The sequence below is a fragment of the Mytilus trossulus genome, chromosome 12 (assembly GCF_036588685.1).
Source record: "Mytilus trossulus isolate FHL-02 chromosome 12, PNRI_Mtr1.1.1.hap1, whole genome shotgun sequence".
Taxonomy (NCBI): Eukaryota; Metazoa; Mollusca; class Bivalvia; order Mytilida; family Mytilidae; genus Mytilus; species Mytilus trossulus.
The window spans coordinates 14002161-14262480 of record NC_086384.1 but is presented as its reverse complement, the minus strand read 5'-3'; the positions used below and the strand labels follow the sequence as shown (position 1 = coordinate 14262480).

General features: G+C 32.4%; 5 protein-coding genes and 3 long non-coding RNA genes across 36 annotated transcripts; 4 read left to right on the top strand and 4 right to left on the bottom strand.

Moving 5' to 3' along the window:
• The first annotated feature begins 38355 nt into the window (after nucleotides 1–38355).
• Nucleotides 38356–70494, top strand: LOC134693886 (exocyst complex component 8-like). 2 transcript variants are annotated; one of them, XM_063554832.1, is made up of 16 exons: nucleotides 38356–38460; nucleotides 48711–48860; nucleotides 49869–49964; nucleotides 50609–50706; nucleotides 51440–51582; nucleotides 52271–52424; nucleotides 53170–53293; nucleotides 56404–56550; nucleotides 57759–57810; nucleotides 58655–58799; nucleotides 59513–59693; nucleotides 60170–60303; nucleotides 61086–61205; nucleotides 61842–61944; nucleotides 63156–63346; nucleotides 68061–70494. In XM_063554832.1, the coding sequence occupies exons 1-16, from the start codon at nucleotides 38394–38396 to the stop codon at nucleotides 68220–68222; spliced, it is 2067 nt and encodes a 688-aa protein (XP_063410902.1). In that variant the 5' UTR covers nucleotides 38356–38393; the 3' UTR covers nucleotides 68223–70494. The 2 variants fall into 2 exon arrangements, with proteins under 2 accessions (XP_063410902.1, XP_063410901.1); XM_063554831.1 differs by having other exon boundaries at nucleotides 61842–61992.
• Nucleotides 70495–74193: 3699 nt separating this feature from the next.
• LOC134692818 (DNA fragmentation factor subunit alpha-like) lies at nucleotides 74194–81109 on the bottom strand. The gene is made up of 5 exons (XM_063553397.1): nucleotides 81009–81109; nucleotides 78326–78427; nucleotides 77613–77771; nucleotides 76544–76677; nucleotides 74194–75157 (listed from the first exon to the last, which is right to left on the bottom strand). Exons 2-5 carry the CDS (start codon nucleotides 78417–78419, stop codon nucleotides 74942–74944), a joined length of 603 nt encoding a protein of 200 aa, XP_063409467.1. The 5' UTR covers nucleotides 78420–78427; nucleotides 81009–81109; the 3' UTR covers nucleotides 74194–74941.
• Nucleotides 81110–89664: 8555 nt separating this feature from the next.
• LOC134692233 (uncharacterized) lies at nucleotides 89665–126223 on the bottom strand. Its single transcript, XM_063552684.1, has 4 exons — nucleotides 126069–126223; nucleotides 109143–110146; nucleotides 108523–108730; nucleotides 89665–95936 (listed from the first exon to the last, which is right to left on the bottom strand). Exons 2-4 carry the CDS (start codon nucleotides 110130–110132, stop codon nucleotides 89665–89667), a joined length of 7470 nt encoding a protein of 2489 aa, XP_063408754.1. The 5' UTR covers nucleotides 110133–110146; nucleotides 126069–126223.
• Nucleotides 126224–130825: 4602 nt separating this feature from the next.
• LOC134693168 (uncharacterized) lies at nucleotides 130826–143362 on the top strand. Of its 3 annotated transcripts, none has more exons than XR_010102349.1 (5): nucleotides 130826–130880; nucleotides 135591–135650; nucleotides 136251–136405; nucleotides 138745–138820; nucleotides 142701–143362. It is a non-coding gene; the product is annotated as an uncharacterized LOC134693168 (long non-coding RNA). The 3 variants fall into 3 exon arrangements; XR_010102351.1 differs by lacking the exon at nucleotides 142701–143362 and adding an exon at nucleotides 141998–142580; XR_010102350.1 differs by having other exon boundaries at nucleotides 130832–130997.
• A 7988-nt stretch (nucleotides 143363–151350) lies between these two features.
• On the bottom strand, nucleotides 151351–167591 carry LOC134692130 (uncharacterized). 9 transcript variants are annotated; one of them, XR_010102229.1, is made up of 9 exons: nucleotides 167151–167169; nucleotides 162671–162768; nucleotides 159754–159948; nucleotides 158490–158564; nucleotides 156947–157037; nucleotides 156470–156504; nucleotides 155519–155608; nucleotides 153638–153755; nucleotides 151352–152452 (listed from the first exon to the last, which is right to left on the bottom strand). It is a non-coding gene; the product is annotated as an uncharacterized LOC134692130 (long non-coding RNA). The 9 variants fall into 9 exon arrangements; XR_010102232.1 differs by lacking the exon at nucleotides 167151–167169 and adding an exon at nucleotides 167094–167134; XR_010102231.1 differs by having other exon boundaries at nucleotides 151353–152452; nucleotides 155536–155608.
• Nucleotides 167592–179841: 12250 nt separating this feature from the next.
• LOC134691997 (protein DDI1 homolog 2-like) lies at nucleotides 179842–204878 on the bottom strand. Of its 13 annotated transcripts, none has more exons than XM_063552333.1 (9): nucleotides 204565–204878; nucleotides 204103–204291; nucleotides 202032–202158; nucleotides 197731–197858; nucleotides 196875–197003; nucleotides 185578–185681; nucleotides 183624–183810; nucleotides 182932–182958; nucleotides 179842–180083 (listed from the first exon to the last, which is right to left on the bottom strand). In XM_063552333.1, exons 1-8 carry the CDS (start codon nucleotides 204824–204826, stop codon nucleotides 182939–182941), a joined length of 1146 nt encoding a protein of 381 aa, XP_063408403.1. In that variant the 5' UTR covers nucleotides 204827–204878; the 3' UTR covers nucleotides 179842–180083; nucleotides 182932–182938. The 13 variants fall into 13 exon arrangements, with proteins under 13 accessions (XP_063408403.1, XP_063408394.1, XP_063408392.1 ...); XM_063552324.1 differs by lacking the exon at nucleotides 182932–182958 and adding an exon at nucleotides 196431–196469 and having other exon boundaries at nucleotides 196914–197003; XM_063552322.1 differs by lacking the exon at nucleotides 182932–182958 and adding an exon at nucleotides 194877–194915 and having other exon boundaries at nucleotides 196914–197003.
• Nucleotides 204879–212370: 7492 nt separating this feature from the next.
• On the top strand, nucleotides 212371–215021 carry LOC134693248 (uncharacterized). The gene is made up of 3 exons (XR_010102375.1): nucleotides 212371–212561; nucleotides 213966–214042; nucleotides 214780–215021. It is a non-coding gene; the product is annotated as an uncharacterized LOC134693248 (long non-coding RNA).
• A 1943-nt stretch (nucleotides 215022–216964) lies between these two features.
• On the top strand, nucleotides 216965–241138 carry LOC134692701 (MATH and LRR domain-containing protein PFE0570w-like). 6 transcript variants are annotated; one of them, XM_063553186.1, is made up of 15 exons: nucleotides 216965–217071; nucleotides 220201–220398; nucleotides 226743–226826; nucleotides 228514–228604; nucleotides 229701–229856; nucleotides 230178–230327; nucleotides 231045–231126; nucleotides 232349–232393; nucleotides 232820–232917; nucleotides 233604–233676; nucleotides 234731–234813; nucleotides 235360–235911; nucleotides 236427–236456; nucleotides 237947–238021; nucleotides 238994–241138. In XM_063553186.1, exons 3-15 carry the CDS (start codon nucleotides 226788–226790, stop codon nucleotides 239164–239166), a joined length of 1647 nt encoding a protein of 548 aa, XP_063409256.1. In that variant the 5' UTR covers nucleotides 216965–217071; nucleotides 220201–220398; nucleotides 226743–226787; the 3' UTR covers nucleotides 239167–241138. The 6 variants fall into 6 exon arrangements, with proteins under 6 accessions (XP_063409256.1, XP_063409251.1, XP_063409255.1 ...); XM_063553181.1 differs by having other exon boundaries at nucleotides 235360–235935; XM_063553185.1 differs by lacking the exon at nucleotides 216965–217071 and adding an exon at nucleotides 217098–217122 and having other exon boundaries at nucleotides 235360–235935.
• Nucleotides 241139–260320: the final 19182 nt, after the last annotated feature.

The following is a 260320-nucleotide window of genomic DNA, read 5'->3' as shown; positions in this document are numbered from 1 at the left end:
TTCAAGTTGATTGGACTTCAGCTTCATCAAAAACTACCTTGACCAAAAACTTTAACCTGAAACTTCACACTTTCATTTTCTATGTTCAGTGGACCGTGAAATTGGGGTCAAAAGTTTAATTTGGCTGTAAAATTAGAAAGATCATATCATAAGGAACATGTGTACTAAGTTTCAAGTTGATTGGACTTCAGCTTCATCAAAAACTACCTTGACCAAAAACTTTAACCTGAAGTGGGACAGACGGACGAACGAACGGACGGACAGACAGACGAACAGACGCACAGACCAGAAAACATAATGCCCCTCTACTATCGTAGGTGGGGCATAATAAAATATACAGTTTTTATGTTTTACCAAATAATTACATTAAATAGAAATAACTGATTCAATCCCAAATTTCCTTTTGTGGTCATAAACCTTGTCTTTAAATTTCCTTATAATAAAGTTACTGTCGGGAAATCAAACGTCTTCTGACAACGCATAGGACAAAGGTATACCAATATACAACTGCAAAAATTTTTGCGGTCGTATAAAAATGGTTTAATTTTTTTAAATGAACCTATGTAAAAGTAATTCTAAAAAGGAGTAGGTTCAGTAAGACCCTAATTTGGCCCCAAAATATAGCAGTTTTGCAAAATTGTGAAAATTTTATCTTTTAGATATTTATTGGAAAGTAGAATGTTTCTGCTACACAAATATGGGCCGTTTTTGACAATACAATGCACATATACCAGATACTAACCTCATTTTTAAAGGAATGCTAAATTACTGAAATCTTCACAATTTTAGCATTTTAGTTAAATTTCAGACAGGTTCGGTCTTAAATGAAAGTGGCCGCATTCATGTTCATTCATAATATTAAAATGTAAGTTGCATTTGATAATAATACATAACATATCGTCGCTGGGCTTCTAAAATGTTGTAAATTACAATTTTTTCAAGAAAAAAATATCTCACAAACATGCAGGCTTTGAAAATTTTGACAAAATGCATGCTTCCAAAATGTTGTATGTGAACTTGATTTTTTTTGTAAATAGCAGTGCAATAAAAACTTTGAGATTTCTGGATTATCCCAGAAATAAAGAAATTTGCAATTATGTTATTCCCAAAGCCATAATACAACGATTTTTAAGTTTTCATAAAAGGTTTTGGAAGCAAACTTTACAAACAACTGACATTGGCAATTTTGAAATATGTCTTATTTCAAACGTTTTGGTTGGTCTAACTGTATGCTATTTTGTTATACCAAAGATTTCCTCCCACCTGGACCATTTTGGCAGCCCAGCGACGATATATAAAGGTTGATAATGAACACAGATGCGGCCACTTTCATTTTTGAAAAAAAAACATCTGAAAAGTGACGTTTTTTGGCACATTTGATAGATTTTTCATATTTTAGCTTGAATCTGAGGGTTTTTAATTACTTGATCAGTTAAAATCTGTCACATAAATTAACTGAATCAATTGAAATAGACACTCAAGTATTTAAAAAGTGTCAAAAATTTTTCGTTAGATGAACTTGAAATTTGAAGCCAAAATTGGCCCTTACCAGACTCCTTTGTTCTTCATTTTGAGATCTTTACTAATGGATGTGTATATAGTTTCATTGGTGGGTTTAAAGATGTCACAAAAACACTGTTTGACTAATGGGAGGTTAATTGTTGCAATATTTTTATTTTTTTTTATTTACTAAATATAATATTGAATGATTTTGTATACCAATGTATATACTAAAATTTGTGTATGGTGCAATTTTCTTATTTTAATTTCTTCGTCTACAGTTCAAGGGACAGATTCCCGAGGGGTGGTCCATGTGGATTGTACGCAAAAGGAATTTTGAGATTATCATGCAATATGCTATATGGACAAAAGAGTTTTCTATCCCCATATCCCCATATCCCCATATCTTAACATGAACTTGATGCAAGATTATATCAATCACTGAAGATATGGGTATAACCTCAATGGTTGATATCTTTGACGGAAGTACATGTGATACATCCTCATTCTTTCAATATACAAGTGGTTGGTTAAAGGGCTATATTTGGTCATGCAATACATATTGACTGTTTGGGTTGATGAGGTCCTTGATATGTTCCCCCCTCTCCAACCCATTAGTACCAACATTTCGATAGGTCTTCCTATTTAGATTTTGATATTGGTATTACATGTATGCAGTTTGGGTTGATGAGCAAGAGACAACATTTAATAAAAACACAAGAGTTACATGTGATCAAATGTTGACTGAACACACTATATTTTAACAGTAGGACTGTTAGTTACCTATTCAATTTGAGATATCGCTACGTCCCAGAAAGAGTTGACAAGGTAATATTATTTAAATTTTGTTGCACCCAGTGTTGACTCTCTGCAAATAATTAATGACACCTAATTATCCCCTCTTTGTTAATCATTAAATGTGTTTTTACGGTTCCCAAATACTGTTGTTTGAGTAACATTTTTTCCATAGACTAGTAATTACTTGATAATATTATCACCAGTTTACATAATAAGTCCATATAGTCAATGAGCTATCACTTATGGTATGATATTCTTGGGACTATTATCTAGTCCTAGGTAATAATGTTGATCATAAGGCCAAATAAAAATATATGTGTGGATCCAGTAACCCTACCATCCCTACTTTTTCGGCTTAAAAATAGCCTACCCTAAAGATTTTATTGTCATTTTTCATTAAGCACTGTTCAAGTCAGAATGTTGTTTCCATAGACTCAATGTAAAAAAAAACATAAAATAAAAAAAAATCCCTACCTACCTACCCTAACTTTTTTTCAGATGTAACTGGAACCACACATACTTTTTTATTTGGCCTAAGACAAAAATACACAATACATAAATAGTATAATTTTGTGTTTCTATTTTGTAAATGTTTTACAGATCGATTACTCCAGTATCCCTCGGTAAATCTAACGAGTAATAGATCAGTAATTCTTCACTGAGTTGACATCCTTACTTAATATAGTTGACCTACTGCTTATAGATTCTATGAAACAGACTTAACCAAGAAACTAAACATTGACCATTGAACCCTGAAAATAATGCCAGGCAGACATGTACAGCTTATAATTCTTCCATGCAACTAATATAGTTGACCTATTGCTTATAAAGTTTAAGAAAAACAGACCAAAACACAAAAACTTAACACTGAGCAATGAATCGTGAAAATGAGGCCAAGGTCAAATTAAACATGCGAGACAGACATGCCCATCTTAAAATATTTCCATACACCAAATATAGTTGACCTATTGCATATAGTGTCATGAAAAACAAGAGGCTGTCACAAAGACAGCAAACCGGATTTATTAACATTTATTTGTGTCCTGGCAATATCACAAGAACCATTACTGATGAATGGTGAAAGTGAAAATCGTCAATATCAAATTTAACCTCCATTTTGTCAGCAGTATCAACATATTAAAATTTGAAAAGCTTAGATTGAATGGTTCATGAGTAAATGTAACAACGTGAATGGAAACGCCATTTTTCAATCTTTCAAGAACCATAACTCCTGAACGGTCAAAATTGTCATTATTGAACTTGACCCCCACTTTGTCATCAGTAACAACACATTGAAATTTGTGAAGCTTTGGAAGAACAGTTCATGCGTAAATGCACGGACACGACTGGAAACTCCATTTTTCAATCTTTCAAGAACGATAAATCCTGAACGGTAAAAGTCAAAATCACCATTATTTAACTTGACCTTCATTTAGTTGTCAGTAACAACATATTAAAATTTAAAAAGCTTTGGTTGAACGGTTCATGAGTTAATGCATGGACAACATTTGATTGACGCCCGCCCGCCCCACCGCACGCCGTACATCCCCAAATCAATAACCAACATTTTTGTCACAAAAATCCGGTCAATAAAAATAAAAAATCTCAAAAACTTAACATTGAACTCTAAACCATGAAAATGAGGTCAAGGTCAGATGACACCTGCCAGCTAGACATGTACACCTTACAATCATTCCATACATCAAATATACTAGACCTATTGCTTATAGTATCTGAGGTATGGTCTGGACAACCAAAACTTAACCTTGTTCACTGATCCATGAAATGAGGTTAAGGTCAAGTGAAAACTGTCTGACGGGCATGAGGGCCTTGCAAGGTACGCATATATACCAAATATAGTTATCCTATAACTCATAATAAGAGAGAAATTAACATTACAAATTTGTTTTCAAGTAGTCACTGAACCATGAAAATGAGGTCAAGGACAATGGACATGTGACAGCCAGAAACTTTGTAACATAAGGCATCTATATACAAAGTATGAAGCATCCAGGTCTCCAAACTATTAAAATATTAAGCTTTAAAGTAGGTAACTAGCGCCGCCACCACCAGATCACTATTCCTATGTTGAGTTAAGTCGCAGGCTCTACAAAAATAAGATTACAATATTGTTGATTATAAATTATAATGCTTCATTTTTTATCTCCTGAGTAATTATTTTGTAAACAACTCAGAGCTATATCCGGTGAGCTCTTGTGCATTGCATTGTGCATAGTAGTTAACATTTTGGTTTCTGAAACATATAAATATTATCTTGTACATGTCTTCGGTTCTCTCCTCTAGAGTGTTATATGTCCAAAACTTAACATGAACTGGATGCAAGATTATATCAATCACTGAGGATAAGGATATATCTAGGTCACTGAGCGAATAAACTATTATACACTAGTTCCATGATTTAGTTTATCTACACTTGAACTGAAGCTTAAAGAATATAGCATGTATCATTAAATTCAAAAACCTACCATCTGCAGTATTGACACTGGGAACAAATTTGGTCACAAGCTGTTCATTGATATTAGTTCCTGGCTCAATATGAACAACTTGGAGACAGACACTACCAAGCTTAGATAAAAATCTACTTTCTAAAATACAGCCTAAATCTTTTAGGGATTCTGAAAATTAAAAAGAAATAATGTTATATATTTTCATTAAACTATATTAAAATAAGAAGATGTGGAATAATTGTTGAAACTGTAGGCACTGTATCACAGTTGCTCATCTTTGAAAAAATACCTAGATTACTCTATCATAACACAATGTACCTAACATCTATATATTTGAGAAGTGTCACCCTGTCACCTACTTCCCTATTCCATGAATCTCGATTATCTACCCACTGAAATTTGTTTTGCCATAAATCTGCATTTATTTTTTTACAATGATGTATAACAAACCTATGTGTTTAATTTATAACAGGCCTTCTAAGTTGTTAACAGTTATTATTTTGTCTTCTCACATCCAAATGGAAATCATGTTAAATAAGGTTAAAATCCTAATAAATAGTATAGGATACCCTAATAATGATAGGTTAAATTTGGCCAAATAGTTAAATAAAAAGTTTTAAAAAAAATACCAAAAAATTGCAAAAATTGCTTTAAAGGACAATAACTCCAATAAGCAATGATAAGATGTCAATTGAAGATTTCGGTAAGGTTGACTTATTTGTTGATCTTTCTTTCACTGATATTTTTGCTATTCAAAGAATATCTCAATCTATAATGATATATATGTAGGCCTGAAATCTATGGTAGATAAAATCAAAATCTATGGCAGATTCTTAATTTATGGCAAACGTACAAACTTCAAACAAATCAAATCAATCTTTAAATTGTATCACAATTTAATAACGCCATATTGCGTCATTGTCAAAGCCGCTAACAATGGCAGAATTGAACACCATGTATAGATAATTTTTTTTGATATGCAGAATGTAAATAGAAAACAGATATGTTAACAAGGGTCTCACAGATTTTAACAAACAAATACACAGGGAAACACTTTCCGCTTTAACAAATTATATATAAGATGTGGCATTTTATACAGAGGAGGGACAATATGTGCTGTTATGTCCATTTTCCTTGATGAAGAAAGGCATCCCTGTTTTTCATAGTGGACAATTTAGGAAAGGAGTTATAGTAAATAATTAAAAGTCTACAGCTAGCAAAGTATATATAGAGGTGAAATTACAGGATACCTGACTTTGACTGAAATCGTCATCAGTTTAAAAAGATTAACTGCACTCAAAAAGATATTATGTGAAAAGTCAAAGTGTTATCATTTATTATTTTCTTTTATTAAAAGTGCTTTCTTGCTTGTCAATTTTTATTAGTTAATTTAATAGATGAATTAAACAGGTACCATGCACAGATTAGGAAATGTTTTTTTCCAAGGGCACTTCATGTTAATCCTGAAGTCTGTATTATAGTATAATTTACTTGTACAATTAGAAAATTTCATGGTTGCCATCATGATTTGGTTAACCATTATGGAATGTTTATAAACATGTTCCCTTTGTTTTACATGTCCACATGTTTTAGAATTTTAAGTCATTAATTGTATATGTACTGCCTTGTTCTCCATTTCCAAGAAATCTGCCATAGATTTGGAAACAACAAGAACCTCCTTAGATTAGGAAATAACAATACTGGCCATAGATTAGGATTCTAAAAAATCTACCAGATTTGGGATGACATGACGTCATAATTGCCATAGATTTGGAACCCACCATAGATATGAGTCCTACATATATTCAAGATAACAAAAATTGAAAAAGAATGCTGTCATGAAAGTCTCCAAAAAACAAAAACTGATTGAATACCCCTCCATTCTTCAAAATTTATTTCACCCAGTGCCTGTGTTAGGCTGGAAATGCCTTTAAATATTTTTTTGTGGAACACTCTTCTGCTGAAAGAGATGATATAATAATGGTTTACTGTATAATTCGTACAATGGAAAATATCAAGCATAAATTATAAGCCCCCCTCCTAAAAAATCAAGGCATCCCATTGTAGTCTTACAGTCATTTTACTGTACTGATTTCTATAGCAAACAACTATTTTCTATTTTTAGCCATGGTTGGACATACTGATTGGATGGCAGGCCTAGTGTTATTGAATACATAATTGACAATGAGAGTGGGTTGAAAACAAAACTTTATGACACAAGAGATGATTTCAGCTTCCAAATTGTGAACTTTCCATTTCTAAGTAGTAACATTCCAGCAGCTCCTGCATATGGAGTATATATCTCCCAATTGATATATTCCTGTGCTTGTATTTCCAATCATGATTTCCTTGATAGAGATTCACTAGGATGCTATTAAACTAAAAGTTCCAAATGGTGAAGTTGAAATCATCCCTTCGTAAATTTAACAGATGCCATCCCGAATTGGTTGACCGTTATGGAATAACCCTTTCATCAATGATATCGAATGCGAATATGTTCCTTACAACGTAACTACAATCCCCGTCCCTTTTCATGAATGTAACATACCGAATTTGACTATTTACCAAGTTTGTAAAAATATGAATAACATATCAGGATCTGCACACCTTCTGGAGCACCTGAGATCACCCCAAGTTTTTGTTTGGGTTCGTGTTGCTTATAGCGTTTAGTTTTCTATTTTAAGTTATGTGTACTGTTGTTTGTCTGTTTGTCTTTTTTATATTTGGCCATGGCATTTTCAGTTTGTTTTCGATCTATGAGTTTGACTGTCCCTCTGATATCTTTTACCCCTCTTTTTCAATCAGGATACCCTACTGAAAAGTATGGCTAAGTCTAATTTTATTTGGCTGGCAGTGGATTAAGTGGAGAAGATTTTTGTTTTAGTGAATTGTATTTACCTCTTTCTATTTATTATTTTTAATGCCACATTATGTGAGCAAACATAAAGGAATTAACTAAATAAGGATCTGGTAAAAAAATAAATAAAAAAAATACCTGATTTCTGTTTATATCCACTCTTCCATTCCTTATGAACTCTCTCGAAAACCTTTAAAATATCAATTTTTATTACTTGCATGGTTTCTTAAACTATATCAAAATCTCTTTTACGATTAACAAGAGTGAAAAAATACTGGTATATATAAAGCAGATGGAGTTTTTGTCTATGGAATGTTTGTGAAGAGTACAAGTCTATTTAGCAGGTTTTATCTTACCTCGACTTCATTTTATTGATTTATTGGTCAAAGTTTTTATTAATGATTTTGTAAGTTTATTACATTCTAAATGTCCATGCAATAGGTCAAATATATTTGGTGTATGGAATCATTGTAAGGTGTATCTTAATGTCTATCTGGTCAGTTTCTTCTCACCATGACATCATGGGTATTGGTCAATGATAAAAAAAAAATTAGAACATGGGGGAATTAAATAAACAACCAAATATTCCAAATAAATAAATAAAAGTTATGTTAAAACGCTTTTACCTGTATGCAATATCAAATACAACTAGATTTGCCATTGCAAGCAATAGCTGATTTCACCCTTCCCCCATTGCCTCTACTTAAATTTTCAGAATATTTTAAGTATTTTTGTTTGTACAATTTTGCTATTTTCAACCAGTTTGGAAATTCCAATGTCAAAAGTCTCATTGTAAGCTTCCCAAATATTGTATTTATGAAAGTTTCATTTAGATTCAAGCATTTTGATATTTTAGGATATTTTTGCTGTTTCCATGATAAAGGTAGCCATTTTATAGGATGATGATCAATTAGCTAAATGACACATCTACATACAGTTATCAGTTCTTTGAAGTTTATTTAGTTTTCAGCATTTTGAAAATTTTTGACATTTTTGCTGTTTCCAAAAGTGGTAAACATGGTAAAATTATATCAGTCTATTTGTGCAAATTTTTAGATTGATATATATATATATATATATAAATAATATGACTTCCTACCTCAACTGATGTTGGATCATCAGGATACACAACAATGTACATATTTTGTACTGAGGTTCCAAGATTTTGCCTTCCAAAGTCTTCAGCAACTTGAAACATAGTTTCAGCAACAGCATAATGTGGATATTCTAATTTACCAGTTCCTAAAGCTGGAAAGGCAATGCTTTTGAAGTTTTTATAATCTGCTACCTTTAGGCACTGCCACACAAACAGCTTTAAAATCTGAAAAAAAAATCATAATGCCATCTATCAGCAGTAGTCATACTTATATAAGTCATGCATATAATCACTTTCAGAAAGTGAAGTTTGTAAGATTTCAATTTCTATTTGAAGATTTGACCTATGATTCATGTTTTATTTATTCTTTCCCAAAAATATTCTTATAAATTATTTTTAAACAAATTTAGTTTTTTTCAAAAAATAATATTTATCCAATTCTTGAACCAATGCATGTTTATACTATAAACTTAAATAGTCTTTTGTGTACAATTTCATCTTTTTGTACACATCCATATAGTGCAATTGTCAAAAAAGAATTTCTCTCGGTCTGAAAGCTATGATTTTAAAATATGGCTCAGCTGTTACTAATCGCTGTGTTTTGAAGCCGTACTAATCTACAAGTAAACCTTCAAGTAAACAATCAACAAAGAAGCATGGATATTGAGCATGTGTATAACATGTACAATAAGATAAAAGTTTATTTCAATGACAGATCCATGTGTATTGCGATCTCCAGATTTTTATGAGAAAGGGCATGCTGAGTTTACTGCATATAGAAAACATATCAGCAAAATTGTTTACTGGAAGCAAACAATAATGAAATAAATTTCTTCTAAATTTGGACACATTAAAGAATTTTCTTGAGAAAAAAGTAAACGAAAATAAGTTTTATAATAAAAACTAGTCATTTAGTTATAAAAACATATGCATCATTTTTTTTAATTTGAAGTTTCATATATATGTTCTTAAGTTTTGGTAGGATATAACATGCATGTATATACATTTTTTTCTGGTTTGCTTACATTCGACAGATTTCACCAGTTAACTTTATCTAAAGAACTATAAACAAAGAACTAATCTACTTTGCACAGATGTTAAGTAAATGCACAAGGCTTTCAAATATTGTACTCTGAAAGCTTGAAGATAACAGATAAACATGATAAATGAGACTTTATTTAATTGTCTTTGAAATTTTAGATTTATATAAAGTAGAGATAACTTTTAATGGTAGACAATCAAAATAGAATGAAAAAAAATTGCTTAGCCAATAGCAGCTGGATATGATCGCAGAGGTCCAACTCTGAACTGTTGGGGCAAAAATAGACACAATATTCACACTTCATACAGGTTTGAATTTGGATTTGAATTAGATGTTTGACACATGATAGGTTAACACGTTTCTGACACAGAATAACTGTAGTCAAAGAACTAAAAATTGGTTATATGATTTGAATTTATACCATTTTTTTTTTGTTGCTTTTGTGCAATACACTATGCTGTTGCATATTGACTACAACCCCAAAACAAAAATTTTTATCCCCCCTTTTCTTTGGCAAACAAAAAATCAACAGTAACTTCTTAAAGTTAATTGACAGCTTATCACCAAGAAAATACAATATTTCTTTCTACATAGTTTTAAAGCAGTGTAAAGGAGGTAATCCAACACATTGTGTTTGGATTACTTTTGGATTACCTCCCTTACACTGCTTTAAAATTGTCTTAATTGTTCATTAACAAAGAAACCCTTGTTCGACCCTTTTTTGGCCCTAATTCCTAAACAGTTTGAGCCATAACCTATAGATAACTCAAAAAAGAATGATCATAAAAATATGGTAAAAGACTCCAATGACCCTAAAACCTTATGGAAATGTCTTCACAGTCTGAACCCAAAAGTTAAAAATAAATCATATGAGTTAGCCACAGAAGATAACAATACAACTAAAAGTAAAAAATGTACAGCTGATACTTTTAATAACTTTTTCACTTTCTGTACTGAAAAACTATACCACTTGTGAATATGAATGAGCTATTTAATGAATTAGCAAAACTTGATATAAATAAAGCATCTGGTATGAATAATATTGGGCCAAAAATCCTAAGATTAAGTGCCCCTTTTATTGCATCACCAGTCTCACATATATATTTAACAGAATGATAGATACTGGTATATATCCTTCATTACTGAAGAATGCTAAGGTAACACCAGTTTTCAAGGATGGTTACAAGCTTTTAGCAACAAATTACAGACCTATATTATCTGTTCTTCCAACTTTATCAAAATTAATAGAAAGTAAAATTGAGAATGGAAATGGGGAATGTATCAAAGAGACAATGTTCAACCTGACCATAGAAAAAACAACAGCAGAAGGTCACCAATAGGTCTTCTATGTAACAAGAAATTCCCGCACCCGGGGGCATCCTTCAGCTAGACCCTAAATAAATATATACTAGTTCAGTGATAATGAAGACATGTTTCTAATAAAATGTACAAATATTTATCTAAACTTAAACTTTTACACCCTACACAATCTGGTTTCAGGCCGTAGCATTCTTGTCAAACTGCACTTATCAATATCATTGACAAATGGTTGCAAGAAAAGAATGATGGTAATTTAAATCTAGCAATTTTATTAGATTTTAAAAAAGCTTTTGATTTGGTAGATCATGATATTCTTTGTTTAAAGCTTGAAATTTATGGATTTAGTGAGGCTATGTACTGTTAGTTTTTTCAAGTCATACCTCAATAACAGAAACAGCAGGTAAACATTTGTAATGTTTATTCTGAACAACAACATGTAAAATTTTTGGTGTCCCCCAAGGTTCTATACTTGGTCCGCTATTGTTTGTACTATTTATAAACGACCTTCCCTTATGCATTGAAAATTGTGAAACAGACCTATATGCTGATGACACCACTCTTCATAAATCTGGGAAAAACATAGAAAACATACTTGATGATGTTCAAGAAGATTTATACAGGGTTGAAGAGTGGTGTAAAATGAACATGTTCATTAATGCAAATAAAACAAAATGTTTGGTTACTGGAACAAAACAGAAACTATCAATTCAGACTTATCAACCAAACTTGATAATAAATTCAAAAGTATTACAACATTCTTCATGTGAAAAATTATTAATTGTTAAAATTGACAACACACTTAACTGGAAAAATCAAATTGACCAAGTTTGTGCTAATATATCATCAAGAATATACCTTCTTTCTAAAATAAAGAAATTTTTAGATATAAATGCAAGGAAAACATATTACAAAGGGTATATTCTTCCCTTTAATTGACTACTGCTGTATTATTTGAGGTGAATGTAAAAATGAAGGGAAACAAGAATTTTAAAACTCAAAAAAGGGCAGCAAGATTAATTCTAGATGCAGATCCTTTATCCCCCTCAGCCCCCTTATTTAAAAAACTTGGGTGGATGACAGTTGACAAAAGAATAAAATACCAAAAATATTTACTTCTATATAAAAGTATGCGTATGGAAGCACCAATGTACCTAGTTTAAACTGAAATCAGATAATAATCCTAACTCCTTAAGAGGTGTCACTCAAGGTAATCTGATAGTTCCTAAGCCAAAAGCTGAACTATTTAAGAAATCCTTTGCTTATTCTAGATCAGTATTATGGAATGGACTACCACACAAAATGTGTAAAGCTCAAAACACTTTTACTTTTAAGCAAAGTATCAAGAAGTACCTAACATAATCCTGATAAGAAATGTTTGCTACAATGTATTTGTATATTTTTTATTTTCATTTGATTTTTTGACTACATGTATACATCTTAAACAGCATTATATCTTATGTTAATAACAATACATTGAACTACATGACTGTAAATAAACTATGTGTAATTATCTGTTTTGATTGTATAGTAATCTGTATGCAAGGGCCTCAGGGAAGATTAGTTTATTGTAACTTACTGAGTTTACTCTCTTTAAATAAAGAATTTATTATTATTATTATTATTATAACTCCTTCAAAGCCAATCCTAACCATCCCTTTGAGGTATTGAAAATAGGGTATATTTTAGAGTGATCCATACACTTAAACACAATTTATTGTCTGGAAACTAGAAAAATGCCCTTTTGGGCTTCTTTTTGGCCCATAACTCATAAACTGTTAGAGCCATAACCCCCAAAATCAATCCCAACTTCCCTTTAGTGGTTATAAAAAAATTTAGATTTCCATTAATCAATACTTAAGTTTTTATCCTAAAACCATCTGTCTTTGGACAATGCTGACGATGACAGAGAAACCCACATGATACCAATATAAAACAAAAAAAATAATGTTTGCAGTTGTATATAAATCACCATTCAAGGGCAACTGAAAATCAAGGCCATTTAATAAATGTTCAGGTCTTGTCTTTCTCCTTATTTTGATGCTTTAATTTTCCTGATCCACTATGGTTTTGGTAAAAAAATAAAGAAGAAAAAAAATGTGAAGGGTTCCGCACAGCCAAGTAAGTGACTGTCCTACTCTTGCTGTTAGTTGCAGTTTTAAGAAAAAATAAGAAAAAAATCAATAAACAATGTCTTCTAGATTACATCTTTGACTGTTAGAAGTTTTTATCCAAGTTTGGTAAAAATCCAGGATGGTATTATGAATCTATTGATAAATCTTTAAATAACTTTAACTGCAGATTGTATGTAATGTTGAAAAACTAAGTCCATTTATAATCAATACACAAAAAACAGGAAATAAGTTTTAACATATTTTTTTTCTAGATACTATACTAGCTTTTGATCATAAACAAGCTTCTGTCCAAGTTTGGTACAAATCCAGGATAGGTAAAGAAAGTTATTAACATTTTTAAAACTTTAACCACAATATGAATATTTGTGGAAGCCACTGCTATAAAAAATAAAGTTCAATAACTTCCCAATGGCATATAAGAAATTTATTAAAAACCAAAGGGAGGTTACAAAGTTTAAAGAAAACTGCTCATGGCACTTCAGAGATACTATAGTAACATAAAATTTCAAACAAAAATGTCAGGAAAACTGCTCAAAGCATTTTTGAGTGAACTGTTCAAAAACAGGAAAATCACCTCTTTTTTAAGGACATTTTTGTAGCAATTCAAAATATCACTTCACCTCTTGCATAGTAATGACTATAATATACCTATACAAAACTGATAGGCTGATTTTGTCACATCAACTTTAAAGTGGACCTAAAGTCTTATAGGAGTGTAAGTATATTTTATTTTATCACCTTGCACTTTCACAACTAGACTGAACATTTTGTTCAAATTTCTGACCAGTTGGACAATTTGGTTTTATAAAACAAATTGCAATTTGATCAAATTTTTGAATGAGTTGCAATAGTCGGATAGCAACACTAACAGTCAAGTCAATGTAAAATTTTTAATTAAAACTCATTTTGTTTGCAGAGGTGTGTTCACAACTAAAACACCTTAATATTTATAAATCTGCTGGTTTAGATGGAATTGGACCCAAATTTTAAAGCTAAGTGCATCATTCTGTTTGGGTTTTTTTAAGTTGTTTGTGACTAAAGGTCAATCATCAGGATATGAATGAAATAAGCATAGAATATTTTAACAAGTATTTAGGTATCTGAACTAGATAGACAAAATCCATGTGATTAATAAGAAGCATATCTGGAAAATTTATGACAGTGGCTTCAAAGGTAGTCACAAAGGGAAATTAATGATAGCCTACTAAATAAACAATTTCCATATCTTTTCTACAGTGCTCCATGGGTCATCAATTAAGTGTTAAAAATTCTTGTAGCTCATGCTGTCTCTAGCCAATATAATACTTTCATGGTCCAAGTGAATAAAGTCCACTGCAGAGAACAATAGCTTTGGATTTATACTTTGAAGGGACAATACAACTGTCACAAGTTAAAATCGACAGGGAAACTGCAAATGATTCTGTGAAAATGTTTTATTTCTTTCGCTATAATAATACCTTTAAAGAAAAGTTAGCCCTTGGCATCCATCCTGGAAGCACACCATGGCAAATATTTTTACAAGTTGTTAAACTTCCAGAGGTTGTCACTATAACTTGCCCAACACTAATTCCTTGTGGATAGCTTTTTTTACATTCATTTTGAATAGTTTGTCCTGCTTTTCTTAATATTGACTTTGATACATATCCCTGTGTAAGATCCAAACGTTTTCCAACTGTATTTACCAGAAGGTCAACCTGAAAATATGGTAAACAATTTTAAGAAAATCATACTTTAACTTCATTATATCATTCCTCCTTTTTCTGTTTTGTTTAATACTAAAGGGACAATTCTCAAAAGTCTTGGTAATGAATTATAAAGAAATTCAATTTGTCTGAAAACACATCAAATTAACAACCACTGCACGTATGTCTTGGATTTACTTTTAATGGTATGGTATGGTTCCTAATGTATTATATTAATTAAGATTTAAGATTCAATGTAATTTACAGTTGTTAACTTTTAAATTTGACATTTTCGAACAATTTCAAATACACTCTCACCATTCCATGACTTTTTACATTTCATAATCAAAAAGTTGTATAGACCTCAGGAACCTTAAGCTGTTTCATTCTTTGGTCTTTGATGAATTATTTGTCTCATGAGCAATCATTCAACATCTCTTTAATATATATCTTAATATCAAATCTATATTACCTGCTGGTCAACAAGGACACCTGGAACAACGGAAACAGAAACTGCTGAGCTTATACCTGAAAAAGAACAAGAACTTGAGTCCAAAGATAATAGGATACCTGCCCCTAAAACTATCATATTTCCATGTTCTGGTTTAACTGTAAAATCTTGGTCAAAACCTTAATTAGGAGTATATTTTTTTTTACTGCTATTGACTTGAGGTGTGGCTAAGACTCCCCCTATAGCAGCTTATTCAAAACCAACACAATATTGCATTTTGTTTTATCTTAATAAACTGTTCAGAAAATTTAATGAACAGAAATCAAGTCATGTCATCAAAGTCATGAAAGTGCAAGATGTAAAAATGAAACAAACTTGCAATAAGACTTTTTTATACCATTTCATTGCTATTATAAAATTGTTATTGTTATTTAAAAATTGTCTATACATATTGTTATTGTAAACATGGTAAATAGTAATTAAAAACATGAGAGGTATGATTCTTTTAAAAGGCTCTCATAACAACATGAGCAATACAAAAACAGAGTACATGTACCAACATTGTCCAATGTCCCCTGTATATACAGAAAAGTGAACATATTATTATTAAAAATTTTGCTCTAGATTACTGTCCCTGTATAATAATTTTCTATGATAGTTTAACAAAGCTATTTATTACTGAAAAACAAATACCTCGGAAGAAATCTGAAGTTAACTGTTAAAAAAAGTAAGTCCTTTTTATACATGTTATAAGAAAATACAAAAAAAAAGCAAATAAATAGTTTTAAAATTTTGCCCTTAAAAATAATGTATTTTGGTCATGAAGAAGCAATCTGTCCCAATTTCAAAAAATTCTATGAATGTTTGACAAAAGTTACTGATGTTGCCATTCCCGAAATAAATTTTCATGCTCAACAAAAAGTTATAGTCACAGGGCTTTTATTCACCAAACAGTGTCTACAGATTGTGCAAAATTGTCTGATTTCGTATAGATTATGAACATGATGGAGCAAAAACCCAATTTTGTGTAAAAAAAAAAAAAGAAGAAGAAATTTTTACAATTGTCACAAATTTTAAAGTCATAATAAACCTCAAATTAAAAAAAATAATGCAAATGTTTTTTATAACTCAATGGATAATTTTTATTATAAAACTTATGTACATATACTTTTTTCTGAAGAAAATTCTTTAATTTAATTATTCATATTTAGAAGAAGTTTACTTTATTTTAATTGCTTCCTTCCCTCAACATATTTTCCGTATGCAAAGTGACCTCAGTGCGACCCATCTTGTAAAAATCCGGTGATTGCAATAGGCATGGATGTCCTTAAAATAAACTATTATCTGAATTTACATGTTAAACACGTGCTCAATTTCCATGCTTTTTTCTAATTTGTTGACGATTGTTAACAAACAGGTGACAATCGTTAAACTTTGGCTTCAAAACACGAACTTTAATTACCTGCCATAATTTACACGAAAAAAATGATAAATTTGTGCACAGAAGACTAAGTTTATGATGTTTGCATGCATTAGTTCAAGAATTGGAAGAACATTATTTTTCACCGATCACTCGTTTCTTATGACTTTAAGATTAAATATGAGAAGATAGCTCTTCAATATGCTTTTACAAAATAAAAATAAAAATTGCAGAAATCCTTTTCTCCCTACAAAATAGAAAAGGTAAATTCATAACACCTTCCATTATAAAAGTTACTGCAGTGCCCATATTTGCCAGAGACACAATTTCGCTGTTTTAAGATTTTGATGTGTAGAAACTTTAAAGGATGGCTGAAATGAAGATTATATGCCGGATAATTATATTTTTATAACAAATATGATCATTTTTCAAACTAAGACAAAATTTTGGCACTAACCACAAATAACCAAAAAAACAGACATCTATTTTCCCCCAATTTCCTGAACAAATAACATGATTTGAAAGAAGTATTTCTTAGCAATTCTTTTACTTGATTGCCCTAAGTTTCAGTTCTTTTCATCTTTGAAATGTCTGCTATTCATCTATAATGAAATTGATTTGATAAATATTGTTTAAAGCTGCAGTCATTTGGTTTTAAATAGATGTGTAAAAACGGCGAATATGTGTTCCCCTTTGACAATGTTTGACAAAACACCAAGAAATTTCAAATAGCCTTTAATTTATTTATAATCTAACTTTTCAGATGATTTTAAAAAAAAAACACTTTCAAGCTAAGAATATTTTGCTTTTGATGTTAGCATCATATAGAAATATCAGTATACTTCAAAAACATAAAGACCTGAACATAAACTGCAGAAAACATGGAAATTATGGCAAAAATGAGAACCCCACTCTATCTGAATTATATCTCCTTACATTAGGTATACAGCTAACAACATATGTAACTCTCTTAAAATAAAACTTTGTGCAGATGATTGTTGTTTGATGTGTTTTGACTTTTGATTTTGCCTTTTGATTTTGGATTTTCCTTTTTGAATTTTCCTCAGAGTTCAGTATTTTTGTGTTTTTATTTATTATTTTTTTAACAGGTTTCAAGATGTAGACTGTTTTCTGCTATATTATAATTCAAGAAGGAGGAAGACATTCAAGCTACTTTGACTGTTACATTAAACACTGAACAAACAGAAATAGCTGACAAAATACCTTCACCTATGTCAGTTTTTGAAACAACCGAGTGTGACACAACCAGATGTCCACTGTAAATGATACATGAATCTTAAAAATATCTGTATATTTACCTTCTGTCACTTCTCTATTTATGTTTGAACTGACATTGAAAATACGCCAGTCATGATTTACATAATTTGGATGAAAACTGGTGACTGCTGCAGAACAACAGAGATCTAAAATGCATGGATCCAACACACAGAGGTAAATTTCATTCACAGAGGTTTTGTTTGTAATGGCAGATTTCACACTTGTGTATATTGCCTGAGCTTGAGCCTCTACTGGCTGGTCTTCAAATATCTGTATGGGTATAGCAATTCTCTGCAACCCTGAACTGGAGCATTTTTCTAAAATTTTTGTAATAGCAGATTTGATGGACTGAAATGGATCCTGCTTTGCATCTGACTCAGAAAAAACACATAAGGCTACAGTATGTGTCATGTAGGTAGGGTTGGCATCCACAAAAAGCATAAAACCAATACCAAATTTCTTCTTCATGGAGTGACAATAGCTATGAGCTGCTTTCATTAAATCTTCATCATCTGAAAAAAATGTAGTGATTTCAAAGTTAAAGTTTAAGAAATGCATGTGAAACTAAAGAAAAACTAAATAAGAAGGTTTTCACAAAAGAAAAAGAAATATTTTTTTTTTATATATATAGTGTTTAGTTATTCAGGCCTTGTGACAATTGCAGACCAGTTATTACCATGATTATGCAAACCATTTAAAATTGGTTTGTTCAAATTATAAAAACAGGCTTTATTCTGAAAATACATTTACATTTAACCAGATCTATAGAGCTGTTGACCCTATACTTCATTCTACATTCTTTAAAGTAGCATCAATTAGTTAGATCTAAGAATCTGCAGATTGGAGCTCAGAATCACCTCAGCTGATTTTATTTGCATGAATTAGATGTATATATGTCATTTGCATGGTCTCTTGTGGAGAGTTGTCTCATTGGCAATCATACCACATCTTCTTTTTTATATAAGTTTATATTATGCTTAGTTGCTCAGCATGCATTTGTTGCTGTTTAGAAGTGTTGATGGTGAAATGACTTAAGCCCTTGTACATGAATTAAGACTTTTTTTGTAAATGACTAAAGACTTTTTGTGCATAAATTAGGTCGTTAGTTTTCCTGTTTGAATTATTTTAAATTTGTTATTTCAAACCATTTATAGCTTACTATCTATTATGGGCTTTGCTCATTGTTGAAGGCCGTACAGTGACCTATAGTTGTTAATTTCTGTGTCTTTTAGTCTCTTGTGGAGAGTGGCTCATTGGCAATCATACCACATCTTCTTTTATATATAAGAATCACAGAGTAGTTTTCTGTTAGATGTTTTATGTAAAAGTCTCTTCAGGTAAGATAATTTATCTATAACACTAAGGACCCCCTAGGATTTCAGGCTGCATTGCTTTGAAGTCAGCAGTAATCCTAATATATATTCCTTGATTGGTAAGTAAAAATATATATGATGTAAAAATAAGAATATAATTTGTTTTCAAGTTCTAGTTTTAAGAATTATTTCGACTCACTAAGTCAAGGCTCCCACCTCCTCCCCAGTTACAAATAATTTTGGTATAATGGAATACTTGTTCCCCAACTTAGGCATTTGGTAAGTAATCAAAAATGTTTTGCTAGATTTACATCAATCTTAATGTAAAATGAAAAAAATAGTTTAACATGGTTAACAAACAATATATATGTACCTTTTAACACATCATCCATGCCTCCAATTGAAAATAAACAATCATTTGTTGGACAGACTATAACATCCACCTCCATGTCTGTAGTTCTTGCACAGACAATTTCTACAAGCACATTCTTATCCTTTTCAACATAACAACTAGCTGCTGTTGCTTGTCTACCAGCTATTTCCATATTGCAATTGTTCTCCTTTGCAATAGTGTTGTCCTCATTGGTTCTTATAAAGTAATCAGCATCATTCCCTTCTAGGAGAACACAACTGATATTAACCAAACTGAACTCTTTAGCTAACTCTTCTGATATTTGTATGTTTGACTCCTTAGTTCCGGTGATGACAATAGTAGACTGGTCTGGCCTATGTTGGATACTTCTGACTGGAACTTTATATTTGTCTGCAATTCGTTGGAACACAGGAGTTAAAAATTCGACCTTTTCCTTTCTAACATGAAGAGTTGTCTCATAATTTTGCTCCCTTTCCTCAACAGCCTCAATGATTTGAACAACTTTTTGGCAAAGCTCATCATAAACATCATCTGTGGATAAGATCTCCAGTGAGTCAGCTCCATTTTCATTTCCTCCTACCATAGCTTTTCCTTGAAAATCTTTCTCAACTAGACTAAGCTTCTCTTGCAGTGTTTTGGTTATCCCTACAGAATAGCATCCCTTTTTTATAGTTGCTTTTATAGTTTTATATGCCTTACTTACACTCTTGTCATCAATACCAATAACTTGTATCTTGTACGAACTAACATCAGAGGTGGTGGTTATAAAAACAAAAAGTCCCTTTTCCCTTAAAATATCACTGAGATACAGCTGAACTTCTTTTCTATTAAAAAAGGAGTGATAATCCTCACTAATACCTTCAGTTTTTTTAATTTGTAAGTCTACTAAAAGCCTTTTTGCTTTTTTGACTGATTCATTCACATCAGCTTCAATTCCCTCAATATACAAAATTGTTTTGTTTTCGTTGCTTCGTATTTCTGCTCCAGGAATTTGTCCAACCATTGCACTAACATGCTTTTTCCATTGAACATTTGTATTAAGCAAATACTCAACTGAGTCTGGAATTTCTATTGTTTGCTTTATTAAAGGAGGAGGATTGTATTTGTATACTGAAACTTGTTGAACTGATTGTGATGGCAGCTGTAATTCTGATTTTGCCATGCTAACAGCCAGCTCATGTAACTCTTTAGTTACATCTTTGGTTCCAAATAGGACAAGATTTTCCTTTTCTTCTTGCTCTAACAATTTTTTATTTTTGTGATTAGACACAATTTCTTCCCACTTGTTGCAACTTAAGACTAAACTGTCAAGGGGTTTGTCAAGTGAATATTCTATTTTTGAAAAGTTATTTCTAATGCATTGCAATGCATCATCAGCTTTGGGTTTGGACATGGCAAAAGACATAACTGTATCTAAGCTGGCATCTACTTCATAGCAGCTGTTAAGTTGTTGTTCATGAAAAACATCATAGATGTATGCTTTTGTTTCAGGTTTTTGTAATAACTCTATGTAACATTTTGGAAATTTCTCTTCTGAAAACTGTATATTTCTTTCACATTTGCCATATTCTATAATACAATTTTCTACTCCAATTTCCTCACCTTTAAATAAAAGACCATCATGTTGTAACTCAATTTCAACTGAGGGATAGAGTGTCTGCAAAACTGTCATAATGTTAAGCTGACAAACGCATTCAGGAGTGCAATGACCGAATTGTAGTTTGGTTTGCAGATACTTTTGTGACTGTGAACCCAAAATTTGTTTCACCTCTCTGTATATGTTATCAACTTCTGGTCTGAAGCCAACAACAATAAGTTTATCTTGTTCTGTGTACACATCAACTCTTTTTTTATCAATTTTAGGCAGAACATTAGAACAAATTAATGGCATAAAGTCATCCCCTTGAATGACAATGTCAAATGCAAGCAGTTGCTTGGTAATAACTTGCAAATTTTCCAATGCACATTTAGTCACAACTCCAATATCATTTGCATTGCTCAACTCTAATACAAGTTCTAAATTGCCTGTTGATGTCATTACTTTAACACCTGTCCCAAAAATTTTCCTAAATTGGGCTTTAATTCTATTTTTTTCTAGTATTAAAAATTGTAATACTGATTTGTCAAACTGTGGAAGATTAGGTGTTGATGTCTGAGACCCTTCAGGAGTTTGCAAAAATATATTAAATGCAACAACATTCCATAGAGGCTCAGGTTGCTGAGTTGGCTTTTTTCCTGCAAAAAAAACAATATTGTTATATAAATATATAAGTTATGATTTTTGTAATTAATTATGTCTGTATTGAATTTATCTATTTCTTTGATAAAACATTCCATACCTGTCAACCTCTGTAAATAAAAATGCAGATCACCTACATGGATGAAATTTTTTTTTGGAGTATGACGATAAAATGTACACTTTCCTTTAAACAATAAGAACATCGAATAATTTTGATGAATCACGTTAATTTTTCTCTCCAAAAATGACGGTAACGATAATTATTTGAGACCTCTGACGATTCACAATAAGGATATTTTGACGAATCACGGTAAAATTTTAACCAATTTGATGCTCACCGTAGCCGAAAATGACTTTGGATATTTTAAATTTGTGTTTCAAATAAGAAAATGTCAAAAGATTGGTGGTGTTAAAAACAAAACAGAAAAAAAATATTTTTGTTACTAACAATCAAGTTGAAATAACATATATGTAATGCATATAAATCTGTTTTCTATGAAACCAGCTTGGCTGTCATAGAAAGATGTTTCCCAAAAGTAATCTTCCATTTACTTTCACCCAAAAAAATAATGATATTCACAACTAAATAAGAACTATGAAACTTCATTGGTGTCCTCTATATAAACATATCCTTTTGGTTGTTTTGAGTTGCCAACTGGTTTCCAAGGAGAATTTTGTAAGGGTTTATTAATTTTTTATATACTCAACAAAGTGTGAAAACAAGTTTCATGAGAATTGCTGCAAGCCTTTTTGAGTTATTGTCCAAAAAACTGAAAAATCCCCCCTTTCAACATGTTCAAATGAATAAAACCCAATAACTCTGATTAAAATTCTAAAATTCTAAAATTTTTAAAATTCTAAAGGGAGCTGACATCAATAGATATAAACAATTCACCAAAGTTTTATGAGAACTTACTAGAAAACCTCCCTTTATTTATGAATAAAACCCTGTAACTCAGAAACATAGAATCTAAAATCTATCAGAATTGAAAGGGAGCTCATGTGAGAAGATATAAACAATTCACCAAAATCAAGCCAACAACCGGTTGTCCGATTTATCTGAAAATTGATAAAGAATATAACCCCATGTCAGATTTGCTCTAAATGCTTTGGTTTCAAAGTTATAAGCCAAAATATTAATGGCGGCCATATTGGTTGGTTGCCTTGGTCACTGGACACATTTTTTAAACTAGATACCCCAATGATGATTGTGATCAAGTTAGGTTAAATTTGGCCCATGCAGTAGTTTCAGAGGAGAAGATTTTTGTAAAAGTTAACTACAACGGACAAAGAACGCCAAGTAATGAGAAAATCTCAAATGGCCCTGTGGGCCAGGTGAGCTATAAATGACATTTGCTTTACTGGAAGTATCTCCCATTTTAAGTCAAAAGTTTAAAGAAACCATTAGTATGATTCCGAAACCTCTGATTGGATGCCTTTAGTAACTTTGTGTTTACCAAATAAGCTAATCTTACCAGTTATTTAGAAATGTAATGTGGAAAGACCTTCAGTAAAATATTCCGTAAACATTTGGTTTATAATCATACTATGACGGTATGTTTTCTTTGACTTTGACAAAGAAAGCTTACATTTCAAACAAGAATGTGTTCACAGAACACGGATGCCCCACTCGCACTATAATTTTTTATGTTAAGTGAAGCATGAAAGTAAGGTAAAATCTAATTAGGCATTTAATTTTAGAAAGATCATACCATAACCCCATGTGTAACAAGTTTCAAGTTGATTGGACTTCAACTTCATCAAAAACTACCTTGACCAAAAACTTTAACCTAATTAAATCTTTAACCTGAAACTTTAACCTGAAACTTTTACCTGAAACTTGCACTATCATTTTCTATGTTCAGTGGACTGTGTGATTTTGAAGTAAAAAATCTAATTTGGCATTAAAATTAGAAAGATCATATCATACGGAACATGAGTACTAAGTTTGAAGTTTATTGATCTTGAATTTCAAAATCTACCTTGACCAAAAACTTTAACCTGAAACGGGAAGAACGAATGGACGGACGAATGGACAAACAGACGAACAAACAGACGGATGAATGGACGGACAGACGAAAGGACAAACAAACGTATGGACAAACAGACCCACAGACCAGAAAACATTATGCTCCTCTACTATCCTAGGTGGGGTATAAAAGTATTTATAGATTGCTATTTTAAAGAAATTGATTCCTTTTAGAAAAATTGTAAATTTAGATATTTTTTTCCAGAATTCTAGAATGTGTTTCAATGAGACACCCCCATTTTTCTCTCTGGATTATCTCTCTTGGAATAATCCACAACTATGTTTGATAATTAAGTTACTATAAAGCTTCAACACATGATTATTCAATAAATCTTCTTGATTCAAAATATTTAGCTTTCTTAATTTATCATGTTTATATTAGTTTCAGGGTGCATGACTTAATCATTATTATATATATATCAAAGAAACATGCCTCACATGGATCATTACAGCATCTCTTAAAGAAAGGCATAGCAACTAGATCAAGCATTTCCCTCATTGTTAAAGCACAAAAAAAAATGATCCTTGGCAATTGAATTTGTTGAGATTTTATTACCTTCACTTCCTTTGCTGAGACCTTGGGGTGTAGTATCTTGGTCTCCTTTTCCAGCTGCTGCATTGATAATGGTATTTGAATTTTCTGCTAAATGAATAAGAAACATGTCAATAATCTATATCACAGTAAATAAGCATGAGAAGTGGGTTGGATGTATCTTACAACAACATGAACAAGGTTACCTTGCACATGTTTAGATTCAGCATATCAATTAAAGAACCCCAAGAATTCAATTTTTCTTGAAATCAAACAAATTTCAATTTTGGACCCCAATTTGGACCAACTTGATAACTTGGCCCATAATCAAAAATCTAAGTACCTTTTTAGATTCAGCATATCAAAGAACCCCATATATAAGTTGCAAAACTTGTTTCTCAATCCACTATATTAAAACAAATATGTTTAAACTAAAGAACCTCAAGAATTCATTTTTTGTTAAAATAAAACTAAGTTTAATTTCGGACCCTTTGGACCTTAATGTAGACCAATTTGAAAACAGGACCAAATACTATATAATATAAGAATCTGAATACACGGTTAGATTTGTCAAACAAAGTTTAATTTTGAACCCTTTTGGACCCTAATACTTTGGGACCAAAACTCCCAAAATCAATCCAGTAAACCTTCCTTTTGTGGTCATTAACCTTGTTAAAATTTCATAGATTTCTATTAACTTATACTAAAGTTATTGTGAAAAAACCAAGAAAAATGTTTATTTTGGACCTGTTTTTGGCCCCTAATTCCTAAACTGTTGGAACTAAAACTCCCAAAAACAATCTCAACATCCCTTTTGTGGTCATCAACCTTACGTGCAAATTTCATAGATTTCTGTTTACCATGTTTACATGTACTAAAGTTATTGTGGGAAAACCAAGAAAAATGCTTATTTGGGCCCTTTTTGGCCCCTAATTCTTAAACTGTTGGGACCATAACACCCAAAATCAATCCCAACCTTCCTTTAATGGTCATAAACCTTGTGTTTAAATTTCATAGATTTCTATTTAAACTTTTACTAAAGTTAGAGTGTGAAAACCAAGTGACTTCAGACAACAACAAAGACGAAGATGCCAACGTGATACCAATAATAATGACCAAAAAAAAATCAATTTTTGTGGTCGCATAAAAAAATCTGGCATCAGATTTGCTCTAAATGCTTTGGTTTCAGATATATAAGCCAAAATCTACATTTGACCCTTTGTTCTATTTTTAGCCATGGCTGCCATCTTGGTTGGTTTACAGGCCAGGTCACCGGACACATTTTTTTAACTAAACACACCAATGATGATTGTGGCCAAGTTTGGTTAAATTTGGACCAGTTGTTTCAGACATGTCAAAGGAGAAGATTTTTGTAAAAGTTAACGACAATGCAAAGTGAAAAGAAAAGCTCCCTTGAGCTAAAAAGCTTTACTACAACTATCACATAAACTTAACATGATCCAAAAAAAATAGGTCATGGTCATATAAACCAAACAAAAAATACATGAACACCTTACAATCATTCAATACACTAAATAAAGTTGACCTATTGCTAACAGTTTCTAAGACTAAACCAAGATAACTAAACATAATGACCAATGAACCATGAATATTAGGTCAAGGTCAAATGAACCATGCCAGGCAGACATATACAGCTTACAATCCTTCTATACAACAAATATTACTGACCTAAAGGGAGGTTATCTTAAAAGATATGGCCCGAGACCACAATTAATTCCTCTAGTATCATTTCTTTATAACATTGTGTCACATTAAAAAAAAATTGCCTATTGTTTTTGTCTAATTTTTTGTGTGTGTAATGTACAGTACAAGTCCAAAAATATATGCAATTTTCAGACAAATTGCACCTTTACATCATACAAATTTGGCCAATACACATCCATACCCCTATAGGCAAGTCTAGAGATGTTCCGAAACATGTAAATATAACCTTTTTGCACCTGGCCTAATCACTCTTTCCTTATTACAATCAGTTAAAATAAAACATCCAAAAGTTTATTTCAGCTCTCTTCTTTCATTTCCACCCCAGAAAAGCTAAGAAATGAATGAGAAAGGGAAAGAAAAAAAATAAAGAAAAAATACACTATAATTAAGGGGAACTATATTCGTGAACAACGAAAAGCGGGGTCATTAATTCTGGTCTTGGGCCATATAAATCAGTCATCAAAGATCAATGAAAACTACTCTACGCACTTTAAGGATATTGTCAAAAGCTTGAAAATCACCCCTTTTTTATCATTAAAATCTCATAACTCAGAAACATTAAATCTTTAATTTAAAATAAACAAAAGGGAGCTTACAAGAATAGATGTATATAGACAATTTTACCAAATTTCCATAAAAAATGGTGAAAGCATTTTTGAGTTATTGTCAAAAAACAGGAAAATCCCACTTTTTGTAATGAATAAAACCCAATAAATCAAAAATGTTATAAATACTCTAAAATTTATAAAATCAAAAGGGAGCTCATGACCATAAAATTAAACAGTTCACCATGCAAAGTTTCTAGCAAGTTGGTGAAATTATTATTGAGTTATTGTCTGAAAACTGGAAAAAATACCCCTTTTTAATTAATAAAACTCCAAAACTTGGAAACGGTAATTCGAAATAATTTTATTAAAAACAAAAGGGAGCTTACATAAATAGATATATACTAACAATTAACCCAAGTTTAATGCTTATTCAAGTGGTTTTGAGATAATGTCCTACATGTTGACAACAGACAAGACAGATGGACAGACGGATGGACGGACAGATGAACAGTAGGATGGACAGACTGTCAAGGATATACCATAATACTTCCTGTAAACAGGCGTATAAAATCAGGGCCTGAAATCCTAAATATAAATACAAGTGTACATGTATATACATGATGTATAACAAAACACTAGTAACATAAATATACCTGTGGATGGTGCAACCCATCTTGCCTCATCATCACTATCTTTATCCTCATCAGTTTTGGGACTTTCAATGTTATTATCAAAAGCCTGAACAGGCCCTTCCCCAAAATGTGATCTCCTTATATTTTTATCATCCTGAACATTTTTTTCAGAATCATGATCTCTAATTTCTTCTTGGTTTATGTTGATTCTATTTTGTTTGTTAGAAGCTGTATCCTCTCTACTATTTTGTCTTGAAGCTTGACCTGATCTTGGATTTCCCCTTTTGTCTTGTCCAGATGATGCCTGTAATTCCTGAGATGAAGATTCAACATCTATCTTAGAATTCTGACAGCTAGGACCTTTGCTTTGGTTACTATTTTGTTGTGGAACACTGAATGATTCTCTCTTCTGACTTGAAGCCTGTGTATTATCATTTTGTGAATTCTGACGACTTGGTGTTTTTGCCTGACCATGCTTTGAACTAGCTTGAGCAGATGTTTGGTTTGTATCACTTGCTTTATGTTCAGATTTTGTATGAATCCCTGCTAGCTCAGACTGGTCATTGCTATTATATTTTCCACTCATTTCATAATCTTCAATCACCTAACAACATATCATATTATACCTAACTGTATACCCCTTGAGGTATCATACCAATCTGCAAAAGAAATCAGTCGAGTTGGAGCCAACCTATATGACAAAAGAACCACACATTAAGCCACACCATTTGAAATTAGTTTGTTCAATTAGATGATCAGAATGATCAGCATTATTGATTAATATTTGCTTTACATGAAAGGAATCATTTGTATTCTACTTTGTTCTTAAACAAAAGAAGACTAGAACATTTTACATTCAAACTGTTAAACTTACAGCCAAAACTTTTTTCTTTTACCTTTGTTATATATTCTATTTGGCAGCAAGATTGTTTGATCAAAGTGATGGTTTAGATGTTGTAATTGTTTTACAGTTCACAGCTGTATACTACTGTTGACTTTATTTATTCATCCCTTATTTTACTGATTTTGTATTTACATTGTGTCATAGATCAAATTTATTCATTCAGTGTATGTTCACCTATGTTTATATGTCTTTTAATTGAGATAAGCCTTTTCAATTGTTTTTTTATAGTGTGTCTTTCAATGCTGTGATGTAACACTATTATTTCCGGTAAGGGTGAAGGTTGGTATCTATTAAAATGTTTAAACCCGCTGCACTTGTTTGCATCTGTCTTAAGTCAGGAACCTGGTGTTCAGTAGTTGTTGTTTGGTTATGTGGTTGATAAGTGTTTCTTGTTTCTCATTTTGTATATATATACTGTGAAAGTACTTTTATTCATGGGGTACCAATTTTTCATGGTTTTCGTGGATTACTTTATCAAAGAATTTAAGTGTCCAATGAAATAAAAAAAACATTGTCCAAATCAACACATGGACAGATCCTCATAGGTAGGTTTTACTACTGATATGATCTAGAGAATATATTGAATAACGTCAAATCTGAGAATACTTTGATAGCCAAATAGCAGTCACAGAACATGCAGGATTATACTCATTTTATCTTTAACATGTTTAATAACATAAACTGTACAACTTTTGATCTTTTAATTCTCTTAAAAAATATTTTGGTCGATGAAGATGCTAGAATAATAAAGTGTTCATTTTATATCCTCATTGTTCTCGTACACATATGTGAAATAATAATACTGGGCTTGATTTTGATCAGAATTATTTGACAATTCAAGATACATTTATAGTATTTGTTTATGTTACTGTTTTCTTTAGGTGACATGTTTATGGACTAATTAATACATTTGATGGTGTTTATAATCTGTTTCAGAAATAATTCATGGAAGCTATAGATTATTGGAAATTTACACATGGCCTGGGCCGTGATATTCGAATTTCATCCTGAGCGTTAGCAATTTCCTCAATCCAGACTGTTTGTAACCTTCATTTCTAAAGGCTTTAATTAATTTTTAAATATTTTTTTTAGAGAACTAAAATCCACCAACATGTTAATATTGCTCAAACAACGAAAATTGATACCCACGAATTAAAGTACTTTCACAGTAGATTAGACCGTTGGTGTTCCAGTTTGAATGGTTTCAAACTAGTCATTTTTGGGGTCCTTTATAGCTTATTGTTCTGTCTGTTAGTGAGTGTGCAAGGTTTACGCTGGCAGCCGCAATTTGCAAAAAAATAATAATTGTGGCGATTAAAATTCGTCATTGGCGAAAGAATTTGGCGAAAAAATATATATAAAGATTTATTTTCAGCCATCTTGTTTATTTACTTTTTCGGGTTTCTCTGACTTTACCGATCAGACAATACTCGGAATTCACCTTGAACTCGTTGGCCTACTTCGATTTGTCCAACTTGGGCTAGGAGAGTCTATCGAGTTTACTCAACTGACATCAGAACCCCCCGAGTTTGACCTTTTGAACCTACCCGAGTTAACTCGACATCAACCCTGGGTCGGGGCAGGTTTAGTCGAGTTTCAAGATGGCGTCAAGTAGTTGCAACAAATAAAAGTGATACAAATAAACTGGTATTTGACAAAATACAGCCGAAGAAAAAAGCTGACAAGGGGAATTTATTGTTGCCTGTATTTCGGAATCAGCCAATATTGTTCATGTGTAGATTTGGTCCTCAAATCTCTTCAACTTCATACTTTATTTGACCTTTTATAAAAATTTGATTCGAGCGTCACTGATTAGTATTTTGTAGACGAAACGCTTGTCTGGCGTAAATATTAAATTTTATTCCTGGTATCTATGATGAGTTTATTATCAGCTGTCAGTGGTGGTTAGAAATAAAATACAAATTAATTGTTTTCCTTTGAACGATTTTTTTTTAACTCACAAACTATTTCAAAAGCAAACAAGATCAGAACTTTTCTTTGTGAAACACTGTGTAATATTTTTTTATTTCACTCAGCAAAAAACAAAATTTTCACCTCCATTATAATAGACAACTCCATGGAAGAGTTTTTACTTCGATTCGGAACGGTTGCGCACATGCGCATTAGCACTGACCTTTCAACTAGAGTTAACCCGAGTTGGACGAATCGAAGTAGGCCGTTAAAATTTTGACAGAAAATTAATAATCAGCTGATTACATTTATAGCTATCGACATCAAAGAACTAATTAATAAAGGTGTTGATTGTCATGATTGTATGATATGACAAAATGATATGGTTAAATGGCTTCTGTCACATGTCTCAAAAGGGATTTATTAACCACTTTGCGACGCTTGTGTCAGAAGCAAAATCTTAACGCTTCCTCTCTTTCCACAAAAGAAAACTGTTGTTATGACAAAAAATATTCAAAAGCAAGAAAGGTCTCTGATTTAAAACTTTATCATTTAACTTTTGTCAGTTTATTGTCTTAATTTTGTATGCCATAACCATTAAATGTAAATGTGTTTGTGCGAATGAAATATTGTCTATTGTCTATTTAACTTTCATATAGATCATTGATTTGAGTTGGTACTATTAAGTCATTTCAGTGACACATGTGTTTTAAGCATATAGTTTTACTTATTTACGATGGTCTAGACAAGAAAACTGTCCTTTAATATGAAATCTATTCAAAAGGTTGGAATGAGAAAAACCCTTCAATGTAATGACTAAACCTTGCACAAGGGATCAATTTCAATTTGTTTTGTTATAAGAACCACTTCTTATATAGGTTTGGGGGGGGGGGCTGGAAAAAAAATTAAAATTAAAATAGAATATTTAAAATTTGTGTTACTTGGCGAAAAAAATAATAAAGTGGCAAACAGTATATTGTTTAGGCGAAAGAGGTGGCGAAAAAAATACTTGACTCAGGGGAAACCCTGTCTGTGTGAGCCAATTCTCTGTGTTGAAGACTGTACTTTGACCTATAATGTTTTTTCTTTTACAAATTGTGACTTGAATGGAGAGTTGTCTCATTGGCACTCATACCACATCTTCTTATATCCATGACCTAGTGGGTGCCCTCATAATTTTTGACAAACTGATAAATTAAGACATCTCCATACAAAATATCAATGATCTATCACGAGCAGTTCCTTACTTACTCCAGTAGAAAACTTAACATTCATCATCATGGCGGAAACTAGTCATGAAAATATCATGTTCATAAATTCAGATAAGACGAAATGTATGGTTATAGGTACAAGACAAAAGCAGAACCAGTTCTAACTATTGATAATAATATTCTTCACAAATCATCAATTGAAAAATTTTTAGGTGTTAGAATTGACTCTAATCTGTCCTGGACAGGCCATATTAATTACTTATTTTCATCAATTTCATCTAGACTTTTTTTACTCTCTAAAATCAAGAAATTTCTAAATATTGATCTAAGAAAATTATTTCATAATGTTTATATTCTCCCACTGATAGATTTTTGTTGTATTATTTGGACTGGTTGTGCTAAGTCAGAATAATAAAATTGCAGAAAAGGGCTGCAAGAATTATTTTAGATGCTTATCTACTTTCATCATCAGCTCCACTGTTTAAACAGCTTGGATGGGGAACAGAAACTCATACCACAAATCAGTTTTGATGCAGAAATGCCTTAAAAATGAAGCCCCTGTATATTTCACTGAAAAATTTAAAGAAATGCCAGAAATAAACCAATGTTATTTGAGAAATGCCTCTTACAAAAATTTACAAGTTCCAAAAGCCAAAACGGAGCTTTATAAGAAATCTTTTATATATTCAGGAACTATTTCATGGAATAATTTACCAATATCCCTGAAAAATCAACATCAAGTACAAGCTCATTCAAAAAAGATTTAAAAAATTACTGGTTGGAACATTAACATGATTAAGAAGCTGTGTGTTTTTTATATGCATAATAATTTTCACACACTTACTCAAACTTGTTATTGTTGATGTTATTACTATATATATATGTCATATATATATGAATTTGTAATTTTTACCTGTTTTGAAAATTGTATACTTTTTTATTTCATTATTAATGTATGTGTGTCTGTTTGATATTTTGTAATTGTTTGTTATATTTCATTGCATTTTATCAGGGCCTCAAGGAAGATTAGCTTTATAGCTAACTGTGTAACCCTCTTTAAATAAAGAATTATTATTATATTATTATTATTATTGTATATTATACATCTGATAGTTCAAAATGGAAAGTTGTAAGTTATCGGCCGTGTACACTGATCAATACCTACAGAAGTGAAACGATGCATGAACTTGCAAGCCCAATAAGAAATTGCTTGAATACCTGGATGTGTCACCTCACACCCCTCACCTTTGGAAGTAATACCTTTAGCCTTGCTGGTGATCAGATTAGGGAAGATCAGAATTTATTTGAAAAAAGTTTATATGAACAAATTAGATTTTCGAAAAGAATTTTTACGGAACACTTATTTATGATTTTAACTTTGACTTTTTACCAAATTCCAATATTAACAGTTTAAAAAACAACAGACCATGGTAATTTAAAAAAATAAGAATATTTTCCGTATCAAGTTAGTTAGTCAGATAAAACAACAGTACAACTGAAAAGATATTGACACGCAATAACGACTACATTGGCTACTGTAGTTTTGTTCCTTTGTGGTTTATAGACATATCGTTGTTATTAATCGGGAAAGAAGACAAAACGGCCGAACACAGAAAATTGATACTCTAAATTTAAAATCGATGGTGATTGCTTATGTAGCAGAATAAAACTTTAATAGCTATGAATTTGAGCATTTTTATACAGAATGAGCATAATATTAATATTTTTTTTTTTTGCGAAGTTTCCCTTTAAATCTGATAGACTAAATCAAAATCTGAATTCATCCTTTCAAATTTAGGATATAAAGGAATAGGTCTTTTGAGTCATTGTTCAAAGATAAGAAGATATTTGAAGGGGGGAAAGGGGGTCTTCAGTTTGTATATTTTATTTTTTAATGCCATTTTTCTATTATTTGTCAATTTTTAAATATTTACAAGAATCATACAAATAAAAGAAATCAAGGCTTATAAGCTCATCATTAGTACTTTACCAAAAGAAAAAAAGAAGATAATATGAGACTATTTTAGAATCTGGGTCCGTTCGCGCCCACTCACGTTCGCACCCACTCATGTTCGCCCCCTTTCACTTTCGCACCCCACATGTTCGCACCCAAAGTCAGTTCTCACCCTACATGTTCTCGCCCAATTTTAATTGTTTTTGTGTTATTTTAATAACTTTGTAATCAAGGTTTGGCAAGTAGTATTCTTAAAAGTATAATTGATTTCATTGTCCCAAAATAAAACGAGACAGCATTTTTTATGTGTTGAATAAATCTTTATCATGTTTTTGAGAGTGAATTGTTAAAAAAAATATTATTCCTTTCTAATTAAAATGGGAATCTGTCAACGTTTGATTTTGTGCTGAATAACACTATATCATATTTTGTTTAGTGTATATTGCCTATAACTTTGTTTCATTGGCTTGTTTCAAAATGAAGTGAGAATCTGACTACGGTTTTTTTTGTGGGTTGAATAAATTTTATCACGTTTTGGTTTATAAAATAGTGTATTGCTATATTTTATTATTTCATTGTTTCAGATCAATGGGACCAAGCTGTTAAAATAATAGGGCTCTTCACGGTTTGTTCGGCCATATTGGATAGGGGGCAAAAATACAGGAAAACATCATAGAAACAGAGCAGTTGCTTGGAAACACACATATGATTTCCCATACATTCATACTATTTCCACCTCTTTCGAAAAAATCTGCCCCCTATCCAACATGGCCGAACTAACTGTGAAGAGCCCTATTATCTTTTGTGTTTTGTATTTAAAATATTCAAACTTTTACTCATACCAAGCTATAAATACATTCAATATTTACATCAAAGCAATTAAAAACAACAATCATGATTTTCCAATTATTCAACTGGAATTTGAAATAAAATTGGGCGCGAACGTGTAGAGTGCGAACGGACCAGTGTTTTCCATTCGGCATTTAAGCCAGGTGTGCCGACCACCTTATTTTCAAAGCCAACCACCTTTCCATTTTATGAGGTGGTCGGATTTTTTTTTTCAAATTCCGGAATACTTATCGCGCCTCGCAGTTTGTTTTCAGTGACAAAAATGGCGGATCGTCTAATTTCAATGTTTTCTTTAATCAATCGGGGGAATGGAAAGGCAGATGACGATGGTGATAAGAAAAATTATCAGCCATATAAGTCAACTAAAACGGATAGTTGAATTGAAATTGTTGAAATTGAAAAAAGTATCAAAACAACAGAAAAGGCACACAGGCGATCGCGAAGATAACAAGTTGGGAACAATCCAAAATGAGAGATATCCCTTAAATAAGGGATGTCCATCAAGCAAGGGGTCATATTACCGTTGAAGAAAAAAAAAAGAAAAATTTTGATTTATTAGCTTAAAAGGGGGAAATCGTTTTATTTGGTACAACTTTTTTAAAAGATTGCCATAATGATAAAAACTAAAAAAGATTGTTTCTCTATAAATGTACCCTACATAAAAGGGATAGTCATTACATGGAGAGGTTATCCCTCATCTGCTTCTCTTTAAATGTATCCCTCATAAAAGGGATAGTCATTACATTAAACGATTACCCCTCATTTGAGGGGTGGTGATAAATATGAACAGGACTTTAAATGGATAATCGGTCACAGAAGGATATTACTGTTCTCTGTGCCAAAAATACAGCACTAAAGCGAGGAACAGGACAGAAACTTGGTTCGATAGGCCATGCATTAGCAGACTTCGTAGGAGGAGGAAGTCCTACAAAAGCCATTGTGATCTGCTATCCGAGATGCACAAAACTAATTTGTCAAATCATTTAATGAAAGGCAAGCAGTGAAAGCAGAAGAATGGTTCATTTCCATTAAATGTGAATACAATACTTATCCTTCTATTTGTGACCCCAACCCACAGTAAAACTGAAAATAATAAACCCGGTTGAAAATGTTTAAAAAAATCACCCGGTTGCAAGTGTTTTTTTTCTAAACACCAACCTTACCTTAGTGAAAAAAGGAGAACACTACGGACCTCGGGTGCGAACGTGCGAGGTGCGAACGTGTAGGGTGCGAAAGTATATTTGGCGCGAACGGACCTGATACCACTAGTATTTTAAGACTAAAAAACAGTGCTCACAGAAACACAGCCAAAATTATAACCCTTAAAAATCTGATCTGTGAAAGTTGGCAAGTCTGATGCATTTGAATGGGGAAAATTAAAGTATAAAAAAAATAGCCTTGCCAGCATCATAATTATTTGGACTAGAAAAATGCAAAAATGGCTGAACCGTATCTGGTTTTAAAAGCAAAAAAAAAAGTTAAGCTGAACTTAAGCAAGCATTCAAAAAAAATAAAGAACCTGTAACTGTGATCGCTACATTGAATACCATTTGTTTCAATGTACTGATCGAACTGTCTGACATTTCCAAGAAAATGTATAATTTGGGGGAAATCTACGAAACGAAAGTGAAAGTTGAAAAATCTGAATTACATTTTTCTTGACGAAATTACGGGCATCAAAATATCAAAAGCATTACTAAATAATACTTTGCATGCACGTGTTTATATTGGGTAACGCTGACATGTATGTGATATTTCTTACTTGCGGCCTTTTTTCTCTCTCGACTGTCGCAACTTGCCAATATTATAAAACCGAAAGTACGAAAGGATTTAGCCAATTAGATTTTTTTTGACAAAAAATAGTGTCCAATCAGAAAGTTCTTCACATACTGTGGAATGATATCGGGAGGGTCGCACTAATTAAGGACAAGAAGGGACAACAAGCGAAAAGAAGCGACACGAAGAATAATTTAGCGACAAGAAAAACTTATAAAATAATTGTTTGATACTAGACTTATAACTGATTCCAAATAAATATATTATTATATAAAAACAGAGACATATAATACATGTATTATATGTCTCTGATAAAAAGATGCATTGACATCAATTTTTTTTATACATATACGGCAGTAATAAAGTGATTTTCTTTTTTTATTTCTTATACTGATAGATCGATGAAGAAATTAAGCATTAGTAAAGAAGAAAGGAATTGCCTGGTTTTTATTAAATATAAAGAATATTTTTAAGATAATGTATTCACTGTTTTAAGTAAAGTCGTTGTATGAAAAAGTAAAATCACCAACACACCAAACTACGAATAATTGAAGGAAGATAACCGTACCATGTAAGTCCAAGGATGGTAAAACACTAGCCTCAAAAAGTCAAAAAACTGAACACTTTATAGAAACATTGAATGCTGAACACCAGGCAGATGTTCCAGTTATAGAACAGTTTAGAATGGAACTAGACATCGATATTGGGGAAGTATCAAGGGATGAGATCAGGAAGGCAATACTTAGACTCAAGTACGGGAAGTCACCTGGCTTAGATGCAATAACAGCTGAAATGCTTAAAGAAGACATAGAAACAAGTACAACCATGTTTCATGAACTGTTTAAACATATCTGGAGGCATGACACTATTCCAAATGATTGGGCAAAGGGTCTTTTAATCAAACTACTCAAGAAAGGAGACCAAAGTGACTGCAACAACTGGCGTGGTATAACTTTGCTGTCAGTACCAAGCAAGATACTACTGAGAGTACTTTTAAACAGAATAGATGATGCTATAGATGAAATTCTGAGGAAAGATCAGGCAGGGTTTAGATCAGGAAGAGGATGTATCGACCATATATTTACAATCAGAAATATAATAGAGCAAAGTATAGAGTGGCAAAACAAACTAGTCCTATGAAATTTCATTGACTTTCGTAGAGCCTTTGACAGTATTAACAGAAGTTGCTTATGGGCCATCCTTAGAGCATATGGTGTACCTTTTAAAATAATCACCTTAATACAAGTTTTCTACAACAACTATGAATGCTGTGTATTACATAACGGTCAACAGTCAGAATGGTTCCAAGTAACATCTGGAGTACGACAAGGGTGTGTAATTTCTCCTATCTTATTCATTACTGCAATAGATTGGTGTATGAGAACAACATTAAGTAATGAAATCACAGGCATCAGATGGACCATGAATTCTTTTTCTTGAGGATTTAGATTTTGCTGATGATATCTGTCTACTTTCCAGCAACAGAAACAACCGCAGAACAAAACCACCAGACTGAATGAAACAGCACAAAGTATAGGACTGACTGTAAATGAGAAGAAGACCAAGCTCATCAACACCAGCAGTAACACAATACAACCAGTGTACTTGGAAAATAACATCATATAAGAGTTTGAGGACTTTACATATCTTGGAAGCATGCTAAGTAACACCAATGGAACAGCAAAAGATATAAGAGCTAGAATAAGCAAAGCCAGATATGCATTCTGCCAACTACAGCCCATATGGAAGAGAATGTCAATCAGTCTGAAAACAAAGCTCAGAATATACACCAGCAATGTGAAGTCAGTCCTTGAAGTCGCTCGGACACACACTCCATAATCTAGTATATTATAAGAACATAAACATGAAGCACGGTGAGGCACTCTAAAGCCTCCACACGGCACTAAAGACAAACTCTGTAAAAAAATAAAATTGAGAATGGAAATGGGGAATGTGTCAAAGAGACAACAACCCGACCAAATAAAAAAACATCAACAGAAGGTCACCAACAGGTCTTCAATGTAGCGAGAAATTCCCAAGGATTGTATAGTAAGATTTACTATACAATTTCTTGAATGAATCGGGATTATATCACTATACGAGGTTCATTCAAATAATTGTAGCAATAAGTTATTCGTCACTTCAAACATGTGTGATGCTTAATACTAATATATTGACTTTTTCTATAAATTTAAATTTATTAATAGAATATTAAATTTCTTGTCGCTAAATTTGTTTTCTTGTGGCTAAATAGTGCTCTTGTCGCTTCTTGTCGCTTAAATTCTTCTTGTTTCTAATTAGTTAGACCGTAAGGGGAAGCTATTCGTGTTGACTGTTGTTGAAAATTGCAAATATGGAAGGTCGAGTGGAACATGGACTGGCAAGAGTATTATCAAAACAGGATTTTGATCCAGATCATTGTATGTTAATTCAGTTGATGTCTGTGAGGGTCTAAATTTCCAAACAATGCAGTACAAATTATTGTTTTCATATCAAATTTATGAGGGTGTGTAGACATCCTCTTATGCTCACAGGTAGTCCAAATAATAATGACGTCTGGCAAGGCTATTTTAATTTTTTTCTGGGACGCCTGCCTACAACGTAGGAAGGCGTCCCAGAAAAATAATAAAATAGCCTTGCCAGACGTCATAATTATTTGGACTAGCTCGCAGGTACTTGTGGAGAATTATAGTTATCCCATACCATTGTAAACTCGTACCACTTTACAAAAACTCGTACCAATGCAAACTCGTACCACTGCTAACTCAAACCAACTTATTTAAATGCATTTAAATGGTGTTTAATGATGTATGCAATTTACTTTCACTCAATACCTCTCAAGTCTGTAAAATGTATATAATTTAAAAGTACAATGACCATTTTGCAGCTAATGTTCCCTGTCTATACACCTAATCGCTATTTATTCCATTCCGGATAAGTTCTTAAATTATACAACTTTTTCATCCAGTCGATGATATCTGGGACCCTGTTTAAACAATTCACCGTGCATGATACTTTTTAATGAGACCTGTTTAAACTACCGTAAATACTTCAAACAAAATATTTTTTTAATTCAATTTTAATTTTGAAAAAAGTGGATCATACTTTATCAAAGTTTCTTGATGATCACTTTCTAAAGTTTTTCCTCCCTCAGCTCACTGCTGATGACCTCCATTTTAGGCCCGAGTGACCTAAACAGGAAGTTGTATAAATGACTGTTTTTCCAGGAATGGACTAAATAGCAATAAGGTGTATATCCGTACTTTAACCTATAATGGTTTAATTTTTAAATTGTTATTTGGATGGAGAGTTGTCTCATTGGCACTCACACCACATCTTCCTATATCTATTGGTTAAAAAATACCATGGCAGATTTGCTTTGTTGTCTCCTTTGACTTTTTTAAACTTTTACCGATTATTATTGAATTTAATTTTTAGCAGTTAATCAAAATGATTTCCAAAATGAAATTCTTACTTTTTATAAATAACAAGTTACAATGAAATGTAACCGTTTCCTGTTCCCGAATTTTTCCGCCAAAAAGCACATGGCTTTCAACAATTGTAAACATAGCATTCAATTTCATTTTGTGATCATGGATTACAGCATTAATTACTTTAATTTGGATAATTTGGATATAGATATTCAACTTAAGGTACAGTTAAAGTAATGTTTTTTTCTTTCTTCTGGATTATAACTACTTTGAAAGATCAGCTTAAAAAATAAAGCTTTTTAGAAAAACATTTGTATTTTTGTCTATAAAATCCAGTATAAAATTCAAGTAATTCAACATTAATTTTAAATTGTTTTCACTGGGAATGTATGTCGAAGTTACTGACAAACAGCATTTAAGATTTTTGCCAGTCGACTGATATGTATAAAGTAAGTAAGTAAGTTAGTAAGTAAAATATTTATTATAGTGACATGTGTAAATATGTACAGATTATAAATATACAATATATGATAAATATCAATACACCCGGCCCAATGGACCTATAAGTCACCTCAAATGAAATTAAGTAATTTTAAAACAATATATCACGTTCTTCAAAATAACAAATTATTCATGAAATTATCTTTTTGTTGACGAAAGTTAACCTTCAATTAATTTTAAAATAAAAATATATAAATATTAAGCTACAGTTGTATATAGAGAGCAAACAGCATTTGAGATTTTTGCCAGTCGACTGATATCCTCTCTCTCTATCATGTCTATACATATCAGTCAACTGGCAAAAATCGACATACATGTATATTCCCAGTGAAAACAATTTAAATAAACGTTTAATAAAAAATAAATCAAAATTAAACTACATGGGGGGTCATTCTGGATATTCCCACTCAGGGGCATCCAAAGGGTATCCTGTCCACAAGTACCTGTGCTTATGCTGAGGGTGGTAAAGGGTTATTTTCGTGCAACGTTTTTGGCCTTTCTATTTCACGTGTTTTCGTGTTTTGACGTTTTATTTCTCGTTTTCTCGTGTTTGGTTCGACGTGCGTGCTTTGTGTTTCCCCTGATTTATTTTCCGTGTTTCGTGTCGGTAGTCTTATTTTCTCGTGCATGCTTTCCCCGCATTTCATTAAATAGTAAACCTGGTCAAATTCAAAGTCAGTCCCAAGATTGTTTGAATTATGTGTTCCCAGGATGTAAATCGATAGAATGACTACACATAAAGTGTTCACAGGGTCGTCATGGCCATTAATAATGACTGCCTATCTCCAAGTACAACAGAGTAATATTTTCAAGTACTTTTGACCTTATATTTGCAATTTTATTTCTCGTGCTTCGTTTTTCCCGATTTTTATTTTCTGTGCTACGTTTTTCATGTTTTTAATTCACGTGTTTCTGTGTTGGGGACCCCCCTTTACCCCCCTCTATGCTCTATCCTCAAATTAGCTGTGGAACCGTAGCTCTTAGGGGGGTCTCATTGGGGGGATCCAATCCCAGATCCCACTTGTCAAATTCCTGTATCCCGCTTACGTAAGCAATTCTCATTTTTTTGGTCATTTCCCAGGTCCCGCAAGACCTCATTTCCCATTTTCATGACACAATAATTTGACTTTCACGCTTACGAAAAATCAGCAACCCTGCGTCACGCTTAGACCCCAATGAGACCCACCTTAGGTCCTTATGTTATTTAAGATGGTCCACAAATAGTAAAAAAATAACATAATGACAGACCTAAGAGCTACGTTTCCGCTGCTACCCTCAAATCATCTTGAGGCCTGTCGTCAGTCTGGATGATTTAAACAAAAATAAGGAGATTTTGCAGTATTGCCCATAAGTCATGTAAGTGTTCCTCTTTATCTTACCTATACCTTATCACAAACAAACAAAGTAAACTGTGTCCCTGTGCTTGTTGTATATGGGCAGGAATTCGCTAATGCTCCTTTAGTGTGACATTGTAAGAAAAAAATAAAAATCATTATAAGCTTCTAAATTTTTTACAAATTATTGCTACAAATGGTGTCCTTCTATTTGTAACCAAAAAAATCATTTTTAAACTTGCGTCAGTTTGGAACCAAAGCAAATAATGAATTTAGAGCATGTAACATGGACACTTTTTCCAAATTGAGATTAATGATTCCTTAACTTATTCAACATTCAATATCATATATATTGATCACAAAACATTGTCTATCTTCAAAACTCTAAAATGTATATTTTCATTTCTTTCAGAAATTTTGTGAAAACAAGTTTCTTCTACTTTTCTGTCAATGTTACATGCAATGTTTAAGAGAAAAAATACAGTAAGAATCATTTTCTTTCTGAACATGTAAAGGCTCTTTTTCATTGTGTTACCCTCACATTAAAAAATTGTATTAATATTTTTGCAATTATCTCATTTCTGTCATAAAATAGTGACTTAAATGTTGCATGTAACATGGACACAAAAAATATGAATAATGAACCATGCCAGAATTGACCTTAAAAGATATAAAAAGCCTCCAAACAACCATCTGAATGTAAATTAAACAATAATACTGCCACATTTCTCATATATGATATTATTTAAATAGTGGTTAATACCAAAACCATTCACCTAAATTTCAGACAGCAGACATATTTTTTTAACTATACCAGAAGTTATGCTTGTTCATGGTGGTACACTATGGAAGGCTAAATTAAAAGATATTCAAATATCAAAATAACCAGAAAAATAAAATTAAGACCAAAGATAGATCAATTGATGAAGGAGTCATCCAAAATTTCCACAACATGAAACATTTTTATATCAATAAGTAAGCAACCGTTTTTTTTATGCACAGGGATGAGATTGATAAGAAGACAACCACACAACCATCAGCATCCACAAGTTTCTCACTCAATAACTAATACTGACAAAGTAAGGGTACAAAATGATTACATGTATCCCTCATTCATGTGACACAGTTACACTTAAAACTAATAGTATGAAAAACCAAGACAAAACATGGACAAATCTTCAAGAGGTTGATACAGCTGCATTTATTGAGAATCTTATTTTCAATCGTTTACATAACTTCTATAAAGAACAATTTGGGTTTCATCTTTGAGGTTGTTGTCTGATAGACATATTACCCCATATCTCGTTTTATTTCTGCTGGTTAATCTTACATTTATGATAACTTTTTAAGGTTTAAACAATAATTTTATTTCAAACATTCAAAACAAGTTTCTTGTTTCTTGTTTTCTGTCTCCAACATCTTCAACTATCTATCTGAAAAAAGAAACAAACAAAACAACAATTAATCTACCCTCAAACAGAACCAAAATCCATGCATAGATTATAAAATTTACAATAATATAGAAACTCTAAAATATCTTGTTTCGATTTTTCAATGCCATTTCATCTTGAAAACTTGTTACCTAAACTACAGGAAGCCACAATTTAAAGGGCCCCATAATGACCAGTGTAAAACAATTCAGAAGAGAAAACCAACACCCACTAGACCATAGTCCTGTTTTCAACTTTATTTGGCCTTCTTTTACTTTTTTGTTTCATTGGCGTCACTGAAGAGTCTTTTGTAAACGAAAAGCGTTTCTGGCCTACAAAATTTCAATTCTGGTATCCATGATGAGTTTATTATTATTATTTTGAAATCAGAAGGAGCCTGAACCTCTTATAATGCAAAAGATATTCTGGAATGTCAATTATTGGCATAACAATTTTAAAAAAAAAGTTACAAATTGAATTCCTCATGATTTCTATAATGAGCATCAGTAAATACACATGATACATGTGTTGACTGGTGATTGAAAAGGGATTAATAAACAAGATTTTGAAATAACTATCTTCTACACTGCTGTAGAATAGTTAAATTGGAGATCACTAGTATGTCTGCATGCACAGTCACCATCATCTGGTTTTCTGACACAGAAAAACACTACTATCTGACTGGCTGAAAGGACCGTCACCACCTGACTCACTTATAGGGACCTTATCAGACTGGCTTACACAGACATCATAATCTGCCAGGCTGATAGGGTTATCACCATCTGACAGGCTGAAAGGGATATCACCATCTGACTGGCTGACAGGGACATCACCATCTGACTGGCTGACAGGGACATCACCATCTGATTGGCTGACAGGAACATCCCCATATGACTGACTGGCAGGAACATCACCAACTGACTGACTAATATGAACATCAGCATCTGCCAGGTTGACTAGGACATCACCATCTGTTGGCTGACAGGGATATTACCCTCTGACTGGCTTACAAGAACATCACAGACTGACTGACTGACAGGAACATCACCAACTAACTGATTGACTGATATGTACATCACCATCTTCCAGGCTGACAGGGACATCACCATCTGTCTGGCTGCCAGGGACATCACCATCTGACTGGTTGTCAGGGACAGTATCTTTTTGCAGCATCTTCCTGAGAGTTTTCTTCATCACATTTATTGCTGATCATCTTTTTCTTTCTTTGGTTTATATTGCCTGTAGATTTTTTTTATTAAAAAAAGCATGTAAATTTTCAAGACCGACACCAATTTTGTTGTCAATGAAGAAAATACACTTCTATAAAGAATATTTATATTTAGAAATAAAGATGAAGTTTGATGGTGGTAAAACAAGTTAAATTATCAATAATCTCTTTATAGAGCAAAGGAGTTAGTAAATGTTATCAGTTCTGTTCATGCGTGTAACATTGACAGAAAGTAAAAGGTTGTATGTCAATGTTACATACATGAAGACCAGAAGATATAAGTGGTGTGCTTAATAGTCAACTTTGGAGAAATAATATAATTGCTGCCCAGTAATATCTAATTAATCATTTAGGTTATAAAATGTTATATAAATGTCTGACTTTAAGGAAGTAATACCTTTGCATGTAACATAAAATAATCTTGACACAAAATATTGTTGTCAATGTTACTAACTAGTGTTAAAAGACAAATTAAACAGGAAAACATGAAAACGCTTTAATTTTGTAAAATAAAAATAAGATAATAGCTCCATATGGCAGTAAGTTTTGTTTACGCATGTAACACTGGCCTGAACATGTAAAAGTCTAAATAATAGACTCTGTCAATGTTACAGACACAATTTCTTAATGAAAAAAAAGTTTAATTTGGGTTTACTTTATACATTATTTTTTAAAATAAGTATCATAATAATAACTTTGAATATTAAAAATTAGATAAACTGTTGATTTTAACACAGTAAAATCTTCTCATGTAACACAAAAAAGACCTGATACAAAAATCGTAGTCCATGTTACTCATAAAGTTATCATAGGAGCATCAAAGAAATTGTGTGATGACAATATTTCAGATGTTAGTCATTTATAAACTCAGATAAACTCATTTTAAAGCTCATAACAGAGGTTTGGAAATCAATGCTTTTAAAACATTATAATTCTGGGTTATGTATGTAACATTGACAGGAACACCAACAAATGATGAGGAAAAATTGCTGGTCAATCAGGAAAAAAATAAACACAAATAATTAAAACTCATTTATTTCTTTAATATCATTTTAATGAAGCAAATTTAAATTTCAACAAGATTTTATTGATTGAATAATTGTATGCACATTTATTAGGTTGTAGCATGTAACCTGGACGCAGAAGATGTGTCAATGTTACATACCTTTAAACAATAAGAATTACAAGTAAATATTGTAAAGTCTAGAAATCAAGAAAGATCAACAACTTCTCTGTTTAGAATTCAGCATAAATTTACATTTGATTTAATATTATGCACTGGCCAATTATGCTTTAAGTGTAATAAAGTAATATTGTTTTTATTCTGGTGTCAATGTTACATTTTATGTTTTCAAATTAAGTGGCCAGTTATCTTTATAATGCTGAGAATGAATACAAGTACTAGTTAATCAAATTGGCAATTAATCTGTGGTATTTCATGTAATAAATTAGATTGATAAGGCAAACCGTACAAAAAAAAGCTTTTGCATGTATCATAGACACCTTTCCTTGGTAAATATTTTCGTGTCAATGTTATGTACAGAAATCTCTCCAGCAATAAAATGGATATCGTAAGGGTCAAACCTGTTTAAATACAAGATAAACTTATATTTTTTGACAAAATTGCAAAGCAAGTCACACATCATTATCAAAGAACCTAATTTACACAGAAAGTGCATGTAACACTTCATTGTGAGGACAAATTAACCTGGTCCCACTCTCTGATCATCTGCTTGATCACTGGTAGATGCCAAGTGTGAAAGATGGCAAAGCCACATTTTAATGTAATTGTCAGTGGGTTGAAATGTGAAAAAAATAATTATGGTAATGCTTACTATAAAAAGTATGCAACTGTTATAAAAAGATGAGTATTATTGGGTAGTATTGACACGAAAATGAAATAAATTTTCTTACCTTCTATATTTTTCAAACTTCAGTTGATTGATAAAAATCATGAAATCCAAATTGTACCCATTGTTGACAGCTTTCAAAATTTGCCATGCTGGACCAAGAACTTGTTTCCAAAGCTAATCAGCTAATGAAAAGGTGCATGTAACATTTGTTGACCCGAAAAGTTACATGCACTTGTCCATTTTCAAACGTATTTTATTTGCAGCAATAATCGGATTCTGTACAAAATGGGGTTTCTAAATGATAGACCGATCATTTTGCAGTTGATTTTCAACTATTATAGTAGAACAATTCTTCAGGCATATTCTAAATATGGCTAGGGGTTTTGCCACTGCAGAAATGTCACACTTTTTGTCTACAGTTTTCAACTGCCAGCACTTAACAAGTGCTGATTTTTTGTTGATTTTTTCAATTGGATCCAATTTTTTTGCATTTGGCAATAAAGACTAACCCACTTTGATATTTAAACAATGTTTATTCTCCAAATTTGCATGATTTCTTTATTTTTTAACTGGATAAACACTATTGACCCTAAAATTTCACTAGCGAATTCCTGCCCATATGCCCTTATGCTTAACAGTTATGTTTTTTTTCTAGTGACAGAGCTATCTATAATCTACTGTTCATTTTTATTATTACATTAATTTACAATCATGGCCAACTGCATGGTATCATTTTTTCTCATGGGCAAAGTGCATACCAAATATTGATTTATCAGCAGTTTAAGCATTTACATATATTATTGCTTTATAAATCAAATGGTCATGGACCTTCAGGCATTTTACCAAAAAATTAGAAAATGCCTGTTTGTCAGATACAGGGCAGACAATTTGGTGTCACAATATCTCAGTAGCACTAGTTCAAATCCCGATGAGGGAAGAACAAATCTGGCGAATTTACAGATCAAACCTTGTGAGGCTGATGTTTAGACGTCGAGTCATATATAAAATAGAAATATATATATATATAGAAATATAAATTTCATATAATTTCATATATTTAGGCGTGGAAAATTTCTGCTACGATTTATTTATATATGTTTTTTTATTTATTTTTTATTTTTTTATATAAAATTGAGAAAGGAAATGGTGAATATGTCTAAGCGACAACCACCCGACCATAGAGCAGATAACAGCTATATATATATAATTATATATAGCAACAATCAATATTCACTCTATTTAGGCTTGGATCAGTTTGTGAAAATATACAGATACAGTTACTGAATTAAAATTATATAAATATGTATGCTTTGTATGAAAATAATGATCTAGTATATATATATAGTATTTCTAGAAAGAATTTTTTTAATGTGATGAAACTGCACATGCTCTGAACATGCTGAAACATAATATGTACAAAAATTACTCACAGTTCATCATGTTCATTGAAACTGCCAAGAAAATTTCTGCTACGATTTATTTATACATGTTTTTAGCTCACCTGGCCTAAAAGGCCATGTGAGCTTTTCTCATCACTTGGCGTCCGTTGTCATCGTCGTCGTCGTCTGTCGTCGTTAACAATTTTTCAAACATCTTCTCCTCTGAAACTACTGAATGGATTTGAATGAAACTTAACATGATTGTTCCTTAGTATATCCTGCACAAAATGTGCGCTTCGATTTTTGATCCGTCAAAAAACATGGCCGCCGTTACTTAAAATAGAACATAGGGGTCAAATGCAGTTTTTGGCTTATATTTCAAAAACGAAAGCATTTAGAGCAAATCTGACATGGTAAAAATGTTCATTAGGTCAAGATCTATCAGTCCTGAAATTTTCAGATGAATCAAACAAACCATTGTTGGGTTGCTGCCACTTAATTGGTAATTTTAAGGAAATTTTGCAGTTTTTGGTCATTATCTTGAATATTATAATAGATAAAGATAAACTGTAAACAGCAAAAAAGATCAGCAAAGTAAGATCTACAAATAAGTTAATATGACCAAAATTGTCAATTGACCCCTTAAGGGGTTATTGTCCTTTAATGACAATTTTTCACAATTTGTTCATCATATTTGCTAACTTTAAAAAATCTTCTCCTCTGAAACTACTGAATGGATTTGGTTAAAACTTAGCATGATTGTTCCTTAGATTATCCTGCACAAAGTGTGTGCTTTGATTTTTGATCCGTCAAAAAACATGGCCGCCGTTACTTAAAATAGAACATAGGGGTCAAATGCAGTTTTTGGCTTATATCTCAAAAACGAAAGCATTAAGAGCAAATCTGACATGGAGTAAAAATGTTCATTAGATTAATATCTATCAGCCCTGAAATTTTCAGATGAATCAAACATCCAATTGTTGGGTTGCTGCCACTTAATTGGTAATTTTAAGGAAATTTTGCAGTTTTTGGTCATTATCTTGAATATTATTATAGATACAGATAAACTGTAAACAGCAAAAATGATCAGCAAAGTAAGATCTACAAATAAGTCAATTTGACCAAAATTGTCAATTGACCTCTTTAGGAGTTATTGCCCTTTAAAGACTTTTTTCACAATTTGTTCATCATGTTGACTTACTTTAAAAAATCTTCTCTTTTGAAACTGCTGTATCAATTTCAGCCAAACTTAGGCTAAATGAGTTTCAGAGTTTCAGAGTATCTAGTATAAATTTTATATTTCATTTCCTTGTATGTCAAGAAACATAGCTCCTATGGCTAAAATAGAACATAGGAGAAAATGATTTTTTTTTGCTTTTGAAGAAAATAGGACGATTCAAAGAACATTTAAATAAATTGAAAAGCCAAAATAATCATTGATGAGAGATTAAATCAAAAAAATTCAGGTGAGCGATTCAGGCTCTTGAGAGCCTCTTGTTTTATTTATTTTTTAGTTGTCAGTAAACAGGCAGAGAATGGAGAAGATCAGTTGTTGGTCATGAAACAGAAGATCCAGATATTATCTGACGAGACAGCCCATGCTCTGAAACATAATGTGTACAAAAATTACTCACAGTTCATAGAAACTGCAAAGGAAATTTCTAGTAAGATTTATTTAACATGTGTAATGCGCTCAAACATAAAGTGCACAAAAATTACTCATAGTTCATAGATACTGTGAATGAAATTTCTAATAAGATTTATTTAATATGCTTAACAAATGCTTAATACTCTCAAACATAAAGTGTACAAAAATTACTCATATTTCATAGAAATTGTGAAGGAAATGTCTAGTAAGATTTATTCAATGCCATGAAATTGCTATTATGCATTTTATTTATTTTTGATGTGCTCTTTATTAAAAACAGATTAAACTGCAAATTTTGAAGCTTTGTAATTTGTTTAAACTTATAATTTTGCTTGATTTGCAGCAGTGTCTACTGTAATTATCTCCACTTGAACCATGTGAACTTAGAATAATTGTAAAAAAAATAACCCTTTTCTCCATATTGACGCCTTTTGATGCCAGTCCCTTTCCTCCATAATGAAGAACTTTGACGCCAGTCCCTTTACTCCATAATGACGACTTTTGACACCAGTCCCTTTCCTTCATAATGACGACTTTTGACAACAGTCCCTTTACTTCATAATGACGACTTTTGATACCTGTGTAGTTCCTCAATTGAAACGTCATGCTTACAAAAAATCTGTATCAGACTTAATAAAATTTGCATCTTATATAAAAAGGATATTCATGAGAATATCTGACTGGAATTTCATAAAAAAATATTTGTTTTCACAATGCATTAATACAATTTTTTTTTATTGAAAAAATCCTATGAAAATCAAGTATGTTAGAAAAAAAACATTGAGAAAAGGGTTAAAAAAAACAGAGGTTCGAATATTCAGGATCAATAATTGTAGTCCTGCAGTGATTCAATGTGAGACCAACAAGAATAAGTGATCCTGGCAGACTAAAAAACCTACATTTTTGTTCTTAATAAGGCTTGGTTTATATTTAGTAAATGTATGTCTAGAAATTAATAATTTTGAAGCCTTATTATACCCACATATACTTATTTCACTTATTTATATTAACATTTTGATGACAGTTTTGGAAGGAGAGATGTACCAACTGAGTCACATTCTGACAGAGGAGAAAAGTTTGATGTCATCCATGATGGAGATGTCACTAGTTAGTGATAAAGGTTGGTTTAGCTTAATACCACATCTTTAACTTGCTTTGCTAACATCTGAACAACAAAACTATGAAATTGAGCTGGGTCAAGAAAATAATATCTAAATATTTTTAAGTCATGAAAATATCAAATTTGAGTTTTAGTTATATAACCTGGATCAGAATTCTTGTGCAATGTTATAAAGAATTGTTTTGAGGATACTCAGCTACAAACTCATAACAGTACTGTCTGTAAACTGCATCTAGGTTAATTTTGATAGCTTACAGTTTGAAATACTAAACAACCAAACAACACAGCTTCTAATAGAACAACTGGTAGATTTAAAAGGGTTTAGATCTTGAATTATAAAAAAAGTAGATTAATACCATAAAATGTTTAAATGTCCTTTGTCAATGGATGTCTTTAGGTACTGTAAATATTAATTATTTTGTCATTTAGAGAAGTCCTTGTTCTCTTTACTGCAAACAATTAACAGACCTCACAATACTATTTATTTTGTTACTAGTAATTGTTTTTAAAAAGAGCTAGTAAATAGTTAAGCCATTTTTTAGACTGATGTTTCTTACAAGGCTTTTGAGACATTCCCTTGCATCATTTGCACTGTTTCATGTAGAAAACTTTGATTTTTTTGTTTTTTGTACTTTATAATATAGCTATTGTTGAGCAGCCCAAAGAACAAAGCCAAGAGAATCCAGAGGAGGATACCAGGAAAAATCTGGCATTTCTGTTGGAAAAAGTTGAAGGCTGTTCTGTAAGTCATTGCTTTCTTTATCATACTTATAGGACACATTTCTATCAAATATAGTTATACCAAGTTAATTTCCACACAATCATAAGACAGGACAAAAAAAATACTGTAAATTCAGAAATTATTGCATGCATTTATTAATGCGATTTTGTCATTTTAGACTTAAATGTAATTTTAATTTTTACAATTTTGAGGAAATCCTGTTAAATTCATATAAAATATTTTAAAATGCGAGTTTAAATTATTGCGTTTACAACGCTGTCACATTTTTTGCAATAATAAAAACCTCGCAATAATTTCTGAAATTACAGTCAGAGAGTACCACTTTATAAAATTATGATAAAAACTAGTACTTGAAAAAAATAATAAAAGGTGTCAACATTCTGTTTTCAGTGAAAGACCTGTTATTGCTATTTAACTAAATTTTCTTTTGATTGTACTGACTGATAATTTTCTTTCTCAGCAGAGTAGAGTGATATGAAAAATTATCACTAGAAACTTAGGGCGCACATGCCATTTTCTATGAAATTAACAACATCATCATAGGTCAAACAGCAATAAACAGATTATAACTGGTGACAGGTCATCTCAGCTTGATTGCTTTTCTCAATTTTTCGTACCAGCTCAAGCAAGAAAATCAGTCTCGTTGAGATATCCAATGATTAGTGTAATTAATAAAATATTTCAGGTAGAGAGTGACAAAATCTTTTTTAAATGATTTATCATTTATTGACAGAGTGTAACAGAAGTTCCAGGACGACATTTGATACACAATGGTGACTTGGCTGAGCTGGATGCTGAATCGTTCACACAGATACAGAAAGTCCATGCCTTCTTGCTAAATGATAGTCTGATGATAGCCACATGGCTTCCTAATAGGTATATATAAAAATAAGAAGATGTGGTATTATTGCCAATGAAACAACTAACCACCATAGACCCATTATATCGACATTAAAGGGCATATATAAATAAAATATGATGTGCGAAAGGCGGTAATAGACCATATTTTCACTTATGAATATTTAAGGAAATGTGGGATAAATGTTATTTAAAAACTTCAACCCAATGAACATAAATCCACCAGTAAAAAGACTACAAAGGAAGACAAATATCTTATATATAAAAAAGAAGATGTGGTATTATTGCCAGTGAGACAACTATCCACAAAAGACCAAAATGACACAAACATTAACAACTATAGGTAACCGTACAGCCTTCAACAATGAGCAAAGCCCATACTGCATAGTCAGCTATAAAAAGCCCTGATAAGACAATGTAAAACAATTCAAACGAGAAAACTTACGGCCTTATTTATGTAAAAAAAAATGAACGAAAAAGTACGGAACAGATATGATTCAATTAAACTGATACCATTAACGTTACATGGAATAGATAATATAAGCTTTATATGTTGGAGACTTTGGTTTGCTAAAAAAGTCAAAGTTTGGGAATATGAGCTTTAATATATGTTGAGGCTATGATTTGCTAGAAAATTTCGATGTCTTTATATTTATAGAAGATGAAAGTTTGTTTGATAGAAATAACAATGACTATTTATTTTCAGGAGAGGTCCAGTTAGATACAGGTTCCAGGGCCTATATGAGTTGGACAGTCTAGCTATAGTTAATGTTAGAGATGCTGGACCTATAAAGAATGCATTTAAGATTTTGATGTTTCCTGATGCTAAGATGTATCAGGCTGATGGAGCTAAAGCAAAGGTTTGTTTAATTAGTAATAATGTAAACATATTTTTTAAAATTAAATTCAGGTTAAGTAATGTACACAAATTGGCATTTACTTTAAAATAATACAAGTGAATAATTATAGGATCCAGAAACAAGCTGTTAGCTTATATTATTCCATTTCTGAATTCAAATAAGAACATTTCATATTGTAATACTCAAGAAGTAGAATGTTATGGAAAATAACAATATTACACTAGTGGGAAAAAAAACAACATATAATCAAGATGTAAACAAAAAATTATACAAATACAATAATGAAGTGTATGTTTCAGAACAAACACAAATATTTGAAATTTAAGTATTACTTGATGAACAAGATGTTTGTAATCATATGACAATTCTTTTGCTACTGAGTATGAATGTTTGAACTGCCAAGAATATTTCAATGTTTAGTTCATAGCTGAAATCCGTTGAACCGTGTGGCAAAATTTTTCCGACAAGAAATGCATGATATTGTTATTATAAAAGTGCTGTTCACACATGATGTGAAATTGGGGGCAGTGCAACAAGTTTTGTGCTGTTGTTTCTATAGCACCACATAAACAAAGTGGTGAGGTCACCATAGAATTTTTCATCAGATCTGATTTTTCACATAGAATGTGCAGAAATGAATTTAAAACTACCTAAATGATTTAATTCACAATAAAGCTCTCAAAGTTTCAAAATATTTAAGAAAAGATACAAATATTCTAAATTCCAAAATATTATTTTGTTGTAGAGGCATTGGTTAGACATACTAGAAGAAACAAAGAAAGCTAAAGCTTCCAGAGACAAGCAAAAGAAAGAGGCAGCTATACTGTTAGCTGAACAACAGGCTCATACTCCCGAGGAGGAGAGAAAATGTAAGGCTATAGTCTATACATGTATACGTATGAAAGACTGTACATATGCTTTCCTCTAAATGTATTTTGGTTTTAATTAACATTAGGTTGCTGTTTCATTGTTTTGACTGTTTATTTATATAAAGAAAACTAAGTGATTTATTGCATTATTCAACGTGTTAAAACAAATACCAAATATTTTGGTTTTTCAGAAACATTTTTTCAACTTATCCATATGAGGGGAGATAACTTTTTTTCTTTTGGTAATAAAAATTATACTGTACTGATTGGGAAATTTAAAATTTTATAGTCCAGTCAAACTAAGTTTGAAACTCAAACAAATTACAACAGAAAATGTTTTAAATCTAGTCTATAGCATTAAGACCCAAATATACTCAGAAAAAAGTCCCATTAAATCTAACTTGAGGAAAACCCAAATATTGCATTTTTATTTTCTTATAGAAATTAACATTGGAAAGGGAGATAAATCTGCAAAAATGAGTCTTTTTTTATGTCAGTGTTTGGTTGATTTTCTTAAAATCATGTAAAATATGATACTTTGATGGAGTTATAAGTTCGTATTCGACTAAATTATATAATCTTCTTTACATGAAATGTAAAAAACCGAAAATGTTATGGGTATTATTATTTTTTTAGGCACATTTTTCATTAAAGAAATTGCAAATTTATGGCTTTGTAACCATTTTGAAAAAATAATTTGAATATATGGTATAATACAATAATTGTTTATATCTCTAAAATATAATTGTCCACCATTTACCTTGTTTAAAATAACTTTAAACCACAAAAAGACGAATTTACCTTGACATGCTGAAAAGTCTAATAAATGAAATATGAAATCTAGGCTGTAGCTTGATAAAACATATGAAAACGCCTTTAAAATTGTTTGTTTTACTCTAAAGACAGCTCAAATATCAAGAATTGATACATTCTGCTAAACAAAAGCTGTAAAGTGATAAATTTGAATAAATTTTTACGGAGTTATCTTCCATATCAATGCAAATCTCCATAGGAATTTTAAAATCATGATTTTAAGTTTTCCTCAAGTTAGATTTATGTGACTTTTTTCTGTGTATATTTGGGATATAATGCTAAAGATTAAAACTTTAAAATCTTGTGTTGCAATTACTTACAAGGTTAGGGTCAAATTTATGCTAGATTGACTGGACTATTTTAACTTGTTTCAAGAAAACAAGTTTGGTGATTCTTTTTTTTTAGCTCACCTTGCCCGAAGGGCCAATTGAGCTTTTCTCATCACTTGGCGTCCGTCGTCCGTCGTCGTAAACTTTTACAAAAATCTTCTCCTCTGAAACTACTGGGCCAAATTGAATCAAACTTGGCCACAATCATCATTGGGGTATCTAGATTAAAAAATGTGTGGTATGACCCGCCAAACCATCCAAATGGCCACCATGGCTAATAATAGAACATAAGGGTAAAATGCAGTTTTTGGCTTATAACTCAAAAACCAAAGCATTTAGAGCAAATCTGACATGGGGTAAAATTGTTCCTCAGGTCAAAATCTATCTGCCCTGAAATTTTCAGATGAATCGAACAACAGTTGTTGGGTTGCTGACCCAGAATTGGTAATTTTAGGGAAATTTTGCTGTTTTTGGTTATTATCTTGAGTATTATTATAGATAGAGATAAACTGCAAACAGCAATAATGTTCAGCAAAGTAAGATTTACAAATAAGTCAACATGACCAAAATGGTCATTTGACCCCTTTAGAAGTAATTGCATTTAAAGTCAATTTTTAACCATTTTTCGCAAATTTTATATATCTTTTACAAAAATCTTCTCCTCTGCATCTGCTGGGCCAAATTAATCCAAACTTGACCACAATCATCTCTGGGGTATCTTGTTTAAAAAATGTGTGGCGTGACCTGCCAAACCAACCAATATGGCCACCATGGCTAAAAATAGAACATAGGGGTGAAATACATCTTTTGGCTTATAACTCAAAAACCATAGCATTTAGAGCAAATTTGACAGGGATAAAATTGTTTATCAGGTCAAGATCTATCTGCCCTGAAATTTTCAGATGAATCAGAGAATCCGTACTTGGGTTGCTGTCCCTGAATTGGTAATTTTAAGGAAATTTTGCTTTTATTGGTTATTATCTTGAATATTATTATAGATAGAGATAAACAGTAAACAGCAGTCATGTTCAGCAAAGTAAGATTTACAAATAAGTCAAAAATGACCAAAATGGTCAATTGACCCCCTAAGGAGTTATTGTCCTTTAAAGTCAATTTTAAACAATTTTCATAAAATTTGTAAATTTTTACTACCAGTAACATTTTCCACAGAACCTACTGGGCCAAGTTCATTATAGATAGTGATAATTGTAAGCAGCAAGAATGTTCAGTAAAGTAAGATGTACAAACATATCACCATCACCAAAACACAATTTTGTCATGAATCAATCTGCTTCCTTTGTTTAATATTCACATAGACCAAGGTGAGCGACACAGGCTCTTTAGAGCCTCTAGTTTTCTTTCTTAAAACATATAAAAAATCCTATCTTCCCATATTTTATTTAAAATTCTATCTCATAGATTTCTTTTTATGCACAAAAATCACAATCTATGCAAATTTTGATAATTTTGAACCACCTGTACCTTGAAAAAAAAGCACAGTACCCCTTACTTTTATGATATTTTTGAAAAAAAGCATGATATAATCTTCATTTTTGCAAAGTACACAAATATTCTATTTGAGGAAATATATGCCTATGATCTACCTTACAAGTTAAAAATATCACTAGATCTAGAATAATAAATAAAACAAGGGATAGATATGTGGTATCTGTCATTCAAAAATTCAATACACTGCAAAAAAACTGCAAAGAGCAAAAGAACAGCGCTATTATACAGCTCAAAGTCACAGTGAGGCCTTCAACTTTGAGCTAAAAACTCCAACCTAGCTGCAAGTTTAACATGGCCCTTCTCTGTGTGTATTACAATTCCTGAGGGACTCATGGATAAAACTAGATAATTAAGAAAGGGCATATTTTGTTGCATAATATTTCATTCTGTACTAAAAACTCTGACATTTTGTTTTTACTAATAAATTTCATTACGTATTCCTTGTCTCCCTCCTATTAGCTTTTCCAATTGAGGATGATAGTGAAACTATTGTTGCCATAGAAACAGATTGTTTGAATGCTGATTGGATACAAGAACTACCAGAAGATCTAGACATGTGTATAGCACAAAGAGATTTTGAAGGAGCAGTAGATTTAGTGGAGAAAGGTATGGTCTACCATGAATACATATTATTTAATAATGCTGTATATTGATTGGTTTAGAGAAAAGTATTTTCAGAAATATTCTATGTATAAAGACGTTCGTTTCTCTGCCAGTATTTTAGTCATTAGGGAATTCCATGTGCCAGGGTATTAGCTAGCAAATACCACAGCATTTAGAAAATATCATATTAAAAAAACTTAACTTCCAAAGACCTCTAGACATTTTGTTGAAATGGATAACAGAGCATTTGTTGGAATTAAACAATTATATCGTGCTTACAGCTGACGGCTCTGGAAATTTGTTTATCTTTTTACCAGTATTTTTGGCAGCTACCACTTGTAAGCATGATATATTTGTATAGTGTACAGTCATGGGACAAAGGTGAGTTCCCACTCAAAAAATGTCCTATCATTTCAACCAAAATCAATATTTTTCAAAGAAATATTACCAACTAACTGTATGAGCGATTTTTATAAAATAGATACCAAAAGATGTAAAAATGTCTGAAATTTTATTGTTTATTCAGTCATAATTTTCTTGAGTTTTGTTTTCATCATCTGAGAAGTAAAACTCAAATGCAAATTTTTACGATTTTAATTTGGTTAGAATGATAGCAAACTTTTCAAGTTTGTTTTTTTCATTGTGTTTATCTTGTCAGAAAATTAAAATGAGCATGAATAATGTTATAACCAAATAAACAATAAAACTTCAGATATTTCTACATCTTTTGGTATCTATATTTAGAAAATCGCTCATACAGTTACTTCGTAATAATTTTTTGAAAATTATCGATTTTAGTTGAAATGATAGGACTTTTTTGGACTGGGAACTCCCTTTTGTCCAATGACTGTACATATTATTGTCAAGCCTACAACATTTATGATGTGGAAGCAACACATAATGATCCTAAATTATGGTGTCGTCAATATATAGGTTCAGTGTATTGTTGAAGTTTTTTTTTGACATCAATGACCTTTTCAAACCTTTATAAATTATTTTAATAATAAGTAATCAACATTCTTGACATAAAATTTAAAAAAGTCTTTTGGGCTAAATGAAACATGAGTGAAGGTTTTACTCTTGAAAGATATGTTATCCACAGTCTAATATGTAAGGAAAACAAAACTGGTTTAAAGAATCAAAAAGTGACCTTGATATACACTTGCCTTTAAATAAACATTATAATATATATGTATTTTTTGGTATTTCAGTAAATGAATATTTAAAAGACTGTCCAAAAGTACCAGTAGTAAAGGAATTCAGGTATTTACAGATATAAAGATATATATATTATAAGTGACAAAAGTAAATGTTAATGTGACATCAACCAAACAACACAAATAATCAAAATATGCAGAAGTCAATAGATTCAGTGAAATCTTAAACTGAAATTTGAATAAACCGAAAACCTGTCTTTCCAGACCTGTTCTGAAGTCTAGATTCGATCATTACACATTTTATGTGTTTTGAACCTGATAAAATCATACATCTTCCAAACCCAAACAAAAGAGAGATTAGATTCAGATAGGTTCAACTATAGCTCTAAAGATAAATGTATGTACACTGCAATGAATTAAAAAGGATAGAACTTTTTTTTTAAGTTAGGATAACTTTACTTTTGTTCAATCTGCTTGTTTTATAATAATTCAATAGAATAATATCAAACAATTAAAACAGAAAGTGGAATATTAAATATGTATAGACTATCAAAGATAAGTCATCAACATTAATTTTTTTCAAGAAAGAAAACATTTGAAATATTAAGGAAAACATCAACTAATGAGGTCCCTGAAATTGGAAAGGGTCATGTGCATGTTGTTGAAATAGACAATTAAGAATTCATATATTAGATAATCACAAAAAAAAATCTTTCAATAATAATTGATCTTTATACATACTGAAATGTTTATAACTTGGAAGTATGTTTTCTCCTCAGACAGATATTTTGTGAAATTGATCACAGGGTTTATTTTTAGTAAAAAGTAGAACACTATACAAAAAGTAAAATCACAATACTGTATAAACCACACTTCTGTTGCTGTGATATGACATCAGCTCTCTCCTAAGATAGCATGCATGTAGTTTAAATATTTCATCTGAATTTCAGATCCAGAATAGACAACCGAATCAAACAATTAACAGAGGGTCTCATGGGTGAATTACAGGTATCACCAGAGAGGTCTCTAAGGGGAGGACCTAGAGCTGCCAGGAGAGCTGTAACACAACTGATTAGATTAGGGAAGTCAGCTCAGGTTTGTAAATACATATCTATACAATTGAGGGTCTGATGGGGAGAATTACAGGTATCCATAGAGAGGTCCCTGAGGGGAGGACCTAGAGCTGCCAGGAGAGCTGTTACACAACTGATCAGATTAGGGAAGTCAGCTCAGGTTTATCAATACATATCTATACAAATACCTATATTGTGTCTAAAGTTTATTTATTTGGGATATATTCAAAACAGTTCATAATGAATTTCACTAAAGAGCTATAAAAATAGGGAGATGTGGAATGATTACCATTGAGACAACTGTCCATCAGACCAAATAACCTAGATTTTATTAACTAAGGGTCACTGTATGGCCTTCAACAATGATCATAACCCATGAAAACATTGTAGAAGAAATATTTTTTCACAGATCAGCAGCATCAAGTGAATTAAAGGTTTATTAGGAATGATCAATGTTAGATTTTGAAGACATCAACCAAATTATAAATCACTGACATTTTACTAAGAGAATGAAAATATGGATAAAGAACGAAAGGTTGATATACCTCAGTTAGACAGCTAACCTACATCACAAAAGATAGGAAAATTCTCAAGTCTAGCATACTTTCTCTTGAAAAAAGGAGTGTCTATAAACACAAACGTTTTACAGAACTATAAAACCAAATTAATACTTAAGTCAAACAATCTTGTTTTCTGAAAGAATAAAACTGATAAAAGAAAATATTTGTTTTCCAGGCATGTGATTTGTTCCTGAAGAACCGTAGTGCTATCATCAAGTACAACATTCGTCAGTTAAAGTTTGAAGGAGCTACAACCCTGTACATTAGAAGATTATGTGACGTGTTCTTCCCGTGTTTATCAGAGACGGGGAAGGAGTTTACTAAGGCATTCCAAGATCATTATGGTTGTATGTCTGGTAAGATTATGTGACGTGTTCTTCCCGTGTTTATCAGAGACAGGAAAGGAGTTTACTAAGGCATTCCAAGATCATTATGGTTGTATGTCTGGTAATGGACAGAAAATATGTTTCATTAACATATATGAATCAGTATTTGTCTTTAAAAATAATTATAGCATCATAGGTTTATGGCGTTTTACATCTTAAGTAGTTCCAAAAATATTTTTTTGTCCCAGCCTAAGCAGAGCATTAAGTTTTAACTTATGTCCGTCCGTCTGCATGTGAAAATTGGTTCTTTAACTTGAGTTTGCATAAGGACTTTGGAAAAACCTGGAAATCAAAAATCCATGAACAATTACTACCATTTGATAATATTTGTTATATTATATTTGCTGTAGTAGTTATGGTGTCAGTTTATTAGGATTGTCCAATACATTTGAATGCAGACATTTTTATATCAAACATTTGTCTTATGATTGGTTATATATTTGTAGCATTTGTGGTGTGGGCCAAGGAAGAGTTAGAAATGTGTGTCAATACATTCAATAGACATGTATTTGGTGGCAAGTCAACATTAACAGTTATATCAGAATGTGTACAGACAGCCAGACAACATTGTGATGAACAGGTACCTAGGGTTGCTCAGTATCAGTATAGTTTATAATCAAGTACTATAAAAGTACTTTTATTCGTGGGGAACCAATTTTTGTAGTTTTAGTGGATGACTTTTTCCACTAATTTAAGTGTCCAACGAAATAAAACAACCATTGTCTAAATCAAGACATGGAAAGATTTCCATGTTGGTTTGACTAGTCTATTGATATGATGTAGAGAATTTATTGAATATAGCCAAATCTGAGAATACTATAATTTAGTAGTCACAGGGCAAATGTACTATGAACTATAACCACAGGCATGATTATACCCATTTAATCTTTAAAAATCTTAACTGTACAATATTGTTCTTTTAACTCTCATTTTATATATCATTATTACCATTTTTTGACATGTGAAATACAGGTAAAAATGTGTGGAAAGCATGGAAAGGTGATATCTATTTATTTTGGGGAAAACAAATTTAAACTAAAATCCACAAATTTTAAAACCCAAGAACATGTAAATGTTGCTCAAACCACGAAAAATTCATAGCCTCAAATTAAAGCACTTTCACAGTAGTAAGATAATCAGGATAAACTGTAAATTCAAATAGTATTGTAAGGTTTTTATTTTGTTTCAGAACTTATAATTTAAGGAACTTTTATTTCATGACAGACTTTATTTTACCACTTAAAATATAGGGATAAAAAGATGTAATACAGATATAAAAATGTAAGAGACACAAAGTATAATTTAATAATTAAGTTGTAGGGATTCTAGTTACTGAACTATGTCTCTATTCTTTATTTATAGCTATGTAGTATTGGTTTTGATGTATCATTTGTGTTTGAGGACACAATTACACCAGAGTTGGAGAGAGTTGTTCAAGAAAATAGAGACCAGATGATTGAAGGAATAAAATATAGGGGGAATGTAAGCTTTTTTATATTAAGTGTTAATTTCTCAGGGAATAAAAATGTTACTTTTAAAAAAGGGTTGTTTGATTGCCAATAAAACATCATCTCTAGACCAGTTCTGAAATGTGATTGTCATTCTATGCAGGATAAACTAGAAAAAAATGTTTGTTCCGTAGGAACTTAATCCCAATTCTTTAATGACAGCAGTGCCAATTATAAGAATTTAATTTGCTGTAATAATAAAACATGTACCTGCAATATAGCATCATATTTTTCCAACCACTTGCTCAATTATAGAACAGAAGTGACAATACCCCTAAACTTGTGAGTGGTATTCACTAAATCAAAAGTTTTGACAATAATGCTTTGAACTCGAAAGTTGTCTATCAACAAATTGTCAGTGTTTGCTTCTATAGAATTAAGTAAAACGAAAACTTTATATTATGCATTTCAGGTCCGTCATGTGTTTAATTCTGGAACAGCCTTAAATAATATGATATTTTGTATTTTTACAAAATCAAGTATTGATCATTTGTTAGTAAATTATTTAAATATATATTAGTAAGATACATGTAGCTTCTTTTGTAGATGTCTCTTTCTTTCATTTATATATTATTTACCCAGTACTTAATTTATATACATGTTTTATTAGGATGATAAATGGAGGAAAATGAATCACTTGAAAGAGAAGGAGTGTAGTAGATTCCTAGAAGAGATGATGTCTGTGGGTCTGGACTTTAAACCTTATGTAGAAAGTAAGAATTTATTATCTGTAGGTCTGGACCTCAAACCTTATGTAGAAAGTAAGAATTCATCATTATTTTACTATGAGAAGCTGCAGTTTGATTCGGGGGAAAAACAATAATGTCATACCTTACGATCTGCCCAAAACGCAACTCCCTTCCAATTTATGTCTATAGATTTATTGATTAATTGATGTTTAATGCCACTTTCATTGACTATTTTAGTGGCAGTAAGTTTTTAATTGGCAGGAATTCTAAACAAACACAAAGCATGATGTAAAGAAAATGTAGCAACTAGAAGTAATGCATTTGTATGACAAAATTACCTTCTCAAACAAGACTGTTCAGAACTAACATATATTACAGGTTTATAATTCAATTTAACCTTTAATTAAAAAACATCATACATTTTCGATTTTTATATTTCAATTTATCAAAAACAAAAACTATAATGTTAATAATAAACAATTGTTCAGTCAACTAAAGCTGCTTTATAATTGTAGAGAAATGTGAATTGAACAAAAATCAGTTCAGTGAATATTTTATCAGACATTCTCTAATTTTTGTGCTATTTTCACATTTCCTGACCGGTGTGAGAAAAATATTTCTCCTCACTAGTGAAAATTTTGTTCCAGGCAAATAATAGTTGAAATGTAATTGTGACGTTAAATTTTCTTGTTTCTTCTGAATTTCTTTTTGTGACATCATGAAAAAAAAACAACCATGTCTGATGACTTCACATTTAAAGTACACAACTTTCCTCAAATCTTTGAAAAGGAAGGATAAATGTCATTAGAGACAGATTTCACCTCTTAAACTTGTGTATTACGATATTTCTTTACTCTCAACAGTTAAATTTTAATTATTCAAAAAGCTCAGAAAGCCTCGCGCTTTAAATATTTGAGTGGAGAAATATCCTAATACACTTGTTGCAGTTGCGGAATCTATATTTACATCTATAAAACCTGTTTATTTTCAACTAATAACATAAAACTGATGCACAAGATTATTGAAAAGAATGAAAACATAAAACATGTAAGATTGAATTTCATGTTATCATGAGTTATCCCCCATCTGAATTTCACAGTAGTTCACTTTGCCCTCATGCTTGTCTCAAAAATTAACGTATGTTCCTGTATGGTGATACCATACTTGTGACATTTAAAAGCAGTTATATCATTTGAAAATATTGTGTGTTATGAATGTCTTTTTATATTTCATAGGTAACTGTTTTGTGGCACTTACGATGAATACAGCTCAGTTTGCCAAGATTTGTATGACGATGACGAGAGATTTGTTGACATTACACACATTGGAGTTATCTCCCCTCATCACAGATACAATTACTGAAGTGTTTAAAGCACAGCTGTTACACTTTGAAGATAGTTTGAAAAGCCCAGATTTTAAAACAGAGGTAATCACAAATAAGTGTTACAAATAATCATATTTAGCTCAGTGGTGATTTGAATTTTCTTACTACAACTCTTGTTTCCTAGAATTTAGAAACTGTCAATAGACAAGATATAATTACAACACATTGCATGTGAAAACTTGGACAATTTGTTATTACAAAATTTTGATTCTCTATCTTGTTCTAAACATCTACCATTATATGTTTGAAGTAATCATTCTGTTGCATAGATCTTTTTAAAATTAATTGAAATAAGAAAAAAAAGGTTTAACACATTGATGAGATAATCAACACCAAATTCTCTGAAAATGATTTTTTTCTAAATTTAATTTTTTGCATTTAGGCCACATTTAAAAGAATGTCTGTTTCCCCTCCCCCGGGTCTACTCTTTGTAAACAGACCAGGCAGGCAGGTATTTTTTTATTTGTTTTTCCCTAACTGGATGTCATGGATGGTTTGACTTGTCCACTGGAGGCCACTTATATATTTTTTATACGACCGCAAATTTTGAAAAAAATTTCATCGTATATTGCTATCACGTTGGCGTCGTTGTCTGCGTCGTCGTTGTCGTCGTCGTCGTCGTCGTCGTCCGAATACTTTTAGTTTTCGCACTCTAACTTTAGTAAAAGTGAATAGAAATCTATGAAATTTTAACACAAGGTTTATGACCATAAAAGGAAGGCTGGTATTGATTTTGGGAGTTTTGGTCCCAACATTTTAGGAATTAGGGGCCAAAAAGGGCCCAAATAAGCATTTTCTTGGTTTTCGCACTATAACTTTAGTTTAAGTTAATAGAAATCTATGAAATTTTGACACAAGGTTTATGACCACAAAAGAAAGGTTGGGATTGATTTTGGGTATTTTGGTTTCAACAGTTTAGGAATTAGGGGCCAAAAAAGGGCCCAAATAAGCATTATTCTTGGTTTTCGCACAATAACTTTAGTTAAAGTAAATAGAAATCAATGAAATTTAAACACAATGTTTATGACCACAAAAGGAAGGTTGGTATTGATTTTGGGAGTTTCGGTCCCAACAGTTTAGGAATTAGGGGCCAAAAAGGGACCCAAATAAGCATTTCTTGGTTTTCGCACAATAGCGTTAGTATAAGTAAATAGAAATCTATGAAATTTAAACACAAGGTTTATGACTATAAAAGGAAGGTTGGTATTGATTTTGGGAGTTTTGGTCCCAACAGTTAAGGAAAAAGGGGCCCAAAGGGTCCAAAATTAAACTTTGTTTGATTTCATCAAAATTGAATAATTGGGGTTCTTTAATATGCCGAATCTAACTGTGTATGTAGATTCTTAATTTTTGGTCCCGTTTTCAAATTGGTCTACATTAAGGTCCAAAGGGTCCAAAATTAAACTTAGTTTGATTTTAACAAAAATTGAAACCTTGGGGTTCTTTGATATGCTGAATCTAAATATGTACTTAGATTTTTGATTATTGGCCCAGTTTTCAAGTTGGCCCAAATCGGGGTCCAAAATTAAACATTGTTTGATTTCATCAAAAATTGAATAATTGAGGTTCTTTGATATGCCAAATCTAACTGTGTATGTAGATTCTTAATTTTTGGTCCAGTTTTAAAATTGGTCTAAATTAAAGTGCAAAGGGTCCAAAATTAAACATTGTTTGATTTCATCAAAAATTGAATAATTGGGGTTCTTTGATATGCCAAATCTAACTGTGTATGTAGATTCTTAATTTTTGGTCCAGTTTTAAAATTGGTCTAAATTAAAGTGCAAAGGGTCCAAAATTAAACTAAGTTTGATTTTAACAAAAATTAAATTCTTGGGCCTCTTTGATATGCTGAATCTAAACATGTACTTAGATTTTTGATTATGGGCCCAGTTTTCAAGTTGGTCCAAATCAGGATCTAAAATTATTATATTAAGTATTGTGCAATAGCAAGTCTTTTCAATTGCACAGTATTGTGCAATGGCAAGAAATATCTAATTTCACAATATTGTGAAATAGCAAATTTTTTTTTAATTCAGAGTTATCTTTCTTTGTCCAGTATAGTAAGCAAGAAATATCTGCAAGAATTCTTTTTAATTGGAGTTATCTTTCTTTGATCAGAATCAACTTAAATCTTTGTTATGTACAATATACAATGTATATTCACTTTTTACTACCAACTGATAAAGGAGTAGGGGCATTAAGGCCTAGTTTTGGCCCAAGAAAATAAAATGTTTGATAACCATTTCAAATTGACACATAATGTTTAGAAATGCATAGGGTCAAGAAATATAAATTAAAAACATAAAGATTTTTATCTGATGACGTCACAGTTACGTCATAATATGTATTGTTTTCACAAAAACGATGAAAAATACAGAATTTATGCAGTATTTCCATTTAGGAAACATCCTGCGCAGCCGAGAAACAACAAAATAATTTAACAGAAGCTTTATTATAACTATTGGCATAATCTCACTAAATATAAAGTTGTTTCTTTGGTGCGCACATACTTTTTCAATCTAAAATATACTTAAAATTTGATGAAAAAACAAGGAAAATCACGAAATTTAACAAAATATGCAAATTAGGTCATGATTCGTTGCCATGGTAACTTGTTCAATGTCAAATTTGTTTTGTTTTTCTTAGTACCTTATACCTAAGTCAAGTTTTCAGTGATTTAAAAAATATGTATGATAACTTTCAAATTTGCAGTAATTTTGGGGCCAAATAAGGGCCTTATTGCCCCTACTCCTTTAAATAATCTTTACCATTCAGTGATAACAAGCAGTTTTTTTACATCTTAATATTTTATGATGTATTTAAATGAGTAGTAATTGTTGCAAACTCCATTAGAATATTTTAATTGAAATTAGTTTTGGAATAAGGGAAAGGGGGATGTGAATAAAAAATTGGGTTCAATTTTTCTCATTTGAAATTTCATAAATAAAAAGAAAATTTCTTCAAACATTTTTTTGAGAGGATTAATATTCAACAGCATAGTGAATTGCTCTAAGAGAAAACAAAAATTTAAAGTTCATTTGAATACATTCATTCTGTGTCAGAAACCTATGCTGTGTCAACTATTTAATCACAATCCAAATTTAGAGCGGAATCCAGCTTGAATGTTGTGTCCATACTTGCCCCAACTGTTCAGGGTTCAACCTCTGCGGTCGTATAAAGCTACGCCCTGCGGAGCATCTGGTTATCAGTTGTTAGTGCTCAATTTGAGTGTATTTATTTAGATTATCAATCCTTTTGCTTTCAAGCACTATTCAAAATATGCACATTTAGTGCATAAAACTAATGAAGCATTAAAGTGTATATTTACTACTTTCTGATTTGACAGTTATTAAAGCTTTTATTAATAACATATTAATACATGTAAAATTTGACATTATAGGGGAGGCACCACCTTCAAATGACAAAAACAATAATCAGACTAATAGTAATGCACAAAATGCATTTGACGTCCTAATGAGAAAAGCTAATACTCAGGCAAACTCGAAAGTGCCTTCCAAACTTGATGAAACAGCACCAAGATTTTTTGACCCGGTCGGGGCGAGGGGAAACAAACATGTTTTTTTATTTTGGCCTTAGAAAAAAACCCATTTATAACCCAAATAACCATAAAAGTTTTTCAATATATCATTCGAAAAAGAAGGAATGTACAATTAGCTTTAGTTGAACAAAAACAAATCTCTCTGATACAATCATAATGGATAGCTTGGATGCAAGAATGCAGGCGTAACATAAGAGTACCCAAATTGCACCTATTTAGCAAAAATAGCAGTGTAAGATTTCCTAGAGACTTAAGAAGTTGTATTTTTATGATCGGATAGTATGCATGTCTTTCAACATACTGTGGATTCATTTATTTTCGTTGGTACCAATTTTCATGGATTTAGAAAAACTTGCATATTCGTGGATATTTAATTTCGTGGTTTTGCTGAAGTCTACATTCAAACCTATAGAAAAATTATCATTCGTTGAATATTGAATTTCGTGGTTTGACTGTGCCCACGAAATCCACGAAAATTGGTATCCAACGAATAATAATGAATCCACAGTAGGTAAATATATTTAGATATACACAAAATGTTTACAGTATTTATCAACAGATGAAGTCTTTACTGAAAAGCAAAATGTACTGAAACGTCGCCATGCGACGTCATCAAAACGTCATCTTTTTAAAATTAACTAACACAATATGTTTCAAGTATCCATTTCTTAAAAAAAGAAGAGTAAGCATGGACAAATATCCAATTGTTCAAAATATTAGAAAAAAATAAACAAAAGCTCTGTTATTAGACATTTGACGATGCAAATTTAAGCATGGATGCAATTTGGGTACTCCTCATTACAGAATCATTGATGGTTTGAAGATTAATTCAGACCAATTTTTAGATGATTCCATGTGAATTGAAAATCAAATTGGTGTACCTATATAATAAAAAAGGATACGGCTACTAAATAAACACAAAACGGAAATGTTTGTCTTGATTTAAAAAAAAACGTAGTTGAAAAAACTGTCAAAATAGGTGCAATTTGGGTACTGTCACATTATATCATTAAAATTAATCATATGACATGTCATGTTTGAAGTGATCCAGGCTATAAAGGACATCAGAGGTATTGCTTAGTTTTTGTGATGTTTTTAACAGTATTGATATAATGTTGATTGTTATATGTTTTTCAGCACAAGTTTATATTGATAATGTTGACTGTAATTTGCTTATCGTATCTTTATGTTTTTCAGCACAAGTTTATACTGAAGAATGCAAAATATATCCTGGAGACCTTAATGAAGAAAGTGGAAGAACAGTTTAAAACAAGATCAATCGGATTCCCAAAACAATTAATGTCCATCAGTGGAAAGTACAAAAAACTAGAATCAATCTCTAAATCATCTGCTAGCTGAATTTGAAGAACCATAATTAAAATATACAGATCCAACATTTATTGTACAATGTTAATATTACTGTTATAGTGATAAAAATAATAGTTGAAAATCCTCAAATGGTTAAACTGCATTGGTGTACAAATAACCATTTTTATCTCCTTTGTGGTGATAAAAACACAGACTTTTACCATATTTCACAAATTTGAACATTTGTTAAAAGATTATTAGTTCAATTTGGTTTTTTTTTTATCATTTCATTTTTGCTAGAAAAAAAACAAAAAAAACACATTTTCTATATTGATTTTATGGACATGTTGCAAAATCAGAAATACTTATTTATATGATTATAACCTTTTTAGCTCACCTGGCCCAAAGGGCCAAGTGAGCTTTTCTCACCACTTGGCGTCCGTCGTCGTAGTTGTCGTTAACAATTTACATTTTGAACTTCTTCTAGAGAACCACGGAATGGAATGGAACCAAACATGGCATGAATGTTCCTTATGAGATGCTGACCAAGTGTTGTTACTTTGTAGCCGATCCATCATCCAAGATGGCCGCCAGCGGGGGACTTAAGTTTAACAAAGGACCCTATGGGAAATGCATACAAATGACTTCTTCTTTTAGAGAACCACTGAATGGAATGAAACCAAACATGGAATGAATGTTCCTTATGAAGTGCTGACCAAAATTGTTACTTTGTTGCCGATCCATCATCCAAGATGGCCGCCAGCGAAGGACTTAGTTTAACATAGGACCCTATGGGAAATGCATACAAATGACTTCTTTTAGAGAACCATTGAATGGATTGAAACCAAACATAGCATGAATGTTCCTTATGGGGTGCTGACCAAGTGTTGTTACTTTGTAGCCAATCCATCATCCAAGATGGCCGCCAGGGGGGAACTTAGTTTAACATAGGACCCTATGGGAAATGCATACGAATGTCTTCACCTAGAGAACCACTAAATGGAATGAAACCAAACATAGCATAAATGTTCCTTATGGAGTACTGACCAAGTGTTGTTACTTTGTTGCCGATCCATCATCCAAGATGGACGCCAGCTGGGGACTTATTTTAACATAGGACCCTATGGGAAATGCATATAAATGACTTCTTTTAGAGAACCACTGAATGGAATGAAACCAAACATGGCATGAATGTTCCTTATGGGGTGCTGACCAAGTGTTGTTACTTTGTTGCCCATCCATCATCCAAGATGGCCGACAGCGGGGGACTTAGTTTAACATAGGACCCTATGGGAAATGCATACAAATGACTTCTTTTAGAGAACCACTGAATGGAATAAGACCAAACATAGCATGAGTGTTCCTTATGGGGTGCTGACCAAGTGTTATTACTTTGTAGCTGATCCATCATCCAAGATGGCCGCCAGCGAAGGACTTAGTTTAACATAGGACCCTATTGGAAATGCATATAAATGACTTCTTCTAAAGAACCACTGAATGGAATGAAACCAAACATGGCATGAATGTTCCTTATGAGGTGCTGACCAAGTGTTGTTACTTTGTAGCCGATCCATCATCCAAGATGGCCGCCAGCGAGGGATTTAGTTTAACATAGTACCCTATAGGAAATGCATACAAATGACTTCTTTTAGAGAACCACTGAATGGAATGAAACCAAACATGGCATGAATGTTCCTTATGAGGTGCTGACCAAGTGTTGTTACTTTGTAGCCGATCCGTCATCCAAGATGGCAGCCAGCAGGGACTTAGTTTTACATAGGGCCATAAGGGAAATACATACAAATGTTTTCTTTTAGAGAACCACTGAATGGATTGAAACCAAACATAGCATAAATGTTTCTTTCCCTATGAGGTTCTGGCCAACTGTTGTTAATTTGTAGCCAAATTTTATCTTTATCTTATATGAATAAAAAAAAACAGGTTGTTTCAGGTGAGCGATACAGGCTCTTAAGAGCCTCTAGTTTAATATTTAAATTCAATTAGGTGTTACCAAATTGAGGCAATATTATCTATAGGTGTAACAAATTTAAGTGAAGAACCATACATTATTTGTGGAATCGAATCTTCGATCATGAGAAATTCGGATTAGAAATATCACAAACTTACATTAAACCAAATCATAATGTATCAACGCAAATTTAAGACAGATTTGTTTGGAAAAGAAAGTAAAACCAAGATGATTTAATTTATGTATATAACATATTTTATAATTTATAGTATTTCTCATTTATTTTGATATGTAAAGTGCAATATTTGTTTTTATTTTGTTATTTGATAATTATTAAAGATATTATATGAATATCTTTATTTCATTGTTATTTAATCCTTTTAATATTATTTGGAAATTTTATCCTGCTGACTTACTTTTATGCCTTTCTACAATAGAAGGTGGTATATCGTTTTTCAAAGAGAGGCAAAAGATACCAGGGGACATTCAAACTCATAGATAGAAAATGAACTGACAACGCCATGGCTAAATAAGAAATAGACACACAGACAAATAATAGTACACAAGACACAACATAGAAAACTAAAGACTATGCAACATGAACCCTATCAAAAACTTGGGTTAATCTTGCAACATGAACCCTATCAAAAACTCAGGTTAATCTCAGATGCTCCAGAAGGGTAAGCAGATCCTGCTTCATACATTGTATTTCGTGTTGCTAATGTAAAATAGTACAAACCCAGAAATAGTCTTATTCACCAAGTCACATTCCTGAAAAGGAAAGGGATTGTAGTTACGACATAAGTAACTCATCTGATACCATCTATGAAACAGATATTCCTACTTGTGATGGCATCCGTAAAATTTACAAAGGGATGATTTCAACTTGATCATTTAGTACTCTTTGTTTATTAGCTCCCTTGTGAGCAGCAAACCTCTATCAAGGAAAGCATTGTTGACAAATTCATCCAAATCAGAAAAGACTTCCAAACATATAGGGAGATTCATAGAAATTGATTTGGTCAAGAACTATTTTCAGTATGTTTATAATCATTCTGCAAAATAAAAATACCCCAGCAAATACTTCAGGATTAAATCAAACCCACAATACAACCGTCATTCAAACTTATACAAAATATGAACACCTTCATTCATGTGTAATTTTGTGAATAGTTCATGAAAATCAAAGTCCTGACAATATGTCGGCTACTACAGTATAGTGGGTTTTTTTGTCATTGGTTCATGTCAAATTTCTCCTTTGAATCATTTCACATTTTCACCTTTATATTACAGCTGACTATATGTAATGTTTTTTTCTCATCGTCAAGGCCATACAAGCTCACTACCACCTAATTGTAACACTGGTGCATAGTGCCACACCTCATTTTTACATAACTAAAAGTACACCATCTTGCAATTAAAGTATTCCCATTTTAAACTGAACAATGGAAAATCACAAAATCCTTCAACAAAAGAGCACACACAGGCAATGGTTGATTTGGAGCTTGGCAAGCTAGACTATGTTGCCCTCATGGTGTCCTGGTTATTAAGGTTTTTTATTTTATACTTCAAACCTTAACATCATTGGGTTGCAAGGAAAACAAACTACATCTGCAATTTAGTTTCCTTCAGTTGGAGATGTCTTCAATGTGGAAGTGGCAAAGTTCATTTCATTTGTCAATTTGACTGATTTTGTTGAGCTTTGTAATGGGTAACCTTGATAATTAATCTGACGAAAAGAAATTGTGAAGTGAACACAACCATGTGAAATCCATCTATTATGTTCAGACTAGCTCTTACATCTTTCTTAATAGTTAAATCCAAGGTGGGTAATGGGAAACTCAAAGAAATCAATCTGATAAATTATCAAACAGGTTATAATTACAACTGCACAAGTTTTTTATTGTACCTATATAAACAGGGGTACATATATTTAAAAAAAATGTTGTGTGGACAATTTTTTAATTAACTTGACAAAAATGTGTAGGAATAAAGTTATATTCACACTCATAGGGAGAATTAAATGAGCTTGGTGAAGCATTAACTTCTTAAATACAAGATTAATAAAACACATGAATAAAAACATGGCACTTTTATTTTCTTATAAAAAGTTTTAACCAGATGCTCCGCAGGGCGTAGCTTTATACGACCGCAGAGGTTGAACCCTGAACAGTTGGGGCAAGTATGGACACAACATTCAAGCTGGATTCCGCTCTAAATTTGGATTGTGATTAAATAGTTGACACAGCATAGGTTTTTGACACAGAATGAATGTATTCAAATGAACTTAAAATTTTTGTTTTCTCATAGAGCAATTCACTATGCTGTTGAATATTAATCCTCTCAAAAAAATGTTTGAAGAAATTTTCTTTTTATTTATGAAATTTCAAATGAGAAAAATTGAACCCAATTTTTTAATCACCTCCCCCTTTCCCTTATTCCAAAACTAATTTCGATTAAAATATTCTAATGGAGTTTGCAACAATTACTACTCATTTAAATACATCATAAAATATTAAGATGTAAAAAAACTGCTTGTTATCACTGAATGGTAAAGATTATTTAAATTTATCAGTTGGTAGTAAAAAGTGAATATACATTGTATATTGTATATAACAAAGATTTAAGTTGATTCTGGACAAAGAAAGATAACTCCAATTAAAAAAAAATCTTGCAGATATTTCTTGCTTACTATACTGGACAAAGAAAGATAACTCTTAATTAAAAAAAAAATTGCTATTTCACAATATGTGAAATTAGATATTTCTTGCCATTGCACAATACTGTGCAATTGAAAAGACTTGCTATTGCACAATACTTAATATAATAATTTTAGATCCTGATTTGGACCAACTTGAAAACTGGGCCCATAATCAAAAATCTAAGTACATGTTTAGATTCAGCATATCAAAGAGGCCCAAGAATTTAATTTTTGTTAAAATCAAACTTAGTTTAATTTTGGACCCTTTGCACTTTAATTAAGACCAATTTTAAAACTGGACCAAACATTAAGAATCTACATACACAGTTAGATTTGGCATATCAAAGAACCCCAATTATTCAATTTTTGATGAAATCAAACAATGTTTAATTTTGGACCTCGATTTGGGCCAACTTGAAAACTGGGCCAATAATCAAAAATCTAAGTACATTTTTAGATTCAGCATATCAAAGAACCCAAAGGTTTCAATTTTTGTTAAAATCAAACTAAGTTTAATTTTGGACCCTTTGGACCTTAATGTAGACAAATTTGAAAACGGGACCAAAAATTAAGAATCTACATACACAGTTAGATTCGGCATATTAAAGAACCCCAATTATTCAATTTTGATGAAATCAAACAAAATTTAATTTTGGACCCTTTGGGCCCCTTTTTCCTTAACTGTTGGGACCAAAACTCCCAAAATCAATACCAACCTTCCTTTAATAGTCATAAACCTTGTGTTTAAATTTCATAGATTTCTATTTACTTCTACTAACGCTATGGTGTGAAAACCAAGAAAAATGCTTATTTGGGTCCCTTTTTGGCCCCTAATTCCTAAACTGTTGGGACCGAAACTCCCAAAATCAATACCAACCTTTCTTTTGTGGTCATAAACATTGTGTTTAAATTTCATTGATTTCTATTTACTTTAACTAAAGTTATTGTGCGAAAACCAAGAATAATGCTTATTTGGGCCCTTTTTTGGCCCCTAATTCCTGAACTGTTGAAACCAAAACTCCCAAAATCAATCCCAACCTTTCTTTTGTGGTCATAAACCTTGTGTCAAAATTTCATAGATTTCTATTAACTTAAACTAAAGTTATAGTGCGAAAACCAAGAAAATGCTTATTTGGGCCCTTTTTGGTCCCTAATTCCTAAAATGTTGTGACCAAAACTCCCAAAATCAATACCAGCCTTCCTTTTGTGGTCATAAACCTTGTGTTAAAATTTCATAGATTTCTATTCACTTTTACTAAAGTTAGAGTGCGAAAACTTAAAGTATTCGGACGACGACGACGACGCCAACGTGATAGCAATATACGACGAAAATTTTTTCAAAATTTGCGGTCGTATAAAAAACACATTATTGAATAAAATTGTCTTACATATTGTGATATAACAAAAACATAACCAGCACTTTCATCTGCATATTTCGGTGATACATTGTATTCATCATATGACTTATTAAAAACTTATTGTTACAGTGAATCCTGATCATGACTAATCTGAATCCTGTAAAAACCGGAAACCTGTATAAACCAAACATGTTCGTAAGCACTGTCATATCAAATAATGGGCATTGTGAACCTGATAAAACCATACATCGACCAAAACCATACAAAATCTTAAGTCCTGAAAAGGTTTGGTTTAAACAGGTTTCACTGTATATGATTTTATATGGATATATCATTAGTTTAAACAATCTGATTGGTCCAAAAGATTTTACAAAAATGATGATACTGAAAAAGACAGATATTGAATTTCGAGGTATATATTTATAGAGCTGTTATTTTTTTATTTAGTTACACAGGTTGATATGAGGTCAATTGGTGTAAATGACATATTTAAACAATAATTTCCATCTGTGACATTAACACATAAGCATTGTGATATAAAAAATGCTTGAATTTGAAAATTGTTTTTTCAATGCCTAATATTCATGATATCTATGGATAGATAGTAGTGCTGTAGTTTCTGAGAATTATATAAATATGATGTCACTGAATTGAGAAATATTATTGCAAAACTATTGTTTGATATTGAACACAAAATTGTCAATGAAAATGGAATGTCATGTAAGGTTGAACATCTTTCATTTTATGTATTTGCAAGTTTTTGTCTCTTAGTTTCATCATCTCCAATGAATGGACTATTTTGTCTTGCATTATGATAAAGTTGTAATAAGTCCAATGCTTGCGTAGTCTGTGATCTCTCATCCAGGTGGCGCTGACAAGCTTCCTGTACTGTTTTTGCATAGTTTTCTGTGTCCTGCAGAAGATGTGCTAAATGCCCAATGGCCAAATCAACTATCAGCTGAAAATAAAAATTAAAACAAACCTGAACTCGTGAAAAAACTTTTATTTCATGTTTACAGTCAAAACAGAAAAATCATCGAAAGATAGCAATATGCAAACATTTTAAGAAATATATCTACAGAAATATGCCAAGGAAAGTGGTAAATCTGGATCAGATCAAATAAATGTTATTATGAAATTAAAAAAACTGAAAATACATATGTACAGAATAAGAAATCACAAATCTAAAAATAACCATGGCTAAAAACTAAAGGACAAATAACAGTCTACAAATTAAATTACTACATAAAAAAGTAAGACACAGCAACACAAATCCCATCTAATCCATGAGTGAACTCTCAAGAATTCAATTACTTGCATCACTTAAAATTGATGTTAAAAGAAAAAATGAAATAAGTATCTATTACAGAACAAAGGATGTGGAAGTCAGCATTTATATGTCACTGTACAGCCTTCAACAATGGGAAAACACCTATAATAAGCTATATATTGTTATAGACTTTCAAAGGAGTATGTTCGATAAGGTCCTAAAATGGCCCCCTTTTTTAGCGTAAATTTCAAAATCAGATTTATCGACCAATATCACGATAAATTACAGCTAATACATTGATCACCTAGGATATAAACCATTTTGTTGAACATTTTACGTTTCTTTGTTTCATTATGACGTCACAAGTTGTACTCGTATTGATTTTTCACGAAAAAATCAATGAAAATGGGTAAATTTACATAGATTATTGGACAGGAAACATAGAGCGCATACGTCGACAACAAAGATCTTTTAAAATAATGTTTGTGAAGACATTTCACATGTCTAATTTGAATCTTAAGCTTGTCGACGCCTGCGCTCTATGTTTCCTAGTCCTTCATTTGGTTGAAATCTAGCTGATTTTGTCAAATTTCACCAAAATCCCTTATTTTTACCTTTTATGGATGTAAAAATCTACGTGTTAGAATTCAACTTTGACAAAAACAGTTCTGTTTAACTTTCTAACATGTCTGTAAGGCAACTTAAGATATTTTTTGTCTTGTAACTATGAACTTTATAATTGGGGCCAAATATGGCCCTTACCGAACTTACTCCTTTAGACAACTAGGTATAGTTTTCAGCTTTTTGTGTGAGTTGGGCCATTTTTTTCATTCTGACACATTAGTTTTTTGTAAACCTGAACATTTTGTGTTTTAAACATACCTAAAACATTGACAATTTCAATTTAGCGGAGTTTGTGTTGTTTCTTATTTATTATTTATAACTGTTGATGTAAATGTCCTTTGGTTTTTTTTAGTCTTGTATACTCCTTGGTTTTGATTGTTATTGTCTTTCATAATGTGAGTACCGGTACTTTTTTTGTAAGCTTGTAAACATTAAGTATTATGTACAAACCTGTAAATCTTCATTTGATAGTGTTATAATGCGAGTTATATTTTTCTGTAAGCCAGCAATCATTTCTTTGGACCTCTCAGAAATTTCCGTTCCTCCTCCAATAAAATCAGGTTCATCATGGCCCGACACTTCACCTGTAACAAGCCATGTACAACAGTTACAACTACGTGAGCTACATAAGATTTTCAAATTTTATCAACAGGAAGTTAAAAAGCAATTGAAAAAATGCTTCGCACAGTAAAGCATGTTAACCATAAGATTGATAATAAAATTTCCTAGAAAAATGAATGGAAAAATTTTACACAATCATGTACATTATGTTATAAAATTGAGAATGGAAATGGGGAATGTATCAAAGAGACAACAACCAATTTATAGAATATAAATAAATTAATTGGTAATAAGGAAGTTGATGAATGTTGAATATGAAAATAATCTTTTATGGTAATATTCTTTACAAAGCTAAAAAATGTTGACATTCACAGCAAAAACTAACCAAACCTTTAAAATGAAATAGACTTATTCAGAAGGGATATAGTTACAATATTGTTGTCAGGTTATTAAAAATGGCATATTTTGGTAATATATAAATATTTGATTCCATTAGTTATACATGTATGTATATTCTAATGAAAAAAGTCTGAGGTTACTTGTAAATCTGTACAATGCAATTAAAATGTAGAATTTGCAATAGATTTCAAAATACAAGACAAAAATTAGAGTGGTGTGGATGGACTGAAAAAGTTGAATCCACATGAGATGTAGAGTACAAGTTCTATTGGTTTAAAGATTTTGTTGGTTGCAATTAAATATCATGATTCATTGGCAACATCCCCTAATTTTGTATGTGAAATAAAATATCACATTTTTTTTACGTTATAAAACAAACAAGTCAGGTGTTGCCAGAATGTTCTTGATGATGTTACATAAAAAATGAATTAACAATATGTAGAAAATATATAGTTCCTTGCATTTTCTACTCTGTTTCCAATAAAAGTTCATGGTCAAGGTGAATGTCAAGTGATAGAAAAATAAATTAACTAATGACACCAGGCTCTATTATACCTACCTATGCCTTCAGGTCTCCAGATCTGACCTTTAGGTAAGATCATCAAGGTTGAGTTATGAGGAAGGAAAACAAAGTAATCCTCATCATCAACCTCTGTTCCATCCTCTGCTATAACAACACGTAACCCATCTGTACTTGTAATACCTAATTTATCTTTTCCTAAATTAAAAAAAGTATTATTGATTACAAAATTTTCATGTTAGGCTAATTAAAACTGTTTCTTGTATTATGGATTCTTTATTATTTGTGTGATACCACTGACCAGTTTGTGGATTATGTCGCTTTATGTGGCTTTTATCAGTTAAAATGTTCATGAAGTACAAGTTTTTCTCAGGAGATTATATGCAATATTTGCCAATCCAAATTCAAATTTCTACAAAGTACAATTGTTCCTCAATCCATGAAAGTATGTTTGAATCCACAACTGTAATCCTGATATTAATACTGCAGGGAAAGCTGCTATTTCTCAACTATTCTTATTTGTTCAGCTTTTTTAGTTTATTTTCTACATGTATGTCATTGTAAACATGGTAAATGATTTAAAACCTTTTTTTTTTAATTCAGAAAATGTCTCTCAGTCAGACCACACTCAATTAAAATTTTGTCATCTGATTTTTTTTAAAGAAAAATGTGATATATATATATCATTGTACATGTATATCAAGTCATTGGTTTTTTTTCTATCCAATTTTCTTATCTTTATAGCATAATACCTTTCTGAACTAGTTCTTGGAGAGAAGATGCTACAATCCCTTTCTTTACACTTCTGTCTTGGTTCCAGATCTTGAAAGGTCTGGCACCAGCCATTCAGAATCCTTATTAAAATGATAGTTATTTTCAAATATTAAAACACTTTATTTGATTATATATATATATAAAGTTGTTATACGTGTTTAAAAACCTTTTTACTCAATACATGCATGCATTGTTGCATTGCCATTAATAAATCATCATGTTTACTGATTACTGGTACAAATGTAGGTTCCTCCTAGTGCAAATAATTATGACGTCTGGCAAGGCAATTTTTTTTTTCTGGGACGCCTTCCTATGTCTTCAATCTTTTTCGGGATGACAGAGTTATCTCTCTTGTAAATTATCCTCTCTTGTAAAATTATTATCACTAATGTAGTTTCTCCTTTGTACTTATATAGTTATGACCTTGCCAGACGTCATAACTATTATGAATAGGTTCCTCCTACATGTCTCTGAAGAGCAAAACTGTAAGGCAGCAACCATTTGAATTTCGGGGGGGGGGGGGGCTATGGTTATTTTTTCTGTGCAAACTTTTTTTTTCGCAATCGGCAATCTATTTTTTTAGCGACAAACCGAAAACATTTTTTTTCTTTCAATTTTAGCATTACATATAGTGGCAGCTGAGGGTGAAACAAACAATTTTTTTTTCTCAAGGTCCGAAACAAATTATTTTTTTCACCAAAACCTGGAAACAAACTTTTTTTTCCAAAAAAAACCATAGCCCCCCCCCCCCCCCCACCCCCCGAAAATCAAATGGTTGCTGCCTAAACATGTTATTTGGTATGAGCTTTCAAGTTTCAACCAGGAAGTACACGGATACCTTTGTCTTTAACAAATAGCTGGAATTTATTTACATGTACTTGTGATGTAGTTGCTATCAATTGCATTTCCTTCTAGTCCAGTCAATCTAGCATAAATTTGACCCTAACCTAAAAGTAATTGCAACAGAAGATTTTTAAGTTTAAATCTATAGCATTATACCCCAAATATACACAGAAAAAAGTCCCATAAAATCTTACTTGAGGAAGACTAAAAAAATCACCATTTAAAATTCCTATGGAGATTTGTATTGAAAAGGGAGATAACTCTTGCAAAAAAGGCAGAAATATCAATCAAAATTGATATAAAGTTAACTTTACTGCTTCTATTCATCAGAATGTATTGATTCTGGATTTTTTAGTGGTCTTTACAGTATAATAAACAACTCTTAAGGTGTTTTCATATATTTCATCAAGCTATAATCTAGATTTCGTAATTCATTAGTTGACCATTTATTGAATTTTTCAACATGTCAAGGTAAAGAATCTCAAATTTGATAAAAATAATTAAGCATGTATTCTTCTTTTTGTGGTTTAAAGTTTCTTTAGATAAGTAAGTTGCTGAAATAATATAATATACAGATATAAACATTACCAAATTTTCACATTATTTTTTCAAAATGGTTACAAAGCTTCAAATATGCAAATTCTTTTATGAAAAATGCATGAAAAAAATGAAACTACCCATACCATTTTGGTTTTGTACATTTCATTAGCAGAAGATTATATATTTCAGTCAAATACAAACTTATAACCCCATGAAAGTATCATACTGTACATAAATTTCAAGAAAAACAACCAAAAAAGACTCATTTTTGTAAGAGTTATCTCCCCTTCCAATGTTAATTTCCATAGAAAATTAAAAGTGCTGATTTTGAGTTTTCCTCAAGTTAGATTTTATGAGACTTTTTTCTGTGTATATAAAGGGCATAATGCTATAGATTTGAACTGAAACATTTTCTGTTGCAATTAGTTTGAGGTTAAATCTTAGTTTAACTATAACTGTATAACATAAGTATACAGTTCTCTCAATTATCTACATGTATCCACTAACAATATACTCTGGCGAAACACTCATCCTTGTCTTGCAAGTGTTGGCACATCATCCCAGGATATAAGTCGTCTTCAAACAAAACTAAAGCTTCTTACAGGTACCTACTATCTTCAAAGTAACAAAGCTTCATTTAATCAAAATAGTGTAGATCCAACCTGCTTACTATGCAAACAATCTGCAGAAACGGTAGATCACTTCCATCTTAAATGTTAGACTTTGCATGAAATCCGCATGCCATACCTGCATGAACTTGAAAGCTTTCTCTGTAGCTTTAGAAACTGTACCAAATGCTTTAATCTTACCAACGTTGTAGTAGACGCACAGCTCATTTTAGATCCGAGTCACTTATTATGTGCTTGTGGTTGCAGATGCCAATGCACTGACAATTGTTTTATGGTAGAATACATAACCAGAAAATTATGCTATGCTCTACATGCCAAGAGAAACGAACTCTTAAAGACCTTACCGTCTAGCAAGAGCAAGAGTCAAAGACTGTAGCCAACGTACACCCCACGGGGCGTACATTTATATATTTTTATTCTTTATATTTTCGAACTAAGTGTATATAGACATATAGACCCTTGATAACATATTCATTGTGAAGTGCTCCTTTGAAGGAGGGATTTCCTAATACAGATACAGATACTGCCTTACAGTTACACGCCACACGGTGTATATTTTGCTATCTTACATGTCTTACGTTATCAAGGTGCATTGATGGAAGTAGAATTTATGATTTAGAATTGTATATGTAAAGCTGTATTGATTTACCTGTATAACTAATAAGGAAACAACTTGAAGACTCGACAATTCTTGCGACAAATACTTAAGAAATCAAACCGGAAATAAAACAATCTGTGTTAAAATTCGATCGTACCGGAAAAGACGCGGAAATTCAGCCGGAATTCAATTCTGTGTCATAAACAAGAATGTGTCCCCAGTACCTGAGTACAGTAACACGAATGCCCCACTCGCACTATCATTTTCCATGTTCAGTGGACCGTGACATTGGGCATGTTGGGATAAAAACTCTAATTTGGCATTAAAATTAGAAAGTTTGAAGTAGATTGGACTTCAACTTCATCAAAAACTACCTTGAGTCAACCAAAAACTTTAACCAATAGCGGGACAGACGGACAAACGGACGGACGGACGAACATACGAACGGACGAACAGACGAACGGACACACATACCAGAAAACATAATGCCCCCTAATATCGTAGGTGGGGCATAAAAACGACTGTTTCATTATATAATAGGCTGTGAGTAATTTAAATGAGTCGACAGATAAATTTCTGAAGAAAGAAAAACAGTCTTATAATTATAAAAATAGCCATTATTGAAATAAACGTGCAAACAAAACAAAATATATACATATATATTTTTAACTTCAAAGAGGGTAATCGAGTTTATTGGGTTTCAAGTTTTTCTGAGCCAGACAATATTAATATGTTATCTTATCAACGATTTTTTTTTCGATACTCATCTGATTAACAGAAAATGTTCGTCAAATTGGGGATGAGAATATCTTTTTAGAAAAAAATATACCCCCCTTTTTGTTGTTAAATACATGTAGTCAGGGGCGTAGCTACCCGGAGGCACGACAGCACGTGCATCCACGTCGTTTTCACAAAAAAAAAAAAAAAAAAAAAAAAACAGAAGAGAGAGAGATGTGTTGGTTAATCGGAATCGGACAGCGTGATGTATGTATTAGCTAAGACTATTATGATTGTGATATTTGTTTATCGTTCGGAGACTGTTGGAGTCTTTCCATCTATCCCGGATATTAATTTGACAACATAGTAACAAGTTTTCGAGTAATGCAGAAAAAGATCGCAGCTCCCTATACGCTAACACACAATTGCGTGCACATGGATTCGGCAAGCAAGAAAGAAATGGCACAATAAAAATTTATAAATTGAATGTTAAAGGAAACAACTATGTTGTCACTCTTTTTATCGATGAATTAACATTAAATAACGTTTCAAAATAATTTTTATTTTTGAGGTTATGACAAAATCGGAAGTAACTTGTATCTTTTACAAGATTTGAATTTGTAATACTCAGTCTAAAACATGTAGTTTTGAGGCACATTTTACAGTGTACAGTTCATCAGTTTGTAATGAGATGTACCAATCGGCATTAGAATTATCAGATCCCTTCGATATCGTTAAAAATATGCCGAGGCGATGTGGTCCACTGACTACCGGAGCCAATTACCCTGCAACTACGTCAAAGCAGTATTGGAAAGTCTCATTATTTTTTTTTGCGTTCATAGACCATATGATAAGGGAACTGGAGAGTGGAGTCGCGCCAAGTATTATCAGAAAATCGCTTCTTTGCGCTGTATCTGCTTCATCGTGTTGTAGGAAAAATCACAAACGAACACATTTCAATATTGTCTGAGACATATGAAACTGACTTGGCATGTAATTTTGGCGAATTCGATTGGGAGGTCGCTCGATGCAGAACACGTACGTTGGTTTATAACATCTTGAGAGTGTTACCATGCCCTGATGGAGATCTATCAACCACGGTACTACGTATGCAATTGACAACAAATGTACGATCAACAATGAACAACGACAGTTACATAGAAATACTGCATATTCATCGGGACTTCAGTGTGAATATTGACAAAGTAATAGAGAGGTTTGTTTCTGCCCAGACCCGTAGAGCAGATATTGGACAGTTTTTAGTAGATTCTGTATCACAAATACGTGTTGTTTATGCATAACTCTATTCAGAAGATTTATATAATTAATAGTTTTTCATTCATGAATTTCAATTAACATATAGCGCCTCTTTTAACCGTCCTATGACCCCTAAACCGAAAAAAAAGTTCTGCCGCGATAATAGGGTCTCAAAAAATTTTCCCCTCGCTCCGCTCGGCGTTTGTTCCTTCCACGTCGTTTCTTTCTAGCTACGCCCCTGGTAGTCGGACGATAGATGAAGACCGATACATGACATCTTCGCTAGCCGAGGATCATTTGTGATATCGATGTTGCGCCATCTATCGGAAGATTAAAGTCACGCCCATTCCAAATACATTATTCTTGACCAATGGTAGCACTTGAACTCTTCAATTTGGAGGTAAAAACACGGTAGCGTCTAGATTTAAACTGGTCCGCCGTTCTATCTATAGCTTCTATACCGACCGTGCGAGGGCTGAAAAGCCAGTCAAGGTCGTTAAACACTTCCATATATCTATAGCTTCGCACCGAAGGCAGTGTAGCGATAAGTAAACACAACAGGGATCCAGTTTAGTCTAGATTTTACCCACTTGGTAAAGCCGGAAATGAAAATTTACGTCAACATTCATGCATTTGTGCATGAAATATACACAGGAACTTCTATTAGTTGATTAAAACATTCAATTTGTCACTAAATATAGTCGTATGTTTAGTGATGTAAAGACTTGTTGCACAATAAACTCGTGGCAGTTGTTTACAAACACTGTCTACATTCACACGCCGTGATCATGTTATAGGCGCTTTTTGATTGGATGCAGCGATCGAGTTTCTTCTGCAACCAATAAAAATCCTTACCTTGTGTCTCCGAAATATTATCTCAATCCGCCACGGGTGAAGAGAGCGATACTGGATCGTAACCCTTGGCTAGCGAAGATGGATACATGATAGCATTATATAAATTGATTAAGATAAGATTAAGTAAATGCTAAATGGATAGACACAGCAAATTATCCTTTCAGTGAATACATATGGCCGTGATCGAACATTGAGCCTCCCGCCACATTTTAGTTGGGTATGAATACACAGGCATGCACATGCTCAGAATTTGTTTTCCTATATATGTCCTATATAGATTTTTTTTCTGAGACAAGTGCCTGTGCATGAATACCACCTTACTACATGCTTTCAAGCAGGGGAACTGAGAATCAGCATTCATTAGTCGCACCATCAGTCTGTCAGTAAATACTCGAATACTTTAGTACGCCGCTAGATTAAAACTGACGTGGAAAGGTAACACATGCCCACTGAAAGCTCTTTTTTGAGAGCCCAGATGGTCGTGTGGTCTAGCGGGACGGCTCCAGTGCAGGCGATTTGGTGTCACGATATCACAGTAGCATGGGTTCGTATCCCGGCGAGGGAAGAACTAAAAATTTGCGAAAGCAAATTTACAGATCTAACATTGTTGGGTTGATGTTTAGACGAGTTGAATATACTTTATGTACACAGCCATGTATCACCATCATTGATGACGATCCGATGGATGCATCTGTTGTAGGGTTGTCACTGACTCAGACGTACTTATGAATATAATTATTTTCTGTGACTGTATCTTACATTAATTTGTAGGATCCTTTACTTTAGATAATTGAGCTGATCTGTAACAATAACATCTTCATGCCTTATATATCATGTACTGTAGTACGCCGCTAGATTAAAACTGACGTGGAAAGGTAACACATGCCCACCGAGAGCTCTTTTTTGAGAGCCCAGGTGGTCGTGTGGTCTAGCGGGACGGCTGCAGTGCAGGCGATTTGGTGTCACGATATCACAATAGCATGGTTTCGAATCCCGGCGAGGGAAGAACTAAAAATTTGCGAAAGCAAATTTACAGATCTAACATTGTTGGGTTGATGTTTAGACGAGTTGAATATACATTATGTACACAGCCATATATCACCATCATTGATGGCGATCCGATGGATACATCTGTTGTAGGGTTGTCACTGACTCAGACGTACTAGTAAATACTCGAATACATAGTGCTTGTTGGTTCAATGAGTTGAAAGACAATTAGCTTCTCTTTCCGTTTAGCCGACTACTCGCATCTTTAGAATTTAGCATTGCAGATCAACGATATTTTCACATATATGTATTTAATAATAAGCTTTATCTGGTTCAATTACACCATATGAGGCATTTTCGTAGTTAAGTTCACTGTAGTAAATCTTTGTCATTTCAATGCGATAAATTGCAGTTTACCTGCCTTTTATACCTATCTGGTATTCATTCCAACGTATAATCTAGGTTTTTTGATAGTCAAGCAGTAGATATACGATTTGAAGCCATCAAGACAATTGTCTTACTATTATGCGGGAACTTGGTCCGTCTTTGTAGTTGGTGTTGTAGTCTTTCTTTCATGGCTTTATCAATTCTTTTTGCGGGGAACTGCCGTTACATTGATGTTACATTATTTGGTAACTAGCTTGGACTCGTCATGACAATGGGACCTTAAAAGCATCCGACTTAAGCAAGCTACCACCAGACCATCTTATATGCATCTGAACTTATTTGTGCACCCACCTTGACAGTAAAAACCGACTAAACAATTAAATTATTATCATGCAGTTTACAGGATCACCTGGAACCCGTTCTAAACCCTGATGTATTGAATGGAGTGTACGGTGTTGTGTTACTGTGTATACTGCTATGGATATAAAATATATATCATGTCGTATGATTGCCGATATAAAGAAAACTATTTATTTTTATTCATCGTTTTTTTTTTGTCTTTTCATCTCTGCTATTTGTTTATGGATCGTTTTTTTTTCTTTCTTGACAACGGGTTTGTCTGTTTTTCGACTTAAGTGGCCTCTATGGAATTTTCTGCTTTTTTTAAGAAAAAAACTCAAATGCCTCAATACTTTTCTGCGCAATGATAGATTTTGTAACAACATGAGCAACACGACGGGTATCACATGAGAAGCAGGATCTGTTCCCCTTTCATAACACCTGAAATAATCCCTAGTTTTTTTGTGGGGTCCGTGTTGTTTTTGTATCACTATTTGTGACATTTTGTTCATGCATCATTGTCAATATAATAGAATTTGATGCTACTGTCGTATAAGTGAGAGGTTTAGCGCTGTAAAACAAGGTTCAATCCACCATTCTCTACTTTTGAAAATGCCTACACCAAGTCAGGAATATGACAGTTGTTGTCCATTCGTTTGATGTGTTTATCATTTTTTGACATTTGATTAGGTTCTTTCCGTTTTGAGTTTTCAACGGAGTACAATATTTTTGTGATTTTACTTTTTTTTATAGAACCTTTAGAGTGCAAGCTCAAATACCTGAAGCCTCGCCTAATATAAATATTAGATATTACAGCACTTTCCCATATCAAACATATTGTGTGACTCTCTGATTTCGGAGTTATTGTAATTACCGGACTTAACTGCATGGGGTTTTGATGAGATAAGTTTGATGAAGATGTTATGATAATTGATGGGACTGGTACTATCCTAGCAACAAAGAATTAACTACAAATATTTCAACAAGTCTCCTGCAAAAATGGACCCTCTTTACTGAATAACTTAAATTATTGGACTCATCCGATGTTTTGATGAGTTTAAACATAATGATAATATCAAATTGGAGAGGATCAGAAACGTGAATGTTCTCTCCCGTCGAAAAAAATAACAATGGTGGGTATTTTTCCGCTAATTCTCGAAAAATTGTTCCCCTTACCTTTCTACTATTGACCTTGTCCGTACATGTAATTCAACGATGAACTGGAGAAGGACTGACTGACTGGACAAAAACATTTTACAACCAACAATTTCGTAACATAGGGTATAAGAACTGTAAATGTGGGACTATTTAAACACCCAAAATAAGTTTGATAAAAGATGTATTTACTGACAATTTATTCAACTAAGTGATTGATTGATACTGCATTTCGGCTATTTTCAAATGTGGTATTTCCTTTAAAAGAGGGATGAAAGATACCAAAGGGACAGTCTAACTCATAAATCTAAAACAAACTGACAACGCCATGGCTAAAAATGAAAAAGACAAACAGAAAAAACAATAGCACACATGACACAACATAGAAAACTAAAGAATAAACAACATGAACCCCACCAAAAACTAGGGGTGATCTCAGGTGCTCCGGAAGGATAAGCAGATCCTGCTCCACATGCGGCACCCGTCGTGTTGCTTATGTGATTACAAATCCGGTAAATAGTCTAATTCGGTAGGTCAAATTCATTAAAGGGAAGGGGATTGTAGTTACGACGTAAGGAACATATCCGATGTCATTTGTGAAACGGTTATTCCATAACGGTCAACCAACTCGTGATGGCGTCCGTAAAATTTACGAAGGGATGATTTCAACTTCACCATTTGGAACTCTTGGTTTAATAGCTTTCTTGTGAGCAGTAACCCTCTATCAGTAAAATCATGATAGGAAATGCAAGCACGGGAATATCGTATCAATTGGGAGATATATACCCCGTATGCAGGTGCTGCTGCAATGTTGCTACTTAGAAATGGAAAGTTCACAATTGAAAAACACGTCCTTTATAAATCTCTTTTCAGGTCAGAAATTTAGATTTTTATAGAAACGCCTCCAGTAGTGACCTATAGTGCGTGTCTCGGGGAGGGTGGGGGGGGGGAGGGTGTCGTTATAGGTAGGTGAAATTGACCTATAATTTGTAGATAAAAACCGAATAGACACTGATGCATAAAACTTTTCTATAGTCGGGTTGTTGTCTCTTTGACACATTCCCCATTTCCATTCTCAATTTTAATTTGATATAAAGGTAAAACTTGTTTTAAATAAACATGAAACTTTGAGCGATTTAGTCATCGTACTTAGGTATCTGAACATATGTCGACATCGCATTGTGGTTTTTGTGTCCTTGGGTTACTGTCTAATCAACATTTACCAATAGCAATATCATTTATTATCAAAGTTTAAATGACAATATTTACAAATAAACAAATAGAGACAACACTAACAAAATGTTAACAACATTAATTATAACTCTCAAAGTATCTTCTAAAAAGCATTTGTAATATACATGATGTTGCAAAACAATCAATTTAAGACAAAAACTTCATTGATTGTATATTAAGGAAGACATCAAAAGTGAATTACATAAATGTTTTTGCTTTAAACAACATTCCTTGTGTTACATGCATGTTGGGAAGTACACAAAAATAAAAATATTAAAAAAACATAATTAAAGAAAATGCATCGCTGTGCGCAGCCTGAAACGACTCCTGATATCGAACCCAGAACAGTTGGGAAAGTTCGGACACGATATAAAAGCTTGATACTGTCCAAATTTGATTGTGATAAACATTTTTGACTTAATATAGGTTTTTAACACAAAATAAATATGCTCAAAGATCTTAAAAATGTATTGTGCAATACCGTGCAATTGAAGATTTCTTCATGAATCTTCAAAATTTGAAAATAGAAAAAAATAAAAAAATAATATGAACCACTTTGAAAATTAGAACTTCCACCAAAGCCTCTTGACCCTCCTTTGATTAATAACCCCCAAACTCAATCCGAGCCATCCCTTATATTGAACCCTGTGTTGAATGTCAGAGAGATCTATACACTTACAACTAATTCGACAAGTTATTGCCAATGTGTTGACCTTCAGTTTTTACCTCCGATGCAACATTGTATAAAATCATATCTAATAAGCAATATTGTAAACATGCTAACACTATTACAAGAGAATATGTCTGCATCCCTTCAAAGTGATTTTTAGATTTTCTGGTATTAGTCTTAAAAGATTAGTCCAGGGATACATCCTTGCATATTATACATTACACATTTTTGAAACAATGAACTATCAAATATTGATATTTGTTTTAACATTACGATTCTATATAAAGTTAATAGCAATGTAACACATAACACACACAGATTTAAACATCTGTCGTTAAAAAAATGCAAAATTTAGATTTAACTTTTTGACACTTTTAATGAAATAAGATTATGGATATTCACGAACTTTACCCCGGAGTTCAGTATTTTGGAGATGATTTTACGTTTTATGTTTAACATTCCACATGTTTAACATAATGTAGTCATCAGTCCTAGGTTTTAGTTCATGGACATGTAACTAACCAATCTGTGTTTTTTTTTAAAAAGGGGCAGTATTAGTAAACAGATCAATATTTTTATATTTTATATGAATATATTTAAATATATTTGCTATGTAAAATAAAAACAATAGTGAACTCCAATAAAATTAAAAATGGAAATAAGTCAAACGAAATGAATACAAATGTCATATTCCTGACTTTCTACAATCATTTCCGTATTGAGAAAATAAGGCATTTATTATAGCATATAGAAACAAAAGATACATAGGTTTGCTTGCTTCAATGTTAACCAGTTGAACTACTAGTATTTAAAAAACGTTGACAGTTAACGAACCTAATCAATGTTAAAAAAAAAGGCGCAGTATCAGTACAAAGTACAATATCATCATATTTTTAGTTTCCAATATCGATGTTATGAATATCTCATATAGGTTTTAAATGGAAAACAAATGTTATACTTCTGACTAGCCACAATAATTTCCTTATGTAGAAAATGGTGGATTGAACATAGTATAAAGAAACATATAGCACAAATATATTCTACAATACACGTAGTTCCCATGTTTTATATAAATTTAACGATAAGATAAATTTGTTCGCCTCAGTGTTAACTTTTTTGCCTATTCAAAAACAGCAAAACTTTCCTCCAATTATACTTCTTAGCTGTGTCCATTACAATGTTTTGATCAAATTCAGAACTGTCCACTGTTTTTAGGATGGAAAGTACTAATTGTTCACGCGATGAGTTCTTGCAAATTTCTGTTAAAACCACGTTTAAATCTATGAGTTTATGGTCGACTTGTCGAATAATTAAAACAGCACAATCACTATCTTCACAGCGACATGCCTCAATAACAGCATTTCTCACATTTAGCTTTTGATGGTCAACATTTTGTAATAGTAATTCAACAATGTCATCCCAACCTCTATTGCATGCGGAGAGCATTGCACGTTTAAAATCCAGTTTTTCATTTGGAACATTTTGGAGAAGATATTTCACAATGTCACACTCTCCGTTTAAACAAGCATTGTTTAACGGTTCAACTAAGTCACCATTATATTTCAATTCGTGTATTACCCATTTAACTACTCCAGGCCATCCAAATGAACATGCTCTTTTCAAAATAGTTGGAATATCAAAAGAATTACAATTAAAATTTCGTAGTAAAAACATTGTAACATCTTCGTTTTCGGATGCCTTAGTCCTCCGTTCTGATATTTTCACAAGATCAAAATATTCAGTCCCAAATGTCTGAAACATGAATTCAATAACAGGCAAATGACCATTAGCACATGCTTCAGTAATACCCAACATCACCGTCATATCATTAAACTTCGAATCACCGTTCTTTTTAATATTTTTAATGATATCTATCCACCCGTTCCTACAGGATTCAATTAGAACGTTACTCATGTCAAACTTGAGACCATCAGTAATTTGGAGTAGCCACGTGACTATTTCAAATCTATTGTAAGTACAGGCATCATTCATTGCTGTTTTCATATCTAATGTGTCATGATTTATATATTCATGATTCCATACACGTTTAACAATGTTAATCCAACCATATCCACATGATTCGACCATTAAAGAATTTATATCAAAGCACTCTAACGAAATAGCATCCAAACACCACTGTATAATACCAACACTGCCATATTCACATGCTAGTCTTATCTTTTCAGCATTCATTTCAAAATAACTTTGACTAATATTAAGCCAAATATGTTTCATAATATCTACCCAATCGTGCTTACAAGCTTCAATGATAGCACCTTCGATGTTTATATTCGACGGATCGGCTGTTCGAAGTATCAATAGTACCAAATCATGCTTTTCTTGAGGGATATACTTTTTGTTTTGACATTGGTTTATGTCAATAGAAAGCACCGAATTCAACGCATTTTTATAATTCATCATGTTACGCTCTGCAACGGTTATCAAGTATCGAACTATATTGATGTTACAACATTTACAAGCTGTTTCAATCAATAAATTTATGTTTATGTTTAATTTTGATTTATCAGCATGCTCTACAAGTATTTTGACAATATATACACTACTGCGTTTAGAACTCGCACATACTGTTTGTAAGGCATGTGGTAAGTTGAGCAGATGTTCAGGAACATTCATAATCAACCATCTAACTGTAGACACATGATCACCTTCACAAGCCTTTAGTAATGCATTTTGTATTTGATATGTTTTAGTATTGGTATTCATCCAAAGCCATTTAACATTTTCTGTTCTTCCATACGCACAAGCATTTTTCATAGCTACATCCATATCAAATAAATCTCTATTGACATTTTCCCATAGCCATTCCAATATTGAAATAGCATCTTCACCACTAGATCTACAAACTTTAATCATTGCTGTCTTAATATCAAACAGGTTATCATCCGCTGATTCCCATAACCACTTAAATAAATTCATATCCCCATGAAAACACGCTTCATTCATTATTGTGTTAAGGTCAAATGTAAAATTTTTCTGATCTTTTAAAGCGTCCATCGCGATGTCTGTAAAACCATGATGGCAAATAGCATTTATGACAGTTTTCATATCAGTCAGATTGTGGTCACAAATTCGAAGAATCATGGAAACAATTTCACGAGCGACATAATCCTTACCGAAATGCAACGCTCGAAGAATGGCGGTATCTAAATCAAAAATAGCATTGGATACATTATTTAACAGCCATTTAACAACTCTTTTAAACCCAACACTACACGCCCGGTTTAATACATCTGACCATTCTATGTGTTCATTTTTCGTTTTACAAAATAACATTATAAGATCCTCATAATCTTCACATTTGTTGTCACGAAAGCCATTGAAAGTACTATTGAAAGTAGTGTTGAGTAATTCCTGTATCTCTTCTTCTGTTAAACAACGCCTATATTTATAAAAATATTGTAATATACTTAAGTTTGCTTCTTGACTATTAGTATTAACAGCTGTATTCATATAAATACAGGCATGATTAAACATCTCCATCAAATATTTCACTATTTCCAGCGATCCATACCGACAAGCCTCATTCATTACTGTTTTCATGTCAAACAATGCATGATCATTATCAATAAGATACTTAAAAAAAACCAGCTCGTCCTCTTTACAAGCTGTATGCATTACTGTACCCATATCAAACAATGCATGATTGCAGTTCTCCATCAAATATTTCATTATATCAAAATGTGCTTCTCCACAAGCTTCATTCATTGCTGCCTCTATATCAAACAGTGTAAAGTCGAAATTCTCTATCAAGTACTTTATCATATCAAACGATCCATACTGACAAGCTTCATTCATTGCTGTCTTCATATCAAACAATTTATGATCAACATTCTCCATCATGTACTCCACTATATCAAGCGATCCACACACACCAACTTCATTCATTGCTGTTTTCATATCAAACAATGTATGGTCAACATTCTCCATCAGGTACTCCACTATATAAAACGATGCATACAGACAAGCCTCATTCATTGCTGTCTTCATATCAAACAATGTATGGTCAACATTATCCATCAGATACTTAAAAAAAACCAGCTCGTCCTCTTTACAAGCTGTATGCATTACTGTATGCATATCAAACAATGCATGATTGCAGTTCTCAATCATATATTTCATTATATCAAAATGTGCTTTTCCACAAGCTCCATGCATTGCTGCCTTTATATCAAACAGTGTAAAGTCAAAATTCTTCATCAGATACTTCACTATATCCAGCGATCCATACTGACAAGCTTCATTCATTGCTGTCACCATATCAAACAATGTATGATCAACATTTTCAATCAGATACTCCACTATATTCGTACCTCCATTCTGACAAGCTTCATTCATTGCTGTCTTCATATCATACAATGTATGATCAACATTCTCAATCAGATACGTTACTATATGCAACCGCTCGAGGTCACAAGCTTCATTCAATAATACCTTCATATCAAACAATGTACGATCAACATTCCCTATAACATACTTCACGATATCCAGTGATCCAAACACAATAGCTGCATCTAGTATTGTCTTTATATCAAACAGTGTATGATCAACATTCTTAAAAAGATACTTCACTATATCCATTTGCTCGTGTTTGCAAGCTGTGTTCATCAACATTTTCATATTAAATAGTGTATGGTCAACATTTTGTAACATCCACAAGACCTGTTCACTGCATTGGCTGTTCGGATTTGTTGCTATCATTGTTTGCATGACAGATGCTAAATTCATATGACCATGATCTACATTTGAGAAGTATATTTCTATTAAGTTTCGATCTTTTGATTTACATACTTCAGTGGCGTGATCGAGAAGGTTACACTGTTGATGATCATAGTTCTTTAAAATCCATATTAGAACTTTTGTAAATCTCTTCTGTACCGCCATGTCCATTACATATTTAATTGGTAGAACTGATGGTGCCATATTTACCACAAACCACTGTAATATGTCTACATATTTAGTAATATTACTGTTAAGTGTCTCATATATTCTTTCAACTAAGGTTTTACGATGTGATGTAAAATTTGTAAGACTCCACTTTATAATCTGTAAATTATCATTATTATTAAATACTGATTTCTGAATTTGTTTATCTTCTTCTTGCAACAACCAGTCATAAAAAGGATAAATTTGGCATGAGTCCAACTGATATAAAATACTATTCATAATCATTCTCATATCAAGAGGGTTTTTGACATTCAAGATTAAGCATTTCATGGTTATAAAATTGTTGTCTTCTAATGCACTAGTGAATGCTAATTGAACGTCGCAAAACGATGGATATCGTGTTAGCAACAGTATCACCAAACGGGCCATGCTTTTCCCAACTGCTGTATTGAAAATGTAAACTACATCATTTGGATTAAACATTTTTTTATCCATAAGAATTATTAACACCTCTTCCCATCCGTTTTGAAAAGCATAATAAATAACACCATTTACGTTTCCTATCAAAAGGTTGGTTTCCAGCAAACACCAAGTTAAAAGACTAACAAGATTTTTTGAGGCTGATGTTATTATTATGTTATTTATATTGAACGTGTTATCAGGGGTATTAGTTATAAGCCATTTGATAAGTTCAGTAACGTCAGTACCTCTGTATGAACATGATGAAGAGATCTTGAAAGTTTCATTAGCTATACTAAGTACTCTCGGCTTCTTTACTGCATCCATATTCATAATAAGTTCAACTAGATTAATCTCCTGTGACAAATATTGCAATAGAAAACTCGCTGTATTATTCTTTTCATTGTCAATTGCTCTGTATATAAACTCATTGAAATTACAATCAATTCCCCATTCAGTTAGTGGTTGTACAATGAATGCTGATATGGTATCCACTTCTTCTGATGCACACAAATAGTCAAATATTGCAAGTATCGTTTTTTTACAAGACGAAACCAAGTTCGGATCTATTCCGTCTTTAATTAACCGCTCCATGAAATACAATGTCACTGTAATAGAGTTGTCGACATTCTGCTTCCTTGTCAGGTACAGTAATAAAGCAGAACAGAAATAAAACTTCACCTTAATTGTATTGTCTAGGTAAGACAAATCGGTTTCTTCACTAAATATACATGTTTCGAATTCTTTCAATAAAATATTTACGAAATCTGCATTGTCTTCCAACATTAGTCTTGTATCGCATAACATTTCAACGAATTTAAAAGACTTTGTTTGGTAATCTTTATGTAAAATTCGTATAAGTTGCTTTGCTAAGGTAATGTACTGGTCTTCAGGTATCACCAAAAAAACTTCTTCTGTTTGTTTGAAGTTATTATTTTGAAGCCTTATCATTGCACTAATGAACTCAAAAGTAAGTACATCTACAACTGTATCTGGATCTATATCAAAGTATGATATAGCAACAGCTTCATAAACCATCTGATGTTTGAACTTATATACTTGGTTAGATGAATCATACATGAGATATGTACCGTCCATTCTCTTAAGACTATCAATAATGTTACATCTACGTGTAAACCGTTTGCTACTTCCACCTAACTGCATTATAGCCTTCACCTTTCGAATATCAATGTTGTTTAATGATATACTGCTATTACAAAGAAGAATGTAAACCAGTGTTGCATATGAAACTAAGTCAAATCTCCAGAAATCTTCAACGTCGCTAAGCGCGTTTATATCATCTATCAAGGAACTACTTGTATGTTCGAAAAATCGTAGACCTAACCGAAAATAGCATTTATTTGATGTAAACAAATAACACGCGGTTGGGTATCCCATATAAGGATCTGTTTGGACAATTTCATTAAACTTGTTCTTGTCCAATACCATACCACTGACATTCTGCATTTGATTAAATCTAATTTGAATTTTTTGTTTTTTACAAAATTTGGAAAGGATTTCTTCCTTTTCATGATCAGTCATACAGAATTGCAACAGAGCAAGGTCAATTTGATAGTGACCTTTAAAAAGCCTGTGGGAATAAAGTAAGTCTTTAAATGATTTTCTAAATATCGATCCTATGGTAAATATTATTTTTAGATTTCCTGCAGATCTTCTTGCATTCAATAAATCTAACTGATTCACATTCAAATCACTGTTGCACGGGCAATACTTTGTACGGAATACATCGTCTAATAGTATAACAATTTTTCGGGTGTCTTTAATAACCTCGTCTACTTTTTTAATATCTGAAATCTTAATCAGTGTGTAACTTTTGTCTTTCATACCAAATTGCCTCAAGATCTCTAACCCTGTGCACGTTTTCCCAACACCTTTGGAACCGTAAATTACAAAAACATCGAACTTTTCTGCATTTGCAATAAATTTTCTGACGGCGTTTGTTTCTACAAACGTTCCTTCGTTCACGTGGCACTGAATTTCCAAAGCTGTCTGACCTGTTGAAATCAAGAGAAGTATGTTTTAGTCTACAGTGAATATTAAGTTACAACATTCTCAAAATTAATTTATACAGAATCTTAAACAAAACGACCACTTCGTCACTGAAAATGCCAAAAACATTTAAGATTTACTATTTACACCACTGGGTCGATGCCACTGCTGGTGGACGTTTCGTCCCCAAGGGTATCACCAGCCCAGTTGACAGCACTTCGGTGTTGACATGAATATCAATTATATGATCATTTTTATAAATTTCCTGATACAAAACTTTAAAATATTCGAAAAACGAATGATTTTCTTATCCCAGGAATAGACAACCTTCGATATATTTGGCACAACGTTTTGGAATTTCAGGTCCTCAATGCTCTTCAACTTTGTACATGTTTCGCTTTATTTTGATCTGAGCATCACTGATGAGTCTTATGGAGACGAAACGTGCGTCTGGCAAATTAAATTATAATCCGGGTAACTTTTAAAAATCGCAGATGAACGCACTTTATCTTGAGTAAGTTTAAGCATATTTATTGTTGATCGGGAAAAAAGTTATTGTAATTTATATTAATCCCTTTTCACTTTGCAAGTGCGAGTGCAGCATTTTAGCAGCAGTAGTTGTTTTGTTTTCTAAGTCTTCAAGGGTGTCTTTTACGTGCAAGAAAATGGCTCTCTCCTAACATTAGCCAGCCATTAAAAAAAAATTATGAGAAAAATCTCCGTAATATTAGGATAAACGCAAGGTGTCCTACAGGCTAGGCGTAGGAGTTCAAGCTTCTTTAACACACACTAGTCCTATTTCACGTCGTGATTATGCCCGGGAATGGAGAACATGTTTTTAAAACAAAAACAAATTTGATTCATTTGGCACGAGGACAACGCATCAAAGTCAATTATATTCAATATGCTGAACAAGTATTATGAAGGACATAGCAAATGTGCTTCGGACACATTACGGACAGTCAGACGGTCCTGTTACAATATTCTATCAATATATCTGTTACTATGGGGATGATACAATGTAGAGTCATATAAAATAACATTACAAAAACGAGTTGCAAGTTATTGATAAGCGAAGCAAGATTCCATTGAAAATTCGTACAACTCGATGTCAATTATCAAACTACCGAATATGCCATAGATTCGGATGTCAATAGATTGACGTGAAAGTTAAATACTTTATACTTGTTGTAGTATTATATGAAAGCAAGGGTAAAACACAAAAAATCCACAACAGTTACTTACTAAATATTAGTTTTTTTTAATAATACCGTTAAACCAAAGATGTAGTATCATGTTTAAATTACATGCATGTTAAACCTGAATGATTTTTATCATTACGCAAGTAGCGATTTAAAGTCAGAAAAGCGAAAACCAGGTTGGCATTTGAAAAACTGAAACAGTCATGTTTTGAATAGATTATAGTCTGAAAATATAAATAAATCTAAAAAAAGATTATTAAATTAAGAATGAAAATGGCCACATATGGGTATCAACACAGCGAGAAAATATCGCACCCAGAGGCGAGCTTCAGCTGACCCTTAAATAAAAGAATGGACTTGGTCAAGCTAGGTTCACTCTGCCGATCAGATCAACTCGATGATTCCTATTGTCCAAATTTCCACGACCAAGCTCAACCAAATTTTTGATCGGGCCTGTTTACGACTTCTACCCGACATCCATACGACTTTACACGACTTTATCTCGACCATTCACGACTCCTTAATGACTACATCACGACTTCTACATTAAGTGTAACCCTTGTCCGTACGTACGTCCCAACAATATTAGTTTTCGTTCTCTAATTTTATTTTGCCTCAACAAAATTTTATGAAACGCCGTATACAACATGCTTATTACCATAACCACAGATAAAATGCAAATTTGGGTGGCCGTTCTTGCGTAATTACCCTTTATAATGTTATATATGCTAGCTGGACACATTCTCCGTTTATTTGGTTATATTCAATAGAAGGTCCGAGTAAAATCATACATTTAAAATATCTACATAGAAATAAAGCAGTTGGATGTGAGGGCAAGGTGGTAAGATATCAGAGAGACAGGTTAATAGCTGTGTAAGAGATTGAAGAGTGCATAGAAGATGAACATAAAGGTGAAGACAGAAACGAGTGCCGAGAAATCTAGGTGACGCAGTGGCTGACGCGATGACCACTGCACGTGTGGGCAGTATGTGAGACTTGCACTAACTCAATAAAGAGTAGACTGGTCATCTCCCTTGCAAAATACGGGTATCACAAACAAATAAAGGACAAGGAATCAGTCTAAACAAAGAGGAACCCAATGCTTTAAAAAATTCCTCATAATGGACACTGATATGTAATGGTAGTTTTATTGCTCTTTTTTGGAAATGACACCACAAAATGCGATTTGTCTCTGGATAAGTACTTATGATAGACAGCTTTACCACCCCCTTGTCCTTGTTATCTTACAAATATCGTAAGTGTCATATTATATTGTGCCGCAAGTATGTGATACGTATTTTTCATAGATTTGATATCCAGTAGTTAAAGATATTTATTTTCTCTTTGCTGTATGGCACCAACCTGCATGCATTTTCTAAACAATATTGCAAAAGAGGGCAAGGATGTCACATATTTCCCCAACATTTTACTAAAAGTAGAATTTCCATCCTGTGGAGTGATACATTTTCTGAAACTGTTTACACCGTTACATATATATCTATCAAGAGTGCATTTCTTTCTAACCACAGTTTGGTAAACGTTGTTTGCCGTTTGTTATAGTTGTGACGCGTTACAGAAGTAGAAACAAATGCATCGTTTAATCAGAGTTTGCTGACCCTGATTGAACTGTCAAAAAGGTTGTTATTTGAACTTATTACGCGGGGAAATAGCCTCCATAGAAATAGACACAGAGAACATCGCTCCTCTATGCATACTTAATTTTATTGGCAGTTCTTTATTTTAATCAGATGACCGTATGAAGATAGTGATGATAAAGCCTTTTTTTTTAATTTAAATTACTGCAATTTTCTTTCGTAGCTGTTATTTTAATGAACGAAAGGGAAGGTAATACCTAAATTTGAGTAATTTTAGACATTGTTTGGAATTATTACAAGCGAGAACACGTTTAGATAATTGATTTAATGTTAAAGTTAGAAAGAAATGCATCGTTTCAACTAACAAACGACGAACGACAAACTGTAGATGCATTTGCAGCGAGTGTATGGTTTGCTTTCGTCGCATTTTTGTGTGAAATTTCGTCAAAAAGTCCGAATGAATTTTTTTTTACTGCAATGTGACCTATAGTTGTTACTAAATATTTATTTTAAACAATTTCTGGACAAACGGAAAATACGGACAGACAAAACAGAAACTAGACCATAAAACAGGTAAAATATAATCCTGATGTTCTTATAAACAAACTTTGAATGATAACCTACTCATCAGCAGTCTAATAATAAATTTTATTGTACAATTACTTTCATTATTAAAGATCCGCCGGTGCCAAAATTGCAGGATTTTCTTCCCTTCAGGAACACCTGTTATCTTCCCAGGATTTTTTGGGTTTACGTTTTGCTAAGTTTTTAGTTTTCTATGTTATGCATGTTGACTGCTGTTAGTCTTCTCGTCGGTTTTCGTTTTTCGCTTTGGCTGCGTCGGTTTGTTTTCGATCTTTGAGTTTGATTGGTCCTTTTGTGTCTTTTTCCTCTCTTTTAAAATGTTACCTCTACTTGCAAAAGTTATAAGTTGCGTACTGTACATGGAGGAATTTTTGTACAGTTAAAAAATGTTGCAAATATATTTCCGGAAGCAGATTTAGAGTTATTCAGATCTATACACACCCTTTTATAGAATCGTGTAGCAGTCATGTATGGCCGAGTAGAGATCGAAGAGTTGTCGAATGTGGTCGCGAATTGATCGATTATTGGTCGGATTAGTCTGGGATAAAATAAATATAGAAGTCGCAGTGATATGGAAGCGATCGAGCATTGGTCGAGTTAATCTGGAAATGATCGGACATTAGTCGAGCAAAGGTTGAAATGATCGAGTACTGAAATATTTGTATTCCGACCAAACTCGATCTCTACACGATCCTTTCCCGATCAATTCGACCGTTACTCGATGAATTCTCGTTCTCTTCTCGAGTTAATTGCTTCTCGATCCTTATTTGAATGTTTTTGACATGTCAAAAACTCTCGGGTAGAAAACCAGTACGAAAAAGAGCAAGGTAGACTATCCTGAGCATGGTTGTCGATTGAGTCAGACCAGTCTCCCGATCACGTAATTTGTCTTGATCGGGCGTGATCGAGTTGATCTGATCGGCAGTATGAACCTAGCTTCAGTGAAAGTACTAAACTCCAAAACATACAAACAAAGTTTTAATAAACATTCAAGACTTAGAAAAGCCAGATGCTTCTGACTTGGGACATGCGCAAACAATAAGGTGTGTTTAATATCCTGTCGTGAAATATCTACACTCCCCTATACCTCTAGCCAAAATTTACAAAGGACTCCTAGCAGTTACTGACATGCCAGCTCCAGATCTCATTTAAACTGATGAAACGATTATGTGTTCATCGTATGAAATTCAAGAAAAAACAAAGGACTTCTAGCAGTTATTGACATGCCAGCTCCAGATCTCATTCAAACTGATTGAACGATTATGAGTTCATCGTATGAAATTCAAGAACAATCCTTACCGGTAGGGGTTTAGTATCATACCATCATAAAGTATATGAGAGGAATACAACCGATATCATGCCAACAACTGGTTTCAGTATAAATGTCGATGCGAAGAAGCTATGAGTGAATCAATATTAAAACCAAAAATCTTTAATGATCTGACATGAAAACTGTATTGTAGTTGTATCCCTTCTGAATAAGTAGGTTTGAAGGTTTGTTTAGATTTTGTGGTGAGTGCTGATAATTGTGTGCTTCGTAAAGAAAATTATCATAAAATATTGATTTACTGAAGGTATATGGGGTCTGCATGTTTATATGAATTTACTAATGATGTCCTCGTACCAATGAAAAATTAAGTAAATGGCTATGGAAAACCCTGGTATAATGATTTTTCAGAAATTTGAATATGCTTTTACATACACGAGTGAATCGAACCAGTTTTGATACATAAATACCATTTAACACGATAAAACGAATAATTAACAATAGAAAATTTTAAATCTTCTTTTTTCTTTTTGCAAAAAGGAGTAAGGACCGATTTTGGCCTCAAATTTCAGGTTCATCTGACGAAAGATTTTGACCACTTTTTAAACACTTAATCTTCGAGTTCATTTGATTCAATTAGTTCATGTGAGTGATTTTAACTGATTAGTCACTAAAATCGATTAGATTCAAGGTCAAATGTGAAAAATCTACCAAATATGCTGAAAAATGTCACTTTTCAGATGTTGTTTTTGTCAAAATTAAAAGTGGCCGCATCCGTGTTCATCCTCAACCTTTATATATGTTATGTATTATCATCAAATACAACTCACATTTCAATAATAAGGATGAACACGAATGCGGCCACTTTCGTTTTACACGGAAACCGTCTAAAATTTAACTAAAATGTTAGAATTGTGAAGATTTCAGTAATTTAGCATGAATTAATGATGCTAGTACCCGATATATGTGCATTGTATCGTCAAAACGGCCCATATTTATGTAGCAGAAGCAATATTCCTCTGTCTAATAAATAACTAAGTGTTTACATTTTACAATTTTGTAAAACTGCTATATTTTGGGACCAAAAAGGGGTCTTACTGGACCTACTTCTTTTGATATTAAGCTTCCGTTATATATAAAGTTATCAAGAAGCAGGAAAGGGCAGTGTGCATTTTTAGTATCAGATTTATTTAAAGTCAAATGATTTTTATAGTTTGTACATATGCTGTTCCGTTATACGACTTTTCCATGATAGGGGTGGATTTGACGACCGCGAACACGTTTAACCCCACCACATTCTGTATGTTCCCGTAATTTAGCTGGTGTCGTTTGTTGCTGTATACCATATATATTTTTCATAAACTTTATTGTTTAATACATAAATCAACCCCCAGGAAAACCGATTATTTGTTGAAAACACGTCCCTCCAAGCGTCACAAATATGATATCAATTACAACCAGATGCTCCACAGGGCGCAGCTTTGTACGACCGCAGAGGTTGACTAAACGGTTGGGGCGAGTATGGACACAACATTTAAGCTGGATTCAGCTCTAAATTTGGATCGTGATTAAATAGTTGACACAGCATAGGTTTCTGACACAGAATGAATGTGGTCTAATGAACTTTAAAAAATTGTTTTGCCTTTGAGCAATTCACTATGCTGTTGGGAATTAATCCTCTCCAAAAAATGTTTGAAGAAATTTTCTTTTTATTTATGAAATCTGAAATGAAAAAAATTGACACCCCCTCCAATTTTTTTTCTCACATCCCTCTTTCCCTTATTCCAAACTGATCTCAATTCAAATTTCTAATGGAGTTTGCAACAATAACTACTGTAAATTCAGAAATTAATGCGAGGTTTTTATGCGAGGTTTTTATTCTTGCGAAAAATTCGACAGAGTTGTAAACGCAATAAATTAAACTCGCATTTTGAAATATTTTATATGAATTAAACATGATTTTTCTCAAAATCGTAAATATTAAAAGCGCATTTTAGTCTAAAATGACAAAATCGCAATAATAAATGCACGCAATAATTTCTGAATTTACAGTACTCATTTAAATACATATCAAAATGTTAAAAAAGTGCTTGGTATCCCTGAATGGTAAAGATTGTTTTAATTTATCAGTTGGTAGTAAAAGTGAATATACATTGTATATTGTATAAAACAATGATTCAAGTTAATTCAACTACTATTCTGGACAAAGAAAGATAAATCCAATTCTTGCTATTGCACAATATTGTGCAATTTGATATTTCTTGCTATTGCGCAATACTGTGCAATTGAAATTATTTGCTATTGCACAATACTGTGCAATTGAAGATTTCTTGATATTGCGCAATACTGTCCAATTGAAAATTTCTTGCTATTGCACAATACTGTGCAATTGAAGATTTCTTGATATTGCTGAATACTGTGCAATTGAAAATTTCTTGCTATTGCATAATACTAAATAAAATGATTTTGGATCCTGATTTATACCAACTTGAAAACTAGGCCCATAATCAAAAATCTAAGTACATGTTTAGATTCAGCATATCAAAGAACCCCAACAATTCAATTTTTGTTAAAATCAAACTTAGTTTAATTTTGGACCCTTTGGACTTTAATGCAGACCAATTTGAAAACGGGACCAAAAATTAAGAATCTACCTACACAGTTAGATTTGGCATATCAAAGAACCCCAATTATACAATTTTTGATGATATCAAACAAAGTTTAATTTTGGACCCCGATTTGGACCAACTTGAAAACTGGGCCAATAATAAAAAATCTAAGTACATTTTTAGATTCAGCATATCAAAGAACCCCAAGGATTCAATTTTTGTTAAAATCAAACTATGTTTAATTTTGGACCCTTTGGACCTTAATGTAGACCAATTTGAAAACGGGACCAAAAATTAAGAATCTACATACACAGTTAGATTCGGCATATCAAAGAACCCCAACAATTCAATTTTTGTTAAAATCAAACTTAGTTTAATTTTGGACCCTTTGGACTTTAATGCAGACCAATTTGAAAACGGGACCAAAAATTAAGAATCTACATACACAGTTAGATTTGGCATATCAAAGAACACCAATTATACAATTTTTGATGATATCATACAAAGTTTAATTTTGGACCCCGATTTGGACCAACTTGAAAACTGGGCCAATAATAAAAAATCTAAGTACATTTTTAGATTCAGCATATCAAAGAACCCTAAGGATTCAATTTTTGTTAAAATCAAACTATGTTTAATTTTGGACCCTTTGGACCTTAATGTAGACCAATTTGAAAACGGGACCAAAAATTAAGAATCTACATACACAGTTAGATTCGGCATATCAAAGAACCCCAATTATTCAATTTTTGATGAAATCAAACAAAGTTTAATTTTGAACCCTTTGGGCCTCTTATTCCTAAACTGTTGGGATCAAAACTCCCAAAATCAATCCCAACCTTCCTTTGGTGGTCATAAACCTTGTGTATAAATTTCATTGATTTCTATTTACTAATACTAAAGTTATGGTCCGAAAACCAAGAAAAATGCTTATTTTGGCTCCTTTTTTGGCCCCTGATTCTTAAGAGTCATTCTCTGTAAGCATCAAAGGATTTCAAAGAAAATGAGAAATGCATACTCATGGATATCCTTTATTTTCAGATCATGGGTTAGTAATGGTGCACTGACAACAAAAATAATAATCATTTAAAAATTTGAAGTGTTGGTTGCCATGGAAACAAGTTGCTCTGATTTTGGTAGAAAAACGCCAAAAATGCTCGATGAAAACTCCATTTTTACCCATTTTTACCGCTTTTTTTTCCAATACACTGGACACATCTATCCCAAATTTTCTTTTGCCCTACAACTATTATATATTAGTGTTTCAAAATACATTTGAAAGTTTCGAAAGTTTTTTCATCTAAAGTAAAATATTTGAAATTTAAAATTTGATGTTTTTCCAAAAAATCAAGATTTACAAAAAATCACAAAATAACCCAATTTTATGGCTTCAAATTTTTTTTTTTCCAGATTTTTTTGCATAAACGAAGATGATCATTATAAAATATTGCATATGATGCATTCTTGACAAAAATATCTCAGAGGGTATATTTTTTATTTTTTTTTAAATTTTGTTTGAAAAAAGGTCACTTTGAATTTTTGATTTTTTTTTACTTAGGGAAAAAAATCCAGGCATAACTGTTATTATTGCAATCCTTATCATATCAGATGATAAGTTATGATCATATAATAACATGAAAATAAACTTCACACATTCTGATACCCTACATACATGTAGTCAATGAAAAAAATTAAAATGAGATATAAATATCATGTTTTTTATACGAAAAATGACCAAAAAAAATCCTTCGAAAGATATTGTCTTAACTTTTTTCATACATTCCCTGATTAGACAACTGAAATCTACATTTTGCATGCCAGTTGTTGGAAACTAGTAACTTTATAATGAACGACTGAATTGCAAGCTTTCAATTGTCAGCCTTTTCTTTTTACAAAGTATGTGTCGCAATTGTTTTCTTTACCATACTAAACTATTGCTATCAAAACTTATGTTTCGATAACTTGACGTGATGGAATTAACTTGCATTATTTATTGTGCTATTGATCATGACAACTGATCTCTGACAAATTATGCATACATTATTTGATCCAAATACTATAATAGGTTTAAATCCAATATAGTAAGATTAAGATATTGTAGTTTTTATTCAGAGAAATATTTTTAATTTCTACAAAGTTGGTACAGCAATGATTATAGTAAGATAAAAAGTAAATGAAGCAAAGAATGAAAAGGAGTAAGCTAAGTTGTTATAACGAGTGAAATTAGCTAAGTCGTTATAACAAGTTAGCTAAGTTGTTTAAACAAGTAAGCTAAGTCGTTAAAACAAGTTAGCTAAGTTGTTATAACCAGATAAATATGATGAGTCCTTGTAACAACTTAGCTAAGTTGTTAAAACAAGTAAGCTAAGTCGTTAAAACAAGTAAGCTAAGTCGTTAAAACAAGTTAGCTAAGTTGTTAAAACAAGATAAATATGCTAACTCATTATAACAACTTAGCTAAGTTATTAAAACAAGTACGCTAAGTCATTAAAACAAGTTAGCTAAGTTGTTATAACAAGATAAGAATGCTAAGTCGTTATAACGACTTAGCTTACTTGTTCAAACGGCTTAGCTTAGTTGTTATAACGACTGACCATATTTATCTTGTTATAACAACTTAGCTAAGTCGTTTAAACAAGTTAGCTAAGTTGTTATAACAAGATAAATATGCTTAGTCGTTATAATCGCAGGCTCAACAAAAAATGAGGAAAAAAATCAATAAAAATATTCCTCTTGATACTATCTTATGATTGTAAGAAGCTTCTGTCCAAGTTTGGTAAAAATCTAGGATAGTTAATGAATCTAATTAATGTTTTGAAAACTTTAACTGCGGACTGTATGTAATGTTAACTGGAAGAAAATATAAGTCCATTTAAAAGTAAAATACAGAAAAAATGGAGTTATCTTTTTACAAAATTTACTTCTGGATACTATCTTATGATCATAAATAAGCTTCTGTCTAAGTCTGGTACAAACCCAGGATAGTTTAAGAAAGTTATTAAAATTTTAAAAACTTTAATCACAGAGTGAATGTAATGTTTCCACTCAGAAAAACTAAGTCCATTTAAAAGTAAAATACGGAAAAAATGGATTTATTTTTTTACAAAATTTACTTCTGGATACTATCTTATGATCATAAACAAGCTTCTGTCAAAATTTGGTTCAAACCAAGGATAGTTTAAGAAAGTTATTAAAGTTCTAAAAACTTTAACTACAGAGTGAATGTAATGTTTCCCCGCAGAAAAACTAAGTCCATTTATTAGTAAAATACGGAAAAAATGGAATTTTATTTTTACAAAATTTACTTCTGGATACTATCTTATGATCATAAACAAGCTTCTGTCCAAGTTTGGTAGAAATTCAGTATAGTTTAAGAAAGTTATCAAAATTTCAAAAACTTTAACCACAGAGTGAATATATGTGGACGCCGCCGACGACGACGCCGACGCCGACGGAAAGTAGGATCGCTTAGTCTCGCTTTTTCGACTAAAGTCGAAGGCTCGACAAAAATCAGTAGAAAAGTGCTGAACTCATCAGATAGACAAACAATAAAAGTGTCTTCTTGTTTGATGAGTAATTCAGGGGAAGTTACTCCTGATACACAGGAATAACTAAAAGGGGCTTTAAATTGAGCTTTTAGGGTTCAGCAGTTGTTATATTTGATTTTGATAACATGTATTTTTTCTGAGATCAAGATTAAGTATTTGTAGACATTTAAAGCATTTTTGTCAATTTCAATATTATTTTTGTAACAATATGAAAAACAGCAATTTCGAAAAACCATGTTTTCAAAAAATTGAATTTAGCAAAATTTTCAAATATACCCCTCCCAATTTTTTGTATTTTGATTAAGCAATGGTTAAACTATTCAAAAATTATTTTAACCATATTGGGAAAATCTGTGTTGAAAATTTTTGAAGCTTTCAAAACAGGGTAAAATTGGATTTTCAATACACGTGGAATTTGACCCTTTTTGGAGCTAGGTTCTTCACATACATGCTTTTAAATATATTTTTTTAAATGCAATTTTTAAATATGTCGTTACCATACTTATTCATAATAGCAAACAAAATTTTCTTTTTTATTCTCTTGAAGGCCGTATTTATCTAACTAAAATTGCACATTTTTAGCCTTTTTTCCTAGCCAAAATTGACAAAAAAGTGTTCAAGCCGTTACCATAGCAACCACAAAATTTTACACCAAACTGATTGTATTTTTCAGTATATCTCAACTGTTAGATCATTTTTACAAATTTTGAACTAATTCTGTGACATGTCATTTCCACATAATTTTGATGCTTACAGAGAATGACTCTTAAACTGTTCGGACCTCAACTCCCACAATCAATCCCAACCTTCCTGTTGTGGTCATAAACCTTGTGTTTAAATTTCATTGATTTCTATTGACTTATACTAAAGTTATTGTGCGAAAACCAAGAATAATGCTTATTTTGGCCCTTTTTGGCCCCTTTTTCCTAAATCGTTGAAACCAAAACTCCCAAAATCAATCCCAACCTTTCTTTTGTGGTCATAAACCTTGTGTCAAAATTTCATAGATTTCTATTCACTTGAACTAAAGTTATAGTGCGAAAACCAAGAAACTGCTTATTTTGGGCCCTTGTTGGCCCCTAATTCCTAAAATGTTGGGACCAAAACTCCCAAAATCAATCACAACCTTCCTTTTGTGGTCATAAACCTTGTGTTAAAATTTCATAGATTTCTATTCACTTTTACTAAAGTTAGAGTGCGACAACTAAAAGTATTCGGACGACGACGACGACGACGCAGACGATGACGCCAACGTGATACCAATATACGACCAAATTTTTGCGGTCGTATAAAAATCTAAGTACATTTTTAGATTCAGCATATCAAAGAACCCCAAGGATTCATTTTTTGTCAAAATCAAACTAAGATTAATTTTGGACCCATGGGCCTTAATGTAGAACAATTTGAAAACGGGACCAAAAATTAAGAATCTACATACACAGTTAGATTCGGCATATCAAAGAACCCCAATTATACAATTTTTGATGAAATCAAACAAAGTTTAATTTTGGACCCTTTGGACCCCTAATTCCTGAAATGTTGGGATAAAAACTCCCAAAATCAATTCCCACCTTCCTTTTGTGGTCATCAACCTTGTGTTAAAATTTCATATATTTCTATTCACTTTTACTAAAGTTAGAGTTCGGAAACTAAAAATATTAGGACGACTACGACGCAGACGACGACGCCAACGTGATAGCAATATACGACAAAATTTTTTTCAATTTTTGCGGTCGTATAAAAACTAAATACAGCAAATACTACTTATGACCATTAAAAGCTTACATTGAATTCTATTAAGATAATCTTTTAGATTTTCCTGTAGATTGTCTTGATCTGTTTGTTTCCGTTCATCTGTTTCGTGAAACTGCTGTATCGAATCACCAATAATTTTTGGCATTTTTGCAGCAATTGCAGTAGGTATCTGTTCAGCCTTAGATGCAATTTTATCTGCAAGCCTGTTTAATTGTGGTATCACTATTCCAGTAACATTCTGAAAAATGACATGTCATCTGCACGTTATTTTATGATCTTAAATATGCTTGTCTTATATGCAATATTCTACGTCTTGTATAAGTAAAGGAAACAGAAGAAAACAAATTCTAACATCGTGTTTTTAATTGTAAGTTATTCAAATAAAAGATAAGACTGAAACACGCACATTTTATTTCCTCAACATTATAGGCAAATGTATTAATTTGAGATTTCAGTTTAAGATTTATTAGACCTATCAGCATATCAGCGTGAATTGAGAGACACAAAAATCAATTGAGTAAATTTTATAGCGTATTCTTCAATTAGTTAATAAGAATTACTGCTACATATTTATAGTTTTATGTTATACCTAGATGACAAGCCGTACAGCTTAATGAAATAAAAACCATTTACAACTTAACTGTGCATACCTTGTTGAGTTCATCTTGTCGAGCAAGGTTTTCTATCAGGCTGTCTTTATATTTCTCGAACAGAGTATATTGAAGTGTACCATGTTTGGCTTCATGAATAACTCCTTTAAAATATGTTTCCTTATTACAAACTTGTCCGATTACCATAATATTAAGCTCAATTGTGTTGACCGATTTATTATATTCTTGATCTGTCATTTCACCTGCAGTAGCATGGCCATAGTCTACATTTCTTATCTGAACCAATGTTTCAACTGTCTGCCACAAAGAGCAGAAGTTCTGTAGAATCACTTTGGATAGATATGTATTCAGATGTGTAACTGATATCCCTGACATTGCTGCAACAGAGCAAATACTATGCATACTTCCAGGACTCGGTCTCTTTTTGTGGTTTAAACATGGAAGTTTAAGGGCATTAAACAACTGAATCCAATGTGTCTGATCCAAAATTAGCCGACTGCTTGGAAATTTAAACCCTGACGCCGGGCATTGACAACATGGTGTATTATACTGCCAGAGATGGTAAATGTCGTGTTTATGATTGTCTAAAAAATCTTCTAACGTCTTTCCCTGCTGATTTAAGCAGCTGTACCAGAACACATCTAGACAAAAGTTAACCAGCAGACATCTTGCCAAGGTAAGGTCAAGGATTGCTGTGCGTAGTCCAGGCATAGCAGTACTACAACAATAGTCACCTGATCTTCCTGATTTATGACAAGGTTTCTTCGATGTTCTGTCAAATAACAGGTCCATCTGTTGACCATGTAAGATTCTAGATGATTTTTGTGGATAGTAGCCATTTGGACATTGGCAACATCTAGAATTATTATGTAAATGATAGATTTCATGTTGATTTTTGTTTATGAAATGTTCAAAACTTAACCCGTTGTTTGACAGTTCCAAATCTACTAAGGATATCAAGGCATCTTTAGAATGGTCAACAACAAGAATTGCATGTCTAAGAAAGTTTTCCTTTAGTCTTGATGACATCGTTCCGTTTATTTCTGAAAAAACATTAAGTAATTAACGGTATCAGTTTATAATTTAGACTATTTTAAGCATGAGCTGACTTTAATATGTCAACATATAAAGGTTGAGCAGTAATTATATATAGTTTTCTCACATAATTTGAATGACGTACGTTAGCCAAAGATTATATAGGACTATATACAATTATCTTAAAAATAATAAATAGTTTTTTTTCTTATTATATTCTAAAAATTATATATATAGATTAAAACGGTAATATTTACACTTTCAGAAGATGTTATACATCTAACTGACCAACCTATTACCTTAAATCAGAAATTAAACAAGAGTAATTTCCCAATTAAAAACTGGAAAATCAGCAGGACCAGACAGAATTTTAAATGAAATTATTAAATATACATATCCAGTGATAGGAAGTTTATTTCTTTAACTTGTTAATCTTATTTTTTTTAAATCAGGTAAATATCCAAATATGTGGAAAAAATCTTTTGTGAAAGCACTTCATAAATCAGGAGATCTTAATGATCTAAATAATTAACAGAAGTATTTCTTTAATTAAATGTCTTCAAAAAAATTTAATGCAATTTTTGTTAAATAACAGATTGAATAAAGTTATAGATGGGCAACTCAGTGAAAACCAGTTTGGTTTTCGAGAAATTTTTGTATTAAAATCTTTAATAAATAAATGCATAAAATCATGTTTTACTCAACATTCTTTAGTATAAACAAACGCTTCCAAAGAATTGTATAAATCCAAAGGTATGAATTAACAAAAATTAACAGAAGCAGTCACCACGCTGTATCTCATTCATAATTTGATATGTTTCAAAATTATATAAAAAAAACGATAACGGATTTTTCACCGTAAATTTCACGACACAGTGTCTGCGGGCACAGGACGTTTGCGCATTTTTACCTGTTAAACGATAGGACATTGGCGCTTCAAATACTATGGACATTTGCGCTTTAAATTTTGATTCACCTGTATTAATTTGACTGGACATTTGCGCTTTTAACCTTTAGTCGTCTACCTGTAATTTTAATGCGAAGTAATCATCACGTTAATAAATTTAACTTATATTTGTCATTAGTACGACAAATTATGGAACGCCACAGCTGTCTTATGTGGAACTCTGATATTACTTTATGTTGTTTTATCATTACTTAATAATAATTTGTCTTTATTTGATATGGTTTTGATATTACGTAATGATGCGTCATTAGTCAATGTGGTTTTAACATTACTTGATGTGAATGTGACTTAACGTAATGTAGTTGTTTCATTACATGATGTGATTTTGTTATTTCGTAATTATGATTTGTCTATTCTTTATATGGTTTTAACATTATGTAATGATGTTTCAAAATCACATCATGTAATGAAACAACTACACTACGTTAAGTCACATACACATCAAGTAATGTTAAAACCACATTGACTAATGACACAACCATATTAAATAATGGTGAAACCACATCGAGTAATGACAAAACCATATTGAGTGATGACAAAACTATATCAAGTCAATACGAAACCATATCGTGTAATATCGAATATCATTAAGTAATGACTATTCCATATTGAGTTATATTAAAACATCATTACGTAATGTCAAAACCATATCAAATAAAGACAAACTAGTATTAAGTAATGATAAAACAACATAAAGTAATATCAGAGTTCCACATAAGACAGCTGTGGCGTTCCATAACAAATGGTCCAAAATCCTTCCATGCCCACTATAATGAACAGTTCTACTCGACTCATCCTGCTATTTTTTTTTAATCTTTTTGAAGAGAATCCTTGAACAACAGTCAGTGAATAACATTAAGATTCGTTACATTAATGAACACGCACCTGAGAAAGATAAAATTAATTATTATTTGAAATATGGACGAAATAACAGTCAAAACTGATAACAAGAGCTTAATTTGTTCACTCCTTGGGCTTCAGTTATCAAGCTAAACTGACCTGTAATGAATTTTCTTTTTTTATTTCTTTATATTTATTATAATGTATACTTTTAGCTGTAAATAAACTTTAAAACAATATATAATTGTGCTATGAAATGTGCTATGAAACGATTTTTAATCATAAAGAACAATATGATTTTGATTCTTGAAGGTCAAACATGCCGGTCCCAAGCCCGTATAAAAGGGGCGGATAGTCATAAAAACCAAATTTTGCAAAAGCGCAAATGTCCAAATGTAAAAAGCACAAATGTCTATTTTTAAAAAGCGCAAATGTCCTATAATTTGAAGCGCAAGTGTCCAAAATAAAAAGCGCAAATGTCCTATGAAAAAGCGCAAACGTCCCGCGCCGGTGTCTGCAACATCTTTTAGTACTTCAATCTTTTTTTATACAAATTATGAAAAAAATATCATTTTAAGTATTTAAGATTGCACTTTTTGTTTACAAACAGGTCTTTAATAGAGGTATTCAAAATAACTCTTGAAATTAAATTTTAGACAAGTTGATTCTCCATTTTTTTAGGTCTGAAAGTTACGCTTTTATTGAAAAACGCCCATATACCTAACAATGATCTTACCTTGAATTTTTTAATGCAATTTCATGGGAAAATAAGAAAAATTCATACGATTTTCTTGATAGATAAATATCTACAATTTCAAGAAATGTATCACTTTATAGGATTGAAATTATCCTTTGAACCAAATTTTTGGGACAGTTTCATCCATTTTTGTTCAACATTTTGTAACAAATGCAGATTGTTGCCACGGTTACACATAAAAGAGTTTCAAGCCATATGAAACGAGAGACTGGTGAAAATAAAGGCAATCCAATTTGTTTTACCAATGCATGCATATATCAGAAACTTAGCCTGCTGTGCACGATTCTATCATTTATGATGTATCCATATCGTAGTATGGTAAACAATAGGTACCAGGATTATAAATTATTTCATTTGGTCAGTGTTGTTGTGTAAATATTGCATCTAATTTATGGACGTGTTTTTGTTGATTGTCACCTTTGTAAAAACTTAACCAAAAAGTATGAATATTCAGGTTAGCACGTGTATAACATGTACAGTAAGACATATACATTGCATCTGGATGACGGAGCGATGTTTACGTTTGTAGACTCTCTATGGCAAGCCGTTTCGCTATTTTTGAATTTCAAGATATCTCATATAATATATAAAATATCTCTTATAATATATAAGATATCTTTTTTCATATATAAAATATCTTATATCATTTCAGTTTGAAAAGATATCTCATATACTTTATAAGATCCCTTATATAGTTTACAAGATATCTTCTAAAGTTAATAAGATATCTTGTAAAGTTTATGAGATATATCATAAATATTTTTTATATAAAATATCTTATATGATTCATAAGATATCTTCTTCAGTTGATAACATATCTTATGCAATTAATGAGATAACTTATAAAGAAACTTATATGAGATATCTTATAAACTATTAAATAATAATAATATAAGATTTCTTATAAACAATATAAGATATCTTATAAACTATATCTGTCAGATATCTTATATCATATATCAAATATCTTATTTAATATATAAGAATTTTATATAATATATTATGTATCTTATATAATCTGTTTTGAAAGGTATTTCCTAACAGGATATCTTATGTAATATAGAAAATATCTTATACACTTTATAAGATATCTCATATAGATTATAACATATCTTTAATTACTAAATAAAAATAATAAAGTATCTTCTAAAGAAAATTATAGGAGATATAAATGATGTAATATATCTAATAAATTATACAAGATATATCATAAACTATATAGGATATCTTATAAACTAAATAAGATATCTTATAAATTAAATAAGATATCTTATAAATTGTATAAGATATCTTATAAATTGTATAAGATATCTAATAAATTGTATAAGATATATTATTAGTTGTATAAAATACCTAATAAACTATATATAATAAGCTACATAAGATATATTATAAGCTATTTAAGATATCTTATAAGCTATATAAGATATCTTATAAGCTATATAAGATATCTTATAAGCTATATAAGATATCTTATAAAGTTTATGAGATGTCTTGAAGTTAGAATAAATAAAACTAGATGCTCCACAGAGTGCAGCTTCATACGACCGCAGAGGTAAAACTATGAACAGTTGGGGCAAGTATGGACACAACATTTAAGCGTGACACAGATCTGAATTTGTAAAATATTTATAAAATAGTTGACACAACATAGGTTTCTGACACAGAATGAATATGGTCTAACAACTTAAACTTAAAAACGTAAAAATTTTAAATTGCGCATTTACCTATTACGTTCCAATATCCAAAATCTAAATACATGGTCAAATGCAGAATATCATAGAACCCCAAGAATTCAATTGTTGATTAAATCAAATAAATAATGTTCAATTTTGGACCCATTAGACCTCAATGTGGACCAATTCGATAACCGGGCCCAAATATTGAAAATTTAAATACATAGTTAGATTCAGCATATTGAATAAAATTGAGAATGGAAATGGTGAATATGTCAAAGAGACAACAACCCGACCAAATAAAAAAACAACAGCAGAAGGTCACCAACAGGTCTTCATGTAGCGAGAAATTCCCACACCCGGAGGCGTCCTTCAGCTGGCCCCTAAACAAAAATATACTAGTTCAGTGATAATAAACGCCAAACTAATTTCCAAATTGTACACAAGAAACTAAAATTAAAATAATACAAGACTAACAAAGGCCAGAGGCTCCTGACTTGGGACAGGCGCAAAAATGCGGCGGGGTTAAACATGTTTGTGAGATCTCAACCCTCTAACCAATGTAGAAAAGTAAACGCATAACAATACGCACATTAAAATTCAGTTCAAGAGAAGTCCGAGTCTGATGTCAGAAGATGTAACCAAAGAAAATAAACAAAATGACAAAAATACATAAATAACAACAGACAACTAGCAGTTAACTGACATGCCAGCTCCTGACTTCAATTAAACTGACTGAAAGATTATGATTTCATCATATGAACATCAGGCACAATCATTCCCGTTAGGGGTTTAGTATCATACCATCATAACATATATGAGAAGAACATAACCCGTGTCATGCCAACAACTGTTTTTAGAATAAATGTGTTTAGATCCGACGCAAAGACCTTATCAGTGACTCAATATTAACGCCAAAATATGCAATCTTTAATGATTTGACAACAGTATCGTAATTATATCCCTTCTTAATAAGTCTATTCAAAGGTTTGGTAAGTTTCTGAGGTGAATACTGACACCTTTGTGCTTTATAAAGAATATTTCCATAAAAAATTGGATGTGAAATACCTGAACGTATAAGAAGTCTGCAAGTTGAGCTATATTTACGAATGATGTCTTTATACCGATGATAAAATTTAGTAAATGTTTTGACAAGTTTGTGATATCGAAAACCCTGGTGTAATAATTTTTCAGTAATACATAAATTTCTCTCGTTAAAATCTAAAACATACACGAGCGAATCGTACAAGTTGAGATATATAAACACCGTAAGATGGTGACAAGGGTACGTCACCATCTAAAAACTGATAATTAACGATAGGAAATGAAAAATCATCCCTTTTATCATAAATTTTAGAATTTAGCTTTCCGTTAGTGATATAGATATCAAGATCGAGGAAAGGGCAGTGGTCATTGTTAGTATTGGCTTTATTTAAAGTAAGTTCAGCAGGATAAATTTCATTAATATACACACTGAAGTCGTCATTATTGAGAGCCAAAATATCACTCCATATATTCAGTTTTTGTTGAAATCAAACAAAGTTTAGTTTTGGACCCAGATTTGGACAAACTTGAAAACTGGGCCCCATAATCAAAAATCTTAGTACATGTTTAGATTCAGCATATCAAAGGACCCTAAGATTTCATTTTTTGTTCAAATCAAACTAAGTTTAATTTAAAACCCTTTGGACCTTAATGTAGACCAATTTGAACCAGATGCTCCGCAGGGCGTAGCTTTATACGACCGCAGAGGTTGAACCCTGAACGGTTGGGGCAAGTATGGACACAACATTCAAGCTGGATTCAGCTCTAAATTTGGATTGTGATTAAATAGTTGACACAGCATAGGTTTCTGACACAGAATGAATGTGTTCTAATGAACTTAAATTTTTTGTTTTCTCTTTGAGCAATTCACTATGCTGTTGAATATTAATCCTCTCTAAAAAAAAGGTTTGAAGAAATTTTCTTTTTATTTATGAAATTTCAAATGAGAAAATTGAACCCAATTTTTTTAATCACATCCCCTTTCCCTTATTCCAAAACTAATCTCAATTAAAATTTCTAATGGAGTTTGCAACAATAACTTCTCATTTAAATACATCATATAATATTAAGATGTAAAAAAACTGCTTGTTATCACTGAATGGTAAAGATTATTTTATAATTCATCAGTTGGTAGTAAAAAGTGAATATACATTGTATATTGTATATAACAAAGATTTAAGTTGATTCTGGACAAAGAAAGATAACTCCAAATAAAAAAAATTCTTACAATTGTAATTAGATATTTCTTGCTTACTATTCTGGACAAAGAAAGATAACTCTAATTAAAAAAAATTGCTATTTCACAATATTGTGCAATAAGATATTTCTTGCCATTGTGCAATACTGTGCAATTGAAAAGACTTGCTATTGCACAATACTTAATATAATAATTTTAGATCCTGATTTGGACCAACTTGAAAACTGGGCCCATAATCAAAAATCTAAGTACATGTTTGGATTCAGCATATCAAAAAACCCCAAGATTTAAATTTTTGTTCAAATCAAACTAGGTTTAATTTTGGACCCTTTGGACTTTAATGTAGACCAATTTGAAAACAAGACCAAAAATGAAGAATCTACATACACAGTTAGATTTGGCATATAAAAGAACCTCATTTATTCAATTTTTGATGAAATCAAACAAAGTTTAATTTTGGACCCCGATTTGGACTAACTTGAAAGCTGGGCCAATAATCAAGATTCTAAGTACATTTTTAGATTCAGCATATCAAAGAACCCAACCGATTTTTTTTTTGTCAAAATCAAACTAAGTTTAATTTTGGACCCTTTGGACCTTAATGTAGACCAATTTGAAAACGGGACCAAAAAATAAAAATCTACATACACAGTTAGATTCGGCATATCAAAGAACCCCAATTACTCAATTTTGATGAAATCAAACAAAGTTTAATTTTGGACCCTTTGGGCCCCTTATTCCTAAACTGTTGGGACCAAGACTCCCAAAATCAATACCAACCTTCCTTTTATGGTCATAAACCTTGTGTTTAAATTTCAAAGATTTCTATTTACTTATACTAAAGGTTTGGTGCGAAAATCAAGAAAAATGCTTATTTGGGTCCCTTTTTGGCCCCTAATTCCTAAACTGTTGGGACCTTAACTCCCAAAATCAATAAAAATTTTCCTTTTATGGTCATAAACATTGTGTTTAAATTTCATTATTTTCTATTTACTTTAACTAAAGTTATTGTGCGAAAACTAAGAATAATGCTTATTTGGGCACTTTTGTGGCCCCTAATTCCTAAACTGTTGAAACCAAAACTCCTAAAATCACTCCCAACCTTTCTTTTGTGGTCATAAACCTTGTGTCAAAATTTCATAGATTTCTATTAACTTAAACTAAAGTTATAGTGCGAAAACCAAGAAAATGCTTATTTGGGCCCTTTTTGGCCCCTAATTCCTAAAATGATGGGACCAAAACTCCTAAAATCAATACCAACCTTCCTTTTGTGGTCATAAAACTTGTGTTAAAATTTTATAGATTAATATTCACTTTTACTAAAGTTAGAGTGCGAAAACTAAAAGTATTCGGACGACGACGACGACGACGCAGACGACGACGCCAACATGATAGCAATATACGACGAAATTTTTTTCAAATTTTGCGGTCGTATAAAAAACAGGACCAAAAATCAAGAATCTAAATACACGGTTAGATTTGGCATATCAAAGAACCCCAATAATTTATTTTTTGGCCCTAATTCCTAAACTGTTGGGACCAATTTCAATCCCAACCTTCCTTTTGAGTTCATAAACCTTGTGTTAAAATTTCATATATTTCTATTTACTTATACTAAAGTTATCGTGCAAAAGCCAAGAATAGCTTATCTGGGACCTTTTTTTGGCCCCTAATTCCTAAACTGTTGGGACAAAAACTCCCAAAATCAATCACAACCTTCCTTTTGTGGCCATAAACCTTATTTTAAAATTTCATATATTTCTGTTTACTTATACTAAAGTTATGTGCGAAAACCAAGAAAAATGCTTATTTTGGCCCTTTTTGGCCCCTAATTCCTAAACTGTTGGGACCAAAACTCGAAAAATCAAACCCAACCTTCCTTTTGTGGTCATAAACCTTATGTTGAAATTTCATATATTTCTGTTTACTAATACTAAAGTTATAGTGCTAAAACCAAATGTCTTCGGACGACGACGCCAACGTCATACCAATATATGACCAAATTTTTTTTCAAATTTTGCGGTCGTATAAAAACGGTTTGACGTATCTTTCTGCGAAATGCAATCACCGGATTTTAGCGAGGAAGGTCACGCTGAGGTAATTCCATACGGAAAATATGTCGGCGAATTGTGTGCTAGAAGCAACAATTAACCAGGTGCTTCGCAGGGCGCAGCTTTATACGACCCTAGTGGTCGAACCCTGAACAGTTGGGGCAAATTTGGTCACAATATTGAAGCTTGGTACTGTCTGAATGTGGAATGTGATAAAAATTTTGACATAATACAGGTTTTTGTCACAAAATTTATGTTGTCAAAGATATTACAAATCTATTGCATAATACTGTGCAATTGAAGATTTCTTTTTGAAACTTTTCAAAATTTGAAATTTAAAAAAAAAGAAAGCTCTTAAAATAATGGTAAACAAAAACCCTCCCTCCCCTTTGAGCAATAACCTTTATACTCAATCCCATACTTTTCTTTGTAGTATTGAACCTTGTAGAACAATATCAGAGAGATCCATACACTTAAACACAAGTTATTGTCATGATTGTTTGGAAACTAGAAACATGCTTCTTTTTGGCACTTTTTTGCCCCTAATTCCTACATATTTTGGACAATTAACCCAAAACTTAATCCCAGCCTCCCCTTTGTTATATGATACATTGCGGTACAATTTTAGAGAGATCCATGCAATTACACACAAGTTCATGTCTTGAAACTAGAAAAATGCTTGTTTTGTCCCTTTTTGGCCCTTAATTCCTAAACTTTGACCCCATAGCCCCTAAAATTAATCCAAACCTTCTACTTGTAATTTAAACATTGCTTTATAATTTCAGAGCAATTGAAATACTTGTACACAAGTAATAATCCTGAAACTAGAAAAATGCTTGTTTTTGGACCCCTTATTCCTAAACTGTTGGGACCATCATCCCCAAAATCAATCCCAACCTTCTTTTTGTGGTATAGAACCTTCTGAAAAAAAATCATAAAGATCTATTCACTTAAACTAAAGTTATTATCCGGAAACCAATGTGTCTTCGGACGACGACGACGCAGACGACGCTGACGCCACAGACGACGCAGACGACGACATCATACCATTATAAGATCCCAAAAATATTTTGGGGTCGTATAAAAAACAGTAAATTTCTTCTTTCTTTGGACAAACTAAAGAATTTTCTTTAGAAAAAAGTTTGTGTTTCTACATGTAAGTTTCATAATAAAAACTAGCCATTTTGCAATAAAAACCATATGCATCTATTTCTTATGATTTGAAGTTTCATGTGACTTTAAATGTTCGGAAATCAGATATATGAAGAATTCTGATATTACAATGTATATGACATGCATAACACAAACATAACGCCTTATTTGTTGAAAACTAGGGAAAGAGAATGGTTAAAAACTATGAATGTCAATTTTAAGTTTTTCTCCTAACCTAGCAGTATATCTGATATATATGTCCCTGTCCTTACTGTGTTTTGCTACCTAATGTAAACCACAAAAGTGATGTTTTATAACATTTGCTTGAAGCAACGAATGTTAGAGACCGGAAACTTAACATTTTGCAATTTTTCCATTTATAAAGGGGCATAACTCTAGAACGGTTAAGTGACGCCACCAGAATTCAAACTTGATCTGTGTTTTATGATAATATGATGGATTGTGTATAAGTTTCATAATATTTGGTTGAGGCAAACTTTAGTTAGAAAACGGAAACTACATATTTCTTAATTTGTCCATTTATAAAGGAACATAACTCTAGAACAGTAAGAGTGACGCAACCAAAATTCGAACTTGATCCATGTTTTGTAGTAATTAGCATTGTGTATAAGTTTCATTACATTTGGTTGAGGCAGCAAACTAAAGTTAGAGAATGGAAACCAATTTTGGGACGTACGGAGAGACGAACGGACGTGCAGACGGACAAGGGTAAACATTAATATACACGAGGCAAGGAGGGCAAAAACTTGACCGGAAGCCTCTCTTTTGTATAATTGAAGAAATCAAAATTTCAACTTTAAACAAAAATTTTGAACCCCCTAAAAAATGAACCCGGGGTCAAAATACCATGCAGTATAATGAACAATGTAAAATAAAGTTTGTTATTTTATTCTCTTTTTAATAAAATCCTAGACAATGTACTGCATGGTATTTTGGTCATAGGGTCATTTTTCCCATATGGTATTTTGAACCCCACCATGGAAAATTGAATCCCACTGTTACAGATAAATAGTATTGCAAATAATCTTATTAACAATTTGTTGGCTATACTTTTTTTAATTGAAAGATTTTGGTAGGGGGTCAATATATCGCAGGGGGTCGAAATACTATGGCTTAGTGATTTTTTTCAAAACATCTTTTTAAGCATGTTTTATACATACAAACTACTTATTAAAGTATTACTACTAAGTTAAGGAGTTAGAATAGCTTGAATTTTTGAATTCAAGGTCTATAGTAGGGAGTTCAATATACCATGGTAGGGGGGATCAAAATACCATGGCAAAGAAAAAAATAAAAAAATCTTTTTCATCATTTAAAATACATACAAACTACTTATTGGTAGCATTATAACAATTTAAATGAGTTACAATAGCTAGAATTTAGAATTAAGATATGTCAAAAGAGGGGGGGGGGGCAACATACCATATTTTTCACCTCCAATTTCAAAATGCTCTAGCAATTGCAACTCATTTAAATTGTAATAATACTAAAAAAAAGTAGTTTATATGTATCCTATATGCTGGAAAAGGTATTTTGAAAATTTTAATTAGCTATGGTATTTTGACATCCCTGCGATGGTATGTTGTTCCCCTGTTTACATCTCTTGATTCAAAATGCTATCTATTGTAACTCATTTTTATTGTAATAATACTCCCAACAACTCGTTTGTGTGTATTTAACATTCAAAAATTCTACCTTTTATAACTTCTTAAGTAACATAGGTATTATTCTCCAATAAGTTGTTTGTATGTATTTTATATGCTGGAAAAGATATTTTGAAAATTTTATTTTACCATGTTATTTTAAATAAATAAAGGCAACAGTAGTATACCGCTGTTCAAAACTTATAAATCCATGGACAAAAAACAAAATCGGGGTAACAAACTAAAACTGAGAGAAACGCATTAAATATAAGAGGAGAACAACGACACAACACTAAAATGTAATACACACAGAAACGGACCAAGCATCAGACAAAATCCCACGAGAATAACAAATATAACATCAAAACCAAGTACATGAATTTTGACACCGTGCCCCTGCCATGGTATATTAAAATCCCTACTATATAGGCCTTTAATTAAAAAAAATCTAGCTTTCAAAACTTCTTTACATAGTTATTATACTCCAATAAGTAGCTTGTATGTATTTGACTTGCTTGAAAATCTTATTAAGTCATGGCATATATATATATATATATATATATATATATATATATATATATATATATCATATCAGACGTACTTATGAATATAATTATTTTCTGTGACTGTATCTTACATTCATTTGTAGGATCCTTTACTATAGATAATTTAGCTGATCTGTAACAATAACATCTTCATGCCTTATATATCATGTACTGTAGTACGCCGCTAGATTAAAACTGACGTGGAAAGGTAACATATGCCCACCGAAAGCTCTTTTTTTGAGAGCCCAGGTGGTCGTGTGGTCTAGCGGGACGGCTGCAGTGCAGGCGATTTGGTGTGACGATATCACAGTAGCATGGGTTCGAATCCCGGCGAGGGAAGAACCAAAAATTTGCGAAAGCAAATATTCAGATCTAACATTGTTGGGTTGATGTTTAGACGAGTTGTATATATATATATATAATTTAACTATCGAGATTGGATAAATCCGATAATCCACGAGTAACTATGTAAGAATCTGTTTCTCTAATGATTAAAAAGACATTTTCTTTTTTTGTTAAAACCGAAAATCCCCTTCGAGTGCCTTTCACATTGCACGAAGTTGTCAATTTCATTAACACTTGTTATCATATTTTGATTCATTCAGTTAGCTAAAAAGGTCATGACCCTTAAAATCATCCAATGATCTTTTGAGATCACCAGCAACCACACGTTGATTAAAATTTTCTATACAATGGGTTCGGAAAGGGATAAATTTCCATAGAGTTAGAGAAATATAGATTCTTACATTGATACCAGTGGATTATCGAATTTATCCAATCGAGATAGTTAAATTATCAATTTTAAAGTCCGAGCCGCCTCCGAACCCATTGTATAAAAAAATTTAATCAACGTGTGGTTGCTGGTGATCTCAAAAGATCATTGGATGATTTTGAGGGTCATGACCTTTTTAGCTAACTGAATGAACCAAAATATGATAACAGGTGTTAATGAAATTGACAACTTCGTGCAATGTGAAAGGCACTCAAAGGGGATTTTCGGTTAACAAAAAAAGAAAATGTCTTTTTAATCATTAGAGAAACAGATTCTTACATAGTTACTCGTGGATTATCGGATTTATCCAATCTCGATAGTTAAATTATGAATTTTAAAGTCCTCGCCGAGGCGGCTCGGACTTTAAAATTGATAATTTAACTATCTCGATTGGATAAATTCGATAATCCACTGGTATCAATGTAAGAATCTATATATATACAACTCGTCTAAACATCAACCCAACAATGTTAGATCTGTAAATTTGCTTTCGCAAATTTTTGTTTCTTCCCTCGCCGGGATTCGAACCCATGCTACTGTGATATCATGACACGAAATCGCCTGCATTGCAGCCGTCCCGCATATATATAATGAGCCCCTGCCTTTGTATATTAAACCCCCCTTCTATAGACTTTCAATAAAAAAAATTCTAGCAATTCTAACTCTTGTATTTAAGAGTTGAATGCTTCTTTTTGTAAATTTATTGGGTAGTAAAAGCGTTGACCGAAGTACATTTTGTATGAAGCGCGGAAGCGCTTCATTCTAAAAATGTACGCACGGTCAACGCTTTTACAACCCTATAAAGTTTCAAAAAGAAGTATTCAATACTTATAATTACATTTTTTAGCTAAAATCATAAAAACACGATTTTTATCCAGTTTTATTTAATTCACCTGTGCACTTTTTTGTGGGACCTCGTGTCATCATGCATGATAAATGTTATTGTCTGATGCAATTGTTTACGGAATAACATGTTAGCCAATCAGAATAACGTATTATAATGAAACTTACATCTAATGTAATTATATAGTAATAATATTCCAAGAAGAAGTTTATATGTATTTTACTTGCTTAAAAAGATGTTTTGAAAAATTTATTTAACAATGGAAATTTGACCCCCCCCCCCCTTTTTTGTCATGGCATATTGTGTTCCCCTCTTTTCACCTCCAATTTAAAAAAAATAGCTATTAAAACTTCTTAACATATTAATATATTAAATAGTTACGATACTACTATTAGTAGTGTGTATGAGTTTACATGCTGGAAAAGATATTTTTAAAATTATATACTTTTAAATTTAACTAAGCCATGGTAATTTGACCCCTCCCCTTTTTTACCATGACAAATTTAAACCATATTCATAAGTACAATGTATATGTTTGTCAAAATTTCAAAAAAATGAAAGCATTCAAGTTACAAGCTCTAATCATAATTCTTCAAGAAGAAATTTGAATGATTTTTTGGAGGTTAAGATTTCAGAGCAGTTATACCATGTACACCGAGCAAATTTATTTCTTGTAACCAATCATGGAAAATTGACATCTTCTCTTCTTGTTTGAATGATTGTTGATCTATAATGAGCTTTAGAATAATGTATAATGTTCTAATAATCATCTATAGAATGGGAAAAAACAGTCAATTGCCCATACACGGGGGGGGGGGGTTAATTTATCATAGTGGTATGTAGACCCCAGTGTCAATTTACCATGGGGTTCAAAATACAAATGACACCGGTCAAAATCTTTAATGAGGTTTTTGAAAGACAGTCTATTGACAAATAATATGACGAACAAAACATAATGAGTAATGCATTCAGTAGAGAGGAACAAATATTGAACAGCAGCCTCCTTGTATAAATATTCAGAAGTCAACCTTTTCACTTTGAACTCAAAACTCTCCAAAAGCCATGGGACACCGTAAATAATCTCTGCAAAATTCTCGTCCATAAAACAAATAAAGTTACACGAGTACACAAGTCAAGTTAAAATGAATTAGATGGAAAATACAAAAATCTTGACCGGCACCCCCTTCTTATGGAAAGCAACGACTAAAATATTTAACAAAAACTACATACAACTAAAACAACAAGGCCTTTTTTTTAATTAAAATTTTAATAGTATTAAAGCAATATATAAATTGGAATGGTGTACAATCTGTTAGGCATAAATCAGTTTAAAACAATTTTATGATTATCTTTAATATTTCATGTATGATATAAAGTTTTTGTTTTGTTTTTTCCGTTGGGGTTCGATTTCATGTAAGTTAACATCATCTTTCTTTTTTTTACAAAAAGTGATTTATTACTTTCAATCGTTTAAGGAGTAAAGAATTCGATAGGTATTTATGCGTCTTCTTTGATTTTATGCACCAGTCGATGAAAGCGTTGTCATCAAATTTTGTTTTTAAAGGAGTAATCATAGGTAATAGTGAAGCAGGCGCAGGTTCGATCATTTGCTCTTGACTGTTGTTCAAATTATGCAAATTAATTTAATATTACTTTTTTACCCTTCCACGTTTTTACCCTCCCTTTACTTTTCACACATAGGCCAACACATCCATTTTCTAACCATAACAGATACCATGCATACTATGAAATGGATTGTTGGCCTATTTTTTTCATCTTAGTCATATTGCTGTACCAGATTAAATCGGGACTGATAATTTATTTACTTTCCTTACTGCTAACATTCTTTTTCTTCTTGTTGCAGCTTGTTCTTGTCCATTCGTTTTTGATGCGTTTTGTTTTTTGATTTTGCCATGTGATTATGGACTTTCCAAATTGATTTTCCTTTGAGTTCAGTATTTTTGTGATTTTACTTCTTTCACATGCACTTAAAACACATGTCTTGACCGACAAAAAACATATTTTGAAACTTTATAGACTAACAAGCTTGAGAAAAGTATTTCCACCATAAAATTTTGCACAGTTTCCATCTACTTAATAAATATCGCGATACCTCGTATGACAATAAAGGATTAAACATGATAAATATAGGAAAGCAAAGTGGTTCAACTGTTTTAATTTTTGTATTCGAGCGTCACTGATGAGTCGTTTGTAGACAAACGCATCAGGCGTCTATGATGGGTTTACTTCACAGGCACTTGTCTCAGAAAATTAATGTAATTTTTTAAGTTTTATATGAAAAAATTAATGAGACAAGTACCTGTGGTTAACATTCCATATCCTGCATGGATATTAAACAAATTAAATACTTGACATAGCTAGGATACTATTATAATATAATCGTGTTTATAGTGACTCACCTTTAATGTTTATGTACAGTGTTGTCGATTTCTCAGATTATGAAACATACACCTTACACATCATTAAATGTAAATATCAACATCCTAAAGCTTATACTCAAACGTCTATAACTTCAACGAGCTAAACTCGTTCTTTCCTTTGTCATATCATATATTACAACAGTATTATTAGGAAATACCCTTTGCTATTAATACACGGGTTTTACTATAAAGATATATATAGATCTTTGCAATGTAATCTTTTTTTATAAACTAACTTCCCCAATTCTAATTTTACTTTTAAATGAAAACAGAAATATTTCATTCATTTAATGTATGATACATTTTACAGATCTTTACATAGTTTTGACCAGTAAGAAAGCATTCCATTTCAGCAATTCTAAGGATATATAAAGAAAATGACGTTGCGCACGATATTGGTGTCACTTTGGAAATATGGGTTAGATGGCGGGTTATTCAAATTCAAGCTCTTATCCTATACAATAAATAGCCATGTTATGCATATCATTCGAAAGGAAATAAACCATAGAAATCAATAACATAGATGAATTTGTGCTTTGTCTATTTCTTAATGAAAAAATTTGCTCATTTCGATGGCTATAACGTCATTTTAAGGGTGTCCCGTCGTTACAATTTTGTTTTATGTGCGTCTTTGAAATCCCAGTGCGGATTCATTAGTAAGTAGAATGGTTTAAAATTTTACAACTATATTGTATACATTTAACGTTAAATGAAGTAATAGACGTTTTTAACTATAAGAGTAGGAAGATCGTCAGAAAAGTTTAAACAAAAAATAGAAAAAAATGTCCCAATTTGCTGCTCAACCCGTAAAAAAACTTTCTGTCTTCAATTTCATGATATATAACATACGAAAATGGATTTTAATAATATCAGAAAAATTATACATGTTCCGAAGAAGCTATCTGAAGTCATCATTATGTAACTGCGGTCTTATTTTAAAAACATCGTCATTTTTCCCGTGTCCAATAAAATGTCCCGATGGACAAACGAACACGAAGAATAATTCAGAGGCTTTTTATCAAACGAAATTCTTCTATATCTCAAATTTTTATCACCTTTTAACTGATATGAATGGAAAATACATTTAATTTCCTTTAAAATGATATGATATGTACTTGTGTTTGAGTTGCAGGTAGAACATCCGAAACGATCTAAGATGTCCAATGAAATGTCCCCGTAACCGTTATTTGACGTTCGTGTTTTAATAACGTTGAGACGTTACGCCCGATGTTCGTACCTCATTGAAAAAATTGACGTGTTCGGCAAGATACAGGTCTCAAAATTGCAATTTTGTTACTTAAAATAAATTTCTGTTGTAAGCGTTTTAAAATATAAGGTTTTTCAAAAGAAAAACGAAGAAAATAATTATATAAACTATGTTTTATGTTATATGCGACAAGCTTCAATTTAAAAAAACGGTATTTTTTAGGGTGTCCCGCGTAACATGTTTCGTTTATTGTTACAACTGAATCATAATTTGTATCTTAACCATTAAATATTTAAAAAAACGGATTTTTCCATTGTCTTACAGAAATGTTTCTTCAGTCATTTACGCAATATTTTATGATGTTATTATAATTCCATAGAAAAAAAATGCGTTCCATACAACTAGGGCATTTCTGTCCCACTGGGAATTTTTAGGGGGACTACAGTTTTGAGAGTTCCAAAAAAATAATATAGAATTGAAAAAAGTTGGAATTTTTATTTCTACATCAATGTTATTTTGCTTAATTTTTAAAATTTTTAGACAAATGTTCTAAAATATATAAAATGTTGATTTATGGGCGATTTTTCAAAGGCTTACAATGTTGTCGCACTTCCATTTTGTGGCATAAAAACGAACTTAACTCAAATTTACGGCATTTTTTTACTTACCCGTGCTCTGATAAAATCGAATTAAAATGATTTTTCGGAATGTTATCATTCTCAATTTTCCAAAAATCTAAAATATATCAATTTCCTATTCGTAATTTAATATCACCGTCGATTTTTCGGAGTCTTACTAGAATGTCGCTGTTGCGTAAGAACGACGTTTCAGACTCAATTTTGACGTAAACGTTACAAACCATTTTTCTGATTATTCAAAAGATTTTAAATCGGTTAAAATATACGACTTTTTTTATTTTCCCAATTTTTTTTTTTTAAATCGGTTAAAATATACGACTCTTTTTTATTTTCTACCACATGCCGTTGAATTTTGTATTTAAAATATTTAGTTTGATTAAAAACCTGGCATATTTTAAGCGATGTCTCATTATTGAAGGAAGCGGCTATTCGGGTTTGTAGACACATCAAATCTTGATTCAGTTCAAAATTTTTAACCTTCTAGTGGATACAAACTTTACATTAAGTTTTTACTCAAAACCGGACAAGCTAATATATATTTTATAATATTCACGCGGCAAATGTTTAATTAATAATTATAACATGCATACTAGTTAAAAACTCAATTGCATGGTAGCAATAAGGTCGTGTCTTTATATATTGATATTTGACCTGATGAAAAACATACTGATGAAGACGACAAAACTGACACTGAATATGCAATGACTTACTTAATTCCAGAGAAAACTCTACTGTCACTATAAACAGGTTAAGAACATGCAAAGTACTATTTATTTTGCGCATTTACTTGGCCTGAAACTGTAAGAAAAATTGAAGATGACGATTTCGCGGGGCGTTTCTTTTACAGAAAAAAATCCTTCATGGACCGTACGTTGAAGCATATTTGAAAAGATTCAAAATAATCGATTTAATTGAATACACAAAAACTTACAGCACGATCCTACACTAAATAGTCGTTATTATGCTATCACAGCAGATAGTCAATAACATAAACGTTAGTAAAGTTTAACTTTTTTTAAAAGATATATCTAAAGCGTGTTTACTGAAAAAGTCGCGACGTCGTGTTACACTTATATGTACGAACATCGCGCGTAACGTCTAAACTGTTATACGACTTTTCTTGCATATTTGGCATAACATAATTTAATGAAATGGTCTGATCTATATAAAATAAAGTTCTCATTTAATATGCATTAAAATGTAGATCTGCATTGTTTCAAGGATATAAGATGTCGAAATATTTAACTGGGATACTCCATAAAGACAAGGCCCCGGAGCTATAACAAAGAGAAAACTTACTAATGACCACACCCCACATTATAAAAGCAAGATACAATGAAAAAGGAAATGCAAACGAAAGTGAAATCTTCTTAATTATCCTCCTCAGCCAGATAGTATCTGTAATTCCTAGCATTGCTATTATAAAATTCGAAGCTATACACATGAATGGAAATTCTCACAATAAATCTTATGAGAAAAAGTACTCCTTAGTCGTGAACATTTCAGTAAAACGTGCAATCATTTTTTGTTTTGTTGCATCGACTCATTCAACAAAAAGTTTTTATCAGAGAAATACTCGTATGCAATAAAATTTCAGAATAGTTATATTGTGAGTACATCTACATAGCAATGTGTATGAAAAATAGGGTTATTACATTTAGAAGTAGTGTGACAGAATGAAGTTTATTTTCTCGAATCTCCGACAGAATTGCCTTGTAAATAGGCATGTATATGAAAATAAAAACTTTTCTTTTACCATTATTTGAGAAAGAACGAAAGAGAGAGAGAGAGAGAGAGTAGTTGTCCGATATATATGATGGATGGCACACAAACATGTAGCAGCTAGCTCTAAGGTATTAATTTACAGACATTCCAAACTCATTCGAGAAAGAAAAAAATATCAAATCAATCTTTTGTGTGCAAATGTTTTTGTTGTAACAGTTGTGTAAAGCAGATCTATTTTCTAAAAACGCCACAAAACATAGCTTGAATATTAATTCTTACATCGCGATGACCGTGAGGGGATTAATTCTGATGTATTGTTGCCATAGAGATTTGACTTTCGTTTTCGACTGGTAACCGATCGTATAAATACGCGGATATCATCGAGTGCAAAATAACATATCTTATCGCTTGTTATAAATTCATTTCTGCAATGAATACTCATAAAAACGGAAATGAATAAAACAAAGATATTGTGTCGTTTGAAATATTTATATGCATTACAATCTATGCACACGTACAAAAGAAATGTGTTAACGCATGCGGAAGAATATCACAAGAAAGTTTTGTGGGAAATTATGAATGTCTACTCAAATTCAGTCTATTGGAAAAATCGAATTGTTATTGAAGAGTGTCTACCATGCACGTGTACTGCACTTTTATTAGAATCGTAGAATAGAATGATATACAATTGGATGAAAATTATACATACATGTAAATGCTATATACAAATATTAATATAAATAACAAAACATCAGAGTATACTGATTTGTATCACCACAATATAATAGATATGAAAGCAGTGAAGTTGAATTCCCTGTCATTTGTTCGTCATCCACGCAGGAACTTTTCTCAGAAAAAAACTACATAAATCTCAGTTTCAGGTATAGAAATGTGATTTTTTTCTGAGACAAGTGCTTGTGACCATCCACACCCAATCCTATACCTTTTAGCTTATAATATAAGAAATTTATTAGGTTTTTTAGCCTTCTTATATAACTAACAAATTAAGACCGTGGGACCATACGGTCTAACAAATGTCTTATAGAAGCAATAATAAGTATCATAATCCGTACTTCCCCAGCATAACTGTAAGACGTTACCGCATCCGTTTTAACTTTTATATGGTTTTATAAGAGAAGCTGAGAAAGCCTGTCGCCATTAATGGCATTATCACGAAGACCAGTAATGACAGTATATTGACAGGAAAAAAACAGATAAATAGTGAATACAGTTATAAATTATATAAATTATACTATAAATTAGAATTCAGTCGACAATAACACCTTGATGATCGAGATTGCTTAGTCTGCATAGTGGGGATATAGTTTCGTGAAATCGGTAAAAAGCTCGAGCAACGTGCAAGGATTTGTATAGTTACTGTCTAACTATACAAATTCTTGAGTTCTGTGTATTTTTTTTTTGTGGACCAATAGGCTAATAGTCCCTTATATGTGAGAGCTCGCTGCCCTTCGAAAATTGGTACTGATTCTCGTTACTGATACCCTTTACAAATGGTGTACTCTTAAACTTCCGATTGTAGAGAGATATGATATTGTTTTATTGTACATGACTTATGGCATTGGATCTGTCAGCTGTCATGCATGTTGTTGAAGGAAGTTTGGGGTTATCAATTAACCAATTTTAAGCATTGTACAAATATACGTCCCCCATTCAAATGCATTGATCATCAAAAAGGGGGGGGGGGGGAGATTCCAACCTCTGGATCCACCACTGGTACATATGTATATTCATGATATCTTTTAAGATTGTATTATTAATAAGGGTAATTTAGGCTACACACCTGAGTATATGATACCAGAAGTCCATTACTAGAGGAAGTCTGCAAGCTGTGTTATATATATAGTCTGTGGGTAGTGAAGTAAGGCGTCAAAGAAAAAATTATAATAGCCTTTCAAGACGTTATAATTATTTGGACAAGTCCGCAGGCAATCAGGTCACATTGTCTCCGCCTATTCTCAGTGGAAATCACTGTACAATATAATAAGAAGATGTGGTATGATTGCCAATGAGACAACTATCCACAAAAGACCAAAATGACACAGAAATTAACAACTATAGGTCACCGAATGGCCTTCAACAATGAACAAAGCCCATACCACATAGTCAGCTATAAAAGGCCCTGATAAGACGATGTAAAATAATTCAAAAGAGAAAACAAAAGGCCTTATTTATGTTAAAAAATGAAAGAAAAAAACAAATATGTAAAACACAAACAAACGACAACCACTGAATTACAGGCTCCTGACTTGGGACAGACAAATACAGTGTACATAAATAATGTGGCAGGGTTAAACATGTGTAGATTTTGGATTATATCTGAAAACTAAGGCATTAAGAGCAAATCTGTCATGGCCTAAAATTTTTGATTAGCTTTACATCTATGTATCAGCCCTGAAATTTTCAGACAAACCTGTCAACTGATTGTTGGGTTGCTGCCAATATATTAGTACAATGTATTAGATTTTAGGGAACATTTGCAATTGTTGGTTATTTTCTTGACTATTATTATAGATAACGATTGTGCACAGCAAAAATGTTCAGCAAAGTAAGATCTACAAATAAGTCAATTATGTATAAATGACCAAATTTATCCCTTAAGGAGTTATTGGCCTTTAAAGGCAATTTTAAACAATTTGTTTATTATCTTTTTGAGCTTTGAGAAATGTTCTTCCCTGAAACTACTGAACAAGTTGCAGGCAAACTTATTCAAAATGATCCTTATTGTTTTATTTTGTGTTTCGTAAAAAAAACTATGGCCACCATGGCTAAAAATTAAATAGAACATTCAACATAGGTAAAAATGCAGTTTTTGTCTTATACTTATAAAAACTGAAGCATTAAGAGCAAATAAGATTTATCAACCCTGAAATTTTCAGATGAATGGAACAACCCATTTTTGTGTTGCTGCCACTACATTTATAAAGTAAATTTTGGAAAAATTGCTGTTTTTGGTTATTTTCTAGATTATTATTTATATAGATAAAGACTGTAAACAGCAAATATGTTCAGCAAAGTTAAAAGACCAAAATTTTCAATTGACCACTTTAAGGAGTTATTTCCCTTTAAAGACAATTTTGCACAATTTGTTCATCATAATATAAAAAAGAAGATGTGGTATAATTTCCAATGTGACAGCTCTTCTCAAAAGATCAAATGACACAGAAATAAACAACTATAGGTCACTGTACAGCCTTCAACATTGAGCAAACCCAATACTACATAAAATTGAGAATGGAAATGGGGAATGTGTCAAAGAGACAACAACCCGACCATAAAAAAAAACAACAGCAGAAGGTAACCAACAGGTCTTCAATGTAGCTAGAAATCCCCACACCCAGATTCGTCCTTCAGCTGGCCCCTAAACAAATATATACTATTTCAGTGATAATAAACGCTAGTATATAGTCATCTATAAAAGGCCCAGAAATGTAAAATGTAAAACAATTCACACGAGAAAACTAACGGCCTAATTAATTTACAAATAAATGAACATATAACAAATATGTAACACAGCAACAAAAAACAGCTACTGAATTGCAGGCTCCTGACTTGGGAAAGGCACATACATACATAATGTGACAGTGTTAAACATGTTAGCCGGATCCCAACCCTCTCTAACATGGAACAGTGGTGCAATAGTACAACATTGAAACAAACTATAAAAATCAGTTGAAAAAGGCTTTAAAAACTCATCAGATGGATACAAATAGAAGTATATCTAACAAAAACAGAGTGAAAGTGGCTGGGCACTTATACATCCAAACAACAAAAAGACCATTAGTACAGATCTGTGAGTACTCTCAGTTACTGACAGCTAGTTCAAAGCCAATAACACTTATTGCGAAGCCTATCATAGTTTTCCACAGATTCACCTGCAAGTTACCTGTCGATTTAAACTTTTGTAAGTTCTATTGTCCCATTAAACAAATACAACAGGTATTGTTCTCTGTTTAGTTTATTCAATGGGACCTTTAAATTTCTTGCAAGAGAAATCTATCACTCACTGATTAATTTACCTGAACAAAAAATTGAACTGTCAATGATGGAAATACATGTACAAATAAGTAATTATTAAACTGCATGTGATGTTGTATTTATTCAATCAATAAGACATTTTCAATTTGTCTGATATAAACACTGATTTAAAAATTAAAAGTTGATTTCTGATGATCAATTTTCAACATTTTACCTATTAAAATTTGCTATTTTTTATAGTCTGTTCACAAATAAAAACTTAAAATGATAATGTTTAAATAAAGGTCTTCATAAATGTATTCTTTATAACTGAAGAACCATGAAAAACATGCAGATTCTTTGAAACATAATAGCATGCAGTACTTAAAAAAAATCAGAAATAAACTTTTTATAATTAAATCAGTGCTTAATTTATATTATATTATAAAGTTATATTGAACAGATGGAAAATATATTATTGATACTTAATAAATATTGTATCACATGCAGTTTAGGTGAGTTTATACATGTATTTCAATCATCAAAGAAGATATTTTTTTGGTCAGGCAAATTAATCAATGAGTGATATATATTTCTCCTAGAAGAAATTTAAATGTCCAAGTGAATAAACTACACAGAGAACAAAACCTATTGTATTTATTCAATGGGACAGGTAAACTTGCAAAAGTTTAAATACCTTGGTAAAGAGCAGACGACTCTGGAAAACTTTCATTTGGTTCGCTATAATAAAAAAAATCATGCATCTAAAACATCAACATCAAATGGATTTAGTGTAAAGACGTCATAAACAGTCAGAGAAAAACATGACCTTGTGCAATGCCAAGATACGGGTATCAATTAACAGATTGTAAAATCCATGAATGTGTGTATGTATATAACAAAAATGTTAGTTTGCTTTTAGTTTACTGATAACAAAATCAATATTAATACCAAATTTCAACCAAACTTGAGGTGAATTATAATTAGGGTATCTCCAATAAAGTTTATGTTTTATTTTCTGTTTTCCCGAAAAACATGACCACCTTGGCTAAAAATAGAATATAGGGTAGAATGCAGTTTTTGGCTAAATAATTAGTTATTTCAAAAACTAAAGCATTTAGAGCAAATCAGAATAATTATTTATTTCAAAAACTAAAGCATTTAGAGCAAATGAGAGAAGGAGTTAGGTCAAGGTCTACCTGCCCTGAAATTATCATCAGGGTAACAGAAATTTAGGCTATTGCCCCTGAATTGTTCATTTTAAGGAAAATTTGCAGGTTTCAATCATTATCTTGAATATTATTATAGACAAAGATAAACAGTAAACAGCAAAATTGTTAAGTAAAGTAAGATCTGCAAATAAGTCTTCTGACCTAAATGTTCAATTTACCCCTTAAGGAGTTATTACCTTTTAAATGCATTATTTACAATTTGTTCATCATGTTTTCTTAAATATTAAAAAATCTTCTCCTTTGAAACTGCCGAATTAATATCAGCCAAACTTAGACTGAATGAGTTTATGTAAAACAGCCCTATGGCTTAAAGGAAACTAAAGGGGTAAATGCATTATTTATTTGAAAAGCAAAAATAATCAATAATGAAAATTTAAGCAAAAAATACAGTTGAGCAATTCAGGCTATTAAGAGCCTCTTGTTCATTAATTACAAGTATGTATTATATATTCATTAGAATCTGTCATTTAAGTAGTGTTTTATAAGCATCAGCTTTTAATTTGCACTTTTCCAATTCAATGGACCATGTTTTATCTTTATAAATGTTCGATGTGACTGTGACACTGTGGGCTAATTAATTCACGATGCGCTAAACTTAAATTATCTAGACCCAGAACTGCAAAAAAAAATATTGCAACATGTCATTTTCAATAGCTTTTTTCCCTACTGAGGAAGTCCTGTCTGTAAAGTATGATGAATTCATGTCTGTTTTTTTTATTTTTAGATAAAATGCCTTTGGTTAGGAAAAGAGGCAGACATTATGCCCATGTTACATATGAAAGAGGTAAAAGGTAATTAAAGAAAGGTGTTCAGGTCATCATAAATAATTAAACAGGATACAAAACCTACATCTGGACTCCAGCTTGCTTCCAAATTTTCAGGAAATGACCTTAATTCAGATCCTCCTTGTTCAAGTTCATTGCTTGGTACAGAATATTGCCATAAAATATTGGATGTGAAATACCTGAAAGTATAAGATGTCTACATGTTGATCTTTAATTACGAATGATGTCCTTGTTCAATGATAACATTTTGTAAATGTTTTGACTTGTTTGTGATATCAAGAACTTTGGTGTAACAATTTTCAGTAATTCAGAGATTAAAATTTCTTTCATTAAAATCAAATGTATTATTACTATACATGTACACGTACTAGTATACAGGAGCACATCGAACAAGTTGAGATATATGTATAAACACCATAAGGTGTTGACAGATTGTTTCTGACTGTTTCTTATTTATTTCTTGAATAAATTCCAGTAGTACATTGTGTACTAATATTGCTTTTTTCAAAGATAATATTGTAATGATTTGGGTAAAAAATCCCTCTAAACTATTGAAAGTTAGATAACTATTCACATACATGAAAATGTTTATTTTTTAGGTACAGATGCCCTTAAAGTTTTTGATGAAGTAAAGAGCAAGATACTGTCCCATCTGGCAGCAATACTGTATGACACTGTATGACCATTTCACAGACAATTTGACAAAGAATAACAATAGAACACCAACAATTCACATATGAGACGATGTTTTATGGTAAACCACATACTGTGTAGGATTTAATATTGTCTCCCAAGAAATGATGTCCACAGGACTTTATTTCATAGTAAATACATGGACAAAATTTACTTATTTAAATGTGTCCTGGACACAATTTCCTATGAAAATATGTCCTCATGAATGAAAAATGCTATGAACATGGACATTATTTAATACTATAATTTTGTACAGGTGGACACTATTTTCAGGACATTATGTCCATCAGGACATTTTTTTGTTATGATCAAAATATTAAATGATGTCCATTGCCTTGTTATTACTAGACATTTTTTAACCAATAATTGCGAACTTTAATACATTGTAACCTTGACAGAGAGTTGTCTCATTAGCACTCATAATTATCTTTGTTGCTGAAAAATGCTGTATACTTAGGGGACAGCATTCCATGGCAATGGACAGTGTTTAATACCAAAATTCTATAATTTCTATTGCCTTCTTCTCATAATAAATATAGTAAAGTTCTTCACATTTGATGTTATACTTTACACTCTTCTTCCTTTTTGTTCTTCTTTCATTGTCATTATCGTTAGCTTGGTATTTCTTAAAACTTTAAGTTCGCTCTATTCACTTCCATCCTTATTTTTTTGTTAACATTTGTATATTAATCAATGTCAATCAATCCTTTAGATTTTTATTAATATTCAAGTGTAATAAAACTTGTTAATGACCTTTGTATTACTTCCCTTGGAGGTCATGATTTATTAGCCACTTCTATGACAACTTGTCCTGTAGGTGGACACTATTTCATAACTTTTGCAGTAAAAATCTGTCCACTTGAGGGACAATATTTCATGGCAATGGACATTATTAAATACCAAAAATCTATGAAAAAATGTCCACATGGACACTTTTTCACAGGACACTTTTATGTCTTACAACTGTACAGAAATTATTTAAATAATTTGAAATAAAGATATTAAGCAAAACTTTTAAAACTTTGTCGGGCTTAAAATGACACAGAATTAACAACTATATGTCACCGTAAGCCTTCAACAAAGAACAAAACCAACACCACATAGGCAGCTATAAAAATCCTCTAAACAAAAAATGTAAAACAATTCAAACGAGAAAAATAATGGCTTAATTTATGTAAAAAAATATATGTAACACAGTCACAGCAGCAAAAATCCACTACAGGTTCCTGACATGTGACAGGCACATTTGATTGTGAAGGGTAAACTAGTTTGAAGGCACTAACCCTTCCCCTAACCTGGAAAAATGGTTTAACAATACAACATAATAACACAGTTGAAAAAAAATTAACTCAGCTCATGGATACAAATAGAAATACATCTATCAAAAAACAGAAAGTTGACATGGATGGGTACTTGTACATCCCAACAAAAAAATAGAAAAAAACCTGCCTAATTAATGTACAAAAAAATGAGTGAAAAACAAATGTTTACAGTTACTGACAGCTAGTTAGTTCAAAGCCAATAACAACTTATAAAAAGAATCATGCATCTTAGACTGATTTGTCAATCAATACACATGCACCATCTAATGGATTTAGTGAACAGGTGTCATAATAAGAGAAAAACAAAAACTTGTGCAATGCCAAGATACAGGTATTGACAGATTGTAAGATCCATAAATCTGTATTTATTATTAGGTATATAACTATAGTTCGATTTTCATTAAATAATAACAAATCAATATTATTTCCAATAAAAACAAAATTCAAAGACCTAATTACAGTTTTGATTTGGTAATTGTTTAAATGAGTTTATTTAAAGGATCAATAAGTTTACCTGCCGGATCATTTCTAAATTTCTGGGCTCCGAAAACAACATATGATCAACATATACATTTGTACTCATATTTGTTTTTTTTTCATATGATACAGACTTTATACATGTACAGGAACTTCTAAAGAGGTTTGAAAAGATAGAGATGTGGCATGATTACCAATGTGACAACTAGTCACAATTGATTTGGGTAGAAGGGACAATAAGTAATGCCTTCAACCATGAGTAGTAAAAGACTAAATTAGAAAAAGTAATGACTAAATTAATGATAGAATAAATAGAAAAACAATTTTAATGGAAACAAACCACTGAATATTAGTCTCCTGGTTCCAGATTTGAGACAGACACATACACATTTTAATTGATTTAACTTGTGAGCACTTAACCAAGAAATATTAACAATGTAACAAGAAATCTCCCCTTTGGCTTACATTCTTGCATAGAGTTTCCCATTGGAAACTGACTTATTTAATTCAAGAAATCCACATTTATTACTTTTTATTTTTCTCTTTATTTATCAACTTTAATTAATTTGCTATCATGTTATTGTTTCTTTGTTATTTTTAGGTGAATGGTTATAGTAATTTAGACAAGCAAAACATGCATTAAAGACTGTCAGTGTTGCTTGGATTTTCTCCATATGGTAATATCTATAATAAGTGTTAAATTCATACAAATGTTTTCATTGTCTATATGTGTTGGCTGATAGATGAATCATTTCAGTTAAGCTCATCTGACCCAAAGGGTCAAGTGAGCTTTTCTCATCACTTGAAGTCTGTTGTAAATGTCTGGTTACTTTTACAAAAATCTAATCTGAAACTACTGAGCCAAATATAACCAAACTGGTATACAATCATCATTCGGATATCTTGTCCAAGGACCTGGCATGCCAACCATCATAGTTGCCATGCATGGTTAAAAATAGAACAGAAGGGCAAATTCAGGTTATGTTTTTGTCTTAAAAATGGTAGAGAAATTTTGAAAATTGCAGTAATATTTAGGAGACATTTCACTTAAAGATTGATTTTAACCATTTGTTTTGGGTTTTTTATTGCATTTTCCTTTTAAGGAGGCTCGAGGGTACAAATACATCAGCAAACATTGAAACATTTTTTTTTCATTTCAAATTTTATTTATTACACTTTAAGTGTTACTTTATGATATTGTACAATAATCAACCAAAAAAAAACAATTTGTTTTGGCCCCAGATGACTTTTAAAATGTTTATATCATTGAAAATGCTCCAAATTATCTCCCCTTGGTGAAAAAATGTCATTTAAAAAAAAAAAAACTGAAATAACTTTTAACTCATCGGTGACCTTTATTTTTTATAATTGTTTTCAAATTAACTGTACTTATACTAAACTATTGAAAAATTTAAGCGATTTCTGTTATTTCTTTCTTTTTTTCTTTTGATTTTACCTTTTTTTCTCCTATTAGTTCAACAGAAAAAAAGTACCTTAACAGAAATACATGCTTCTTTCAAATGCAGATTATGAGCTTAAATAAACAGGGACCCCATATTTTTATTTAAATTTTCTTTTAAGATTAGGATAAAGTTTATTTATAGAAAAGAATAGCGAAATCCTATATTTAAAAAAAAAATTGATTCAGACCTGCGAGCCCCCTTTATATTATAATAAAAGCTATAATAGAAGAGAAGCGAAAGGTACCAAAGAAAAATTTAAAAGACCAACAGACAACCAATATTGCATAAAATATGTAACACTAAAGCTGACCCTATTAAAAAAAGGAGGTGATCTAGAAGGGTAGGCAGATCCTGCTCCACATATGACACCTGTATAGATGTAATGAAAATTTAAATATGAAAAATGTTTCTCTTTGTTTGGGACAGAATTAGGTATGTGTTTATGTGAATCACTAACTTATGCAAGACAGGTCCTACACCTGACAACCTCACATTTTTGTCGAGCCTTCGACTTTAGTCCAAAATGCAAGACTAAGCGATCCTACTTTCAAGCGTCCACAAAAATTCACTCTGTGGTTAAAGTTTTTGAAAATTTAATTTAATAACTTTCTTAAACTATACTGGATTTCTACCAAACTTGGACAGAAGCTTGTTTATGATCATAAGATAGTATCCATAAAGAAATTTAGTAAAATTAAAATTCTATTTTTTCTGTATTTTATTTATAAATGGTTTGCAAAAATAAAATTCCATTTATTCTGTTTTTTACCTATAAATGGACTTAGTTTTTCTGCGGGGAAACATTACATTCACTCTGTGGTTAAAGTTTTTGAAATTTTAATAACTTTCTTTAACTATCCTGGGTTTGTACCAGTGTATCTGTATTTTACTTATAAATGGACTTAGTTTTTCTTCCAGTTAACATTACATACAGTCTGCAGTTACAGTTTTTAAAACATTAATTCGATTCATAAACTATCCTGAAATTTTTACCAAACTTGGACAATAGCTTCTTACAATCAAAAGATAGTATCAAAAGGAATATTTTTTTTCCTCATTTTTGTTGAGCTTGGAGTTACAGCAAAAGAAGGCGAGACACTGGGTTCCGCGGAACCCTTACACATTTTTTTAGTTTCTTTGGTCATTTCATAAGTATAAGGACACCATGAAACTAAATATCAAACAAAGTAAAAAATATCTTGTCATCTGGTCACCGCGATATAGCCTTTCTGTAGTTTAAACATATTTTATTGTTCAAAATGACAAAAGGATCAGACACAAGTTTTACAACTTTTTCTGTGCTAATACGGCGTAAAGCAACAAACAATCAAGCTTGTCATCCGGTGGGTTTTTGGTGCATCACATATAATATCTGTTATCCCTTTTAAAAGCAAGTTTCTAACCTTGACAATATTCTTCTTCACAAAATAAATTAAAAACTACAGCAATCAAAAAATATTTTTGAAATTTTACAGATTTTTAAATTCCTACTTTGACAAATATATTCTAAGTCTTGTACGAGACAACACTATTTTTAACATTTGACCTTTGTTTTTAATTTTGTTGAAGCATAACATTTTAATTATCACATATATCCTGAAATTGTAATACAATGATATCATACATATTAAAGTTTTATTTTGATATGAAAGTATAATGCATAATACAACCACCCACATATTTTTTTTCTTAAATACATAATTTTTTTTAATAACCTTCCCTGGAGGGGGCATAATATTTTCTGGAACAGCCTTTATATGTTTTCTTGGGGGACGGGACATAGTATTTTCTAGAGCAGCCCTTTATGTTTTTATATAAAAAAAAATCTATTTCAAGTTGATATTAAAACACAAAAAAACCTGTGATAGAATCTATATTACTCCAATCCAGGTTTTACCCTTGTTCTATGTGTATGGTACAGACAAACGTATCAAAAAGAAAAGATGTGGTGTTAAGTTTGCCAATGAGACAATTTTCCACCAGAGACCTAATGATGTAGATGTTAATGATAAACCACACATTGAAATGCCTACCTGTTTATTCTGGATATGACATGAAATTTCATTATTGGAATGAAAACAAATGTTAAGTTATGAAATTTCATTATTGGAACGAAAACAAATGTTAAGTTAAGTATGACGTCCATTATCACTGAACTAGTAAATATTTTTGTTTAAGAAACAGCTATTAAGAGCACGCTTCAGGTTGTGGGATTTTCTTGTTGTATTGAAGATCCATTGGTGGCCTTTGGCTGCTTTCTGCTCTTTGGTCAGGTTGTTGTTTCTTTAAAAAAATCCCAATTTTCAATTTTACATTTTACTATCTGTAGGTAACATTATTTTTGTATACTCTTCATAGATAAGTTTTTGCAAATTTAACTTTCTATTGCAGATGGATTCTATAGTCAGAGGGGAGATGTGAAAAAATCTTTATTAAAGTCAAGTTACATTAAATGGGCTATGTCACAGATTTCAGTCAAATTTTGCATATATAGAACTCTGGCTCTAGTGGAAACCGAAAAAGTTATGCATTTATCTCATTTATCATTTGAAATATTTACTGATTGAAATCTTTCAATATGAGTGAACATTTGTATAGAAAGCCCTTAAAATCGGCAAAAATCATCCAAAATCTGTCTTAAAATTCATCAAATCTCTAATTCTTCTCCATAGATTTTTTTTTTAAAACTATATGACGTTGATACATAAATTTCAGTTTTGATGTTGCAAAACAAATATAAATAAGGTCACGGAACAAAAAACAAATACCGGTATGTAACACATAAACAAATGACAACTACTGAATTACAGGCACCTGACTTGGGACAGGCAACTACAAAGAGAATGTGGAGGGGTTAAACATGTTAGCAGAATTCAAACCCTCCCCTAATCTGGGACAGTGGTGTAATAGTCCATTTACTGTTCCTTGACCTTAAATTAGATTGATAATTCAAATTGAAAACTCAATTTTAGCACTGACCTTAAAATAGATTGATAATTCAAATCGAAAACTCAATTTTAGCACTAACAGGTAGTTTTGCATTTTATTTATTAAGAATGTTATAATAGCCATGAAACAATGATTTTATTTTCAGGTCATTTAAGAAGAAAATTGATAGAGGAACGATACAGATATGCAAGAATTTAATATTTGAAATGCACTTAATATTTCTTTTGTATATGACCATTAAATTTTGGCAGTCATTGTTATCTCTGCTATACAAACAAATATATCTTTTAAAATTTATTCATAAGAGGAAGCTTTAATAACAAATATCTAACCACATTAGATATTGTTTATGCCCCAACTACAATAGTAGAGGGGCATTATGTTTTCTGGTCTATGTGTCCATTCGTCCGCCCCTTTGTAAGTCTGTCCCTCTCCAGGTTAAAGTTTTTGGTCAAGGTATTTTTTGAGAAAGTTGAAGTGAAATCAACTTAGAACACATATTCCCTATGATATTATCTTTCTAACTTTAATGCCAAATTAGATTTTTGATCCCATTTCACTGTCCACTGAACATAAAATAATAGTGTGAGTGGGGCATCCTTGTACTTAATGGACACATTCATGTTTGCCAATTTTTTAATTAGTCTAAAACAAATCAAATTTTTTTTATTCTGTGGGATTCAAAAGATTTTGTCATTTGTGATAATTATTTATTTTGAAGTCTGAGAACATTTCATACAAATTTCAAATTCTAAATAAGACATCTATACAGCACATACTCCATCATAAATTGTGTTAATGATAATGTTGACTATATATCATTTTATTAAAGAAAAAAAATAATGTATCGCTTATTATGTGCATTCCTATGACTATCCATACTCTTGACTTACTTAATATTCATGTGTTTACATATTCATGTGTTTACATTAATTACATATATTTAAGTAAAACATTTCAATGTATGTCTTCGTAACAATATCACACGTATGAAATGTTTTTTTGGTTTTTTTTTAGCTGTATATTCTCTGTGAGGGTTATTCCATTAAAATGTATCAGAGAGGGAAGTTAAATTATTAAACTTGTGTCATGGGTCTTACTTATACCCCGCTTTCCTTTTAAAAAAAGGGGGGTATACTGTTTTACCTCTGTCTGTCAGTCCGTCCGTCCTTCTGTCCCATGAATATTTTTCGTCGCATTTTTCTCAGGAACTACAATACAAGGATTTCTGAAATTTAATTTCAGGGTTTATATAAGTCAGCTATACCGCGTTTTCATATTGATCACTTGACAACTTCCTGTTTACCAAACACTTGTATGATTTTACACATGATAGCCAAGTTGAAAATTTTCGTCACATTTTTCTCAAGAATTACAATACAAGGATTTCTGAAATTTGGTTTCAGGATTTATATAAGTCAGCTATACCGTGTGATGCGTTTTCAGATTCATCACTCGACAACTTCTTGTTTACCGAACACTTGCATATTTTAACACTATTAATATTATCCACTTGTGGCGGGCATATCATCAGTGAGCAGTAGCTCACATTTTCACTAGTTCAGTATGCATCTTTTATCATTATGTAGAATTATCTAAAATATTGTTCTTAATTGTAGGGATATTTTGAAAGTCCCTACCTACTCTCAGTTCAATGGAAAAGCCCTCACAAACTTTCTTTGCTTTTTATCATAGATGCAATAAGAACATTAACTGAATGATTTATTATTTGTAATGTTTGTGACTCATGTTGTTTGAAATGACATTGAATGAAATAAAGTTTGTACCAAAAAATATTATTACTACTTTGAACCCAGAATTATATGCAAGTTATTAGGCTCTTAGTTAGACAGTCAAAGGGGACTATAGGTTTGCACACTTTTTGTCTGTGTATCATATTAAGTTGGTGTATTAAATGATTACAAATCAGTCTGATAGCTACATGAACTTGACCACATATTTTTTTCTGGGACGTTGTAAGCAGCAAGTCAACAGTATTTGATGTATGGATGTATGGAATGATTATTCCATTACAGGCAGGCTGTACATTATGGTTTACATGACATTGACCTCTTTTTTTATGGTTTTATTGGTCAATGATTAATTTTCATACTAGCCAGCAATTCAGTTTCTCAGATGTTATCAACTTTCAGATCTGCTGTGTGGAACTATTGTTTGTTGTAAATGACCTTGATCAAACCGAGATCGTGGATTTAAGCAAGTATTGATAATCTGACCTTCAAAAATGAACAATGGTTACAAAGATACAACTCTCCAACAAATCATGCATTTAAGCAATTATGGGTAATCTGACCTTCAACAATAAACAATTGTTACAATAAGACAACCATCCAACAGTGATCATGAATTTAAGCAACTATTGGTAATCTGACCTTCAACAATAAACAATCGTTACAATAAGAAAGCTCTCCAACAGAGATCATGAATTTAAGAAATTAAGGGTAATCTGACCTTCAACAATGAACAGTCGTTACATAAGACAACTCTCCAACAGTGATCATTGATTTACGCAATTATGGGTAATCTGACCTTCAACAATGACAATCTTTACAATAAGACAACTCTCCAACAGTGATCATGGATTTAAGCAATTTTTGGTAATCTGACCTTCAACAATAAACAATCGTTACAATAAGACAACCATCCAACAGTGATCATGAATTTAAGCAACTATTGGTAATCTGACCTTCAACAATAAACAATCGTTACAATAAGAAAGCTCTCCAACAGAGATCATGAATTTAAGAAATTAAGGGTAATCTGACCTTCAACAATGAACAATCGTTACATAAGACAACTCTCCAACAGTGATCATTGATTTACGCAATTATGGGTAATCTGACCTTCAACAATGACAATCTTTACAATAAGACAACTCTCCAATAGTGATCATGGATTTAAGCAATTATGGGTAATCTGACCTTCAACAATAAACAATCGTTACAATAAGACAACTCTCCAATAGTGATCATGGATTTAAGCAATTATGGGTAATCTGACCTTCAACAATAAACAATCGTTACAATAAGACAACTCTCCAATAGTGATCATGGATTTAAGAAATTTAGGGTAATCTGACCTTCAACAATAAACAATCGTTACAATAAGACAACTCTCCAATAGTGATCATGTATTTAAGCAATAATGGGTAATCTGACCTTCAGCAATGAACAATCGTTTTTACAATAAGACAACCAATTGAATAACTGTTTAATTGGTGTATGCATGTTGTATAAGGTATATATCCACCAAATAATTATGTTTCATTGGTGTATGCTATATACAAATCGACTAACGTTGTCTCATTGGTGTACGAACAATGTAGAAGTTTTAGACCCATCGAATAACTGTCTCATTGGTGTTTTACCGTTGTATAGGATTTAAACCCATGGACTAGCTTTGTCTCATTGGTGAATAAACATAAATAGGGTAAATATCCATCGAATTACTCTGTCTCATTGATGTATGACAGTTGTTTAAGGTATATATCAACCGGCTCATTATGTTTCATTGGTGTATGAACATTGTATAGGGTATATACCCATCGGATAACTTTGTCTTATTGGTGAATGAACGTTTTATAGGGTCCATAACCATCGAAAAGTGAATGAACGTTATATAGGGTCCATACTCATCGATTAAATTCTGTCTCATTAGTGTATAAACGTTATATAGGGTTCATACCCATCGAATAACTCTGTCTCGTCAGTGTATGAACATGATATAGGGTCCATACCCATCGAAACACTTTGTATCATTAGTGTATGAACGTTTTATAGGGTTCATACCCATCGAAAAACTCTGTCTCATCAGTGTGTGCACGTTATATAGGGTTCATACCCATCGAATACCTCTGTCTCATCAGTGTATGAACGTTATACTAGTATAGGGTTCATACCCATCGAAAAACTCTGTCTTATTAGTGTATGAACGTTATATCGGGTCAATACCCATCGAAAAACTCTGTCTTATTAGTGTATAAACGTTATATAGGGTCCATACCCATCGAAAAACTTTCTATCATTAGTGTATGAACGTTTTATAGCCGGGTCCATTTCCATCGACAAAATCTGTCATATCAGTGTATGAACATTATATATGGTTCATACCCATCGAAAAACTCTGTCTCATCAGTGATTGAACATTATATAGGGGTCATACCCATCGCAAAACTTTGTATCATTAGTGTATGAACTTTATATAGGGTTCATACCCATCGAAAAACTCTTTCTCTATAGTGTGTGCACGTTATATAGGGTTCATACCCATCGAATAACTCTGTTTCATTAGTGTATGAACGTTATATAGGGTTCATACCCATCGAAAAACTCTGTCTCATTAGTGTGTGCACGTTATATAGGGTCAATACCCATCGAATAACTCTGTCTCATCAGTGTATGAACGTTATATAGGGTCCATACATATCGACAAAATCTGTCTAATTAGTGTACAAACGTTATGCAGGGTCCATACCCATCGAAAAACTTTGTATCATTAGTGTATGAACGTTTTATAGGGTCCATATCCATCGACAAAATCTGTCATATCAGTGTATGAACATTATATATGGTTCATATCCATCGAAAAACTCTGTCTCACCAGTGTTTGAACGTTATATAGGGTCCATACCCATCGAAAAACTTTGTATCATTAGTATATGCACGTTATATAGGGTTCATACCCATCGACAAAATCTGTCTCATTAGTGTGTGCACGTTATATAGGGTCAATACCCATCGAATAACTCTGTCTCATCAGTGTATGAACGTTATATAGGGTTCATACCCATCGAAAAACTCTGTCTTATTAGTGTACGAACGTTATATCGGGTCAATACCCATCGAAAAACTCTGTCTTATTAGTGTATAAACGTTATATAGGGTCCATACCTATAGAAAAACTTTGTATCATTAGTGTATGAACGTTTTATAGGGTTCATACCCATCGACAAAATCTGTCTCATCAGTGTATGACCGTTATATAGGGTTCATACCCATCAAATAACTCTGTCTCATCAGTGATTGAACATTATATAGGGGTCATACCCATCGCAAAACTCTGTCTCACCAGTGTATGAACGTTATATAGGGTCCATACCCATCGAAAAACTTTGTATCAATAGTGTATGAACGTTATATAGGGTTCATACCCATCGAAAAACTCTGTATCAATAGTGTATGAACGTTTTATAGGGTTCATACCCATCGACAAAATATGTCTCATCAGTGATTGAACATTATATATGGTTCATACCCATCGAAAAACTCTGTCTCACCAGTGTATGAACGTTATATAGGGTCCATACCCATCGAAAAACTTTGTATCATTAGTGTATGAACGTTTTATAGGGTTCATACCCATCGACAAAATCTGTCTCATCAGTGTATGACCGTTATATAGGGTTCATACCCATCAAATAACTCTGTCTCATCAGTGATTGAACATTATATAGGGGTCATACCCATCGCAAAATTTTGTATCATTAGTGTATGAACTTTATATAGGGTTCATACCCATCGAAAACCTCTTTCTCTATAGTGTGTGCACGTTATATAGGGTTCATACCCAACGCATAACTTTGTTTCATTAGTGTATGAACGTCAAATAGGGATCATACCCATCGAAAAACACTGTCTCATTAGTGTGTTTACGTTATACAGGGTCAATACCCATCGAATAACTCTGTCTCATCAGTGTATGAACGTTATATAGTGGTCATACCCATCGAACAACTCTGTCTTATTAGTGTATGAACGTTATATAGGGTTCATACCCATCGAATAACTCTGTCTCATTAGTGTATGAACGTTATATAGGGTCCATACCCATCGAAAAACTTTGTATCATTAGTGTATGAACTTTATATAGGGTTCATACCCATCGAATAACTCTGTCTCATCAGTGTATGAACGTTATAAAGGGTCCATACCTATCATGTGTGAACGTTGTTATAGTGTTTATGTATTTTGTATAACTGTGTCTCATTGGTTTTTTTTATCGTTGTAGGGTATACATATCCATCTTATAACTCTGTCTCATGTTTGTTTTACGTCCAGTGACAAATATTTCATTCATGTTCAGGACGAGATTATATTATCGATGAATACAATAGTTAGGTTATTCAACCGCTAGTCTCTGTCCGTTCAATAAACGATTTAAATCCAGTGGCAAATATTCCAATCATGCATATAAACTGTGTTTAAGAACCATTATGTATACATCTATGAACCACAGGCAATACTTACAGAATGTATATGAGAACCACAGAGTAAACTTACAGACTGTATCTAAGAACCACAGACAATACTTACAGACTATATCTAGGAACCACAGACAATACATACAGACTGTACCTAAGAACCATAGACTATACTTACAGACTGTATCTAAGAACCACAGACAATACTTACAGACTACATATAAGAACCACAGACAATACATTCAGACTGTACCCAAGAACCATAGACTATACTTACAGACTGTATCTAAGAACCACAGACAATACATACAAACTGTACCTAAGAACCACAGACAATGCTTACAGACTGTATCTAAGGACCACATACAATACTTACAGACTACATCTAAGAACCACATACAATACATACAGAGGGTACCTTAGAACCACAGACAATGCTTACAGACTATATCTCAGAACCATGCACAGTACTTACAGACTACATCTAAGAACCAGACTATACTACCAGACTGTACCTAAGAACCACATACAATACTTACAGACTACATCTAAGAACCACATACAATACATACAGAGGGTACCTTAGAACCACAGACAATGCTTACAGACTATATCTCAGAACCATGCACAGTACTTACAGACTAAATCTAAGAACCAGACTATACTTACAGACTGTATCTCAGAACCATAGACTTACAGACTGTACATAAGAACCACAGACAATACTTATAGACTACATCCAAGAACCACAGACAATGCTTAGACTATATCTAAGAACCATGGACTATACTTACAGACTTTATCTTAGAACCAGACTATACTTACAGACTGTACCTAAGAACCACAGACAATGCTTACAAACTGTATCTAAGAACCATAGACTATACTTACAGACTGTACCTAAGGACCACATACAATACTTACAGACTACATCTAAGAACCACATACAATACATACAGAGGGTACTTTAGAACCACAGACAATGCTTACAGACTATACCTAAGAACCACAGACAATGCTTACAGACTATATATCAGAACCATAGTCTTTACTTACAGACTGTATCTAAGAACAATACACAGTACTTACAGACTACATCTAAGAACCACAGACAATACAAACAGACTATTTAAGAACCACAGATAATATGTACAGACTGTATATAAGAACCATAGACTATACGTACAGACTGTACCTAAGAACCACAGAAAATACTTACAGATTACATCGAAGAACCAGACAATACTTACAGACTATATATAAGAACTGCAGACAGTACCTACAGAATGTTTCTAGAAATCTCATTTGCCTTATATATTTTAACATCTAAAGTTAACTAATTGTCTTATGTACATGCCTTAAATATTTCATTATCTATATTTCACTAATGGTCTATGTACATTTGTCTTACATTGTCCATCTTTAACTAACCATTGATTTTATGAGTTTTATATATCAAGGTTTCACTGCAAGTATCACAGACAATTCACATTTCAGATAAATTCTGACCGACATTCATGAATCATGAAAATTAGACCAAGGTTAGATGAAACCTGCCAGACTGATACATGTATGTACCCCTTTCAATCATTACATATACAACATATAGTTGACCTACTACTTCCAGTATTTTAGAAATGGAACTAATCACACAACTTTCAACATAAAATGAGGTAAAGGTCAGAAAAAACCCTGTATAACTGAAATGTATACATAGCCAGGAATCAATATACCAAATATAGTTATCCATCCTATTATTCATAGTATATACTAAATTTAAATGACAAACATATAAGCAGATGCTGAACCATTAAAATGAGGTTGAGGACATGGACATGGACATGGACATTTAACAGAGAAAAAAATCTTAACATATGGTATCTGCAGCATCCAAGTCTTCTAACTTTTGAGATATAAAATTTATATTTCAGAAAAATTATCCTGTAACATGAAAAATTTATGGTCATAATTTAAAACCATTACATATTGCTTGGAATGTATCTAATAACCACAGAAACAGCATACACACTGTATGTTTGAATATTGGAAAATACATTCAGACAAGATCTTTGAAAAAGACATAACATACTGACGATATCTAAGAATCACAGACAATTCATACATGTATACATGTAGATCATTTCTAAGAAACCCATATAATTCACACAGATTGTATCCTGATCTAGTTTTACTTGGTGGGAATAGTAAAGTTATCATTTAATAATAAAATCATTTCACATATGCTAAGTCTAATTCAGGCATTTTATTACACTCAATTGAGTCAATTATTTGTGTAAACAGGAAATGTGACTTGATTATGACAGTATAATCCTGTTGAAGCAATTGTCTCTCTCGTTTTCTTTCTTTTCCTCCATTATTTTCTTTAAGATGCAAATTATATTTAAAAGCCATATCAATTATTGGAACAGGTTTCCTTTTTGAAGAAGACGTTTCTAAGTTGAAAAACTTGTGGCTAATCCATTTGTAATTTTTGAACAATAAAATACTAGCTTTTCTTTTAATATACATATTGGATAAAATCAAATCAATCAAAACAAGTTTAATTAATTTTTTTTTTTTATTATCATAAAACTTTCAATTTTTCCTAATTTGCATACAGTTAATATATTTTTCATGCATAACATTAAAGTATATAACAAAATAGACAAACATGTAACCAATTAAATCATATATAAAAAGAGGTCACAATGTGGTTTGGAGAGATTTTTTTTTATAGAAAGACTAATTCAATCGACATTTTTAGAAACATTCTATTCTATTATAGAGCAAACAAATTTATTATCAATTGATAAATTGTGACTTTTGGACTTTCTGTCTTGTAATTCTTTTGACTTATTTCTGTTTTTCAACACATAATGTCAACAATCAATGAAATGAGCATAACATGTGAATAGTCAATTCCAGTTTAAATATTCATTATATTTGAAGTAAAATTATTTGTTAACTTATCATAATCATTATGTCTGTCTTTCTGTATTCCCAACATTTAACACTTGCATTGTTAGGTATAATAAAACAGATGATAAAGCATCCTTTATGCAATGAAGAAAGTTCCCAATGAAAACTGAGATTTAGAGCATACCTGAATTTTACCAGAAGAATCACTGGAGTGATACTTTCCAAAGTAGTTTTGTATGGAGTCTTCATACATATTTTTTTCTTTTGAAATTCATATTTAATGTGTGCCAAGATTATTTAATCTTTATCTAGAGAGGCATCCATTGTTGACAGGCCTTATGGAAAATATATTTTACAAAACTAAATATAATTGGAGGGGGGGAGAATAATACTACACATATCAAAGAATCAAGAAGTAAAATACACAGTTCATAACTACAAGGTATTCAAGTATGACATCTTAATATTATAAAATACAAAACCCAAAGAAAGTAACCTTACTAAAAACTTAAAATAGTTGTCAATGCTTCTCAAGTAGGAAAAGGTATAAAAAAAAAACGTCTCAAACGTATTTAAAAATGAGTAAAACGTAATTACAAAACAGATATATCAGAAAAATGCAATTCCTGAATTTAACATTAGTCTATCATAGTGGTAAAATATAAAACAAAAACTCAAAACTAAGTGCAATAATAGTCTTCTCTGTTCTTTAAAATTGTTGACACTTATATGGCAAGCTCTAAGAAGTCTTCATAAACCTAAAATAAAATTACTTTCATGTAAAATTCACAAAATCTGGTTTAATTTTTGAAATAAACATTTTGAAAGAAAAAAAAAGTTTGAACTATTTATATTACATTTCCACAAGATGACTGCCTTTCCCAGTGATATATCAAACTCAAGTTGTATGGTGTCTTTTTCTAATTTTCTGGTTTCGACATGTCGCAAAAAATACCTTTTTTTGGTTTAAAAATATTTTACCAAATATAATTTATTATACGACTGGAAAATCTTTGGCTTGCAAGGTAGATCCAACTATCAAAACATTTAAGTGTAATCAAGCATATTTAAATTTAATTAAAAAAAATACCCTTTTACAATAAAGGGCAGATAATTACATTGATTTGATAGGACAATTTGTGTTTAGTTCTAATGGACAGACAGACTGACAGGGTGAGATCTATATTCACCTCAAAAACTCAATAAGTTGGATACGGACACGATTATATCAAGGCAAGAGGTTTAAAACAATAATCTTCAATAAATTTAGTATACAGTACAATGTAACAATTATATCAGAATTATTTATTTTTGATTTTGTATCTGGAAAATTAAAACTATACCAGTAAAGTCTCTTCTCGTTTTGAAATTTAAAGGAAACCAAACTAAAAAATACTGTGAGAAGGCAGTAAAGGTAGATTTTTTGTTCATGTCCATTTTGAATTGATCAAATGTTTTATTAATCCCAGGGAAACTGTTTGGAGCAGCATATCCAGTCTGCCTTACTTCACCAGAGTACTAAGCAGATTTTCCATTGGTCAATAAAACATTAAATCTCCATGAAAATATGTAAAAAAAAAAAAGTAAAAATACAAAAATACTGAACTCCGAGGAAAATTCAAAAAGGAAAATCAAAATTCAAAAGGCAAAATCAAAAGTCCAAACACATCAAACGAATGGATAACAACTGTCATATTCCTGACTTGGTACAGGCATTTTCTAATGTAGAAAATGGTGGATTGAACCTGGTTTTATAGCTAGCTAAACTTCTCACTTGTATGACAGTCACAAGATGAATTGAAACATTTTCCAATATGCCTTAATAAAATGGATTTTAATGAAGTTGTTATATGCATATGTCTCATATTGAAAGTTTTTTTTCAGATCAAATAATCCTAGATAAATTTCAGTTTTAAAAAATATTTTTTTGGGGTGATTGATACCATTGTAGGTCCTGGATTTCTTTCAATATCACCATACAGCAACTGATCGCTTTAATATTCACTGTTGTTAGGGTAGATGTTCTTTTGGTTAAAATACTACTCACAACTTCTTTACACTCTGAAACAATATACACATAGATATATATTTATATCAATAGATAAAGAGTTTTAAGTTGCAATATATACACACTCTTTAACTTGATTGACTTTCTCAGATCTTTTTTTTTTTAAAACTTAAGTTGTTTGCTTTAACAAGTTAAAAGTACATAAAGAGTGGATGATGAACTGCAATAATTTATATAATATAACATGCACTTCAATCACCATGTTTGAGATTTTTTTTATAGGTCCGGTAAGGGCCGATTTTGGCCTCAAATTTCAGGTTCATCTGACGAAAGATTTTTACCACTTTTTAAAAACTATTTCATTTGAATTAATAGTTTTTGTGAAAGATTTCAACTGATTTAGTCATTAAAAACGTTCCAATTCAAGCTCAAATATGAAAAATCTACCAAATATGCTGAAAAATGTCACCTTTTCAGATGTTTTTTGTCAAAAATGAAAGTGGCCGCATCCGTGTTCATCCTCAACCTTTATATATGTTTTGTATTATCATAAAATACAACTTACATTTTAATATAAAGGATGAACACGAATGCGGCCACTTTCGCTTTACATGAAAATGCTAGAATTGACATACATCAGGTACTAGCAACACTGAAATCTTCTTAGAAAAGATTTCAGTGTTGCTAGTACCTGATGTATGTGCATTGTATTGTCAAGAACAGCCAGTATTTATGTTGCAGATGCATTCTACTGTCCAATAAATAACTGAAAGTTTACATTTCAACAATTTTGTAAAACTGCTATAGTTTTGGGCCAAAAAGGGGTCTTAAACTATCAACAAATTTTGTTTGTGCAAATGTGAATAATTCCTCAAACTGAATTTAAAATATAAGTCTGTTGTCAGATTGAAAATGGTGACATTTTGTTTTAAAAAAATATTGTTATTTACCAGGGATTCCAAAAAATATTTGAGCCAGCCGGACATTTTGTGTCTTATACCATGTATACAGATCTCTTAAGACTATGTAACAAAAGACAACCATGGTAATCAGTTGGCCATCATATAACCAATGATTGACAATTAAAAAAAAAACAGATATCAAACTTTACTTTGAAATAAATTCAATGTTCTGGCGTAAAGTGCTAAACTGACAGTTCATCATTTGAAGTGAGCAACATCAGTGTACTGAATTCTGCCTTAGACTCTTTATTTGTGCAAAATAACATTATCAAAAACTATATTTTCATTTTGAAAAACATATTTTGGTAATACATGTACCAGATGTTGACTTGACAATGATAAAACATGGACCAGATATGGATACGTAAAATCCATGTGCATTTATAAAGCACGATTGAGTAAAAGTAGCTCTTTCCACATTATTTCATCATCAAAATACTAGAAATGAAAGTTAGATAAACGTATCAATGATAATTTTAATAGCATTTTTGATAAGCATTGATAGATTATTAAATTTCCCACCTGCACACATACTGACAAGATCAAACGTTGTTTTAATGACCTTTTAAATTTTTGTTATCAAATCATATTTATAAAACATTTACTAACATATTTCTAATAACTTTAATCTTTTTGAAAAAAGAAATTAGATGTAAACAGCTGACATGTAGGAACTTCCAAATGTTTTGGTGAATTGTATTAATATGACCATCTCTTAAGAAAGCTGAAAAGTAGATGAAGGTATCATGCTTATCCCAGACATACAATGTCTGGACAAATTTCATTTGTAAGGAATATATGACCGTTTTAGAAGCCATGTTATTTATTGTTTCCAATTAAAAAAAAATGTTAACTTGTTATTATACACTACCAAATGCTCTATGTGTATCAATCTCGTCACAGAAACTCCTCTCTTCCTCAACAGCAATTTCTTTATTCCGTATCTAATAAAAAGAAAATCGTATTGAATTAACCACCCACTCTACATAATTTTTTTATATGATGTATTGAAAACAAATGAATTAAATGCTTGTTGAAAACTGTATGTATTTTTGTTCCACAGTTCAAATTCACGTTAGGCAAATAAAGATCCAAATTTTCATTCTTTTGATCAAAATGTTTTTGTAATTTTCTTAAACTGCAAATATAGGCAAGTACATTGGGTGCAACAAACTACCTGTGGGATAGTTTTAATCCGTAAATGGAAGGTCATGGACTTAGAACCAACCTAAATTTGAACCCCTGTATTCTAGTGTATATCAATTTTCCTTAAGTTCAAATTTAAATAACACCATACAGCAGAATTAAATCCATATTAATCAAAGATGTTCACTAGTCAAGTTTTTAAATTTTGTCAGATTTCGTAATTCCTCTATAGTTCTATCCAATTGAAGACAAAAATGCAACATTCATTTTTCTTTTCAGAATCTTTAACATTCTGGAAAGAAGTCATTTGTACAAATTTTGAATTCTTGTAATTTTAGCTTCCTAGCATTTTGTAATTATTATAGTGTTTGGAAAGTAAGACTTGTCAATGATTAAGATATCGAAATTCAAGAGATAATTTTCCCCACAAATTTTCAATAGCCTATATCTCATGATATATCTCAAACAAACAAAAAAAGCACAAACAAGACAGTTATTAATTGTTTTTTGCTCTTTTGTTCTTTATTAATCACATATCAATATTTACCAGTTTGATGAAAAGCTTGATATTTTGAAAAGGAGATGAAAACATCCTTTAAGTAATTTACTATATTTTCAAATGGTGTGATGAATTCTGAATGTGTATATATATAACTAACCCGAAATGTAGAATATCTGACTGTCTGAATGTTGCCTACAAAAAAAAATGAAGGCATAAGCATATAAATTCTTATTTATTTTTTGCTTATAAGAATAAAAAATGCACATTGAAGACCTATTGGTGGCCTTGGGCTGTTTTCTTCTCTCTGGTTGGGTTGTTGTCTCGTTGACACATTACCCCTTTCCATTCTTTATTGTAAGTTGATCATTCAATAAATGTGATAAGCCTCAGAAAATTAAATCTATTTTTTCATGTTTGTAGCTAGCTGTTGTCTGTTTCTCACATTAAGAAATATGTCTTGCATTACACTGCATATATAGTTAAATAAATGCATTCAAGATACATTGTAATGGAGTCTAAATATATTCTTTATGTGATTTTGGAAGCAACACTATTAATGGATGGAAATGCAGAGATCTGATATTTATGCAGTTCAATATATATATTCATATATATCAGCCATATACAACAATACCTGATAAATACTATGTAAACCTTTGTTTGTTAGGATGACAGCCACATCCTCAGTGAACTCAAACACTAGATCACTCATCTATACCCTGTTTCTAAAAAATAAATAATGCAATGTATCAAATATGAGATGAAGGTACTAAAACATTCAACAGTTTTAAACTAAAAGATAAGGAATTACAGTAGTTGTACAATTATTAAGTAATTTTGTTGGTAGTTATTTTTTACGGCTCATGTGTAAGTGAGTCTTCTTCAAAATTATATCAATGTATTATCATGTGATGTAAATTATATATGTTGTGTCCAAAAGTAATTTATGAACAGGAGTTTCTTCTCCACGGCGATCACTGCTTTATTATATAGAGAGTCTCCATCGGCGAGAAAATTACTGTCCTATCCCCGAGTACTCTTATTAAATTAAAGTCTTAGATGACTAACAAGTTTGTCTGACGACTGAAACAATATCCGTACGCCTTTATTTTTCGTTTTTCTCCTAAATAACCCAAACTGAATGAAAAAGAATAGATGACAAATGCCACTATGCATAATACCTATAGAACACAGAGGCATGAGGATTAATTTATTGTGAAAGGAAGAGAAGCTACACACAGAATGAGGTCTTCTCGTTTAATAGTATAGACTATAGATGCCAACTCAAACCTTTTTGTATTTTTTTCTGGAGAAGCCCTTTGTAAATTTTATTACAAATAAAATAATTCATAATGGAGCAAAAGAAAAGATAAACACATAAAGAGTAATGCATCAATGACCAACCCTGATATTTATAAGTTAAGAATTAAGAATAAAGTTTGAATTTTCGCGGATTAGTTATTTAACATTCAATATTTAGGAATCAAAATACAGCATTTCTTTTTTCATCAAAGATTATATAAGCACTTTATTTTCGAAAATGTATAGACATTCAAACATTTGCCATGCATGAAGCTGGTGTAAAACGAATTTATGGTATAATATCGTTAATTCCTATATTATTATAAATGGTCATTTGTAGTCATACTATTCAAAATAATATGAAAACTGTTTTTTCTTTCTTTTTTCTACCAATCTCATCTGAAGGCACTCTGTCAATGTGAATTTGTTCCACCTAACAGAACTTCCAGTTGAAACTTTATTATAAACAATGTCATAATACCTGTACCTGTTGGAACAAATATTTGATACTATTTATTCCGTTAGGAACACCTACTGTAATATAGGGTTATTGCATGAATATTGGGGAATATTGTCCCGAGTAGAATTTTATATTGCACGAGCTTGCGAGTGCAATATATGATCTACGAGGGACAATATTCCCCAATATTCATGCAATAACCTTTTTATTGTATAGCAATATAATATTTGAAAGTAAATATTGGTTTGAACTGAGTTTTTGTCTTTGATGACGTCATGAATTTTGAAGATTTATTGCACTAGTGCAATAATGGAATTTATTGCACACTAACTTTTGGTTACTTTCTGTGGGAAATATTATATTGCTATACAATAATAGTTCTTCTTGTGGAAATAATATTCCAGAATAGTTTTACCATTGGGAACTTATATTCTGTAACAACACTCCTCCTTTTGGCAGGGGCTCCCATTGATTTCTTCATTTCTATACACTGTAAACAAAATTCCAATAAAATGAATTTTATTAACCAATAACAAAAATATGATATATTTTATTTTTAAGATATAATTATTCATTCATGTGATATGTGGGGAAAACTATTTTTATATTTTTTGGGTGTATCTCTTTAACATTTTTGAAGGATGATTGCTTATAGAATTGGATACAGTATAGTTGATTCGATCATCTTTATGTTGTTCATCTGAGTCTGAGTGTCATGTAATAAAAATGTAATCTCTACACAAAGTATGTTTATTTTCCATAGAAACAGATAGCCTTTTGAAATACTGAGGATGGCTTGTAATTTAATTATCATCATGATCAATAAATTCATAGACAACACTGTGAGTGTCATTTTAAACTTAAAGAGAGATAGTAACTAAAACTATAGCACTTATATGTAAAAGACTTCTTCTGCTGCAAATTTCATTAAGAGTGGTCTTTTTGGGGCAGCTGTAGAGGCAATATTTGCAATTTGCAAGTTTATTTTATTTGTCTACATGATTAATTTTCTTATGCTTGATTTGTTCAGAACAGTATACATTTTGTCTTGTATCTACAGTGTATCCCGTTTTATTTTAGAAAAATGAACAATGTCACTCTCATGAAAGAATTTTATGTGTGCATGACTTTCCAACATACATGTATATGGCCTCTTATAAATAATTATCACATAACTTTTTCAAATTCTGCAATCAAAATACCGGGACCCTTCCTGATGCAATGTATAACTAAGTTTGGGTACATCTATGCTTTGTTTATTAAATGTAAAGTAAATGTAAAAATTTTGATTACAAAATCAGACGCCACAACCATTTTAAGACTCACTCACTGTATATATATTATATATATATGACTGTATATATAATTCTTAAGAAATTAGAGAAAAATGTTATTTTTGTTACTTGCAATTGGTCTTTCATATCTTGCCCTTCATAACTCGACTATCCTAACTCGCCTATACACCTCGCTGATAAGGAGCCCTATGTTTTACTGTGTAATGTCATCAATTTCAGCAGATCTGAGGGGTTGCACTTGCAAAAATTACAGATGGATGATATAGGGATTTCTATGTATCTCCCAAAACTTTGTTTGTAGGGACTAGGGGATATAAAAAAAAAGTCACATTCAACTGGAATATATTCCATTCATTCTTATAATAATAGACATCATTTTCATACCTTTATATCAAAGGTGGTCTCAGTTTGGTCTCCTGTTACATGCATAGCAAGTCTCACCACTTCAGCATAGGTCATCTTTGATTAAGTTTTAGCCCCAGGTATGCACAGTATTCTAACAGGGTCTTCCATCATTAACATTGGTACAACTTGCTTCAGGTTGGAATATCCTCAAATTAAAATGCTTTTCAACCTTTTCTGAAGTTTGTAAATCATATATATAAATAAATATAATCCGTAAAAAAAAGTTTTTTAGATCCACCATAGATTTGGATATTTTTCCATTTTATAATAATGGAGCATAAATAATTGTAACTCAAGACCAGAAACAGTGAAAAAAATCAAATTTGAACTTAATCTGTGTTTTGTTGTAATAAGCAGTGTATAAGTTTTATAACATTTGTTGAGACAAATTAAAGTTAGAGACTAGAAAAGAGGTTTAGCAATTGGTGCGAGGACACAGTTATTGTCCTTTGATTTTCGTTGTCCACATATATATATTCCCTAGTGTGAACAGTGTATTACTTGCCAATTTTTTTCATACCCTTTTCTAATTTATTTCTTGACATTTTATGCATGAAATATTAAGTAAGGGGATGAAATTACATGATGAAAATTTGGGTGCTGAATTTTTATGTTACATTGTAAGTAGTGATTTGGTCCAGTGGAAAAGGGAAAAAATTAGTATGTCAGAAGCTGTCAAACTGAATTTTAGACACCCTTAACACAGAATTGTCAATATTTTGAGTTAGAGAGCTGGTAGAAGTTTCTATAATTTTGCTTTATTTGTCCCAATAGTAGTACACTACACTGTAAAATCTTTTTGAGATTGAACAAGTGCGATTTTTTTTAATTTGAATGTTACATGTATTGTCTAAAAGAAATGCACTAGGAAATAACTCTTCTCTGGCCTAAGAGATGAAATCAGTAAATGTAGATTCTGTACTTTGGCAACTTCCCTGAATGGTTTACTGGTCTCAATAAAAGTAAAGGATTTAAATCTGTGTTTGATAGAAATTCTGTCATTTTACGGCTAAATAAGCAGTTTAAAGCAGTTTCCATGTTTATGGGTTACAGGCATGCTGACTTTTTATGTTTTGATATTTGTGTTTCTGTGCTCAATTCAAATTCTATTACCCATTAGGTGAACTCCGAATCTAGAGAAAAGTAGATTATCACAGAAAAATGTGCAAAATATGTTTTATTCATGGCCCTGGTTAAACGGCCTGTTTCATGTACATTGTATGTGAAATGTGAAGAGCTTTGTACATAAAATCTGTAGTCCATCATAAATATTTCACTAAATCTATAAAAAGCAGTCTTCTTTAGAATAGTTAGTGGTTCAAATATATATGCCAATTTAGACTAAAACTGCATGCAAGTTTTCCTTGAAAAGTGGAAAAAAACTGTGCATTAGACCATGCTGTCTGCAAAAAAAGTTGAATGCAAGAGTATTTGTGCAATTAGACTTCTTGTATCATAACATCCTAGCATAGAAATGAACAAAAAATAACAAATTTCAATTTCTCATAGCTTCTGTATGAATTTTTATATGTATTAAAATATGTGCTACCGCCTAAATCGACTCTAAATAATCTTTAATCTTACATTTTATACTCATAATCATGTGGAATGCTTTTTGTAACTTTTCTTTACATTTAAAGTACATTTAATACATATGGAAGAATAATTTATGGTAAAAAAACTTCAAAAACTTGAAATTGGGTGAAAAAATTGCATGTTTATGTGACAACAGTAAAAGTTAGAGACCACTTTTACCAGCAGGCAGCTGCAGTGGTCTGGGAACAATGTATTTTAATAGGAAATGAATCGGATAGACTCTTCAGTATAATGTTGACAAAATCTTGGACTCCACGGTCCATGAGACTTCCAAGACTTGGAGATTAATGGATTTTGGTGGCGTATTCTTATAGAAAAAAATGTTGGAACTGCTGAGGCTATACATTGACCACATAGTTCTAAAGTTTTATCATAAAATTAACTAGATATATTTTGTAATATAAAATGTCCAAAATAAGTGTGATTTATAAAAAGTTCTATAATGTTTTTGAATTTGGACTGCAATCAGCGCCGTTTTTTAATTACCCTGTTTGCATTCTGTGATAAAATGAATGTGATAATAACAAATTTAAAGTGACATACTATAAGTTTGATACGCTGGCATCACTAGTTTGAAAGACATTTTATTGATATTATCGGAAATTATTAAGATAATAGTGAATATGTTTTTTAACACATGTTTGGTACCGTATTGTATCTTTATTACCTATGTATGGAACGACAATAAAATCACTGATTATCAGCTACAATTAGTTAGTGTCTAGTCCCGCCAATATATATGTATTTTTATGGGATGCATAAAAAAGTAATATTTATATTTATTTATTCATTCTGTCTTTGGATTCAGGTTCCAGATATTTTTTCAAATTCTATCCATTTATATGAGAGGGGGTAGAAGGGGTCCTGATCCTGAAATCCCGGGCTAAAATATACCTCATCCCGAAATCCCGAGGTCCCGAAATTTGAAAAAGGAATTCCCAGATCCTGGAAGGGTCAATCCCAAAATTCCGAGGTTAAAAACACCCGATCCCAGAGTCCTGATAAAGGTCCTATCCCCCCTCTTATACATATGGTTTGATTGGTGATTAATTCAGTGGTAAAAAAAATCACACCAGACACATTATCTAATTCATGAATAGACTAAAAAAATACAAAATTGTGGCAAAATATTTTTTATAGACCAGATCACGGCACTTGTTTCTATCCATGTGAAGACCCACTATCAAACGGTATATTTACGTAAATATATTTGACAGTGGGTCTTCCCATGGATAGAAACAAGTGCCTGTGGACCAGATACATAACCCAAGACGGAAATAGATTGCCACTAAATACTGACCTCTATAGAGAAACGATTCAGTTCTTAAACTTCTTCTGTAATGAAAAATCTAGTGCTCTAGCAGGTCCGTGGTGATTTTAGTTGACAAGCCGAAGTCCCTGTAGTTTAATTTAATCTATTCTTTCTTTCTTTCTTTTGTATAAGCTTCCTATCTAAGGAACACCCCGCAATGGGTAATGAGGAGTATTTACAGTAGTGGGTAAATCAAGATTTATTTTATATTTTTAAAAGTTTTAATTACAATAGGGTTAAAAAGGACCAAAGACAAAGGTAAAAATAATCGATAAAATAAATAATGTAAAAAAGGGCCAGTAGACGTGCTCTGTACATATGGTGTAGAGTTTAACGTAGTTAAGAAGTAAAAATACAATGAAATGGGGATGGAAAAATATTCACAGGATTAGAAAAAAAAATATACATGTTTGGAGGCATAAAATCTAAAACTCAACTTGTCCATCATAAGTAAAAAAATAAAATTGATTAGGTACAAAAGTTACTAGAGTACATTGTCTATACTGATCATTCCTAGAATTCACATACTTCCATTTGAATTTCACTGGTTTTCTAAGTTCTTTAGAAGCTTTAAGCGGCAGATATGTATTTTGTAACAGAAGTCTCTAGTCAGTGACTCGACATTCATCTTCTGGGTTTTACTGAGGTTTTGCAGATTGTGGAAAACTGAGAAATCTAGCAAAAGTGCTACGATGTTTTGGTTATTGTTAAAAAGTTGTTCCCATCCTTTGCAACCTATGATATGGTTGATATTTGTGACCAGGATTTTGAGAGGAAGGAAATACTTCATACGAGTTTCCCTTAAAGCTGGACAGAATGTTAAGACATGCGTTAAATCTTCGTCCTCCCTCTGACACAGAAGGCATGTTGCATTTTTCTTGTATTGACTAAATTTGTATTTGTCGGCCTGTACCAAGTATGTACCAGTGAGCATACGAGCTTTGATCATGCTTTTCCGTACATCTAATAAGCTCTGTGATGCAGATTCCCAGACTGGGTGGACAGTACCTATCTCTAAGATGGTTGTGTTAAGTGAACTCAGTGATGATTTTGACTTCGCCTTTTCTTGTAGTTCATAGGTCCAGTATTTGTTGATTGTGGATCTCAAGATTTTTTTCCATACAACTTTTGAAGGCAGTTTTATACTGGAGTCAAGAATGTTTGGCAGGTTGTATTGTTGTAGTAGTAAAATTGATTGATGAAAGAAGCTTTTAGGATTATCGGAGTTGACGGATATTTGTCTTTTAAGAATTTCCTTTAATTTAGAGTTGTCACAGGACAGAATTGCATGTAAGAGTGTCAGTTTCTTTCTATGGATTTCTCCTTCTACCGGTAGGACACCCAGTAGTAAATAAATGGCAGGAATAGCCGTTCTTTTAGAGAATGATTGGATTGATCTGAGAGTTTCTTTGTGAAACTTTTCCAGTAGTTCCATTTGAGCTTTGGTAAGAGTGAGGACTTCCAAGCCATACAAGAGTCTAGGTAATACATAGCTTTTGTATATTGTAACGGAGATTTTGGGATTTAAGCCGTTGGTTCCGTGCAGACCTGAGTTCATTAGAGCATACTTGGTTCTTCTTGCAGATTTGATGCGATCCTCTATGTTGATATCACATTCCTTTCTTGTTGTTCGTTTTATACCCAGATGTACCGTTTCTTCAGAAGCAGAAATTTCCTTTCCCGACATGTTCCAGGAGTAAGGCTCGGGATTTTTTGATGATTTATTATAGTGGATAATTTTGGATTTAGTCGGGTGAATAGTATACTGGTGTTGGTTCGCATATCTCTGTAGAATATTAAGCATCACCTGAAGTTCTTCTGGATTTGAGCTCAGTAGCGCTACATCATCAGCACAAGTTGGTGCGCCACAGTATATTGTGCCTAATAAAAAGCCTAGTGAGTTTTCTTCCAGTTCTTTAAGAAGATCTTCCACAAATATTTTATATAAGTGGGTTGATAGAATACCCCCTTGTCTAACTCCTTGTTGGATGTTAAAGCTATCACTGAATTCTCCCTGCCATTTAACTTTGGAGGTGAGACCGCTGTAGAAGTCTTTAATTAGTAACCATATATCAGGGTGTGTTCCACGGTCGAGCAGCTTGTCAAGAAGAATGGTATGTTGAACGACATCAAAAGCCGATTGGACGTCGACAGTTGCTAGATATAAGGATAATGCACTGCTTATTTCACATTTACACTCAGAGATTATTAGACTTGCGAAGAGTGGCCAAAGACCTGCAGTAAATCCAAATTGTAAGTCAGTACCCGAGTTGATAAAGAGTTTGCCAAGAATGCAGAATTCGTGTAGTTTTGAGAGTACTGGAGTCACAGTGATGCCACGGTAACTGTTAACCAGAGATGGATTTTTTTCCTTTTTTAGGACTGGCGTCAAGATTCCTGATTTGAAGTCAACTGGGACTTTTCTTTCCTGTAAGATTTTATTGAAGATTTTTGTGATCACTGGTACCACAGTGTGTTGAGCGTATTTAAGATGTTCTGCACATATTCCGTGTTCGTCCGCTGATTTACCTGTGTTTAAGAATTCAATTGCTTGTTTTACTTCCTTTTCTGTGTATGGGTCCATTGATGGCAGATTTTGACTGAAAGTTTCCTCAACTATTTTCTGTCTTATTTGGCAGAGTTCCAGATAAGCATTGTCATATTCGTTCTCTTTTGGAAGGCTGAGATCTTCGTAGTAATTTGCGAAGGCACGGCTTTGATTTTGGGAAGAGAAGTCAAATTTACCGTCAATTTCCAAGCCGGATGTTTCCGTTTTAGACTTTGATTTATTTCTATTGATGAGTTTGAAGAAGAGTTCAGACGAAGGATTGTCCATAATTTGCTCATATAGCTTTCTCCTGTCAGTTGCCTGTTCTTGTCTCTGTTGACTGCGGAGTTTCTTCTTTTCACTTTTGAGATCTTGTTTGCTTTGATGATTTTCTGGTTTACCCAGTGCTTTCCATTTAGAATATAATTGTTTGCAGGTTTTGAGATGTTTCCTGACTTTCGGTGAGGCTTTCCATTTTGGACCTTTTAGCTTGGTTGTTTTTGATGGGACTGCCAGATGCGACGCTTTTAACAGAATAGACGTCAGAGTTTTAATGTTCTCTGAGGTTGTTTTGTCTTCCCTTATGCCGGATAGTTTTTCTGATATAGTATCCCGGTATAGTTGTTCATCAATCTCATTCCATTTCAGTCTTTGAACAGTTTTTTTATTTTGATTGGAAAATTTTTCAAGCAGAGGGACAGCAATATTGGTGATCATTGAGACAGGTACATGCGAGGAGACATTAGATGATGTGTTTTCCCAGATCTCATGATTACAATAAATATCCTTGTTGTTGGTCAGTATGTAGTCAATTTGCGAAGAAGATTGTCCTGAATGGTGGAAGAATGTTTTTTGTTCACCATAATTTCCGACAGTAGATAGGTTCATTTCCAAAACGAATTGTTTCAAAAGCTGGTCATGTTTGTTATTCCTACTAGTAGCGAGAGTACCATTTAGATCTCCGCAGACAACTACTTGGTGAGTTGATTGATATTTCTCTATAATTGAGTGAATTATATCCAGACAGACTCCATACTCATACTGTGAATCGGTTTCCCTTGTTGGCATGTAAGTGTTAATTAAGCAGATATTCCAGTTTGAGGTAAATAAAATAGCGACAATTCTTTCGTTTCCATCTGGGAGTTTTTTAATCTGATTGTTCCAAGATTTTGGCCAGAGGATGGAAACTCCTGCTTGACCTCTAGGAAGTTTGAAACCATCTAGTGGTTCGTTAGAGTCATGACATCTGGTATGGTTTTCCCAGTCAGGTAAGAGCTTAATGAGGAAGTTCGACTGACACTCCCAGAGGAAGTGTTCTTGAAGACATATGATATGGGAGTTGTCGAGAAGAGAGTGCAGAAAGGATGTGTTTGATTTTATCCCTTCAATATTACATGTAGTTAGTCTGATGTTCTCGGTTCTACTAGTGATTCCAGATTTTCCTTTTGTTCTGGAGGTTTCTCCTGGAGGCAGTTGTGTCGAAAAGGGGAATTTGACTTGATGATTCCTGTTCCATTTGGGGATTGAATATTGTCTGTGGCAGAGATTTGGTAAGATGTTTGATGGCTAGCCACTTGAGTTTTTTGTGAGTGTTCTATTGGCTGCTGATGAGTTTCAGCTGTGGTAATGACTTGGTTGCTATGAGAAGGAACCAAGAGGATGTCAGCCTGTTCTTTGTGCATTTCTAGATCTAAGTAGTTGACTATTTCTGAGTCAATTGGAGGTGAAGAGAAGCTAGTAGTGATAGTCTCATTCTAGAACTGAATTTGCTTACTTTTTTATGTAACAATTTTTAAAAATATTGCAATCTTGCAATAGGTACTACATATCTGCATGTTTATATATTTTAACAGCGTATATTACCATTTCAAAAGAGAGAAAAAAAGAAACTTTTTTTCGTTTTTGTATTCATGTGTATACCTTTGCTACCTCAAACGTAGAGAGCTCAAATAAAAATATAAAATGGAGTCAAAAGCGGAATAATTCCGGAGTACACCTTTTCAATGAAAATCTCTATGTACACGTTGGCGTTTATGTAAGTTGTTTTTTTACTTTTGCAAGCACATCATACACCGTTCAAGTTTATGTTCGCTTGATGTCTTCAATGAAATTGAAGGATACGGCGTTGCAAACAACACTGATGTAAAACCCGGAGTACATCGGGAAAACTTGTGTCGTTTACTGAACATTTCTAAAAATGATTTCATTACCCTCAATATAATTTCCAGCTGATTACTATGACCAATCTGAATGTCATCTGAATGTCATCTGGATATTTCTGTTTTGTTTCATGGACTTATAAAAATAAATAAGATCTTTGAAAATAATTTTCTGTAACAAAGATGGCGAAGATAGCAATGATGTCAGGATGATCAATAATGATCAGCGATTGGTTTATTTTTTAAAAATTTGTTATCAGTACTAAAAGATTTTGTTAGACCGTACTTGCTAGACTTCAAAGCACTATGGTATTATATGTTAACGTTAGCGATTGGTTGATCGCACTGTTAAGTTTTTGTTAACGATATTATCAGAAATTTGTTAGACCGCACGGTCTCACGGTCTTACTTTGTTAGTTATATAAGAAGACTAAAAAACCTAATATATTTCTTATATTAAAAGATAAAAAGTATAGGATGGGGTGCCATCCACAAGAATTTGCGGTCATCCGATGTTCAGTACTTCAGTACTTTGTTTAAACCAATGTAAAGATTGAAACCGAAAACATGAAAATAATCAGTTTGGAAACTTTTTTTTTTCAAAAGTCAAAGAAGATTTAGAGAAACCGACATACTCTGTTATATGTTGAAAATGGAAGCGCTGAACCAAAAATAGCCAATAGTATATAAAAAGTGCATGGAATGCATTCCTGGTCCATAGTTGTTCGCTTGAGAAAACCAACATTTATCCATGTGAACATGCACATATAGCAAATACTTAAAAATACACATCAAGTAAATTGAAAATAATTGTATCATTTAAAATCGAATTTTAACCTGCTGGTTATCTGTGAGGTAGGTATTGGGCTGTGTAAGAATTTTCTATACTTTGCCAAATTCTACAATTTCAAATATTATAAAAACAAAATTGATCGCCGACCCTTTTTTGAAGCTTGAATTTGTGAAAAAATATCAGTTGAAAGGATACAACCAACAGAATCACCGTTCTCATAATAAAGTATTAAAAAGATGTAGATGTAGAAAAGAAGATGCGGCCGTATGATGAGACAAACTTCCATTGAAGACCAATTAATAATTTCTATAGGATTCTCTATTGCAATCAACAATGAGCAAATCCCGTACCGTATAGTCAGCTATAAAAGACCCTTAAATGACAAATGTAAAACAATCCAAACGAGAAAACTGACGGCCTGATTTATGTACAAAATGTGTAAATTCCTACATAACATCATTTTCTTAATTATTTGGTAAAACAATCCTGATTTAAAAATTGTAATCAATGAAAACATTAAATATTTCTTTAAAAAAAATTAGTTTAGACCCCGACCATCTTTAAATTATTAAAAGTTGGCAACGGCAGCATAAGAGCACGTTTTACTTTTTTCAAACGTTTTCTTGAACATTTTATAAAGCTTTTCGTATATTCTATTTTTAACGTTTTTCATAAAATCGTGGTTGATGTTAAGATTTTGTTCTTACTTAAACGTTAAAATGAATAATTTGCATTATAATGTAAGAATAAGTCACTGCTTAAGGTTATAAGCAAAGACAGTCAATGTGATATGTTGTAAGCACGCTCGTCCTAAGAGTAAAGATATGTACAAAACAGACTCTTTTGTTCATTTCTTTTACAAAAATTAGGCAGTTATAGTTTTCTCGTCTTAATTGTTTTACGTTGTCATTTCGGGGCCTTTTAAAGCAGACTATGCGGTATGGGCTTTGCTTTTGAATGCCGTACAGTGACCTATAGTTGTTAATTTCTGTGTCATTTTGGTCTCTTGTAGAGAGTTGTCTCATTTGCAATCATACCACATCTTTTTTTTTTTATATATTTCATCATTTAACCAGACATCAAATTGTTATTTTGTGTTATTGTTGCATCTATAATTCTTCGCAAAAATTAAATATTTGTTCATGTATTTAAAATGTTGTTCAAATTCAATGGAATTTTGTATTTGCACCGCCTTAAAAAATAAAACCATCTAAAGGAGCAACTTCGAAAATCTCTGTACTTTAAGCGGCATTTCACATGAGTAGAATATAAGGTCAACGTTTGAAACTTTCCGTGGAACATCGTTAAAATCGTCGTTTTAATGGGAACGTCGTGTAACGCTAAGTGACACCAATACCGTGCGTAACGTCAATGCAAATTCTATATATATATTTGCATAACAAATCAGATCTCGCGGGAGAAGTTATCATATTATTGACCTTGAAATGATAAACTCCGCAAGCCTGAATAACTTTTATATAAATATCAACTTTAAAATGATCTCAGAAGTTTTAAAACACATTGCATTACTTTTTTCAACATTGATTTTATTCATTTAGTGCATAAAAAAATATAATTTGTTGATAACATTTTCACAAAATGTCATTTATGCATGTGTACACAAAGTTATCAGAGGATTCTGATGGTTGATATCGGTGTGCACATAAATTTTGGAGGAAATTGATCCAATAAGTTAGTAAATTAAAGGCTAAGAGATTAAAGGAACTGTTTATAATGTTCACACAAGCAATTGTAATGCTTTCTACGATGACTCGTTATTGAAGCCATATATATATATATATATATGGTGTACTAAAGAAATATTGACAACGAATGTTTGTGGCACAACACCCTGTCCACAAGTTAACATTTTTTTTTTCTGTGACGTATTAAATTTATATAAAGATCCATTTTGTTACATCTTGTGATCAATTTTATTTGGCAATCGCCAATGGCAGTCAACAGGGTTAAAGAACATCAGTTGTTCGACCTGTTAGTCAAATGCGTTTTGTTTAAATATACTTTTTCACTCTTTTGGTCTTTTGGAAAATGTTGTTTGTGCTGTTTTTAGACCCTTCTACAACGAAATTTGTTTGACATGCACACGTATAAAAATTGCGGTTTTTATCCAACGCAGACATAGGTTTGAACGTAGTTTTCAATTTAGACTCGTTTATATTTTTTGTTTGGGCATGTATCATATTTTCCCTCCGGTTTATATGATCCGTTCATCCTATATATTGACTCTTAAAATTAAAGAGTTAATCTAAAAAATGAGGGTACTTTTTATATGGCCTTCCAAATACCGTTTCGATCCCTAACACCACTGAAGAGACATTTATTGTCGAAATCCGGATATGGTGTACTAAAGAAATATTGACAACGAATGTTTGTGGCACAACACCCTGTCCACAAGTTAACATTTTTTTTTCTGTGACGTATTAAATTTATATAAAGATCCATTTTGTTACATCTTGTGATCAATTTTATTTGGCAATCGCCAATGGCAGTCAACAGGGTTAAAGAACATCAGTTGTTCGACCTGTTAGTCAAATGCGTTTTGTTTAAATATACTTTTTCACTCTTTTGGTCTTTTGGAAAATGTTGTTTGTGCTGTTTTTAGACCCTTCTACAACGAAATTTGTTTGACATGCACACGTATAAAAATTGCGGTTTTTATCCAACGCAGACATAGGTTTGAACGTAGTTTTCAATTTAGACTCGTTTATATTTTTTGTTTGGGCATGTATCATATTTTCCCTCCGGTTTATATGATCCGTTCATCCTATATATTGACTCTTAAAATTAAAGAGTTAATCTAAAAATGAGGGTACTTTTTATATGGCCTTCCAAATACCGTTTCGATCCCTAACACCACTGAAGAGACATTTATTGTCGAAATCCGGATATGGTGTACTAAAGAAATATTGACAACGAATGTTTGTGGCACAACACCCTGTCCACAAGTTAACATTTTTTTTTCTGTGACGTATTAAATTTATATAAAGATCCATTTTGTTACATCTTGTGATCAATTTTATTTGGCAATCGCCAATGGCAGTCAACAGGGTTAAAGAACATCAGTTGTTCGACCTGTTAGTCAAATGCGTTTTGTTTAAATATACTTTTTCACTCTTTTGGTCTTTTGGAAAATGTTGTTTGTGCTGTTTTTAGACCCTTCTACAACGAAATTTGTTTGACATGCACACGTATAAAAATTGCGGTTTTTATCCAACGCAGACATAGGTTTGAACGTAGTTTTCAATTTAGACTCGTTTATATTTTTTGTTTGGGCATGTATCATATTTTCCCTCCGGTTTATATGATCCGTTCATCCTATATATTGACTCTTAAAATTAAAGAGTTAATCTAAAAATGAGGGTACTTTTTATATGGCCTTCCAAATACCGTTTCGATCCCTAACACCACTGAAGAGACATTTATTGTCGAAATCCGGATATGGTGTACTAAAGAAATATTGACAACGAATGTTTGTGGCACAACACCCTGTCCACAAGTTAACATTTTTTTTTCTGTGACGTATTAAATTTATATAAAGATCCATTTTGTTACATCTTGTGATCAATTTTATTTGGCAATCGCCAATGGCAGTCAACAGGGTTAAAGAACATCAGTTGTTCGACCTGTTAGTCAAATGCGTTTTGTTTAAATATACTTTTTCACTCTTTTGGTCTTTTGGAAAATGTTGTTTGTGCTGTTTTTAGACCCTTCTACAACGAAATTTGTTTGACATGCACACGTATAAAAATTGCGGTTTTTATCCAACGCAGACATAGGTTTGAACGTAGTTTTCAATTTAGACTCGTTTATATTTTTTGTTTGGGCATGTATCATATTTTCCCTCCGGTTTATATGATCCGTTCATCCTATATATTGACTCTTAAAATTAAAGAGTTAATCTAAAAATGAGGGTACTTTTTATATGGCCTTCCAAATACCGTTTCGATCCCTAACACCACTGAAGAGACATTTATTGTCGAAATCCGGATATGGTGTACTAAAGAAATATTGACAACGAATGTTTGTGGCACAACACCCTGTCCACAAGTTAACATTTTTTTTTCTGTGACGTATTAAATTTATATAAAGATCCATTTTGTTACATCTTGTGATCAATTTTATTTGGCAATCGCCAATGGCAGTCAACAGGGTTAAAGAACATCAGTTGTTCGACCTGTTAGTCAAATGCGTTTTGTTTAAATATACTTTTTCACTCTTTTGGTCTTTTGGAAAATGTTGTTTGTGCTGTTTTTAGACCCTTCTACAACGAAATTTGTTTGACATGCACACGTATAAAAATTGCGGTTTTTATCCAACGCAGACATAGGTTTGAACGTAGTTTTCAATTTAGACTCGTTTATATTTTTTGTTTGGGCATGTATCATATTTTCCCTCCGGTTTATATGATCCGTTCATCCTATATATTGACTCTTAAAATTAAAGAGTTAATCTAAAAATGAGGGTACTTTTTATATGGCCTTCCAAATACCGTTTCGATCCCTAACACCACTGAAGAGACATTTATTGTCGAAATCCGGATATGGTGTACTAAAGAAATATTGACAACGAATGTTTGTGGCACAACACCCTGTCCACAAGTTAACATTTTTTTTTCTGTGACGTATTAAATTTATATAAAGATCCATTTTGTTACATCTTGTGATCAATTTTATTTGGCAATCGCCAATGGCAGTCAACAGGGTTAAAGAACATCAGTTATTCGACCTGTTAGTCAAATGCGTTTTGTTTAAATATACTTTTTCACTCTTTTGGTCTTTTGGAAAATGTTGTTTGTGCTGTTTTTAGACCCTTCTACAACGAAATTTGTTTGACATGCACACGTATAAAAATTGCGGTTTTTATCCAACGCAGACATAGGTTTGAACGTAGTTTTCAATTTAGACTCGTTTATATTTTTTGTTTGGGCATGTATCATATTTTCCCTCCGGTTTATATGATCCGTTCATCCTATATATTGACTCTTAAAATTAAAGAGTTAATCTAAAAATGAGGGTACTTTTTATATGGCCTTCCAAATACCGTTTCGATCCCTAACACCACTGAAGAGACATTTATTGTCGAAATCCGGATATGGTGTACTAAAGAAATATTGACAACGAATGTTTGTGGCACAACACCCTGTCCACAAGTTAACATTTTTTTTTCTGTGACGTATTAAATTTATATAAAGATCCATTTTGTTACATCTTGTGATCAATTTTATTTGGCAATCGCCAATGGCAGTCAACAGGGTTAAAGAACATCAGTTGTTCGACCTGTTAGTCAAATGCGTTTTGTTTAAATATACTTTTTCACTCTTTTGGTCTTTTGGAAAATGTTGTTTGTGCTGTTTTTAGACCCTTCTACAACGAAATTTGTTTGACATGCACACGTATAAAAATTGCGGTTTTTATCCAACGCAGACATAGGTTTGAACGTAGTTTTCAATTTAGACTCGTTTATATTTTTTGTTTGGGCATGTATCATATTTTCCCTCCGGTTTATATGATCCGTTCATCCTATATATTGACTCTTAAAATTAAAGAGTTAATCTAAAAATGAGGGTACTTTTTATATGGCCTTCCAAATACCGTTTCGATCCCTAACACCACTGAAGAGACATTTATTGTCGAAATCCGGATATGGTGTACTAAAGAAATATTGACAACGAATGTTTGTGGCACAACACCCTGTCCACAAGTTAACATTTTTTTTTCTGTGACGTATTAAATTTATATAAAGATCCATTTTGTTACATCTTGTGATCAATTTTATTTGGCAATCGCCAATGGCAGTCAACAGGGTTAAAGAACATCAGTTGTTCGACCTGTTAGTCAAATGCGTTTTGTTTAAATATACTTTTTCACTCTTTTGGTCTTTTGGAAAATGTTGTTTGTGCTGTTTTTAGACCCTTCTACAACGAAATTTGTTTGACATGCACACGTATAAAAATTGCGGTTTTTATCCAACGCAGACATAGGTTTGAACGTAGTTTTCAATTTAGACTCGTATATATATATATATATATATACAACTCGTCTAAACATCAACCCAACAATGTTAGATCTGTAAATTTGCTTTCGCAAATTTTTGGTTCTTCCCTCGCCGGGATTCGAACCCATGCTACTGTGATATCGTGACACCAAATCGCCTGCACTGCAGCCGTCCCGCTAGACCACACGACCACCTGGGCTCTCAAAAAAGAGCTTTCGGTGGCCATATGTTACCTTTCCACGTCAGTTTTAATCTAGCGGCGTACTACAGTACATGATATATAAGGCATGAAGATGTTATTGTTACAGATCAGCTAAATTATCTATAGTAAAGGATCCTACAAATTAATGTAAGATACAGTCACAGAAAATAATTATATTCATAAGTACGTCTGAGTCAGTGACAACCCTACAACAGATGTATCCATCGGATCGCCATCAATGATGGTGATACATGGCTGTGTACATAATGTATATACAACTCGTCTAAACATCAACCCAACAATGTTAGATCTGTAAATTTGCTTTCGCAAATTTTTGGTTCTTCCCTCGCCGGGATTCGAACCCATGCTACTGTGATATCGTGACACCAAATCGCCTGCACTGCAGCCGTATATATATATATATATGTGACGTAATTAACTTTATTTACTAATCGGATGGTATTATACATATATTGTATATTATAGTTGTTAATTTTCTGTCAAAACTTTGAGATTACTTTTGTTTAAAGCAATTTAGTATCTGCTGGAATACAATATGTGTGACTTGTAATTTTTTGTTACACCTAACCTTTCAAGAAAATTAATTATTTCATGGAAGTTTCCCGAAGAACGGTTTTAAAACTGATATGAAGTTTTTTACGAACATTTTTCTCTAAAGCAAACGACAATTAGATTGCGTATAAACAAAATGAAGTCAACACGAAAACACAAAAATAAAATCCAAAATGAGGAGGCTAAAGAAACCAAACTGACAATGGCAATTTAAAAGACGAAAAACGAGCGTATGTCGTCTCGAAAAGACAAACAGTACATAAAAGACAACTTAGAAAACTAAAGACTAGGCAATACGAACCCCACCCAAAACCCACAGGCGCTGTGTTTAAATTTCCTAGAATTCTAGTCATTTATACTAAAGTTATTGTCTGACAACCAATTGTCTTCGGACGACGAGGATGACGTTATACCAATATAGCGGTCGTATAAAAACTTAAACATAACAACTAAATCATGAAAAATAGGTCCTCAAGTTCAGATGACAAATGCCAGTTGGACATGTAAACCGTACATCATTCCTTACTCCAAATATACTAGACCTATTGTTTTAACATCATATGGACTTGACCACCAAAACTTAATAACCTTGTTCCTTTATCCATGAAATGAGGTTCAGTTCCATTGAAAACTGTCTGACGGGCATTTGGACCTTGCAAGGTAAGCACATGTCAAATATGGTTATCTTATTACTCATAAGAGAAAAATAAAAATTATATTTTTTATTTAACTTTTTACATGTAGTAAGTTAACTGAACCATATAAATGAGGTCAAGGACAATAAACATGTGACAGACAGACACTTTATAATATAAGGCTTCTATATCAAAGTTTTAAAGGTGTTGGAAACACCGCCACCTCACTATCCCTATGTTGAGCTTTCTGTGACAAAAGATCATTCTTATCTAGCTATGATAGCCTGATTGCCATCAACAATATCAATTAATTTCCTCTAACTCTCTGTACATTTATATTTTGATTCCCTCTGTATCTCCAAATAGTTTTTTTTTTTTATCTACTAAATTCTGCATGACATCTCCAATATATTATATTGCATAATGCCATTGATATGTTCCAGTTCTTTTAAAATATATGCATTAAAACGATATGAACACGGTATAATATGTAATATGATATAAATATAAACCCTGCTTTGTACTAGGCAGACATAAGCCAATTTTTTGAATGTGCTAGTTCACAAGGTATAAGCTATATTTAGTCAATAGGAATACATGATACAATGCCTACACGGACATTCTGTACTGACTCTGAGCCAACCAGTATTTGCTCTTACTCCTTACCGTCACGTATACGCAGCAGCAATTTCAAGGTATTTTTTTTTTAACCCAACCAGTATTCACTCGCACACAGACCAGCGAAATGAAGATTCAAGTCGCCAAAAATCTTTGAAAATTGTCTCCATTACACTTGGCACAGTGGCTGAAGTTCTAACATGAGGTCTTGTCCTGCATACGGGAAAACTGTGGTGAATTAGTTAACTAGTTTTATAAAAAAAAAAAAACTGCCCCATTCTCTGTGTGCCTGTGTAATTCAGTGTTTGGTGGCTATATATCATGTTTTTATTCATTATTTTTTTGACAAAATTTCTTGTTTGAACTTTTTTACATTTGTTTTAATTAAGGGCCTTTTATAGCTGACTGTAATGTACGAGTTTCCCTCATTGTTGAAGGCTGTTCATTGACCGATAGTTGTAAAAATCTATGTCAATTAGTCTCTGGTTTAGAGTTGTCTTATTGGCAATCACACCACATCTTTTTATTTTTATGCAAACCACAAAATCTTAACAATGTCCAATGCACCATAAAAACTAGAGGCTCTAAAGAGCCTGTGTCGCCCACCTTGTTATATGTGAATTAAACAAAGGAAGCAGACAGTTCATGACAAAATTGTGTTGAGGTGATAAAAGTCAAATTTGCCATTGTTGAACTTGACCTTCATTTAGTTGTCAGTAACAACATATTAAAATTTTAAAAGCTTTGGTTGAACGGTTCATGAGTTAATGCACGGACAGCATTTGATTGCCTGTCGCCCGCCCGCAGTACATCCCCAAATCAATAACCGACACTTTTGTCACAAAAATCCGGTTAAAAACTAAACATTGCGCAAAAAAACATGAAATTGAGGACATGATCAGATGAAACATGACAGACTGGCGTGTACAGCTTACAATGCAATCATGCAATACACCAAAATTAGTTGATGGAATGCTTATAGTATCGGAGATGCAGCTTAACCATGTAACTATAACCTTGATAACTGATCTAATAAACAGCTAGGCCATGAGCTCATAATACGCCAGTCATCTTGTGTGTAAGTTTTGTGCAATAATCAAAAATAATTTCTGAGATACAGCACGAAAGTGAAAACCCACCTTTTGGAGATACAACGTGACATGTAAAAAAAACCTCCCCCCCTTTTTTTTTTTACAAAATACTCAATAATTCTAAAATTAAATTTTAAATCATCATCAAAAAGTATACAGATCTTAAGATTAATATAAATAAGAAGTGTGTTAAGTTTTAAGAAATAATCATAAATCGTTTTTGAGATATGGTGCGACATGTGAAAAAACCACCCCCCCTGTTGTTACAAAGTCCTGTACCTCAAAAAATTTTAATCTTATTTTCACCAAAAAGTATACCAATCGTTTGACCATCATAAGAAACAACTAATTTTCATGAAATCTGGAAAAGCAGATCCCAAGTTGCAGTGAGACATGTTTACGCCGGACAGACAGACAGATAGACTGACAGACGGATAAATAGATGCTGGACATTTGTAAACCATAATACGCCCCCTCAACCGGTCATTTGTAAACAATAATATGTCCTGTTAAAATTTAACGAACGTTTAACTAGAGGCTCTAAAGAGCCTGTGTTGCTCACCTTGGTTTATGTGAATATTAAACAAAGGACACAGATGGATTCATGACAAAATTGTGTTTTGGTGAGTGTGATGTGTAGATCCTACTTTCCTGAACATTCTTGCTGCTTACAATTATAATTAACTTGGCCCAATAGTTACAGTGAAAAATATTAGTAAAAATTTACAATTTTTATGAAAATTGTTAAAAAATGACCATTAAGGGCAATAACTCCTTAGGGGGTCAATTGACCATTTTGGTCATGTTGACTTATTAGCTCACCTGGCCCTTAAGTGAGCTTTTCTCATCACTTTGTGTCATTGTCCGTTGTCATCGTCCTTCGTCGACATAGTTAGTTTTTACAAAAATCTTCTCTGAAACTACTGGGCCAAATTTAACCATACTTGGCCATAATCGTCATTGCGATATTTAGTATAAAAATGTCTGCGGTAACCCTGCTAACCAACCAAGATGGCCGCCATGGCGAAAAATAGTACATGAGGGTGAAATGTAGATTTTGGCTTATATCTCTGAAACCAAAGCACTCAGAGCAAATCTGACAGAGCTTAATTGTTTATCAGGTCAAGATCTTTCTGCCCTGAAATTTTCAGACAAAACAGACAACCTGTTGTTGGGTTGCTGCCCCAGAATTAGTAATTTTAAGGAAATTTTGCAGTTTTTGGTTATCATCTTGAATGTTATTATAGATAGAGTATACTGTAAACAGCAATAGTGTTCAGCAAAGTAGGATTTACAAATAAATCAACATGACCAAAATTGTCAGTTTATCCCTTTAGGAGTTATTGCCCTTTATAATCATTTTTTTAACAATTTTCATAGTTTTTTGTAAATTTTTAGAAAATATTTTCCACTGTGATAACTGGGCCAAGTTCATTATAGAAAGAGATAATTGTAGCAACAAGAATGTTCAGTTAAGTAAGATCTACAAACACATCACAATCACCAAAACGCAATTTTGTCATGAATTTATCTGTGTCCATTGTTTTATCTCAGAAAGACCAAGGTGAGCGACACAGCTATTGTGAGCTTCTAGTTTTTAGGTCTTACTTTGTCTTTGCTGTACATTATATAGGTTTACAGTTTATCTCTTATCTATTCAAGATAAAAACCAAAAATTTCAAAATTTCTTTAAAATTACCAATTCAGGGGCAGCAAACTTACAATGGGTTGTTCAATCATCTGCAAATTTCAGGGCAGATAGATCTTGACCTGATTAACAAATTTATCCAATGTCAGATTTGCTCTAAATGCTTTGGTTTTTGAAATATATTAAAGCCAAAAACTGCATTTTACCCCTTTGTTCTATTTTTAGCCATGGTGGCCATCTTAGTTGGTTGGCCCGGTCATCGGACACATTTTTTAAACTAGATACCCTAATGATGATTGTGGCCAAGTTTGTTTTAATTTGGCCCAGAAGTTGCAGAGAAGATTTTTGTAAAAGTTAATGACGACGGACGACTACGACGGACGCCAAGTGATCAGAAAAGCTCACTTGGCCTAAAGGGCCAAGTGAGCTAAAAAGGAGGCCAGGTGAACTCTACCTGATGGAAATGTAGACCGTGTAGGGAAATCATATATATATAGATATCCCTTTAATCATAATAAATGAGAATAATTTTTTTTCACGCGGTTGTTGAACCATGAAATTAGGTCAAGACAATAGGCATATGACAGATGGAAACTTCATATCATAAGGTATCTGTAAGGTATAAGGTATGACACATCCAGGATTTCTACCTTTTAAAATATAAAGATTTATACAAATAGTTTACACTGCCACCACAATAACCATCTCTATGCATGTTATGTATTGCAAACTTCGATAGTCAGAAAAAAATGGAGAATCAAATGCATGATGCTATACAAACAAATGGTAAATAGATTGTACACTTAACCAATAAAACTTATACCAGGATATCCTCAGTAGAAGATGGACAAGGCATTTTATTGCATAAAATATTACATAAAGATTATTGTTGTTTTATTGATAATAACTACTATTTAGGACCATCTGGAACTTTCAAACTTTTAGCAAATAATGCTCCCATGGCTTGTTGAGAATTACCATTTGCCAATGTCAGTTCATGTAAAACAGCCTCTCTTGGAAATCCTAAATCCATTAAAGGTTTAATCACTTGTTCAGGGAAAGATGGAGGAGGGTTTGGGGAAGAATTGGTATTTGTATTGCTGGAAGCACCTGCTGTCCCTGAAAATAAACAAAGAAAACATTAAAATCACTGATTATACTGATTAAGATACAGAATAAATTATCATTCAGTCAGCTTGGATCCAATATTCCTAAAAATTTCTTCTAGAAACAAAGAAGTTATATAGATTATTACTGTTTTAGATAAAAAGACAATTTTCTTTTTCATTGTATTTCAAATAAACACATTTCCTATATAGATTTCAAATATTTGTCAGAATATATATAGTTTGGTATCATATGGGCTTGCTTTATACATCTTGGATTCTGGTTGACAACACAACTCTTTTATACAATTCAGTAGTCTGATATTTCTGTGCTTTCATTTATATTTTAAGTTCAGGTGGTTCCTAACACTACAGGGAGATAACTCTGTTAAATAAGCTAAACATTTTGATCACCTTGTATTGTTAAGGATATATTAAGCTTCTGAATAATCAAAAATAAGTCAAACTGCTATTTGTCCAACCAATTTTTTCCGATAATGTGTCTGGTTTAATATTTTTGTAATTTTTATATTTTAGTCAAAGGTTCAAAGTAAATGTTTTATCCAAATTTTATGAAAATTAAACAAGCCAAATTAATTTAATCATATGTACCATCTTACGAGCAACTCATTTTTTCAAAAAAAAAAAAAAAATAGGAAAAAAAAGAACAACTTTTCTGAATATCAAAAGAAATGTCTAGATCAAGTTGTAAATTATATAAGCTCATCAACAAAGAGCTTTAACATAATGTCGACAATAGATACAGTGGAATCATTAAGTTTTGAGGGTACACATTTATTTGTGGATTGAAGAATTTATATTTTCTAATGACACTTGATTTTGTTTTGCCAAATTTTGCAAACATTCTTATGTGAAATTTATACTTTATTGAAAGGTTCATCTCAACCAACAAATTCAAAATTGGTACCCAAGAAATAAGAATATATAAATATTACCAAATGTATCATTAGGTTGCTGTTTCATATATACCAAGGACACAATATTTACATAAAATGTATTATATATATTTATAAGATAGAGATTAAGCATGATTGCTCTGGTAAACCAAAAGAACCAGGTTGCATATAATTAGTCTTTTAATAGTGATTGAATTAAATATTACTTGAAGTAACTTCTGACTTTTTTGACTATTTCAAATCACTCAAATAAATAAGCTGTAATTTATTTAAACATTCAGAAAAGTTTAAGGTTCAAAATGGTTCTGCCCAGATAAATGTAAAGTCCTAACAACAGGGAAACAACATGATAAAAACCACAAATACAACTTGTGTAACACCACACTAGAACATGTTGACAAAGAAAAATGCATAGGAGTGACCATTGATAGTAAACTAAATTTCGAACAACATATGAATGAAAAGCCAATAGTATTATGGGACTAATTAGGACATTTACCTGCCTCAATGAGGAAATGTTCCTATTACTGTATAAAGCATTAGCAAGACCAAACCTTGAATATGCCAATGCTATATGGAGCCCATTCAAAGTTAAAGATATAACAGCTATTGAAAATGTTCAAAGGCGAGCAACGAAACTGATACCAACATTGAAAGACCTAGAGTATGAAGAACGGTCAAAGAAGCTTAAACTACCAACACTTAAATACAGAAGCATGAGAGGTGACATGATAGAAGCGTATAAATTAACATCTGGAATATATGACGAAGCGCTACCTAACCTACACCACATCTGCAACTAGAGGACACAACAAAAAACTGACCATCCAAAGATGCAATAAAAATATAAGATCTAACTTCTTCACACAATGAATTGCATTAATATGGAACAGCTTACCCAGCAGTGTTGTAAATGCACCAACTATTCAGACATTTGAAAGCCGCCTAGATAAATTTTGGACAAATAGTGACATGAAATATAAATGTAGAACAAAAGCTGACACAGGAACCGGAACCGAAACAAGTCAGCAAATAACTGAAGATGTGAGCATAGTGGAGTGATCCAGTGCTCAGTCACAGACTATGTAAGACAGACTATGTAAGACAAAAATAATAGAAAGCATAGAAGAATGGGGTATCAAAATAAGGGCATTTTATTAAAAAAAATAAGATGCTTTCTTATAATTTAGTGTCAAGTCACAAAAGGGAGAAGATGCATGTACACTTCACACAAAATATATGATGAACGATAGTGACTTTTAGAATAAGCTGAATTTGAAAAAATCATTTAAAATGCTCTGATAACTAAGTGACATATTTTATCTAAATATCTATCTTATAATTATTATAATTTTCTTTCTTTTTATGTAGAAATGCTTTTGTCTTTTCACTTTTTGAGTAACATTAAAGAAATTACAAAAATTAAGCATTATAATTTATTGAAGAAGGTTATCAAAGAATATATGCATGATTATATAAGAATAAAGTGATCTATGTTTTAATCAAAAATGAAGAACCGTTCATTTTATTCATTTACTGAAAATATAAAACTCACAAACTTTAATTTCCCAAATATCTAAATTTATCATGTTTAAGAAATGTTGTCTTACCATAAGACATATTAGATATATTCATTCTAACAGTTCACTCTTCTTTTTTTTTATGGTATACACCACAATATTATTATGAAGACTCATTGATTGTTGTTTTAAATAATGTTATATATAAGAAGATAATTAAGGCAGAAATAAATAACTACAATATTTAAAAAAAATATGTTGAACACAGATTCAGATAAACGACAAAACCCTATCAGCGCCTCCCTACCTCTTTAAAAACCAATATGTGGATTAAATGTGAATAAAAAAGAGTTGTGGTGGATATAGCAATGAGACAGCAATCCAAAACACCAGAGGTCATCTAAAGGTCAATCTAACATCTTACCTTGTTTTTATTTTCTTTGTAAATAACCTTCAAATTGACACATTAATGTATATTAAAAAAGAATATCAGACTTATTATATGGTCACTGTTATTTGAATTGATATTGTTAAGTTCATGTTTTCTTATACAGTGCATCATCTTGAAACCACCGTCTTATGAAAGAGGGACATTTTTGAAGACACTTGATGGTTGCATTATATTGAGGAATAACTGATAAGAAATAAAAAAATGCAACATGTATTAATAACTGGTTTCTTATTTCTATATATGAAATTGAGATCTTGTTTTATTTAGATTTAGAGTTCTGTAAACCAACTTATTTTCACAAGCGATTTATTTCGTGAATTTCGCAAGTTAAAAAAATAATCGAATAAAAAATTCTCGCTAAAATGTAAAATTTTGATCTTTCCTCATTCAACTATATAATATAAATTTAAAAATCGCAAAATTAAAAAGCCGCTAAATCATGGAAATGAACTAGAAAGGATTAAACACAAAAACAAGAATTCACAAAAATAAGTTGGTTAACAGTATATCCCATGTATATTAAACAAAGGACATGGAGATCTTTGTATGTTCTACCAATCTGTCCATACCTTGATGTTCTGTTAACGTTTGTGACTTGTGTTTAACCCAGAGGACAATGAGATCTAGTTATAATTAGATTTTGTGTATATTCCATGTTTGTTTACCTTGGTGTTCTGTTTGTGACTTGTGTATTGCCTCAGCCAATAGTTTATCCTCTTCTTCAGCAGCTTTAGGAGACATTGGACCCACATTTAGTCTAGCATGGCCTGGTAAGTCTGTCTCATCCAGGAATCTGGTTTCTGTTCCAGTTGTGCCAATTATTAATAGATTTCTTTTCAGATCAATACAACACTGCAATAAATGATTGTTTATAAACTTGAAAAAGGATTATTACATTATGACAAAAAAGCTTTATTTCTGGACAAGGGTCATTGGTCCATTGTGGTTATTGACCATTTGATCTACAATGTATGATGTAAAGTATATTGACTTTGTCATGGAATATAAGACAAATGTCCCTAATTTTTTAACATATTACTCCTTGAAATTGCTCATAAAATCAAGTCACTTATGTTTTTCTAAAAAAAAAATGGTTTCAAATGCAGATATGGACACAAACAGTTACTTTTCTTTACCTTCAGCTTTTTTCTAAGGAAATCCAAATCAAAATTGTGTAGTTTTCTTGACAAGTATAACATTATTTCATGACTTGATTATATCTGAGCATATCATGCATATATATTTATTGAAAAAATACTTGAAATCATTATGGATAGAAAGTATAGAATGTTTAATCATGTTAATCAATGCACTATATTTTGTGTTAAAGGTAGTGATAAACATAGATTTTGATATCAAGTAAAGACCCATAGGGTTTTGATTGCATTTCATGCAATCTTTACTCAAAAAGTGAGGCTACATGTACATATATTTGAACTTGATAGGAGTTTTGTTGTTATAAGTTTTGTGTATAACATGTATAAGTTTAATAAAATTTGGTTGAGGCAAACTTAAGTAAGAGAACAGAAACGAAAAATTCACCATTTTTTTCATTTGTAAGAGGGCATAATTCAAGTAAGGTTAAAGTGACACCACCAAAGTTCTAACTTTAATCTGTGTTTTTAGTTATAAGCATTGTGTATAAGTTTCATAACACATTTGGTTGAGACATAAATTAGAGTACGGAAACCTATTTCTCTATTTGGAAAGGAACAAACGGACAACGGTAAAACGTAATGCCCCCTCCACTACGGTGGGGGCATAATAACAAAAATACATGTTGGTATATATGTATATATATATATGCTCATCTTAATGCTTTCTGCAAAAAATGAATTTTGCTCTATACATACACATGATACATGTGTGATGTGTTATATATGTCACTGTGAAGCAACCAACAAATATAATAATAGTAAAATATGATTGATCACAGTTTTTGGTTATTTTCCAAAGAAAACACAACTCTTCAGTTCTTAAGGTAGATACATGGTATACCCGCATATGCCGCCATCTTGGATTGTATAATCACATTAAAAAATCGGTCTAGTTATTTGACTAAATCTGCAAATTTGGTGACAGATTTGCAATTTAAAGGTTAGACTGTTTGATAATATAAAGAAAAGTTGGTAATTTATTTTATAATTCAAAATATTTAAACAAATATATTTGTTTTTGCTTTTAGAATCATTTCTTTCAAATGGGTCATGTAAGGGAAGATAACTCTTTTAGTAAAAAAATTATACTAGACTAATAGGGAAATTTTTTCATTTTACTTATAGCAAGAAAACAAGTTCGGTGACACCATTTTTTCTTTTTATTTTCTTAAACTATAGTACAAAACCTATCTTTTCACAATTTATTTAAAAATTCTATCTCATAGATTTTTTTTTATACACACAAATGTGTTTTTCCATTAACAATCTAACCAAATTTAGGCAATTTTCAACGACACATAGCTTGAAAAATAGCATGGTGACCCATACTTTTTATTACATTTCTGAAAAAATCATACTAAAATCTTCATTTTGGCTAAGTATAAGAAAATTCTGTCTCAAAAAAGATTTACTTATGATCTACCTTAATTTCTAGAAATTGAGTAATACTATTGTGTTATACCTGATGTCTTTTAAGCATGTCTAAGCCCAGTAACATGTCCATTGGTTGATCTTTTAATATAGAAAATGATGACTGTAAATAATCTTTCCCGATCTGTATCTGACCTACAAATCACAAAACAAAACATGTCTAAAACCAAAATGATTTTGGTACAATCAGTTCCTTTGAACATATTCTTCATTTTAGGCATTTTTTTTCTCACATGTTTCAGGAAATGGTCTCAATCCTGTAAAGTTAAGTCCAAAGTTGTGAAATGAAATTAATAATTTTTGAATATGACTTTCAGTAAAATTCTTTGTCTGATGTACTCAAAATAAATATAATGACATTAAAGATTGACTTTATTGATCATGAAAGTCTGTAGTGACTCTCTGCAAAATGTGCTGCTTAATGCTTTATAATGATTAAATTGAGTAGAGTGAAGATTGTACTATTCTCAGGAATACATGTGAAAACATCTCTATTACCATGATTACTCAAGGTCAAGGTCTCATAGACCATTGCAAATTGCATCTCAGCTGTGTGTGTTAAATGGTCACTGTGAAGGTGATATTTTGGGGAATTTTACTTGCTATATATATATATATATAAGGCATATGGATCAAGTGTTGTTGATTATGCTTTGGCTGACACTGACCTCTTAACTTCTAACAATTTTTTTCTCAAGATGATAGGTGTTACATATTTCTGTTCATATATCTCCTACCATTACTCCTGATTTTGAGGAAGATTCTCCTAAGTTTACACCTTTACAATGTGTTATAAAGGAAAGCTATTTCTAAATCAAATTAATCAACACTTGTAGTGATGGTGATGTATTATTTACCTAAATGCATATTACCTATGATCTGTTGTTACCCCACAACTTTAGCTATACCACCCTGAGCCATTATCACTTACCTAAATGCACCCTGCTTAATGATCTTTTGCGTCCCCACATCTTTAGCTGTACCACCCTGAGGCTTAAATTAAAATATTGTTTGTTTGCAGTTTACCGACTGACCCTTGAAAATCCTCCCGACTGTGCAAATTTTATTGCTTTAAATTTGAAGAAATTATTTTTAATACTTCTATAGACGAGATCCGGAAATTCAGTTACTTTCCGGAATTGGTTGTTTAAGTCTAGGTCAATAACACGTTTTATGTTCGGTTTTTCTAGCCTTCCCGTCAAGCGTTCATGTGACCGTTTAATGATAAAGCACATTGAAATTGTTTACAGGTATCCATGAATTTATGGAGGAGTACTTTACGCTGTCGACTTCTGTCAATTTTAAGACTAATAACAAACAAACAAGTTGAATAGTAAACAGTTTATACAGATTCAGGCACATAAAAAGATGTCTTTGATGATATCATTGAAGAATAAGAAGAACTGACATGATAACTCATCTTTCTCAACAACTTTCTGTCTCAAACAAATCGGGTACAGAATCTTTTGAGCCTGACTTTATAAACCAATTTCAGTGGTTTAACAATTCGACAGCAGCTTGAAGTATGTCTTATTTTCTAATATGAGGCAGGAATTACCTGTGAATGGGGACAAAGTCTATGATTTTTTTTTGAATCAACAATATTAAAAAGAAAAACGGAAATACTGTAACGTTTCCGAGTTGGTTCTGTTGTTAGGGATTTTAGTTGTGACGTTATTTAAGCTATGACGTCATATTCAATGTAAACAAAGAAACGCTGTCATCAGGTAACGTTTTTGATATCAAGGAATTATTTTAAGAAATTCAAATTCAGTTCCTTCCTATTTATACTAGACTGATAAATATTTATTTTACTCAAAGATTCATACAAACGAAACCGGAAAAAGGAAGTCTATTGTAGATTTCTGCGCAGGTCCCGGATTTCAAAAAGGCGACAAAAAAAGATTTGAACAATTTTGAGTTCATTAGTACAATGAAAAATTCAGGAAATTTTCCCGAATTTTTTTTTTATTGAACTTTCTACTGTTATTGGGGACTTCGTCCCCATATAAATCCCTGTGAAGAAGACAAAGATGAAACCATTCCTCCATGAATTTATGGATACATGTTATCATGCATTTAAGGAGAAAAGAACTCATTTGAAATGTAAATGAATAGTGACCATGCCAAATCAACCCAAACTACACAAAGATGTATAAAAAATAAATGATTAGCTTGAAAAATAAATATACTTTATACTAAATCTATCTTGGATTGCAATGAGTATATATGCTCCTTTAGGATAAGGGGAGTTGCCCCACTCGTTGCAAATATTCTCTTTCTTTATACAATATTAAATATACCCAAACTTTGTGGCCTGTGTGAATTGAATTAAAACAGGTTCCTAGGAGATATGCTGCTAATTCTTTTTATGCAGTCAAAACATTTCAGTACAGACCATTTACTTTAATGGGGTGCTATGGATTTCACCCCAAACTAGCAAGTTTTCTTTGGTTTCATTTAAGCCTGGCATCAACATATCTTTCAAAATATAACCTTATTACATATAATTAAATATTGTTAGAAATATGAAAACAGTCTTTTTTGAGTTGCCTTCTTTTCAATTGAGGAAGATTCAATGGCTGATTTTTTTTTAATTAAAAATACTCTTTAAAATACATTGTCTACTAAATCTTTAATATCTACATTTTTTTTATGAAAATACTCTACTCATGAAAACATTCTAGTCATGAAGCATATATGTCAGTGAATATATTTCTTTAAAACAGTTCTAGCCATTCCTTGTTTATAAGTGTTTCAGTATATAATAAGAACATATTTTATGTCATAAATTGGATAATCACACTATGTTAAAGTTTCAGTGTTGGTTAAAAAGATTTTTTTTATCTGAAAATGCCTATTCATTTCATGTTGGTTTTCAGTGTTTCTTGGGGTTTTTCTTCTTAAGAAACTTGGTTTGTGTAACTACTTGTTTAAACTTTTTGGCTGATAAAATAAAATATTTTTCCTACCTACCGACCCTCTAGTCTGAGGGTACAGTCGGAAAACTGCAAACAAACATATTTTTAAGGTTGGCCTGACACACTTTTACTTACCGTAATGCACCCTGCCTATGATCTGTTGAGTCCCCACACCTTTAGATGTACCACCCTGGTCTACTGTTACTTCCCTAAATGCACCCATTGTGACTTCCCTAAATGCACCCATTGTTACTTACCTTAATGCACCCTGCTTAATGATCTGTTGCATCCCAACACCTTAAGCTGTACCACCCTGACACACTTATACTTACCTAAATGCACCCTGCATATGATTTGTTGCGTCCCCACACCTTTAGCTATACCACCCTGATCCACTGTTACATACCTAAATGCACCCTGCCTATTATTTGTTGTGTCCCAACACCTTGAGCTTTACCACCCAGATCCACTGTTACTTACCTAAATGCACCCTGCCTATGATCTATTGTGTCCCCACACCTTTAGCTATATCACCCTGATCCACTGTTACTTACCTAAATGCACCCTGCCTATGATCTATTGTGTCCCCACACCTTTAGCTATATACCACCCTGATCCACTGTTACTTACTTAAATACACCCTACCTATGATCTGTTGTATCCCCTAATCTTTAGCTGTACCCCCCTGATCCACTGTTACTTACCTAAATACACCCTGCTTATTATCTGTTGTGTCCCCACACCTTTAGCTATACCACCCTGATCCACTGTTACTTACCTAAATGCACCCTGCCTATGATCTGTTGTGTCCCCACACCTTTAGCTATACCACCCTGATCCACTGTTACTTACCTAAATGCACCCTGCCTATGATCTGTTGTGTCCCCACACCTTTAGCTATATCACCCTGATCCACTGTTACTTACCTAAATGCACCCTGCCTATGATCTGTTGCGTCCCTACACCTTTAGCTATACCACCCCGACCCACTGTTACTTTACCTAAATGCACCCTGCCTATGATCTGTTGCGTCCCCACACCTTTAGCTATACCACCCTGATCCACTGTTACTTACCTAATGCACCCTGCCTATGATCTGTTTTGTCCCCACACCTTTAGCTATACCACCCTGATCCATTGTTACTAACCTAAATACACCCTGCCTATGATCTGTTGTGTCCCCACACCTTTACCTATATCACCCTGATCCATTGTTACTAACCTAAATACACCCTGCCTATGATCTGTTTTGTCCCCAAACCTTTAGCTATACCACCCTGATCCATTGTTACTTACCTAAATGCACCCTGCCTATGATCTGTTGTGTCCCTACACCTTTAGCTATACCACCCTGATCCACTGTTACTTACCTAAATGTACCCTGCCTATGATCTGTTGCGTCCCCACACCTTTAGCTATACCACCCTGATCCACTGTTACTTACCTAAATGCACCCTGCCTATGATCTGTTGCGTCCCCACACCTTTAGCTATACCATCCTGATCCACTGTTACTTACCTAAATGCACCCTGCCTATGATCTGTTGTGTCCCCACACCTTTAGCTATATCACCCTGATCCACTGTTACTTACCTAAATGCACCCTGCCTATGATCTGTTGCGTCCCTACACCTTTAGCTATACCACCCTAATCCACTGTTACTTACCTAAATGCACCCTGCCTATGATCTGTTGTGTCCCTACACCTTTAGCTATATCACCCTGATCCACTGTTACTTACCTAAATGCAACCTGCCTATGATCTGTTGTGTCCCCACACCTTTAGCTATATGATATATCACCCTGATCCACTGTTACTTACCTAAATGCACCCTGCCTATGATCTGTTGCGTCCCCACACCTTTAGCTATACCACCCTGATCCACTGTTACTTACCTAAATGCACCCTGCCTATGATCTGTTGTGTCCCCACACCTTTAGCTATATCACCCTGATCCACTGTTACTTACCTAAATGCACCCTGCCTATGATCTGTTGCGTCCCCACACCTTTAGCTTTACCACCCTGATCCACTGTTACTTACCTAAATGCACCCTGCTTATGATCTGTTGTGTCCCAACACCTTGAGCTGTACCACCCTGATCCACTGTTACTTACCTAAATGCACCCTGCCTATGACCTGTTGTGTCCCTACACCTTTAGCTATACCACCCTGATCCACTGTTACTTACCTAAATGCACCCTGCCTATGACCTGTTGTGTCCCTACACCTTTAGCTATACCACCCTGATCCACTGTTACTTACCTAAATGCACCCTGCCTATGATCTGTTGCGTCCCTACACCTTTAGCTATACCACCCTGATCCACTGTTACTTACCTAAATGCACCCTGCCTATGATCTGTTGTGTCCCTACGCCTTTAGCTATACCTGCCTGATCCACTGTTACTTACCTAAATGTACCCTGCCTATGATCTGTTGCGTCCCTACACCTTTAGCTATACCACCCTGATCCACTGTTACTTACCTAAATGAACCCTGCCTATGATCTGTTGTGTCCCTACACCTTTAGCTATACCTGCCTGATCCACTGTTACTTACCTAAATGTACCCTGCCTATGATCTGTTGTGTCCCCACACCTTTAGCTATATCACCCTGATCCACTGTTACTTACCTAAATGCACCCTGCCTATGATCTGTTGTGTCCCTACACCTTTAGCTATACCATCCTGATCTACTGTTACTTACCTAAATGCACCCTGCCTATGATCTGTTGCGTCCCTACACCTTTAGCTATACCACCCTGATCCACTGTTACTTACCTAAATGCACCCTGCCTATGATTTGTTGTGTCCCCACACCTTTAGCTATATCACCCTGATCCACTGTTACTTACCTAAATGCACCCTGCCTATGATCTGTTGTGTCCCTACACCTTTAGCTATACCACCCTGATCCACTGTTACTTACCTAAATGCACCCTGCCTATGATCTGTTGCGTCCCCACACCTTTAGCTATACCACCCTGATCCACTGTTACTTACCTAAATGCACCCTGCCTATGATCTGTTGTGTCCCCACACCTTTAGCTTAACCACCCTGATCCACTGTTACTTACCTAAATGCACCCTGCCTATGATCTGTTGTGTCCCCACACCTTTAGCTATACCACCCTGATCCACTGTTACTTACCTAAATGCACCCTGCCTATGATCTGTTGTGTCCCCACACCTTTAGCTATGCCACCCTGATCCACTGTTACTTACCTAAATGCACCCTGCCTATGATCTGTTGTGTCCCCACACCTTTAGCTATACCACCCTGATCCACTGTTACTTACCTAAATGCACCCTGCCTATGATCTGTTGCGTCCCTACACCTTTAGCTATACCACCCTGATCCACTGTTACTTACCTAAATGCACCCTGCCTATGATCTGTTGCGTCCCTACACCTTTAGCTATACCACCCTGATCCACTGTTACTTACCTAAATGCACCCTGCCTATGATCTGTTGTGTCCCTACACCTTTAGCTATACCACCCTGATCCACTGTTACTTACCTAAATGCACCCTGCCTATGACCTGTTGTGTCCCTACACCTTTAGCTATACCACCCTGATCCACTGTTACTTACCTAAATGCACCCTGCCTATGATCTGTTGCGTCCCTACACCTTTAGCTATACCACCCTGAACCACTGTTACTTACCTAAATGCACCCTGCCTATGATCTGTTGTGTCCCTACACCTTTAGCTATACCTGCCTGATCCACTGTTACTTACCTAAATGTACCCTGCCTATGATCTGTTGCGTCCCTACACCTTTAGCTATACCACCCTGATCCACTGTTACTTACCTAAATGCACCCTGCCTATGATCTGTTGCGTCCCTACACCTTTAGCTATACCACCCTGATCCACTGTTACTTACCTAAATGCACCCTGCCTATGATCTGTTGTGTCCCTACACCTTCAGCTATACCTGCCTGATCCACTGTTACTTACCTAAATGTACCCTGCCTATGATCTGTTGCGTCCCTACACCTTTAGCTATACCACCCTGATCCACTGTTACTTACCTAAATGCACCCTGCCTATGATCTGTTGTGTCCCTACACCTTTAGCTATACCTGCCTGATCCACTGTTACTTACCTAAATGTACCCTGCCTATGATCTGTTGTGTCCCCACACCTTTAGCTATATCACCCTGATCCACTGTTACTTACCTAAATGCACCCTGCCTATGATCTGTTGTGTCCCTACACCTTTAGCTATACCATCCTGATCTACTGTTACTTACCTAAATGCACCCTGCCTATGATCTGTTGTGTCCCTACACCTTTAGCTATACCACCCTGATCCACTGTTACTTACCTAAATGCACCCTGCCTATGATTTGTTGTGTCCCCACACCTTTAGCTATATCACCCTGATCCACTGTTACTTACCTAAATGCACCCTGCCTATGATCTGTTGTGTCCCTACACCTTTAGCTATACCACCCTGATCCACTGTTACTTACCTAAATGCACCCTGCCTATGATCTGTTGTGTCCCTACACCTTTAGCTATATCACCCTGATCCACTGTTACTTACCTAAATGCACCCTGCCTATGATCAGTTGTGTCCCCACACCTTTAGCTATATCACCCTGATCCACTGTTACTTACCTAAATGCACCCTGCCTATGATCTGTTGTGTCCCCACACCTTTAGCTATATCACCCTGATCCACTGTTACTTACCTAAATGCACCCTGCCTATGATCTGTTGTGTCCCCACACCTTTAGCTATATCACCCTGATCCACTGTTACTTACCTAAATGCACCCTGCCTATGATCTGTTGTGTCCCCACACCTTTAGCTATATCACCCTGATCCACTGTTACTTACCTAAATGCACCCTGCCTATGATCTGTTGTGTCCCCACACCTTTAGCTATATCACCCTGATCCACTGTTACTTACCTAAATGCACCCTGCCTATGATCTGTTGCGTCCCTACACCTTTAGCTATACCACCCTGATCCACTGTTACTTACCTAAATGCACCCTGCCTATGATCTGTTGCGTCCCTACACCTTTAGCTAAACCACCCTGATCCACTGTTACTTACCTAAATGCACCCTGCCTATGATCTGTTGCGTCCCTACACCTTTAGCTATACCACCCTGATCCACTGTTACTTACCTAAATGCACCCTGCCTATGATCTGTTGTGTCCCCACACCTTTAGCTATACCACCCTGATCTACTGTTACTTACCTAAATGCACCCTGCCTATGATCTGTTGCGTCCCTACACCTTTAGCTATACCACCCTGATCCACTGTTACTTACCTAAATGCACCCTGCCTATGATCTGTTGCGTCCCTACACCTTTAGCTATGCCACCCTGATCCACTGTTACTTACCTAAATACACCCTGCCTAGGATCTGTTGTGTCCCCACACCTTTAGCTGTACCACCCTGATCCACTGTTACTTACCTAAATGCACCCTGCCTATGATCTGTTGTGTCCCCACACCTTTAGCTATATCACCCTAATCCACTGTTACTTACCTAAATGTACCCTGCCTATGACCTGTTGTGTCCCCACACCTTTAGCTTTACCACCCTGATCCACTGTTACTTACCTAAATGCACCCTGCCTATGATCTGTTGCGTCCCCACACCTTTAGCTATACCACCCTGATCCACTGTTACTTACCTAAATGCACCCTGCCTATGATCTGTTGTGTCCCCACACCTTTAGCTTAACCACCCTGATCCACTGTTACTTACCTAAATGCACCCTGCCTATGATCTGTTGTGTCCCCACACCTTTAGCTATACCACCCTGATCCACTGTTACTTACCTAAATGCACCCTGCCTATGATCTGTCGTGTCCCCACACCTTTAGCTATGCCACCCTGATCCACTGTTACTTACCTAAATGCACCCTGCCTATGATCTGTTGTGTCCCTACACCTTTAGCTATACCACCCTGATCCACTGTTACTTACCTAAATGCACCCTGCCTATGATCTGTTGCGTCCCTACACCTTTAGCTATACCACCCTGATCCACTGTTACTTACCTAAATGCACCCTGCCTATGATCTGTTGTGTCCCTACACCTTTAGCTATACCTGCCTGATCCACTGTTACTTACCTAAATGTACCCTGCCTATGATCTGTTGCGTCCCTACACCTTTAGCTATACCACCCTGATCCACTGTTACTTACCTAAATGCACCCTGCCTATGATCTGTTGTGTCCCTACACCTTTAGCTATACCTGCCTGATCCACTGTTACTTACCTAAATGTACCCTGCCTATGATCTGTTGTGTCCCCACACCTTTAGCTATATCACCCTGATCCACTGTTACTTACCTAAATGCACCCTGCCTATGATCTGTTGTGTCCCTACACCTTTAGCTATACCATCCTGATCTACTGTTACTTACCTAAATGCACCCTGCCTATGATCTGTTGCGTCCCTACACCTTTAGCTATACCACCCTGATCCACTGTTACTTACCTAAATGCACCCTGCCTATGATTTGTTGTGTCCCCACACCTTTAGCTATATCACCCTGATCCACTGTTACTTACCTAAATGCACCCTGCCTATGATCTGTTGTGTCCCTACACCTTTAGCTATACCACCCTGATCCACTGTTACTTACCTAAATGCACCCTGCCTATGATCTGTTGTGTCCCTACACCTTTAGCTATATCACCCTGAACCACTGTTACTTACCTAAATGCACCCTGCCTATGATCAGTTGTGTCCCCACACCTTTAGCTATATCACCCTGATCCACTGTTACTTACCTAAATGCACCCTGCCTATGATCTGTTGTGTCCCCACACCTTTAGCTATATCACCCTGATCCACTGTTACTTACCTAAATGCACCCTGCCTATGATCTGTTGTGTCCCCACACCTTTAGCTATATCACCCTGATCCACTGTTACTTACCTAAATGCACCCTGCCTATGATCTGTTGTGTCCCCACACCTTTAGCTATATCACCCTGATCCACTGTTACTTACCTAAATGCACCCTGCCTATGATCTGTTGCGTCCCTACACCTTTAGCTATACCACCCTGATCCACTGTTACTTACCTAAATGCACCCTGCCTATGATCTGTTGCGTCCCTACACCTTTAGCTAAACCACCCTGATCCACTGTTACTTACCTAAATGCACCCTGCCTATGATCTGTTGCGTCCCTACACCTTTAGCTATACCACCCTGATCCACTGTTACTTACCTAAATGCACCCTGCCTATGATCTGTTGTGTCCCCACACCTTTAGCTATACCACCCTGATCTACTGTTACTTACCTAAATGCACCCTGCCTATGATCTGTTGCGTCCCTACACCTTTAGCTATACCACCCTGATCCACTGTTACTTACCTAAATGCACCCTGCCTATGATCTGTTGCGTCCCTACACCTTTAGCTATGCCACCCTGATCCACTGTTACTTACCTAAATACACCCTGCCTAGGACCTGTTGTGTCCCCACACCTTTAGCTGTACCACCCTGATCCACTGTTACTTACCTAAATGCACCCTGCCTATGATCTGTTGTGTCCCCACACCTTTAGCTATATCACCCTAATCCACTGTTACTTACCTAAATGTACCCTGCCTATGACCTGTTGTGTCCCCACACCTTTAGCTTTACCACCCTGATCCACTGTTACTTACCTAAATGCACCCTGCCTATGATCTGTTGCGTCCCCACACCTTTAGCTATACCACCCTGATCCACTGTTACTTACCTAAATGCACCCTGCCTATGATCTGTTGTGTCCCCACACCTTTAGCTTAACCACCCTGATCCACTGTTACTTACCTAAATGCACCCTGCCTATGATCTGTTGTGTCCCCACACCTTTAGCTATATCACCCTAATCCACTGTTACTTACCTAAATGTACCCTGCCTATGACCTGTTGTGTCCCCACACCTTTAGCTTTACCACCCTGATCCACTGTTACTTACCTAAATGCACCCTGCCTATGATCTGTTGCGTCCCCACACCTTTAGCTATACCACCCTGATCCACTGTTACTTACCTAAATGCACCCTGCCTATGATCTGTTGCGTCCCTACACCTTTAGCTATACCACCCTGATCCACTGTTACTTACCTAAATGCACCCTGCCTATGATCTGTTGTGTCCCTACACCTTTAGCTATGCCACCCTGATCCACTGTTACTTACCTAAATGCACCCTGCCTATGATCTGTTGTGTCCCTACACCTTTAGCTATGCCACCCTGATCCACTGTTACTTACCTAAATGCACCCTGCCTATGATCTGTTGTGTCCCTACACCTTTAGCTATACCACCCTGATCCACTGTTACTTACCTAAATGCACCCTGCCTATGATCTGTTGCGTCCCTACACCTTTAGCTATACCACCCTGATCCACTGTTACTAACCTAAATGCACCCTGCCTATGATCTGTTGTGTCCCTACACCTTTAGCTATACCACCCCATCGTCTGTCAACCAGTCTCATTATATTACATCTTTCAGCACAAGCTTCACTCATAATTGTCATCTGAGCACCTTAAACAAGTATTATAAAGTTATGATCATTTTTCTATAAACTAAATAATTCTTACTTATATTGATTCTGGTAAATAAAACATGAGTTTGTGAATCTCAATTTTAGAATGACCTGTAATACCAATGCAATAAATTTCGTATAATATTTTCAATGTATACAACTGAAGAACACCTACGGGTGCGAGAATTTTTGCTTCATTGAAGACCCATTGGTGGTCTTCGGCTGTTGTCTGCTCTATGGTCGGGTTGTTGTTGCTTTGACACATTCCCCATTTCCTTCCTCAATTTTAACCACTATAACAATTTGATTTTTTAATTATGATTGTATGAAGACATGTCAAATTATTTTCTGAAAAGTAAATTACTTTTAAAAAAAATCTAAATGTTTTTAGTATACATGTATAACATTTTTGCTCATTGGTCATTTGGTGCTGATACACTTCAAGAGTAAATTATAAGCAACCTTTTTTATACATGTATACTGCAACTTGTGTTTATTTCCTAAAAGAACAGTCACACAGCTATATTTTGTGCAATGATAATTTCATTATGGAATCATTATAACAAAAATGGTGTCCATTAAGGGATGAAAATAAGTTTGACATTTGCAACGATTTAAAAAGCTATTAATGTATTTATTTAACTTGCAGTATGAAAACATTATTAGGTCCATGTAAGGAACATTATCTGTTATCATAGTTATACTTAATGGCTGTCTGTACAATACCTGAATCTACAAAGGCTTTAACATGGTGTCCATTAACTACACAATCAATATATAACATCACCACTTGACCAAAACTTTCAGGAGAATACTCTATTGCAGTCTCCATGTTGGATTCAACATTCTTCATTCTGTAAAAGAAGAAGAGCAATATTTATTATAAGGCCTTTAAATAAGAAGTGAATGAAATACTCTGAAGGGCCCAGCTTGGTACGACCGCAGAGGGTTGAAACCCTGAACAGTTGGGGCAAGTATGGACACAACATTCAAGCTTGATGCAGCTCTGAATTTAGATTGTAACGGGTGAAACTATGATACCCCCCCCGCAAGTGGATAAAATTTATAGTGTAAAAATATGCAAGTGTTCGGTAAACAGGAAGTTGTCGAGTGATGAATCTGAAAAAGCATCACACGGTATAACTGACTTATATAAATCCTGAAACCAAATTTCAGAAATCCTTGTATTGTAGTACCTGAGAAAAAGGTGACGAAAATTTTCAACTTGGCTATCATGTGTAAAATCATACAAGTGTTCGGTAAACAGGAAGTTGTCAAGTGATCAATCTGAAAACGCATTACACGGTATAGCTGACTTAGATAAACCCTGAACCCAAATTTCAGAACTCCTTGTATTGTAGTTCCTGAGAAAAATGCGACGAAAAATATTCATGGAACGGACTGACTGACGGACTGACAGACAAAGGTAAAACAGTATACCCCCCCTTTTCTAAAGCAGGGGTATAATTAAATAGTTGACACAGCATAGGTTTCTGACACACAATGAATGTGGTGTAAGAACTTTAAATTTTTAAATTAAACATTTACAATTTAAAATGATTTATGGTCTAATATCCAAAGTCTAAATACAGTACGGGTAGGGACTTATTTTTATAGATGTCTTAATCCGTCTAGTCGGATATGAATAATCGGACATTTTTATGGTAGGTAGTATGGTCATTAATCAACAAATCCAGGTGTGATTGGCAATATATTTGTCCTTTCATCTTAATCCGTGCTGCTAGAATTACGGTTCACTGATTTCAGAATCAGGTTACCTGTAATTTTAACCTCTCAGTCACTTTATTGATTACATCGTTTTTGACATAAAATATTTTTACAGGTGAAGTACTGGAGAAAACTTTGTTTTAATAAAAATAGCCTATTTTTTTAATTATCATTTTTATATTTCCACTGCTATTTATTTTCTAATTTGTTCCTCAAAATTATTTTTGTTCTATGTTCTTTGTTGTTTATTTTTTGTTTTTTTGTGTATCTGTTTCTTATTTGTTTGAATAAAATACTTTTACATGTATTCTATTTCTGGAAGCTTACGGTTATTTTTGTTTTACTCGTAAATCCATTAGCAGAATGCTGTCTCCAGGGTTAGTTTGACGCGGCCACATGCAAAATATTTCTATTATATGTATTTAATATTCAGTCTGTGTTGGGTCAGTTCCGAGATAAAAAAAATAATTACAGTGAGCAATACTTGTATGTTATTTAGTAGCTTGCTGATTCTTTGTAGTTTTTACTTTTTACTGTAAACAATTTATTGTCCGAAACTTCAAAGTTGGAGATGTATCAATAAAATAGAACGCAAATTTTATAATAACACTAGAAGAAGATATTGATTCTTCCCGTTTTAAGATTTCCGTGTTTGTTCATTATGCTAAATTTATATAATTGATCTGCATTTGGCGGTAGGGGGTTAATAGGGTCCGGATCTCGAAATCCCGGGCTTAAAAACACGAAGTCCCAAGGTCCCGAATTTAAATAAATCAAAATCCCGAAATCGCGAAAAAAAGAATTCCCAGATCCCGAAAGTGTTAATCCCGAAATCCCGAACTTAAATTTATTGCGTAATATTAATTTATGCACAATCCATGTAAAAAAGGAAACCTGTATGTAATATATTTTTAACAGCAATTTGTAAAGAAAAATTTGCCGTGAAAAGATAATTTTATGATACACATATTAGTGATCAACACCGTGTGCACGTGGTTGAACTTTAACTTGACTCCACTCACAATATTATTGAATGCTAATAAAAGATGTTAAAGATCGATTTTGTCCACTGCACGAGATTTTTATATGGCGGGAAATGTCGTAACAGTAAACTCAGGTGACCTTACTGAACTACCGTGGGAAAATCCATTCATGATTAAATTTGATGTAGAATGATTGACAGTATTGTGCGTTAGTTTTGAGGCTCTTGATCGATTGACCAGAATAGAAATTTAATCGATTTACATAAATTATATGTAAAATCAAAACAAGATTAAGTCTTCTTTAATTATTTTTTGTTTTATTTTTATCAGTCATTTCCCGAATTCCCATTTAAATTTTATACTTTGGAGAACTCCTTTAAACTTCGGAAATAATACAACATCGATTTAAAAATTCTTACGGACTGCGCGAGCTATAGAATGACTAGAAGTACGACGAAAAAGGAAAGACAGCTGATCATGACTATTACGATTAGCCTTCAACCCCATTGGGGTATAAATGTGCATTTATTCAAATAACTATACAAGGTTAAATTTTGATTTTCGTGTATCGATATGTAAAATATTATTATAATAAAAACTCCGGCGATTTTCATAAAAGAGTCGAGACATGAAAATAGAAAGGCAATATCTCGAATGTCAACATTTTTTTGTTAAATAAAAAATAGGGATCGAAATATGATCACGGCGTTATGAATATTGTATTTAAAGAAACCAATTGTTTGACTTTCAAAGAGATTAACGGGAAATATGTCAAAATAGAAAGCACGAGTGATCTGTCTGACCAAAATGTTTTACTTGCGAGAAATGATTGACAGGTGTGAATTGATGTAGAGGCTCCGACGGGGAAAGTTGTATCAAAGGGAAAATAACTTTATTCACAATGCCTAGACATATTTTATAAATACGATATGTTGGCCTTATACTTAAAATTGTGTTTCTAATAATAACATATAAAGGAGCAGGACGTTAAAAGGGGAAATAATATAACCATCAATAAAAACTCGTATAATTTACGGGATTGATGTCTCAACAATTTGATTTAAACTTCGATTGAAAACAGCCTTGGTTGTTATTAGGCTTATTATTTTGAATTAGATGAAATATTTACGGTTTACAAATACAAATGCAAATACAAAATAGTTTATTGACACAAAACTATTATAATAATTGGCAACACAATATATTGTTAAAAATCGTATTTATTTCATTTTCAAACATAAAAAAAAAATCCCACATTCATGATATTTAATTTTAATTTTAATTCTAAATATTTAATTTTTAATTTAAATTCTTATATTTAATTTTAATTTCAATTCTTTCTCTTTGAATACAAAACAATATTTTACATTTATCTATTCTCCATAAACACAAATATATCTGTACAGGTAAAATTTAATTCTAATCAAGCTGGTACAGATTGATTTACGACCTTCCACTTGGATATTGCACAGCAGGTGTTTATTACTCTGGGACAACTGTCCGACCAGTCTGACATCTAGACGGATTAAGGCTTCCATAATAATAAGTCCCTACCTGTACTGTACATGGTTTAATAGATTCAGCATATCCAGTCAGGGGCACTCTCTTTACAAGAGGCATTAAATTTAACCTCCCCTTCTGATGAGATGTGACTACCAACTTGATACATCTGGCACAGCCAAACGGACGCCCCACTTCGGCAAGCGTTTTAATGCCAGTCGGGAGAAGACCAAGTAACCATATTTCTATACCCCAGTCACCCTTGGGGGTTATTCAGCATATCAAAGAACCCACATATGTACATGTACCTATTTTTTGATGTATGATTTAATGCTGTCTGCCAAGCCAATTTATATCAATGAATGCATCATACATTGTCACAACCAAAAAACTTAATTGTAAATTGTTTATTGAGCAATGTTCCGTACTTTGTCTTTTTATGGTATACTTTTATCAATACTATAGTGACCTGAATGGAGAGTTGTCTCATTGGCACTCAAACCACATCTTCTTATATCTATCTACAATACCATTGAATTGGCAGTACTAAGAATACTGAGAAAGTTTTACTATTTAAACTATTAACTTGTTTTGCTATCATGAAAATCAATCCCAGTGTTGAATTTAGACATGTGAGAGTTTCATCAACATGATCAAATGTCTAGTAAATATATTTCAAATTTGTTTGTACTCATAAATCTGTATGCTTATTTCTGGTTGGTTGTTTTTAAAAGTTTACATTCTCTTTTCATTTTGTAATCCAAATTGAAAAAAACAAAAGGGGAAACAACTGTGTTTAGAATTTTACCACTGGACCTGATTTCCTCGGCTATCATCTTTTGGGCTTCAGCACTAAAAGGATCTGCATTCATCAACTGTATTCTTTCCATTTCTTTTTCTTTCCTTTCTCTTGTCTGTCTTTGTAAAACATCTTTGAATTTTTCTGGAAATAAGTATATATCAAAAATTACAAATGTATGATTATTAATACATGTTATATAATCACAAAGGTTGATATATATTAATGAGTCTTTCATAAATGACCCACAAAATATATTCATTTTTACTTAACTGACAGATCTTAAGTCTTTTTTAAATCATCAATTCAAGTAACACTTATCAACAAATGTTGGAATTTAGAGTTGTCTTTCTTTAATAATCACCTATTTAAGTAATTAGTACAAAAAATCACTAGACTAAGTGATTTTGTTTTAGTAGCTTTTAATTTACAATATTAATGATCCGGGCTAAAGTTATCAGAACCAATTCCTGTGTTGATACATGTAGCAGTCAGAGCTCAGACATAAACAAGTCGATTTTTGTTTTTGACTTAAATAAGTCGAAACATGTATTTATTATAAAAATGTAGTTTCAATTTTAGACTTATCTAAGTCAGAAAATGAGACTTGTTTAGGTCTATTTATGTTGGTGAAAAAACTGTATGTTACTTTGTGGCCAAACTACACCACCTATGACAGCAAAAACCTGTATGAGAGTTCACAAGGACTTGAGCTATCTATATCTAATTATCTAAATCAACATCCTTACTAAACACAGATGTTTTACCGCATTAAGTGTGATTCCAGGTGGTTGCATTGTAAGGTTAATTAACATTATCTCTGATTTTTTAGACTCTCATTCATATTTTTCTTTAGAAGACAAAGCATTGGCTTTCAATGTTGTCATTATTTGATTTAGATGCACGACCTCCTTATAAATATGCGTGGGTCTTGAAGTTAACCAATTTTTATCACTTATCGACTTGTAGGAGTCGATATTTGCACCTTTATTGATTCTGGTCAATCATTTCTTGTTTAACAATATTGGACTTATTCAAGTCGTATTTTGTCTTACATTAAAGGGAGACAAATTCTAAAACTTACAAATTTAGACCTCTATGAGTCAAAAGCAGATTCAGACTTATTTATGTCTGAGCTCTGACTGTGTAGGATGACCTTGTACTGAATCTAGGATAATTACATACAAATCACTTGTTAAGTACTACATGTACATATACAATGTATCATACCAGTAACCTCTATTTTCTTTTAAAAAACCAACTTTTTTAAGTAGTAAAATTCTAATTACCCACACTCGTTTACCAATTGAGGTCATTTGGATTGATTGAACAATGAAGAAAAGCTACAAAACTTTTTTCACCAAATGTACATAAGATTATGTATGCCAATTTCGTCTAATCTAATATTACATGTACATTTTGTATATTTATTATAAAGCATTGCATGCAGAAGAGATATTCATTAAATGTATAACAACAATGAAAGCCAAACTCTCATGATCATGGTCCAAGGAGATGTTATTTTAGATGAAGATAGAAATGAAAACTTCTGTGTCATTTGAACTCCGATGAAAAGTTGTCTGAATGTCAATCATAACACATAGATATAGGAAGATGTGGTATGAGTGCCAATAAGACAACTCTCCATCCAAGTAACAATTTATAAAAGTAAACCATTATCCGCCAAGGTATGGCCTTCAATACGGAGCCTTGGCTCAAATCGAACAGCAATCTATAAAGGGCCCAAAAAAATACTAGTGTAAAACCATTCAAACAGGGAAATCAACAGTCTAATCTATATACATCTTGTTTTTGTAATTATCACATTTTTTAAGTTTCTTTTTATTACTCTATCACACATTTGTGACATATATTGTACATGTAACTTAATAGGGTTAGCCATATGCATGCGTGCATGGATTAGGTTAATTTTACATTTACTTTCATTTCAGTCTAAACTAACTAACCCTATTTAGTTGGGTTTAATTTTAAATATAAATTTCTCGTCAATTTTCCAGAATTCAAAATTATTTCACATTCAAATAATTCCTCTTTTTAAAGATATAGTGAAAATCTAAAGTAAAATACCAAAGGTTCCATTTATTAAGGCCTCTGCCAACTCTGGATTTCTTTCCCGTAGAAGTGAAAGTTCATGTGGATTTTTCAACAGCAATTCTCTGATATAAGCAGGATCTTCAGGGTCCGGGGGCTGATTTCTAGCTGCTGACTGTTGACTTGTTCCTGGTATTGGTACACTGCCAAAATCGATGTCAAAACCTGCAATAATAGCAAATAGAAAGATACTCAACACCTTTCTTACAAAATCAACACACAATTTCACAATTTATAGCGAACATGTATGGTGCGAAAGTTAAAGGGTTAACATGATTGGGTGATCATGTTTCAGGCCGAACAGTCCCTGATTCTATTTGACTTTTCAAAGAGAAAGTGTTTTTTGTTAGTCATGTTAGTCAGTGCTTTCATATATTAGTAAATGATTTGAAAAAAAAATCTTCGTTGCATGTCAATAATGAATATAAATTTGATTACCTCCTTGCCTAGGCATAGACTGTTGTAAACCTTGAGAACCTCTATTGTGTTGAATAAGTAACATGTCCCCATGTTTAATCCCATAACTTGACAGGGAGCGTTTGTCATCTTGAATGGGTTTTCCGTTCCATGTTATGCCTATTTCCCTAGCGGGTATGCCTATTTCAAATTCACACAAGGCTTTAAAATTCTCTAATTCTAAATCATCGCTCACATCTAGCGTGAAAATTTGATCTGACAGTGTTGTCACAGTTATTTGCATTTTTCGAAAATTGTGTTCATGGAACTTCCTGTTTCTTTATTGCACATGCGCAATTTTAGGGTTACACTAAAGACCTGAAATAGAACCTGAAAAGACCTGAAAAGACCTGAAAATATACAACTAAAATTATTCAAATTGCAATAACTTTTTTTATTATTGAATGGAATTTCGTCAAGTTGGAATGTTATTAGTTGTCAATATCCACATTTCATCAAAATTTAAATTTTTTGAATTAAAAACAAAATTTTGATGCCAAAAGTTTGACCTGAAGGGAGAAATGAAAAGACCTGAAGGGACCTGAAAATCTATGTTCGGACTAATTCTAACTTCAATAACTTTTTTAATATTGAATGGTTATCTTTCAACTTTAGATTTTGTGAAACTAAAAATTCAGTATAAAAATAAAATTAAAAAAAAAGATATGAAAAATATCGTTGGGGTGTGAAAACTCGGACCTGAACGGAAAATTAAATAACATAAATTTGCTTGAAAAGACTGTGGTCAAACTTATTCAAAATCTTTAACTGTTTTCAATCAATCTCCTTGAAGTATGAATTTTGTTATAGGAAAGGTATAATTTATCATTAAAATGATAAAGAATTTTATCGAAAATATAATGGTTGAGCTACAAAATTCGGACTTGTCGGGGAAATAAAAGACATGAATAACAGGATCATAGGGGTAGATGTATTTAAACTCGCACAGCATTGTCTTTTCTATTTGTTTTAATTTTAGACAAGTGTCCATTGAAGAGAAAGAATGACTTTATATTTATACAGGAACATATTTGAATACAAAATACCTTGTTGATGATGAATCCTAAACCTAAAGAGAAAAAGAAGATTGCCCGGTGAAATTATTCAAACTAATTCAACTTGCTTATACTGCATTAATTTATATATCTTAAACTGTTTTATTTATAAAATAAAAATAATAGTATTGCTACCCCATGAACCAAATATGTAATTTAAAGACGTGTGTTCGTCCATTGGAATTTTTAATTACATAACGTGTGCCAGTTGTAATTTACACCTTGTATTGATATTAGGTGATAATTGGATCATTAATCTAAATAAACATTTCACTTTAATCTTTTAATTGGATTATCGTTAAAATTTAAATATTTTTATCACAATTTAAGTTGCTTTTGACTCTTCTTGAATGAAAATGCAAATGTTTTATAAGCTATGTTGAATTAACTATATATACAGAGGTTCATTCAGGACTTTATTTTTCATCCAGCAGGTCCGACATTTGTCTCAAAGTGCAGGTTCCAGACTTGGGACACACACACACCGATTGTGATGGGGTTATTATAGTTTAAAGACACCAAATCTTTTTCTTAATTATTTATTTCTATGGTATATCATGTCTCTTTGACTTATGAGTTTTGACATGTGAGTTTTGATTATTCTTTGGTATCTCCCGTCTTTTTTGTATCAGTTTTGCGTATCATATTAGTATCTTCCGTCAATAAAAATCAGAAAGAAGGGTGACCGAAAGAAAGTGTGATCACAATGAGACAGTTTTCCAAAAGAGAACAAATGACACCGAACATGAAATGTTAACAACCATATTTTTCGTTTCTGTTTATTATTTTCTTTTGAAAAAAAAAATAGCAGAATTTTAGGCACATTTAAATTTTTGAATTTACGTTCAGGTCCGAGTTTTGACACCCAAACGATATTTTTCATGTATTTTTTTTTATATTATCATTATATTGAACTTTTTGTTTCACAAAAACAAAAGTTGAAAGATATCCACTGTATATTAAATAAAAAGTTATTGAAGTTAGAATTATTCCGACCATAGATTTTCAGGTCCCTTCAGGTCTTTTCATTTCTCCCTTCAGGTCCAACTTTTGGCATCAAAATTTTGTTTTTAATTTAAAAAAGTTAAATTTTAATGAAATATGGCTATTAACAATTGATAAAATTCCAACTTGAAGAAATGCCATCCAATAATAAAAAAGTTGTTGCAATTTGAATAATTTTAGTCGTATACTTTCAGGTCTTTTCAGGTCTTTTCAGGTCCACTTTCAGGTCTTTAGTGTAACCCGCAATTTTACGGTAATTAAAAAACTGTGAAGTCGATCCCGCACCGGTTACCTTCTCTAAATCATCCAAATTTTGAAAAAATAAATCTTTTACTTAAAAAAATCTTAACATGATAGAAAATTTGAAATGTAAAATACAGTGTCTCATAATCTTTTTAAGCTGGGTATTGATCCTTTTTTATGATAAAATTGAGAATGGAAATGGAGTATTTAAAATGTGTCAAAGTGAAACAACCTGACAAAAGTAGAAAACAGAATACGGAAAAAAATTGTTTCACCCAACCAAAACCTTTTAGATAATATAAAAAGAAGTCTGTTATAAATAATTGTACGGACTTAAACGAAGTAAAGTCTTTAAATTCCTACTATAAATGAAAAAAAGAAAATGTTTAACTAGATATAGGAAGATGTGGTGTGAGTATGACCGGACAATTTGGACAGTGCAATGAAATTAGTTTTTAAACAATATTTTTGTAATTCAATGTATATTTAGGTTTTGCATTTATTTAATTATTCTAGACTTTGTCGTAAATTTAGACATAAGTGTTTTACACGGATTATATGTCATAATCTTGGACAAAGGTCTTAAATGCATTTACTCAATTTATTTCATTATTTATGCTCTGTGACAGTTTGGACTATAATTTACAAATACGTGTCGGACACTAATTACTCTTTGAATCTATTGTTATTTCAAATTTGTCATCTGTTAATCTGCTTAATCCTTTAATCGCTTGTGCTTATATATATTGTTATTGTTTGTATGTTACATTACATTTAGTTTGGAGTTTGTTGTTCGGTCTTGCCGGACTGCTGAAATAAAAGTTTAAGGAGCGAATCTTCCTTCTTGATTTACATTTAGCCGAAAAGCCATTTCACCCGGCTATATCTGGTGGAGGACCCGGGCAACGCATCTTTCGGATACCTTGTTCAACCTGTGAAGCTGTTCCCCCAGCAAACAGAAAAATGGATACGCAGAGAACCAGAAATTTTGGCCGAAACTGGAGATACCAGATGTCTGATAATGGAGCTACCTTTCAGACCAGAAATTCAACACAACATATGGACAACTGCCTATGTAAGTGTTGTGGAAAAACTGTTAACAACCAATTTCATTTTGAACAATGTATAGCAAAAACGTCATTTTGCTATAAGTGCAGAAGTTTTGGACATTACGCCAGAATGTGTAGTTATCACAGACAACCGGACGTGAAAGTTGTCAAAGTTAAATCGAAATCAAAATTACGCCGCGACGCAGAAAGGATGAGGATATTCAAAGAAAACAAAGCTATGTCAATATTTCCTTGTGCGGAACTTACCACTATTGAACTGATGGATTTCTTTCCCGCCTTTAATTATGATAGAGAATTCATTGATAGCGTTACACTCAGGTACGACCGAGTGCATTCAGAGAGAGTGAAGTTTGAAATCAAAAGTGTTCATTACGAAAGGAAATTCAAAGAGCTGAAACAAGAGCATAACAGTGTAATTCGCAATTTAGACAAATTTCAAAAACAAGGTGCAAATGATAAAAAAGAAATAGAAAAATTACAGGAACGCAATACGGATCTTAAAGCAGTTCATTCTCGGCTATACGATCAAAGATGTAAAGCCATCGACCAGCAATATCAATAACAGCGCGACAAAGAACGTATGTTGAATCGAATTACAACACTAGAAGACGAACTTGACAATATTCGGAAAAATACAATAGAAGACAATCATCAAAACCAAAACTATCGTTACAGAGGACGCTACAATCACAGAAGAAACTTTAGGAACAATTTCAATTGAAAATAATATTAAGACCCGGGACGTGTCTTCAGAGGCCGCGGGAATATATGACCGGACAATTTGGACAGTGCAATGAAATTAGTTTTTAAACAATATTTTTGTAATTCAATGTATATTTAGGTTTTGCATTTATTTAATTATTCTAGACTTTGTCGTAAATTTAGACATAAGTGTTTTACACGGATTATATGTCATAATCTTGGACAAAGGTCTTAAATGCATTTACTCAATTTATTTCATTATTTATGCTCTGTGACAGTTTGGACTATAATTTACAAATACGTGTCGGACACTAATTACTCTTTGAATCTATTGTTATTTCAAATTTGTCATCTGTTAATCTGCTTAATCCTTTAATCGCTTGTGCTTATATATATTGTTATTGTTTGTATGTTACATTACATTTAGTTTGGAGTTTGTTGTTCGGTCTTGCCGGACTGCTGAAATAAAAGTTTAAGGAGCGAATCTTCCTTCTTGATTTACATTTAGCCGAAAAGCCATTTCACCCGGCTATATGAGTGTCAATGAGACAACTCTACATCCAAATAACAATTTAAAAAGTAAACCATTATAGGTTAAAGTACGGCCTTCAACATGGAGCCTTGGCTCACACCGAACAACAAGCTATAAAGGGCCCCAAAATTACTAGTGTAAAACCATTCAACGGGAAAACCAACGGTCTAATTGTTTGCTTTTATGATAGCAATTTAAAACTTTTCTAGAATAGGGAATTTTATTTAGCTTCAACTAAATTTTCTATAAGAATAAGCTAATGGCTAATGTCCGCTTCTTCTTCTTTCGTTAATCAGCAACGGAAAATATACCATCACGCTGATGCTGTGTCATCAAGTGCAGGTGCTGTACAAGTTGTGAGTCAACCAAATTGAAAAAAGATAAATATCTATATACAAGTTTAAAATTGTGGTTGGTGCAGGATAAACACAAGGATGATCTTTACAGCATCACTGTGTCTCTGGTCTCAGGATGGAAGTGTGACCAGAGGTTTTCCTTAAAAGTGTCCGAGTCAGTGTCAGTTGCGATGTTTCCTGGTAGATGATTCCAGTCTCGGTTTGTTCTCGGGAAGAAGCTGAATTCGTACTCGGAGGTGTTGCATTGTGGCTGCATGATGCTGACTGTGTGGCTATGACGAGTTTTCCTATTGTTGACGAGGTAGTAAGTCGGAATTTCTGTGGCTACTTGGTGGTAAACTATTTTCCGAAATAGTATCAAACGATTTGCTGTTCTTCTCGTTTCAAGAGTCGGCCAATTCAAAGATCGTATAATTGCGGTCATAGAGCCGGGTTGGTATTTGTAGTTCTTGGTTACCATGGTTACAAATATTGCCGCCCTGTGTTGTACCATTTCTATCCGTTTGATATCCTTCTTCCAATGTGGGTCCCATACTGAGCTACTGTATTCCAGATGTGGTCTTACCAGAGCAATGTATGCATGTTGTTTAATTTCTTGAGGGCATCTATATAAATTTCTTCTGACAAAGTTCAGTTGTTGTGAAGCTTTGTTAATTTTTGTGGTTATGTGATGGTTCCAATTGAGCTTGCTGTCCAGCTCCACCCCTAGGTATGGGTTATGTTCTTTTAGTTCCAGTTTTGTAGAATGTAAGAAGTGTGGTCTTATAATTCTTTTACGGATGTTATGTGTTGTCTGTAGAACGTAGCATTTCTTTGGATTAAATGACATTTTCCAATCAATAGACCACTTTTCTAATTCAGTTAAGTCTTTCTGTAATATTTCTGTATCATTATTGGTTTTGATGTCTCTATATAATAAGCAATCATCTTCAAAGAGTCTTATGCTGGTACCAGTTGTTAAATTATCCCCAATGTAATTGATGTATAGCAGAAATAGAAGCGGACCTAAAACGGTGCCTTGTGGAAATCCGGATCGTACGGCTGCAGGTTGTGATTTACAGCCATCCAAGAGTACTGTCTGTTTTCTATTTTGAAGCCAGTTGTCTATCCAATTTACTGTGTACTTGTCAATACCTTTGTTCCTTAGTTTGTGTACAAGATGGCGATGTGGCACGGTATCGAAGGCCTTACTGAAGTCCAGTATCAGTATATCTGCTTGGCTTTTATTATCTCTTATTCTAGCTAGATCTTCTGTGGTGTTTATAAGCTGTTGTTCGCACGAGTGGTTTTTCCTGAATCCATACTGGTATGATGACAGAAGTTTGTTGTTATCCAGGTAGTTCATAATGCTACTAAATATGATATGCTCCATAATTTTGCACGGGACAGATGTAAGAGAGACAGGACGGTAATTTGCGGGATCTGTTTTATCGCCCTTTTTAAAAATCGGGATGACATTACCGATGAGCCAGTCTGTTGGTACTGTTCCTAATTTGATGGATTTGTTAAATATTATCTCCAAATATGGTGCTATTTGTTCTGCTGTCTCTTTCAGGACTCTGCAAGGTATTAGATCGGGTCCTGTTGCTTTATTAGGATTTATATTTTTCAGCCGTTTGATAATTCCAGGTATCGTTATGTTAATTGGTTTCATGTGTACGATAGGTCTTGGTAATTTTGGTAGCCTAAATTCAACATCTGTATAGAATCGTATGTCTATGTACTGGTTAAAATCAATATCAGAAAATGCTGATTCGTACTGCTGATTAAGGATGTTTGCTTTTTCTTCTGCATGTATGATGTTCTTACCATTCTTATTGAGCATGCTGATGTTACTGCTATCCTTCTTCATACCTTTTATGTACGACCAAAATTTCTTGGTTGTAGCATATATTTGTTCTCTGCAACTGTCTGTATGTGCTTTTGTTGGTTCTTCTGGGGGTCAGAATGTCTTTGACATATTGGTAATGGTTGTTTTGAAGTTTCTCTTTTACTATTTTTCTATAAAATTTAAAATCTTTCCAGTATTTAACCCTGTTATATTTCTTGTAACACAGATGATCATTCAAAGAAATAACCACGCAAAGAGACATCAAACCAACCATGCAGAACCAACAAGAGGCCTCAAATGGGTCTACAACGCAACGAGAAAATCTGTACCCTAATGCGGGCATCAGCTGACCTCGGGCACACACAACAATGCACAGTAGTACTAGTTCAGCGAATTCACGGACACTACACTAAACTTTGAAACATATACGAATGATAAAAAATTAAAGAATAACACAAGATTTATAGAGACAAAGGGCTCCTGGCTATGTATAGATGCATATAAACACAAAAATATAACAGGGTTAAACATTTTTCGTGAGATATCAAATCTCCATATACCTCTAGCTATGTGGAATTAACAATACACTACAAAGCGCAATGAAAAACTCAGTTTGAAAGAACATGCTTGCCAAACCAGAACTCAAACAACTTCAACATAGACAGCAAGCCAAAGTGTGCCGCCAACTATAAGTGCGAGGTCAAATTCATACTGTGATTTTTTTTCTATTTTACTCTGCACATGCACTTTATCTAGCATTTAGATATTAATATGAAAAGCTTTTGACGGAAGAACCGTCAACTAATTCTTGTGATTCTTTTTGTAAAGATCGTGATGTTTTTAGTAATTCTATGTACGTGCAAACCAATTTTACAAAAGCTATTTCAATTTAGAAATGTGACAAAATGGTAATGCGCATCATTTTAAACAAATACCACACCGCATCATCTCGATCGTAAATAAAATCATTTACAAGGAAAAGACAACAGTTAGATTAAATGTTAAACCTTATTTTTGTCACGTTATAAATGTTTATAACAAAATATTTTGAAGAAATAGTAGGAAATGTTCAACGGAATTATTTAACACTATGTATAAAGTGAAAACAACAAGTTTTACATTTTCATAAACTGCCGGTGGAAACAAGATCGCATAGGTGAAATTTTAGGAGAAACATATATCAAGGTAAGTTTTATTACGTTTAGATAAATAAGAATATATCGTTGATTTATTGATTGATTATCTAAGTATACTCTGTTTTCCCAAAGAATACACAAACACTTTATAAAGAAAAAATGCTAAAAACTGTGAAACTTCTAGCTTTCATTACAAAGTCTTTATGCTTGGAGACCTTCATCGAAAAAGAGAATACGAATAACACTAATGCCAATACAGCAGAAATGTCAACCTTGCCTAGTCTTTTTGCACGGAGACCTGCATCGGAAAATAGAATGAATGACAGTACATAGTGCGACTGCAGCATACAGAACATATCCTTTATAGTCTAAGAGTTTTGGTTAATTCCCTTGCAATCAACCAATAACGATATCGACCAGAATATATATTTTCATAGTTACGGATTCATAAGCTTGATGTATTAAAATAGAATGATGTGGTATGATTTCCAATGAGAGAACTCTTAACAGAGACTATCTTCAACAATGAGCTAAATTAACACAGCATAACAAGCTATAAAAGGAAACGGCATTACAAATGTAAAACAATTAAAACGAGAAAGCTAACGACCTGATTCACGTACCAAAAAACAAACAAAACCAAAATATGAAATACAGCAACAAACGACAACCACCGAATTATAGAGGCTACTGTTGGGACATGGACATACATAATGTAGCGGGGATAAACACATGTGCTGACACTAGCCTTCCCCATAAAATAGGACATAGGACAGCCGTGTAACAGCTCAACTTCAGAACATAAAAAACACATAATGTTTTTCTGTCTGTCTGTCATATTGTGCCGCTTTGCATCTTTTTCAGATCTTTTGTATTTGATATGCTGTTTCATCATTGGCTGGGGTTTAATATACAAAAAAAAACTTTAAACAAAATCAAACTATTTTGAGATATTATTTTTCCCGAGGCCACTGACTTTCATCTGAAAGAAAATAATACAGTTTTAGTTTTTATTATTAATTAACTTAGAGCTATATTTATTCTCAGGTGTTTGATTAGCACTAACATAAGTCACTGATTTATCAAAAATTCCACCTAGACTTTGTACTAAATATATAATACATAAAGTACGTTGCTCAAATTTCATTTTATTTCCATTCATCCACATACAATATTGTTTACGTTTTCTTTCCGTTCATCCACATACAATATTGTTTACGTTTTCTTTCCATTCATCCACATACAATATTGTTTACGTTTTCTTTCCATTCATCCACATACAATATTGTTTACGTTTTCTTTCCATTCATCCACATACAATATTGTTTACGTTTTCTTTCCATTCATCCACATACACTATTGTTTACGTTTTCTTTCCATTCATCCACATACAATATTGTTTACGTTTCCTTTCCATTCATCCACATACAATATTGTTGACGTTTTATTTTAGTATGAATCAGCTTATTATTTTGTGGGCTCTCGTTGGAATGGTGGCGACACAAGCAATTCCTCCTCTAGGCGAAACTGGTAAGATATACGATTTATTTTAAGATAGATATTAAGGCTCCATTGATTGTTTTAGTACACGGGGACCGTTGTTCCCGTTATTATCCTGAGACAAACCTTTTCCCATCTTAAGTCAAAAACAAAATATGTTTTTCAAAACATAAGAAAAACATTTTGTATTTACTTGAATTCCTTCTTAAGACCATACCCTCCTAGAAACTCGGTCAGTGTTATATTAAATTGTAATAAATATGTATATACAATTATTTTTTAACCAAGAACACTTCCTTGCTTGATTAATTCCGTTAAAACGAAGTCGGAGACCCTATTATTATTTTACACCAATAAAACGGAGATTGTTGTATCAACAGCATAAAAATCTATGGAGTAAAAATTTGATGTTTTAAAGACAAATTTTAAAACGGTTTTAGCCGATTGTATGTGTTTTCTATACAAATGGGCACCTTTTTTGAAAGAATTCAATCAGTAATTTTATGGGTGAAAAAAGAGATAAAGACATAATTTTACGATTTTCAGATACAGTTCAACGTGCCAAAGATGTATGATAAATTTAAAGAAATTCTGTGGTGTAGCCCTTTTACTGTAACTTGACGCTATTTTATATTTGGTTCTGTTCATGAAATATAAAACCAGGTGTAACACACTAAAAGCTACTTTTCTCCCCGATACAAACGTATCGGAATTAGTTACGTACATTCAACTTTGAATATTAATGTATTTTTTATTTTTTTCAACAGAGCCATTAGAAGGACCATGCCAATGTATTCTGAGTTGCTGTCAACATCATTTACAAATCCGAAGGATTCCGGGTTTACCTTTCGATCGTCTTAGATTTAGCTATCAGTGTTGCGGGTGTATTGACTGTCCTCCTCAAGTTCCGAGGAATCCCGAAAGTGAATTTCCTGTTGTTACTATTTTAAACGGACAACTTATTGAAATCGATGGTAGCTGACATTGTGCCATTAAATATTATCTTCTTTTTCGTTAGTTGTGCTATAATTGACCCTTTAATCTTCTATATCAGGAGGTCATTCTAATCCAAAAGTGAGTTCTGGATTCTATTTTGCAATGAGAGCTGAAAACTCGATTTTGATTTAAATAAGGCAGCAACCATTTTATTTTCAATTTTAGCATTACATATAGTGGCAGCTGAGGTTGAAACCAACTGCTGTTATTACTCATATTCTAGTGGGCATGTTTTCGATTGATCGTATTTAGATAGGCACTAAGAAATGCTTATGAAGCTCACATGACACTTAATACCAGGCGCATCTAACAAGTAAAAAATACCAAGAGTCTATGAAAAAAACTCACATGGACCTAAGGACCAGGTGATCTAACAAGTAAAACGTAAAACGAGTAAATGCTTATCAATCTCACATGGTCAAACAAGAAAATAAATACCAAGAGTTTATGGAAAATAAGAAGATAATTACCAATGAGACCACAATCCAACAGAGACTAAATATCGCAAGCAATTATATGTAATCTTACTGCCTTCTACTATGGGGAGATGCAATAACATTTAAGTAGCTTTAAAAAAAAATTACACAATGACAAAATGTAAAAACAATCAACCCTGACAATATTATACAATTAACAAAACTATTAACCAATCATATGTAAGACAGTGACGAACGTCAACCACTGATTTCTACAACCACTGAATTACAGTACTATAATGCATATGGTACTCCTTCATATATATGATATAGGGGGATTAGAGCACAGTCTTTTGTTTTTAAAAACACTATAAAGTGTTATATGAAGACATAAAAGTATGTTTTTTTTTCTTTCTATGTCACATGCCATATGAATTTTATCCCATTCTTACAAATAAAGCGAGAGTGGGTATGCTTTAGTGGGGCCTGTTTACAGATTCTCGGTAACTGTCACAAAATAAATTGAAAAATTTCTTTGACATGCTATTGGTTTTAAAATAAATTAAGCCTGAAAATTTAAAGGAAAAGAAAGAACTAAACATGCCAAAGCAATTAGAATTATTTTTTTAAACAATTATATATTTAAGTTACATACAAAGTAATTTTGTATAACAAGGAAGAAATTTGAGAAGACGTTATCGGAAGATGTTTTTCTTCCTGCTTATTTGTATATATTTGTTCATTGGCCCAAAGAACACACACCTTAACATGCTTAATGATCCTTAATGTTACACAATTTTCGTGAGAATGAATTAATGAAATGTTACTTTTTATTTGATGCACTGAAGCATAAAGATGTAAATATATTTTTTTAAAACCGTGTTTGATCATAGAAATAAAATTACAAAATTGATACGACATGTACGAGAAAAACACGATCATAGTATTAACGTCTTAAGTCCAACAGTTTATGCTTAATCTTCCTAGGTTAGCGGTAAAAAATGAAAATCTTTGTGATTTGTTAAAAAGGTAGGTTTTTGTTACATTTAGTGACAAATAAAATTAAAAAGCTAGATCTTGAGAAAATACTGCATTTCTAGTACCATGATTTCATCCCTGAAATACTTTTTTGAAAATATTTATAACTTTAACCGAAATAATTTGATGTTTAAAACCAGTAAAATGAAAATTATGTTTTTACTTCAAAAATCTCATTCGTCATGATGAATGCAATGTGGTGTGTTTTTTTTTTATCTACCTGTGCTGCTTAAAGAAATTATCCAAATCGTTGCAGAAGAAAAATTCACAAGTCATTAAGAAAATTAGTTCCCATGCTTTTAATACATTGAATAAGCATGACAGTTTTGTATTGTTGAAATACTATTTTACTGCACCTTCGTATTTTGTATAACTTTATCTAAAGATCTAGATAACACTAAGATATCAAGGTCAACATGTCTAATGTGACATACAACACAAAGGTATAAAATGTGGGGTTTCCCTTTAAATTTATATTTTTTAAGTATTATTACTGACGTTTTATTTAATCAAGGTAACCAGGAGAAAAGGGGAGTTCCAACCCTCGGACCTTCTCCTCCCTAATCCGCCCCTGAGGTGGACATTATTTTTGAATTTTTGTTATATGTTGTAAGTGCCTTGTTCCAGGTAAATGGGAGTTAATTCATCATTTCATACAATGTAAGAAAATTTTGACATATTGATTACTAGGGTATACTTGTAATTAGATTGTATCAAATCAAGTGGACATAATACAGTAAAATAGTATTCATTTAATTTTATACCTGACATTTGAGGGATTTTTTATTCTTTTAAGAAATCAATGCCAGACTGCTGATATATACAGCAAAGGATTTTTTTCAGAGAAACACAATTCATGTAAATTTATCAATAGAAAGTAACCATTTAATGTTGAATGGTCTTAAATTAAATATTTATAAGGAGAGTTTCATATTCATAAAAAAATCAAATTTCAAAAAGGAAATTTATATAATATTGTGTTGCTTTTTAAAACAAAAACATCTTAAGATAAATAAGTATTAAATTTTACCTGAAGCAGAAGAAAAACAATTTATTCATTTGGTCCTGACAAACTATGTCAGAGCTATTTCATTCCATCCATTGAAATGATGATTACCTATGTTTTACATTAATAGTTCATTATAAAAAGTGAACTCTTATTTAGGTTTGAATATTACAATGGAAAAGGATTATTTTGTAAGGTCACTCGAAAGTGTGAATATGTTCTAAATTGGTCAGACAATACTTGGTCATGTTTTATGAAGATATAAGCCCTCGCATTGGGCTTAAATCTTCATAAAACATGACCAATTATAGTCTAACCTATAACTAATCTTCGCAGCCAAGGGTTACGATTCTCTCCACTCCTTTGGAGGATGTGAGTGGCTCGTAACCCTTGGCTAGCGAAGATATCTGTATATATTCAAATGCAATTTAAAGTATATTCATGCATGTTCACAGTTTCTGCAAAAAATAGAGAGGACCAAATTATTTTGCCAAAAACTTAAATGCCTGATATTTCTTTTCATATTATATTCTTTAATTTGTTCCTGATAGCGGATTCCTGATAGTTTATTTTATTTATGACTTACATCACTCATGAGTTTTTGTAGGGGAAAACGCGCATATGGTGTACTCAACTATAAGAAGTCTAGTATCTTAAACTTTGATGAGGATTTGTAGGACAAAAACGCGCTTATGGTGTACACAACTATATGTCGGGTATCTCTGATGAGTTTTTGTAGGGGAAAACGCGCATATGGCGTACATAATTTAAAGACTAATAATGTATTTGCGCATATAGTGTTCAACACTGTTAGGCTGATATCTTTGATTAGTTTTTATTGGAGAAAGGGCTCATATGGTCTACACACCTATAAGGCTGGTATCTTTGATTAGTTTTTGAAGGAGAAAACGCGCATATGGTATACACAACTATAAGGCTGTTATCTTTGAAATTTAGGTGAGGAAAAACGCGGATATGGTGTACAAAACTAATAAAAGCTGTGTCTTTGATAAGTTTTTTTTAGTAGAAAACACGCATTTGTTGTACACAATTATAAGGCTGGTATCTTTGATAAAGTTTTGAAGGAGAAAACACTTATATGGCGTACACACTTATATGACTAGGTTTCTTAACGAGTTCGTGTAGGATAAAACTGGTATACGCATCTATCAATTAAACCTCGTACCTTTGATTCGGGTTTTTTACCTAGAGTCTTGTGAATCTAGTAAATATAAAAAATATATAGAAAGTTACATTTTGATATGGTTAAAGTTGGATTGGAATTATTTTATTTTTACATATTAAAGGCGATTTTCTCGAAATATAACCAAAACGTCTTCTCTCTGATTTTTTTTACGAATAAGCTGACAAACTAACAGTTCACCCACCTGAACTCATTTGTCTGATCCATAACAAACAATTCCTTGCTCATAATTCTAGATGACACGTGGTTGACGAAAAGTAACAGCCACGGCGTTGTCAGTTTGTTTTAGATTTACGAGTTTGACTGTCCCTTTGGTATCTTTGGTCCCTCTTTTATATGAATTCCAAAGGTTTTTCTTGTGTCAAATCCATGACATCACACAATTGAGCTTTTCATATTAAAAATATGCACTCAATGAGCGCTATTACCACTCAATAAAAGTACACACAGTAGCTTTCAATTATTATAATTACATTGTTATGCTTTATACTTTTTCCATAAAACTTTGCATTTTGTCAACCTTTTCGTTTATTTTTTCGATGTATTGTTTTAAAATTACCATGGAAAGCTCTGTTGTACTTTAAATTATATAAAGTATTATTTTGAAGAGCATTAAGCTTGTAAGGACTATCAATCAATCATTTGTATTTTATTCAATTCAAACACACAATGTTATTATAAGACAGTAAACGAATGGTAAAACAAAAGCAATTCAAAGATAAATACTATAGGTTTGTGTTCAATCTGTTAAATAAAACTTTGCAAATACTATTTTAGATGAATATGTCATTTAAACATTTTCAGCGAGAAGAAGAACAAACAAGCTTAGTCACATTTATCAAAAGTACCAGAATTATAATTAAGTACGCAAGACCCGCGTTTCGTCTACACAAGACTCATCAGTGACGCTCATATCAAAATATTTATAAAGCCAAAAAAGTACGAAATTGAAAAAATATCAGATTAACAAGTTACAATAAAAAATAATAATTTAAAGTTATTTAGTGTGCAAGTTTTGACATCCTAATATGTAATGGATTAAAGAAACATTCATGTGTTACACAGAAGTCTGAAAACCTAATACATTCTTTCCTGTGATAACATGTGTGACGATAAGTAATTTAAGTCCTACTTCCTTCTTCCTTTATACCCTATGCAATACGACCAAGTCTGATTCTTATTTGTGACATCGTGACTTATTGAAATTTAAGAACATAAATGTTTAGTTCAGATGCCTGTATATATACTTGTTAAAGTTAAAATTTCCTTGTTAAAAGTTTTTGTTTGGACCGAAAATGTAATATACGTATCGATAGGATGTAGTATAGTGAGTGTTAATTATTTACTACACTGCATGCTTAACATACTATTAATTAACATAAATTGTAAGACGGATCGAGAGGGTTTGGATTTTGAAAATGATTAATTTGGTCTGTAAATAACTTTGCACAAGAAAAACAAATAATCTTATATTATATGGAAAAAAAATACGAATCAGGGTCATGGACAATTTTATTTAATTTTTCAGTAAGATAAAATAATACTGCATTTGGCTATAAACTGTGATTCTTAGCTATAGCTATACAGTAAGAAGTTTGTGGTTGTATTGCACACAGTTGGAACCCATAATAATACCTACAAACCTGTCCAAAATGGTCTTGTTGAAACGGACCAAAAGGTTGCCGAGAAGAAAATATACAGCTCTTACCATCAGATCACAGATCTAGTAAGTAAATTTAGCATAAAGACAAGAATAAGGTTGTCCATTCGTTTAATGTGTTTTATCATTTGATTTTGCCATTTGATTAGTAATTTATGAGTGTTGAACATCGGTATACTACTGTTGCCTTTATTTTTCCGTTTTGAGTTTAACTCAGAGATCAGTATTTTGGGGATTTTACTTTTTCTCTGATTTGTAGAAATTAAATTCGCCTCATATTTTTTCAATGAACAAATTATTGAACTAAAACTCATAGATTTGATAAGATTGGATGGGAGTGTACTGTAAAGAGTAAAAAATGTCAAACAGGTAAAAGAACCATTTGGTGCACTTGAAAAATACCCAACTCCATTATTTTTCAAATCTTAATTTAAAAATTAAGAACTGTTCTTAAATTTTAGAAATGAAACTGGTTGAGGACTTAAAATAGTTACTTTCAAAACACTAATAAACAAAAGCCGACATAGATGACACAATATGTTGTGTGCAGTTAAGCCAAATAATAAATAGTTCAGATTTTTAAATATTCAAGGATCTGGTTCCCTAACAGGGTTTGTTGGTTACAGTTAATTTATTGAATGGATGTTGATAAGTGGTAACGTCAACTCTTTAAAGGTTTACGGATACCATCGTTATTCTTGTCAAGCTGTGCATTTTGCTAAGTATTGATTCATAAACAACGTAGGCCCCGACGGAAGATCATGCAGCATTGCTGTTAGACGGGGTAGCTATCCAGTTGGCCAAATGTATTTACGATTGTCATTCACCAATATCGGAAGGGACAACAGATGCTCCGGAAAAATATTGTATGTTTCTGAGGTTTATTTGTCTCTTTGGTTTGATAAAGCGAAAATATCCGTCTATATACATGAACAGTTATCTAGACATATGTATTGATAATAATTGGGAAAATTTCCGCTTCAATTGATGAATTCATAAAAATGGTATATGTATACGTGGATTTTAAATTATAATTGTATTATTTCAAACAATTAAAGAAAACCTAGTATATTCTTTTTGTTTCATTTTTGTATAGAACTTTTGAAATGAGTGAAAGTTTTTTTTGTATAAGTTCAACGAAACAAAGCCAGATAGGATTTATTATTGAATAAGTTTACAGTAGTTTGTTTGGTTTATCCTTCTTGTATATCGTTATTAACTTTTTTAAAAATAAACAAAATTAACTCAATTTGCAAAATATGAAAATGACTTTTGTAACTTGAATGTCATGTAAAATACTGATTTCAATTAGAATGATGTCCTCAAAACATTACATCGACAGACGGGAAATACTCCGGAAACTATATAAAACTACCCATACTAATTAGATATATCATAATGCAATATAAGATTACCTATCGATAGCATTCTTTAGACATAATTTATGTGTCATATTATAACACATATTCATCGAGTTCTAGTTATTAGTGTTACTGCTTTCCTGAATGACATTGTATGAATACATTTTGTTAAAAGTATTCAAATTTTAACAGACTAGCTATCTAGGTCATCTTTACTACCCCTTTACTACCTGTTATTTATTTTTGAACAGGTAGATACCCACTCAAGGAATACCCCATGTTTTTACAGATTATATTCAAAATTTGAATTATCTTACTAACTATGTAAACAGACGCTTTAGAAATTGTGAAAAGATTTTATAACTACAAAAAATGACATATGAACGGATTGCTTATTATAAAATGCTGCTCTATCACAAAATGTAAGTACTAAGCCACGTAAATGTTACACACTTAAATGTTTAATATATTTGATATATAGACAAAATCCTAAAATATATTTTCTCTGTTAATGTTCCAATTCAGATTGAATGGACACTATAAACATCCGTTTTATATTCGATGATTAATATCAACCTAATTTGTCTAGCTCATCAGTTCTAAGGATCCAAAGTTACTTTACTTTTAAATATCTTTGTCCTACTTTTTTGAAGAAAACCAAGAATTCTCACAAGTATTAATTATACTAGTACGTTATTGATAACTTATAAAAAGGTGTTTTGGTGATACGTTTTAAAAATATCAAGATAAAGTGGCTTGTGGGTTTGAAATTTTTTATCACATACGGTTCAATATATTTTATTTCCTTAAGATATTACAGTTTTGCACATATTTACACATACAATTGAGCTTTTTAGCGTTCATATTTTCGTAATAATGGTAAGTCGAGATATCCGCGTCTATCCTGTCTGTCCGAGCAATTCAATTATGTATTTAAATTTGTCCTCAGCACAAAATGGTTAGATCCAGATGACATATGTATCATTATACAGTTTATTGTATAATTTATCTTGATGACAGGAAATTGGATAAGCATTTTATTAATTGCACTTTCAATTATATAATATAATAATAATACATAATTGAATTTTTAAAGGAAGGATGTCAATTAGTAAACATGGATTATCGGAACGGATTATTTTATATTGTTCATTTTACTTCCTTGCTAATAGGATGGCGCCTCGGAAACTATGGATAATCAATTTTAATTATTGGGGTAAAGTGATAGTTTTTACTAAATGTTACTGATACAATCTCCGAGACATCATCACTACACGTATAGAAGTTATTGAAACATGCATATTGAAGTTTCTATGTTTTTATCAACGAATAGATATTTTTATTATACTGGTAATAGACAAGAATCTGGTTAATTGGTACTTGGTATATTGTTGGATGCCAGTCATTTCCTCATTCGTTAATAGGAATCTTATAAACATGACATATTGATAATTGGTTTACAATTGTTCAATTGTATTCACACGGCCACTCACTATTCATTGATATTCTTTTTGTTTAAATTACATACTTAAAGTTGAAGGGTGTGAGAGTAAGTTTTGGTCAAATTTGATCTGTTTTATTTCCGTATGTAGATAACTTCCGGCTTCCTATTTGACAACCTAAAGTTAAATCTTATGCGACTTTCATACAAGTGAAAGGTTTACTTACTTACTTACTTAGGCCCTTGTCTCCTCCGGGGAGCATATGCCATTGATGAACTCTCTCCATCTTACTCGATTTAGCGCCAGCTTTTCTTATGTGTTCCAGTTATGTCCTTGCTGCCTTATTTCATATTCTGTGTCCCTGCGCCAGGTGTGTTTTGATCGTCCTGTTTCTTTTTCATTGAGGGTTGCAGTTATGTGCCTTCCTTGTAATGCTTGTTGGTTTGCGCAGTGTGTGGCCTATCCATACCCTTTTTTTTCTTGATTTGGATGTCAATAGGTTCTTGTTCAACTTTTTCCATAGGTCTTCATTTCTTACTTTGTCGAATCATCTGGTGTTCATGAATTTTCTTAGGCTGTTGTTGATGAACCTTTGGAGTCTAGACAACATTGTTTTGGTTGTTCTCCATGTCTCTGATACATACAAGAGCACTGATTTTACGTTGGAATTGAAATATTTTATTTTTGTGCTTCTTCAGATGTTCTTGGCACTCCATACATTCCCTAGCTATATATATATATATAGAATGTTAAAGATGACTCTGGCTTTGTTGGTTTTTGCTTTTACATCAGCGTATCCACGTTGATGATGCTTCCTAGATAAATAAACTCCCCTAGTTTTCTGTGTTTGTGAGATATTTAGCTACCTATAAAACAAGGTTTAATGCACAATTTTCTACATAGGAAAATGCCCGTACCAAATAAGATATATCACAGTTGTAACCAATTCGTTTGATGTTTTTGAGCTTTTGATTCTGCCATTCGCTATAGACATCCTGTTTAAAATTTCCTTGGAATTTGTTTTTTTAATCTATACAAAAACAAAAAGTCGAAAATCAGAAGAAAAATTGTCCATATATATACATGATGATAAAGGGCAATTCCGTGACTGATAGATGTTATTTGTATACAATTTGACATATGAAATAGCTAAGATAGTAGAAGTATTTTCAAAAACTAGTTGCATATGTTAAAACAAGGGTTTCTTGTGGCTACGACAAGTAAAACATATCATTGTTAATCACAGATAATCTATTACTGACAACCACCTCACTATGTTGTTATCTTATAGTTTGTTTCTGTGTGTGTTGCATTGTCGTTTGTTTTATATTCACTTCAGTGCTTCTGTTGTTTTGTCGTTTTCCTCTTATAAATGATGTGTTTCCCTCGGTTTTAGTTTGTTTTCCCTCAATCAATTTATATCTTTCGAACAGCGGTAAACTATTGTTGCCTTTATTTTAAACTATACCATTTTAAAAAAACTTTTGGTTGAACAGGAAAATTGAACTGATTGCTGTCTAATGTACAAATCCCGAAATATTTTTTTGTTTTCATCTGCGAATATACAAAATAGCGATAAAGATATTTAAGATTGGTGACAAAAAACAAAACATTAAGAACAATTTACAATGAACTAAACAATAGCCTCTTATAATAACACACCATTAGATATGACCACTAACAATACCAAAAATATCAAATAAACTACGTTATTTAAATCATAGATTTTTCGCTGTAACCAAAAGCAAGCCTAAAGATAATTTCAACATTCTTGTAACAATCATGAAACGCTTAAATCTAAGGGTGTATTTTACAATGTAGCAATATATTTGATCTTTCTGGTGTGTAGGTCGTGGGCGTTTCTCGAAAAAAGAAAGGTAGTTTTTAATTATTAAAGCTAAAAAACCCTAAAAGTTCATTTAGTAACATTTAAAACGTTCTTACAATTATTAATCGTTTTAGGAAGTTTTAAAATATTCAAGAATTGAAACGGACAAAAATGTACTTTTGCATATTTTTTTAGGTATAACATATCAATTGGTTCCCTGTTTTAAAAGAAATTACTGGTGTGCGTAACGGTTTATATATATTCTCTCTATTTCTGCTATTACATCACTGTCCAATGTTTAGTTAAGGGTTGGGCACTGCATAAATGTTTACCCCCGCCACACCTTGTATGTGCAAAGTCAGGAGACTGTAATTAAGTGGTTGTAGTTTGTTACTATTTATTTCCTTTGTTTGTACAATTGGTTTTCACTGTCGAGCAACCGGAAAATGTGTTTAAGACGAAACGCGCGTCTGGCGTACTAAATTATAATCATGGCACCTTTTATAACTATTTTAGATTACAAGTTCGTTAAACAAACCTGCTCGTTAAAACGAGTTTTCATTCATTCAGATGATAGTCAAATAGATATGTTACAAAAACAGACTCGGCGAAGGTATTCAATTTTAATTTCGAAAGATATTTAGCAATTACACCAAGAATGTAAATTCGGATTGCAATCCTTTCTTATATTAGCAAAATCATAAAAGCTACATTGTTGAAGGCCGTATGGTAACCTATATATGAATCTCTGTTTTGGTCTCTTGTGAAGAGTTGTCTTTTTATCAATCATGTTACATCTTCTTATATTTATATACATACTGAAATGTTATATTACACTATTTGTATGTTAGTTATGTAAAATATTAATTGATTGATTATTGAAATCAAATGGTTACAGTAGAAACTAAGTACAGTAGCAATAATATGTGAAATCTAATTACCACTAAACCTTATATGGAACTTTTGAAATACATGATAAAAAAATTCTTGAAACATTGTTGGACTTTCTATGAACAAAAACAAAAAGATTATAGAAGAAAATTTTCATAATTGAAAATCCTATCTTTGATCAAATACATTTAGGTCCGTTTAAGCCATAGACTAACCGTAAGATAGACCAAAAAAGACCCCTAACGTTTCATAAGGAATACCATCTTCAATGTGGAAGAAAACAAATAAACAAAACTCGTAAGTAGATAAGAGACCGACAGATAATGTAAAAAAATAAATGGATACTCTTTATTGATACGTTAATGCAATGTCTGGTCAAAAGTAAAAATAACAAAATTACCGAATCCGAGAAAATATCTAAACTGAAAGTACCTACGCAAATGATTAAAACAAAATCAGCAAACAAATTGATAACAACTAACAACTTTTTTTTGTAGAAAATCATACACTCCAGATGCAAGGACACATTGCAAAGTGTCCGTTTTAATAAAATTAACGGTACCAATTTTCTTGCACCAGATGCGCATTTCGACAATACATGTCTCTTCAGTGATGCTCGTGGCCAAAATATTTGAAATCCAAAGCTTATATAAAAGATGAAGAGCTATAATCCAAAAGGTCCAAAAAGTATAGCCAAATCAGTGAAAGGAATCAGAGCTTTGCATGAGGGAGATACATTCCTTAATTTAAATTAATTTTTAATATTTTGTAACAGCAAATTTTAACACAAAAAATTTCACCACTTAAAACACTTAAAAAATACACTACTTAAACATAATTGCTACTGTTTCTATATTACGATCTGTCATGTATTTGTATATTTTGTAGATTATTGTATCTAGAGGTTCTATAACATAAAATAAAACGCAAATCATGTGGGCCTTGCGGTTTCTAGTAATCGCTTTACTGTTGGTGAGTAGTTTTAAATGATAAGGATCCTTTTTTCATTAGTCGTTATCGATGGAGCGTCACTTTCTGCTTGTAATGTTGTTTCTCTTTCAACATTGGTATTTTTATATCCCTCATTTTCCAAACTGCTTTTTATTATTTTGCCTTACAATCAATGTTTAGTACGGCTGTGTACCTACTTAATTTTAATATTTTTGGTCCGATGATAGCAAGTAGTGTTAGAATTTAAAAAAAAGAGAATGTATAATGTATACACCTCGAGATACAGAACTATCAATTTGCAGCAACTTAGTATTTTAAAATGAACAACATATCAAAAATTTCTAAATGTCATCAAAAGGGGCACATATTTCTGGTAAGTTCATACAACGTTATTGTTATTGGCATTATCATCAACGTCCAGATTATCATCATGGAATTATACGACTGTTCTATCATTCCTTCTTTTAAACTACCATATTCTTTATTTAGCTCAAAGTAGTTTTAAATTCTATAAACTGTCACACTATAATACATGCATGATCATTATACTATAATTGTACTTATCTATATTGTATTATGAAGAAAATTTCATAAGTATTATTTACTAATATTTCATTATGGTTAATCTAGCTGATAAGATATCTTAAGATATGAACGGGATATACTTACGTTACTGTTGTCGCATTTTCCCGCCTATCGCAAGTCAGGAGCTTCCGTTCTATGTTACTCTTGTATGATTTTTAATTTTAGTTCATTTAGTTTAGTATGTCGTTCATTATCACTGAACTAGTATACATTTTAATTTAGGGACCAACTGAATCTGAATAATGGCAACAGCAGCATACAGCTGTTCAAAGTCATAAATAGATTGAAAAAAATAAAGGCAATAGTAGTATACCGATGTTCAAAACTCATAAATCAATAGAATAAAAACAAATCCGTGTAAAAACTAATCCGGGATACAAATTAAAACCGACGTTAACACATCAAATTAGACGGAAACAATGGAACAAGATAAACACTAAATTTCGCAGTGCAACAATAACAAACGACAAATACATAATATACAAGCAATATAATATTTCTGACATGGTACAGAACATGAATTTATGGCTAGCCAGCCCTCCCGCTAAATAGCAATATTAAAAATACTGCTAAAATGGCAACATTACATTTCAAGAATACATCACAAATAAATGCAAAAACACCCACGACAGATAATGGAGCCTCCGGGTACGGGATTCTTTTGCTCTTTTGAAAGCCCATTGGTTAGCTCCTTAGTCGCGTTGTTGTCTATTTGACACATTCCCAATTTTCATTCCATTTTTTAACAAACTTACGGATATCATATCTTTGAAATTAGGAAAGAAATGCGCTCTCAAATATAGGGAAAACTTAAGAAGCGGAATTTTGAAATATCCGGTGTACGTATTTCTGTAAACTTTTCATCAGGAACGCGTAATATGTTATGCTGAAAAGGAAAATACATTCTGAAAGCCTAACCATTACATGATCTTTAAAAGTTAAAGAAAAATGTAACCTCTTATTATCAGCACTAATGACTTATCACATTCAGGCATTTTATCAAATCATAGAGACAATTTTAGTTTTAACTTATGGACAATATGTTATATACTTATCATGCATATCGGGAAATCTTAACAAAAACGGCAATGAATATATTTATGTAAATATTTTAACTTTGTAGATTGGATTTTGTGAGACTACTAAACAATATATCGTACGAAAAATTGGAAATACAACTAGGCGCTGTATACCTATATCTTACTGTGAACCGGGTAAGCCAATGAGGGTAATGTTGATCAAGGATGTTCGCTGCTCATGTTTTTCCACCTTTGCCAGCAATTCGGAATCCTTTTGTTTTATACATATAGTGCCATTGAAAATGTCACCTGCTAACTCTTACTTTTCTTTTCATGATTTTATTACATATAGTTTAAAAAGCAATATTTGAAAATATAAAAATAATCTTGTTATTTTTTCGTATTTCTAAAAAAGGAAAAGGTGACAATGTTTAATGTATGAAAAGTCTAGAGAGAATAATTTCCCGCCAAATTTTCAATAGCTTATATCTCCAAAACAAGCACACAGACCTTTTTTCTGCTTACTAGCTCCTTTACTTATATACTGTCAATTTATAACATTCTTTCAAAAGTTTGTTGTTTTAAAACAAAGAGGCAAACATCATTTAAGAATGACGAAAGAGAAAAATTATGTTATACCTGTATAGAAGTAGATTTAAATCATACATATCGAAAATATACTTAGCCAATCAAGATATTTCAGCAGTATAGCAATAAGTATAATTTCTAAAGTGGAAATTATGATGCATTTTTCCGAATGATCATGTGACGGTTAAAATTTACTCATTAAAAAAATGAACATCAAATGTTCGATTATTACCTAAGAGTCTTTTAACCACGGTCTACATGTTTATTTTTTTAAGACCTGAATTTCGACATTTAAAATAAACAATCACTATACTACCATTGTGTCATCAATGTAGATGTTTTACTTATACCATTGGTACATTTAAACTAACAAGTCACTATACTGCCTTTGTACGGTTAATGTCGGGATTTTACTTGTATCACTGGTACATTTTATCTCATAATATGTGATGATCAGTTTGAAAATGTGTTCATTAAAAAACAAAATTATCAACCATCACTGATTCTCCTAACTAAACATGTTAACCGCTGTACATTATGCAACAAGAATATGTCAACTATAAATAATCCCAAATGATTGAGAAAACCCAATATAAAAGATGTCTTCATGAAAATATGAACATAATGATTTGTAAATATGTTTTGTACAATAAACAGTTAGAGCATTTGTTTTTATAATATATTTGACATTATCTATTTGTAGGACATGAAATTTTACCATGCAAGGTTGAATACACAAACGACATCTGTACATCATGTCCACCAGGACTTGTCCAGCCTGATTATATACAGTCTACACTTGATCTGACTCTAACAACGTGTTTTGAGAATAGAAATGAGGATAAATGTGCTGCACATGGTATCTATCTAAACAATTTTAATTGATATATTTCTATTTAACATATCCTATTTTATTCTGTTTTTTATTTTTTAACAGCATTTTTGTATGTGTCACACAACCCTTTTTCAACTGATGAATATACAACTGAAACAAATTTTCAATAAACTAAAAATTAATTTGAGTCTGAATAATTGAATAAATTAACAATTTTGACGGCAATTACACCTTATTATTTTGAATGTTTGTCTTCTCATATCACCCAGAAAGAAACCTGTTTATTGTATACACATTACTAATTGAATAATGTCATTTGTCCTGGATTTATTAAAAACATTTCAGATATTGAACCTAGCCGAGAATACGGTGCCGAAGCTTGTCAATTTGCCAAGTATTGTAAGTGTAATACAGACGAGTGTTACTATGGCGACCCATGTGCTTGTGCCAATACACGTGAATGTGGAATAAATGAAAGTTTGCATACAAATGGAAGTGAGTAGTAATTGGCTCAGTAAAGCCTACGTTTTCACATTTGTCGTAGAACGGTTACGCTCATAAACATATCTAAAACACTATGAATTAGACCGTAGGTTTTCCCGTTTGAATGGTTTTAAACTACTAATTTTTGTGGCCCCTCTATAGCTTGCTGTTCGGCGTGAGGCAAGGCTCCGTATTGAAGAACGTACCTTGATCTATAATGGTATACTTTAAAAAAATTGTGACTTGAATGGAGAGTTGTCTCATTGGCACTCATACCACATCTTCCTATGTATACATTTTGGTAAAGTTATTTCCACTTATTTATTTTGTAATGTTTTGGATTGTTTTCTTAGATCTATTGTACATGGATATAACTAAAAGATTTCCCCGGCTTTGTCATCGTTGCAATATAATGGAATTTTATTCGACTGTCATACAGGTCAGATCTTTTATGTAGCTTTAAACCACCATTTTCTATACCGAAATTGTCTGCACCAAGTCAGCAATATGGCAGCTGTTACACACTCATTTGATGAGAATGAGTTTTTGGTTTTGACCTAAGCTTCGGGAATTTTCGTTAAATATTTTCCTCAGAGTTGGGTATTTCTGTTTTTGTACTCAAATACCATGTACCAACAAATATCTTTTCAAAATGACTATAACAAATAGACAAAATGAGCTTTGGCGATGATACATTGAAATGCTACAATCTCTTCTTTATTATTACAGCATGTGTCAAATGTTCACCAGGTACAATGAAGAACAAAACCGGTTGTGGCCCGTGTTTCCCTATCCAGGTAACAGTTGAAAGGTATTTTAACCTCTTCCTAACAATAAGTTTACGTTTTGCTTTATTCATACTGTAATGTTAGCAATATGAGTATCAATCGTTCTGAAATTTATTTGCAGCTATTACAAAAGAATGGAAATGTGAATCGCACAGCCTTGGGCAATACAATTCTTTAAACATAATGAGCATTTTTTTTTAAATATTTAAAATCTGAAGAACAGTATATATAATTAACGAACAATGTTCATTGTACATAATTTTTGTTGAAGCCATATCAGTGAATTATTTTTAAGACCAACTATAAGCAGCTATTTATAATACAATGTGTTTATTTGGATGTATGAGATGTTTACGCAGCTACAGGTACAACCAAGTTCGGCTGGCGGTAAAAAAATCATAAAGATTCCAATGATTTAAAAATTTCATGAAAATTCATCATTGTCTACATCGGGAAATGCCTGTACTCAAATATGAATATGACAGTTGTTTTATATTTGTTTGATGAGTTTGCACTTTTTTTCCATTTGAAAAGGAACTTTCCTTTTTTAATTGTCTTCGGATTTTGTTTATATTTTAATATTTATTATATCAATGACTTTTCCAGGTCGGTTTATAAGTTATATAATGATTTTATTGGTTATTGTAATTTGCTTATGTTTATCATTAGTTGGATCACGGATTTTAACATTTGTTCTGTAATTCTTTATTAGGTATCAATTGGCCGTTTCAGAATCTAAAGCATCATGGGTAATTTCATTGTTCGAACCAAAGTGAAAACAACGTTACGTCATTGGTTGAATTTCCATTGTTTATAACGTTTTAAACCAATCAAAACGCTTGGTGTACGCTTTTGAAAATATTACCCAGGATGCATTAGATTCTGAAACGGTGAAGTCACAAAATATTCAGTGCAGTATAATAGATTATTGTAGTTTTTGTTTCATATTCCTCTTTGATCTTTCTGCATAAGAAAATACCTGTACAAAGTCAGGAATATGACAGTTGATATATGAGTTTGAATGTCCCTCTGGTATCTATCGCCCTTCTTTTGTTATCAATTTGTGCTTGATTTTGCCAAATGATTAGGGATTCCGATTTCAATTGTCCTCGGTGTTCAGTATTTTGGCAATTTAAATTGTTGCAATACACAGCCATTTGTGTGTTCTCTGATAAAAATATATAACAACTTTATCATGCAGTCATTGTTTTAATCATATCATAACAGCTGGTATCTATTTTTCAGTATAAAGGAAACACAACGACCTTTAACGTCTATGAAAACTCAAAAGTACGTATGTTGTGTAAAAATCAATTAAACATTAACCTCTGCGAAACATTGAACACCACCAGGTAAGTTGGGGTTGATCTTACATATATTTTGCCTTTTTATGTTCTATAACTCTGAAACTATTTCGATTCATATACATACTTGGCTTTCAAACTTTACGGTTTAAACGTTTCTTATGAATATTAATTCACAAAAGCGCGTCGAAGTTTTTATAGTTAATATTTCATTACTAAACCTATTATAAAAGAAAAAATGTATTATAAATGAAAATTAAAAATATCTCTATTCTACTGAAAATAATTAAAAGAGAAATTTGTGACACAATTAATTCTACTTGTTTTGGTAATATGAGACAAAACAACTATATATAAAAGTTCTGGGTTATGTTGATTTGCTAAAATAAATAATTCATTTACTGTTTAACAGTGGCCAAGACGTTACAACTAGCAATAAGCTACCCACGTTGGCAGACATACAATCAATCGTGACTTTGGTTCAAAGTAAAGGTATAACGCAATCAAAAGGTAAAATATTTCCTAAATTTGACTTATATTCAAACATGAAACCGTAATGAAAACAGATACTTAAATAAAATTGTAAGTGTGCAATGTCAGCGACTCAATGACATATTAATGTCTTACTATAAACGTTATGCATATATAGCATAAATGTTTATTTCTGAAATTGTACCAATGTATTGTTGATCCGAATGCGGTATTTCGAAAAAGAAATATAAAAAAAGTTATCAAAAGTCTGCTTTTGAATGTTTCTCAGTTTTGGAAGACAAGTTTTGAACATATAAATACTAAAAAATGTCTAATGTATTGTATATCTGTCTTTGGTAATTAAATTCAAAAAGTTTTAAAAAGAATGGCTTTATCAATCCTTCACTTTAGGTTTGTGTACTTTTGAATCATTTTGTAAACTGAAAAATATAATCTTAAAGCAGTAATTTCTATCAAATCGTACCATTTCAAATATAATGAAATATTAAACGCAATATCAGCGACACCTCGTGCGACAAGAAAACATAATACACGTGATTACTTTTGTGTTCATTTAGACAATTATCTTGTTGTATTTATCGCATTTCGGTTGCCATGAGATATGAGATGTTATGATTCTGTATTCATATTGTACGAGATATGTTAAATAGTAGTATATTCATCATAAGTTAGTCATATTATACACGTCAATTATCATTACACAGACAGAATAACTGAAAGTAGAGAAGAGACAACAGTGTCAACTATTACAGGATCTTCAAACAAATTGATTGCAGTGTAAGAATTTTCAATTATGTTATTTTCTGAATAGTTTTTTGTAAGCTGGTGCCTTTAACATATTATTTTTTGTCCTTCATTCAACAAAGATATGAGAATCTAAATGGAACAAAATAAGGTTGTTAAAATGGTTGTTTTTGGCCAATATGTTGTTGAAAATATTCAAGGCACAAATATGTAAATATTATTGGAAGATTGTTTTGTGACAGAATGGTCTGATGAAATATAACAAAAGTACACTGAGTATGCAAAATGGCTTCAGCAAAAATAAATTTACTAAACTGCTAACACAAAACTGGAGATCAATCTGGCCATTAAGGATGTTTGCTACTCTGCTTTAAAATAACAAGATGTTTTAAAGGCTGTTATAAATTGAAAGTATATTAATAAAGAAACTAAAAAACAGGAAAAAATGTACTTGTTTTCGAGATGTAAGCTGTTGAAAATTTGGCGGGAAATACTTCTCTCTAGATTTTTCTTTCACTTAACATTGGCACCTTTTTTGTTTAAAAAAGTATGAGAAATTAACAAGGATTTCATAAGATTTTGAAATATGGCTTTTTAAATAATATGTAATAAAAATATGAAAAGAAAATTAGGGGTTAGTGGGCAATTTTTTTTAATACATGGATAAAACCTGAGGATTCCGAAAATCTGGCAAAAATTCAAAAAGTAGAGGAGTAAACAGACAAAAATGTTCTTTAGAAGACACACTTTTTACTTCTACAATATACAGACACTGGTTCTGAGAACTATGCGGTACTATATGCCTTTTAAATCATTTTACCTAAACTTTCGTATACGTTAAAAAATAATACAAGGATATTATAGTCAAAACACATATTGGGATAGACATTTATATAGATGTTAAATATCTTAGAATGCATTCAAATTCTACCTAAAAAGAGACGGAAAATCTTAATTTGACAGTAATCCGCCATGTTCACTCTTATTATAATTCTACTAAAACAACATAATTTCTTGGTAATATGGTTAAAGGATAATAGATAATTAATTTTCGAAGATAAATTGCTCATTGTTTATTTATTTGTAGAATTATAGTTTTGGCTGTTCTTGTTATTGTCGCCATAGTCCTTATCATAGTTTTACGAAATCACAGACGTAAAAAAGATCAAGGTAAAACTATATTGCGCAATTTGTCATCAAGACATGCAGTCATTTAATTAATATCTAGACATTGAACTCATTCAACACCACGTAATCTGAACACAATAATATATATAAAAAAAAAAGAAAAAAAAAAGAAAGAAAATAAGCTTAAATACTGAGCCAGGAAAATAAACTTACATTTCTAACAAATTTACAATTAGAAGTAAAAAAAGAGAAAAAACGCAAAACCACATTTGTCATTAATCTGTACATCAGAAGAAAAAAAATTCAACAATTTTATATACACAATTGAACAATAGATGAAAACGTTAACATGAAGAGTTTAATCAATTCAGGGGTAGTTTTAGCGAATACATTACAAACACAAAAAGAAAATTGAAATTTTCGTCACGATTTTCAAATTTGGAAAAATGATTAAATACATCAGCTAGAAGAAATAACGAAAAAAGGTAAAGCAATGATATACACATTAATCCTTAGACAATGAGATGTGCTACCTTGATCATGATGTATTGTTTTGTATCTGTTTATTGAGGATGTATTAATTTTCAGAAATAAATATAGAACAAGGAAGACCCCTGGTTCCGCATCAAAATAATATGATTGTCAATGACAATGTTGAAAACAGGAATCGGGATGATAATGACATTGGTGGTAGTCTAGACGAAGATGAAGATCAAAACAACAAAAACACCAATGATTCAGATTTTGCTAATAATAACAGTTCTCGACAGAATGCATTATCCAAGGACAAAAGATATCATAATCAAGTGAAAGATAATAAAATTGCAGACGAGCTACCAAAAATTATTACAGAAATATTGGATAAAACTAGTGAAATTTCATCTTCCTATGATTATTCATCTGGGCATCACGTACCTTCAGAAGCACAATTTAATGACAACAATACAAATATTTTCAATATACACCAAACAGAAAACCTAGACAATCAAGAACAAATGCAAGAACATGTTGAATTAGCACAAGTTGAAACATTAGACGAAGGTAGTATACAACTACATTCATCAGATGGGTATTCACTGACAGAACACAGCTGTAACCCTGTAGCACAAGTCTCAGATGAACGAGGGGATAACAGTGCAGGTGACTTATTTGTTCATAACAGAGGTATAGTTTCAGATATATATTTACAATACGTCATGGGGGGTAACGATTATATTAATAAAAAAGAGATATAAGTATCACCCATAAAAATAGTTTAGTCAAAGATGTTACCACTGATCTAGATAGATCGTAGATCGCAAAATATTAACCTGACAAAAACCGAGATTTATTTCAAATGGGGGAGCATGTTTTTTGTTGTTTTGTGACAATTGTTACATCACTGTTCTGAACGAGAATATTCCAATCGGTAATGTGACTCTCCTTTTTAATATGGAACGGTTTGAGTTATTTTCTATATATTTTTTGTATCAAGTTTAGATTTGTGTACCTATGTGTAATACAAAAAACAGGAAACTGTGCCTTATGTTAGCCTGTTTGTCTATGAACACTTGGTATATACTTTAATTTTCGATTGTTTTGTCTTAAATTAATGAAATACTATCAGTAGTTTATCACTACAAGCCTTTGAAATTAATTATTCCTTTCATTTTCAGACGAGCCCAGTAGTGGATACTATTCAGATAGTAAGTCCATTAAACAATATGAACGAAACCCCACAACAACAATTTTATTCCAACTTCAACTTTGTAATTGTTTGGCTTTATAAATATTTTGATATGAGCGTCACTGATGAGTCTTATGTAGACGGAACGCGCGTCTGGCGTACTTAATTATAATCCTGGTACCTTTGATAAATATTGACCTCTGTAGTTTCAACTACAATATAAAAAACAGAAGTTGTGGTAAAATTGCACAGAGACAAATATACACAAGAGACAAACTGATTTAGATGTAAGAAACTAAAGGTCACCGTTCGACCTTCAACGATGAAAAACTGTAAAACTAACTTACTCCACTAAGACAACAAGGACTACGATAACGACCTCACAATAAAAAAATGTGTAAGGGTTCCACAGAACCCAGTGTCTCGCCTTTTTTTGCTGTAAATCGCAGGCTCAACAACAACGAGAAAAAAAATCAATAAAAATATTCCTCTTCTTACTATTTTATGATTGTAAGAAAATCTAAGTCCATTTAAAAGTAAATTACAGAAAAAACGGAGTAATCTTTTTACAAACTTTACTTCTGGATACAATCTTATGATCATAAATAAGCTTTTGTCCAAGTTTGGTACAAACCCATGATATTTTAAGAAAGTTATTAAAATTTTAAAAACTTTAACCACAGAGTGAATGTTATGGTTCCCCACAGAAAAACTAAGTCCATCTAAGAGCAAAATATGGAAAAAATGGATTTATTTATTTACAAACTTTACTTCTGGATACAATCTTATGATCATAAATAAGCTTTTGTCCAAGTTTGGTACAAACCCAGGATAGTTAAAGAAAGTTATTAAAATTCTAAAAACTTTAACCACAGAGTGAATGTAATGTTTCCCCGCAGAAAAATCTAAGACCATTTATAGTAAAATACGGAAAAAATGGAATTTTATTTTTACAAAATTAACTTCTGAATACTATCTTATGATCATAAATAAGCTTCTGTCCAAGTTTGGTACAAACCAAGGATAGTTGGAGAAAGTCATTAAAATTCTAAAAACTTTAACCACAGAGTGAATGTTTTGTTTCCCCGAAGAAAAAACTAAGTCCATTTAAAGTAAAATACAGAAAAAATGGAATTTTATTTTTACAAAATTTACTTCTGGATACTATCTTATGATCATAAACAAGCTTCTGTCAAAGTTTGGTAGAAATCCAGTATAGTTTAAGAAAGTTATTAAAATTTCAAAAACTTTAACCACAGAGTGAATATTTGTTGACGCCGCCGACGACGCCGACAACGACGGAATGTAGGATCGCTTAGTCTCGCTTTTTCGACTAAAGTCAAAGGCTCGACAAAAAACCAATGTAACTTATATATATTCAAATGTTAAAACAGTCACTATTGATTAATTCGAAAATCATTTATCGATGAAAGAATGAATAAACAGATTGCAAAACATTGGTTGGTTTATTTGCTATTTGACTTAACTGATATAGTTTGTATCATTCAGATGTTCCAGATCGTTCGCCAATGTCAGAAAATAAAGACCAAAATTCTTTACAAAAATATGATGAATTGGTTTCGGGTAGGTATTATGAAATTGAATACGGTAATGTTGGACTATTGGTATCCTACTATGTTGAAATATATATTCGAAAATGTAAATATAACAAAAAAATAAATTAAATTATTTTGATAGTAAATAGTTTTGAACAATATAAAAAATGAAGAAATAAGGAAATATTGGCATTTAGAAGGACAACACCCAAATCCAGATATCACAGATTTTTTTTTTGTTCCTCGAAGGTATCACAAGTCTAGCAGTCAGCACAGTTGTTATGAAATAAAATGCATTTAATGGACATGTTTTTGAAAACGGACTGGTGATTGATTTGAGCTATCTTGGTATACCCCCATGCATTCTAAGCTTGTCTTATTTGGTACATATTCCCGAGAGCATATGATCAAGAATAATTTTTTTTATTGTACTTTCTAAAGGTTAAGGTAGTTTTATTGAAAACAGTTTTCTGTGATAGCTTGTTACCAGTAAAGATTATCATTTTTGTTGCGCCTCGGCGATATGCCAACAATGTAAAAGACTGCAATAATGGGCAACACTATTGGTAGGTCTATGATAGTTGGTGAGCAGCTGTGTAGGATTTTACATGTGTTTTTTTCCGTTGAGATTTGTTTTCCATGCTGCGTCGCGTTAAGGTCATCTAATGGTACAAAAAATGATAAGTAAATGTAATTTTGCATGAAGTTATAGAGGGGATGTTTTCCCTTGCACATTTGAAATGATTCGTTGACTTTGAATACTTTGCATAGTTTACATTGTTTGACATTTAGTTCTACATTGGCATTTTACTATCAAAATTCCATGATAGCGAGGCATACATCTGTGTAAATAGTTTATAACCTACAAGATAATTGTAGCTTCTTTCAACCCAAGTATCAAACACATATTTATAGATAATAGAGACATTTGATAAACAAATCAAAGACATTATATTTACTTTTGGATAAGTATTAAATTTTATGGTATTTTTAATTGCAGTTTCTGATCGAAATACAGAGGGTACAGAGAGCATGACAAGCTGTCTAGAAATGGTTAATTTCAAATTACACGGGCAGACAACTCCATCCGATCATAGTGAATATATTGAACCTAAGCAGATTATCGTGAAAAATGATAGTGGAGTCTTTGACAGTGGCAACAGACAGAATTGAAACTTAATAATTGAACTTTTGTTCTGAAATTATTTTTAACTATGAGAGACATAAAGGTTGTATGCCAACACACTAATGTGGACGAACAAATTTGAAAATCTTGAAACACAAATAAAATCTCTGATGGTCATGAAATCACTTTGATCGATACGCTATCAATGTCATTCGGTTAATGAAACTCCAAATAGCAGAATCTTATTGTGATTGAATAACAGTTCTACTTTCTCAAATTCTGTGATGAAAAATGGCGACAATAAACAGCACTGACGGTGATTTTCAGACATTTACAAGAATACTTTTATAAAGGTTGTGAAGTGTATATTTACATGAATACAAATTCAAGTGAGAGCACTTGCGTCAATAAAGGTATACAAATTTCAAATAAAAACGAATAAGTTTACCAAGTGTATACGTGTAATCATGTTTATCAAACTTATCGATAAAACCTTGGAAAATCTAGGACACTGAACGATCGATAGTGTATTCAATAAAATAGTGTGTAGCTTTACTAATTTACTGAATAGGGCAATTGAAATTTACACAGTGCATGCATTAAATAATGATTTTAATTATAGGCAGCTAATTAACCCTATTATGTGTTCCTATTATCTACATGTATGTATCTGTTATTTATATATCTTTGTTAAAGCATTACAAATTGTACTTTTAATGCACGTGTCCTGTACAGTGTATGTTCTAATTTTACAAAACTTTGTCCGAAACTGTAGATTTATAGTACATCGTAATTTTTTAACATGCATATTACTATCTTACTGCTCATATCAACAAAACTTTCTAAACTGCCATGGCTTATCAAACATATGTTTTAGCAAATATAAAATGTAGATATAAGGGTACAAGGGAGGGGACATAAATCGGGAAACAAAAGATCTAGTCAAGGAAAGACAGTTACAATCATGACAAAGATATACGAACAAAGACAAAAAAAATCATATTTGAGTCATTTATTTCTAGTAAAAGGAAGACAACTCACATTGTAAATTCTCTCACCGCCCATTGTACAAGATATTCATCATTTTTACGTAAGTTTAATTTATACTTACGGCATAACATATGTATGAAATGTCCCCATTATTTATTCAGGTACATTCAACAACATACATGAGATGAATGATTCTTATTTCAAGTTTAACACATATATATAATATATTTTATTATTTCGTTTGGTATAACAAATGCATGATTTGCACCATTCTTACTTAACGTATAAGACATATAAGATATAAGCCAATCCTATTTTAGGCATAACCTTCCATCTCTTTTTTATGTTATTCCAATCAATGACTCTTCATGGACAGCATGCCATATGCACATAACACTATACATCAGGATTTGTAACACATGTATGTTATTCAATAATTATGTTATGCATAATATTTGCATTATATGTCCCATTCTAACTTGAACGATAACACATGTATAATGTGGGTCCCTCATATGAAATAGTGTGTCACGTATTGTCAATTTCTGTAATAATACATAACCATATCATTCTGAATATTGATTACATATGGTAAAACACAGTATTAGGCCATTAATACTTTCTATGTTGCATTTTGTATATTCTTGTTGTATCATAAATTGACAAAGACAATCATGTTTTACATTTACGACTGGTTTAAAAGGACCATCAATTTGTTATTGAAACATTCAACGTTTTTTTGCATTTTTTTATTATAACATTCTTTATATCATTTGTTGTATTAGTAAACTGTTTTTTTACCAGTATTATGAAACTTTAATTTTTCCTGGAATAAATTATTTTATACTTGTTGTAATAATGTAATTGCTCTTAAAAAAACTCGACTTCTTCATGCTATCATCGTTTCATGTTGTGACTTTTAAATGGCTTCTAACAAATTATGCATTGCTTTTTTTGTTAGTTAATTCTGTGCAATAATGGTATGTTGTACATATACTATTTATGCTTAAATAAAGTTATCAATCCTTTCTCAAATCTTATCAATTATTACAGACATTGACAATGAGTTATAATTACAGGTTACTTATACCTATGTAGAGTAGGAACGAAACTCTGGATTCTACCTTGAACATGTTACACAACCAAGTAGATACTGAGCTTTGTCATCAAATTGTTACTCCTATTTCAATCTAGGGTAAACACAATTATCTACAGCTTAACAAATGATAAATGACGACATGTTTGCAGACAAAAAATGCACTTTACCATCCAATATTAATTCCATGTCTCTTGCATTTATTACTTTTCAGAAAAGAAAAACACAAAATTATTTTTATTGATAAAAAGAAATGCAATACGTGATTCTATGATCTATTATACAAGATTAAACTGCAATTGACATGTATCTGTTTGAGTCATGAAATTTTGCAATCACCACTCGCCATCGTTGTTTTTCCTGATTTAACCGTTATATGGTAGAAAATCTTACATGTTTATCTCATTTGGCTTTTTAATTGTGTATTAAATAAAGGATAGATTTGATATATATCTACAAGTTGGTCCTCTTATTAAAATAGAATGCAGAGGTCAAGTTTTATTAGTATCTGAAAAATTAAAAACATGGAGTCAAAGTCAGCCAAAATGACCAGAATACCATTATATACCCCTTTTTTTATCTATATATATATATATCATCGGATTTCAAGTGGACCATTTAAAGCAGTGCTAGCATTGACATGAAATCTACTATCTATGAATATTATCTTGAAAATCTTTAAAGATAGAAAAAGACGAAGCCGTAAATAGCCAAACAAGTCAGCAATTAGAGTACAATTCCTTTCTAAGAAACGTCCTTTTGATCGATTGTCATTTGTTAACGAGGGAATCGACCTTACAGTTATATACTCAAGAGAGACTCTAAAACATTTGTTGAAGAAAAATGTCACTTAGCCCTTCTTATTTGTAGTCGAAATTGTTTTCGTTAAGTCTTAATTTTATGACATGTTTTGACGTAAACGAGTGGTTACAGATACAATAGATATTTGTGATAAAAGAATTGTAATTAAACTACCTGAAATCTCCATTTACTGTTTAATATTGATTAGCTTGAGAACAAATCTACTCTACTGAAGTGATATAGTAGTTTTAAAATTACAAAATGATCATTTTTATAGAGCAAATCCTGGTTCAATTATTATCTGCGGTCAGTGTGCATACATAATTTGTTACTGATTTTGGAGTTAACATCTTCACACTACAAGCGTTTCTTTTTAAGATTTCTTTGATAAAGAGTTCAAATTTAACCAATGAATAAAAATTGTATTTAAAGATCATTTAATGTAAGATTCTGTTTGAGTAAAATTGTACGACAAAAAAGCTTCCAAATTAGGTATATATATCCAAATTGGTTTTAACATTCCGATGCATGCGTTTTCTATTTAGCAACTACACCTTGTGATCAGCAACCATCTATCAAAGAAATCACGAAAGGAAACTTAACCCTAAAAATTTGAATTAACTGGGATATATATACTCCATTTGAATATTGCTTCGTAGAAATGTAAAGTTCACACTTGGGAAGCTGAAATCTCTTTCGTTGTAAAGATTGATTCTCAACCGACACATGCGATAATTAACATACGACAGGATTTTTCAAAGAAAAACCTCTATATGAAGACCGTATAAAGAGAACATGCACGAGCACAAAGTATCACTTGAGATATGTAAACACCATATGACGGAACAGAGGGTTTGTTACTGCTGGGAAATCGGAAATTGATAGTTGAACAGTTGAAATCATCTCGTTTGTCAGATATGTTAGTGTGAATATAAAAAAGAAGATGTGGTATGATTGCCAATGAGACAACTATCCACAAAAAACCAAAATGACACAAATATTAATAACTATAGGTCACCGTACGGCCTTCAACCATGAGCAAAACTCTTACCGCATAGTCAGCTATAAAAGGCCCCGATGAGACAATGTAAAACAATTCAAACGAGAAAACTTACGGCCTTATTTATGTGAAAAAATGAACAAAAAACATATATGAAACACATAAACAAACGACAACCACTGAATTGCATGTTTTGTTTCCTAACTTGAGACAGGCATATACATAAATAATGTGGCGGGTTAAACATGTTAGCGGGATCCCAACCTTCCCCTAACCTGCGACAGTGGTATATCAATACAACATAAGAACGAACTATAGAAATCAGTTGAAAAAGGCTTAACTCATCAAATAGACAAAATATACAAGTGGACGTGGCCGGGTACTTATACATCCCGACACAAAAGACACAATGAACAGATCTGTGAGTACTCGAAGCTATCTGACAGCTAGTTCAAAGCCACTAACAACTAATAAAAAAAATCATGCCTCTAAGACTAAAGTCCATCTATGTCAATATTGAGGAAATGATCAAAGTATGAAGCAATCCTTCTTGTATCATTAGTATCCTTAAAAAATAACCATTGCAGAAGTAGTAAACACCATTATTTTAAGAAGAGCTTAAAGAACTCTAATGTCGAGAAAACGACAATACTTAATATATATGTGAAAGGAAAAGTCCTCTTAACACTATATAATCCCCATTAAACGTCATTTAACCTCATTTAAGAAAAAACACACACTTACTAGTATAACCTTTTTTTCGTCAAATATGCTTCCTGGTACCTTTGATAACTATTTACACCACTGGGTCGATGCCACTGCTGGTGGACGTTTCGTCCCCAAGGGTATCACCAGCCCAGTAGTCAACACTTCGGTGTTGACATGAATATCAATAATGTGGTCTTTTTATAAATTTACTGTATACTAAACTTTGAACTTTTTGAAAAACTAAGGATTTTCTTATCCTTAGCCGTATTTGGCACAACTTTTTGAAATTTTGGATCCTCAATGCTCTTCAACTTTGTACTTGTTTGGGTTTATAAATATTTTTGATTTGAGCGTCACTGATGAGTCTTATGTAGACGAAACGCGCGTATGGCGTACTAAATTATAATCCTGGTACCTTTGATAACTATTTACACCACTGGGTCGATGCCACTGCTGGTGGACGTTTCGTCCCCGAGGGTATCACCAGCCCAGTAGTCAACACTTCGGTGTTGACATGAATATCAATAATGTGGTCTTTTTATAAATTTACTGTATACTAAACTTTGAACTTTTTGAAAAACTAAGGATTTTCTTATCCCAGGCATAGATTACCTTAGCCGTATTTGGCACAACTTTTTGGAATTTTGGATCCTCAATGCTCTTCAACTTTGTACTTGTTTGGGTTTATAAATATTTTTGATTTGAGCGTCACTGATGAGTCTTATGTAGACGAAACGCGCGTATGGCGTACTAAATTATAATCGTGGTACCTTTGATAACTATTATTACTTTATAGTAGATACGATATGATCCATTTATCTGCGCTTTATTGTATAATGTTGGAATCAGGTAAAACACAAAATGTCCTCGTTAACATTCGTTTTAACCTTCATAATTTGCCACCAAAAGGCTTTCAGGATGATCTTATTCGCCTAATGCATACAGCATTAATATTATGTCTGATGTTTTGAAACAAAAAAGAAAGATATTCGAGTGCAGCTTTTCAATAAAAAGCCAAACTGCATGCCACTTATGGATTTCAAATATTTTGGCCACGAGCATCACTGAAGAGACATGTATTGTCGAAATGCGCATCTGGTGCAAGAAAATTGGTACCGTTAATTTTAGAATGATTTGCATCTGAAATCAAATTTGCTGACTTAAAGCTTAAATAAAAACACTGCATCATACGATTTTTTTACGACAAATCGTAAATTCAATCAAAATCATTTTTCTAGGACTGCCAGTTTTAAATCGTAAAACCATGAAAAGATAATATCAGATGTAGAGTTTCATTAAATAATCGGCTTGTCCTAATCTATCACCGCACTATTAAACGTGACTTTTATTTATAGTTTTATTTGTTTTTATCTACCACTTGAAAAAGTACATCTAATTTCATTTAATCCTTGAACTAAATACGGACCTATTTAAATACACAATAGCAAATTCTAATTATAATTGTTGGAGTTCGTTTGGATAAAACAATGACAATATGTTAAATTCGAAAATTCTCACAAAAAATGAATCAAACTTTCCCTATTGCAAATCAAGAAATTTAATCTTCTTCATCAATCTATCGAATTTCATGTTTTACTAATACAATGAGCCATTCTAGTTAATGTCTGATAAAGAGGAATGGATGGTCCTTTCTGAGGGGTGTAAAATTTATACATCTTTGGGGGTGAATTTTGGGCTTTTTCATCTGACACATACACTTATACGCAAAAATTTCTGAGGGGCTTGCAGCAGTAAATAATTAAAAATAATTACATCTTAGGGGTTACAAAAATGCATATGTCAGATCTAAGGGGTGCTTTGGAATGTAGATTGTTTGGTATAATGCATTAACTGGTATTGTATTTAAAATTCTGATGGGTACAATCTTTGCAATAAAAAAATCTGATAGGTCAAGTTTCCCCATGAAAGCCCATCCACCCAATACATGCAATATGAACAGAAACTCTACATCTGATAGGTCTTAATTTTTTTTTTTAGATCTGATAGGTAGTTTTTCATGATGTTTTTTTCTGATATGTATAAAAACAAACTCCTCATCCATCCCCACCTGTCAGAAATTAACTGGAATGGCCCAATAATAATATTAGTTTTCAGAAAAACCACATATACCAGTACTGATGTCATATACGGAAGTATTAACTCGTATTCCAGTTGAAGAACGAATTCATGTGTATATTAAACACACTAATGAAATTAACTTTTAGTAAACTTTATGAAAGTCATACTTGTATATCAACATCTAAGTTGATTATTGTATTCATGAAAATCATGTGGAGACTGAAGTTTCTAGTAACTGCTTTACTGTTGGTACATGTAAGTAGATTATCTTTATACGAATTCCTTTGTTAGCTGTTAGAATTGGCATTAGGTGCTTTGCGATTTTATATACCTCGGTAAAATGAATGGAAGGCTAAATGAAATTAATAAACGTATGCACGGCAATAGAAAACACATCAACCACATTGCAAGCAAAAGTGTGTACAGTCATTTTAACCAGCCTGATAATTTTATCATTACTATGCAAGTTTGCATAATCAAAACAATGCGCCACATGATAACAGTCCTTACCTTACAACACCTCTCCGTAGACAAAAAGAAGACTTCTTTATTCGACAATCAGAAACTGCAACACCATATGGTTGCATTGACAAAATTGATGATATAAGTATTCCATCTATTCCTTCCTATACATGCTATAGCTCCGCGAATATGATAAATATTTTACTCTTCTCGTGGTCATCATATTTATACAGCACATAATCTCCATTCTGTCTCTTTCAATGATCTTCTGTCATATACACAACAGCCGTAAGTTATTCATCACCATCTTAGGAAACTTTATACTTTAACTCCTTACCAAAATTAGTTCCCATTAAAAATCATGTTTGGAAACCTCTTTTATAAACACTTATTATATCTAATACAAATTTACAGCTCTTATTTCGGCTATTGTAAGTCACAGACTTTTCGCACAAGTTCGCACTTGGAAAAATGAAAGGAGAACAGATCTTTTCTTAAACAATCATTTGCCAACAAAAGGTAATGCCATCAACTTGGGCAATATCCATCATCATAAATCAGTTCAATCGAAAAGACCACCCTTTTCTTAAGATCAGTTTGTACATATCAATTCTTTTACCGATACAAATGTAAAAAAGAAGATGTTGTATGCCAATGAGACAACTATCCACAAAAGACCAAAATGACACAGACATTAACAACTATAGGTCACCCTTCGGCCTTCAACAACGAGCAAAGCCCATACCGGATAGTCAGCTATAAAACCATTTGTAACTTAATTTTTCAATTATACATACATGTTGCTTTTTTATCGAATTGGTTATAAATCGAGAGAGAGAGAACAAATCCGGGGTGCAAGCTAAGATTTAGGGAATGACATCAACTATAAGCGGTAAACAAACGACCAACAGGAACACTGAAGTAACAACAAAGAAAACCCACTGCTATCATTCATACAAACGAGATATCTGATTAAAACTGCCGTATTCCTGATAATACGGATGTCATATGCATGGAAATGCAATTTTATAATAGTTTTTGACTGCAAACGACACAACATGACAGATTATTCAACTAAAACCATGATAGAACATTTTCTATGTTTAGTTTTCTGTACTATTATGTGTCTGTTTTGTAGTTTTAATTTTCGCCATGGCGTTGTCAAAGGGTTATTTTCAATCTATGAATTTGACAGTCCCCCTCTGGTATCTTTCGTTCCTCTTTCAGACTCTGTATAACACTCACATTCGGAAAGATGACAATGATGGCATTGCAATGCCATTTTATAATTATCTGGACAGCAAGCGATCAGACATTTTTAGTTACATAGAGTGCTAGTGACCTAAAACGATATATATGGGGTAAGTAAATTCTATATATGGTGAGAGCGAAGCTCGCTATATATGGGGTCAGTAAAATCCTTACCGGGTGAGAGCAAATTTTGAATTCATGCATGGAATTTACTGACCACCTATGTATCGTATAAGGTCACTAGCACACTATGTATCGAATTTATCTTACATACTATCTTCACATGTGGTATTTAGACTAGTGGAATAATAAAGGGACTAGCTCTTCAATACCGTTAGTATTCAGAACCTACTTCCATTGGTCTATACACAAACACATGTTAATAACAGCAACTTGTTAGCTTTAAATGTGTATTATGAATTCATTTCAATCGTTTATCATCAATTGCATCGTCTGTTGAAACCTTTAAGATTTTCCCTCAACACTTTGTTGTTTTTCTAAAAAGATGTAACACCATTTCTAATTAGTTATCAAAAGTACCAGGATTATAATTTTACACGCAAGACGAGCGTTTCGTCTACATAAGACTCATCAGTGACGCTCAGATCAAAATAGTTAAAAAGCTAAAAAAAAAATACAAAGTTGAAGAGCATTGAGGACCCAAAATTCCAAACAGTTGTGCCAAATATGGCTAAGGTAACCTACTCCTTGGATAAGAAATTCCTTAGTTTTTCGAAAAATTCAAAGTTTTGTAAAATAGAAAATTTATAAAAATGACCATATAATTGATATTCATGTCAACACCGAAGTACTGATTACTGGGCTTGTGATACCCTCGGGGATAAAACGTCTTCCAGCAGTGGAGTAAATAGTTATCAAAAGTACCAGGATTATAATTGTATACGCCAGACGATCGTTTCGTCTACAAAAGACTCATCAGTGACACTCAAATCAAAATAGTTAAAAGGCCAAATAAATACAAAGTTGAAAAGCATTGAGGACCCAAAATTCCAGAAAGTTGTGCCAAATACGGCTAAGGTAATCTACTCCTGGGGTAAGAAATTCCTTAGTTTTTCGAAAAATTCGAAGTTATGTAAACAGAAAATTTATAAAAATTACCATATAATTGATATTCATGTCAACACCTAAGTGGCGACTACTGGGCTGGTAATACCCGCCTACTAACCTTATATGGAATATACAAGGTATCCACGCGGTTTACTTTAACCAATCACATTGCTAGAACTGTAAAGTGGATTAAGATAAAAGACATTATTCAACCGAAATGTTATCAGAAACATACAAATATACATGAATGGTGAAGGAGGACGTGTTTTTCAATAGAATATCGGCATTTCAATGGGAACAAATTTTGCCCCTCTTCTTGCCGACTTGTTTCTTTATTAATACGAGGCTGAATTCATACAGGAATTTTTTTTAGGGAGAAAGATAAGAAGTTAGCAATATCCTTCAACTCTACTTTCCGCTATATAGATGTTGTTCTTTCACTAAATAATTTAAAATTTGGTGACTATGTCAAACGCATCTATCCCAAAACACTAGAGATAAAGGATACAACAGATACAGTTAAGTCGGCCTCATATTTTGACTTTTATCTATAAATTGACAATGATGGTCGGTTGAAAATAAAACTTTACGACAAAACAAATGATTTCAGCTTTCAAATTGTGAACTTTCCATTTCTAAGAAGCAAAATTCCAGCAGCACCTGCATACGGGGTATATATCTCCCAATTGATACGATATTACCGTGCTTGCATTTCCTATCATGATTTTCTTGATAGAGGGTTGTTGCTCACAAGGAAGGTATTAAATCAAGAGTTCCAAATGGTGAAGTTAAAATCATCTCTTGGTAACTTTAACGGACGCCATCGGGAGTTGGTTGACCGTTATGGAATAACCGTTTCACAAATGATATTGGATATGTTCCTTACGTCGTAACTACAATCCCTTCATTTTCATAAATGTGATTTACCAAATAAGACTATTTCCCGGAATTGTTATTTTATAAGCAACATGTGTGGAGCAGGATCTGCTTAACCTTCTGAAGCACCAGAGATCACCCCTAGTTTTTAGACGAGTTCGTGTTGTTTATTCTTTATTTTTCTATGTTGTGTCATGTGTACTCTTGTTTGTCTGTTTGTCCTTTTACTTTTCAGCCATATGCATGGTGTTGTCATTTATTTTCTGTCCCTCTGGTATTTTTCGTCCCTCTTTTGAACATATGGCACATTTGGGGTACTTTGCTAGTTTGCATAGTGGCCATTTTGCCTTATCATAACGGCAGCTATTACAATAGGAGTATACATGCCTCTTAAATGAAAATGTTCATATACCAATTCCTATTCTGTATGAACAATATGTCCGCATATAGGTGCATTGTTCATGCTTTTAAGGTTATGTTCATGTACAAATTAACATTGTCCACTTTGAAAACTTTCAGCCAATTTTGTTTGAAAATCGGAAGCGTAACCGTAGTATAATTGCTATATATTAAATAGCGAAATCGTAAAAAATCGAACAAAAGCAAGGTTCAAACAAGTTATTATTATTGTCCGAATATTGGAAAACACCTTATAGATTGAATTTAAAAGTTTAATAAATGTATAACTTACCTGCTTTTTTAAGTTTCCAGCCAAATTCTTTTAGAAAAACATGATGATTTTAACCTTCCCATTTCGTAAAAAGTAAAATATTAAGCATTTTCACTCAGAATTATACAACATTTTTGTAAATATCCGCCACAGGAAGTCTCCAAAGACACATTAGTTTTAGACATCTGACTGAAAAGGACTGTATTATCCGCAAATTTGATATAACTTTTATTTTCAATTTTAAGCTAAGGGAAGTTTTTAATCGAAAGGGCCAAAGTCACGTGGTGTAAATCATATGAACAAAGTACACTTGATTTTGCCATATAATATACAAAATATTGAGACATGTCGTATAGCAATGCAAATTCACACTCAAAGATATGAAGTTTACAGTTAAATATACCACTCAGTGCCAAAACGGACAGAATATTGAAGTCAAGAAACAGATCGCAAGCAGGTAAATTTAGTTTCAATGTTGTTTCTGTTTTGAACTAGTTTTTTTATAATTTAAATGATAAAAGGAACAAAAGACACCAATTATTGCAATGAATATGTACGATAAGATTTTAATTTGTAGGTTGACTTTTGTAAGAATTTGTATATTGCCCGAGTAATTGACAATCGTGTAAAGCGCTGCATACCCATATCGAACTGTCCATACGGTAAGTCTATGATAAAAGCTATACTATAGTATACAAAATTAAGTCCTGGTTTCTATGATTAGTTTATTTACATGAGCTATTGGCTGTGAGATAAGGCACTGTATACCAATACTTAACACGAGTTATTGGTGGTTAAAGAAGACATTATATACTCATATCTAACTGTCCATCCGATAAATAAATGATATAATGCTAATCAGATTGAGAAGAATAGAGTGTCATACAGATTCTTACACATATGCATAATTTTAATACATTAAAACAAAAAATAAAATCACAAAAATACATAACTCCAGGAAAATGTAAAAGGGAAAGACTATAATCAATGGCAAAATCAGAAGCTCAATCACATCAAACAACTGTCAAATTTTAGACATGGTACAAACATATTGTAGAAAAAGATGGATTGAACTTATTAGTTTTATATCCACGATATAATTCTCTAAATTGTATAATAGGCGCATCAAATACAAGAAAAGCAGTACAGCAGTTAACATTGTTTTAAAATCGTAACCGCTATAAAATCAAACAAAAAGATAGTAGAAGCACAAAAATGCATATAGACATCATGGTACCTTCTGATGAACTTTTTCAGAAAACGAATGACACATTGTTTGACATCAACTTTCAGCTCATACATTGGTGACGTTTTACAAAGTCTAAGTAGAAGCTGCAAACTCTTGACATCGAATAAGATTGGAAATCTATTAAAATTTTCAAATAAGCTGGTGCATAAGTGACGTTTATGTATATATTATTGTATTGTCACCAATCATGGTATTAAGAAAAAAAAACAAATACTTGCGTTTGATTATTGTTAAAGACCGTGTAGTGACTCATTGGCAATCATACCACTTCTTTTGTTTAATACTTGACTGAAATAAGCTTACCTGTTATATAAGAGATACCATGCACCATTCACCATAACGTTTTACACCATATTTGCGTTTGTTTGAAGTGTAGGGTTTGATATTGCTATTTGTTAGAACAATTCATGTGTAAATCGGTATTTGTGTTATTCTACTTTTAACATCCTTCATCATTACATCATACACAATACATAAAGAATCATCTTTAAAACACCACACATCATTATACTATATCGAATATGCCATACACAATACATCATACACTATTGCAGCAAACACTGTTACACCATAAACATTTCAAAGATACATTTACAAAATGCAAGAAAATTACAAGTAGAAAATTAAGAAATACTGACAATTAAAAAATGTTGCAAATCTTACGTAATTCCAATGTGACTTTGAATTAAATACATCAATTGTATAACGGGATAGGCATGGTCAAGATCTAAAAATTTCCTTCATAAAACGTCCAGTGTCTTGTCTGACTGGAACTTTGATGAACAAAGGTTATTTTAAAGAACGTCTCGTCCCCTTTCTAACAAAGTTCATTGGACGCTGTAGAGATTTTGTTGAGAATTATTACGAGTAAAATTCACAAATTATAATGAAGGTATTGAAGTATATTTTCTATGTACTGACATTCTTTAACATATGAAATACGTGTTATACATTTAGTTTTTTTTCTTTGTCTTTGTATCTTTTACAATTTTGTTACGTAACTTGGAACTAATACATTCCGCCATTGCGTAACTGTGATATGGTCAATTGTGAAATCTAGTGTTTTATTTTTTGCGTTTGTACTTTGATTTTAGAGTTTCTGTATGCCATTTTGTTTTAATATTTTGAAACACTTTTCAATGTTGACTGCCGTACCTCAACTTTTTAAATTTATATTTTTATGTTTGTATGTTTTGCTTACACACGATTGTAAATATAAAGGAAATATGAGCAAATGTTATACAAGAGAGAGTTCAAGGTGACTGTACAAACGTTTTAATACACAATTTTTTTACATAAGGAAATGCGTATACCTAGGCAGGAAAATGATAGTTGATTTCCATTCATTATTTGTGTTTGAGCTTTTGATTTTTTTGGAATTACATTGAAGTATCGGTTTTTTTTTTTTGCTTTTGTGGCTGCAGCTACTATACATTATTTATAACAAAAGTAAAATATGCTTGATGAAATTGTTTCATATTTAACAGAAAAAGCTTGTTAACGTCAATTGAATAAAACTAAAACTTTTGTCTTCCCGAATATTTTTTGAAAGTGTGACTTTTTTTGTTGAAAAAAAAAATCCAAAAACATTCCAGTAAACTTTATATGAATGTTTTATTCAAGTATTTAATTTTCAACGGAAGGGACACACTAGTCGACATGAGAACAACTACACTAGAACATTCCCGTGCTAGAGCGAGGATTGAAACTACTAATCAACTTATAGTCTTAACCAAAAGACAAGTAAACATATCAATTCACAGCCCTCAATTGTCCTAGTAAAAGAAATGTGAATAAATTTTAAAAACCATCTCAACATCTAAACTTTTCTAAAATTGTCCGTTTATATTTTATAAATTATTAAGAAACTAGGGTTTCCGCTCCCTCAGGCAAAGTTGACTTAAGATGAATTTGGCTATTTATTTTAGGTATTTTTGTCATAAAGCTCTTCAATAGTTTTGGTATTTATACATCTTTGGATTTCAAATGTTTGGCTTTGAACGTTCCTGCTGAAGGTAAATCCAGAAAAGCGCGTCGGGCGCATTGTCTTTCTAAACGTGTTGTTTTCATTTTTTACATCACTGGGTCGATACATCTAATAGTGGACTATCAGTCCCCGAGGGTATAATCAGCTGACATCATTTATCAAACTTTTCTAAAATTGTTCGTTTATAAATGTTGAAATCATTAAGAAACTATAGTTTCAACTCCCTCAGACATAGTTGACTTTAGATTAATTTGGCTGTTCATTTTAGGAATTTATGTCATATAGCTCTTCAACAGTTTCGGTACTAACACATCTGCGGATTTCAAATGATAGGCTTTAAGCGTTCCTCATGAAGGTAAATCAAGAAAAACGCGTCCGACGCATTTGATTATTGAACTTGTTGTTTTCATTTTTTCAAATCTGACGTTGCCCCTGTTTTTTCGGGATCCATGTTTCTCATTCATCTTATTAATAAGTTTCAGTGTTGTTTTTTCGTTGTTTGTCGTTATGTGTAGAAGACAGTAGGTTCGCGATTTTGTCTTTTGTATGTTGTCCTTCTTTATGTCTAACGACTTAGTGCTGAATTTTATTTGTGAGTTAGTATTTTCCTTCAAATGTCAGTTTTATTTTTTTTAATATCCTTTTGTCGAAATTAAAAGACTACTTAAAATTATCACAATATTCTAAATTAGTGGACTTGATACTTTAAAATGGTGTATGATGAATGGCGAGAGAACAGTGGTATAGTTGACAATGTTACATGTCCAATTATAGCTCGAGAAGGCTTTAGAGAAGATGCAATCCTACCGGACATAAACGAATCGGAGCGGTTGTTTTTATGACAGAAACATAACCTTATAGCATACAAACTGACCCTGTTTTCTAGTTAACTTAAAATGAGGAAAATAACCCACAGGAATTCACATTCGCTAGGCAAGGGTTACGATCCACTCCTGTTCTCTTCACCCTTGGCAGATTGAGCCAACATTTGTGGAAACAATGTTGCGCCATCTATCGGAAAATTAGATTTATGCCCATTCCGTTACATACATTATTCTTGACCAATGGTAGCACATGAACTCTTCAATTTGGAGATAAAAACACTGTAGCGTCTATATTCTACACACTTGATAATGCTGGAAACGAATATATACGTCAACATTCATGCAATTGTGCATGAAAAATACACAGATAATTCTACTAATTGATTAAAAACAAAGTTGTCATTGAATATAGTCGTATGTTTAATTTATAGAATGTAAAGACTTGTTGCACAATAAACACGTGGCAATTGTTTAAAAACACTTTCTACATTTACACGTGATCATGTTATTGGCGCTTTTTGATTGGATACAGCGAGTTTCGAGTGCAACCAATAAAAATCCTTACCTTGTGTCTCCGAAATTTTATCTCAATCCGCCAAGGGTGAAGAGAACGGGAGTTGATCGTAACCTTTGGCTAGCGAAGATGACAGGAATCAAATCATTTAAAAAGATAAAACTTTAATTATACCTTTTATATTGAAGTACTTGGATGAAACATTGATATGACCCCTAATTCGAAACTGAACGGAGATATTGAATACATGTGCATCGGATAAAATTGCACACAAAATTTACAAATATACAAACGATATTTACATAAAGGGCTTTTATTCCTGTTGCAGTAGGATTTTAAACAACTGACGGATCATTCATAATAAACTACAACAACGTCGACTTAAGCGATACTTAACGTATTGCAGAGTGAACACGTTTCATACTCACACATAATTACACCAAAGACTAAACACTATTAATACAAGACTAGAAAAAAAACCTGACATATATCAAAACCGCACAAAAAAATGAAGCAATGAGATCTAACAAAAGTTACGATTTTTGCTGTATCCTTTATATCGGTCGTTTGATGTTGTCCCTAAAAACTTTAGGTCTTACACAGCTAAATATTATTCAAAGACCAAAATATAGTGGAATAAACTAAAATAAACTTTGCGTTTTCAGAATAAGAAGGACCCAGGAAACGCTTATAACGATTTTGTATCATTTTTCAGATTATGTCTATCATATAACATATTCGACATTGTCTATTTTTAGGACATGAAATTTTACCATGCAAATTTGAATTCACATCAGACATCTGTGCATCATGTCCAGCGGGATTTGTCCAGCCTGATTATTTACAATCTACAACAGATCTGAATCTTACCAAGTGTTTTAAGAATCAAAATGTTGATAAATGTCGTGCAGATGGTATTTATTAAATATTAGTTATAAGGGTATGAAAGAAGAATGAGTACACTGACTTGTCCTTTTCGGGAGATTGGTTAGGACCGGCTAGCTGCAAACCCTCTGAATTTATTAAGGTAGATGGGTGTCTAAATTTTAATCCATAGAACGTTTTTAATTATTTGCCAAAATGTAGTTTATATAATGCTTTATAAAAAAATATGACAAAAAAGGGTCACAAGGCTTATTTTTATGCAGGTTGTTCAGAATTGACAGATTTTGTAAAGATTATGCACGCAAAACCCAATTTTCTGCCATGAAACAAAAATTTTACCAAAGAATTATGAGATCAAATATGAGAAGATAACTAAATAGGCGAGTGTAATATTTGAAAAAGACGTCTCGTTAAGGACTTTAATGCACCCACCTAACACACGGCTAATTTCTATTTTAAATGAAAGAATAATGATTTTACTTTGATTTTTGCTCGGTCGTCACAAAATCGTACGGTGCATTTGAAAATTATAAATTACGACATGTTTTTCAAGCAAAGGAAATTAGTCGTATCTCTTCTTTTAGACAGAGTAATTAAGTGAATTAGATTCTTAAAATAATGAAAAACAATATTTACAACTGTAAGTCCGCTTGCTTTTGCACTTCTTATTAATGTTTGACTTTTTGTGCGAAAATTTTCATAATCCTGACCTTTTCGGATCTACAATTAAATTTTTATTAAATGCTTTTGTACACTATCCGTTTTAGAACACACCAAATTACTCATCAGTTATCGTTTTTTTCATTAATGATCAAGACTTTATCTCAACATTTCTTAAAATCACGAATTTCTGTACTTTAATGATGTTGGGTAAAACCACTATAGTTTTCGGAATCCCTTATTTATTTCGTTGTCGTTTTTTTACTGAATGTATTAGTCGATTTCTCTGTTCTTACTAGTGCTAATATTAATAGAGTTTGATAAATCATATTTGAACGGTTCTATTTCTATCTTTATCTTTTATGTAGCTGAAATAGATATAAAATCGTCCGAAATTAAGATAAAATCAAAGTAAAACATTGTTTTTGAGTTTTGTAGAATTCACCCTTTCTAAATAAGGAATCGTATCGAACAATTGTAGAAAATCTTCCGAGTCGTGTCAAATTTTCACAGTCCAGTTCACAATGAAAATCTTCCTATGATAAAAAGCAAAAACTATCCATTGCTTGACACAGATGAATAGTCTGTCATGTATGTACTACATATAAACACTTACAGTTGTATTGCCGCAGTGAGAAAAAATGAAGTTTTCAGAAGACTGGTCAATGAATATGAAAAAAAATAAAACATCCCATTTGAAAATACAAAATATCATATAAAAGAGGGACGAAAGATACCAAAGGGAAAGTCAAACTCATAAATCTAAAACAAACTTACAACGCCATGGCTAAAATGAAAAATTGACAAACAGAAAAACAACAGTACACATGACACAACATAGAAAACTAAAGATTAAACAACACGAACCCCACCAAAAACTGGGGGTGATCTCATGTGCTCCGGAAGGGTAAGCAGATCCTGCTCCACATGTGGCGCCCGTCGTGTTGCTTTTGTGATTACAAATCCGGTAAATAGTCTAATTCGGTAGGTCACATTTATGAAAGGGAAGTGGATTGTAGTTACGATGTAAGGAACATATCCGACATCATTTGTGAAACGGTTATCCCATAACGGTTAACCAACTCGTGATGGCGTCCGTAAAATTTACAAAGGAATGATTTCAACTGCACTATTTGGAACTCTTGATTTAATAGCTTCATTGTGAGCAGTAATCCTCTATCAAGAAAATCATGATAGGAAATGCAAGCACGGGAATATCGTATCAATTGGGAGATATATACCCCGTATGCAGGTGCTGCTGGAATGTTGCTACTTAGAAATGGAAAGTTCACAATAGGAAAGCTGAAATCATCTCTTTTGTCGTAAAGTTTTGTTTTCAACCGACCCTCATTGTCAATTTCTAGATGTAAGTCAAGATATAAAGCCGACTTAACTGTATCCGTAGTATCCTTAATCTCCAGTTCGATAGGATAGATGCGTTCCACATAGTCACCAAATTATAAATTGTTTAGTGAAAGAACATCATTTATATCGCGGAAAGTAGAGTTAAAGGATATTGCTAACTTCTTATCTTTTTTCCTAAGAAGTTCCTGCATGAAGTCAGCCTCATAATAATAAAGAAACATGTCGGCAAGTAGAGGGGAACAGTTTGTTCCCATTGGAATGCCGACAGTCTGTTGAAAAACACGTCCTCCGAACGTTAATAATATGTTGTCAATCAAGAAATCAGCAATCTTGATAATATCAGTTTCAGAGATATATAAGAGTTGCTATAAATATTTCAAAAGTAACTACAACCTATCATCTTCTGTTTTGTCTGTACAAAGATTTTGTACGACATGTACCAATTCTACCGACCAGTCTCTTCTCATATATCAACTAAGGCAGTAATTCTTCAACTCATTCTGATTTGTCTGTTTGTATATTTTGCTAATGTATAAAGCCTATAAGCAAGTTACACAACTTTATAAGGTATCCTCTGTGGAGCAAACTCAAGCTAAATTGTGTGTTACACATATATCTCTTACAGTTCTCTGATTTACCAAATGACTCATGATAATTTTACTATTAAATCTTTATACCATCGAGCTTGCATCGCTAAATATTTGCTACAAAATTTGAAATCAGACAGTAAAGAGCTATTTAATTCTGAACATTAAACAGCTTTTTCTAACATTTCCTCTACTTGCAATTTTATTTTTGTATTCCTTTAAAGCAGTATTTATCAAAGGGCTTGTACAGAAAGGAGAAAAGAAATTAGCCCAGTCTTTTTATTTCCCCTTTCGGTATATTGATGATGCTCTTTCTCTAAATGATAATTGATTCAGTGATCCCAAACATTTAATAAATTCAAGTGAACTTGAAATGAAAGATACTACCGACACAGAAAAATATGCTTCATATTTAGACCTTTTTCTCGAAATGATTACTGATGGTAGATTGAATATCAAAATTTATGACAAACGCGATGATTTTAATTTTTCTATAGTCAAAGAGGGACGAAAGATACCAAAGGGACAGTCAAACTCGTAAATCTAAAACAAACTGACAACGCCATGGATAAAAATGCAAAAGACAAACAGAAAACAATAGTGCACATGACACAACATAGAAAACTAAAGAATAAACAACACGAACCCCACCAAAAACTAGGGGTGATCTCAGGTGCTCCGGAAGGGTAAGCAGATCCTGCTCCACATGCGGCATCCGTCGTGTTGCTTATGTGATTACAAATCCGGTAAATAGTCTAATTCGGTAGGTCAAATTCATGAAAGGGAAGGGGATTGTAGTTACGACGTAAGGAACATAACTTTCCAATTCAGTGTAGCAACAGCCCAGCCGCACCAGCATATGAAGTACATGGGTCTCACTTGAAACGTTACTCTAGAGCTAGCTCAAAGTACGTTTATTTTGTTGAACGAGGAATACTGCTTTCTCAAAAGTCGCTAAGGCAGGGCTATGAATCAATCAAAATAAAGTCATCACTTAAGACATTTTACGGTCGTTATCATGAGCTGATTGGCCATCATGACAAAAGTGTGTCCGAAATTATATCTTATATTCTTCCTCAGTCATAATTACCTTCCATCATTACCGAATTGTACAAAGAAATAACACGACGGGTGCCGTATACGGTGCAGGAAATGCTTACACTTCCTGAGCACCTGATTTCATTCCCTGTTTTTAGTGGAGTTCGTGTTGTTTCTTATTTAGTATGTATAACTGTTCATGTAAATGTCCTTTGTTTGTTTTAGTCTTTTTTACTACTTGTTTTTGATTGTTATTGTCTTCTCTTAATGATAAAATATAGCTCAAAGTAAAACAGAGCATTCAGATCAGTTTAAATCGTATCATTTAATCCTCACATATGTACCTGTATTCTTTTTAAATATTTCAGTTTTAAAGCCTAGTCGTGAAAACAGCGCAAAAGTATGTCGAGGTGTAGAGTTTTGTAAGTGTAATACAGACAAATGTTTCTTTGGCGACCCATGTGCCTGTCAATATCGTGAATGTGACATGGATGAAACTATGCTTACAAATGGAAGTAAGTAAATACTTTACGATAGTTTGAATCCTTTAAATATCATAGTATCCCTGTTAAGAGTAAGTATAAAAAAGAAATGTGATAAGTTGCAAATTCAACAACTCTTCACAGGAGACTAAATGTCACAGAAATAAAAAAAAATAAAAATATGAGCAACCGTACGGCCTTCAATAATGTACAAATCACATACCGAAAAATCAGCTATAAATACCAAAATGACAACTGTTAATCGATTTCAACCATAAAGCTATCGGCCTAATTTATGAACCAATAAATGAGCGAGAAACAAATATGCAACAAACCAATAAATGGCCAAAGCTGAATTGCAGGCTTCTGATCTTTGACAGGCACATGCATACAGAATGTGGCATATCAAATATATTGTTGGGTGCTCATCAGAACCCCTAACATTATTCTAGGACAGCAGTGCAACAGAACATGACAAAAAAACAAACAACACACATGACCAATAGTCTTATAAGACGTGCTGCATTCGCATTGTACACAACACCATGATAAAATACTCTATATATCTATACTAAGTGCAGACTCAGATATGTACGTAATACTAGATGT

Excerpts from the sequence above, each read along its gene's own strand:
- LOC134691997 (XM_063552320.1), bottom strand. The coding sequence starts at position 204,826 with ATGCAAATAACTGTGACAACACTGTCAGATCAAATTTTCACGCTAGAT. Across the intron at positions 185,682-196,874 it reads CATAGGCAGGGTGCATTTAG|GTCAGATACAGATCGGGAAA; the intron begins GTTAGTAACAGT and ends TGTGATTTGTAG. Across the intron at positions 180,084-183,623 it reads GTCACAAACAGAACACCAAG|GGACAGCAGGTGCTTCCAGC; the intron begins GTAAACAAACAT and ends GTTTATTTTCAG.
- LOC134692233 (XM_063552684.1), bottom strand. The coding sequence starts at position 110,132 with ATGTCATCAAGACTAAAGGAAAACTTTCTTAGACATGCAATTCTTGTT. Across the intron at positions 108,731-109,142 it reads GACAAGATGAACTCAACAAG|AATGTTACTGGAATAGTGAT; the intron begins GTATGCACAGTT and ends GTCATTTTTCAG. Across the intron at positions 95,937-108,522 it reads TTATCTTAATAGAATTCAAT|GTCAGACAGCTTTGGAAATT; the intron begins GTAAGCTTTTAA and ends TGATTTCAACAG.
- LOC134692818 (XM_063553397.1), bottom strand. The coding sequence starts at position 78,419 with ATGGCTGGTGCCAGACCTTTCAAGATCTGGAACCAAGACAGAAGTGTA. Across the intron at positions 76,678-77,612 it reads CTGGAGACCTGAAGGCATAG|GTGAAGTGTCGGGCCATGAT; the intron begins GTAGGTATAATA and ends GGCTTGTTACAG. Across the intron at positions 75,158-76,543 it reads TATCAAATGAAGATTTACAG|CTGATAGTTGATTTGGCCAT; the intron begins GTTTGTACATAA and ends TTTTATTTTCAG.
- LOC134693886 (XM_063554831.1), top strand. The coding sequence starts at position 38,394 with ATGGAAGGTCGAGTGGAACATGGACTGGCAAGAGTATTATCAAAACAG. Across the intron at positions 48,861-49,868 it reads AACTGCAAAGGAAATTTCTA|TTTTGGAAGGAGAGATGTAC; the intron begins GTAAGATTTATT and ends TTTTGATGACAG. Across the intron at positions 61,993-63,155 it reads CCTCAAACCTTATGTAGAAA|GTAACTGTTTTGTGGCACTT; the intron begins GTAAGAATTCAT and ends TATATTTCATAG.
- LOC134692701 (XM_063553181.1), top strand. The coding sequence starts at position 226,788 with ATGTGGGCCTTGCGGTTTCTAGTAATCGCTTTACTGTTG. Across the intron at positions 228,605-229,700 it reads TATATCTTACTGTGAACCGG|GACATGAAATTTTACCATGC; the intron begins GTAAGCCAATGA and ends ATCTATTTGTAG. Across the intron at positions 231,127-232,348 it reads ATCCAGGTAACAGTTGAAAG|TATAAAGGAAACACAACGAC; the intron begins GTATTTTAACCT and ends TCTATTTTTCAG.